This window comes from Aphelocoma coerulescens, chromosome 27, assembly GCF_041296385.1.
Source record: "Aphelocoma coerulescens isolate FSJ_1873_10779 chromosome 27, UR_Acoe_1.0, whole genome shotgun sequence".
NCBI classification, from domain to species: Eukaryota; Metazoa; Chordata; class Aves; order Passeriformes; family Corvidae; genus Aphelocoma; species Aphelocoma coerulescens.
Genome location: NC_091040.1, coordinates 64,155 through 322,124, shown reverse-complemented (window position 1 = coordinate 322,124; position 257,970 = coordinate 64,155). Strand labels below are relative to the sequence as shown.

At 45.4% G+C, this 257,970-nt stretch overlaps 3 protein-coding genes and 2 long non-coding RNA genes across 9 annotated transcripts in view; 2 read left to right on the top strand and 3 right to left on the bottom strand.

The window, feature by feature from the left end:
• Window positions 1–5,852, bottom strand: part of ACE (angiotensin I converting enzyme) — a 17,743-nt gene extending 11,891 nt beyond the window's left edge. The window contains exons 1-4 of the mRNA XM_068996619.1: window positions 5,430–5,852; window positions 1,866–2,033; window positions 501–588; window positions 115–258 (exon numbers count right to left, since the gene is read on the bottom strand). Coding sequence (XP_068852720.1) covers window positions 115–258; window positions 501–588; window positions 1,866–2,033; window positions 5,430–5,639 — 610 coding nt within the window. The 5' untranslated portion in view covers window positions 5,640–5,852. The remainder of the gene's footprint in view (window positions 1–114; window positions 259–500; window positions 589–1,865; window positions 2,034–5,429) is intronic.
• An 8,692-nt stretch (window positions 5,853–14,544) lies between these two features.
• Window positions 14,545–17,681, top strand: CYB561 (cytochrome b561). Its single transcript, XM_068996427.1, has 6 exons — window positions 14,545–14,626; window positions 15,337–15,544; window positions 15,742–15,840; window positions 15,915–16,018; window positions 16,096–16,253; window positions 16,894–17,681. The coding sequence occupies exons 2-6, from the start codon at window positions 15,343–15,345 to the stop codon at window positions 17,090–17,092; spliced, it is 762 nt and encodes a 253-aa protein (XP_068852528.1). The 5' UTR covers window positions 14,545–14,626; window positions 15,337–15,342; the 3' UTR covers window positions 17,093–17,681.
• A 435-nt stretch (window positions 17,682–18,116) lies between these two features.
• On the bottom strand, window positions 18,117–214,633 carry TANC2 (tetratricopeptide repeat, ankyrin repeat and coiled-coil containing 2). 4 transcript variants are annotated; one of them, XM_068996358.1, is made up of 30 exons: window positions 214,552–214,633; window positions 184,853–184,915; window positions 182,329–182,476; window positions 176,531–176,630; window positions 165,426–165,474; window positions 153,135–153,206; window positions 149,551–149,619; window positions 126,224–126,331; window positions 107,857–108,005; window positions 100,964–101,150; window positions 91,108–91,371; window positions 84,434–84,559; window positions 80,611–80,892; window positions 77,723–77,856; window positions 68,915–69,146; window positions 66,043–66,209; window positions 64,011–64,618; window positions 52,207–52,315; window positions 47,865–47,987; window positions 46,599–46,835; window positions 44,544–44,729; window positions 43,551–43,644; window positions 38,986–39,119; window positions 38,274–38,397; window positions 33,475–33,650; window positions 32,953–33,085; window positions 31,394–31,485; window positions 29,750–29,896; window positions 27,752–27,852; window positions 18,117–25,791 (listed from the first exon to the last, which is right to left on the bottom strand). In XM_068996358.1, exons 3-30 carry the CDS (start codon window positions 182,391–182,393, stop codon window positions 23,796–23,798), a joined length of 6,264 nt encoding a protein of 2,087 aa, XP_068852459.1. In that variant the 5' UTR covers window positions 182,394–182,476; window positions 184,853–184,915; window positions 214,552–214,633; the 3' UTR covers window positions 18,117–23,795. The 4 variants fall into 4 exon arrangements, with proteins under 4 accessions (XP_068852459.1, XP_068852460.1, XP_068852461.1 ...); XM_068996359.1 differs by lacking the exon at window positions 126,224–126,331; XM_068996360.1 differs by lacking the exons at window positions 182,329–182,476; window positions 214,552–214,633 and adding an exon at window positions 213,990–214,005 and having other exon boundaries at window positions 149,440–149,619.
• Window positions 214,634–240,888: 26,255 nt separating this feature from the next.
• LOC138099350 (uncharacterized) lies at window positions 240,889–243,840 on the top strand. The gene is made up of 4 exons (XR_011146702.1): window positions 240,889–241,022; window positions 241,310–241,569; window positions 241,866–241,956; window positions 243,426–243,840. It is a non-coding gene; the product is annotated as an uncharacterized lncRNA (long non-coding RNA).
• Window positions 243,841–249,677: 5,837 nt separating this feature from the next.
• LOC138099291 (uncharacterized) lies at window positions 249,678–255,265 on the bottom strand. Of its 2 annotated transcripts, XR_011146697.1 has the most exons (4): window positions 255,169–255,265; window positions 253,080–253,180; window positions 252,472–252,777; window positions 249,678–252,344 (listed from the first exon to the last, which is right to left on the bottom strand). It is a non-coding gene; the product is annotated as an uncharacterized lncRNA (long non-coding RNA). The 2 variants fall into 2 exon arrangements; XR_011146696.1 differs by having other exon boundaries at window positions 249,678–252,777.
• Between the last annotated feature and the right edge of the window lie 2,705 nt (window positions 255,266–257,970).

Below are 257,970 nucleotides of genomic sequence, written 5' to 3'. Positions count from 1 at the left end.
GATGCCTGGCTGCATGTGGGGTAGGGAGAGTAGTAGGGCATCCCAATGTCCCAGTCCCGATTTCCACCCCTGGTCCCTGACCACCCCCTGGTCGGGGATCCCCTCGGTTTGTACCATCCATCATATAGGCCTCGTTGCTCAACTTCACGAACTCCTCGTACTTGGGGCGCAGCGGGTTCCCTGCGGCATTGTGCCACCCCTCCCAGGCGTAGAGCAGCTTCTTGTAGCTGCGGGAGGTGGCCATGATGTCCGAGAGGTCTGGGACAAAGGGGACAAGTAGAACATAAGAAAGGGGCAGGAGAGGGGGGCATATGCTACAGCTCTGCAGAAGTACCACCACCACCACACCAGACCCAAGTGCCCATCCTCACCCTGGGACAATCCTGATGAACATGAGTGGCACATGCCAACCCCAGTCCACTGAGGATGTGGGGACCAGGACAAAGTCATGGCTATGGGGTGCTCAGCAGCTGGCAGGATCAGGGGGACAGGGAGCATACCTGGCTCCAGATCCCAGCAGGTGCCATTGGGCAAGCACACCTTGGCCGTGGAGTAGATTTTGTCCATGTCACTCAGGATGGTGTTATACTGTGGGAAAGGAAAAGACGTTGGGGCTGCAAGGGGACAGAACAGCCCTTCAGGAGGGATCTACAGGCTTCTGAGCTCTGGAGTGTGTGTGTCGGGAAGATGTGGGGAAGGACTGGTGTATAAACAGCATGTCTTTGGTGAGATAAGTGTGTTATCACTCAGGGTTTTGGCATGGTGAGAGCAGGGACAGACAATCCCTGCACAGCCATGCTCCAGAGAGGAGCTGTTTATAAAACTGTTCATCAGCAGGGCCGTAGCACAGGCTGTTTATCTAAATGGGTTAAAAAAATAGGAGAAGAAAAGCAGGAGGATGAGGGGGATTTATTTCTGTGAACTTCAACAACAGCAAACAATAACAACAGGAGGTTTCCTGGAACATGCCTGGGAAGCCCATTCCCAGGGAAGGAAATTCCTTTGCTCAGTCCCTCTCTCCACTCCCATTCCTCTGCTCCAGCTGTGCAGAGAGGATGGCGATTGGGACAATGGTGGCTGTGGGATAGAGCTGCCCAGGGATGGGCGAGACATGACTGATGTGCAGGGAGGAGACATGATGCTGTCTGTTATTTGGGAGAAGGCAGGGATGGGTTTCCTGGAAGGAACCGGGGCCGACAGTTCTCCGGAAGGGATTGTATCACTAGGCTTTGTCAGGGTTTTGGTGGGAATGGCTGTCAGGGAGCTGTGGGTCAGGATGGAAGGGCCTGTCCCTGTGCTTATGCAGAGGTGAGTGGCTGCCAGCCTCAGCCTGGGCAATATTTTCATGCATGGAAATCAAAATTCAGGTAAACGGCCCTTAAAGCTAAGGACTGTGATGGGGAAGGCTCAGGATGTCCTGATGTTCCTAGCATGGAACTGTGTCACCAAGGCACAGCATTCCTTGTCTCATGGGGGACTCAGGAACTGGGTGGCTGCATCAGCCCTTCTTTTCAGTGGGCTGCATACCTGATGAGCCCAGAGGGGTTGGAACAGCTGGCTCCAGCCATGGGCACAGTCTGGCTGGTCTCCATGTGATGCCCAAGACTGCTCTATGAAAGCAGGGAATCTCCAGTTCCTGCTGGGGTAGCTCCAAGATAAGGTTAGGGCTGGGTAACAGGGCCAGCAGGCAGCCCACATGCCCTGAAGATAGCACCTCATCTCCTCCTCAATCACTGTGTAGAGGCCAGTGACACCCTCCAAAATGCAACAGGTCAGCAGCAGAGTCTGGATGCTTGTGAAAAATCCCTCTAAGGGGTTTTGCAGCGCCCCAGCTATGCCCAGGGCTTCCTTGCCACCTTGCCTACCTGCTCTCTCTTCTCCAGGGGCAGGTTGGAGGGTCCCAAGGTCTGGATGGAGCCAATGATTTTCCTCAGCTGGGGGTCACTGAAGTTATTCCACTTGTCGCCATAGAGCTCCTTGGCTTTCTTCCCCCACAGCTCCGTGAAGTTCTGCTCCTCCAGTGACGCCTTGACCTGCATGGTGAGAGGGGACATGGGGGCTCAGGACCAGCCCTGGGACATGCCACCACCCAGGCAATGGTTTGGGGGCCAGAGTCAGAGTCATGAGGGTTTGTGGGAGTCAGAGGTGACAGGACATGGAGTGACAGGCAGGGCTGTCCCCTGTCCATGGCAGCCATGGATAGAGACAGCAGCTTCCAGCCAGCACAGCAGTGTCCACAGCCCCCGCTCGCCTGTGGAGCTCCCGATGAGCACCCACTAAGGTGCCCTGTCAGGGTGTTTTGGAGGGAGCTCCAGGGTCTCGTATGGGATGGGAATGCTGGGACTGGCTGTCCAGGCCATGCTGTCAGGGTGTCTGGGTGCTCCTGGGCTGGCTTTGACACCTGCCAGAACCTGGTTTCAGAAGGAGCTCTGAGGTCTGGCTTAATTTTATTTCTATTCCTGCTGTTTCTCACCTTCACAGAAGCCCAAAAGATAACTATAAAGGTGCCACATTCACCTTTCTCCTTTCTGTATGTCCTCACTATGTCTGTACACTTCTATTTCTATATCTTTCTCCTTTGGCTGTCTGAACCCCGTGACCTGTAAATGCCACATCTGGGGTTCACCCGTTTGCTCTGAGTCCCTGGTTTTGTGTGTCTCCCTGTCACCCAACTGCTGGCAGCCCTGATCTCCCTTCCCAGGGCCATGGGCTGGCAGGAAGCTGCCGGCACTGTGGGGGGTTATTTAGGCAGCTGGAGCTGTGGCCACGATTTTGGGATGGGGTGCATTGCAGGTGGTTGTATCCCAGCCTGGTCAGTGACAGCTGTATTTTCAGGAAACTGATATTTTGAGAGTGTCCTGGCCCGGCACAGATGGAGTGAGATAGTGCAGAGTACCTGGTCAGTGTCCATGTGCCGTCCTGGTGTGATTTATGGAGCCCAATAGCTGTGACTTGTGGCATTTTTAGCCTGGCTCCAACACGCCTGGTTTGTTTTATTTTAATTCTTCATTCATAACTTCACATTCCCTCAGCAGGCAGCAGGGAAGGAGGGGAGTTGTGGTGCAGCAGAGTTGGAGGCTGCCCGAGACAGATACCCACGCAGCTGTGGGACACGGGGGTGGGAATGCCAAAAGTGCCAGGTGCCTCTGGCTACCCAGAACTGCTCCCACCGCTTCCCTCGGACATCCCAGTGCCCACAGCATCACTGGTACAAACTGGCCCCAATCTCCCAACATGCTAGGATGTGCCAGCCCCACAGACACCCTGCTCTTGCATCAGCCCTCTGAACAGGGGATGCCTTTACCCCTTCCCAGACCTCATGCAGAGCTGGAGGAGCTGGAGGAAGCAGAGTCCAGCTGTGTTTTGTCTTCTCCTTGAACAGGCGCCTGTGTTCAGTCAGGCAAATTGTACCCTAAACTCTCCTGACAACTCTGGTAGAGTGATTTGAGGTCAGCGGTACTGCCTGAGACCCCCCCTTGCCACGGCCATGCCCACCAGTTCTGGCCCTTCACCTCTCATCTGGGATCTCTCTCTGGAGGGGATGCCCCTGCACAGGGCTCAGAAACCCCTTGGCACCCACAGCCTCAAAGCCTCCTTACCAAAACCCCCACCCCAGTACCTCCCTGCTCCTGGATGCACGGTGAAGACTCAGGATGCATATCAGGACACAGGGAGTGCCTTGGCCCAGGCACCTGCAGAAGTTCTGCACCCAAACATGAGCAGCCCCCAAACCCCATCGCCAGCCTCTTGCCCAGAACCCCAGCTTGCGAGAGATGGTGCATCTATGTCTGTCCAACATCCCTCTGCCCATCCCTGCCCCTGCCTTTGGCTTCCAGCCCCTCATGTCCCTTTGTCACAGGGTCCCCTTTCGTGGCAGGCCCTGGAGCTGCCCATGCCCCAGTGGCCTGACTCAGCCCCTCTTGTGTTACAGATGTGTAGGGTTTGCCTGGCCCAATGCTTTCCCAGATCCCCAAATCCAGCCTTTTGAGTCCTGCTGGCCAGCTGGTATTCCTTTAGCAGTCAGTGACTCCCCATCCCACCACACCTCCCTGCTGCCCCTCCATGGACTGATCTCAGGGGTTCAGATCCCCTCCTTTACCTGGGCTGGCTTAGGAGCCTTGACATTGCAGGGAGCTCCTGGACATGATCCTCACACATTTAGTAGCACATAAAGTGGGAAAAGCTGGTCTGGAAACGCCTTTTGAGAAAAGTCCATGCAAGGTGCTCTCCTGGCCCTAACCTTGGACTCAGAGTGACTGGGATGTTCCTGCTCGGCCCCAAGGTCCCCAGTCCCACCACATCTGCAGCTAGTGCTGGGCGTCTGCCCAGACATCACGTCAGCTTGACAAAAAAAGGCTGAAGGGGCACCTGGGCCCTCTTGAGCATCCTGCCAAATTGGCACTGGCCAGACCTGGCAGTGATCTTTCCCCTACGCAGGAAGACGCATTTCCTTCCTGCACAGGGCACACTGTGCTCCCATCCCCACAGGATCTGGAGGGTTCAGGGCTGTGTGGCAGCCCCTGTGTGATACTGGGCTCGCTGAACACACCGTAGTCACATATGGGCTGCACTGACCCTTGTGCACCTGTAGCCACAGGGCTGGCAGATGGACCTCAAGCTGCACACAGTGACTTGTCCGTGACCCCATGCTGGGGCCACCGGCGGCTCCCTGAGCACGGTTGGGGCCAGGGAAACCCCTGCAGCCTGCCCAGGCACTACCATCCCCTGGCCTGGGCTGTGCTGCAGCTCACCCAACCGAGAGCAGACCCGGGGTTGCTGCAGCTCCCTGCCCCACTAAATACAACCCAGACACATGGAAACCCCTGGGAAAACACACCCATGCCTGTGGGATGCACACAGCATTGCTCCCCGCAGGGGTTCTGCCTGCCCGTAGCTGGGCTGATGTCTAATTCCCTATAGCCTGGAATGCTTTCCCAAAGCTGTCTTTGTCCCCGTGGGCTGGGGACACAGGGACAAGAGGTGGCAGCCTCGGACCCGATGCCACCCAGCTGCTTGTGCATTTTGGGCTCCTGGTGTCTGCCCCAAATGAAAACCCCCAGCACTTGGATGTGGTGACACCAGGCAGGGATGGGGACAGGGACAATTGACACCTGACTCAGTTCTGGGAAGGGGGAAAGGAAAGTGGAAGGTGCTGGGAGGAGGGAATCACCTCTAAAAGTAACCAGGACTCTGCTCTGGGACGAGAGCTGTCACTCTGGGGCAGAGTCTCTCTGAAAACAGATTTGGGGCAAAACCCAGTGGCTCCTGGACTACAAGTCCCAGCCCTGGTTTGCCACCCTGAGGTGCTGAGACAGAAACCCGCAGGGAGGAAGGGAACCACACCAAGTGTCTCCACCGTGACCCAGCCCCCCCAGCCTCCGGTGCTGGGGACACCCCCGTGGTAGCATCGCCCCCGTCCCACCACCCACCTGCAGAGCAGCATTTTCGGCCGTCAGGTTGGTGTTGTAATTCCAGCTGGCCGAGACGCTGTCGAAGAAGACGAGCTCGGCCGTGCTGTTGTAGTCTCTGGCGAACAAGGTGGCCCCTTCCTCGGTGGTGGCATGCTGGGGGGGCTCGAGGCCGGGCCGAAGGGCACCTGCCAGGCTCAGCCAGAGCAGCAGCCCCAGCGCCGCGGGCATCGCGGCGGGAGCGCTGCACGGAGGGGGCCCCGTTCGGTGCCTTCCGAGACAGCTTTGCCTCCGCTGCCGGCTGCTTATAAGCCAGCAGCTTTCGCGCAAACCCTGCCCACCGAGCCTGCCTCTCCTCGCAGATAAGACCGGAGCATTCTGCTCTCCCTTCGGCGGCTCCAAGGCTTGCGGGAAGGAGCGGGAAGGAGCGAGCACTGCCTTGGGGGGCAAAGTCCTTTTGGCTCCTGGCGTTGTCGGGAGGGACGGGGAAGGGGCTGGGACAGGAGGGAGGGAAGGAGATGGAGGAGAATCAAGGGAGAGGCAGAAAAAAGAGAAAAGAGAAAGACTGGGGTGGATGGGGTGGGTGAGACTCAGCTCCACCCCTGCAGGGTCCCTGTCCCCTCCTGACTTGGCGCAGGGGACTCAGCTCAACTTGTCCTTGGCAGGACATCTCCCCACGCCTGACAGACTCCCTTCAGCAACACCCTGGCCACCTGCAGTGGGCCACAAGGGCAAGCACAGGAGGGAAACTGCTCCTGTGGGACACAGCCAAGGTCCATCTCATGCTGCTTCCTGCCAAAGTGACCCTTTTCCCGGCATAAAGTCGTTTTCCGAAGGAACAGAGTATTTCTCCTGGCTGTGAAGGAAATCACATCACATCACACCAAGTGTTTTGGACTTGGAGGAATTAGGCTGATGACAAATGAGTAACAAAAAGTTCCTTCAAAATGAAAACCAGACCCATGTTGGTGGGCTCTATAGTTCCTTTGTTTTGTTTTGTATTTAATCAACGAAACCCCTTTTCCTCAGGGCCTGACCTCAGCCCTGGGAATGGTGCCTGGGCTGAACTTAGGCCCTGGGCTGACTGAGCCCATCACTCCTTGTTGGACCAACCAGCCCATAGGAACACAGTGAACACATGCCATAGAGAAAGCTTCTTTTAGGGGCAACAGAGGGAAACCCCTTGACCTTTTGTCCCTGCTGGGAGCTGCAGAGCAGCTGGACACCATCATGGCCCCTTGGAGTGAGTCACTGGGGTGACTCTATGGGGACAGTGTGGCCACTCAAAAAGGGATAAGTCCTCCTGTCAGCACTGGGGACCCTGTGGGGTGGGCAGAGCCCTTTCCAAAAAATATGGACATAGAAGACTGTAACTCTCTGATGTCTATTAAACCTCACTCCAAAAATCCCAACCGCACACCCTGTTCTAGCACCTTCCACCTGCACAGGCTGATGTGGGCACATGAAAATTCTTCATCCCCCTGACCCCAAGCCCATGGGAGAGTGCCCATGGGGGTGGTGCACCAGCAAAACCTGCGAGCCTGGACATCATGGAGCTGGAGACAAAGTCAGCATCTGCCTCCTGCCCCCCCTTGCTGACCCCTTTCCCCACCAGCACCAGTTCTCTGGAAAGTCCAGTTTACTGGGAAGTTGGAAAAAAATTGTTGGTTTGGCTCCAATTTGGCTGGAGACCAAGCTCTAGTGAATGGAGATTTCCTGGCCCCCTCCAGTCTCCGTTCCCAGCTGCACCAGGGAGGGGTTTTCCCGGCTCCAGGTCGTGGTGCAGCCTCTGGCACCACTGTGAGTTTCAGGAGAGCAGTGAGGTTGAAGCAGTCTGTGCAATGTCACTGGTCCAGAAATTGCCAGCATATGAGGCCTTTTCCAAGGCTGATGTGTCCAGTGGATGATCCTGCAGGAGAAGGGCAGCACTCCATCATTTTACACTAGAGTGTCTTCCAAGGTTGGTGCAAGAGGGGCTGCTGCTGCTGCTGGACTTTGTGTGGGAGAAGAAGTTCCTCTTGCAGGCTGCATCTCCAAGGATGCCCACAGCTCTATATCATCCTATCCTATAAAACTCCCACTGCATCAGGCAGGAAAATATCTCACATGAAGGAGAGCACTGGCAGGTGATGTGGCTGTTAGTCCAGGAAGGCAGGTGTGATGCCTTCAAGCTGTCAGATGCTTGTTGCTACCTCAGTGTGCCCCAAATCCATTCTGTGCTTCAGCACCCACCAAGGATGGGTTCAGAGCCACCTGTGGGCATTCTGTGGAGCAGTGGGACCAGTCCCTGCTCTCCCCACCCCTCTCAAGGGTGGTGGGGTGGGTGATGGACATCCATCTGCTCCCAGCCTGCAGGGTACCCATTGCTGCCAGCACCGCAGACCAGAGGGGCAGGAGATACTGAAGAATGTGGAAAATGTGTTGCCACGGAGACGGATGCAGAACTGCTTGTGGGGACGTGGGTTGGGGGATGCTGGGTGAGACATGGTGTCCCCGGCAGCTGCCCGGGGCCAGAGGATGCTTCCCATCGGTTTGCATTGCCATCATCACTCCGTAGAGACTTTGTTCTCCCCCTCCCTGGGGCGCGTGCGAGCGGACGCGTGTGCGATGGCCGGACTGTCACCACAGCGCGTCAGCGGTGACACCGCAGTGGTGCCTCACACATGAAGGAGCAGGATTTGCCCTCAGCATTTTGGGTCAGTTCCTTGGCTTGCCAGACCTGCAAAATCTCCTTGCCCACAGTCAGCAGCATTGGAAGGGACACTCACTGGTGCAGCCCAGAATTCCCAAAAGAAAGAAATAAGGAATTTTGATGGTAAATGTTTCCTAGGGGACCTGAAAGGTGTCCATGATGGTGGTGTGATGGGAGATGATGAGCAGGTGTGGTGGAGCAAAGGAGCAAGAATTTGGGGATGGTCCTGGTGCTGGCTGGGAAGATTTGGTGATTTATGTGGGTATATCCCAGCTCTAAGGCCTCTGGCTGGGGATGCTCAAGCTCATTTTCCCCTTCTTTCATTATAAACCACTTTTTTGGCTTTTCCATCCCACCATTTCTCAAAGGATTCAAGGTTGCTTCATAACTTCTGTCTGATCCATCTCTCTGAAGAACCAAGGGGCTTCTGGAGGTGAGAGAAAGGACTCCCTTTTGCAGAGAAATTATTCCTTCCTTATTTAAACCCAAAAAGAGCTTTTTTTAGTCCAGACTGCAGCCCTGTGTATCACTTTTCCTGGTGACTGTGGTTTCATGGGCATGATGACTCCTGCACCTGTTGGTACAAACCACTTCAGTGAGAATTTTTTTCCTCCCTCTCCAGACCCTGAGTTTAAAGGCTGCTGCTTTATTTACTGATGAACTCAATCAATTATCATAGTGTATAATTCGCTAAGCTGCTTTCCCAGCTGTGGTGATGTTGCTATGAGGGAGAGGGGGAAAAAACACCCCTCCAGTCCAAATTTTTCATCTAAACAAACAGCTTTTTTACTGATCCTACCAAAAAAATAAAAGAAACACCCCAAGCAATCAGGCTTTTTGCCGTTTATTTCAGACTTCTGATTGCTAAAATAATTTTCAGTGGTCCCAGTGAGTGTTGAGGCTGGTGGAGCCCCTCAGTGTCACCTGGATTTGGGGACTGTAATGGCAAGAGGGACCCAGAAGTCCTTGCTCCTGCTGCCTGACTGCAAAAGGTCTCTGCTGAGCAGTTTTGGCAACACTGTGAGGCTGTTTCCAGCTTTTCCCTGTATTTAAGGTGTGTTGAAAGCCTGGTGTGTCCCCTCTGAATGGGGATGGGGGGCAATGGACTGTGGGGGATCTCACCCTGGCCCCATGGCAGCAAGTGTTGCTTTATCACTCAAATTGCATGCTCAGTGGAATGCAGCAGAAAGCTCCTTATCATCACAATTTCCACCCCACCCCATAAAAACTCTTTCCAGCACATTCCTGCCCTAAGACAAGGGTTTATTGTCCCGGGCAGACTGGACCTGGTGCAGGTGTGGGGACACACGTGTTCTGGGCTGGCTGCACGGGGCAGCCTGGAGGGACCATGTGTTTTCCCCAGCTGGGCAGCTCAGTGGGGCTGGAGGTGAGTGGGAAGGGGATGAACATGTGGTTTTCACCATCAGATCTCCTCAGCCTCAGTCCCAGACTGGGACCAGTTCCAGCAGCCCAGGGATGTGCCCATTGCACAGAGCTCCAAGGATGTGCTGTGATACTGCAAGGCCCTGAATATACAGCATGCTGAAAGCTCAGGGCTCCTAAATGTTTCCCATGTTTTGGGAGGGTCCTAAATAAATGTAAGATACCAGTAGTACAGCCTTTGGGGAGCCCCCAGCCACAGTGCAGGATATGTGCACAGTGCTGGGCACAGTCAGGAACATCACGGGGCAAGAAGTAAAAAACCTGGCCAGAAACCACTGCTAGTTCTTCGTCCTTCATCCTTCTTTCTGTCCTCCTTCATCCCTCCTCCCTCCACCTTAATTTCTCATCCTTCATCTCTCAACCTTCATTCTTTGTCCTTCATCCTTCATCCCTTATCCTTCATCACTCCATCCCCCATCTTTGCCACTCAGCCAGAGCTGGGCATGATACAGGGTGAGCAAAGAGGCCAACGTGTTCCCTCTGCACCCATCAACCCAATAAAACATGGCAAAGTCCATAATTCCCTTCCCTTCTACCCCCCCCGAACCCCCCCAATAAATGAAAACAATCCCAGCCCTGAGGCGAGCGAGCGTGACTGTTCCGGGAGCATTAATCATCCTCTGGGAGCCCAGCGCGGGTTATCGCCGCTGTTTATCCAAGCTGCTATTAAAAAATCGCCATAAATGCGCCTTCAACCTCTTCTGAAGGAGATGAAGCGTTTGCAGGCGCTGCGCCGGGCTGATTGTATCGCCCGCCCCATGCAGCAAAGTTGTGTTCCTGGTGAGGAGGAGGACAGGGTGGCTTAATTGCTGCCAGGAGGAGAATCAGAGTCTTTCCCAGCTGATTTGCAGCCTGGGAAGGTGCCAGGTTCTTGAGAAAGCTTTGTCCCAGCTGGGAATTACCTGTTTTTTAGCCTTCACAGCACCCCAGGGAATTGGAGATCAACCCTCTTGATATGACCCAGTGCTTAATCCCAAGGCACCTCTCAGACACCCTCTTGGCAGCCACTGAGCTTTCCAACATGACTGTTATTTTTTCTCTTATATTTAGTGAAAAACCATTAATTTAGCCCCAGGTTTGGGGTTTCACATGGAACAGCAGCAGCTGAGGTTGTTTCAGGTGGTACTTCAGCTCCTCCGAGGCAGCTAGGCTCTTGAATGGCAATGTCTGGGGGAGGCATCTTGCAAATTAACATTTCTTAGCAATAAAATTTTGATTTAGGAAGGAGAAGAAAGAAACCAACCAAAAGAAGTTAAATCAGCAAAATGGTAATTTAATAATCTGTGGTGGAGAGAGGGAAGCTACCCATGCCAGGGTGGGAGGAGCAGTTGGGCAAGGACAAGAACTGCTGGTTTTACCATGAATTATCAGTTGATGATGCTCTGATTGATCCTTGGATTCTTGACAGCCCAGGACAAACCTGGAATGGGTGCCAGGCTCGGCCAATAGCTGGGGATCTGGAGCAGCATCTCCAGAGCCACTTCAACTCACTGAGGTGAAGGAAGCTGTGGTGGTCCTGAGCACACCTACCATCCCTGAACATCCCCCAAGCATCCCTGATCATCCTCAGGCAGCCCCAAGCATTCCTCACCATTCCTGAGCATCGTTGAACATCCCTGAACATTCCTCAGCAACCCTGAGAAGCCCTGAGCATCCCTGGGAGTCCTTAGGCAGCCCTGAGCAGCCCAAGCATCCCCTGAACCTGTAGGTCCCTGCCAGGACAGCCAGCACTGGTTCTGGTCCCTGACTGGCACATCCTCATCCCAGCAGTGCCGGGGGGATTTCATTACCCCCAGCTCAGGGAAAGCTCAGGCAGATTTAATAAAGCCATTATGCCCCTGGCAATGCCTTTAATTAAAGAGCTTGTTACAAGTGGCTGCTGATCCCTGGTAAGAGGAACTCGGCAGTGAAGTGGCTCATTTGTCCCTGGATCGGCTGCCACCGTGGCCCCTCAGCAAACACTGCCATTGTCCCTGCTGCGTGGATGGGACAAGATCCATGTCCATTTAATCCTGAAGGCCTAAGGGCTGCTGTCTTTCCTTGTCTGCTGGAAGCTGAGATAGTTCAGCTGGACACATGTTTATAAACATTTCTAAAGCTGTTTGGTATTGGGTTACACAGTGCTGCTCTCATCAGGGTGAAACTTTATGTCTTGCCAAGTATCCTAAAGGATGAATCCCCAAATCTCATCCCCTTTGAAGATTTTCCAAGGGTCTCAGCTGGGCTGTGGTGGGGGGAATCCTCCCTCTGCTCTGCCCAGCGCCCTGGTCAGCCCATCTCAGCCATGGCACAGCCCAATGGCTCAAGGTTTGCAGTTTATGATGGCTTTTATGGCTTTAGCAGATTACTCTGGTAAGCAATTTTCCAACCAGTGATAAATCCCTAGCGTAGGCCAGGTGGTGACAGTGGATCCCCCAGCAGTGCCATACCCCGTATCTTGTACCTCACCTCCCTCTGCTTGGGGTGGTGGCTCTGGGACTCTGCCCCAGGCTGCAGCAGGGCCCGGACTTTGCTGTTGCTGTGTCAGGTCTCTGTTAGGCTCTGGGGCTGCATCGGGGTTTCAGCTCTGCTGAATCATGCCATGGTGGTGGTGGTGGGTCCCCAGCTCCTGGGGTTTGTGCCCCACAGCACAAGTCCCTAGTGTGGGGGAGAAGGGAATGGGGATGTTGGTGGGAGTCTCAGCTGGGACTTCAGGTGCCTTTACTGAGGGTTTCTCTGTGGGTGAGAGCAGCCCCGAGTGCCCAAGGGAAGAGCTGGGGGAGCAGCCCTGCGCCCCAATAGAGGCTGTTACACCTGATCTTCTGCAGCAGGGGAACACCAGATCCCACCAGCCATTCCAGGTCCCGGGATTCTCCAAGTTGCCATGGGTGGTCCAGGGCAGAGGATGCTGCAAACCCCGCCATGGGTAAGGGTCCGCTGGCTCCCATGGGTGCTCTGGAGGTGCCCCGGGTCCCTCTGAGGGTCCAGCCCTAAGGATGCTGCCGTTCCCACGGGGTCTGTGCCCGGTCTCTGTGTCTCCTACGGGTGATCCAGGGCCGAGGATGCTCTAGAGCCTCTGGGCGGTCCCGCCCTCTCCAGGGCACTGCGCGCCGCGGGCTCCTGGTGACATCTAGTGGTGTCACACACAGGGACAGACACCGGGACCGACGCACACAGATACAGGGACACGGACACACAGACACGGCGGGGGGGTGGGGGGGTGGATGGTCCGAGGATGCTGCTCGCACCCCCGGGGACCCTGCCCGCACTTGGCCAGGAAGAGCAGAGATGGGGACACCCTTCCTCTCCCCCCAGTTCGCCTTATTTCCCCTCATATCCTTCCTCCAGGCTTTTTCTCCCTCAGGGATTTCCCATGGGGACTGCAGGATGCGCTCGGCGGTGCTGAAGGGCTTGCGGTGGGGCAGATGGAGAGTGGGGGGTCATGTCACCCCTCTGCCATTCCCCGTGCTGAGGGGTGCTGGTTCCCAGGATGTCACTCCAGTGCTGCTGGTGGATGCAGGGACGAGCCAGACCCATGCAAGGCCCAAAGACAAATGGTGACAAAGCCCCTGTGCAGGGGACAGTCGTTGGGGTTGTGCAGGGAATAGTCCCTGGGCTGACCCGGTAGGACCTGGGGCATCCTGGCCTTTTTGGGGCTGGGGTGTCACAGGGTGCAGGGGCTCAGGTGGGTGCCTGGAACAGCTAGGGGTGGAGGTGTGTCACACACACTGTTAGTGACTCATCTGCTTGGGGACTGAGTACACCACTTCACGGTGATCTCCCTCTCACTTTTGGAGCCCCTCTGCCTCCGCTCCTGCCTGCAGTGACACCCTCCCTCTGCAGCGATGCTGGGGGTGCAGCTCCCCCTCGCTTTGTCATCGCTCCGTTGCCGTGCCAACGCAGTGGCCGTGTCCCTGCTCAGACATTGTCACCGCTGGGCCTGGCACAGGCAGCACCACCCGGCACCCACAGGTAGGGTTGGGGGACACAGGGGAGCTGCTTGGGTGTCTGCCTCCAATGCCCCCAATACATCGCTTAGACTCTCCTCAGCTATGAACTGGGGTGAATCCCCGCCCCTGCATGAGCCTATAGCCCCCATCGAGAGCAGAGACAGCCCCTGAGACCCCCCTGGGATTTTGGAGACTCCCAGCCAGAGGCCACAGTGAGGGGCTGCCGGGCCGTGGAATGTGCATACGGCATCCTCCCCTCCAGGGCACGTGGGTTAACCAGATTTAACCAGAGAAAAAAAGCCACGGAAAGTAAGGCGCACTGGATTTGCCCTGGGAGGGGGGAACTGGGGCTGTGCTTGGGGCTGCTGGGGGGACCGAGGTTGGGAGGGGAACAGGCAGGTCCTGGTGAAGAGGTCCAGTCACCTCCAGCTTCCCCAGCACTCAGTGGTGGGTAATGGGCAACTCAGAAGATCCCTTTCCCAACAGGCACAGCCTGTGTCCCACTGCCAGGGCCTGTGTCTGGGGGTGTTCATTCCCTGTCCCTCCATCCTCGGTACTGTTGGGGACTGTGTTTTCCCTGTGTGAGTGCCAGCAGGGCCAGATGTTTGCATCTGGTGGGAGGGCAGGATGGGGTTACATGGATCCCCATCTGGGATCTCTGGAGGTACCAGCAGCCGCTTGGCATAATGACAGTTTGGGGGAGGCTGTTGTGATATGGGGGGAGCCAGTGCCTCTTTCTGTCCCCCCCAGCCTGGTCCCCCTTCCCATCCCACAGAGCACCCCATGGCCCCAGGCAGTGAGACTGGACACAGGCGGCCTTTGCAGTGCAACTTAATGGGATAAACCAATTCCCTTAACCCACTTATCTGGCTGATCCAATAAAGGTGGCTGGGAATAAAGTGTGTGCGTGGTCTTAATGCATTCCCCTTCTCCACGCTCCCCCGGTCCTGGCAGCACCATGGGTCCGTCTGCCACAGCTGGCAGGGGGCTCCTCCCCAGAGGCAGTGCAGCGGGGCTGGGGCAGAGTGGGGACGTTGGACCCTGGGACTAGGACCAGCTGGCTCTGGGTGACAGGGAAAAGGAGAGGTGGCTGTGACAGTGCTGGAGGTGGCTCTAACCCATCGAGGGATAACCCAGCACAAAGCACAACGCAGGTGAGTTGTGGGGGCCATGGGAAGGGTCTCTGGTGTAGCTGTGGTTGGGTGACACCACGTGTTTGTCCCCCGCACCAGCACAGACATTCACTCAGCCCCACGTCCCCAAGGGCCATTGCTTTTGTCATGCAGGGGGTCCCTTGCTTGCCCCTGCACTGCCTTCCTGTATCAGGGTTTGGGGGTTGTTATGGGGGTCTGGGTGGGCTGGGAAGGGGGTGAAGGTGGGACATGAGATGGGCAGGGAGTGGGAGGGATGGGGATGGAGGGACAGTGTTGGAGGGATGGAGATGAAAAGGATGGAGGCAGGGACAGGCACAGAGGGACAAGGATGGAGGGGTACGGATGGAGGGACGGTTGTGGCAGGAGGGCTGGGGCAGGAGGAAGGGGGCAGGCGGGGCAAAGGCAGGGGCAGGAGGGTTGGTAAAAAGGACAGGAGCAGGCAGGCAGGGACAGGAGGATTGGACAGGAGTCCAGGAGCAGGCAGGAGGTGCAGGAGCACGGGGGTGGGTGTGCCGTGGCGGCTGGGAGCCACCTCCAGGTGTGGGTGACGAAGCGAGACCAGGAAGCGTCTGGCTCCGTGGCAGGTGAGGGTGGAGCGGACGTGCCGGACGCTGCTCGGAGCAAGAACCTACCCGAGGTCCGGCCAGCCGGGACCTGCTGTCACCTGGGGCCGCTGTGGCTTCGCTCCCCCCTCCTCTCTGTCCCTGCAGGCTGCCATGGACGGGGCCCCGCCGCCCACCAGCCCCACCGGGCTCTCGGCGTACGTGGCCGTGTCACAGCTGCTGGGCCTGACACTCCTGGCCACCACAGGTGCCTGGCTGGGCCGCTACCGGGGCGGCGTGGCCTGGCACAGCCCCCTCCAGTTCAACGCCCACCCCCTGTGCATGGTGCTGGGCATGGTGTTCCTCCAAGGTGACGGTGAGCAGGATGGTGGGACATGTGCCCTGTCCCAGCTGCAGCCTCCAAAGCCTGGAGCTGTGCTTGGGCAGGGAACAAAGGGGAGAAAGTGGTGACAAAAGACAGGGGGAAGGTGCTCCAGTATCACTGGGCGATGCTGGGTGCCACCCAGGGAGGTGGGGGATCCCTGTGCATGCTCATGTACCCTGTCTGTGCAGCTCTCCTCGTGTACCGGGTGTTCAGGCATGAAGCCAAGCGCTCCACCAAGGCGCTGCACGCACTGCTCCACGGCCTGGCACTGGTCATCGCCCTCGTGGGTGAGTGCCGGGCTGAGGTGGGTGGATTGGGCAGGATGTGGCCCTGGTGGTGGGTGACAGGCCCTTCTCTGCAGGCATCATCGCTGTCTTTGAGTCGCACCGGACCAAGGGCATCCCCAACATGTACAGCCTGCACTCCTGGTGTGGCATGGCTGCCTTTGTGCTCTACCTCCTGCAGGTGAGGGCTGGGGAGCTCCTGGCCCCCCGGGAGGGAAGGGACTCCGCAGAGTCTGTGACATCCCCGTGTCCCCACAGTGGCTCCTGGGCTGTGGTTTCTTTCTGTTCCCTGGTGCCTCCTTCTCAGTGAGAGGACAGTACAAGCCCCAGCACATCTTCTTTGGCATCGTCCTCTTCATCCTCTCCATCACGTCCTGCTTGTTGGGCATCACTGAGATGCTCCTCTTCAAAATCAGGTGGGTGACCAAGCTGGGGTGGGGGGTGTGCCTCCCCCAGACCTCCAGCAGAGGGGTGCCCCAGTCCCTGCTCAATCTGTGGCTCTTAAATCTCCCCTCGAGGCCTTTATTTCTGCTGCTGCTGAGTCACTTACCAGATGATGTTTAACAAGGGGCTGGATCCTGCAACAGCTTTCTTCGGGAATGTCGATAAAATGCCCAGTGCCACCTCCTTGTGTCCAGGTGTTTGCAGAACCACCCAGGACACTCATGTCCCTAAGGCCTCTGCCCTCACAGCTGGAGGACACAGAGATGGCCCCAGCTGCACACTGGGGTCCCCACAGCCCCAGCACTGTGGGGACAGGGCTATGGGGCACTCCAGGAGCCATTTCCCTCTGGCAGGGAGGGTACTGGGCTGCCTATAGCCCTAGTACAGGATTGTGCCACCAGGTTCATCTGCTGCCACCAAGTGTCCCTCCTCAAAGTGAGCAAAACACCGACATTCCTCTCTTGCTCTGATTTGGGGGAAGGGACCTTTCCCAAGGTGTGTGTCTGAAGGATGAGGATGAGGATGAGGATGAGGATGAGTAGAGGGTCCCAGGCAGGGTAGGGACAGGCCACCCATCTCTTAAGGCTTGAGCATCCCTCTCCACCCCCACAGTGATTCCTATAGCCACTTTGTGCCCGAGGGCATCCTGGCCAACACCCTGGGGGTGCTGCTGGTGGCCTTCGGGCTGGTGGTGTGCTACGTGCTGACACGGGAGGAGTGGAAGCGCCCGCCACTGGCCGAGGAGATGGCCTTGTCCATGGACTTCAAGACCCTGACAGAGGGCGAGAGCCCCAGTGGTGGCAGCCAGTGACATCCCCAGCTCCGGGTCTCCAGCATGGGCTCCTTGTGACGTCTGAAATGTTCCTGTGCACCCTGTCCCGGGTGCTTTGCATCTCTGCCCAGCCCTGGGTGATGACAACAGCTGGGGAAGGACACGCTTGGTGCAATGATGCCCTCTGGACTCAGCCTTGCTTGGCCTTAATCATCCTTAGCTCTCCCCTCCCCAGCCCCTGGTGACCCCCAAACCCGTCCCAGCTCTGTGGGAATGGCAGTGCTGTGGGCAGGGCAGGGGCTGGCAGGGGCATGAAGGAGAGGGGTCTCCAGGCTCTTCTCTGCTCTGGGGACAGGGAGTGGGAGCAGAGATTTCCGCACTGTGGGCAGCCAAAGCCTATGGCCTATTCCCAGTGGGCAGAGGGGATGTTTGCCCCCCCGGGATGTCCCACTCACTGGCAGCCCCTCACCCTCCAGCATAGCCACTTGTGGGGGACGCTCCCCTAAAGGGCTCTCCAGGAGTGACCCTATGCTTGTGCAGGTTCAGCAGCTTCGTGTCTGAAGTGTTTTCTCCCCATGCATGTGTTTGCTCAGTGAATGCTCCCAACCTAATAAATGTTTGCAGCTAACCCTGTCCTCCTCCTGACTCCCCTCCCATCACAGTTGGGGGGTACCCTTGAGTTCCTACATCCCAAGGGTGGCCGGGAGAGGAGCTGCCTGAGGGGCTAGGGAGGACGGGTGGATGTTAGGGGTGGGATTGTCCTGTCCAGCACTGCAGACCTCAGTGGTGGCTGTGTGAAGGACCCCAGGGGGACATCTCCAGGCTCTGGCCATGCACTGGATGTTATAATTATTATACACTATATTATTATATGCCTTTTGCCGGTGGCAGCAGTAATGCTGCCTCTGTCGCCTCCTGCTCCTGGTGGTTCCCAGGAGTCCCTGTCCCCACCCCCATGCAGTGACTGTGAGACCCAACCCTCACACCATCATTTCCATACTGAGAAGCATCAGAACACTCCTTCACTGACCCCAGTGTGGGAAAAACAGCAGCCCAGACACAATTTCCAAGTGTTAACCATTTATAAATAAGTACATTTTTTCATACATACAGTTTTCATTGTACAGATTACAATCTGTATACATTGGGGGGGGGAAATGCATTCTTTTGAACTTTTCACATCTATCTCACAGCTCACATGTACAGACAAGAAAACTCTGCTCAAGCAAATACAGCAAAGGAAAAAATATGTTTTCTTCTTTCCTTAGAGATGAGAGGCGAAGGCCTCTGCTGTTGGCAGGGGCTGCTCTTCCCACTGCACAATATCACAACTGTGTGGTGTTCAATATATCAGAGAACAGAACATGCATTGGATAATATACTGTACAGAGAGGAAGTCCTTTACATCAGAATTATAGAAAAGCTAAAGGAAAATTTAAGTGTCTTAAAGATCTTCCCAGCAAGTGTCTCAGAGGATGGCAACCAGGGAGTTGTACAAAGCCCAAGGTGGGTGTACTGGACGTGTTTGTACCCAACTCAGAGCCTCTTGGATGTGAAGACAGAAAGGAGATGGAACACTAAATGCAACACTATGGCAAAGAAAAGGCTGGACAGGGATGAGCCCGGCAGTACTGGCAGAGTCCACACGAGTCTCTGGGTTATCGGTGTAGTGACACAATGGACTTTATGTAGCACACAGTGCTGCTCTCAGTGTCTGGCTGAGCAGTGCACAGTGAGGCAGAACTGTGGAGATCCAGCTCCATGGGCACGAGGCTTTCCCACCTACCCATCCCGAGCCTGACTTGCCTCCCCACCGCTGGGGAGGTGGATCCCTGGACAGCATCACCCAAAGGGACAAAGTCTTTTGGCAAAGCAGCCCTCTGTTTTCACAACCACGGGATGCAATCCCCTCAGATGGGACCCGGCTGCTGCCTCCCCAGTACTGTGAGTTAGAAAATGAGCAGGAGGAAGGATACGGTGGGTGGGTTGGGTGTCTGTTGGCTTTCCCGGTGACGGCCGTGCTTGCTGTGCTCCTCTTGGGTCGGTCTGTACCAGTTGTGGTGAGATCCAGCTGTATAGTCAGGAGTTGGACATGAATGCATCTTGCTAAAGAATTGAGCCCTTAGTGGTTTATATTAGAAAAAAGAGTTTGATTGAATGAAAATCCAGCAATTATTCACACAAAGCTGAAAAAAACGCAGATTCACTTTCAACCATTGTGCTTTGTGTCCAACACACCCCCCACCAGCCTGCGCAGCGCAGCTGGCACGGGGTGAAGGCATTGATTTGCAGAGGTCCCAGCAGGTACAGCAGCTCTTCCCCTAAGCCCTTGGGTAAACACCAATATCCCGGCAGAAGAGTTATCTTGAATTCCCAAGACTACAGCAAAGTACAACCACCAAGGAGCTCGTGACAGCTCACTGTGGACCCCCGCAGACGAGGAAGGCGGAGGACGAGCAGGCACGCTGGCTTGCTTGGTTCTCTAGGTAAGGCGGAGCTGGCACTTCGGTTTTAGCTAAACTTCTCCTGGGTAACCCTGAATATACAGCAACCTTTGTAAAGGGGCCTGAATTACTCCCAGTTTACTACCCACCCTGGTTCCAGACCTAATCCCAGTACAACTCCAGTGTTTGGCATACGCACGCTCATGTGTTCACACCAGCCACATGGTTTTCTTTACAGCCAGGTTAAAGAAAAATAACCAAAAAGTTCAGTGCTTGGACAGACCCAGCTGGGCACTGGTGCCACAGCAAGCAGACAGATGGACAGACACACATCTCAGATTGCTGCAGCCAGCACAGTCCTCCCAAACAGTGACACAGAGAAGGCAGCTCAGGCTGTGCCTTCTTTGGAGATCGATCCTAAAGGATCTGTCTTTGTAAAACCCTCACTTTCCTAAGCACTTTGATGCCCACTCAAGACTATGTCCAAAGCCCTCTGATGCCACTCCCAGCCTGGCTGGGGGGACCCTGAAGACCCCTCAGCAGGTGGGTGTCCCCTCCCCTTGGACCACAACATCCTCCTGACCTGGGAGGAAAGCAAGAGCCAATGAATCTCCACTGAGGGATGGGGCAGACACCCACACCTGATGCTGGGAGGGAAGATTCCAGCTCGGCGGCAACACACTCGGGTCTCGGAGCAGCCAGAGGTGAGGATGAGAGACACCTGGTGGGAAAGCTGGCTAAAGAAAGGAGTCAGCTCCAGCATCACCTTTGGCATTGCCTTCCCCATGCACCCCAAGAACTAAAACTGGAGTTTCAATGTCATCAAGAACCTGCTTTACTAGATGCACCCAAAATCCTACTTGCTCGAAGATGGGGCTTGCCAGTGGTACCACTGCAGCTAGGAGGGCATGAAGGCACCAGCTGGCAGCACTGTCCTGCATCTTAACTACTCAAAGAGTAATTAAATATGTAGCACAGATGTACAGAACGGCACACTGTCTGAAACTGAGTGTGATCCCACAGTGTGGCCTAGATCTAAGAGTAGAGGATGAAGGGCCTTCAGGGTGAGATCTGACCTTGTGCTCTCCCAAGCCCAATGGGGCCATGCCAGCACAACACGGAATGACCTCTGCTTCTCTTCATGCAAAGCCCAAATCATGACTTTGAAGACACAGGGGACTGAGCAAGAACAGCTTTTCCAGGAAGAAATGTGCTTCTTACCCACCCGGTGACCACAGCAGCCATCCTGCCTTGACTGTCCCTAAGAAAATTGCTGGGGAAGTGCTTTAAAACCACTGCAAATAATATTGTATTCAAAAATTACTCAATCTGTTGATGCTTATATACAGGAGTCAGTTCTTGTGCTATAAATGTTATTATTCATTGCTTTGTTTCTTTTCTTTTTCTTTTTTTTTTTAAAAATACACTAAGAGACATGAGCTGTTTTGCTATTTTCTAATGAAGACACTACTCACGCTTAAATATCCAGTATTTATCATAGTAACAAATTCAAACAGTAAAGTGCACCCATTTACAGAGAGAACAGATGGAAAACCATTAGTGCAAGAATTCTGTGAAAAATGTAACACGTGGAATTGTGAAAAAACCTGCACGCCGCAGTGTTTCAAGCCTTCTTCAAATTTGTGGTTGTGTTAAAAGTGTGAACTGTTTTCTCTTTCCCTTAAAACATCTTCAGAAACTGAAAAGTTACACACAGGAGTACTGTGAGGGGATACTTTGAAGGACAGGACTGGGAGCACAAGGCAGTGAGGAGCAAAAGCAAAGCAAAGCAAGGGCAGTTCTCCTGTTACTGCTCCTGGACCACCCTGTTGGCGTTGCAGTGGAGAGGAGCCACCGATGGCCACAGCGGGTCTCACTCAGCCGGATAAAACACGGACAGGGCTGAACTGGGTTACCTTTTCCTTTCAAAGAAGCAACTAAAGGTAGGAAGCCACTCACTCAGGCAGAAAGCTGGAGGATGTGAAGTGCTGAGCAAAGTGACTGATGCTGCTCCAGACCCAGGATATGTCTCCCAGCTATGGGTGTGTGGGATGCAGTGCAGAGGAGAAATTGGTTCTTCCTTACAAAACAGAGCATGTTGTTTCAAAAAAGAGGAAAGAAAACCATCACACTCCATTTGTAAGGGGAGAAACAGTGCACAGAGCTGGGTGTCCCCAAGGGGGACCCACCCCATCAAGGGGGTCCTAGCCAGCCCCTCCATTTTACAGAGCCCTGGGAATAAAGCAAAGAGTCAGCACTGGGTTGCACCTCAAGGAAGAAAACACCAACCTCAATCCAAATAGTGGCTTTGGCAAAGACCAAATGCCCCAAGAGAGCCCCAAAATCGCCAAAACTCCTAGAGGAACCCCCTCTTCCAAATGCTCTCCATGTGTCTATGAGACACAAGTCTCCCCTGGCCCAAGGTGTGCATGTCCCAGCTTGCTCTGAGCAAATTAGGCAATTAAATAGCAACGAGATGTGCTGAGCCACACACAGGGAAAAAAAAAAAGCCCCATCGAAGCCAGGGTTTGCTTAAAGAGTTGTGGACCCTGTCCTGAGCTGGTGTGAATGGGTGCAGCTGCAATGACGTGGCGCTGGGGTATGCTCACTCACACCAGTGCCAGTCGGAGCCCATGATTTGGTTCAAGAAGTCTTGCAATCGATTCGCAGTAGCCCTTTGGAGACCCCAGAAGGTATTGCTCCCCCGCTCAGCACTGAATTGCTCCCAAGAGTTGATATGAGTGAGGTTTGGCATTGGGCAACAGGCACTAGTTTGCTTTAAAACAAGCTACAGTGTTACCACTCTCCCTCCTGTCATCCCCCCCTTCACCCTCAGGAACGGAAAAGGCAGATTACAAACCCACCCAGGAATAAAGGAATCAGTAAAGGAAGTTCTTCCCCGCACCGCAAAATAAATTTTCAGCAAATAATTGAAAAATTATTGAAAATCCTATAAAAAGGATTTTGGAACTGGCTCCTGCTTTTCATGCCGTCTTGATGTGACCTGCATTTGATTACAAAACTGAAAATAATAGAAAAAACCCAACCCAAACTGGAAAATGTCCTGAAATAGATAACATAAATAAATTATAAATAGGTCTCTCTTAACTACAGATTCTCAAAAAGCAACACATGGTCTCCACCATGTACAGATATGGAACATGGTGTCCCTTTCCAGGACTGCGGGAACAGAGGACCTTAGAGGAGCATAGCCCTTGCTACAGCCCCTGCTCCCTGTCAGGAGTGAGCCAGAGGGAAGGGATGCTGCAGGGCTGGGACTGCAGAAAGACCCTTCCTCTTTTGAGACCACCATGCCATGTTCTACATCCTCATAATAAAAAATGTAAAAAAATTAAGAATTGCAATTTTCCTCTTTGAATATCATTTCGTAAGTCAGATTTTTGCTTTTCCTTTAAAGTGATAAATGCCCCCCAGAGGAAGGCCCCAACACTAACCTGCCCCATGCAAATGCTGTGGGTGAGGTGCAGTCTGCCAACAGTGTGAAGAAGTTAGTGCAATCCCAGTTCATGCACAAGAGGTTCCTGGCCAATTCCCTTGGCTGATTAAAACACATAACAATGGGACAATCTTAATCCTTCAATGCTTGTAAAATGCCCCAGAGCAAAGAGATCAGTGTGAGGGCACCTGGTAGGTACTTGGAAAACAGCAAAGTGCTGTGTGATCCCCATGCCTTCTGGCCGATGACAAGTTAAATAAGGAAGGAAAGCGCTGTAAACCAGCAGAATCAGGACGGGTGTTGTGGGTACTGTGCATAGCTACTGGTGTTAAATCACATTACCGAGGGCAATCTGCTCTTTGGGGCAAAGAGCCAAATGACCTGGCTGGCACGGGGACCTGTGGATGCAGCCTTGGGAAAGGCTCTTGTGGAATTCCCTAGGAATTCCCATCAGAGTTGAGTAAGAGATCACTGAAACAAAATAAACCAATCTAAATCCACGGCAGTTGTCTCTTGAAAAAGAGCTGGTTACCTCCTGCTGCGTAGGGATATCTCTGGACCACCCCGCACCATGGACTAAGATATCCTGGTTGGAACTTTGCTGGAATTGGGCAAACGATACTGGCTCGGCTGATGTTGGCTTCAAAGTCAGCTAGGGAACGAAAGGGCTGGAGCACGTGCATGGCTGTCTGACCACCACATAAAGTACCGGAGAAACTTGGTCATGTAGCTACCCAAGAGAAATAAAAATAAAAATAATAATAATTATAATAATATGCATGGAAATCAAGCTTGGAAGTGTGTGCTGAAAACATGAAGGTCTCACTCCAACAAGTGTCTTTTACACATTAGACTCCACAAATGGTCTCTTTGGTTTGATTGGGGACGTCTGCCCTTGCCTGGAGTCCCTGGAGAGCTGCCTGTACAGGTTATCCTGGTAGGCCTGTGCCACGGGCAGCGTCCTTGCCACCTTGACGTCGGGGTATGAGGAGGCTTGGGTGACTCTCTCCAGGAGGTCTCCTCGGGACCCATTGGCCAGCATCCCATGGGGGCTGTAATAGTCCTCCTCTAGCAAATGGCCATTCTGTGCATTGTTGGTTTTGTTATAAAAGGCAATGTTGCTGATTGAAGAGGGTGGGCTAAAGGATTCTGGCTGGGGCAGATTGCCAGGAGACGTAGGACTAATGACAGTGTCCACTGATGACACAGCCCAGGTCCGGTTCTGCTGATGGAGATGGGGGTACTGCTGAGTCCGAGCAGTTTTATCTATGATTCCCATGAATGGCGTGGTCCGGGAACGGGCTGGCTCACTGGGGTAGCCGCCCTGTGTGGGCGAGACCGGAGACAGCTCATCGCATGATCTGTCGTAGGCTGGCTTGAGGGGAATCTCCATTTGCTGAATTGAAGCAGAGGGGCGAAAGTTGGGAGTCAGGTTGGAGGTGGAGGAGATGCTATTGCTGGAAGGGGAAAAGCGGAGGCCAACGCTCTGAGAGTGGAGTAGAGGCCTTGGAGTCGGTGGGTGAGGCTTGATTTCGCTGGGATTGACTGTGATGGGCCTTCTTATGAGATGAGACACATCTGGAGAGCCCAGCTGGTTGGCCGGGAGGGAAGAACGCTCCAGGTCAAGCTTCGAGTGGCACACCGGATAGTAGGAGGCGGACTGGCTTCGCCCAATCTGAGGTGTCTGGCTGTATCTCATCCCCCCTCTGTATGCTGAGGATGGTCTCTGTGGAAGGTCTTCTTTGGCCAGCCCTCCATGCTGACAGATGGCTCCGGCACTGAGACTCGCCTGTACGTGCTGCACGGGCCTGCTGTCACCCACGATGCCCCCGATGGAGCCCTGGTAGACCAGTCGGCTCTGGCTGACCCCCATGTCCCCTGATGATGACTGGTACTTGCTGGCCATCGAGTGGGCAACCTGGCTGTATGCACCAGTTGGGATGACAGTACTAGAATGGACGGCAGAGCTGGGCTGATTGCTCCTCACGATCTGTGCCTTGGCTGGCTGCAGCCTCAGCCCTGGCTGTGGCACGGCCACAGGGAGCTGGGGCATCTGGAAGGATCTCTGCGTCATCTTGGATAGCGGAGACTTGGGTCTGCCGGGGAGCTGGGTGACCCCACTGGGTTCCTGCTGGTAACGGACTGGGGAGCCAGACTGTGACCTATAAACACTCATGCTCTCTGCGGGGGGACTGGCGCGGTACTGGGGGCCTCTGCGAAGGGGAGATGGTGGTGGGCTCTGATACTCCTTCCCTTGGCTTCCGACGGGAGGGGGGCTGAAGCGGTAAGTGGAGCCCTGGTGAGCTGGGGATGTGTGTGGAGGACTGGGTCTGTAATGTGAGTTCTGGTGTGTCGGAGACAGAGCAGGAGATGTGGACTGGTACCCCTGCCTGGTTGGTGAACCCACAGAGCTGTTGGACCTGAAATCAAAGACCTGATGAGAGCCAAGAGGTGAGCCAGAAATATAGGCTGAGTCCCTGTGAGCTGGAGATGGAGGTGGGCTCTGGATGATGGGCAGCCCTTGGTTTGGCCTGGACTCTGTCTGCAGGCCAATGGAAACGTTTTCTACATCCTGCTCAAGGTATTCCTCCTCAAAGATGTCTTGCACAGAATACAGCTCTTCATGCTGGGCTTCGGGTTCTGGCTCTGCTGGGAGTGGCGGTGGTGACTGCTGCTGCTGCTGCTGCTGCTGCTGCTGCTGCTGCTGCTGCTGCTGCTGCTGCTGCTGCACCTGCCTGCACTCCTCCTCCACCCGCATCAGCAGCCGCTGGATCTCACGGTTGTTAGGACACAGCTTGATGGCCTCGTTCAGGTCCTCCAGGGCTGCTGAAAACTGCCTGCTTGACAAAGGAACAGAAATGAGAACGGAAAGTGCTCTGGATTTGGATGGAGCTGTTTTCAGAGATTCCAGGGGGATAAAGTGGCTTTTGCATGTTACTGAGGGAGAGATTTGTGATTGCTACTGCTTGCTGCACCTCTCACATGCTGCCTTATGGGCCTCCCTCGGATTTATGTTATCCAAACAGAGGGAAAATTCTGGAAAAGAAGGGAACACAGTCCTGAGATGGCACAATCTAGACTAGCAAACACGCCTGTCCTCTGCAGCGTATGTTATGGGCTAATTAATTACTCCCCCTAGCACCACCATAAGCTTCACCTCTGTGTTAGCAAAGGGGACACCAACAGATTGATCACCCCAAGCCCAACTCACCACTGCTGTAAACAAGCTCTGACAGAACTACAACCACTTACGCCACTGAAAATTTAACTTCTGCCTGATGCCAAGACCACACAGCATCAGGCCTGGCTCCAGAGCTCAGGGGCTCCCACAGGTCAGTGCTCTCGACAAGGCTTGTCTCTCCAATTTTACAGTGGATTTGGCTAACTTCTTTGGAATGAAGGAATCAAGCAATATGCCAGAGGCTGTGAGCTTCCCAGGGAAGCCTTTGTGTGGGAAAGGCCAGCCTAGGAGGTGTAACAGGGAGGTGAGGGTTTGGGAAGGGGATTGTCATTTACAGGGACACAGTTCACTGTGGAGCAAAACGATGTCTTTGAACATGACTGTGATCTGGGAAAACCCACCCAGATGGGGGGAAAGCTCCCTATCAGTGATCCCCCCAGCACCTCCCAACACCGGCCTAATCTTTTGTACAAGCCATTGAAGATCAGGTGGAAGAAGGAAAAGCCTCCTCTTCTACCCAGGGGTGCTCCTGGGCATAGACTGGGATGGGGAGAAGCAAAGCCAAAATGGTGACAGTTTCTGTTGGAGAGACCCAGGGAGAAAAGGTCACTGGTATGTGGGAGGCTGATACCATCTGGAGAGGAACATGGGTCTTAAGGTTCCCCATAATGTTTTGGGAACAATGCAGAGGAAACCATTAAAGGAAAGGCATGAGGTGTGTGTATCGCTCAGCTTGCAGGGCTCCTCTGTGGAACAGAAGGTTATGGCTTCACCTCCCACATCAGGACATGGTGGACCTGCACCAGCTGGGCCACTTCCACATTTGCCTCCAGCAAGGAATGTCACATAGTGGTGGTGTCTGCTGAGCTGGGATGTTTGCACAGAGGGGCTCACACACCTGCACTGCCATGTGAGACATTCTGGCTGCCAATTAAACAGAGATGCAGTGTCAGGGTGCCCAGTCCTTGAGAATATGACTCCCAAGCAGCACTCCTGCTCATTAGGAATGGCAAACGGATTTAATCTCACATCTTTTAGCCTTCAGGGAGGTAGGTGAACAAGGGAGATCCCTGCGCTGCAGCTCTCCAGGAGCTGGCTGCAGTGCTCTGGGCACAAGTTCTGGCTGAAGGCTCCCTGGCCAGTGCCTGCCTGCAGCCACTGCCCAGCTAGCCAGCAGCATCTGCTGGGCAGAAAGGGCTGCAGGACAGAGATGCACAGATTTTAAGGCTAGAGGAGACCACTGTGATGAATGAGTCTGCCCTCTTGCACAACACCGGCCATAAGTCATATTCTGCTTTGAGTCCAAGTTGTGGTCAAACTAAAGTGTACTTTGAAACAAAGAACATCCCACTTTGGTGTCCAGGTCTCTGGTGTTGTAAGATGTCCAGACAAAGTTCCACTACGACAAACCTCCCAAAACATTTGGATTCAGAAATCACCAAATGAGGGAGGGCATTACTTTGAAGTTCAGGAAGTTTGTGATCTCACTAATGAACGTTCCTTGGCCATTTCTTCCCATGGGGGCACTGCCTGGCTTTGCAGGGTGGGTGCCCACAGCTGATGTGACAGGCTCACAGAGACTGGCCCCTCACACCCGTCTCTCTGTCCCTCCTCACCTGCTGCTGCGTTTGGCCCTTGCTCTTGCATAGTAAGCTTCGTAAGATTTCGGTTTCAGCTCCAGTGCTTTAGTGGCAAATTCCTCCGCCATTCCAAAATCCTGCCATTTGAATAGGTGTGCAGGTAAGTTAACTGAATAAATTTAGAAACAAAAATACATACAGCATGGGAAGAAAACAAACTTAGTATGGACTTTTTTTTTTTCATATTGCATAGAAAACTCAATGGCATAGGAATGTTTCACATGGATTCAACATCATTTACAGACAGGGAGCTATGATGGCATTTCCAAAGACTCAAGTGTGGTTAACTCAAGTTGCTGTCATCACCCACTGAGGCCAGCAAGCCTTGCTGTGTCCCCAACAAGTGCATGTAAATCCCTCTCCAACAACCTACAGTCCTGAGGAAACATCTGGTCTTGCAGAAGCTGGAATGTTATCTCATGAATGATTTTTTTCCATAGTTGAAAGCAATAGGAAACCTTTCCCATGCCCTTCTGCTTCCCTGAACACACTGACATTCTTCGAGGGGCTCAAGAAAACTGCCTGTGAAGGGCAGGGCTGCGTTAGCTACAAACACGACTTGCCTGCCAAAGGTCTCCTATCAGTCCCACTGCTCCTCACTTCTCCACGACAGCTCACCTGGGAGGATAGTTTGGGAGCAGGGAGAGGGGACTGCTCTGGCTGCTTTCCAGGGGCAGTGCTGTGAGACCAGACTATCAGCTCTGGTACAGACCCTGTCACCATCCTCCTTGTCCTGAATGCTACACATTCCACTAAGCTCAGCTGAAGCTCAGCACTTGTGAATCCTCCCCTACTCCTAGTGGGGAAGATTCCATCTCACAGCCAAACACTGCTTTGGATTGCTGCATTGGGCTATGACCTGAGCAGCTCTGGGAGAAAGGACTGAATAGGGCTGCTCCTGATTTGTTCAAAAACTTGTGAAGCCAACTCTTGCTATGGGCATGCCCTGCCTGGGGAAGCTTATACTTCTGTTTGACCTGCAGTAGCAGTTACTGAGGAGTTATTGTCCAACAGACTGAATTGGGAATGCAGTCATGAGACAAGTACCTTTTATGGCCTCATCTATAGGTGCAAAAACTGCAGGAGCAATTACAACCCTCTGAATTTTTCCTCACAAAACATGGCATTCCCTAGCTAATGATAAACCAAAAATCTTGTCCTCAAAGCACAGGACAAGAGCTGGAGTTGTTTAGCTGAAAATTGGCTGGTTTAAAGAGAAGGTTCACACTTTTTCTCCAGACTGTGTTTGTTCACCAGCATTAAGATTTTACTCCCATTGTTTTCCATCTTTCTTCCTCATAGAAATAGAAACGAAGGTGTCCCAAAAGCTCCTTCTCCTCCAGTGTAACCTTTGCTGGCTCATGACTTCGGCAATGCCGCTTTTTGAGTTCATGGGGACTTTAATTTGTGGAGGTGAAAGCCCCTGCATGCCGAGCCAGGAAAGGTGGCATTTGTGTGCTGGCAAAACAGGCATCTGCACGAGCTGGTTGCTGGATGCTGCCAGATGGGAGTGGGGAGAGTGACAGGGATCTGGAAGTTCTGGGATGAGAAGGAGTCTTGTGGGGGTGTTTCTGGATGAGTCACTGCCCTAGGGAAGTGCTAACCCCCTAAGCATATGCTCCTTCATTTGAAATTTTTTAGTATTCAAAGGAGCACCTCTCCTGGCTCCTCCTCACTGCTACCCCAGAAATCTGGAAAATGCCTCCACCCCCATGTGACGATGTGAACATCATCATCAAAAGGGAGTAATAAAAAATTCAAAGAGCTATAAACATAGTAATGAATTTTTAATCAACTGAAATGCATATTAAATCATTACTGCTTTGGAATTACAAAATGTCAGTGCTCTGTGAAGGACAACCAGGTTACAGGAGAGGTCTGAGAAGCCAAAGCATGATTAGGGGTGGACACGTCTCTGCAGAGGCACAAAGCTGTCGGGTTGAGCTTAAGGCCATGAAAAGAGGGGACACTTACGTTCATTTTCCTTCGACACCGGGAGAGGTTGAGAAGCAGTGACACCTTCAGCTCTCGGAAGGTTTTCAGGTCTTCTCCAAACCCTTCTCTGGGGAATTTTTTCAGAGCATACTGGTAGCGCTGGGCAGCCTCTTTCACTTTACCTTTCTATTAGAAAGAAAACACGTCAAAACTCATCCTTGGGTTGAGTTTACTTCCCTGCAGAGAACTCACTCACCAATCCCACCAATGTTTTAGGTGTCTAAGGAAGTGCAACTTCACTATTTAGTTCTTTCCTAGAAAGGAAAGGCAGAACATTTGATTAAGGGAACATCTGAGCTGGAAAGGCAGATGCCTTGCACAAGTTGAGATCTCCCACTTCATACAGAGCTGTCACACTACAGCAGGAAACATGGAGAAATAGTGTTAACTCGATACAACTCCATCTGGTTCCTGGCTGGATGGTCTTTTGAGCTGGGTGATCAGTTACCCATTCCTGGAAAACACCCTCCACCCAAAGCTTAATACACATCCAGGAGCATAAGGAACACAAACTGTGGGACTTTGGGTGGAGCTCTGGGGCTCAGAGAAGCCTCTGCAATAGCAAAGATAAATGTTATGGCACTGCTGTGGCTCTGAACTTGGACAAACAGGGTGAGACTCACCTCCCTGGACTTCAGATGTTTAAAAGTCTACATCTAAGTCTGTTAACTGGGTTCCATTTACAATTATTGGTATGCAACAACAGTCACCTTCAAAGGTGACTCATCTTTCCTATTTTGGGCAACTAATTTTGGGATGGGATGATGTGCACCCTGAACAGGGACAGCTGACAGCCAGGGTGAGAGAAAGAGGGCAGGATGGGATCTAGGACACACACAGCTCCTCGTGACCCAGACATAAATTTTGCAGCTACAAATAGTGAGTCTTAAAATCTTGTAGACTCAGGTTTCTCAGCTGTATCATGTATCTCTGGCAGATAACTCCAATTACAATGCCAGCTTTGCATATTTTCTGCTTCACCCTTAGAGCCTCACAGTGAATCATTGTTGTACTTGCACATTTTCTGTGTGTGTGCAAATCTCCAGGTTTTAAAGATTGGCTTAAAACAAACACACAACAAAAAAAGACTCCCTAACTGTAACAGTGGAATGTCTCCCATGGGCTGAAGGACATGACAAAGCCAGCTGTGTCCTGAAAATCTGTTTTCATTGCAAAAAGTTTATTCCAGGAGTTTTTCTGGGATGTTCTATCCCGTTGCCTTGATCCCCAACAGTGAGCCCACTAGGTAATGACAAAGCTGCCAGACCTGATGCAATGGCAGCAGCAGCACTCCCAACAGACACTTGGGTCCTGCTGTTTTCAAAGAGGAAATGAAGTGCTGGCTCAAATCCAGAGCAACTTGGCTTTGCTTCAGCTTTGTTACAGATTTGGGCAATGAATCCCCCCTTCTCCAACCCCACTAACCAAAACCACACAATTTGGAACACAAGGAACGCTGTGAGGGGGAGCTTTTACTTGCCATGGGTTAAGGCAGCAGCACTAGAACCACAGAGCCATTCAGGCTGGGGAGGACCAACCACTGACCTAACACGGCCAAAACCTCATCCCAACTGATGCTGTAAGTTGCATCTGGTTCCATGTCCCCAGACCCACCCATCTCACCTTATAAAACATGTCTCCTTCCTCCATCAGCTTGCTCAACAGGATGATCATGATGTCTGGTTTGGAGGTTGCCATTGCCCATGTTGCTGGACCTGTAGTGTACAGGATGCATGATGGGTAAAGAACTCATACAATGCAAGGGTGGTAGGAAGCTGGGTGGAAAAAAATACCCTGGGGTGGGAATTTCTGCTGGAGAGAACAACTTGGCATGGTCAAAGGGCAGAGTGCTCCAAAGGATCGAGCTGACAATTCCTCTGGCACCTAAATTAACGTCATCCCCATTGCAGTGGTTTTCCTTTGCAGTCATTAAGGCTAATCCCAATGGTCTGGGAAAGGATGGAGCCATTTCCACAAGAGGGCAGTGCTGAATGTGGAACAGGCTGAGATGGGGGAAACAAACTGTATTTAAAGGAAAAATCAGAGTGGTTATAAAAAACATTTCTAAATTCAAATCTATGGAAGTGTACTAGGAAGTCTGCAGTTTGACTGTTGATAGGTGGTTTGTGGTTAAGTGCTTTGTGATTTCCAGCTTCACAAGATGTGAAAGACTAGAGTAGAAAATCCATTCAGGCAGAAAAAAATGACAAAGGAAAGGTCGTGTCTAAGTGCTGCCGGTGCTGAAGGCGTCGTTGGGCTGGGGACGCTCTGGCTCTGCACAGGGGCCACCCTGCAGAGCCAGCTCGTATCTCAAGGAGTAATACTGGGAGGGAAGGGGTGGCAAAAAATTGAGGACAACTCATTAGTGTGGGTGAGAATAAGTCAACAATATTCTATAAGTAGATTCAGTACATTTTGGGGGAAGGAGGTTAGTTTTTGAGTTCAAGTTATTCTCTGCAACAGTCATTAAAAAAATTATTTGAAGGTGAGGTAAATTAAAAGATTAGAGGTGTTGGGGATGCATGCAGGCTAAATCAAACAGGAGAAAGCAAGGCTGACAAAGCTATCAGATCGAAGCTGATGCTGACAGCAATGAGATATACCTCGTGGGCGACTCGGTAACGTCTGACAACCTTCAAAGAAAGGAGAAAACAAAAAGTTGTAGGAGAGAGGGGGAAAAAAATGGATGAAGGTGAAAAAAAAAAAGAAAGGAAAAAAGCAGCTGTGAGAGGCAGGCAGCGAGGAAGCCAATGCACCAGCAAAATCCCCTTTCACAGGAAAACGTAACGTGAGCAGCTGTGTGGTGCAGTGCAGGTACACTGAGGTCTGGAAGCATACACAGAGCAAGTGAACGCAGCAGCTCACAGCAAGGCATGGACAGAGTACACTTGGCAACTCAGAGTAGTAAAGATAGAAAAAGCATTACCAGAGGAAAGACCTTGCCAAAGAAACAGTTGTTTATTGATTAACTTTTGCTAAGTAATAAGACAGGAAAAAAAATAAACTCCCCATTTTACTAAAGAGAACCAAGTAGTCCTGAGTCGCCATCTGCTTTCAGAATGTGAAGCAGCGGCTGGGACTGAGGCTGCCTCTGGGTTATACTTGTATTTTTTAAGATGCCAGCCCCAATGTTTGAGTCCTGCCTGAGCACAGAGCCGATGGCAGTGTTCCCCTGTCCCTACCTATCTTTGCTCCTTTCTTCAGGAGGGTGACAACAACCGAGGTGTTGCGGCAGCCCACTGCTCTGTCGAGGGGCCGCATCCCACTGTAGTCAACGTGCTCGATCATGGCCCCATGGTCCACCAGGAACTGAACCTGCAATGAGAAGCCAATAGTAGGTTTTGACTGGGTATGAGGAAGAAATCCTTCCCTGCAGTGGTGGAGAATCCCTGGCACAGGGTGCCCAGAGAAGTTGTGGCTGTCCCATCCATTGAAGGGTTCAAGGCCAGGCTGGACAGGGCTTGGAGCAACCTGGGATAGTGGAAGGTGTCCTTGCCCGTGGCATGGGGTGGAATGAGATGGTCCTTAAGTTCCCTTCCAACTCAAAACTATTCTGGGATTCTCTGATCAGCTTCTGTGGAAGCACCTTCCCATACGGAGGGCCAGGACTCCATGTGTTTATTGCTACATCAAGCTGAACTGTATGATTTTATGGCTTTTACACCAACTGCCCATTTCCTCTGGGTGTATCACAGGCCACTCACCACCTCAGCATCGCCATAGAACGCTGCCAGGTCCAGCGGCGTGCGGCCATTCTTGTCCGCGTGGTCCGTGGCAGCTCCGCTCTCCACCAGGGAACGCACCACGGGCAGGTGGCCCTTCAGGCAGGCCCAGCTGAGGGCTGTCAAGCCCTCTTTGTCCATCAGAGAAATAGAGGCACCTGAAAGAACAAGCAGCAGTTCACAGCTCTCCGTTGTTTAGCACTGTTTACCACAAACCCTCTGCTCAGCAACGACACTTGTTTTCAGAGAGCTCTGTACACAACTATTAATTCCTTTATTAACATTTCTCCCACCACAGATCCCACCCTCGTGGCAACTTCAAATACACTGATGGGAACTGTGGCAAACGAGTTGATTCACACCAAGCTGCAAACTTTTTCACGCCTACCTCTGCGAGCTTTCCTGGCAAACATCTGAGCAGCACAGTGGATCTGACTTCCCCCATCTGATACATCATCTTTTTAACTGCTTTCTTTTTTAATCCAGCCCCATTCCAGCCTGTGTGAGTCAGAGATGAAGACCATTTTGCTGTTTCAGCAGGTCACCATGGGAATTAAGTCAATTCAGCTCAGTTCTCCTAAAAAAGCACATATTTTCCCTTCTTCACTCCCCTCCCCTTTACCCAAAAGTACACCATTTCCAGCAGTATTTCTCCCTGAACTCTACCCAATATAAATACAATGTTGTGGGATACACTACTGCCAACTGCAAGCCAAGGAGAGGGGGACTTGACGTTTTCTTGGATGATGAAATGGCGCTGCTATACCAGCGGGTCAGTACTGCTCCACACGGCATATGGATACAGATATGAGAGCTGAACAGCAGCTTTAAGTGAACACTCCTCTTCATGGCGTGAAGACAACTCCTGTTGCCATGGCACAGCCAGGTCTCTGGCTCCGGAGTGTGCAGAGATGATCTGTATCAGCTCTGCTCCTCTGAGGAGCTGCAGCTACCTGTGGGATGCTCCTGCCAGCAGCTGGGATGAATTGCTGTTGCAGTGCTTTTCTCTTGGAGGCAAACTCTAAACCTCCCGGCATGAGACTCCCTGCCTCTAGAATGTTCAGCAAGTGGGGGAGTGATGTGAATTTCCTAAACATTCCTGTTCATCCCAGCTGACATATCCCTGGCCTGCACAGGTTGCCCAGCCGAGAGCAGACTAAGAGGTCTCCCCGCTGGCACAACCTGTTTGTGGAGGAGCACAGCACGGGGATGTTTGCTCCAGGTGTGTTCAGGAACCTCCATCCAGAGCTCCCAACACAGCATGGAGTGTCAGTGGGGGAGGTGGCAAACAGCATCTGGGGCAATCAGGAATGCCAAGGTGGGACACAGACTGCAAGATACAGGCTCGAGGGATGACCATGTAGAATCACAGACTGAGACTGGTTGGAAAAGACCTTTAAGACCATTGAATGCAATTGTTCCCCCAGCACTGCCAAGCCCTCCACTAACCACGTCTCCAAGTGCCACATCTTTAAATCCTTTAAATCCCTCCAGGGAGGGGGACTCCACAACTGCCCTCAGCAGCCTGTGCCAGGGCTGAACAACCCTTTTAGTGAAGAAATTATCCCTCCCCTAAACCTCCCCTACAGCAACTTGAGGCTGTTTCCTCTAGTCCCTTGTTCTCTGAGAGCAGAGCCCAACCCCCCAGCTGCCTGCACCCTCCTGGCAGGGAGTTGTGGAGAGCAAGAAGGTCCCCCCTGAGCCTTCTTTTCTCCAGGCTGAGCCCCCTCAGCCACTTCTTGTGCTCCAGACCCTTCCCCAGCTCTGTTTTCTTCTTTGGACACTCTCCAGCACCTCAACACATTGCCAGCCTTCTCTCACATTGCCCACACTGCACCCAGGAGCCATTCTGAAGCTCTGGGAAAGCCCCTCCAGATGATCCTGAGTTGACCCAAGCCCAAATTTTGCTCAGGATAAAGCCTCATTTCATTCCTGCTTACTTGAACCAGCTTTGCATTCAAAGCATGAAAGTCTTCTCTTATACTTTCCCTCTGACTCTTCTGGAGCAGGTGAGGAAGTTCCTGCAGTAAGAGGGAAGCCTGGAAAGCCATGTCATCACTCAACCTTCCCACTCATTTCCATTCCAGTGGAAGAGACACTCCACACCACAGGGTGACACTGACAGACTCCAGGGTACCCCTGCAGCAGTGCCAGCTGAAGGTCTAAGCAAGCAGACAACAGTAATGCCACGAGGCTGCTTGAAGGCAGGCTGGGCATAACCTTCATGGGAACACTGAGCTCCAGAGGCAGCTCTGGCTCCCAGTACAGCCTCTGCTTGACTCCAAAGGCATCCTTCATCCTTCAGGGATCTCTGACCTATTTAGCATTGAGGCAGTCAGACAGGAAACAAATGGATGGTTTTTAAGGGCAAGTGGCTTATGGTGATCTCATGGGATTGATCCATCCTGCAGCGGGAAGGATTCCATCTGGGTAAACCCAGTTTGCTTCTGGGAAGGGCTGGGACAGCTGCTCCTTCCCTAAAAAAACTAACTGCAAGAGTTTCTTATGGAATGACTTGGGTTGAAATGGACTTTAAACACCACCCAGTTCCACTCCCCTGCCATGGGCAGGGACACCTTCCACTACATCAGGTTGCTCCAAGCCCCATCCAACCTGGCCTGGAACATTTCCAGGGATCCAGAGGCAGTCAGAGCTTCTCTGGGCAACCTGTGCCAGGGCCTCGCAACTCTAATCATAAAATATTTCTTGCTTCCATCTAGCCTGGTGTTTTAATGATCCATCAGGCACAATGAGCCCACTCAAGTCAAAAAGAAAAGATTGACACGTGGAGCACCAAAAAGCTGCAGGGAGTGGCCAGGATGTTGGATGGATTCTGAACAGAGGATGCACCCAAAGCTGCAGTGCCCAGGCAGGGTGACCCCCAATGGATGATGCTCAAGAAAAACACCAAGGCATTGATTTTTGCAGGAAAATGAGATTCAGAATCAAGCTCCCTCCAAATGGAACGAGCACAAGGAATTATTTTGCTTTGTGTCACACAGATCTGTATAAATATCAGCTTTAGCAGAGCTGCCACCAGGGAAGTTTACTAATTCCCTGTTCACACCCCCATTATTTCTGGGTGTTAAGCCACAGGTAACTCTGAAATTTTGGGTTTCAAATTGATTGATGACTGCAACTTTGCTAATAAAATGTGTTTACAAATGCTGACTGCATTAATCAAGTACAGTCAAATGAGATTTGCTTTGCAACACACTAACTAATGCTTATGGCTTATGATTCACACACTTTGATTTTAATGAAACCTTGAGCAGGATTGTCAAAGCCATTTTAATTAAATGCACCATGTATCACTGCACTCTGCCCAGGCTTGAGTTAACTTTTCAGGACCATGTGTTACAGTATGCAGTGCAATTTATTATGGTATTTAGAAGAATGGACCTCTTAAAGTAAAGCTTTTCTTATTTTTGACTTTTTGGGCTCTCAAAGAGTGTCCAAAGAGCCAAAGAAACATTATGTGCATTTGCTGGTGATCCCACAGCCCAGATCAGATTATCTTGTATTTTCAACCTCCTCTGAATGAGTTAGTCTCAAGCAGCATGCACAGTTCTCAAGTTTTGGGACAAAAAACCACCTTATTTTAAGCCTTTAAACACAGATTTATTAGTCAAGCTGAAAAAGGGGCCACATTTAATCTCAAAGATGGAGAGTGTTAATTTGAGATTTAAAAACAACAGGAGACCAGAAAAGAATTAATTGAATTAATTCCTAAAAAGCTCAAACTGATCTTTGTCACATCCCTGTGCAGGTTACAGCACTGAGCAGCAAGGATCCCACTGGCTGTGGCTCAGAACAGACAGATGGGAATGAGAAACTTGTTCTTGTAGATTTTACAGAGAAAAAATGTTCTTAACAACTATTACATAAAATATTCAAGTGTCTCACTCTTTGGCTAAGAGGTCAGACACAGGCAGCTACGAGATGAAGGAAATATCCTTTCCCAAAGAGGGATCTTACCTGGAATAAAAGTATCAAGTAACAACACAACAATGCTATTTCTAGGAAAAAAAAAATACCCAACCAAACCAACATCGGCTATTTGTCCAAAATAAAAGACAAAGAAGCCTCTAAGGAACAGCAGTAATAAGAAGTGATTGTGTTTTCACAGGCAGCAAATTGTTCCAACTCACCTCAAGCAGGTACAGCAAGAATGAGCAAAACTGACCCATGCTCCTGTTGGCTGAGTAACCCTCAGTGAAAGAGAGTCATCACTGAAAGGACTGAGCACAGAAGAAGCTGTGGGTACAGAGCAGGCTGATTTATTTTCAGCAAATTCACCAAATCCTTGCCTGTGCTGGGGCCTTACCCTCCTGTTGGTGCTGGTGTCAAAAATGTGGGTAACAATATGAGAGCTAAAAATGGAAGTGTTACCATGTGTCCCCAGCTCTTGCCTTGCTGCCCTTCCGCCGCGATGCCGACAGTTCAATCGCATCTTGTGCTCATTTTTGTCTACAGGGAAAGTTCTCAGCGTGGTTCAAGGGCACATTCTTAAACCACTGCTCAAAGCATCTGTGGTTATTTTATTTTCTAACTCAGATGGGTGGTTTTGAGGCTGAGAGCACCAAGCAGGTAACACAACAGCCAGTCAAGATTAAGGCTATGACTATTCCAGCCTCATTGTCCAATGAGCTGGACATGGTGCTCTCCCAGCTGTGGGATTACAATCCACACCCTGACATCACGAACTCCAGCTGAGCTGGAGCTGGTGTGGTGGGATGTGCCATGGCTGGTCCCCAACACCTCCCAACACGTGCTCTAACCTTGTGCAAGCAGAAACTCCACAGTGCCCAGGTGTCCCTCAGATGCAGCCATCATCAGTGGTGTCCGGCCCTGCTTGTCTGCCATGTTCACATCAGCACCGTGCGTGAGCAGGAGATCCACAATCTGCAACACACCAAGCCAGGACATAGGTTACACATGGCAACGCAGCTAAGAAGATGCCAGAAACAAGGAAGAGCAGAGCAGATCCCACATTCTAAAAACTCTCACCTCTCCAGGCATGGTGCCCTCTGGGATTGCTGATGGATGATTAGGGATTACGAGAAGGAAGAGAGGTATAAGGACAGGAAAAACGTTCTTCAAAGTCATACGCATCCCATTTGCTTCTCAAATGGTGAGATAACCGGAGAAGCTGTGGCTGCCCCACCCCTGGAAGTGTCCAAGGCCAGGCTAGATGGGGCTTGGGATAGTGGAAGGTATCCCTGCCCACGGCAGGGGGATGGAATTAGGTGGTCTTTTAAGATCTCCTCCAACCCAAACCATTCCATGATTCTGTGATAACACAGGACTTAAGCAAAGCTGTCTGTAGCCAGCCAGAACTTGGGGTGATTGAAGCATCAGCATCCCTTCTTTTCGCTCTGATCATTCCCCAAAAGAGCTGGGGCTTGTCTTCTCCATGAGTATTCCAGCAGGACAGAAGGGATGGCCTGACCCAACATCTCTGGCCATCCCAGGGCCCAGGACCCCACTCACCTGCCAGTGGCCCTGTCTGACGGCGCTGAAGAGCGGGACAACCCCACGGCGGTTGGGCTGTGCCACCGCGGCGCCCTGCTCCAGGAGCAGCCTGCACACCTCCAGCTTCCCGCGCCCTGCTGCCGCCGTCAGAGCTGCACGAGAGAGGAAAGCAGTCAAGCAAAGAGCCACGTGCTCAGTGGAGATGGGACTTTCTGCTGGATACCAAAGTGATGGGGCCTGAAATGCCAAACCTATCTCACGGCAGGCAAAATGAACAAAGAAAATGGGCTGGATTGGTACAGTTTCAACTCCTGTCATTTTAGTTACCTCAAAGGTCAACTCTTCCATGAAAAGTTTACATAATGTCATGGAAAAAGGCTGTTTAGGACAATCAGATTTTATTGTTTTCTGCAAGTCAGTGAAACAGGATGAGAACCACAAGAAGTATAAAATAATCTACAGGCATGTGTGACTGAGGTTCAGGGGGTGTCTGAGGTTCAAATGTGACTGAGGTTAAAAGTGTGACTGAGGTTCAGGTTTGGCCGTAAAGAGATGTGATCATGAATCCATTACTGTTTTCCCTACTGCCAAAGCCATAGGCTGTGAGGCCGAATGTGTCTGAGTAGGGGCACAATATCCAGAGAAAACACAGGTCTTCAGGTACTTGACAAGACCTTCAGCAACTTGTCCTTGCCTCATCTCACCATGACTACAAGGGAGCAAGTGAGGGATCAAGCAGGAGGCACTGACAGACCCCGCCAGCCACTGATGTCAGTCACATTTGTGGCTTTCCTTTGCCCAAATAAGTACAGAGCAGTGTAATCTAGATGGAGGACTTTTATTTTCCATATCCCACTTCACCCTGTAGATCTTTGAAACCAGGGAAACAATTGGAAAGCAAAATAGGATGGATTTGTTCACCTGTTTTCCAAGAAGAACACTATTTCTGGGCTTTGTTTCTGGCCAGGGCTGATCCTACCAGCCAGGGTCTTGGTGCAAACCCAAAAATATCTTTCATTTTCGTATGCTCATGATACTACAGGTGGGTAGAAGCAACACCTGAGAGCTCTTTCCCTGACAAAATGTGCTCTGTTAACTCAGAAGTGTGGTTGAGTTAGAGAACACACATTCGGTCTGAAAATAGCTCCAAGTTCAGGACCTGCTGGTGACTTGTTTCAGTATTAATTTTAGACTTTCTGGTTCCTCCCTCTCCATAACTTTCTGTGCACTTCAGCACAGCTCCACTGGCTCCACGCTCTGCTGCTTCTGGTAGGAGTTGGAGCAGAAGGTGGGAGTCTATTTCTGACTGATGTCGCTTGTTTTTTCTTTGAAGTACATTTCTGTGGGTTGGCTGATTACAAGGTGTTGATGGCTTTCCAATTGCACCACTGTTAATGTTGGGGGATTTAATTAATTCTCAATTCTCTTCCACATTGTGGCTGAATTTTCTTCTCTTGGGGTTGAGAGACACCAAGAGTTAAAAGAAAAATCATTTTGCTGCCACAAGCAGAACATTCTGCAAAATCTATAATCAGATCCATGTGGGTTTTAAACGTAAGCTACAAATATAGAAGGAGGCAGAGGGATCGGCATGCAGGGCTGCTGGGTTCTATTTCTAAACCTGCCTGCACTTGAAATGTTGCAGGTTAATTCGAGGTATTTTACATCAAAATTACTTATGTTTGCAACAATGAAAATATTGTAAGTCACTCTAGAGTTTGGTGTTTGTTAGGAAATATTCTTTGGAGAAAACTTTACTGAAACAATCCACAATTTCTCCACTCTCCCTTGCAGTCCCTTCTGCCTGCACTGACACATCCTTCTGCTGCTCTGTTCCTCAGGGTCCAACCAACTGGTGTGGGTATGTGGCTCCAGCCTGTCCTTTGCAGCTCCAGCTCAAGGGAAGCTCAAAAGCTCCTGTGCTACTGAGCAGCCAGACCTTGCTCCTCCAGGAGGAACTATGGAGGATGGAAATGGGCTGGTTTGAAGTTTTACTGTCTGCTGGAGAGCTCTCATGGCCCAGCACAACCAAGGTGAGTCCACTGAGCCCAGCCAAGGAGCAGCAACCAGGATCCTGGGCTGGTAAAGAGGAATGTTCATTTTGCAGCTTTTCCATGAGGACGTAGTGCCAGAAGAACAACTCACCGTGCAGTAACCAAGTCTTGGCATAAACACCACACAACAGCTGCTGTGTTTCTCAAAACAGCTCTAACAGAGCCTGAGACCGAGTTCAGGTATGGATGTGCCCATCTCCGTCAGCAAGCAACGTCAAGCCATGGCCTCCTACACCAGGGATCTGCAACAGCATATTCTGCTTCTGCTGCTGTGTTTTCTTGTGGAAAAAACAACTTTATCTGGAGAAGGAATCATTAAATTGCTCCTATCCAGCACATGTATCTGTTTCACAGCCTGGCAGCAAGACAAACAGTTTGCCAGAGATGTTTTTTGCACCTCCAGCTCTGATGGAGATAGCATAAGTGACTCAGAGACTTTTCTGCTGGGTTTTGATATTAGTTTTGTCCCAGGGGGAAATACTCCATCTGGAGTTGGCTATAGTGCTGTCAGCAGTTCCTAAACTTATGATGTCACTTGGCACTGCCATTTGGATGACATCAGGCTGATATCATCGAGCCAGGCACTCGACTCTGCTCTGTGGAAGATGAGACATGAGTAACAAGTATCAAAACCCATACAAGCCAGGATTCAGATTTTTAGAGCAGATTGCTATTTTTAGGTGGAAACCTGCATTTGTCTCCAAATTTATTTAAACTCTCTATTTACTTTTGGGAAAATAATACAATTACGTGAAAGAAAGTCTTGAGTTCCATATGAAGTTACACACTTGTTTCATGTAGACAAAAGGCTGCTCAGTGTGGTGGCTGGCTCATTTTTGCTCATTTTCCCATCTTACCTACTACCAATTTTAATTGTGTAAGTGGATATTCCTTTGAGATGGCTCCCTAACTGTGTGTGATTTGTCACACAATTCCCAGCTGTCCCAGTTACTCAGAAACCCCTCTCTGACAGGGAAACTCTCAGATACCCAGTTAGTCCATCTTTTGGGATTTTTGGAGGCAGAGGTGTGGGACAACAGAGATGGAAACAGGCACGTTGGGAATGTCAGAGCTACCCAGGACATGACGGGACGGGAAGGGATATCTTGTAGTGCCTGATGCTGTCCATGAGTTTACTTTGTAGGGAGACATCTGAGTGGCTTTTGATCACACTCTGAAGGGATTGATCACTGTTTTATTTACAAGACAGTCCTTGTGACCCAAACACCAGAGACCCTTCTGGAAAATCCATTTGAGGACTGGTCACAGTGACTCACACTGTGAGTCACTGGTACAAAGCTGCTGTCCCATCACCAATGCTCAGTCATTTCACTGGGCTAATTCCGCATCCAATTTCTTTTTTCTCCCATGACACCCCAGGGACACTTTGAAATTGCTTATTTATTGTTGCCTTTATTTCGTCTAATAATGGCCCGATGCCCTTGCTGCTGTTACATTCCCATGGGTGCAGGAACTGGCTCTTTCCCCAGTGCCCTGCGAGTGGCCCAGAGCAGCGCAGCCAGGCTCCTTCCCAGGATACCTCATCCCTCAAGCTTTGTCCTTTAGAGCTCAGGACAATGCCCTCTGAGAGACTCCATTCATCACATGGCTCTAATAAGACCACACTTTCAAAGATACAAATGTACAAATGAGCACAAAATACAACCCTGCTCCCCCCCCGCCTCCTCCAAATCAGAAACAACCTGACCAAAGGCTGAGCCACACTCCAGCCAGCCCTCGTCCCCTTGGATCGTGTCATTTCTAAGCAAAGCCGACAGAATCACAATCCATGCTCCATTCCCCAGACAGGAACATTACCTGGGTGTATTAACCTGACAGGAACATCACCAGTGATGCAAATGGATAAGTGAGTTGAGTACAAATGGCAAAAGATAATATTTATGAGGTTGCTGCAGTTAAAAGCTAACAACTCCAAGTTGGAATGTCTCAAAAAAGAGAGATTTTAGTGGATTTAAAGGGGTGGATTTAAAGCTGTTCTTTTTTTCCTCTGAGAAGTTAGGAAAGAATGGATTCTGTGTTGTACCTATCAATGCAGAAATGCAATACTGCACAAAAGAATTTTTTTTAACTACCTCTGCTAAATAATGAGTTTTCAGAAAATCAATGGACACTTTAACAATCACAGTGCTGCGTGCAATGGGGAGGTGGAGAGAGAAACAAGGAGATGCTTTGGATAAATATGCCCAATATCAAGAGAGAAACCACAGAATTGCATGTCCATCTCATGTTTCAGAGAAATCAGTGACTGGTCAGAATGCCCCATGTCTCATGCTCCTGAGAAGAGCCAGGAGCTGCAGAAGCTCAGGATTTTCAAAACCTAAACTTCTCTGATTTACTTAAGCTGAGTGCAAGCCTCATGCTGACACCTGTAAATCACCTGGAATCAAAACAGAGGAACTGATCCCTCATCAGAACAATGCCAGGGATCAGGGATGCACCATGGGACTGAGAGGCCATGAATACAAACGCAAACATGCACAAAGAAGCTGCAACTTCTACAGAAATCACCTGTCTCTCCCCAAAGGCTGTCAAAGCTGTTGATCTGTGCTCTTTCCACCTCTTCTTCATCTTTTTCTGGAAGATCGAGCAGGTAGGAGACGATCTAAAACAAAACGATGTGTCAGATCATGAACTTGAATGTGTTCTACAGGAACTGCTGACACCGTCACATGAGCTGCTCGGAATACACAGAGGGAAGGGAACAGTCTCTGCCTAGCACCCTGAGATCAAGGATATATTCTTCCTGAGATTAATCACTGAACCTGCTGCCCTGTACAAGCAAAAAACCCCAACCAAATGTCTTGATATGACGGCACGTGATGAGACTTGGCAGGGTCAGTTCCCTGTGGGACTGTGTCTGCTCTGTTGGAGATGACCTGGTGTGTGCAGTGGATGCATCTCCTGGAGGAGGTGAGGCTGAGAGGAGGTATTTGGTAGGAAAGAAACCCATTCTCAAGGAAAGGAGAAGGAACAGGGGCTGCCATTGGTCGCTGGGGCTCTGCGGAGGGGACTAGTGGCAGTGGTGGGCTTGGCACTGGGTTGGACTCAATGACCTTATAGGTCTTTTCCAACCTAAATTATTCTATACATAATTTTCCCCTTTGTCAGGATGGCAGGAGGAAGCTCTGCCCAACACACAGTCCAAAGTTACATGTTCTCACACTCTCCATCCACACTGGAGGAGTGGTGTAGGCAATGTGCTGTTCATCCACCTTATTATCCCTGCTTAAAAGTTTATTCCATAAGTTTATTCTGACAACTTAAAGGCTTGTTATGTTTCCTCTCCTGGACACCTGCCCAGACCACAGGGTTTGCCAAGGGATCGGTGAACACTGGGATGGGATGGGATGGGATGGGATGGGATGGGATGGGATGGGATGGGATGGGGAGGAAGAGCAGGACAGAAGTACTCTGGACTCCACCTCCAGATGCTCTTTGTGAGTGGGCAGGAAAGGGTCAACCCTTGGTTACCCTCCCCACAGAAGCAGGGTAGGTCCCTACCTCGGTGTAGCCCATGCTGGCAGCGGCGATCAGGGCCTGCTGGATTGCGTGGCTCTTCTTGAACACTCCCTGCTGCTGCCCAGCCATGCTCCAGTCACACTGGATCAAAAACTTCACCACCTCCAAGTGTCCCCTGAGAGCAGCGTGGACCAGGGCACACTGTCCATTTTTGTCCAAATGATCCACCTTGAAAAGAGATGACAAAATACAGTTAAATCAAATCATGCACAAAGTATCTTTGCCTCTTCAGAGTTTCCAATCCCAATTTCAAAATAATGCCACATGTGCAAAATGCGCATTTTTCTAGTAAACTATCACTTCCATGACCAGAAAACAAACATTTTCAAAGCAATGTCCCAGGCTCCAGCATCATCTTGGCCACAAATGTTTGCTTTGGGGAAGCTATCATTACTCTTTTTAGGTTTCTTCAGTTTTCTTCAGACTAAAAGACTACAAAAATATCTTTTCCTTTGTGTCCTGAAGTCCAGCATTCAAATTTTCTTGTGCGTTGAAATCATACACACTGGTATCATCTCCTTTAGCCAAATCTACAAAAGGAAAACCAGCTTGTTGTCCAGGTATCAGTTCTTTTGAGAGTCCCAGAAGTGCCTCAGCCTGCAGTCAGACACTGTAACGTGAACTCAGTGCAGGCACAGTCAATAGAAAATAGAGACAGTGCTTGACAGCTCTGGAGGAACTTATTTGGTTGTATTTTGGGGCACGGTTTCCACTTGATGCCTGAATACATCAGGTAGGATTTCTAGATGCTATCCCAGTAGCAGGAACTTGAAGAACACAAGAAAGGCAGGTCAATTATCATTGTCCTGCTGGTTAACCCCTTCTGTGCTCTGCAATGTACTATTTGCCATAAAAATAATAAATAATTATCATGTTAATGTATTTTACTAATATTAATTTATAGAATCACAGAATGGTCTGGGTTGGAAGGAACCTTAAACACCAGCTCATTCCACTCCACTGCCATGGGCAGGGACACCTCCCACTGTCCCAGGTTGCTCCAAGTTCCGTCCAACCTGGCCTTGGACACTTCCAGGGATGGGGCAACCTCAGCTTCTCTAGGTGACCCATGCCAGGGCCTGACCACTAAATTACAGTAGTATAATACATATGAGAAATATTTCATATATTGTAACACATTTACATTAATAATATGTCAATATTTCTCCTTTCTCAACTACTGCAGTAATCAATCTTGCAGTTTTCTGCCAATATCTCAGTCTTCAAACTACACCGAGATGTGTTTTGGGGTATTTCCTCAGTACTGTTAGGGATATTCAAGGAAAACTATGAGTGGCAGGACTTCTGTCACTAAACTCTCTCAAAATATCCAACAAAAGCAAAATTCCTTTTTTCCTTCATACTGTTCTCACATTATTACAGACAACACAACCCAGAAAGATCTAAACAGTCTCTCAGTCATCCTGACATCCATACCAAAACTACACAAACCCATATTTTGCCTTTTGAACTGAAATTAAACATACAGAGAAACCACAAATTGTTTCCAGGAGGCTCCACTTCAAAAATCAGCACAATTTTCTTCTTCAACAAAGTATTTCAACTTGTCTTATTATATACAATTAAAACTCCGAACACTCATCACAAAGCTAAACAAAGGGGATTTTTCTAGGACAAGTTGATGGAAATTTTTGGAAAATGTGTCTCGGGGAGATATTTAAAGAATGTTTTGTGCTGGAAAAGCAGTGTTGCCATTTTAACCTTGTGAGGTTCAAGGATTTCTCTAGAAATCTTGTGCAGGTCACCAGTGCAGCGTCACTAGGCAGCTCCTACCTCAGACCTGGATTCCAGACACCAATTACTGCCTCTCAGGAGTTGGTGTCAGTGTAGGACTTTTAAACCCACTGTTTAAAACTGTGTTTTAGCAGAAAAAACAACACCAAAAGCAGCCTCCTGGCTTCATCTGCTGGAGGATGCTCCTTAGCCAGCATTCCATGTCCTGCCCGCAGCTCCTACCCAGCCTTGAACAGATGTGGAACAGTTTAGATCAGCTTTTGAGCAATGTGGCTACTTCACCTTGGCCCGTTTCTTGCACAGCAGCACCACAATGCTCAGGAACCCAGCGGCAGCCGCGTAGCCCAGCGGGGTCAGGCCACTCTCCGAAGCAGCATCAACGTTGGCCCCAAACTCCAAGAGCAAAGCCACCATCTCCGCGTAGCCCAGGTGAGATTGGACACACAAAATGGGGGCATTGTTCAGAACTTCCGTCCGATAATTCACATTTGCACCTCCTAAAATCAGCAACCGACTGACCTGCGCAGGGAAGGAGAGCTGTTGGCTGAGCTTTATGGAGAGACAGGAGTTCATCATAAGGGCAACACTGAAACATAAACCAGGGCCCTGGGCACATCTCCAAACAAACAGCAAAGGACATAAAATGCTGAGTAAAAACATTTGCCCAATAGATGGTCCCATTTTAAGTAGATGGAGCAATTTAATCATTCCACAAGTGGCTAGGAAGTGGTCTGAAGGGTGCAGCCACCCTTTGTTTTGGAGCAAAGACACTCCAGCCCCACTGCAGCAGCTGGGGACATGGCAGGCATGGGGAATCAAAACACACAGCTGTAGAGAGCTGTACTCAGCATCCTTTCCATGGGATCCCTCCCTAGGGCTGGTTTGGCTGTCCCACTGCGTGGCTCCCTTTGCACTCAGCACCAGTGGAAAAGGCTCTACCTGATGCTGGAGAGTGACAAGGAAGGGACATGGGGACAGACATTGAAGCCCATCTTGCCTGGGTGGGAAGGACCTGGGACAAACATCCTTCCATGTCAGAAAACAATTCCAAACCTGTATCTCTGTCTGAAATCCTTTCTGCTGTAGAGATAGGCTCACTTAAGTCAATACATTCATATTACCACTGTAAAAGAAGTGCCTGAACCAGCACATGAGCACGTGCTGTTGGATTTGCTGTTACCTCAGAGTTCATGCCTAAGCCAGAGGCCTTTACATGAGCTGTCAAGTTCCAACATCAGTTGTCGCGTTCCACATCTTTGGGAAGGAAAAATCCCATTTTGCACAGGCACAAACTCACTATTCGCTCATTGCAAGGAAAAGGAGATCCCTGGTCAAAGTAGCAGAGTTGAGCGACCACCCCAAATGGTAAAAAAATCTCAAGTGGACTGAAGGCCTCTCCTCAGCTCAGGATAAACACCCAGCAAGCTGCTCAGGCTGCCTAGGACACTGGACATGGCTCCAGTGAATACTCTGCATGGTCACTGCCCATTGCTGGAGCTTCTTGTGTGGGTTCTGAAGCCCCCAGTTCTCGTCCCCCTCCTCCAGTACCTTTATGTTCGGGGTGTAGAGATTTCTCAGAGATGCCAAAGCCATTGAAAGACCTTCAGTACTGTAGGAGATCCAAAGGCCTTGCAGGATAGAGGAAGATACCCCAACTTTTTTACTCAGACCCTGGAAAAGAGAAAGTAACTTAGATCCAAGCTCACAAATCTGCTCAGTTACACTGGGCAGATCATCCTGGGTCTCTGGACTTCAAAGGAGCTTCAGGACAATAATGACTACACCCAAGATAATGTGACAATTTGCCATATCTGACCTTCACAATCAACTAATAGGCCTGCAGAAAATTACTTGTAAAGGCAGTAGCCATCTCCAAGGCCTAGGAAAGGCAGGATTGAACTGTGAGCAACCAGATCCATTCAACACCCTCACAAAATGTCATGTTAAGGAGCACAGATTGCTACTTTTCTTCTTTTTTAATAAAGTACACAGTATCTGCTCACAATAAGATAAATTCAGGAACTTTCAAGGACAGCCGGGAGCAGTATGTCCTGGTCTCTTGTACCAGATTGTCTCCAGCCTTTCTAGTTGGTGTCCGTGATCACGTTATACATAATATACAGAATGTCTGACATATTTTCCATCATCACTAACTGGCAGACCACAGTTAAGCAGGTTTCTCCCTCCTAGGAAGGAGCCAGAATTTCTCCATAGCCGACAGATGGGAGTGAGCAGCTGGATGGAAGAGCAGAGGGGCGGGAAGGTGACTCCAGCAGGAGCCATGCTGTGAGTATGCCCTGCCTGCTGCAGTTCTGCTGCTGATTTCCCATGAAAGCCTGCTGATTCCATGGAAACTGCACAGGCCTCTTTAATTCTATTTTGATAAGAAACCCCTGATTTCCACTTCCTTGCATGCTGGATGATCATTCCCATCCCTGCAAAACAGCAGGATCCGGTTCCGGTTTGTGTGACTGGGACTGGGATGGTGAGGGTGGAACAAAACCAGCAGCACAAGGTGGGATTTGTTTCCCCTGAAGGAAGATGTGCAGGAATGATCATCCCAACCCACTGCTGGACTCGGCTGCAACCTCTAATTCCTCTGTGTGAAAGATAATCTGCAGCATCGCCCTAGCCATCAACAGATTTGTCACTTGAAATGGTTTTATCACCAAAAGAAGCAATAGATTTGACAAGCTCTTATAAATAACAGCTCCATGCGCTTGTTTCCTTAAAATTCAGAGAGCTAAACCAAGAAAAATATCTGCTTGTGTTGAGGGAGAAAGAGCTCAAGAATTCGAGCCACTGTTAAATGCTGCCTTTGAAATGACACAACGCAGGACATTAGAGGTCAATATTAAATTTCATAAACTCAGGATGATGAAATTGGGAAAGGGAAAGCAATTTATAAACAAAATAATTTAAAAATAGTTATACTACTATCAAGCCCATAAATAAGGTGCCTGAATCACCATCAGGACCAAGGAAAAGGGTAGATATTTTTAAAATAGCCCTCTGAAGATAATCACAGATGCCATAAAAATCTTAACTGTTGCATTAGAATATATATATATACATATACTTAGATATTAGTGCAAGACAAAAAAGGTGACATTTATCCTTTAAAGAAAAAAATACATTCAACACCATAATCATTCAGCTGCTGAAAAAAGCCTGCCCTATTTCTCATTTTACAGCTTGCATGTTCCTTTTCTAATTCCCTCTTCAGAACTGCGGAGCAGAGTGAATCCTTCAGCAAAAACAAATCCCAGCTTGATACAACATCAAACAAAAATATCATCAGTGGTTCCCACTTCATTGGGATCATACAACATGAGACCAGGGTATGGCCTGACCATTTAAAAAATTTTGCCAACTCCCACAACCCGAGTATTCAAACAGTTGGTTTCTCCTGTCCTGTCATGTATGCAGCTGTCAGCATCCTTAATTTTTACCTTATCACTTCCTCTGCTATTTGGCCATTGGCACTTTATAGAATCCCAGAATTCCAGACTGGTTTAGGTCAGAAGAAGCCTCACAGCCCATCCCATTCCACCCCCCTGCCATGGGCAGTGACACCTTCCACTAGACCAGTTTGTTTCAAGCATCACCCACTTCTGTATTACAGACATTTTAACTAATTTAAGATGAAATTAAAGCCTTCTCTTTGGCTGATTTGCAAAACATACGCCAGCCTGAAGTTTGGGTCCTCTTGTATCACAACCGCACATTTCTCTTGGTGCCCTTTCATTCCATGCCAGGCTTTTCAAGTTGGCTTTCCATGTGCTCCTGTTAAGACTGGTAACCTATTTAAAAAACTGAAACATTTGTACTTTTGCTTTTTTTCCCCCCTAAACTGTTTGAGGATGTTTGTGTTTAGAAGAGAAAACAAAACCATCAGACCTCAGCCAGCAAGTGAAGATGGGAATGTGAAAGTGTCTTCCCACCACATGTCAGGTCAGCACTCTGTGTCTGTGCATCACTTACTTTTTTTACACCTGGAAATTCCAAGTGTTCCATCATCACCTTGCTAAGGTACCAGTGGATTCAAACTAAGAAGGACTGGGGAAGGATAAATACATTTTCTGAGATGTTTTATCAAAGTCTACCTCTATACCCAGCTCTCAGTACTCCCTGTCTGGACAAAATGCTATAGCTCTGTTCTAATATTCTCCTGGCTTCCTGATGAGTACATAAAATGGAATTATAATGGCACCAGGCCTCCAAAAATACTTTCAAAATTAGGATACTTGTGTCTACAGAAAGATCCTTGTGTCTGCTGCTGTAACATGGCAACTTGAGGAAAAACACCCTGAACTGATGACCTGACATGCTCCCTACTTGGCAGAAAACCCATGACCACACTGGTAATGGCTTCAGCAAAAGATCAGCCAGAATGAAAAGCCTGGATGGGAACAATGCTTGTTTAGAAACAAATACAGTCGGTAACAACTGGCAAAGAGGCTATGCATATACTCTTGGAAATATTTTCTTTAAAGAATGCTCAAGCTCTTAAACATGGTCTGCAATACTCCAGCCTAGTGTCTCCTTCAGAAACTAATGCAGCTCGTTTCACTGAGTAAAGACTCACAAATCCTCAGTAAGCACTTGTTAAAATAAAGAAAAAAAAATCTATTCAAGGAAAAGCAAAAGACTAAGTTACAGTTTCTCATCCCGCTAATTCAAACCCTTTCAAAACTTTGTAGTACTCCTAAACAACATTCTGCTATGCTTATCAGTCACTGTGACACTGATCTTCCTGCAGTGTTGGAAACCCAAGGATTCTGCTGAGTGATGAAGAACAGAAGGCTGGACTGATATTTCTCATATACTACCTGTCATTTTCTACTATTCTATATATTGCTCAATTAAACCTGGAATCTATGGGAAACTTGTCCACTTAATGAAAATTGTCATTTGCTCAGAGTCTTAATCCCTGTTATCAGTTTCCACCATGGACGTGTGAAATGCAGAGGGTTCGGAACCAAATTCGGATATAAATGGCAGCTGAACAGTAAACTCAGGGCTGAATTTGGCTTTGGGAATGTAACTGAAAATGTGAAATTGATACCCCGAGGGGTAATGCACCAATCTGGGGTTCTTCCCTTTGGCTCCAGCCATTGCCTTCCCAAACAAGCAGACTTTGCTGCTACACCTGATGGTGAATCTGGCACAGGGAATACAATAAATAAATCCAACAGGACTGACACAAAGCAGAAATCAACTGTTTGCTCTAGGAACAGAAACTGGAGTGCTGATACTCTTAAGTCTGTAAAATCATATAGCGACCAGGTGAAAATACAGCCTTGGTTTTACTAGGGTTAAGCACCCACAGGTCCTAACAGCTGTAAGAAATTCTGTATTTCCTGTGACCTTACAAATCCACCCTCTCATTCCCACCTTCTGGTACCTGGGCCAGCAGGAAGAATGATACTTTGTTTATGGGTGATATTGATACTCACATCCAAGTGTGCCTTCCAATTGCCCAAGTCTTAAATGTCTGTGTGAAGAGTAAGATGGACCAATCAGCCAATTTCAACAACCATCAAATTTTCCCTTTACAACCTCAATTTTGCATTGGATTCTTCAAAACCGCTCCTTTTAAGAGATTGCCTTTTTTCTAGATGCTGCCACAAGAACTTATCTTTCAGGGGAAGAAGCATCTCATGGTAGAAGAGCAATTTTAGGTAAGGAGGCTATCCGCTGAATTACAGTCTGAAGGAGGGTTTAATTTTAAGGATTTCTTAGATACCATTTTCTAAAGCTCACTTCTACACGCTTCAGCAGCCTCAAGCAATCACACTTCTTATACCAACCCCACAACAAGATGAGACTGAGTGCTGCCAGTGCTGGGGATGAGGTTGGCATAAACCTTCATTTGAATTTTTGTTACCTTAAAAATATGTGCTTTGAGAATGTGATGTCCCAGTTCAATAGTTTGCTGTCGATTTAATTTTCCTTCTTGTCGGGAAAACCAGAAGGCAAGTAGTGTGTGGCCACTCCTAAAATCAGAAGAAAAAGTATGTTAGTATTTCTGATTACACCAAAGAAACAACTTTTGAGGACAGTTTTTGCTTCTGCTAATCCTTCAACCACATCCAGCTTTGGGAAACAGAGCTGGCTGAATTCTCACTTGTAAACCAACAACTAATTGTGCCCTTTATTATTGGTGATCCCTGACAGCTCAAACCCCCCCCCCAGACATCGGCAGACAGCAAAAAAAGCCCCAATATATTTTCTATGAGCAGATGTAAATTTAGAAACACCACAGGTACAATGTCATGAAAGCTGAAGTGTTACTTTTATAGTCATTTGGCAGAGGAGAACCACATTTGCAAAGCACGTAACCAACTTGAATATAAAATAAAAAATGCCCTATTTAAAATATCCACACTTTGAATAAAAAGTTCTTTAAATGACAACTGCACTCTCTACCCTGTGGACAGTCCTGTGGAGTGAAACAACTTTATTTCTTTGTAAAACTCCTTTCTAAACACAATCTCCAGCTTTTCCAGTAATAAAGATGCTTCTGGCAATGCCCTACCAGGCTGACAACCAAAGCAAATTAACTGAACTACACACCGAGTCCTGTTTAAGGCAAAATATAATAAAAGAGACAATAACTTCTGTTGCTAGAGGTGATTTCTACTGACATTTTAAAATCTTTAAATATTTACAGACTTCCATCTTGTAACACTGCAAGTTCAAAATGGCTGAATCTTCTCAAAGATGCAAGAAGATGATTCTCCACACAAAACACACATGATGCAAAAATGTGAAGTTTTAGTACCATTTCTGGGTGAGACCAACAAATGCCTGCTCCTGCAGGTGCCCCAGGCACACGTGGATGCCACAGCAGGAGATGCAGCAAGCAGGGCAGGAGCCAGCAAGGCTCCACACTGGGATGTCAGTGGTCTGTGTGATGTTTTTTTTGGTTTTACCAACAAGATTATATTCTTCCTTAAGCCCCTGGCTGCTCCCAAGTGAGTCCTTTTAAGCCACTTCATTTCTGGAAGTACATAAAAATGTGACTGCACTAAAAGCAATCAAACCCCTTACAGCCAAGGAAAATAAAATATGATATCAACCGTGGCTTTAAAAGGGCTTTTAAGGACAGGAAATGTTATTAGCTCATCCCTGTCTGGTAAAGCAAAGAAATACTTTGGACGGCCAGACATCTAGTAAATATTACACAAGATAGAAGCTTTCACAGCAGTGGGGATTTACCAGCTCATCCCCATTCAGGGTGAATTACTGCCCATCTCAAAATAAACTCAAGAAAGAAGTGAATGACTTGTAATGCCCTGGCCAGGTGTTTGGCAAGGTGCCCCCCGAGCCCTGCCAATGAACCTCCTTTTGGATCAGTAACACATGAATTGGTGTGAGCAGAGCCCAGTGATGCTCTGTCAGCCCTCGTGGTGCTGGGAGGACAGGAATGTGGCTGCTGGAAGAGTGTGATGAAAAAAAAATCGTATTTTTCTGACGAGGCAGGACTTGATCCCCAGGTTTGGACAGGTGAGAGAGCACCACATCCCATTTACAGGTAAGCTGTTGCACTGGTGGGGAATTCTGTTGTGCTTCATTCCAAAACACAGCTCTGTTTATAGAGGCACCATCAACTCAAGTAATTGTTTTCTGAAATGTTTTTATTGACTGACAGCACTTTCACTCTCAGGGTGACTTGACCATAAAAAGAAATTGAAGAAAACCCCTTTTTTTGCCTGTCAAGCTGCTCTCCACACCTTGGCCTGGCACACGGCCCGTGCCGGGATCCCACTGCTCCATGCTTCCCATGACTGAAAAGGAGAAGCCTCTCCAGATGGTGACTCTGCCCATCACAACACAGCTTTGATACCTCAGCTGAGTGCTGAAAATCCATCATGATGCCTTAGTGCACAGGGCAGTGCCTCTGATCCCACGCATCCGTGCTGTGGGAATTCTCCGTATACCACAAACAGAAGGGACAAAACACAAAAAGCTGGGACAACAGAAGGGCCCTGAAAGTGGTTATAGCACTTCGAGGTAACCCCAGCTTGTTGCCTTGCATTCCTTTGGCTCCCCCCCTCTTTGGAATGGGAGAAGAACATCAGGTCTCCTATTAGAGGAGACAGACAAATGCATTTGCTCATTACACTGGTTAACCTCTGGGAATGTCCATAGGAAGGAAGGAGAAACAGATCAGGAAACAAGTGACTAGGAAACACAGCTTGAGTGTTGCCAGATACTGCTGGAAGTCAAGTGGAACAGCAATTGCTGGATTTAACCTGGCCCCATTCAGCCAGATTATGAAAACCTGTGATTGCTGTAATACACTCAGTCCATCCCAAAAATCATCAGATTCACAATGCCGTGACAGGCTTTGAGGAGGGGCCAAGGTGTTCACCTCCACCCAAAGACTGGTGGTGCAAGTTCAAGAACTTGTAGGTCGCTGACACGGAAGCTGGAGAGAGACTTTGGACAAGGGTCTGCAGTGACAGATCAAGGGGAACAGCTTCAAACTGACAGAGATCAGGTATAGATTAGATATTAGGAAAACATGCTTCCCTGTGAGGGTGGCCAGGCCCTGGCACAGGTTTCTCAGAGCAGCTGTGGCTGCCCCATCCCTGGAGGTGTCCATGGCCAGGTTGGACTGGGCTTGGAGCAACCTGCAATAGTAGAAGGTGTCCCTGCAGGGGGTTGGACTGGATGGCCCTTAAGGTCCTTTCCAACCCAAACCATTCTAAGGTTCTATGATTCTGTGATTCAGAGCCATCAGTGTTGGGGTTCGTCCCCCCTGCCATGTAGCCCTGGGAGGGGGGCAGGGGGTTTCCCTGTCCCTGGTCAGCCCCGTTCCCCACTGGTTGTGTTGTGTTCCCCTGTGCGGGCAGGGACCCTCGGGTCCCGGGGTTGAGCAGTTCCTCGGCAGAGCCCGGGCCGTGCGGCTGGGGAAATAAACATCTCTGAAGCATCTAGCAAGAGTTGGTCTATACATCTTTCTTTTCCACTGCCTCCTTGTTTGATACATCGTGTTGCAGTATCCCCAGGGTAACACATCAGCTCCTTCCCTTTCTGGGGAGATGCTCAGGCAGGGGATCAGGAGCCGCGTCTTTCTGCCCCAGACTGTGAGCACCTGTGCAAAGGGACCCTTCAGCGATGCCCCTCTGCCTCTGTATTCCACATCACAGGACAGCAAATAATACTAGACTTTCGCTTGTTGGTGGAAAACTTTGAGAACATTTAGGAAGGCTCTGAATGGATCAGTAACTGCATTAATCCTAAGCATGAATTGATGATCCAGAAGCTTCTAAGGTGCCTGTTCTTCGCAGCAAGAGCTGAAGTGCAGCTCCCGCCTGACACACCAGCCCAGGTTCCAGTCAGCTCCTAAATTGCTTCTCTGCTGCAGTTGGAAGGGTATTTACCTGAATTTAATCATAGACATGACTTTGGTGTTACAAATAAGGCATGTATGAACTACTCCAGAATAAAGTACAGTATTAATGAGTAATACATTACCTCTGCAATGCTTCCCAGACCTTGGCTTTGGGCTGGTTGATAAATACTTGTTCTGTCAACATTAATTGGAAACTAAACCAGACTGCAACAGCACAAAGTTGTTTTTTTTTTTTTTAATACAGCAGAGTGGCAGTAATGAATTCTACATCAAGGAGCTCAGTGAAATGATTTGCTTTGAATTTCACCACTGCAGAGTTTATCATCAGAGATTTTTCTATTTTTAATGTAAGATTTCTTTTTTTTTTTTTTTGTGAAAATTAATAGCCCTGCCAGCTCAGATCCTGCAGCTTTAGTCTGCTCTCTGTGCCTGTATTGATTCCTCTAATGGTCAGGAGTCTGCCTAGATGGGCACATATGTGTTTGGGTGTGTGTGTGTACATATGTACATATATGTGGTGTGTATATATAGATACATAATTATGTATGTGTAAGCATATATATATATTTACATATGTAAAAAAGACATAAAGATAAGTCTCTAATCATTCCAATGCCCTACACAGCATGAATTAGTGCACACCTACAGCAGCTCTAAGGAAGGCAAATATAAGAGAAGGCTGCACATGAGCTTATGTGGAATTATGGAATGGCTTGGGTTGGAAGGGACCCCAAAGCCCATCCAGTCCAGCCCCCTGCCATGGGTAGGGATATCTTCCACGAGACGAAGTTGCTCCAAGCCCCATCCAACGTGGCCTTGGACACTTCCAGGAATAGGGCAGTCATAGCTGCTCTGGACAACCTGTGCCAGGGCCTGACCAGGCTCCCAGGAACGAATTTTTTCCTAATATCCAATTTAAACCTACTCTCTCTCAGTTTGAAGCACAGTCCCCAGGTGACCCCATTCCTCATGTCACAGATGGAAAAGGACAAAGTCTCACTGATAAAATACTGATGTGACCAAAGAGCAGTGAAGGAGAATGATTAAACACAAAAGAAAATATTGAAAGCTCCCAGATGTGTGTCATCTAAACTCTTCCAGTTCTCAGATAAAAAAGATTTTGAAGGGTGAAAAAGTACTCCAGTGTTAAGGCATTGCAGCACCAGAGCAAAAGACAAGCAAAAAATAAATGAGAATCAGTCCTGTTCACTTCTGAACTACCAAAGTCCAAATTCCCTGATTTACATCCACATCTCTCTCCCTTCTTCCAACTAACCCCATGAAAACAGTCCAAAATCAAGAGATTTGACACTGTGCCCAGTGAATCTGCTCTTCAAAAGATGTGTATTCATATTTTATTCAGCTCTGCCAAGTGTAATGTTATAACTCCAGTTCAGAGACTAATGTGTGCTCTGACAAAGCCTGGAGCCTCTTCCCTTGCAGAATGATATCTGGATGTCTGTCCTGGCTGCAGAAAGGCCAAGCTCAGCTCCATGAGCCCCTCTTGAAGGAACAGTTTATCACCTAAATTGATTTATTGATTTTTTTGTAATGTAGTTTCCCTCTGATGTTATAATTGCATATTAACTTGGAAGGAATTCACATTATAAAAAAAATTCAAACAAAACAGTTAAGGCTACTTTCTCCTGCACTGCTGGAAGATGATTTTGCTCTAAAAGTGGGTCTTATGATTTGAGGAATAAAATAACAGGAAGAAACTCAGTCACATTTCTTTCTTCGATCAGTTTCTGCTGATCAGTTTTCTCCACTCCTTTCTTCTTGGTGGCTCAGTGCCACAGGATGGATTATTCTGTGAATATTTTCTTCCATTTAGAAGTGAAAATGGCCCAGCAGACAGAAGTTTAAAGTCCAGAAGAAAAAGAACAGATTTTATGAGGACAGTAACTTAAGACATGAAATATATTCAATCCCCCTCTGCATCCCAATGCTGAGGTTTGCATGTCTAATGAGCCAGTTAAAACGAGCTGCTCCGCTGATATCCTTTATGGTGGTAGTGATCACATCTGCTCTCCATCTCATCTGCTATCATTTATAATCTGTCTGCCTTTTCTCCTCATCTCTTCCAACTGATGCTGCAGCTGCAGCTCTGACTGCAGTTCAGGGGAAACCTGCAGAAAATTCACTTCACTGCACTGCTAAATCCCTGTTACAGATCCCAAACTTGCTTCCAATGGCTTCAGTAATTTATTTTTGAACTCTGCTTTCTGTGTGAGATTAGAAAGGGACTCCAAGAGAGCTGGAGAGAGACTTTGGACAAGGGTCTGGAGTAACAGGACAAAGGGGAATGGCTTTCCACTGCCAGAGAGCAGGGTTAGATGGGGTATTGGGAAGAAATCCTTCCCTGTGAGGGTGGGGAGGCCCTGGCAAAGGATACCCAGAGCAGCTGTGGCTGCCCCATCCTTGGAAGTGTCCAAGGCCAGGTGGGACGGAGTTTGGAGCAACCTGGGACAGTGGAAGGTGTCCCTGCCCATGGCAGGGGTGGAACTGGAACTGGGCTTTGAAGTCCTTTCAACACAAGCCACTCCATGATTCCCTGACTAGAGTTAACATCTTGAGATGCTGGAGATGTGGAATTTGCATACGGTAAATTTCCTACACTCACTTTGTTGAGTTATTGCCCATTCTTTTTACATTTTAAAATGTACTGGGTTCCAAGTCATGCAGTCAAAAATTCTGGAAGTTCCAGTTTATTCTGGAAGATATATGGGAAGCCTAGAAGTTGTATTCTCAGAGTCAGCACTCCATACTTGGTGAACAGATTGGGTTTGCCCCTCCAGTTTACTGGAGGACATGATGATGGACTCATCCCTGTGATTCACAAATATGGCACTCACTAAATATGGCTTGAGGGGTAAATTAAAAGAGCAAGAAATGTTGTACTCTCATTCCCGTGCAATGGGTGTAGAGGAAGTTCTGTCCCAAATGACAACTCAGCCACCACTTCTACCATGCTCCACAATTCTGCCAAAATTAGAGCTGTGGAAATGATCTTGAACAACCAGATCCCATGGTGATCTGCTAATTAATTGCACTAACTCAGTACAGGCCTTGCACAAGTGCAGATGACCAGACAGCAGGCTGGGCAAGGAAATAACCTGACCTCATGTATTTTGGTGGCATGTGGCATCCAGCCCATGGTTGGAGATGGGAAAGCAACTGACATGTCCCTTGTGGCTGTGCCAATCTGGCAAGTGCTGCCTGTACCTGTACCTGGGGGCACTCAGAAAGCCCACTGTGAGCTACAACACTTGCAGAGCTACAAGACTGGCACTCTGGAGCAATGAAAAAGACACTAAGAGAGGTAATTCCAAGTGTAAAGCAATGCTAAATAACGATGGCAGCCCCTTGAGAGCTGGTGCTGCTGCCAACCAATTTGGAAAACCTGATTATTACATCTCTGGCCCCACAAGGTGTTAGTGGGCACTGCATTATTTTTACTTTTCTGCCTAATATATATGGAATTCTAATAAATTCTAAACCCATTATTCTGCCTCACCTTGAATTCAAACAATTTGCCTTTGCTTTGCTGAGTAAAATCCATCCCACATGGATGTGGAGAAAACACTTAAGACCTACCCTGGGTTTTGGTGAACACTTGATTGTTTCTACTGACAATCAATCAGTGTATTTTAAGAGCTTTTGAGAGTCTTATAATAAAAAAGAGGAAGAAAATCAATTAATCCATGCACCATAATGCCCAAGTGAGCTCCATATGGAGGATTGAGCTGGGGGTAATTTTTAAGAAGATGTGCAATGCAAGGACCAGCTCCTCATTTAAAGCTGTTTGTTGTATCCCTGAATTGTTAGAAATATCACTTTCACCAACTTCTTTTTCTCCAAACTTTCTAAATTAATTATCTTTACACTGAGGACTGTTATTTGTCAATCAGATTCAGCATTCCATCAAAATAAAACAAAACCCCCTGATTTTTCTCTAAAGCCTTCACTCTATCATTTTGCTAGGTAATACACAAAAACATTAATTTTGCGTAGGAAAAGTCTCCGCTTGCAATATGATCCCAAGAGAAAAAGGAAAATGTAAAATACCTACAGAGTATTGTACTAAAAGACAGCTCTGCCAGAAACCATGGCAACTCGGGTGTTAGATGAGAGCTGCATCCTCTTGCCTGGATAGCTGCTGCATGTTTATCCATGCAGTGTGTCTTCATTTGGGGTTTGAGGAACAGATTTGGTTTGTAGACGTAGAAGAGGAGGGAAGAGGTGAGGAAATGGCCTTGGTGTGGGTTCATACAGTGCTTAGTCTTCAAAATTCACTGCCCTAGGAACAGCAACCAGGAGCAAACCTATGCCAAAAGCACCACCTCTGCTGCTTCCCATCTCGTCCAAGTTCCAGTCCCGCGCAGGTCACCTCCATGGACATGGAGCATGTCCGTGCCTAGGTGACCCTGGAGACCAGTCCAGGGACTGGGGTCTGGGGCTCAGCTCACATCAGTGAGCACCTAAAACAGGCCAGACGAACTGCTCCAAGGACTCAAGGAGATGGGAATGACTGCCTGAGCAACATCTGGATGGCAGGTCCCTAAAATTAGGTGAGGTTTGGCTTCACCAAGCCAGAGGTGAAGCTCTTCAGGTGAAGATCTAAAGTGCTTCATTTTGCTATGGTCCCACAGATGCTGGGACATCCCCACGCAGCACAAAGTGCCTCTTCCCTCAACCACCACCACTAGCACACACAGTGTTTGTTGGTCCAGTGCCACCCTGAGACACAAAAGCCCAAACTGGGATACTCATACAGGCAACAGACTGAGAGTATCTTTTTCCTACCTTAGCTTTCCTGTATAAGAAAAGAAAATCTGTGAATCTGCTTCAAAGCCCTGTGTGTGGGGTAGAGAAGCAGCCTGGAGACATTCACCTCATCCAGCCTTATTTGTCAATAATGGAGACATCTCCTGAGGAGCCCCTCATCCTGAGACTCCTCATAACTCAGCTGGAGGAGATGCTTCCCAGGCATTCCTCATCTGACCTACTGTAGCCTTTTAGCTCAGGATAAAATGAATCACTCTAATTTCTCTCCTCTGACTATAAAGCAAGTCTAGACAGGTAACTCAGATGTTTATACTTAAATCTGGATAAAATAATTTCACTTCTGGGGTCCATATCTGACTACAGCTCTCTTACTGCCTTGCCAGGGCAAATCACTTTATTACTGTCTCGCTCACAGCCCCTTCAGCAGCAGCACAAGGATAAAACGTTTTATTAGTCCTGTAAAAGCATAGAAAATAATTGCACAGAAGTTTCTGATTCAGTCCGGGCAGAAAGCAGCACTGCACTAGAGCAGGATTTAGGTTTAGAAATACAAGCGGAAGAGGAATGTGCAATAAGAACCATTTTCTCTGTGCACCAGTCACAAAAGATTGGGTTTTTCCCTAAAATGTTTTATGTTATTTGTCAGGGAAGCTGCCTGGTTGATGTGCTGGCCTGACAGGCTGGGGGGATCGTTACTGCAATGCTGGTTAAGTGCTCTGGCAAATGCCTCACTGGAGCCCTGTGTTAAAAAATGGAGGGGCTAGGAGGGGTTCCTCTTTGGGGAGACCAGCAGTGAGAACGTTACCCTTCAGAGCCAATTAGCCTTTGCTTTGGACAGCAAACGCACAACGAGGGTTCAAAGAAGAGGGTCAGCATCTCAATGGGCTAACCAAAACCCCAGAGGACAGAGATCTGCTGCTTTTCTTAAAAGCAGAGAAAAATGTGATAATTCCCGGACACTGTGTTCCTGCTCTCCCCTCCCCTCTTTTCCATGCTTCTGAGAACACGTGAACTCGCATTCACTAATGAAATCAGGAAGATTATCCCAGCTGCAGTGCTGGGATACGAGTGGACATGAGGCCCATTATCCCAATTTCCTTTGTAATGGCCTCACACCTGGACACTCTGTCAGGGTCAGTCAGTTAAAAGCAGCTTCACAAAACCACACTTCACTTCAAAGCTCTTCTCGTGGGGAAAAATATCAGCCTCAGCAACCTTACTCTTCACGTATTGACATAGTACAGTCAAACAGCTCCACGTATGAGAGTCCTGAGGAGTGCTCTGTACAGTTGTCACATCTTCTCAAATCCCAAGTGAGCAGAAAGAAATCCATCTGGCTGTGAACAAACCAGATGCAGGCAAATTTTCACAGGCTACTGCTGTGAGCTCTGTCAGTGGGCAGTTATGACTCTCTTCCAAGAAATAAAATGAAAAATCATTACTTATCCTAATTGTCACTCAGGGTTTCCCATGCTCTGAGCTCAATATCAGCTGGACAGGAGGATTTTGAGGAGTGTCACTGCTGAATCTCAGGGATCCCTCTCTATTAATCTCTGGACTGTATCTGGTTTCATTAGTTACCATCAGAGCATAACGCAATTAGTACACATCATATATCAGAGATATATATTAGTCCTCCAGCATGCATGGGGGCTCATGCCCATGGCAGTGAGAGCCTCTTGATCCACTGGAACTTCTTTTTGCCTGTGGGAAGGAGCTACGTCAGGTCAACTCTGTGGAGATACCCTGCTTGCACAGAGCATGAGTGGTCCCATAGTCATCATTAATTTCCTCACATTAATGGCACATATGAGATGAAAATCTCCTAAATGGTCTTGAGGGCAGCACGATGTGTTTGTGATGCTCGGGAAAGGCAGCAGCAAACCCAAATGTTGCGCAAAAATCTTTCTGGTGACTTGAGTGAACACGGTCTGACTTGTACCTTTGTGCTGATTACATGCTTTGTTTCAGTGCAAAACCATCTAAAATGCAGCACATTTGAATTTCCTTCTGAATCTGGTATTCTGAGAGTGCCCTTTCCCACCGCTGTGAGGATGAAGAGAATTTCTGGATGCAGAGAACCACAGTCCCCAGGTTACTCACCCATAGGCACTGCTACCACCCACAGCACCCAATACACACCTCACCCACCAGGGAAGCATCCTGCACCTGGATTCTCTTTTCATGGTAATGATCAAAAGCAGTCATTTGGAAAGCAGTGATTTTTCTGAGTTGCTCTTGTTAGGGATCATTCTGGCAGGTGCTGTGTGATCAGTGATAATTGCCAGGAGTACTGGCTGCCGTCCCCTTACCCAGCTGATAGCAAGCTCTCTTACAGCCATGCCAGACAAAACCAGTAGCACCAGGTGGGAGCAACTGGGATGGAGGAAGCTCTCAGCTTCACTGGAGCAAGCACCACACAGACCTTGCAAACAGGGTAGAATAGCATTACCTGGTGACAAGCACTTAATGACTTCCAAGTAAGGATACTGAAGAACTGCTTTAAAGGCACCTGCTGCTGTGAGATACTTTACCAAGGGCTCACTCAACAGGAATATTGTCAGAACCTACTAAAAACAAGAAGATGTCCATTGGGAGGAGCTATTTCATATTTTTCTACTGCAGCCTGTTTACCTCAAAATTTAAAGTGGTAACTTACTCTGACACCACTAACAGCCACAGTTGCCTTGATCAGCCAGGTGCTTTCCAGCTCCAGCAAATACCATGAGATTGTCTTCAGACTGACCATTGGGTCACTGACACATCTTTGAATCTGAGTGTTTCCCTGATTATTATAATCATATTTTAAGAAATGGGCATAAAAATGGAGCAAAACTTATGGGGACAAAGTACAAGAACTACAGTCAGATTGTCTGTTTCCACTCATCACTAGAAACAAAAGTAATGTTGTTAATAGAGATCACTGGGTTTAGAGAATATAAATCTAACTGTGATTAAATTCTGTTCCCTGTGAGCTAAGCCAGGAACTTAGCTGCTTTCAGGATAGAGATTACAGATGCATTTACAGTCCAAAATCACTACATAATGATTCTGCTCTTTACTTTGTTTTCAAAAAAACATTTAGTAGACCTACGAGGAGCACAGCTTGAAAAAGAAGCAACTGCAAAAGATGTATCGACACTACTCATCTTCCCACTTCCTATCTTCCACTTCCTGTGCTTTTTATACCTTTGGAGAAAGGGATGATGATTCCCCTTCTCCAGGACTGAGCTGGCAGGAGTAACCTGCCCCTGGTGCTAACCGAGTTAGATAGCCTGGGGCCTTCTGAGGAACAGCTCATCTAATTCTAAAGATGACTGTTAGGTTTGCCAAGTCAGGTGTGTGCCATGGAGTGTTTGTTCCTTTCCATGAACAACATAAAGACCTCATATGACCAGTACAGAATGTAGAGACCTACAGTGTACACAGAGCAAAGCTGGGTAACTGCAGCCACGTGCAACCTTGTAAAATAAAATTATTCAGGCAACAGTGCAGAGTAACACATTGGTAAGCTCTGATTTCTCAAAGCATTTGCTTACCTTGGATCACAAAGAAACTTGGTCTTTTCACCTTCTTCTCTCCAAATAAGCCATTCTCGGAAAGAGGGATGAACAAACATTCGCGTCATATCTCTACGTTTGATAAGAAACATAGAAAGGTTCTCCATCCTCTGCTGAAAGTCCTCCCACTCCAACGTGCCCTCAATGTTACCTGCATTAATGGCCTGAAAAATATGTTCATCTGTTAATGGGTGCAGAGAAGCCACTGCTACGTTCAAGAGAGGCATGACCCGATCAAAGGAAGACTGCGTTGGGAACTTCATATTGCACTGCAACAGGTACACTTCGGACAGGGACACTGGGACCACTTTGTAGCTGGAGCTTTTTAGAACTAGGTATCCTTTCTCTATAAGATCAAAAGTAAGTTTCAGGTATAGGTAGGACCCTTGGCTCAAGGTTTTGAGGTGAGAACTGAGTTTGCCAAACGTAGTATTGTCCATTTTGCCATTGAGTGAGATGTTGTTCTGGATCTCTGAGCTGCTGTGTATCCGATGAAGGATGTAAGCCTGCAGGTCCTGGTCGATGGCTTCATTCTCTTCCAGTCTATCCAAAAATATTCTGTGGAAGGGCAACATCTTAATTATCTCCTACAAAGAAAGAAAGAAAGAAAGATACTCACACTGGCGGTGTTTACTACTCATTAAGTAAACTTAATTTCTATTACAATAGCACCTTTGAGACTCCTTTAAGACCTTCCATCAGGGCAAGAACACAAACAGCAGTTTGTGCCCTCAAGGCCTCACACTCTCATCTATAAGCAAGCAGGTTGTGTGTGAAACATGACTGAAATAAAAACAAAGGACACTGTTTTTAATACTACATCCATGGAAAGGGCTGGTAAATTCACACAGAGCAGTGCCCCTGTTATTCCTATTCCCAACCACGCACTGACCTCCCATCCCTTTTGCTGTTCTGTCAGAGGCCACGAGAAACTTGTTGAAGCTGAGACCAAGAACCTCCCTGGGAGCACCCTTCTGCATCCCACAGATGCATGGAAATGTCAGGACAGATAATAGTGAGTATTTTCCAGTGCAAAGCAGTGACGTCTGTCTGCTGCAGGACACTGCGCGCAGGGAATCTCAAATACTGAACTCCCTGATCCAACACAAACCAAAGACCGTCAAAGGCCTTCCCAAAGGAACTCTTGCCTCATGTGCTCTCAGCCGCTGTGAGGAGAGGAGAAATGATGCAACAGATCTGTACAAGGTCAACTCCAGAAAAGCCATAAGCTCTCCAAGAAAACAGGACGAGCACAGTGAGAACTCAAGCTGCAGTGAAGACTATAGGGATGCAAAAGTCCTAATTAAATGAGGAATTCAAGCCATTGGGATGCAATTTACTTACAATTACAAAAAGATTTCTTCCAAATGATATTTAATTTACTCCATTACTGAGCAAAAAATGGACCTCAGCACTGAACAGCAAATAGTCTGTGCTCTCCTGGATCTTGGGAAGCAGCTGCCACTCCCAGTGACAAGGACTATGTGGGGGCTGGCTGCCCTGATGGGGCTGAAACCAGACTCAGCTCCCTGCTGAGCTTCCACACCTGCTCATGACAGTCGAGCTGAGCAACGTCTTGGCCCAACATGGACTCCACCAGACTGAAACCATCCTGCTCTGGGTCATGCTGAAAGGAATGAAGATCCAAATTCCTTTGCCCTTCCACATGGAGCTGAGGACATTCTTTAGCTGCACAGGCTGAGAGACATCAGGCCCTGCCTTCCTAATGGCTCCATGAGTCAGGGCCTAGTGGCATGTGAGTTGTCTCACAAAATGATCTGAATTAATTGCTGATAAGCATTTATTGACATGAATAAACGATGATGGATTAGATCCTTCCAAAGCTGTAGAGTGAGCCTGGGGACATGGACGTAAATCCAAGAATAAAAAAGCCAAAAGGATAACCTGAAATAAAGGGTCTTGAGCAAATCCAGAACATCCAGTAAGATCTTCTTTACCAAAGTCCATCATGACAATGACAGTTTATCCCCGTTTTGGGTCTCCAACATACCTGTAGACTTGTCCTGACTGTCACTACCAGCTTCAACCAGGAAGGGAATTTTCCAATCATTTTGCTCAGGAATGATACTATGGTGTCTCCATAATCTGGCTTGTGAAATTCAGCCTCATTTAAACCATCAATTAATATAATGAAATCTTCATCAGGGATCTTCCTCTCTGAGAGAAAGAGGAAAAGCATTTATTGGAAAGGCTATAGACACGCAACCATAATGTACTGCAAACTCACTACAGAGTTTTAAAGCATGACCAGCTACTGCCAAAGAAGAAAACCCCCACAGCAGCAGCACCTTTTTAATGATACATTAATTGCATATTGACCTTTACAGGTCATCTCATTCTACCCTCCATCCAGGGACAGGGACATCTTCCACTAGACCAGCTTGTTCCAACCTGGCATTGCAAATCCTACAAGAAGTAAATCATGGACTCTTTAAACAGGATTTTTTTGCTGCTGGAGAATATAGCAACCCAGGTGATGCTGACAATGCAGTCATTTTTTCTATGTTAGACACTGAGAGTGAGTATGGCTTTACAACTAATGATAGAGATACTTTTGGACTTGTATCTTAGGCTCAAGTGATATCTTCTCAAAGGTAATCCTGCCTAATAGACTCAAAACCAGGTGTAAAACGGGAAATCTGAGTCTATTGTTGGCATATGCTATTTACAAGTACTACAAGTTCTGATCTGTAGAGTACTACAGATAAACTCCTGCTATCAAAACGCTCAATATTCCCAGCAGCAGGTGGGTTTTTCTCTTTGACTTTAAATTGCATCAGAAACTTTTCTGTAAAACCCCTGCACAGATGTTCATTGATGATGAGACCTGTGATCCCTGTGGTATTCCAGGCAGAATAGACATGTGCAAACACCTTGTGTTTGGGACTGCTGAGCATCTTGTCCTTGCTTTACGTTAACAGGATGCATAAATGCATAAATTCCCTACTGTACTGTAAACATACACATGAAAAATACGTATTTTGCATTAAAGCTACCCTAGCGGCTTTTTCAGTTAACTTCTCAGTATGATTTTTGGGTATACTAGAAAATATACTTTATTCCTCTCTGAAATCTTGGAGTAAATATAGTGCCTGAGTTTTATACCCACATCTCCTCATAAAGCCTAAGGGAGAGAGGAGAAAGCAGAGAGTAGGGGAAGAATCCGAACTTTGTTCTCCTATATATTATTTAGATTCCTTAACACTAAAAGAAATATATATATTTGAGAAACATGAATCTGACTTTCTCAGTGACGTTCACCATTAACACCTGTGCAATAATTTTGTCCCAGTAGCATTAAAGCTTCAACAGCACCTTGTAAAACACCTGCTGATATATTTACAGAGCCTTAAATATTGTGTATTTTAGAACCAATTTCCAGATACTGTTCCTTTTGTTAGAGAACATGTGGTGTAAATTAACTTGCCAGCACTCTCGACCAGCAGGGTTGAAAGGTGGGAGTCCTGGTCAGTGGCTCCGGTGGAGTTGTGTTGAGTGCAGTCCACAAGGAAATGAAAAAAAAAGTTTCACATAAAATTTTTCCACCACTCAAAATTTAGGGCCAGATGGGGGTCAACCTCCTTGACAAGAAAAATAAGAATCCTCCAAAACGCTCTGAATTCAAGAGCTGAAACATCTCCCAAGGAGCTACTGTAATAACCAGGAATTATTTTCCTTTAAAGCAGTGGATCCTAAATGTATCCTTTTTCTTTTTTTTTTTTGCCAAGAGTGATGATAGGAAAAAGCAACCACGCTCCTCCCACAGTGACATTTCTCCATGCCAGGAAAACCAACTGCTGTCACGCTGTGCTGGCTCTACATATGCTTTGTGCCTGGTGGAACCAGGCAGGTTGGACCCAGATGCTGTTGCTCAGAGCTTGGACACAGTTTTGAAGAGCTGATTTGAACATCAGGGCTTTGAATCTGGTAGAAGCTGCATCTATTCCATGTTAGATCTTACACTGTAGTGTGGAGGGTGGTAACAAAATTATCTGAACTATTTTTGCAGCCAAGATGCAGCACAAGCACAGTAATAAACATGGTTCTGCAGGACAACAGTCTTGAACTCTGCAGTGCTCTGACAGTTTTCATGGCAACGAGCAAAGATCTTAAATTTAGCAATTGTCACAATGAATTAGTTATAACTTGCAGAGGGAAGAAAGAAAAGAAGGTAAGATCAATGCTGTATTAGAAAAAGCTCTAAGCCTGTAATCAGGATAAGGCTTGTCACCAGTTCCCCCAGAAGCTTTACACAGGGTGTCTATGGACTTTTATGATACCAGTCCTGTGGTGAAAGCTTCAGATTCTCCAAAGCCCACTAAATAGTGGCAGGTTAAGGCAAAAAAGTCACCTCTGCACAAATAAATCAGAACAGTAAGCAGTGCTGTGAATGGAACTGGTTGCTTGTTTTCACCTTGAGAACTGCGAGGACAGGTTTGGGATATGAAAGAAGCAAGAAAAGGGAAAGCCAAGTGGGATGTTGGGAAAAAATTCCTCCCTGTGAGGGTGATGAGGCCCTGGCACAGGTTGCCCAGAGAAGCTGTGCCTACCCCTGGATCCCTGGAAGTGTCCAAGGCCAGGTTGGACAGGGCTTGGAGCAGCCTGGGATAGCGGGAGGTGTCTCTGCCCATGGCAGGGTGCGGAATGGGAAGAGCTTTAAGGTTTCTTCCAACACAAACCGTTCCATGATTCTCAGTCTTCCCAGCTTCTCCAGATCCTACCTCTTCCCTTCAGCTCGAGAAACGATGCAGACAGATTAATCCACTGCTTTGCTTAAATGCCCAGATCCAATTAAGTGTCTTTAAAATAATAATAAAAAAAAGTGCATGGGAGCTTGGGGCAAGTGCAGGGAACATCAGTACCTTTGTGCAGGTTTTCCAGGGGCTCCAAGACGCCCCTGCGGAAGGAGGCCATGGGGTCCTGCACACAGGAGCGGAGGCTGAGCAGGCTCTGCAGGTGGGGCTCGCGCAGCAGCTGCTCCCGGTACGCGACGAACTGCGGTGAACGACAGAGCAGGGCGGCCACGTTGTGCACAAACTCAGGCACCAGGCAGGTGTAGGCGTTGTCGGCCTGGCAGTAATGATAAGCCACAACCTAGCAAAGAGAAAAGAACAAAAAAACCCCTGTGTCTTCATCAGAGCCACATCAGGACAGTTGTAAAACCAGCGGTTTTTCCTTTGGTGAGTTTGATCTGTTCTGGCAGGTGAAGTCTTTAGGAGCAATGAGTGTTAACTACCCATGACAAGAATCCAGACGAATCAGTTGGTAAAAACAGGCACTGATCCTGAAAGATGACTGGACCTGCCACTTGAGGAATAAATGAAATTAAGCTGTAGCTGTTTGCAGAAATGGATAGTGACAGTAGCTGACGTCTCTGAAGTGCTGTGCTGAGCTTGGATTGTGCTCCAAGCTCTGTTTAAGGACTTGGTGCCAGTAATAACTTGTGATTGTTTTCTTGAACTTATTTTTTATTTGCTGTTTTCACACTTTCAAGCTCGTGGAAGTGGACAGACAGCACTCCCTGAGTCCATCACAGCAAGGCAGCACCTCAGAACTACAGACTCCCTTGAACCGGGGGTGATGTCAGGCTCACTGTACTTTACTCATACACTGTGATCCCACACTTCATTCAAAAAATCAATTCAACTAAAAAAAAAAACCAAAAAAGTTTCTTTTTTCCCAGCTTCCCCCTGATTTTTCCAGCTCAGCAAACTCTGCTAGAACCCTGCTACATTCTGCCCACTTATTAAAATAAGCAGAAAACCAGTGATATCGTCTCAGGCCATGCTGCCAACTTTCTTGTTTTCTTTTGCAATATAAAAAAGGCCCTCAAAATCTGTCTCTGCTTGCAAATCCCTCAGGAAGTGGTGCTCTGGCACCACTCCAGCCCAGCTTCTCCTGTTCCCTTGCTGCCTCGAGCCTCAGGCACTGCCTGCCCATTTGGAATGAGCCTCTGCCGGGGCACAAAGCTTTCCTCCCGCTCCCATTCACTGGGTTTTCTTTTAAATGTCACTGAGTATCCAAAAATATCCTGGCAAGGCAGGTAGGAGCAGTTCTGTACCAAAACCACCACTGCCCTGGAGCACAGAATATTGCCAAATAAATTGCATGTTTGAACTTGGGAGGGACAACATAGCTGAGGACACCATGCAAAGGAAATGCTGTGGCCTTTCTGGAGCTTGGGGCAGCTGGGATGAAATGTGCCCATGGCTTTGGACATGATGAAGGCTTTCTCTCTCTCCACCTGCAATACCTATCCCTTGGATTGCAGGAGGCTCCAGGGTGGCCAAGGTGGTGAAGGATGGTACCAAGGAATGAACACATCAGGCTGTGGGGTCTTATCCATTAATGGCTCAGCACTGGCTTTTAATTTTCAATTAAAAAAAATTACCAATGGGGTATATTGCAATAATTTCCTTTCACAGTCAAAACGAGGTGTGGCACATTCAGCGATGAGAAAGCTGGGCTGTTATTTCAAGCATCAAGCTCTAACACATGTATTTAAGTTTTAATGGATACCTCCAAATTCCTTACAGAATTTTTCAGACCAGCCGGTTAAAATATAATGAATTCCCTTAGAGAACTTCACTATGTAAAGTAATAATAAAGGTAATGATTTCTTTTCATCATTCCTATTTATTTGAGGATTATAACTTGTGGATTTCACAGAATGAAGTTCGTAAGTTGCCATTCCTTGATATCAAGTTCCACTAACAGAGATTACTCTGATTTCCTACACAATTGGTGTGTAGACACAAAAATAAAGTCTCTTTTAATGAGAGGCCAATTAACTTCTTCCAGGAATCTGAAGAGCCATGTCATGGAATAAGGGTCATGCAAAATACTCTTGAAAGGAATGGTCACCATCAGATACAATTACAACCCAATTAATTTCAGTCCCTTCCCATACATTATAGTTGGACTTGATCTTAGAGGTCTTTTCAGACCTTAACAATTCTATGATTCCATGATTCCTGATGCTTGTGCTTGATTTACTGGTGTATCAACTAAGCCTTATTAGCCTGTAGGATAAACATAATGTTTAATGGGTGGATCTGAAGCTAAAGCAGTAAGCAAGGAATATTCTGGGAAGTCAACCAAAGCAAAGGCAGAATGACATTCTCAGAAAATGCAACCTGAGCCAGAATTTCATTTTGACGTTATTTATTCTCTATCACATTTTCTCAATCTTCAAATCACAGAGAGGCTGCCAAAAGCCAGTGCTGCAAGTGGAGCCTGCTGCTGGAGGTTGAGTTGGGAATCAGCCTCCTCACTTACAAGGAGCTGGGTGGGAAACGGTTTTCTCACACTGTAAAAACTTTTCAAGGTTTCCACATCTGTTCCATCCTTGGGAATGAGACCAGGTTCATGTGAGAAGGGAGTGCAAGAGCCTCCAGTATGGCCAGGGGCTGGTGTGGATGGGGCTCACCCTGAACAGGTTCAAACCATTTTTTCTACCCTGTATTTGTTGAATGCCACTAATGCTCCGGGAAAGCTCCCTTTCCAATTATTTCACCTTAAGTACTTTATTAATTGTTCACGGTTAATTCCTCCAGGAAGAGGGGTGGATTACCACCTTCACTGCTAAGGATTCTCTTCTAACATATGGGAGACCACATCCAGGCTTTGCTCAGCATCTGAAATGACCACTCTCTGTTCTAATCATGATTCTGAGGTGATTTTGATTTCTCCTCCTTTTGCTTGACTGGATAAGCCAAAAAACAAACAAACAAACAAATTTGTATCCGCTGGAAATTAACTTTTCACTGGAAAAGGTGTGCTCTCTCTCAATAAAAGTTTCATTTTCCATGGATCTAACTACTTTGACTTAAAATACTGCTTGAACAAGTTCCAACCATGCCTTATCATAAACAAATCCTTGAATTAAACATTTAATTTTATCTAGAAAGTATTACAGTAAATGAAATCAACAGGGAACATCATGTGGTTCCAAAGATATGGGCACTCCTGGATGTTGTGATCTGCAAACATTTATTTGTGTCTCACACAACTTAAGACATAATTTTTCTAACCATAGTTTCAATTTGAACTTTGTCATCCCATTGCACTAAATGCTATAAACACTAAATTAAGACTTCCAAAACTTTTAAACCTTTATTTCAGCTACCAGGTTTGTTAAATTATTTCCTTGGTTTAAAGTTTGACTAAATTTAAATCACCGGATTGCAAAGCACACAAGGCCTATAAACAACCCTAAAGCAAGAAGTGGGTTACAACAAAGGATGGGAAAAGTAACACCTACATCCAGTCGAGTGTTCAAAGTACCTGCTCATGTAATTTTTGTAAGGGCTGAGAAGGGAGTCGAGTGACTCCATACTGAGAAACCAAGGTGTTATGGTTTTTATATTAAATATCAAATGCCTGAAGTTAAAATTTTGTATAGTTTCCTTTCTTGCTTGAAAAGGAGCTGCAAAATAATTCACACTCCTATGATGAGTATTTTACTTCCAAGGAGCACCTCCTCCTCTAAAATGATGTGTAGAGTCCAGCTGGCTGCACACTAAAGCAGCACATTTATCATGTGCTTCTTGGTAGCTCATTTTTCTAAATATTAATTAGTGTTACAGGGCTTGAGGAACACCAGATGTGGGGACAGAGAGTACTGTGAACAGATCATGGCCAACATGACCCCATTTCCTCCTAAAGTGGGGTTAAGGAGCCCCAAAACACTCATTTACTCTGAAATTACACTAACTTCATCTTTTTAACTGCCAAAGCAGAATGATGAAGACATTATTTGTATTCTCTCTAGGTGTTTAACCCAGTAGGTCTTCAGGAGTCTCTTCTCCCAACCCTTCCAACACCAGTCATTCTACTCTCCCTTTTTTGGCACAATCACTTCCCACTTCTGCCTTCATCCAGCCCCATGTAACCTTCACCTTCCTCCTGTCTGAGGGAAACAGTTGCTGGATGAAGGATGTTAAAAGCAAAAATTGCTATTCTGAGGATAATGGAAAATGCTGGTGGATGAGCGGGCAAGAGCCACATGAATGGAGCAGGAGCAAGAGGGTAGAGAGGGCAAAGGAGAGGGAAAAGAATGAGACACAAAAGAGACTGTGTATCAATCATGAAGTACAGAGGGTGAGAAGGGATGGAACTGTGAGGGAGGAAAAGAAAGAGAAGGGGAACAAGTGACATGGCAGAAGAGGGAGAAGATGACAGTAACAGGGGAAAGGCTGGAAGGACAGCATGAACATCAAAGGAGTGGGAGGGTGTGGAGATGGCTCAAGGGAAATAAGTTATTTTTAATTATTAGGACAGGCCAATTTTAAGCAGTTCTCCAGCATTAGTTCTGAAACAGAATCTACTCCATTTAGGCAGCTCTCCTTTGCTGTCACACCTCTTTTGTGGTTTGTCTTAGCTTCCTTCTGGAAGTGTGTCGTGCAAGGACAGCCAACCCCCCTTGGACCAACCTCCCAGACCCCTGAGCTTATAGCAACACCCCACTCCCTCCAGTGCTCTTAAAGGCATTCAGCATTGTATTTTAACCTTGTAACAAGATTTGTTTTTTTGACCCATACCAAATAGCTTCAAATAAATGCAGTGTAACACTTTGACCTGCCACTATGCCACATGCCAGGCCCAGCGCTGGCTGTGATAATGGAAATGGCCATCAGCACTGCTGCATTTTATCCACTGCACATGACTGCGACACAGTATGTGGCATGTGGTGACCCAGTTTCTTGGCAATGTTCATTACTTTTACATAGCTGAGTATGCTGGTAAATGCCCTCTGAAACTCATTAGTGGCCCGGGGCATCAAGCCTCAGCAGCAATGAATCCCTCCACCTCTGCGTAAGGTAGGAGCACTCTCTTTTCATATGCCTGCAGCAATGTTAGCAATGCTTTGGATATGGCTTGGAGGATGGGGAGAAGAGCCTCTGGAGCCACCAGCCGTGCTCAGCATCAGCAAAATGCACTAATGCAATGAACGTGCAGCTCCTCCACCAGCTGCTCTGCACGGGGTACGACCCATTAGTGCAGCTGAGATGGGTTTCAGGTCCATTTGTTTTAGTGCTGCTACCACAAGCCACCACACAGCATCCAGAAACCCAGAGAATACAGCTGTTCAAGGGGTTAGTTAAAACTGGGCAGCCAATCCATTAAAAATCCTCTGTGAGTAAAGGATAAACCTTCAGGCAAAAGGGGGAATGTCAGCATGGCAGGACCAAGTCGAGGTGCTGCTTTTCAGTTGGCAGTTACTTAGTTCTAAAATTAATGATTTGTTCATCTCTGACATTAAGAGCTAAATGCAACCTTTGCCCCCAAGAATTCACTGTATGAAAACCAGGCAGAAAAGTACAACCCTGAGTAATCCAGAGGAGGAAAAGCAACTGTTCGTTCACCTTTCATTTCTGTCAGCATAGATACACAACTTCTGAATTTTGGGATAAGTGACATTTTCAGAGGGAAGGGAGTGGGTGAGAGGACAACAAGCTTCCCACCAGCATTCTGGAGCCTGTGCCAACCATTACCTAAGACTGTTTGTGTATTATTAATCTGCTTTTGTAATGATCTGCATTTCTGCAGCACAGTGACCTCAGCCCAATCTGAGAACATCCTGCTCTGCTCAGTGCTGGCAGAGGTGGAACATCTGCACACAGCTTTATCCAGCTCCTCACATATGGTTCATCTAGCTCCTAAAATAACCCTGACAATTGTGGTTGTCCATCACTGTCAACACTTTCTTCCGTACTTCAATTCTGACTTTAGTGTAAACACAACTATAAAACACACATCCAAGAAATATTTTTCCATCCAGATTGACCGAAGAGTCCTTCCCTTCCTTCGGCTCATTTTCTTTCAGCCAGTTGGACAAAACCTGGTTAAGGAGGCCATCAGCAACTCTTTTTTTATTCCACAGCTACTGACACAGGAATATGCTGTTCCTCTCCCCCTTCCTTCAGCTCCAAAGGACATTCCAGTCTTTTTTTCTCCTTTTTTTTTTTTTTTAATTAGACTTTGGAAAGCCTTTAGTTTATCTATATGAAGGTTTTCCTAAATTGTCCCCAGGAACTCCTGTTGGAGAATGGGGTATCAGACATTCAGATTTAGAAGGTGAATTATTTGAACCAACTATTTTTACTATTGTTTGCTAGCCACTCGGTGGTTTTGCTCAGCTAGGAGTGCAGCATCTTCAAAGCCTCAAAATTCTCAAGATGCCTCAAAGGAGAGTTGGACATGTTTGATCGAGCTTCTGAAGGAGGTGACTGCATGCAAAACAAAGAGCTCCATGCTGTTATTTTAACGGATTTTCAATTCTGTTGCCAGGTCAGTAATGCTTTTTCCCCCAGTGTCACTCAGAGATGTCAAACCCCACAGCTGCGTTGGGACAGGGAGTGTTTGTTTTATCAAGGAGGACATCACACGGCGCAGCTCTTTCCAAGCAAATAAATTTATCTGCTGTTTGACAGCAAGGATTCCTCAGCGGCATTGCTGAGTTGTGCTACCCAGGAGGCTACTACGAGTGCACTACGCACATGACTCCCAGCTATGAGTTTGACAAACATCCTTAACCATTTTATTTTTTCTTCCTGAGGCTTGATAATCCATCAAACTCACTGTTTGTCATGTGCTGCACAGTCCTTTGGGAAAAGGTTTTGATGCAATAAACCAAATTGCTGTTTATGACAAAGAATAAACAGGAACGTGGACCTCAAAAAAATTAATTACAAAATTAACGAAACAAAAAAACCCCTACTTTTTCAGAACAATTTCCCTTCAAAGCAGGAAATGAACCTTTGAGTGAGGATTTAAGCATATGCTTTATTTCAATGCACATCTTCATCCAACACACCTGGAAGTCACCCACTCTTCCTAAATAAACCACTAACACCTAGTTACGTGTTCCTTCCAGCATCAGTTATCCAAGGACCATTATCTGCAGGGATCACTTTTCCTTTACTAGCCAGGGAATAGGAGTCAGGCAGATGAGATGCTGGTCTCCAAGGATCCCAAAAAGGGTAACAGCAATGCTGGGAACAGACCCAAGGCCTCCGAATGCTGAATCAAGCCATGCTGCTGCTCTGAGTCATCCCAGGAACTGTTTGCTGAACACGATAGAGCTTTTCAGAAGTTCCACATGCTGTGTCAGCAATTTGGGCACAAGAAGCGACTCCAAGTGCTCTAAGGTCAACTCATCAGCCTTGGCATTGATCCGTTCATCAAAGCCTGACGTCTGGAAGCTGTTATTTCTGGATTCTGCCTGCATTTACAGTAGTGAAGATTACTGGAAGATTAACGATCTTGCTCCCAGTGGGTAATCCTGCTGCAGGCACCATGGGCAACACACATCCCAGCCTCAGCTGTTGTGTTTTGACAGCAACACACTGGATTTTTTCTACAAAAAAATTTTGGCTAACAGATGAGCAGCACTTTAAAACACTTTCTTAAAGAGTCCGCAGCGAAGGTAAAACAACCTATTTTTAATTTTGGCTGTAAGGATTGTTTTTAGCTCTTTCTCCAGTGATCAGGGATGCCAAAAAGCTTCAGTGAGTGATCTATGTCTTGGATGTAACACAGCATTTGAAAGAGGCATATTCCTTACCTTTTCCAGGAGGAAACTGAAGCTAAAACTGCATCCATTTATCAATTACGTACCCTGCGGGATGACTTAAGCACTCAGGAGAAGTGATAGATGAGGTATTTTAAGCAGAGATAGCACACTTTACTGTCCTTTCTGGTAGTCTGCAGAGCTTCAGATTTGCAAGGACTACAATGACTAATGCATCCTGAACAAAACCAGACCTGGGCATTGCATTCCTTTCAAGAACTCCATGTGGAAGAGGAGAGTATCAAATCTTAGTATTTATTTACGCAGCACATGCTCCCTGCCTGGCCATCTGGGTGCAGCAGGAAAGCAGACAGGACAGACAGACAAGACAGTATCTGGCACAAAAAGCCAAGCAAAACACATCCTGGTAATAATTTAGAACAAAGACTTTTCTCGCTATTTTCCTCTTCGAAGTGGGAGCAGGTGACAGGAAAGCATTAACTGCTCCCATCCTCCCAAAAGAGCAAACTCCTTGGATTTCAAAGCAATAGAATGGCACCTTCCCACCACCACAGAATTAGGGTTAAATCTCAGTAATACAATAAAATTCAAGGTGTAAATCTCGTGTATGTAAGTGACAGTGTTCCATATATTCCATACAAACCACTCCTGCCATAACAGCAAGTAATTTGTGTATTGCTCCAAAGGCTATGGTCTACTTTGGAGAATTTTCCAATAAATTCCCAAGTGCACACACAGCAGTAACACTCAGCCTGTGCCTTCCCCAAGTACAGTACCTGCCCTTTTCAAACAAAACACTGCTCAAACACTGGGCAACTTTGTCCTCAGTGCTGAAGAAAAGACACAATTATTTCAGTAATTGTGCCATATCCTAACATTTGTAATGAGAAAGTAGCATGGCTGGGAAAGACAAACCCTCAGAGTAACAGGGAAGTGTATTTGATGTAGTGGGAGTTTCATTTTAGAGACATAACCTTCCTGGGTAATAAAACTCCTTCCAGAAGTCTCTCTTGAGGCTCCCCAAGTGAGCATTTGAACACATGGATTTTCCAAGTGACATCAAGCAGGAGAACTTCCAAGGAGTCCCATTAAAACTGACATTGACCAAAAAGCCCTGAGCTGGGTGTTTCTGTACCTGTGAGGCCAATCTCCGCATGGCCTCCTCCTGGCGCCGGCGCATCTCGGGGGTCCCCGGGCAGCTCCCGCTTGTGATGGACGGGTGGGCAGAAGGTGGCTGGGTCAAGGGCAGCTCTCGGTTGGCATCCACATCTGTGCAAGGAAAGAGGTTAGGAATTGCCACAGGACAAGCACTAGCATTATTATAGACCAGGCAGCTGCTGTTTTCTATGCATGGCAGTTAAAATACTTCCCACAAATACTCTGGTTGGGATTTCACGGATTTCCAGGCCAGAGGCTCCTCAAGAAACTTCTTTTGGAAGCAGGAAAGGACCACTAAGAAAAAGCCTTGAAGCTTGTCTTATTCATCTTCCCCACCATAATTACATCGACTTTAAAATAATGACAATAATGGAGTGAACTGGGCACTCTGGAAGGCTCTGCCTTCAGGTTTGGTGGATTTGAATGCAGAGCTCTCCTGCTCTGCACTTCTGCCAACAGACCTTCCCTTGTTATGAACAATCACTGGGTAATTTGGTTCCAAGTCCTCCTTCAGCACAGACAGATAATTTTTCTGAATTACAGGCCTGTTTTCTAACATAAATAAATGAAGAGTCCCAGCTAACACAGCCATCTGAAGCCCATTAATTTAATCAGGGGGAGAGGAGCAGGAGCAGCACCAGGATCTGGAAAAGGCTTGCAAGCAAATAATAAATTATTCTGGAATCACCTCTGGCAAGTTTAACTGTGTTCTAGTGCATTTTATCTCCTTCTTTTGCCTGGCAAAGCAGAAATTGGCTTTAGCAGCAGATTGCTACAGAAGCTCATCCACCTGGCCTTTGTGGGTAACATTCCCAAACCATTTTTATTTTCACTCCTAAGTACTCATATGGAGGATTTTTGAATGACACCACGACATGCAGCACTTGGTGATGTCTAATTACCAATTATTTTAAGAACAACACCACTCTGAAGTGCAGTCTGTGCTGGCAGAGGATTCTCCTGACTGGGTTGCTGCAGTGCATCCCTGAGCTTGACTGAAAATAATCATGCAAACAATGACCCATTTAATGGCAAACAACAGAGGAGGATGACTGCTGCTTCCATAATTAAACCCTGAATGTGTTAGAATGAGGCACATTCTTGATTCTGAGCATAACACCACTGTCACCTGTATTAATTTTCTGAGACAGGAATTGGAAATATGAAGCTGTATTGAAGCCAGTTTAATAACGCTGACTGCACAACTGCCGTAGCAGAGTCAGACCACTCGATTAGCACTTATTAATTAGCATAGATTTAATAAGCATAATAGAGTCTTTTTCAGCATGTGGAAAAAAAATGACAAAGAAACTTATCACAAAATCAGAGATGCATCATAGAATATCCTGAATTGGAAGGGACCTGCAAGGATCTTGCAGAGTAATTACTATCTTCTATAGCTAGACTAGTACTTGTGATCTCTTTAGGAAATCATGTCAAATTAATTATTGATTCTGAAGGTTTCCATCCTAATAACTAACAGTGAGGAATCATTCAGCTTTCAACTTCATGGACACAGCAGAGTGAACTAAACAGTGTGTTAGGTGGTACCAAGGATCTTCATCATCTGTGCACGAAGGGTGCAGGGCACCTCGTGTGACAAATCCAGCTTTTAGTCCAGAAGTCCACAGTCATCTCTTTAATGTCCACCATCATCCTAAGCAGACTGGGGACACACACTCGCAGTTGGTGCACTGCAGAGCTGTAGTTAAAATATAGAAACAAGCTCTGCCCTTCACTACACATTGTTCACTTAACTCTGACAAGTGACACTACTCAACATGCCAACCGCTGGTGACATTTCAGCTCTTCCGACAGGGCAAGAGCACAGCATTCCAGTAAACAGATTTAACTACAGCTTCACTGAGATAAGTGACCTACATCCTTAAAGATACCTTCAGGTACCTAACTCAGTATTTTTAGTCCTGTCTTACTCACTTACTGAGCGCTGAGTGATTTTAAAATGTTGTCATCTTCACCTGCAAACCTGCCAGCACATAATGATGGGAATTGGATGGGACCAGAGGAGGTAGAGCAATCCTGGGTCCTGAGCCTACATGGGCTCGTTACCCACATGGAATATTTATACTGTGATTCAATGAGATAAACAATCCGTATGGGAATCCACTGGCATGGATTCATAGTCATAGAATACCAGCTGCCTGGTCCAGCTGGAGATGTCATGAGCAGGGGGATTGGACTGCATGACCTTTAAAGGTCACTTCAAACCCAAACCATTCTGTGATTCTATGATTCGAAAATTGGAGTCTTCCCAATCAGAGAAAGTCTGTGATGTTTCTAAGCCAGACAAGTCAGAGACAGACTACTCTGACTCTTTAAAAAGCAGCTTTGGAACAGGAGCAGTATAAAAGCTGCCTGTAGCAGTACCTAGAGGGACTCCAAGAGAGCTGAAGAGGGACTTTACACAAGGGCATGGAGTGATAGGACAAGAGAGAATGGCCTCAATCTGAAGGAGGATAGATTTAGATTAGGTATTAGGAAGAAATTGTTCCCTGTGAGGGTGGGGAGGCCCTGGCACAGATTGTCCAGGGAAGCTGTGGCTGCCCCATCTCTGGGAAGTGTCCAAGGCCAGGCTGGATGAGGCTTGGAGCAACCTGGGCTAGTGGAAGGTGTCCCTGCCTATGGCAGGGGGTTGGAACAAGATAATCTTTAAAGCCCTTTCCAACCCAAATCATTCAGGGCTTCTATGACATATTTCTCACAGGTCCTTCCCTTGCTTGACAACAAAGACTAAGCTGATTTCTTGGGTCTGAAGAGAAATGGGGGTTATTTCAGCCAAGACCATTCTAAAAGCTGGCGTGAAAGCTCTCTGAGTTTTGGAGACCTCCGTGCTGCTGTCCTTACGTTTCGGAGAGGCGTGGGGGCTATCGGAAGCAATCTGCCTCATCCTCGTGCCGTGGCAGCTGAGCGCGACCAGCCTGGAGATGATGGCGGTTTTCCCGAAGCCAATATTCCCGACGATCACCACCCCGCGGTTGACGCTGGTGTTGGAGCTCTGCAGCTGTGCATCGATCTCGTGGAACACCCAGTCCCGGCCCACGAATACGGACTCAGTGGTGATGCTGGGCACCTCGAAGAGCAGCGGCTTCAGGGAGATGTCAGGGGGTCTGTAGGGTGCGAAGCGCACTGGAAAGGGAGACGTGGGGAGAACATCAACATCCATGCCAGAGGGGAAAGCAGAGTTTGGAAATGGATGTTTTATCTTGCACAGAAATCTTTCCATTGCAAAAGGTGAAAAGAAAACACAGTTCTGTATCACCCACAGGTTTGTTGTGGAAGCGTCTGTCTCATCCACGGTATTTTCCACCAAAAGAGTTGAGGATATTACAGTGAGTAGCTTGAGCTGGAGAAATATTGTGGCTGAAGAAATTAATTTTCTTGCTTAAATCAACCACAATTAAAGGCCCTGGGCAGAATGCTGCACTCTGCACAGCACCTCCTGGAAGACAGGATTGATGGTTCAACGTAGACACACACACGTGTGTTCACCTGTTCAATCCAATGAGCCCACAACAATCTCAGCACCTACAAGTGTTAATTCAATCTAAGCAAACTTATTTCAATTCTTCTAAAGTAAGAAAGTTAAACCAGATTGTTGTCAGGATGTTCCTGTTTGGCAATTATAACATTTTCTCTTTTCACAAGGAAAAATGATGTTTTAAAGCAACATAAAGTTATCAACAAGAGTAAGAAATACCACTCCAACAGACCACCTGTGCTGGTGCTGATGAAAGACTGCAAATTCTGTAGAACCCAAGCAACAAATTAAAATAGAGAACTGAAACACTGCCCACCATATGCAGCCAGGCTCTTTCCTGTGGCTGAAAACTTCAATTCAAGCAACCCAGATCTGGGTGTATTATGTTAAATTAAGCAAATGTCCGAGTTTATTTCCTTGACTTGCTTTAGACTGCAACTTTTGGGTAGTAGGGAAAATTTCTTCACTTAAAGGGCTATTCAGCCCTGGCACAGGCCCAGGGCAGTGGTGGAGTCCCCACCCCTGGAGGGATTTTAAAGCCATGTGGATGTAGCACTTGGGGACATGGGTCAGTGGTAGCCTCAGCAGTGCTGGGGGAATGGTTGGATTTGATGAACTTACAGGATGAATTTCAAACCTTAATGATTCTGTGATTCTTTCAAATGTCATCTTAAACATCTACATCCACTGGGATGAAACCAGTTCCTATTTTTCCAGGCCTCTGTGCCTAAAAAGGCTAAACTATTTTTTAGTGTTTCTAAGAAGCACCCAAAACTGTCTTGCCCACAAGGCAACAGTATTAAACACATACCGTGAGGAAAATCCCTTCGAAATTATAGAAACAACTTAAGGAAAACAATCCACTGCCATATTACATACAAAGATCAACAATATACTGGGGGAGTGGGAACCATCCTCTCCTCCATCCCAAACCTCAACCAAAAATCTTGGTTCTTCCCACCCTGCAGCACTGTTGACATTTGCTTTTTGGAGAAGAAAACCCACAGTACATCTCAGCCATCAGCTTGTGCCATGGGTTACAGCAACCTGAACAGCCTCAAATCCCCAGGGATGAAAATAGGGAAAACAAAAATTGCCTTCCCCATCCTATTAAAAACCTGCCACTGGGATGAATCCTTGCTCTTAGTGTTGGGATTCCTCTACTGCTCTCCTGCTTAAAATAACTGATTTAACAATAAATAGCAGAAACAATCTCCCATTTAGTCTCTCTCACTGAGATTTTGGAACACTGGGAACAGACAGTGGGCTGTAACGTGTCTCCCAGCACAGGGCCAGGAATGTCTTCACTCTTTCAGCCCAGTGTCAAGACTAGGGATATTAAAATTAAACCCAAGTTTAGGATTTCCAGCTGGAAAAAAGAGCTGCTATTTGTAACAGCCCAGATTGATGCAATTTCACAGCAATAGGTGCAAAATGCAGCATTTCAGGGAAGAATCTCTCCTTGCATATGCAATGACATGAAAATATTTCCAAATAGTGATGGTTTGCTTTATCACATCTTCTTCTCCTTCTCTTTTTAAAAACAGCACAGCACCTCAACTAGGATCAGAAACAAATTCCAAAAAAGTTGAAACGCTGCTGCTATTCTTATGCAACTGTCACAAAAAGGGGAGGGAAAAGAACAAAATGCAGAAGGAAAATATGTAGTGTTATAAAGGTTTTAAAAGTGTGTCTGGGAAACAATTTGATTCTGTTCCTACAATAAAGTTGAATGTTTTGGATGCAATCACTGCAAATTACACAGCCTTGGCAAGCTGCTGCCTCCGAACATATGGAAATTTTGTCTGTCAAACTTTGCTTTCTTCACTTACTGCCTGCTAATGCACTTCTAGAACTGCCTCAGCAGCCAGGAGGATTTCATTACAGACTGCCATCCAGAGCTCCCAAATCCACTCTTTGGGGGGCTCATGTGTTTGGTACAAAGCCCAGCCAGGCTGTACCAGGTCAAGCGTTTTGGATGAAAACCCAGCCTGTGCCTTCCAGCTCCCCAGTTCCTCACCCTAAGATGGTGGGCTCAAAAAAAAAAATCCCCTAGAGAACAGGAAAGTTTCATGTATGGCCAAAAGAATCCCCTCTTCTATGCACAGGGGAGAATAAGCCAGTCTCATGGCACAGAAACAACCTAAATATATCCCAAATGAGCTTTCTCGGTCATTTACTCATCTGTGCAACAACAAATGATGGGGCTGAAGCATTAGCCTGGTGATCTGCTGCAGACTCAGGGCTGTCACAGTGACAACTTAAGCATGTGGTCAAAGACTAAGCTCAGATTAAAAGAGGGATGTAAGTTGAAGGGTGGGCTGAAATCCCGAGGACATGGAGCAAATCGAGCTGGAGCTGCCTGGGAATAAACAAAACACTAAAATGTCAGCCCTGGCTCCTCTTCTCATTGCTAACGTCTTGTTTGTGGAATTTGCCACAAAGAACCACAAAAATTTCCCCTCTAAAAAGGCTTTTCAGAAGCCAAAAGGCTGCCTGAATATGGGCATTGTGAGCATTCCTACAAGCACTGGCCGAGCTGGCGGCCCCGTCACTGCCCTGGGCTCCTTCTCCACTGGCACACTGCAGAATGCAAGGGGGAACTGCAATCCCTGACCTTGATTGAAAAAATAAGAAAAAACAGTAGTAGTCTCCACAGAATTTCTCATTTTTAATACCTTATCAAAGTATTAGGCCCAAGGAGACCAGCTGAGAGCTGGGGGTGTTCATCCTGGAGAAGAGACAAGAGGAGGCTCTGGGATGACCTTATTGCAGCCTTTCAGTGCCTAAAGGGGCTCCGAGAGTAGGAGAGGGACTTTGGACAAGGTCCTGAAGGGACAGGACAAGGGGGAATGGCCAGAGGGCAGGGTTGGATGAGATACTGGGAAGGAATTGTTCCCTGTGAGGGTGGTGAGGCCCTGGCACAGGCTGCCCAGAGAAGCTGTGGCTGCCCCATCCTTGGTAGTGTCCAAAGTCAGGCTGGACAGGGCTTGGAGCAAACTGGGCCAGTGGAAGGTGTCCCTGCCTATGGCAGGGAGTGGAACGGGATGGTCTTTAGGGTCCTTTCCAACCCAAACCATTCTGAGATTCTGGTTTTCACAGGGACATGGATGAAGTGGCTGCTGTCCGAGTTCCCCACTCAGACACCCCCACGACTGGGAAGCCCCAGCAGCTCCATTGTGCTCCTACCTCGCAGGTCCTGCTGTGCCCGGGCGCTGGCCACGCTCTGCCGTGGCATCCGCAGCGATGTGCGCAGGGGAGTGTGTCTCTGCTCATCCAGGTAAGCCAGATCCTCCAGGTGGGCTGAGCTGGTGGCTGTCATGAGAAAGCAAAGAACTACATCACATCTGGCTTCTGGATTTCATACTCTGGTTATTGTATTTTTCGTTTCTTAATGAAAAGACACGGAGATGTAACTACCTTGAGACAGCAGAGCTGACGTGCACTAAGTCCAATTTCCCCTAGGAATTGGCATTTGCTCTGGTTTGGTCTCCTGTTGGTGCTCCCAAATAAAAGAAGATATATGGAAAATGGAGACATGGAGTTTCTTGTATCTGATCTCAGTTCTGCCAATCACAAACTCAGTCATGTTTGTGCGAAGCTGACAGGGACACTCAACATTTCTTACAGGTGAAAGACAACTCACCAGTGCAGTTTCTGCTGAAGCCCACAATCTCATCTTCATTTATTTTAGAGGTATTTAATTTGGATATTAACATTTATGTGTCCCTAAAGGCAGAATTAGTGGTAGAAAAACTAAACTTCCAACAGCCCAGCAAAAATACATGAATAAATGAGGAAAATGTTATCTGAACTAACGAAGATAACTTTACTATTCCAATGTGACTTGCTCATGGGAGAATTCAGTTTTCTTCACAATGCTGGAATAAACAGGAATAATTTACTGCTCTCTGCTGAAGGTGCTATCACTACACTGATCAACACAGTTGGGGCACACAAGAACTAACACTGGCCACAAAGCTTCCACCATGGTGATGATTGGAAAAGAGGAGAAAATGTGGCTTAAAAAAGTAATTTGAATTCCTTGTATCTGAATTTACCCACTGTTCTGCCATTTCAGACCATTTTCAGCCAAGGCATTTACAGACTATTACAAAGCAAAGGAACTTCATTGCATGAAGTCATCTTCCCCATTATAAACAGAAAACTTTAAAATAAGTCTTTGCAGATTACCAGCTCTGGTGTTGTTCTGATAAGCATTTCCAAAATTCACATTAAACATTTACCCATAGAAATCAGTACTAGGCTGCCCAGAACTCTCTATCCAATATTGCTTTTATTTCCTCAGTTTTCGGTCAATTACCATAACAAGATTATTATTTTAAATTGAACTAATTCATTAAATGACTTCTCCAAAGACTGCCTGTGAAGCTGACATTAATGATTTACTGTGAATTGGCTAAATATTTTGATGCAGCTCTTCAGAGTTGCTCAGGGCACCGGACTTTGGATCCTTCCTCCTTGTGACCCAACACAAGATGCAACAATTCAACAAAACTGGAAGGCAGAACATTTTGAAACTAAGAGGAACACTTTTTTCATACAATTCTTAATGACCATGTAAACACCTTTATAAGATGGTGTTGCAGTCAAAACATAAGCGAAATTCAGAGACCTGGGGTGGGGAGAAGGGGCTTAAACTTGTCAGCAACTTGTAATGCTGTTCTTCAATTGCCTAAATTCTCTATTTTACGGAAGAGAATAAGAGAGAAATGGACAGAGGACAAAAGATAAACAGGAGGAAGAAGGAGAAGGAGAAGAAGGAGAAGGAGAAGGAGGAGAAGGAGAAGGAGAAGGAGAAGGAGAAGGAGAAGGAGAAGGAGAAGGAGAAGGAGAAGGAGAAGGAGAAGGAGAAGGAGAAGGAGAAGGAGAAGGAGAAGGAGAAGGAGAAGGAGAAGGAGAAGGAGAAGAAAAAAACCATCCTGGTCTGTTTTTAGACATTCTTCATGCTCTTCTACTCATGCAAAGCTGATTACATGCTCACTGTGAAGGACTGATTAAGGATGAGATGCTGCAATTAGACAGAAGGGCCTTTAGCAGGGACGTGGGTTATTTTCTGTTAGCTTTGAGTCCTCAACCTACTCCCAGCATTGCTCTCAGGTGCACTCCTGGCCCCCAAAATGTGCCTTTTGCATGGCAATTTCTGTCCAATTTTGCAGTGTCACTAAGCCAGAGGATCTGCAGGGGAAGAAGAGCAGGTGTCACTACAGCATACCCAGGCAGACCCGAAGTGTCCCAGGGATACCCAGCGCCGGGACATGAACCACCATCTTACCCAGGAGCCTGGTACCATGTCAGGCAGGCTGGGCCTTCTTGCTCCAGCCTTCATCCCTACATCCATGCCAGAGAGTGCCTACACAGGCTGGACAGGGCTCTGGGCAGTCTGGTCTCGCTGGAGATGTCCCTGTCCATGGCAGGGGGATAGACCAGACAGCCTTAAAGTTCTCTCTCAACCCACACCATTCTACGGCTCTTCAGTCTTTCATTCAAATCAAGGAAAGACCATCAAGTCTGCTTGCTCCAAAACAATAATTGTTCTGTTTCCTGAGAAGAACTGCAATCCTGACAGTACCTTTGGTTTTTCTTTTAAACAGTTAAGGAGTCTCCATTTCCACCTCTATCCTGTCTGTGAGATGAGCACCAGCTGCAACCCCAGATGCTTTGCAGAGGTGGACTGTGTCTTTCTTTTTTCTCTTGGACTTGTTTTCCTTTTTACTCTTCTCGCTGCCAGAGAAGAGCACAACGATGGTCAGTGGCCTGATTCACTTTGGTCCTGCAAGAAGTGAGGAGATATTTCTCAGCAGCCCAAAGACAGGCTCCCTTCCCATCTTCATCATCATCACCATCTTCTACAGCTGCGACAGAGGAGACTCGATGTCTACTGCAAGATCCATTGCAGGTTTTGCCATGGGTTATTTTCCCAACTGTCAGTCCAACTACCCTGCCACAGCTCAGACTGATGAACTGAGATTTATCTTCCTGGTTTAGAACTGAGAAATAATTAAAGAGGTCTAAGGCCAGAGGAACCAGAAGCACTTATTCCTGAGAATATGCCCCGGTACTTCAAAAATTTTGCAAGATCAATTTATCTTAAAAATATAATATTAAACTGTTGAAAGCTTCCCCTAAATCCTGAACTATATCCTACATAATGAGACACAGTGACTGCAGATAAAACACCACGGAGGGAATAATTTTCTCCTCAGAAATAATATTTGCATACTGCAGATGCAATTCTCCCAGGGAAACAGCAAACAGTGGAAGACAATTCAGTGTCAATGCACTATTTGAGCAACAAACACAAAGCAACCTGACCTGAAATAGAGATTTGGTGACCTAAGTAGGGGGTGGACTCTGCAGAGGGGATCTCTGGGGGAGATGGGGAGAAGACGGGAAGGGTGTTGCTCCTCTTCTCTGAGTGAAGGGATTCAACTCACCCTAAGGTCATTTTGTTCCAACCTCCTGCCATGGGTGTGTTCTCAAACCCACAAAATTTATAGGCATTTCTGCAAATCCTGCCCTCAGGTTCAACAATAATTGCTTCAAACTGCCAGAGGGCAGGGTTAGATGGGATACTGGGAAGAAAGTCTTCCCTGTGAGGGTGGGGAGGCACAGGTTGCTCAGAGAAGCTGTGGCTGCCCTATTTGGAAGTGTCCAAGGCCAGGTTGGAGAGGACTTGGAGCAACCTGGTCTAGTGGAGGGTGTCCCAGCCTATGGCGAGGGGTGGAACTGGATGGTCTTTAAGGTCCTTTTCAATGCAAATCATTCTGGGATTCTGGGATCCCATTAATACACTGTTCTAGTGGATAAAGAATTTAAGTTTGCAACTAATAATATATTTGCTGCTATTTTGTATTCTCCAAGAGGAAAAAGAACAGAGCTGGTACTATATAAGGGCATTTTAATTCTCTATTAATATTTAAACAGACCTTATAAACCATGCATGTGGTCTGAATAACACCAGATTTCATGTTTCATTTCACAGGTAATGGAAATAGAATGGGACATTCGTTGTGTACATGGAATGCAAACTTCCGTAAGAAATCTGGGTTTGTTCAAAAATCTGAATGCCCAACTCCAATGACAAGGGTCTCCCTTAGGCAGCACAGTTCCCACTCCAAGTCTGTGCTTTGCCAGGCTGGCTGCCCAGGCAGGCAGCAGTGCCCTTTCCAACCCAGGAGGGCTTAATTCCATAAAATTACCTGATGATGTCTGTACTCTGTGTAGTAACTCAGCACTGCTCACCATGAGGAGCTGGTGTGCAAGATGTGCTCCCACTGCTCCCACAGCTGGGCTTCTAAAAAGGGCCACTTAAGTGGTAATGCTTGAATCTCAGAGATTTACCAAGACCTGGACGTACTGTACCAAATCTATCATCCCATTTTGGTATTTACGTTATGCAACAAAGAGCAAGATGAGATTAACTGTAGAATCATGGAATAGTCTGGGTTGGAAAGGACCTTAAAGCACATCCAATGCCACCCCCTGACATGGGCAGGGACACCTCCCACCAGCCCAGGTTGCTCCAAGCCCTGTTCAACCTGGCCTTGGACACTTCCAGTGATGGGGCAGTCACAGCTGCTCTGGGCAACCTGTGCCAGGGCTTCACAGGGAAGAACAGGTTGTAAGAACTACTCCCAGTTGTAAACTGCTCAGTGACAGCAGGGACATGATACATTCAGTGACTGCACTTTGTAAGCTGCTATAAAAAAAGGATATTTCTGTGCTGTTTTGGAAGATATCTGGGGAGAACATTAAAAAAAAAAAAGCTAGAAAGAAAAAAAGGAGGAAAAAAAAGCCATCAGGTATAGGTGCTGCTATGCTTTGCTTCCCAAGAACAGACTGTTTGTATACAAATTCAACTGCATTTGAAAACAAATAAGAGAAGATGAGCCTGTTTTAGCAAAGCTGTGAATTCATGATTACCTTAAAATGTGGAATACCATAGAATACCACTAAAGGAAAGGCAGCTTTTTGCTCCACTCCCAGCTACACTTTGTCTCCACACTGAAGACCTCGAGGCTTACAGTTAATACACCTGTTTTCTGATGGGTTAATTTCAGCTGGATTAGTCAACTAATCTGGTTTATCAAGTGGCTACCCAATGTGTGTCACTGGAGCAAGGACATGGAATTGGCAGCTCAGCATTAACTCTTTGAGCAGTGTCACATTTGAGACAGACTTAAATCAACCCTGAAACTATACTTGTCTTCCCTTTCCCACCATTCAGGCACAAAGATAATGAGGTTAAACTGCTTGGGGAAAACCACCCATATAAATCCATTACCCAAACCCCAGAATTTTCTGGTGCCATAAGTATATAGGACCTAATATGTGATAATTTGATGATAAAACGTTAAGCCAAATCTTGAATTCTCGTCATAGTTACCTCCATGATTATACCTGGGACATGAACTGTGTTAGCTGTCATAGTACTTAAAAGCAGCAAAATCCCTACCAAAAAATAAACATCCAGAAGGAAAAGTTGTTCCTGAACTTTGCTGGATAGATAGTGTCCTCTTGAAATAATACTTGCCTCTAAATGCACCAAGCAAGTCAACAGCTGCCAAAGACAAATCAACACACATGTATTTAAATTTATGGTGCCCAGCCTACTCTGTTTGCTTTGGAGGGTGTTTACACAATGTCATTTATAAGGAAGTCATCTAAAGTAAGCAGGCTACACAAGTGGAGTTTTCCAGTTTTTTCCTATCCCCTCTTTCCAGTCTGAAATACCAGGTTTTCAGTCTGTGCTGCACCTCCATGCTCTGTGCTTGTACTTCACCATCTATAAATCTCATTTCTACATTGCTTTTAGGTCTGTGACTGGCTAAAGTGGGATTAAAATGGAAACCTAATCCAGTTATGCAATGCAGCCTGGTTCACCAAGGGATGCTGATTTAACAGACAATATCCCAGGCTCTTTGGGTTCTCAGACTAATCTCTGGGTCTTCTGGAAGTCCGCCAGGACTCAGAATTCAAAGTGTGGATTTCTCCATGTATCTACACAGACACACAGACAACACATTCCACCCCAGAGAAGTTACCCAGCAAGAAAAAAATATGGGGCAATAAAGGAACAGGGAGTAATTCCAGGCAAGCAGCTTTGCAGCAAAGCTTTAATATTTCTAATCCCATCTCTTTTTTCTGCTCTGCTGTTACCAGCTTCAGGGGGACACTCATCAGGCTGGTAAAAGACACCAATAAGGTATGGCACAGCATCATTTAGAAATGTTTCAAAGAGCAGACATGAATTTAAATGAAAATAATGTTGATTTTATGCCAAGACAAAAAATGTAAGTCATTAGCAAATGCCAGGTGCTGTGAGGTGTGAGATGTTTGGGGCACAGTCCACCAGGAGAGATGGAACGCAGAGCAAATCCTGTGTAGACAGAAGGTACCACCACTCTCTTAACTCCAGAGCTCTTAAGATCTTCAGAGAACATCAGACACTTGATTTTACTTGCAATGAATCCTTTGAAATACTACAAATGGCTATGATGTCTTGGCACCTTAAACCCAAGACATTTGCATTGTAATGACAGTAAATAATCTGTTTCTTTCTTTTTAAATTATATTCCCCTGTAATCTTGTTGTACAATTTTGTAAGAAAGGGATCATGAACTGCTGAAATAACCACTGAACACCATCAGAAATGGTTTTCCACACAGGAATTTTCCATTTAGAACCAATAAATCAAACAAAAAGACAATTTTCATGATTCTTAAGGACGATGACTCCAGAAAGGAGATTTCTTCTTGGATAAGGAAACACAAGAAGGGCTGTGACATCCATGTGCCATGTCTGGCTCTGATCTAAAGGCACAAACATGAATTTCCTACCTGCTACTGAATTTGGCCGTGGCATAAGGTAAAGAGGAATTGACTGCACTGATTGGGACAGGACCGTCTCCAGGTTCCTCTCTGGGATTTTGTTGAGGCTGTAGGTGGAGGCTGTCATGTTCTCGTCCACACGGTACAGGCAGGAGTCCATGCTGGATTTCTGGGATTGCCAAGGTTTCAGGTTTCCTCCAGATCCAAGTTCCTTACTGCTTTCCCCTCCATATTTAGTACGTTCCACATTTTCAGAGTAACTTGTCAAAGTAGCTTGAAGGAAGAAATTATAAACAAAATGAGTAACAAAGCAAGAATGGCTTGAACACACACTGCTCAATGCCGAGCTGAGCCATGCAAGAATCAAAAATGATCTTCATCATATTTTCCACATCCACATAAATCAGAGATTATGGATTTTAGTTTAATGATACTGTTTCTGCTTAAGGCTTCTAAAAGAACATTTAAGCTCTAATGTTTTGGCTCATACCATTAAAAGCCATTTGTAATTACAAAGAGTATTAAAAATTCTGTGCTGCATTGTATTCAAATACATCCTTCCAGAAAGAATAGAAATTATTTAGGAGGAAACATTATCACGGCTCCTCATGTCTTTTAATTGGCATCATAGTTTCTACTTTTCCATTTCCAGGAAATGTTTGCAGAAGTTTGAAAGGTCTTGCAAGGTCTGACATTCAGAAGCCTCCACTGACCTGCCTGAACCAGCTCCCACAGATTAGTTTGGTTCAGAAACTGAACCCCTTATCTCATTTGACTGACAGTAAGTTTTTATGAAGCTTTAACTGTAATCCACTCATTTTCCCTTATATTATTTCATTTTACAGATGAGGATTGGTGCTATATTGACTTTCCCACTGAGAACTGACAACACTCAATTGATCCAGAACACCCCCATCTTCTCCCCATTTGTATTTTCTCTTCTGGATTCCAGTGTAGTTATCCCCTGGCTGTAAATCCCTTTGGGCTATTGACTTTCCTCTCATCTTTAGTCCCCAATATGTTCATTCAAGGTCATAATCTTAAGTCCCTGAGACAAGGTCCCAACACACACACATCTTATCTGCATGTATCACAGAGTCATAGAATGGTTTGGGTTGGAAGGGACCTTACAGACCATCCAGTTGCCCCCACCCTGCTATGGGCAGGGAAACCTTCCACCATCCCACGGTGTACCAAGCCCCATCCAACCTGGCCTTGGACACTGCCAGGGATCCAGGGGCAGCCACAGCTTCTCTGGGAAACTTGTTCTTTATCCATCCTAACAGACTCCACAATGGCTTCAACCTTCGCCCCTATTTCTATGGCTTTATTTGCCAGTATTGGATTTCTTTCTAGGCAGTGGGCTCAATATCTTTGCATCCCATCAAATGTTCCAAAATTTAGTTGCTTGCAACATATTTTGAAATGTAAAACCAACACATGCAGCTGCTAAGAACTGGTACTTATTTGTTGGCATTTATACATTGGCTTGCTGTCAGGTAAACATATTTATGATTTAGGATAAGAAAATTAGATAAAAACAGAAACCAGCTGTTCACACACTTCTCTTGCTCCCTCATATTGTTTAAGAAATATGTTTGAAATTATTATCTAGAAAAATCTCCATTTCAAAGTCTGGGTTTGCAGGGCAAGGCATGCCATGTTGTCTATTCACAGAAAAAAACTCCATTGATCCAAAAAAATCCATTAATTTTAAAAGCCTATCTCAGTATGTGTCTAATTAGTCTTTGTAGAAACAAATCAGCAGCTGACATCAGTCATCTTCTAACACATCAAACTGAGGAAAAACAAAATAACTATGTGTCAAAATAAGTTTTTGCTAAATGAAACAACAAAAAAAGAGCTAGTAAGTCCTGCTGCCCCTTTTTCTAATCAACAATTTGTGTTCATTTTAAAGATTATTTTCTCTGGTTTACAATAAAGCTGTTTTATGTGCAAACTCGTCACTGAATCAGGTATTTAGGACTGTTCCCTGTGGATTAATTTACCTGCTGAACAGCCCTGGATGATTTAAGTGCTGCTACACAGGCTGAAGTGATGGCTCTATGGTTTTAATCTCTTCTAGGAGCTATTTTAAACCAAATAATTTTATCTTTCGTTAAAAAGCAAAAGCATCAGGTGAGCTGTGAGTCAGCAACACGAACCGACATGCTGAGCATGTCTCCCATGGTGTGACCCCCAGAGCTGCTCAGACATTACACCTTCACAGGGACACAGTGGAGAAAGCAACCGGTAATTTCAAAAAATTTACATTACCTGCAACTAGTAAGATGCAGAATGATATTCAGGGGAGGAAAGTTGTGAATGCCAAGTTGGCAGATAATTACAATGAAAATGCAAAGATTTGGACAGCCCTGAAAGAGTCAGGGAGTTGGATCAGGTGATCATTGTAGGTCCCTTCACACTGAAATACTCTATTCTATTCTATTCTGTTCTGTTCTGTTCTGTTCTATTCTATTCCATTCCACTCCATTCCATTCCATTTTCTATCTCATCCCATCCCATCCATTCCCATCCCCATCCCATCCCATCCCATCCCATCCCATCCCATCCCATCCCATCCCATCCCATCCCATCCCATCCCATCCCATCCCATCCCATCCCTATCCCCACTCCCATTCCCATTGCCTTCTGACAGGATAAGAGGAAACAGCCTCAAATTGCACCAGGGAAGGTTAAGGTTGGATATTAGGGAAAATGTCTTCATTGAAAGGATGGTCAAGTCCTGGAACAGGCTGTCTAGGTCAGTGATGGAGGCATCATCCCTGGAAATGTTCAAAAAACATGTGGATGTTGTACCTGGGGACAGTGCAAGGGGACTGGGCTTATCTGGTCTTTAAAGGTCCCTTCCAACACAAACCACTCTATAATTCCATGATTTTTAAACACAAGGACACCTCATTACCCAAAAGCTCAAAAAAAAATGCAACCTTTGAACAGACAGCATGCTCTAAACTGGGAAGAGATAAACTGATGACTGATGAACTCAAATCCATCAAAGAGCAGGAATTTTTGCCTTAAGCCATCTGCAGAGAGGCAAGTCTTTCAAGCCCAGTCTCCAAGGGACCCAGAGCATCAGGGGACAAGTGATGGGACATGCTGGGAGTGCCACGACAGGAACCCAGTGGGACATGAGAGGCTAAGGGAGAACACTTGAACTCTTCAACTAGTAAATCCAGACAAAAAGCACAACCCTGACGAAAAAAATCAGAACCTTGCCATGCCTGGGCCCTGCTCCATCAGATCACACCAACCACAGTGAGTGCTGACAGCTGCTGGGAGCAAACAAGACACTGAAGGGATGGAGAAAGGTGGGACAGTGCGTGAGTCACAAACAGAACAGGAGAAATCTGACATGCACAAACAACTGAGGTTCTCTATAGCACCGAAGTAATACCACAGGGACATAGACATGTCCATATACATTTATATATTTATGGATATATAGATGTATCTCCAGTCTCCACTGGCACAGTCTGACGCTATTTAATGTGAGCACAGACAGAATTCAAGGCATCCAGCTCATCTGACTGCTGGAAAACACATAATGAATGTTCCCATGGAAAGCCCCTCAGATGAGGGCGCAGGCAGTGAGGTGCCCGTCCGCAATCCTGTCTGCAGCTTCTTCCCTTGGAAACAAAAGTTCTGATTAGAACATTTTGAAAATAACATGGGCAAAATATTTTTATTTCTTTGGGGAAATAACAGAGCTGTACCGAAGCAGCAGCAGCCCCTCAAGACAGCACCTCAGCACTACAGACAGCACTACACTTCTCAGGGAGTTTTGTGCACTTACAGGCCACAAATATTATTGTTTCTCATTTAGTTTTAAGCTGGCCTATGCCCTGGGAGGTTTTCAACTGAACGTGTCTCCAGTCCAACACATGAGGGAATCTTTACCATCCCATCCAATTCTCCTCAAGGCAAAGACCATGCCTGGAAAACATCAACCTTTACATTCACCTTCCGGCTGTAACTGTGGGAGAAGCAGTAATGTAAGTCCCATGTGACAATGACCAACAGCTGTAACATTAATTATATACAAAGATTTACAGTGCCTCAAGTAAGACACAGGGATTTTGTTGATTTAAAGAAAAAACTGCAGCAAAGCAATGAGCTTTCATATGCTGCACTGCAATGAGCTACAAACCCAGCCTGAACTAACCTCATTTCACTTGTCTTCAGCACCACTTGCCTCATTCCATTAGAGATGTCCCAGCTAACATGCGCAAGTTGGCAAGGAGTGAAATAAATTTTTTACCCTAATCTACATAAGCCTCCATAAACTCAGCCACAGAAGGATACAACTAAATATAGCCATGTCACCCCAGACCACTCCAGCTGCCAAACAGAAAAATTTGGCAGGCAGAAAGCTTAAGTCCAAACTGCTCCCAAGGGAAGGCGGCAGCCTCGGGCAGTCACGCAGTCTGTGCCCCAACAACCCTGCAGCACCTTTAGAACATTAATCTCTGCTGGACACCACCAGGCAGTGAGTTTAAGGCATTTACATGCAAAAAAACCCAAACCCAAAACCCCCAAGGTCTGTCCTGCTCAAAGCTTGAAGTCAAAATCCGCACCACTCACTAGGTGTTTAACTTCTCTTTCAACAGTGGTCTCAAATAGGAGAAAAAAAAATCACTGGCTTAATTCATATCAACAATCCCACCAATAGACAGAGATTAAACAGGTAAAGCCATTTCTTTGTCAGGTCTGGGGGTGTTATAAGTCATGGTGAGCACATAAAAGGTCTTAAAAATGAAATGAAAAATACCTCGACAGTAGCATCACCTGACCCTAAATCCATTCTGTGCTAGATCTGAATCCCCTGCTACACTGATTGACAAGCAGGATGTGGAATGGGATAAAGAATGGGATGATGAATGGGATGAATGCCTTGCAGGGCTCGATCCTGGCTGCTAATCAGGCTAGAAATGCAAGGTCTGGGTAAAACAGCCCTGCAACAGAGCGAGACCCTCCGACCTCCCGAGCCCAACTTCATGCAAACACTGTGAGACAGAAGAGCTCAGCAAAGCTTCAGTTTAGAAACTGCACTTTATTACTTGCAGAAACAAGGTAATTAATGTTGTAAAGCACAGTCCACTATTGCAAACATGAAAGAAGTCTGTTAAAAAGGTCCCAACTCTAATACAGATGTAGCAACCTTAATGACGTTTACCAAAACATCAACCCGCCCCCCACCATGTTATTATTTAAACATACCCCTTTTACAGAGCACACATGCACATCTGGAGCGACATCTCTGCAACAGAGAGGCACAAAATTTAGAGACAATGGCTTATGGAAATCCAGAATAAGCCACTGGCTCTTAACCTTGACTCGTTATGCTGAGCTTTCTCTCTACAAACATGTTCTTACAGAAAAGACATGAAGGGGCTGGAGTGTGTTCAGAGAAGGCAACAGAGCTGGGGAAGGGTCTGGAGCGCAAGTCTGATGAGGAACAGCTGAGGGAGCTGGGGCAACTCAGCCTGGACAAAAAGAGGGTCAGAGAGCCCTTACTGCTCTCTACAACCACCTGAAAGGGGTAGTTGGTACCTGAAAGGGGTAGTTGGTACCTGAGAGGTGGGGAACTGGCTGGGCACTGGGCAGGTGGTGGTGAGCAACTGTGTCATTTACATCACTTCTTTATCTGTTTGGTTTTTTTTTCTTTTTGGTATTTTTCTTTTAATGCTATTATTATTATTATTATTGTTGTTGTTGTTGTTGTTGTTATTTTATTTCAATTATTGAGCTGTTCTTATCTCAACCCACTTTTACCCTTCTGATTCTCTCCCAGTACTCAATTGCTGGTTGGGGCTAAACCACAACAGCCAGCTCCAGGCAACCTCTGGATTTTAAAAGTTCAAAATTTCACAAGAAGAAATGCACATACACATCCCTCTAACCCCACATGAGTCTCCATCACCTTCTTCATTCAATGCTCTCTCTGTGCTGTCCATCTTTCACATTTTGGATCCTTCTTTATTTTTGCCTGTCTCATCAACAGCAGTTTCCCAGTTCCCCCTTTCTCCTTCTTTAGCATCAGCAATGACAATTTTATTCCTTTGTTTGAGCCCACCATGCTTCAAAACTGGTTTTAAAATTATGAGATTTGAACAAGAAAGCAGAAAGGAGGCACGTGTCAGGGTATGTGCACAAGAGGAGGGAGGTTATTTAGGACTCAGCATTAACTTTTCGGGCAAGCTTGGATGATTGTGAAGCTTTCCATAACCATGAAGGTTAAAACCTTGTTGCTCTTTAAATAAAAGCTGAGTCCCATCCAATCTCATGCAATCACCAGCTAAAACATTAAAGAGAAGCCACTTATTACAAGTATCCAAAATAACATCATGGGAGCTGACAACACTCAACTCTCCTCTAGCTCTCTTCTGAGCAGCCTTTTCACTCTCTTCCAATTTTTCATTCTTTTTTTTCTCCATCTACTGGGCTCCATCTACCATAAACCAAAGTCAATCTGAGAGTTTACCATCTGTTCTGTGTCACTTTTTTCAGCTTTAAACTCTCTTTCTTCCCCTTTTTTCCCAGTAATGTAACCAGCACCTGTAGCTAGCCTGTTACCTCTCCAGTATTTATGAACCAGTTTGGGGTCAAAGCCAAACATTGATGTCTCAGTGGTTTAACAGGGGGAAGGCAGAAGCGTTGTTTCATGACTTCGTGGTTTCTCACCTGAACGTCAGCCATGAACCATGTCACATGTACAACTTTGCTTTCTGCTTTATCTCTCCTTTTAATGCAATGGAGAAAGAATTGAATTGGGATTCACAGATGGTGTACTTTGTGGGGCTGGGATTCTGTGACCCCCTGATTTTGCTCAAGAGCTGATGAGAAACCTAGAAAGTTAGCTCCCTTTTCACTTTCTGAACCATCATCTCTGTCACCTAAAATATGAAGGTGCATTAGTGAACAGAAGCTCACTAGTAACTGAGATGAGACATTTTTCAGGAAGCTGCTCTTTGGGGAATGAGCCCAAATAGAAGTCATTGAGATTCAAAAAAAGATCTGTAATTCTCAAAAATGTTATTCATTATTAACAGAGCATTTCATAATACTGATGAGAATGTCGGAATTCAAATGCTTTAACTGTAAGATCACAAAAATATTTAACCTGAGTTAAATTTATCTTGATGTGCCTTTTGAGCTGTTCTTTGTTCCCTTCTCAAAGCAGTTAAAGTTGGAAACAAATCCATCTTGTTTTATTGTCAGCAGCATCTATTTTGCTTAGCAGCATCTATTCTGCTTAGCAGGCATTTAGGCAAATTTATTAACAAACCTGTTTTTAGCCTACAAACACATAAATCTGTAGAAGGCAGCATCTTGATAAAAGCTCAGGAATCAGAGATAAAAAATAGCAAGAAAAGAACAAGTGGAAAAAGCTACAGTGCAGGGACTCTCAAGAGGGGACAGGGCTCCTTTAGATGCTATTTTCCTTCAAATAAATCCACAAAATCTAAGTGAAAACGTCTGGTCCACACAGTACCAGACCTGTGCACTTCACTGTAGCAGCAGGGCCAGAGGATTTCCGCTGCTCACTGCTTTCCCTTTTAAGCTGCTTTTCCCTCATACCTGTGTCCCTGCTCAGGATGATCCCCTGACAATTCAGCAGGGAACAGACTGCTGGGAACAGCAGGCAACAGATCATCACAGGGAAAAACTGTTGCCCCATTCCAACCTGGGGTGTATGAACATACTTCTACAGGGAGATGCCATATGGAAAACAGCCATTCCTTAGGAGATCGCTGCTAATGACATAAAGTGCTGCTTGAACATCACTTGGATAAACTTTGCATACTGGCAAAAAAAGTTTGCTGGTTATTTTATAGGATTGCTAAGACTGGTGGAGGTTTTCCTGTATTCTGCTCCACTCCAGCAGCAAAGCTTCCAAACTCACACTGGAGGGGCTGTGAGGTGCAAAGCTCCCCCACAGCAGCATATGATTCTTTGACCAGTTTTCTTCTCAGTAGCAGATTTTTGAACATTAACAGTTGGCTGCTTTTGCGTAGTGAGAGCCAAAAAGTCCTGGAAGCTATTCAGAGGCTATAGACAGGTCAGGATTTTCACCAGCCATTCCGTTTTACATGGACAGGATCCCATGGCATCCAGGACAAAGGGCTGACTTGCTCCTACCTCTCCTCTTGGCTCACCTTCTCCCCCATTCCCCATTGCTTTTCTTTTACAAATAAAGAATATCTGAATTTGAAGATCTGGACCTTGTAACTTTTTTTTTATCCTTTTAACTTTTGCTCAGCTCTTAGACCCAACTGACAGCTTGGGCAGAGGCAGGACCCAGCTGGGATCAAACATCCATTTGTACTCACCGTGTCCCTCCAGCCCAGCCCAGCCCAGCCCAGCCCAGCCCAGCCCAGCCCAGCTTTGGGGTTGGATGTGGGAGAAGGTGCAGCTCTGATGGTGGGACATGGTGAGAAGGGAAGCAAGAGGGTGGGATCCTGCAGTGACTTTTCGTGGGATTCATTAACCTACTTTGGCACACAGCTCAGAATAGCTCACCCATTTACATTTTAAGATTATGCACGCATAAGTGCTGCAAGGGTTGCTGCGGCATCCAGGAGCCGAACTAAGCCCAGATTCCCTGATCAGCCAAGCAAAATGTTAACCACTAGTGCAACTAACCTCCCTAAATAATCAACCTGCCTTTCTTTTTCTTTTTTTAAACACTACATAAATTGTTGGCAAAATAGAATCTTCTTAAGCTGGGGAAATACTTAGCCTAGAACATGTGGCAAGGACACCCAAGTGACAACCATCCTGTTTGATGTCATCCAAACATTAATGGTTTCCCATTGTGCCTCTACAGTTACTGAAGAGAATTAATCTCTGTATGTTATTTTCTCCAGATTCTTTACACTTGCAACCCACAGATCACTCAAATGAAAAACCTGCCACAGCACCTACAGAAATTCACTGAAATTTGCGGTAATTTAGTTCAGCTCCTGCCCAAGGCTTCCTCTTGCACCATTTAAACAAGTTCCAAAAGTAAATTAATTGATGCAAAGTTATCAACCTCATACATCCTAATTTTCACCAACTATTATGTAGTTTTACCTATGAGGAATGGAAGATGGAGGGGTACAGATCACCTTGGTCACTGCAGTATTAACCTGAATAATGCAAAACCTTCCCACTAATTAGCAAACACAGGTGTATGACATAAATAGTATTATCTAAATAGAGTACTGCATCCAGCTCTGGAGTCCCCAAGGGACATGAAACTGCTGGGGAGTCCAGAGGAGGTCACTGAGTTGATGACATGACTGGAACCCCTCTGCTTTGGAGTGAGGCTGGAGCAGGGGTTGTACAGCCTGGAGAAGAGAAGGCTCCAGAGAGACCTTAGAGCCCCTTCCAGTGTCGAAAGAGGCTCCAGGAAACATGGAGAGCGACTTGGGACAAGGACCTGGAGTGACAGGACAAGGTGGAATGGCTTTCCACTACCAGAAAGGGAGGACAGGGTTAGATGGGATATTGGGAAGAAATTCTCCCCTGTGAGGGTGGTGAAGCCCTGGCAAAGGTTGCCCAGAGAAGAGCTGTGGCTGCCCCATCTCTGGAAGTGTCCAAGGCCAGGTTGGACGGGTCTTGGACCAACCTAGGAGAGTGGAAGGTGTCCCTGCCCATGGCAGGGTGGGACTGGATGGTCTTCAAGATCCCTTTCAACTCAAACCATCCTGGGATTCTACAACTATAAACCAACCCTTGTTAGACAAGCCCAGTGCACCATGCAGGGCTCAGCCACCAGCAGTGAGGAGGAGGAAGAGGAGGAGGAGGAGGAAGAGGAGGAGGAGGAGGAGGAGGAGGAGTAGGGCCTGGCACTCACCAATGATGCCGCTGTCTCTGCTCTCCAGCGTGGATGTGGGGCTGGTCACGGCTCCATAGGTGCAGTCCTTGGCCGTGACGCTGGTGCTGACGGGCGGCAGGGTGGAGCAGGGGCTGCTGGCCGGCGGTGAGGCTGTGCTGCTGGTCAGTGTGGAGCAGGGGCTGATGCGCTGCGTCACCGCTGAGCTCTGGAAAATGGGAAGTGGGAACACATCACTCACCACAGGCACTGCAAGGGGGAAAGTCTTTCTGTAGCTCACACTTGAGGATTTGCTTTGTCTGGTGAGGTTAAGAAGTGCTTTACAGTTTGAAATGAAACATCCGCTAGGCCACCCCCCACCTCTGGCAGACACCAGGCTTGTTTTCCCCTTCACGCCTCAGAGATCCCAGCTTCCATGTTCAATAGGAGCCACAGGAAACATAAATAGTGGTATCTATCAAAAGCCTGATTTCCATACTTGATCAGGAGTTTTGATTGTTTTGTTAGCATTGAACTGAAAGCTTAAAAGGAAAAAAGCACAAATAAACAAAAATCGTGACAGAAAGGTAAATTCTGTGCCTCTGCTGAAGTGGAGATCTCTGGGGCGGGAAGCACACAGTGTGATCTCACCTTTACTTACAGCTACAATCATCATATCCAGGAAATCCTACAAAGACCTCTGGGCTGTTTCCATCTGCTCAGAATCCTTGTGGGGCTGCAGTTTTTATTTTGCTCTATTAATGTTTCCTCCACTCCAGGAAAACAACAGAGATCCCTTATCTAGGTACCAGATGGCCCTTCCCTGCCCAGGCATGCTTTCCCCACCAGACAAAGTATAAAAAATCCCTCCATAATATGGAAAACGCAGCAGCACAAAGAAGATGCTGTTTTAAAAGTGATTTTTGGTAAGACCCTATAGGATACTGTGTAGGGAGATGGATTTACTAAAAATCCAAAATCCTTCTTGAATTCAATTTGATATATGACAGAACCCTTGTTTTAACCACAGGCTACTGGATACAGAAGCTCCTCTGGAAAAAGGTTCTACCTGCTGAAGACACATCCTGGAGCACCTGCAGGGGACAAAACTGCTGTGCAGGGTCAAGGGGCTTGGCAGGCGCAGGTGGCTTCTTGTGTACCCAACACAGCAACTTCATCACCCTTACACTGGACTTTAGAGAATTTTTTTGGAAATAAGCTGGCAATTTCAACACTTCCCTAGCACAGGACTGGCTGACAGAACAGGCACCCATTCACAGGGTGGGCACTGGAGGAACCACACCCTCAGGAGGGTCAGTCCATTGCCCCTCGAGGATGGGCAAAAAGTAAGCATTAAAAAATGGGAGTTTCAGCACATTATCCTCCCTTGAGTTCATCTTTAGGGCGCTGCAAAGGGAGGTGACCTCATGTCTCCCTGGCTCAGGGGACAGTGCAGAGCACAGCCAGTTCTGCACTGCTGCTGTTGGCTGGAGCTAAGCTCAGCAGGTTGCACTTCACTCACCGTAAAATGATCCTGGTGCCAAGGAAGGAACAGCTGAGGTTCATTCCCCATCTGGAATTTGCTTAAATAAGATTTCTTTAATTCTGTGTGAACATCCCCATATAATTGTGTGGCTTTGTATCCCCCCTTCTCTGTGGCATTTGAAGGAGACCACAGAGAGCATCATACCTGCAAACTGCGTAACAGGCTTGACATGTAATTTTTTCTCCTCCTCCCTATTTCATATTTGAAACTTAGAAAATGTCTGGGAGGGACTTTTTAAAGTCGAACATGTAAAAGATTTACTGGTGTTTTATACTAGGAGGCAGCTACCACATGAAGCTACCAGGAAAAAAACTACTTTGTCCAGCTTCATGGGTTTTGTAAAAACCCTTACTCAGAGTGGAACTGCCCTGGTGCTGGAGGCAAAACAGAGCATCCCCAGCAGGGGGGATGGGGCAACCCCTCGGCCAACCCCCAGCTCTGCTCTCATGCTAGAGGGAGCTGAATCAGTCTCAGCTTAATTACAGAATATCCCCAACATGGATCAGCGCATCAGCAAACCAGGGACACAGTGCTAATGTCACAGCTCCGCCAGCGGGTTTGTGTATTAATCAGACATCCCAACACAGTAGAAAATGAACCGTGTGAGTATTTCCATGTTAATTTATAATCTCCCGCTGGTATCCATCACGGTCAGTCTCTTCTTCCAAGCAACATGCAACAGGATAAGGGGAAATGGCCTCAAGTTGAGCCAGGGCAGGTTCAGATTGGATATCAGGGAAAACTTCTTCGCTGACAGAGTGGTCAGGCATTGGAATGGGCTGCCCAAGGCAGTGGTGGAGTCGCCATCCCTGGAAGTGTTCAAACAGCCAGCAGATGTGGCACTTCATGATATGGTTTAGTGACATGGTGGGATTCAGTCAAAGGTTGGACTTGATGATCTTGGAGGTATTTTCCAACCTTAATGATCCTGTGATTTTAAAACACCCGCAGTGTACATGGTAGCTGCCAACACATGGTCATCTCCTGAAGTACCTGGGACAAGCAAACCAACACTCTCCTCTCTCCATCCAATTTACAGTGCCATTGGTAAATCCCAGTTATTGTTATTTTCCATTCTTTCACATTCTAGGCACTTACCAGTACCTCTCCTTTTATCCCAGTGCCTCCTAGGAACTGCAAGTAAGCTGACTGCTCTGGGAATTTTGGCTCTCTGAATATTCTGGTTTCACACAGTCATTACATCACCTGTCACATGCTTTCTCTCCCCACAAACCTTTTCTGTCTCTTCATACTGCAAGTTTTCAGGTGTCTAAATACACTACTGATTTTTCTAAATCTGCTTTTAATTTTGCAAAACTATTTCTAGCTCATTCATTGTACTGGCCAAATTAAAAACTACCCGTGTGTCATATTCAATGAAAATATTCCTTTTTTTTTTTTTCCCTTTAAAATTGCCGGGGTTTATTATTATTCTTAGTATAACCTAATATAGGGCTCTTTTTGGCTTGCTGTTCTGTGCCACACAGATGTTTTCACTGAGCTACCCACCACAGTGGGACTATCTTCTGATTTATCACAGCTGATGGGACTCTGTCAGCACACCTGAGCCATTAAATCAGCTTTTCCCAATATTTTTTTTAACTCACTGACAGTCCAATGAACTGCATCAAGTTTAAGGTAATATAATTTGGGAGCTTTGGACAAGGAAGGCCAAGGGTATCCTGGGCTGCACGTGGAAGTGCGATGCTGGCAGGGGAAGGAGATGATGCCTCTCCTCTGCCTAGCTCTGCTCAGTTCTATGTCCTTTTTATGTTGAGGGCACCAGAACTGTACAGAGAATTCCAGGTGGGGAACAACCCAACACAATCTCACCTGCCCCTGCTTGAAGGAGAAGGTTGGTTTAGATGATCTCCAGAAGTGCCTGCCAATCTCAAACTACAGCATCTAAAAATTCCATCAGCTTACATATGGGATCTTCCAGAATGTAAAGCTTTATTACTATTATAAATTCTTTATGGTGAAGTTTTTCTATGTCTTTGCTTTAACTGTCATTTTAAACGAATCCCCACTGAAACTTATCTCAGTACAAAATAACACCTACTAGCTTTAAAACACAGAAACCACTGCACTTTAAAGCAAATTAAAATTCATGCAAGGATGGTACACTCATCTTCCCTCCAGCTGATAAAACTATTGTTTCATGAAATGCCAGCAAGTGATAGAAGTTCCTTTATTTGCTGTGTTATCGATGCAGCTCCTGAAGAACAAGCTCCTTGCAACTGGAAATTATGAAATAACACAGTATATCACTTGGCATTGATTGACATGTTTTATTTTTGTATTGATATAGAAAAATGTTCCTCTGTGTGAGTTTTAAATATAAATTTCCATTGACAGAACATTCTGTATTATTATTGCTGCTGTTTCATCTGTCACATTTTCACTAAACTTTGAAAAATTACTCTGTTCTGCCAGAGCCTCAACGTCCTTTCTGCTGCTCTGGCAGACAGTACAGTTAGAGCGAATTTCCCAAAAAGCAGGAGAAAAAGGATTTAATCCCCAGCACTCGGGATCTCCCATTAAGGAAACCACAATTAAAAGCACAGAAAACATACTATTTTATTACAATCTGGATTAGAGAATGTATCCTTGGATATAGTCAAAATAAGACAACGGAGCAGGGGGGGAAAGGCAACACAGACATGTACAGATTGGGCAGTTTCAGTGCAAACATTCCTACTCCTTATCTTTCTTTCAGCTGATGCACTGGTGAGATGGCAAACAATTATTGTCTCGCCTGAGAAGGCAAAGCATGGCTGGAATAACAAGCAGCATCTTTTGATACAAAGAATGTTTTCTTTGCCCAGCTCATGTAAATTAACACATTAAAACCCAAAAAATTGTTCTAATTTTTAAATTCAAGTGCAAACTACTGGCCAAAGTCTCAATCAGATTTTAATTAATCAATGATTACTAGAAGAGTTAATCTTTGCAAATCCCATAAACATCTCATTGCGTGATTTTCAACATGACTGGAAGTAGGGTAGTGGAAGAAATTCAGTTTGGGATGGAGATCTGGAGAGATTTTCCCAAAATTTGCTGCAATTCGGAAGCAGCTTTAGCTTGGACAGGATTTGTTTGCTGAGACAGCCAGTGGGAGATGGCAGAGTCAGAGGAGAGTCCCAAAAATGTGAGATGGCTAGGGCTGAGGTAGAGAGGCTGATGGAGAGGAGAGGCTGATGGAGGGAAGGAAGAGGCAATGCTGACGGAGGAAGATGAGATGCTGATGGAGAGGAGAAGAGGCTGATGAAGAAGGTTCATTCAGCCTACAGAAAGGACAGCTACACTGGATCCAAGGATAGCTGCAGCCTTCCACTATCTGCAGGGGCTGGAGAGAAGACACAGCCACACTGCTCTAAGAAGTGGAAAGGGAAAGGACAAGGAGCTACAGTAACAGGTTCTATCGAGGAAATTTTCTACTAGGTAGAAGAAAAATGTTTTCACAGTTGGTGAGCCCCAAGACAGGCTGTCAAGAGAGCCCACTGATCTCCATCAGTGGAGATCTTCAAACCCTGCGTGGATGAGCCCTGAGAACCACGGTCCCTCCCTGAAGCCAGTCCTGCCTCTGGGGGGTGTGTGGATGGGACGATCTCATGAGGTCACTTCCAACCTTGAGTATTCCGGGATTCTAGGCAAGTGCTAACAGCAGGAGATGCTTACAAAGGAAGGAAAAAATTAACTTGGTAATTGAGGAACCAGCCCCTCTTTATCTTCTCCAGAACAGGAATAGCATTCAAAGACCCTAGAAAACTTTTTCATGCAAAAATTAGCACATAGCCCAAGATACCAATCTATTTTAGAGGACAAGTCTGTTATTTCTCTTTAGATTTTTTCTTTTATTTATTCTCCAAAGACATCCTTGGCTTTGGAGAAAAGATGGGGTTTTAATTTTTGTCAAAATGCAACAACAAAAGGAACCATTTGTAGTAAAAGCTCTGCTTGGCTTTGAAGTATTCAGTTCAAATAGGTGCCTGTTAAAAGGACATTTTCTAGCCCAATGTAAAGCAAAGTCCATTTTAAATCCACAATTTGCTTTAAAAAATCGAATGGAAAGTGTTAGAAGTGTAACATTTGTGTTAAGGGCAAAAACTTTACAAAAGCACATTTCTTGGCTCTCAATCAAACTAGCTCATGCAGGAGATCAAAAACCTCTTGTGTCAGTCAGTCAACCCAACATGGCCTTGGACACTTCCAGGGATGGGACAGCCACAGCTTCTCTGGGCACCCTGTGCCAGGGCCTCCCCACCCCCAAAGGGAGGAATTTCTTCCAAACATCCCATCTAACCCTGCCCACTCTGTCAGTGGGAAGTCATTCCTGTCACTCCAGGCCCTTGTCCAACATCCCTCTCCAGCTCTCCTGGACCTCTTCAGGCACTGGAAGGGGCTCTAAGGTCTCCCCAGAGCTTCTCTTCTCCAGGCTGAACATTCCTGGCTCTCCCAGCCTGGCTCCAGAGCAAATGGGCTCCAGCACTCGGACCAACTCCGTGGCCTCCTCTGGACTTGCTCCAACAGGTCCACATCTCTTCCGTGCTGAGGACAGGCCACTTCTCACTGACTCCCTTTTTTAAGAAATTCAGGTTCTCTGAATTACATCTATGTTAAATATCTGAGTGACTTGTGCAGAGTCACCCAATGACTGTTAAAAGAACAGAGAATTGGAAGTGGGTGCTGAGTTTTGTGCTCTTCTGCTACATGGACTGTCCATCTGTCAATTTAAATACAAAAAAAGGCGGGAGAGAAACGACTCCTATTTTCACTCTCAGCAAAAACTGCAGATTGTCCACACCTGAGAAAAAGGAGGGAGAAACTCAGGCTCAGGCAGTTTCTACAAAATCTATACCATAGCCCAGAGCCTTCCAGCCAGCCAAGGGTATAACAAGCTCCATCACAATAAAGATTTTATGATTTGTCTTCTCTATCTGTTTTCAAGCATGAAATCACCTTGTTGGGCAAATATGAGCAAGAACTGTGACTATCTGTAAAATTAGGCTATTACTATTTCCCTCTCCCTTGTGCAGAGACTATGAGTCTTTATGTAACACTACGAAAGTACTTCTGAAATATCACAAAAAAGATGCCAGGCAAGTACAGATTATTTTGGTCACTATAATCTGATTAGAAACACTGCCCACTCCTACATTTGCAGAAACAGCAAAACAACAGAAGCTGTCTCACATGGCTGATCCCTGAACCACGGCCTGCTGTTCTGGAAGGATGAGTCACTGCATGAAGAGGAGATACAACTTTTACCTCAGCACCATTATTTTGTTAGGACACACCTGGTTGCCATGGAATTAGACAACAACCATCCTCTCCCAAGCTCCGCAGTGATCCCAACCCATGCCATTTGGGATCAGGGGAGTCATACCTGGTTCTCGTCCTGCACCTCCATGCTGTACTGGGGCCCTGGCTGAACCTCCGTGACTTTCTCTCCGAGGAGGAAGCCCAGGCGAGTCATGAGTGTGTTTGCTGCCTCATCTACGGATGGAGGGGGTCCCAGCTCCTGCTCAGCATCACCTAAACAGAAGAAAACCAGATTCAGACAGGAATTGTTTACCTTGGCTGCTGCTCAGTGGCTTTACCAACACAACAGCGCTACCTGTTCATGCTGTACCCTCAGTATCTGGGTTTTCAGGTTATTCATGTTATTCCAGCCTGTTTTAGCATTCTATGCTGTTCATTAATTTTAGATCGTGCACCATAGATACATGTTTTCTCCAATGTTAACTGTTGCTTCTCCTCTCACTGCTCGTTATTTTCTCAGCACCTCCCATGGAAGCACACCTAGGCATCTTGTCCCTGTAGCAGAAGCACCAGAGCTACCAGGGAACAAGATTTTCTGGACCAGTATTGGAGAAGAGAGAGTGTTTGCTCTCCTCCCTCACACAGAAATTGCCCCCAAGTTACTTACAGAGAAGACTAGGCTACGAGAGCCATTTGGAAGGTGCTCCATGAGCTGCAGAGCAACCAACCTGTGAGTAGTTAACAGGAAAGACCAGGACAGAAAATACATGTGCAACTTCCACAGTCATCTGCTGTCCCCAACACACTCATGGTCATATGAAAATCAAGTCTCTCCAGATACAACCCACCTTCTGCACTCACCCTACGGGCCATGCCACAAAGCAGTCTGCCTGCCAATTCCCCATCAAGTCTACAAAGCAGGCCAAAACCAACAGGGCTAATAATTTTTCCCAATTTTTTTTCCACCACCTGTAGGAAAAGCAGCACAGACAAGCTTCCAGCTAGCAATGCAGACCAGGAAAAGGCCAGGCCTGTATACTGGCATTTCTGTATACGTTTAATTTTGTAACAAAAATCTGTGGAGGTTTCTGACTTGTAGTATCACACAGGTAATTTGGGTTTCAAAAGTCAAATTCCTTCCTGCTCACACCAGCAGCAGGGCTAAAGCCTGAAGGTCAAGTTCTTACCACGTTACACTGAAGTAATACTGTGCTTAGTGCAGTTGTAGGAGAGTAATTAGGATTTGCAATTAGTCTATAGTTAATTATTTATCTGATAATGTACAATCTGGAAAAGAGCCCATCTCCATTTCCCAGCTCTGTCCTGGTTTGGGCTCCTCTGGCTCTCAGCCTGCAGCTACAGTAAAAGGATGCTACTTTAAATAAAATAGTGCTCTTTGATAACTGTAACTGAAACCCACAAATCATGGAATCTGGGATAGGTACAAAACCTCTGGAAATTTAAGCCAGTTGCTTCCAGAAATTCCCATTTAACCTCATAGGGTACAGCTCACAGAAGCTTACAGCAATTTTTGGGTGTTTCATCTGCACTACTGCAAATTAAAAGCCTGGGAGCATCTCCCATGCAACCACAGCTGCGTTCCAAAGCACCACCAGCTCTGGAAGTTGAGCATCTGGAGCTGTCCTTCCACAGTGGCTTCACTGTTATGAAAATGGATGATACAGTAGGTCCACATAAGCTGCCTAAGATATTGAATCCCTATTGTACTGCTTGAACCAATGCTGACGTGAATCCGATAGATTTAAGAGAGACAAATTTAGATGGATGGCCCAATTTGCCGAACTGCTGACCACCCACAGTCAATCTGTGGGCATTTACTGGCTCTAGGAGACCAAGCCAGAACAGAGACATTTACGTAAAATGAAAACTAGAGAAACTTTTATTTCCAAGGCTATTTTTTTCTTTAAAAAGGTAGACTACCTTTTTAAAGGTAGACCTTTTTGGTAAAAGCCATTCCCAGAATATGGCTCCATAGCTTATTGTGCATTCCCCATCCTGTCTTCACAACCATGATATTAATAATATTCAAATGATGCTGACTTACACATCTGGGCAGAAAGGAACAGCTGGATCTACCTCTGCACTGCCCACCTGGGACAATTTAGGAGTGCCCAGGTGAGGCAGCTGTAGGGCACTGGGCACAGCCAGTTTCCTTTGGCTTAGTGCTGGGAACAACTCCCAACTACAATTCACTCCTTGGAGGTTGAGTTTAACCTTGTCCTTAACCCCCTCTTCTTTTAACCTACCCCTAAAACATCTCCAAGAGGCACAAAGCTGGCTTTCACCTGTAAAATACAGAAAACTACAAGCTTACCCCAGGTCACTGTGTAGGTACATTGAAGAGACAAAAGATAATAATTATGTGCTTTGATAACAGTCCTAATGGCAGGGGTTTGGAACCACGACATCTTCAAGGTCCCTTCAGCCCAAACCAGTCTGTGATTGTAATTCACAGAATCATGGAAAGGTTTGGCATGGGAAGGACCTAAAGCCCATCCAGTACCACCCCCTGACATGTGCAGAGACACCTTCCACTATCCCAGGTTGCTCCAAGCCCCATCCAAGGTGTCCTTGAACACTGCCAGGGATGGGGCAACCACAGCTTCTCTGGGCAACCTGTGCCAGGGCCTAACCACCCTCTCAGGGAATAATTTCTTCCTCATATCTGATCTAACTCTGACGTCCTTCATCTTAAGGTTATTCTGACTTGTCTTGTCACTCCATGCTCATTCCCTGCGGGATGCTGCTTGTGGTACAAGGTATCACCAGCTGAACCACAGCAGCGGAGCTGCGAGACCTTCACATTTCATGCAGAATTATCAATTATTTTATTATAACCTGGCTTTCAAAGTAAAGATAACTTTGAACTTAAGCAAAGCTCTATTGTACTGGATTATCCCCTCCTTAAGTCTTAAAAAATAAGTGGAGTCATTTAACTGAATGTCAAAGAACAGACATGACAGCTTTGAGGTGCCGTGAATGGGTATTATGGAAAAAAGCTGTAAGCTGCCTTTCAGGGCTGACAGTAACACCTAATACTCTCTTCCTAAGTTCAGTGAAAGGGCGTAACTGGTTTTTTCTCCCTTCCCATGTGTGTTATCCAGTTGGTGCTGCAACCACATTTTACACTCACTTCAGCACACTCCCGTCTCACCAGGAAATTTGAGCACAGAATTGATAACAGAACTTGCCTGAGATATTTTTAACTGTTCTGACACCACTGCTATAACCAGCTACAGCAGCTCTAACACACACCCCAGTCAACTCCAATAATAGTGGCATATCAATAACCTGTAACACACTGCCCATCTGTGTACATGCAAACCCAAAATCAATCAGTGGATTAAAGAGATCCCAACATGTTGATGGTCTGAAGCTGCTGCACTTACTACATGAGCTCATGTGCTTCTGCATCAACACTCAGTAATACTAAAAGCAGCAACCAAATGCTTAGTGCCAGGAATTTTAAATAAGATTACCTCCCCCCCCAACTCATTGCATGTGCACTAGTATTTTAAAGAGTTCTATGGGCGGTGTAACTTGTCCCTTTATGTTCAGCAGAAAGCTTAAAACTGCACACAAAACTGCAGGAGGAAAAGGGTTCTTGAGAGCTGGTGTGCTGCTGTGCTGGAAGGTGACGGTAGCCATCCACCAAGCCAGGTCTCTGTCAGCTTCCTCTTGGCCACCAAACCACATAACTTAGGTTTTCATGCCAGCTGACAGCTTTACTTGGCTATTCCTGTCATTTATGTCTCATGGAATCACTCAGTAACTATCTCCCAGCACTTCACAGCCAGGTAGATGCTGTATCCCAGCACACAGTCACATCTCCAAGTCAGCTACATTTGCCTGTCCAGGTCTTCCAAGCGCTTTAGAGTAGACAAGTCTTGAATACATCCTAAGTTCCTAGTAAAGTCACTACCCACCAACTTAACCATGGCAGGAAAGGCTGAATTCAGTTCCTAACACAAAACAAGAGAAAAAATTTGTCCATAGGAGAAAACAAAACAAAACAAAAAACAAAACAAAAAAAGAAAAGGAAAAAAAAAAGGCAATTCTTTTGTTGGTATGATAGAAATTGGGATAGTGAAGTGCTTCAGTTTGTTGCCCAGCAAAGCAGAGCCCATCCTGTCCCTCCACTGGTGGACCCCAGCAAGCCTTGGTTGGCTGTCAGCAAGAGAGTTTAATGTCAAGCCCCTCTGCAGTGAAATGGCACCAGAAAGGACACCAGAGCCACCACAGTGTGATCCAGTCTGGCATCCCCAGTAACTGGCCTGGCTCTGAGGGGAAACCCAGGATGGTTTGGGTTGGAAGGGACCTTCAAGGCCATCAGAGCAATTAAGTCACATTTATATTGGATTTTCAACTATTTCATTATCATGAAGATGGACTTCTCCTAAGGGATTGCTGGGCACAGGTACAGGAGTCCACTGGCTGGGGCTGGATTGTGACTCCCTCCCTTTCCTGGCTCTGTGCTGGGAATAGGAAACTCTCACCCTCCTGGCTTTTCCTGCCGTTTGTCCCACTCCCGATCGCTCTGTGCATGTGGCAGCATTACATCCACAGGCTCCGAGTTACTGTTCCCAGCATTTTAATGCTCTGGTAGATAAAAATGCCAGATAACCTGAACACAGTGAGTATTTTATTTTAAAAGGACAGCCTGTTTCACATCTCTTTGAGAGTTTTTAGTTATTTCTGACATACAATCCTGCAGTTACCTGGCTTTTCTGAAGATTAAGGATTAAAAGAAAGAAGCACAGCTATTACTGACTGCCTAAAATTTGATTGTGAATTTCATGTAATGGTTTGAATATTATCTTTCACTTTTTAGAAGATATGTTTCACTTCTGTACAGCTCACTACAAAAGAATCTGAATGTCTTATTTTTGATTTCTTTTGCTTTTGCAGTGAAAAGTAAGGCTAGTTGCTTACATTTTTCTTACAAAAACATAATAAATAATCTCTGTGCTCCTTGGACAAATTACCTCTGCTTCCAACCAGGCTGCAGCTTTGGAGACTAATCTGTCTTGGAACTGTTCATGGATTTTTATTTATGTTATTAGAAATAAGAAATTCACTGCAATGTGTTTGTGCTCTGTAGGCTGTATCTGCGATGAAAGTCCTTGGACCAGTGGCAAACAGCTCGTAAATCTTTTACTTCAGTACCTGAATTGCTGACTTCAGGTTTGGAGCACTTGCCTTCCAATTAACCACAACAAATTCCAAGCGGGGAAAAGTTTTTATATTAAATTATTGGGAAATAATTTTTAGTAAGGTTTAGAAAAGGCATTTTTCGTGTGGGGTCAGTAAATGCAACAGTGTGTGCAAAGGCGATGTCACTGGAAGTGGTTTCATCTCTGGCTAAAGGTGATTATAGACAAGGTGTGTTTGGGCTCTGTTGGGGCTGCCCCACCCCTGGAAGTGTCCCAGGCAAGGCTGCATGTGGCTTGGAGCAACCTGGTCTAGTGGAAGGTATCCCATGGCAGGGGTGGGACTGGATGCGCTTTAAGGTCCCTTCCAACCTAAACCATCCCATGATCTGTGAAAGTAAAAGAAACCAGAATATGTGATTTCCCCACCTCTACCTCCTCCTTGAGGAACACACCATGATTCTTTCCTGATTGCTTGTTCTGCTTCTGGATTAAATTACACTGGAATAGATGCCACAAGAGGACTGGGTGGGCAGGGAGACCGGTAGAAGGTTAATTAGATCAGGGGCCTGGAACACTAGGAGGTCAGTGCTCCAAGGAGAGCATGTGCAGTCTAAGGCAGGGCAGGCTGTGGAAAGCCTGATGAGGCAGACATGGGAGCATGTGGAGAGGAGATCGATCCATCCATCAGCCAGGACAACGGGTGGGAGCCAGTGAGGGCCAGTGGGGCTCCCAGAATATGGGAGGACACAGAGCAGCTCCGCCACAAACCTCCCCAAGAGCCCCTCACCTGTTTGATACTGCAAGAGCAAACTTCAAACATTACACTTAAGTCATTAGTAACAATAATTAAATCCAACATTCAATTATTTAGACACTTCAGGAAGAGTGGAGATACCCAAGGCTCACACAGATACCTTTTTCCCTTTATTTTAAACAAGTTTAGCAGATCCCAGCAGTGAACACCGCCACACTTTCCATCTCCTTCTGCCTCCTTTAAGTTAACGACTTTTTTCTTTGACTGAACTGCAAAAATGCAAATTAGAAAGATTACAACCTGAGCTTGTCAACCAATTTAATACTTCTGATCCTTCCTCCCTTCAAAAAATTCAACCCACTTTAAATACGTCAGCAGATCTCTGCAATTCACCCTGGAATTTACCTGATTTAGGCCATTTAGGAGCAATTTTACAGAGCCTGGCAGCTCTCTCAGATGTCTTACTTACAAATACCCTTTGGATTTCTGAAGGGGTCAACTCTAACACCTCTCTAGGCGCCAAAGGCAGCAGGATGGAGTTAGTAAGTGCTCATAAATGTTCAGAGTATTCCTTGAAAACCAAATTATCATTTTATGGCAGAGTTATCAGGTTTGCTCTTTTCAAGAAACTATTCAAAATGTACAATGTTTTTGTACATCGTCATTTTCACATAGTGTTTCTGTTACCTCCTTTCAATTCCTATATGAGAGCTGCCACATATTTCAGCCACAATTGCTTACAAGCAAATGAAATTCCTTTATGATTTATTTGGCAGTTCTGTGACTGGTTTGATAGCCACCATCATCTAATTCCAGATAAATGATGGAGGGTAGTACCCCTGGGAGACATTAACAATGCATCTGTACTCTAGAGAATATTTTTGGTTTAATGGCTATACTTTTACTTTCAAAACATCTGAAATCTATTTCAGTGGGTGTCTAACAAGAACTGGGTAACAGTTCCCTTAGTGGCACCCATCCCTGAATTTGCCTGAATATGAGACTGATTTGCCTTTACTAAATCAAAATTTCTTAAATTAACAATAGGAAAAAAAAGAGAATAGTTATGTGCAAAGAGCGTGCACCTATGGAAGGCCAGAAATAAATGATACCATTTAGGACTTTGATCTTCAATTACATAACTGCAGAGTTTTATCTAACAACTTCCCTCCCTCCATGTGACCTGAATCTGTCCCATTATTATGTACATCTGCTTTAAATTATTCTGGATACACTTGAGCTGTATTTGGAAAACGTCCTTGACCATTTCTGCATATCCCCCTAATCTCAGAATTAATGGAAGATTTTTTCATTACTCTTGTTTACATCAAAAAGAGATTTTAAAAAATTTAACCACTGAGGGATGAAGGCTGCTCCACATCCATCACTATAAACGTCAATTTTTGTACTGCTGCACCTCCAATCCTGGGGTCAGTTTTGGGCCCCTCCCTATGAGAAAGACATTGAGGGGCTGGAGCATGTCCAGGGAAGGGAACAGAGCTGGGGAAGGATCTGGAGCCACAGGAGCAGCTGAGGGAGCTGGAAAGGGGCTCAGCCTGGGGAAAAGGAGGCTCAGGGGGGACCTTGTGGCTCTGCACAAGTCCCTGACAGGAGGGGGCAGCTGGGGGGGGGGGGGGGTGGGGTTTGGGCTCTGCTCCCAGGGAACGGGGACAGGATAAGAGGACATGGCCTCAAGTTGTGCCAGGAAAGGTTTAGATTGGAAATTAGGGAAAATTTCTTCATGGCAAAGGTTGTCCAGCAACTGCCCAGGGCAGTGATAGAGTTCCCATCCCTGGAAGTGTTCAAAAAACTTATGGATATGGCAGTTGGGGACACAGTTAGTGGTGAACATGGTGGTGGTGCTGGGGGAATGGTTGGACTTAATAACCTTAAGGGTCTTTTCCAACCTGAACAATTCTATGAATCAAGTTTTAGTAGTTCTGTGGCAGCAACAGAAAACAGTCTGACTAAATTCAATCCCACCACAGATGAGTGGCAAAGTAAATATATTCTCCCCAGATATTGACATCAGGGCCCTCTCGTCAGCCAAAACCCCACACTGAACTGTGGAAATGTTAAAGACACCTCCAATTTGACCTGTGCTCCTACAGCTCCTCTCAGCGCCTCTCATTCCGTCCAATAATTTCTGTAAGAAACTGCAAGAATTTTCACCATTAATCCCACTACATCGCCTCTTGCACCCCTTCCACAGACATTTCCTCTAAGAAGAAATTAAAACAGAAGTAGTTCTCCTCAGCACAACACATAAACACTGCTCCCTCTCCATCGCCTTTCCTGATGATGTCCTTTAATATTCCTTCAAGTGGACGGTCAGAAAGACAGTTATTTTTAATCCCAAACCCTTCTGAGCCAGAGCAGGCAATAAATGTAACTTCACTGCTATCATAAGACCTGGTTCAATGCGTTTAACATTCTGGAGTTAAAACCCTCTGTGCATGCGCATTGGGCATGAATTTTCCTGGAACTGAGCTCTCCATTAAGGACCAAAGGAAAAAGAATGGGGGAAATGAGAGAGCACTCGTTACTGAACATATATATAAAAAAAAGGCCAGTTATCATAAATATGAGCCTGGGCATGTGGAATATCTCCTGGAAGCAGGATTACACTTCGATCCTTGAAAATGATCCTGAGCTCTTTAACACATCAAGGACACCAGCACGGAAGCAGTAAGTTCCCTACTGATGGAAAGCAGAGATTAAATTATTTCTTCCTTTACAGTTTTGGCACTTTAGCTCAAAATTATTCCCTGACCATGAATATGGGGCTGTGTTTCGGCTCTGGACATCCAACCCCTTATCCAACACTGAACAATCAGAGGTCTTGGCTTATAAATAAAGTTGTTTGTATTTATTTTTAGGTCTTTGAACTGACTTTTTATTCCAGACAAGTTTGAGGGTGGTGTATTACACTCTTATCGATGCAGAAGACTTTTTTAATATCAAAAAAAGAAGAAGAAACACTCCCTTAAATACCATTTGTTTGCTAAAGTCTGTTTTTATTTTGCAATATTAGGCATGTGTCTTGGTTTGAAAGACAGGTGTCTGCAAAGGAAGGCGGGAACCTCCCTTGGAATAGAAAATGTGACCCCCTTCCCTCTGAATTATTATAACTCCAAAACTATGGGGCTTTCAGGCAAAGAGATGGGAAAAGGAGTAACAGTTGTTTACTGCTCTGTATAACACGGCAAACAAACAACAGCGAGCAGAAGCGGACACCGGGCCGCTCCCGTTCCGCCCGCGGCCGCCAGCGGCGCTGCTGGCTCCCAGCCGGGCAGGGCGCCTGCGGGGATTTTCCCGCGGCTGCAGGGGGCGCTGTGGCGCGAGCTCGGCCGCCTCCCGCGCGCGGTAATGGCGGGCGGGCTGGATAGTGAAATGGGCCGCAGCAGCAACCTCGGAGCGGCGGCTGGGACGGCAGAGGCAGGCACACCCCTGGCGCCGCAAACAAAATGTAACAAAAGACTCCGCAGCTTTAGCAGGACCCGCGGAGGTCGGGTGGACACAGGGTGCTGGGTTAGAGTGTAGCGAAAAAGCCCAAGGCAGAGGCAGAAAGCAGGGGGGGCGGCAGCGGCAGCCGAAGCTTCTCCGTAGCAGGCTGCCTCACGCAGCCGGGGAGACACGCCCTCTGAGCCACCGGAATACATGGTGAGGGTCCTTTCCAGTCAGATCGGATGTCAGTAAGGTCCCAGTTCAACTGAGACTTCCTCTAATGAGCAAAGGCTCACCCACAGCAGGAGAAGCAGTGGGAGGACAAAAGCCCGGTAGTGGAAGCGAATCCTCCGGGCAGCGACCGCAGAGCGGCTGTCCCTCCTCTGATGGCGAGAGAGAGAGGGGGAGAGAGAGAGAGACAGGAGCTGAGCCCAGCCCCTCCCCCCCAGGCCAAATTCTCGAAGTATCTCTGCCCTTCCTCAGGTAAGAGGGCAGCCAGCTGCACCCTTCCCCCTCCTCCTACTCCCAGACACATCTTTTGTTCTCTTAAGTATCAGTAGTTACTGTCTCTTAGCAACAAATGGGACAAAATTCCATGAGAGAAAGAAAAAAACAAAAAAAAAGTCCTAACCTTCAAAAGCATGTTGCATCACAACCACCCAAAAATCTCTTTAATTTCAGCAACTCTCCTTCAAAACCTCTCACATTTCTTCCTCTTATTTTTCACATCATTTATTTCTATCAAGCGATAGAACTCCGACAAGAATTTTGCAAAAGCTGCTCCCTTGTGGTAAGGCCAACTCTGGCGAACTAACAGGGGCACAAATAAAGTTGCAGGAGACTTTCAGAAATATATACATACATGCATAACAATATTTCCATCCTCATCTCGGGGAGAAGAGTCTGTAGAAGAGGATTTTAACATCTTTCCTTCTTCCAAGGCAGCTTTGCCAGGTCAAAACACAGCAAGCATTATAATGAGCCAAACTTTTAGCAAGGCAAATGACACTTTACTGTCACCTTTGACCACTGTTAAGTGGGAGGTCATGGGTTCGTAGCTGAGCAGGAGACAAGACAGGACAAAGGCCTTGTCCTTACCTGATCTGATCTATTAGCACATGCCCAGGATAAATTTATTAAAAGCAAATCTGACTAAATTATGGTCTTTGCATTTACAACACTGACAACAATCTTGCAAACCTACCACCATTACATACCTGAATGAGATTTCAAAAGTTCTGTTTGGATGTAGTAACTAGTACAGAGATGGAACAATCTACTGTTGCCAGCTTTTAGAATAACAAGCCAGGCTGGACAGGGCTTAGAGCAACCCGGTCTAGTGGAAGGTTCCCTGCCCTTGGCAGGGGGTGGAGTGGTCCCTTCCAGCCCAACCCGGTCTGTTATTCTCTGATTCTTTTGGGGGCTATTTTCTAACAGAACCAACCATTGTGTATCTTCAATGACTGGAGAGGCAAGATTCTACTGTCCATGTGGATGAGATCCATTTAGAATTTCTTTTCTCTAAAGCATAAACTATATTAATGAAAATCTTACCTCACTCAAATAATATCACCCGCACTGTCCTCACAGTGCCCTGAAGTTACACAGAGTAGGAGCTGTAATTTCATCCATAAAATTTAGGTGGAGAAACACCACTGCAGTTACTGAAGGGGGCAGACAGAGGTGACAGCCATGCAGGTAACTGCACACATCACCACAGCTCCTCTGGCCAGGCAAGACGGATGCCAAGAATAGATGGGAATAGAGCAGGGGGCCCAGGAATGCTACCCCAGGCAGACTCTACCAGCAGCCAGGAGTGGAGAGCAGCAGCAGGGACCTGCTCTAAGTGCTGACCACATGTGGTGTGACAAGGCTTCCCCACAGGGATGGGACTCCTCATGGGAACATATGGAAGAGCCAGTGGGGACTTGACTTTGAGAAAACAAAAACAGCAAGCACAGGAGTCAGGGAGGAAGGCTGCTACAGTCTCAGTCCAAACACAAGGATTTTGGAGCCTGCAGTAAGGTCCAGGGCACTGGAGGAATTAGAAGCCAGGCTGGTACAACCAGCGCTTCCAAGCAAAGCTGTACTTTCAAGCTGGCAGCTGGCCAAAATGGTCATGTTTGGACTTAAGGTAATTATTTTCAAGCAATTTGGAGTCAAATAATTAGTGACATAAAACATCAAAAAATTCTGCTTAATGAAGCAGAAAATCTACTGTGGTACAGGAGGTTATGAGCAAATTTATCTCCTTTCTTCAGGGTCCAAGTGCAGCTGTGCTGCCCTGAAGAACAGAGCAAATGGGACAGAGGGAGTGCTGACGAATGAACCCAATTCCACCAGGGGAACAACAGTCATGCTGGATAAGAATAAAGAAGTTCTTGTTCTGCAGTCCTGGGGAGGGTGAAGAAGTCACAGCAACTGGTAAGAGAGCACAAGTCATGGTGTGGCTTTCAGAGCACTGCATATTTTCACTTATGGGCAGCTCTCCATAGCATCACTGAAGTTCAAGGACTTCTATCCATAGGCACTGGGACATGGGAACCAGGCTTATAAAAGAATGGAGCAGTTTCCTACAAATGCAACCATCCCTCCTTCTATTGTTACAGCTAACAATAATGGTAAAATGAATACTGAGGGGGTTGCCTCCATAAAGAGTTTAAACAAAGTAACAGCATCCCAAAACACTGTAGGAAAAAAAAGAAGTAGAATAATTGACCATTTCGTCTAGATTCTAAAATATTTGTGAATAAATATCTGAGACAGAAGGAAAAAGGAAGGACTGATTAGTCACTCTAGTCACTGATCAGCACAACCATGACCAAGACCTCCAGCAACCATCATCTCCTTCCTTTCTGCCTCATTTAGCATCCCTGTATTTCTACTTAGGGGAGGCATAAACACAAGGCAAAAGCTAACTTCAAATTAAACCCCATCTGAAGAACTCCTAAAGAACTCAACAGGGAACTAAGAAGGAAGATGAAGTTTGTGTAAAGACATCAAGGGCATCACAAGCAGGAGCCCAAAGACAACTGGGATGGTGCTATCACTGACAGGTCAGGTTGTCATAGTGCTGGGACCCACCATGTGCTAACACGCAGTTAATCCAGCCTGACAGATGCTGAGTAGGAACAGAACTATCATAGGGTGAACAATTATGGATTTATTTGGTTTATTGAGGGAGCTGCAGCATGGATCTAGGGAAGCATCACTCATTGACTGCACTGCTAAAATGCCTCAGCACTTTGAAATAACTGACTTTCTTTCCCCTCTCCTCCAGCTACATTTTTATGACAAAAATTTCCTCTCCTTTAGAGCAGAGCATGGGCACTTGCTGGGACTGTGCCTGACAGCACACACACTTCCTAACAGGTTGCCCAGAGAAGCTGTGGCTGCCTCCAAGCAGATGTTCCCTGGCAGTGTTCAAGGCCAGGCTGAATGGAGCTTGGAGCAACCTGTTCTAGTAGAAGGTGTCCCTGCCCATGTCAGGGGGTGGGACTGGATGATCTTTAAGGTGCCTTCCAACCCAAACCATTCAGGGATTCAAGAACATCAGTGTGGGCTGCTCTTTTCAAAAAATAATACGCCAGAAGAGGAAACTCCTCTGCCAGTCACTCAGTCAATGAGAAATCTGTCCCACCTGCTCAGATGTGGAAGGAAAGGTTTTACACTGATCCTCACAGGCCCATCAATGACAGTTTCAAAACCATCAGGGTTGGTTTGCTTATGTACATATTTACTCTCTGGCAGAAAACTATAAATATTCAAAAAGCCAAAGTATTAGCACAAAAATTACTGTTACTGTTTCCCAACAGGACAGTTGAAAGCAAGCACTGCTGCTTGATGAGGCAAAACAACTCCTCAAATTCCCTGGGATCCATCCGGATGGGCAGCCAGAGGTGCTATGCTGCAGGAACTGCTGCTGCTGAAGTATCTGAAGCAACACACATCTCAGGAGCCATCTAGGTTACATCTCTGAAAGCAGTCACAACACTTTAAAGTTGGGCAGTTCATCACAAAAATAGAATTTGGATCATTTACAGCCTTTCCCCCTCTTTTTCCCTTTTTTTTTCTCCTTCCAGGTAGATGAACCCAAACCCTAGGTTGTAAGGGTTGATTATTAACAGATTGCATCAGGAAGCTTCAAGAAAAGCATATTGTCTTCAATTATTTAACAGTTAAAACATATGGGAATAATCTACGGGATTCATATTATTTTCACTTCTTATCTTGAACAACCCTGCTTTGGTAAGAAGATTTAATAAACCCTAAACTCTGGACCCAGCCACTATTCTCCAAGCTGCAACTTTCAGTTCAAACAAACTCCATGACACTTAATGACAAGTGGTCTGTGGCCAATCCCAAACAGATTCACACCTGGAACTCTAGCAATGCCTTTCAGTATTTGTCCCTTCAATCCAGAACTTCAGACCAGACTGAGGCTTGTTTCGTAACACAGGAGTTTATTCTGAAACTGCTTCCATCTCTTGATGTGGCAGAAGGAACCAGTAGCATCCTCCCAGGAGCAGTGTGAGAAAAGTCAATCACTTCCATAGCAACCAATGTGCCAAATTATGGCTCTTCTGCAATTAGGGCTGACCACAATGATTTCCCATTCCCTTCAGGTCAGTGGGCTTGACAGTGCTGGGATAACCACAAGATTCAACAGTAAAACCATTTGTCAGATCACGGTTGGTTTGATTATTCCCTCTCCTTCCCCCCAGTTCGTCACTGTTTAGTACAACAGAGGTTGGAGCAGGATCCTGCTGGCTAAATTTGTTTGGGGTTTTGTAGGATTTTTTGGCTCAGCACCTATATTTTCACCATGAAAAATCAGAAAGCAGTGCTGGTTCCTGCATTCCCTCTTAAACGGCTTTTTCTAACACCTAGGAAGTGTTTTGTTGTGTTTAGGAGAAACATGTGGATAGTGTAAAGTGAAAAACACACATTTTACATGATAAAAAGAGAGAAGCAGCAGCAAGCAGATGTCAAGCTCAACGATTCTTTAAGCGAAGGAAGAGAAAAAGGAGTAATAAGATGAACACAAGCGCTGCTGCCATGGTAAATCACTCCCCTCCCTGTCTGTGGCAGCAGCACCACAGTGATTCCTAACTCAGTCAGGGATGGAAACAGACGCCTGCCAGCCTAATGTGCAACAAGCAAAACAGACACTCAAGATTTGTTTCCCAAAATTTCTGAAGAAGGAGTTAATCAAATTAAAAGATAATGTTGTAACAGACTTAGCCTTTGGAACAGAACGACAAGGTAATAAATTACATAAAATGCAACTCTGAGCATTAATCTGAGGCAAAAGTCCATTACCTGAAAGCACCATCCATCTCTGATCGTTTCCAACAGGTTTTCTGAGCACTTAGAAGTCAAAACATGTTTTAGCTACCATAAAAAAAAGCAGCTCAAGGAAAGATGCCCTCCTGACCACAACTAAGAACCAAGAAGCCAGGACACCATTCACCACACAAGCAGTGCCTCTCGGCAGGAGTGAGGCGTGATGAAGCGGGGGGAAACCCCTACAAATTAAACTGAGTCACCAGAATCACTGAGGAAAAGGTTTGACAGTTGAACAACAAAGGTTTGAAGATCAATTCCTGCTATTCTATGTTATCTCCCTTGAAGAGCAATGAAGGATGTGAGGCTGTGATCCCCAGCCTCTCTGCCTTCAGAAGGTTGACAAGAGGGAAAACACAAATGCCTCTTGTTGAACAGTGTCTGCAGGATTGGAGCAGAGATGAGGAGGGAGAAGGGATCAGAAACCTTCCAGACCCTCTTTATAAAGTCTCTGCTAAGTCACAGAGTCACAGAATGGTCTGGGTTGGAGGAGACTTTATAACCCATCCACCTTCCACTAGACCAGATCGCTCCAAGCCCCATCCAACCTGGCTCTGAACATTTCCAGGGATTGGAAACCTGTGCCAGGGCCTCACCACCCACACAACAAGAGACAAGCAATAACTCCTTCTCCGGCAGGGACTCTTCAAGTCAAGAAGTGCTGGATTGAAATCTGAATAACCTCTGCAACCACTAAAACACCTACAGAAACATAATTTGACTTGATGATCACTGTGGGTCCCTTTCAACTCATCTTATTCTGTGATTCTGTGACAATTCTGGTAGAAAGGGGTTTTTCAAAGTCATGTAAAAGCTTTTCTGTCATCATCTTAGTTGTAACAACTATAAAATGTGGGGCAATTTCTGATTTCACGTAAGAACATTTAATTAATTTTTAAGTATCTACACTCTTCCCTATACAATGAATGTAAAAAAAAAGGGAAATCATACCAAGCTCCAAAGTTTACTATGTGCTTGGTATTAGAACTTCCCTCAGTATTGTGATCTTTCTCGTTCCTCTGAGTTGGAACGTCGGGAGCACGTCATCCCCCCCTCCAAAGATGTCACAAGCAAGTCTTCTCCCCAGCAGCATGAGGGGCCGAGTGGTGGCACTGCAGTTGCTCAGGAAACCACCTCCCTGGAATGTGCTGAAATTTGCCTGAAGCCTTAAAATAAACATTTTGATATTGAGCAAAATTTCACCTCTTGGCATCTCAAACTGAAATAGTCATTCCTATATGTGCAGAGTAACTAATGTTCTCTTTTCTTTGCTATTTAGTGTTTTAAACTGCTTTCAAGTGTATAATTAATTACATTTTTTGTCAGGGATCACATTACAAACCACTCCACCTCCCCTCCACTGCCAGGCAGATCATCAGCCTAAATTTTTCTTTCTTTCAACTCACACCATTATTCTTGGAAACGTTTGGGATTCAGCACTGTGTGCTATATCCTTCACAAGATGCACATGTTTTAGAAGAGGGTTAATGTAAGCCTAACACAGAAGAAAGGCATTGTATTTCCTTGGAAAACTGATTACAGGCAGTGCCTGAAGCTTTGCCATGATCCAGAGTAGGACTCTTCCTCCACCTTCCCATCAGGAGCTGGATGCTATGTCCCTTTTGGTCCCTGGTTGTTGACCACAACTTTGTTCCTTCTTTCTTTCCTTCTTTACACAAGGATCCTCCCCCAACCACCTACTTCTTCCAAGGTGTCATATCTCGAGCTCCTTCAATCCAGCCTTCCAGACCAGCAAAACCTCCAGCCCCCACATTACTGCTACTTTCACAGAAGAATCCATAAATTTGGGCAGTTTCTTCCATGAACAGCTTCAGAAATCCTTCCCTAGTGGATTCTATCCTCCCCTCTTCCCCTGCCTGTTCCACACTGCCAACATAAACCTGGCTACAGCCTCTGGACCTGGGCACACATGAAGAGAGGGGCTCCCCAACAGCTCCCTGGGGACACATTTAAGGAACCTGAGACAACCCAAATCCCCAACCTGCAGTTTTTACCTTGACTCCCAGACTGTGCTCTTCCCTGGCATGTACTGTTCTGTTTCTTATACCGTTTCCCTATTCCAAGTACACCAAGATGGCCCTTGGGGACATAGTTTCACAGTGGCCTTGGGAGAGCTGGGTTTACAGTTGGACTCGATAGTTCTAAAGGGCTTTTCCAACCTTAATGGTTCTATGATTCCACTGTGACAGCTCTGCTGTAGTCACTTTTTTCCTTCCTTGGTGATGCTTCATGTTCCTTTAATGACACTTCAAAGCAGTACAAAACTCCACTTTTCCTTTCAGATCACTAAACTATCAGCAAGAGAAGGAGATCAAATAGCAAAAAAAGAAATTAAAGGAATTGCAGATCCCATTGTCAGAGCCCATTCCTGGGCTTGGCAGAAGTCCCGCCCTCCAAAGCTCTGGCAGAGGGGAGGCACATGTCCGGGTGTGGGAATGTGGAATTTATGTTTTTTTAAACTTACAATTCAATTATAATTCTCTGTGGATGCAATCATAATAAGTTTATAATTAGTAACAATTATAAACATGACAGTAGAAGCTATTCAGTTAGAAAAAAGGGCTGCAGCAGCAGCACAATTTTAACTGTAATTCATGATGATTGAAAAAGGAGCAGCACTTTTCAAGGCAACTGTGGCCTCAAATTAGGCATTGCCAAGCACAGGAATTGTCTTTTGATTTTCTAAGACAACATCTCATTCAGACACAATACATTCAAGAAAGCCCACATTCAGAATCTCCACATTCAATTAATTCCTCCAATTTTGAGTACTCTACAAGTTCTTCTTCAAGTTCATCAGCCACAGAAATAAGCAACACCCTGATTTCTGTAGCTGATTAACTTGGCTACTGTAGCTACAGATTTCAGAGGCAGATGTCACACATTTGCACCCCATTTGAACACATTAAACACTCTTTTTTCCATCAAAAGCCTATAGCGAGTATGGATCCCTTTGGTTCATAACCAAGGAAAGCCAGGGGAAGAAAATGCAGAATTCAGCACAAAATCCACCAAACCACTTGCTGCTGCTTTCAGCCTTCTCCCAGCACCTCCACAGCCTCCAGCCCTCCCCAGGCTGCCACTTCCAAGTTAGGAAGAATCTGGGAAATGATACCGAGCTGCAGATTCCAGGCACTCACACGTGCTGGGTCTGCCGGGGCTTGGGAGGATTTAGGCAATGCCTGCCCGAGCTGACAGACATGAATGGGGTTGAGCCAGGAAGAGACGTGACCCACTTCTATTTATATTTCAACCAGAGGCCTCAAGCAACATGTATAGATTTCAGAGCAACTACTACAGGATCCATAAATTAGAAGGTATTTCTTTAAAACTAAAATAGAAGTAAAAACCCCAATATTCTTGGATGCAGCTAACAAGGTCCCACAGTTTTGCTTTAGCTGATTTAATGATATTTCTGAAATGTGGCTTTATTCCAGCCTCTCTGCAGACCAGCATTAAAAATTAAATTTAAAGCAGTATGTTTATAGGCTCATTTTTATCTTCTCAAAAGCAACTCTCTAGACCTTCTAAATTATTCTGAGGGGAGAGCAGCCACACACTAAATTGCAAGAAACAAATGTAAATGGGCAATTATCAGAAATTAATACTTATACAAGTTTCCAAGACAATGAAACTTGGCTAGGGAAGGTCCAACCAACCATCTAGCCAAAGGAGCCATATTATACATTTAAAAAAAAATCTTTCTCCCTGTTGCCCCTGTTTGCACAGAGCCTTCGCATGCAGCTTACCAGGGCAGAATGCATCAACATCCAGCTTCTGGGCAGAGAGGGTTGGGGAGCCAAGCTCAGACTCTGGGATTCGAGGGCTCTCAACAAACTTTGCTTTCCTCAGAGGGGCTAAAGGAGAAGGAGGGGGAGAGAGAAAGAGAGGTCATGAGTAAGGGAAATAGCAAGCAACAGATGGAAGCACTTAACTAAATGACACTGTCAGACTCATATCAGGTTACCCTTTTTTTTTTTCTGCCACAAAAAAAAATTATCTGCATTCTTTACAAAGGAGATGGCTCTTGGTTAAACTTTCAAACTGCACAGACTGACTTTAAAGTGTGTGAACACTGAGACACATTCCTGATACTCTAAAACACTTCCTTTTCTCCTACTTTATTACATATTTTTATAGGAAGCAAATGAGCCTGCATTCAGCAACTGTGGAAAAGCAAAGATCAGAGAGAGGTACACAGAGCCCATCAGGTTTTAAGATACTTAACTGCAGATATCTGAACTGAACACATAAATGCTATGTTCAGTAATTGTTTCCTTGAACAGAAAATTTCAGTTTCAAAACAGTCTCAAAGTTAGACCAAACAGGTTTGGTGTTCAACACAAAAGAGCAGAGCAAAGCTAACACTGTCCAAGCCGAAAATAAGCACTCCACTTTTATCCTTGCAAATCCAAAAGGATCAAGAGACTTAATAGAGGATGGGGAAAAGGTAGAAGTGTCTGTAACAAAGCAGCACTGACCACTAGTGCTAGAAAAATGGGATTTTCTCCATGTTTTAACAGTCTGAACTCAAAAAGAGATGAAGTTCCGTACAACATGTTTGGCGTAAAATTAGTAAAAGTGGTTTAGTAAAAGTCTTTAAACATATTCCAGACCAGAGAAAGAGAACTAGAGAATAAGTTACACGCAGAGATTGTCATATTGCATTTCCAAGTTAAACTCTCATGCTCATTACAATGAAAGGCTAATTTGAAAAGCTCCTCAGCAGCGATTCCAGGGGTCAGTGGCTTCTGCCCCTCCATTTACATGATTTTTATTTATTATTCCCTGTCTTGCAAATTAAATTTGGGATCTGAAACTAAAGACTGGGAGGTTGTTCTTTTGCATCTCCTGTAATAGAAGCTCAACAGGTCAGAGAATGACCTCTGAGGCAGCAATAAATCTCTTGGTTTCAGGGAGCTGCCGTGGTGCTGAGAAAGGCTGAGAAGGTCCAAGGATGGGGAGCCTGACAGACAATGCACGACCAGATCACTCTAATTGAGCTATACATTAGTGATCCCAGAAATGTTTAAAAAATGGGTGTGGAAAACAGAGATGAAGATTGGGGTATGGTTTTTCAATATAAAGTCCCCGTGAAGCAGAACAAAGGCAAAAATCAACCCCCCATCTCAGCACCAAAACAGGTGTGCTAAAATCTCTCCTCTGTTACCCCTCATGATCCATTCCAGGAGATGTGCTGAGGGAAAACAGGTACCACACTTCCATTTTACACAAGAAAATCCTGGCTGAATATGAGACATACTTCCAGCACATTCCATGCAAGCCCATCAGGGCCAGTGTAAGAGGAGCCATGCCAGGCAGGAGGAATGCAAGAGACCCAGGGAGATAAGGACAGCCTGGAGCCCCCTTCTCTCCCCCCATCCCACGATGCTCATGGATGTGCAGCCCCACTCAAACACACAACCTGATGATAAACACCACAGGCCAGTAGTCAATTCTATATAATCCCCCCTGGAAAAAATCCCACGTGCGCACGCACAAGCACCCCACTGCTGCAAACTGGCTAACACCAGTGAAAAATCATTCCCAGTAACAATCCTGTGCCAGATCCTGATGTAATGAAAACATTTTAATATTGAGAAGATTATTGCTATGGCCTGAAAATTGTTTAGAATAATAATTCTGCCCTGGTCAATCCTTTAATATTTCATTTGTAATTGCAGTTTTAATAAATGTTTTACCACAGTCTCAGTAACAGTTATTTTTATAATAGATATTAAAAATAGCCTGTCTTTTCTTTATCATTTCTGGCTGACACCAGGACCATATATCATCCCATGCACATGTGGCAGTGCTCACTGTGTTCTAAAATACAAAACTAACAGAATTTTCACAGTTCAAGAAGTGTTAATGACTGATGGGATTGTCACCAGAAGGTTCTGCACTAAAGATTATTTTTAAAAAGAGGAAGGAGAATTTTAACAAACACAGAGGGCAATGTGATCACTACACCACTTGCTGTGTGGACATACAGGTCTGTGGAAGATGCAGGACCTGCATGTTTTGACAGATCAGCACTGAACAGTTCGCCTCTCACCTGCAAGGAAGGAATCAATCTCCCATTCCACTGGGTTTTATTTCTACATCTACTCTGGATCTCTTTTACTCCTCACTGAGGTGCCCACTGCCCCACTACTTCCCGCCTTCTCCAGAGAACTGACTGATGACAGCAGAAGGGATCGGCTCATGGATCCATCAAGCTGATCCAGCATTTTTTCTCTTGAAGGCAATAAAGAACATCATGTCACCAACGTGGTGAAATCTCAATATACTGCAAGTTCAACCATACATGTAATTTTAATGCATTTCATAGAATCACAAAACCACAGACTGGGTTGGGTTGGAAGGAATTTAAAGCTCATCCAGCAGTTCCACTCCCTGCCATGGGCAGGGACACCTTCCACTACACCAGATTGCTCAGAGCACTGTCCAGCCTGGCCTGGCATCTATTTTATGATGTTTTTATTCCCTTAAAAGCATGACTTGAGCCTTAGAAACACGCTTCCAACAGCTAAGACACACCATGTCACCATGACTCACAGCCAACAGCTTACTTTTAAAAGGCTCAAGTCAACACAATCCTCTCCATGTAAATACAGGTGGGGAAAAGCCACAGAAGGAAGTTTCTGTTATTACAAATATCCTAAATGTGGAAAAGACAAAAACTCCTCCTACACCCACAGCCCAATTACAGGAAAGGAGGATTTTCACGTACAAGAATTAAGCACCTCTGACTCATGTCCAAATGAAGATTATCCTAACAGATTCAGATTTGGGCATTAGTCTTCTACTGGAATAAATAACAAACAGAAATATCATAAACTCTGAAATCTGGTTTGACACCCTTTAGCCACATGTTAACAGATAACACTGGTCTTTTCATAAAAGTGACTTTTCAAGGCACAACAGTTTGCCTTGGTCCTGAACCCCTTCCTGTGAGCACAGGCAAATCTTATGATCAAAGCAATGGGATGAGCTTTTGGCACAAATTATAAAAACTAACAAAGACATGAAACAATTATTTGAAGTATTCTGTACCTGCTCAGTCCTTCTGGCCTCTCATTCCTGTAAGGATTTTTCTGTATGAAACAGACCAACTCCAGGCCTCAAACAGCATGAAAATAGCCCTTCCTGTTACACAACTGCAGTTTTTTTAAGCAGAGAAAAATTATGTCTTCCAAGAACACTGGGAAAAAGGGTGTCTGCAATAACTAGTTATAAAAATATAATGGATTGAGTAAAGATGGCAGTCACTAGCAATGCTGGCTTTCTAGAACTGCAAAACTAGCATTTAATTCAGAAAAACATACTGACTACATGGAGCCTAAAGTCACAACCTTGTCCCTGGGGTCCCACCACCTGTCACCGATGACAGCCCAGGAGCTGATGGCTGCAGCCCATGCTCTACGTCCACCTCACAGGCCACTCCTGTGCCCAAGGGCTTGATGAGAAACACAGCGTTGGCATCAGATAGGAACTGACTTGCTACTGCTTAAGTAGGAACTTCAATTTCAATGGCTATTGACCATTTCAATTTCAATGGTTATTTCAAACCAATACTGCACATTTTTGGGGCCAGTTCTGCGGTTCTCAGTGAGATTAATCCCCACTGGTGTCCAAGCCAGCGAGCAGAACTGAAAATCCTTCTGTCGATGCAAGTAAAATTCTCATTTGACTTTGCCAGCAACTCTTTCTGAGCAAGGCAAGTGATGCCAATTCCAGGGTAGGAATTAACCATGTAATGCAAAACACTGAGCAGGGCCAGCAGTCAGAAAATTTAATTAGCTGGCTCGTTTTATGACACTTGCTGTAGCAGGTTGTCTGTCTTCCAGTGGGGACAAAGACTGTTCCCTGTGAGGGTGGGCAGGCCCTGGCACAGGCTGCCCAGAGAAGCTGTGGCTGCCCCTGCCTTGGAAGTGTCCCAGGCCAGGTTGGACGGGGCTTGGAACAACCTGGGATAGTGGGACGTGTCCCTGCCCATGGCAGGGGGTGGGACTGGATGAGCTTTAAGATCCCTTCCCACCCAAACCAGGTCTGGGACTCTGTGATAAACTAACACTAGGGAAAGTATTTTATTAGTAACTGCAATGTCAGCAGCCTGACTTTTTAAGAGTCTCTTTAAAAACAGGGATTCAGAATACTGGGAAAGCTCTAATTCTACCTGGCAAACTGAAACAAGCAGCCCCATTCACAATATCCCTCAAACTTGCATGCCCATACTAGTTACCACTGAGGCTCCCATTCCTGAGTCTGGATGAGCAGTCTGGGAGAGCTGTAACCCCTACTGTGACTAGGAGCTGCTGGTGGTTTATCCTTTTGAACATCTGTATGGAGTACTAGGATCAATGCAGTGCTGTTTGTGATCAATGCCAAGCATCTACTCCCACATCAAACCAAACCAAAATAAATCTGGATGTGTCTGTTCTTTTGGAATAACCACTTTTTCTCTAGCAGCACTGTGTTCTCCTTCAGCCTACTGAGTTCCCTAATTCTGTTGCATTTTCTATGACACCATTTAATTATTATATAATTTATAGATGAGTTCATATTTTAATTAAAAGAGGGTCTTCTTTACATTAAAAGGCATAAATAAAAGGAAAATATCATGGATTAGTAAAAGGTTTTGGCTATGAAATTCAGTTAGAGCTCTGAAAGGAATGTTTACTAACAAGGGGTTATTAACACCTAGGGATCTGATTGAACAAGCTTTTATTTCAGCAGATCTGAATTCACACCACCATTTGACTACAACACACGCACACCTACACCTTTGTCTGTGCCTACACCCATAAAGATACACAGATTTACCTATGTCCAAGGAAAATGTTGGAGGAAACAGCAACTCTTTTCCCATTGCATGGACGATGGACTGATCCATCCCAGGGAACCTGGGACCCTCTCCATGTACCAACCCCTTATAAGAACTAGGAAAATGGACATTACTGCCCAAACTGCATCAACACAAACCACTGCAGCTTTTTACTCACAGACTCACACACTTCATCCCTATAAAACACAAACACACATGTGGCCACGTGCCTGGATTCTCCTGACTTGCATCTATGGCAGGTCCTGGAAAGAGTCTGGCCAAGGAGCTTGGCTCGAAATCAACCCAGTTTTGTCTTCTCCCCATGTTAAACAGTTGAATCTCACCTGTGCTTTGAACCTCCCTCTGCCATAAGAGGATGAAATAATGAAATTTGCTCTTTTTGTGTAAAAATATTGTGTTTCTCACAGGTTGAAGAGGTGAAAACGTGCCAAAAATGATGGGCACATTTCATAGGTTTGGATTGGAAGGGATCTTGAAGATCACCTAGTTCCAACCTCCTGCCATTGCGTGTTTACCACACACTCATCTCTTGTAACTAATTCAGCTGAGGAGGAGCTGAATTTTGCATGTTAATATTGTGTTTTTAACTATCGTAAGCACAATTTTATTATAGAACGTTAAGGGGTTGGAATGGACCCTAAAGTTCATGTCTCAATCCGCCCTGGATGGGCAGGGACAGCTTGCACTAGACCAGGCTGCTCAAGGATTTATCCAACCTGGCTTTTAACATTTCCAAGGATGGGAAAGCCACAACCTTCGTAACTGTCACAGCCTCTTTTGTAATGTAAGTCTGGTATTTGAATTAAATCCTCAAAATCCTGCCCAAGTTGTCCCGTGTTGGGAAAAGACAGAGTCACGGTTTCAAGAGCAAACTTTGGAAACCTGGATTTAAAGAAAGCAAAAGTGGGTGCTCAGTGCATCCTCCATTCCCATCTTTCACTCATCCCAGCTCATGCCAGAGCCTGACTCACGTTTGGAAGCATCCCAGCAGCTCCACAGTGCTGTTCAGAGCTGACTTTACTGAAGTCTCCCTCAAACTAAAATGTTTTTAGTGCTGCAGAGTTATTGATCCACAGAGCTCCTGGAACAAATAACTGTCACATACAGCACAGCTGGACAAAACCCAGCACATGGGAGGTGGAGCTTTGGTCCTGCCCCTGGCCCAAAGGACCCTTTATTTCGCTAAGAGCCATAAAGAGGAAATTACAGACCCCATGATTATTTTTGCTGTGGCACTAATTCTGGAATCCTAGAATGGTTTGGGTTAGAGAAGACCTTAAAAAAAATCATCCAGTCCCACTCCCTGTCATGGGCAGGGACACCTTCCACTAGACCAGGTTGCTCCAAGCCCCATCCAACCTGGTCACGAAAACTCCAGGGATGGGGCAGCCACAGCTTCTCTGGGAAACCAGAAGAAATCATATACCAGCTGTGTGTAATTAGGATTTTTAGGTATAATTTTTTTTTAAAAATTAAAATTAAACCAGTGACAACACATACAATGAAGGTTAACATCCTCTTTACGTAATCCAGCATTATGTTACAGAATCCATTGTGTAACAGTTTTTTCCTCTTCTATTATGAGAGACTATAAAAGCTTTTTAAATTACATTCCCTGGCCTCTCTCCTCTCATCCCACGATATCACAGCAGTGAGGGCAGGGCAGCACAGAAAAGTGGTGAGAACAATGTGTTGTCTGGAAACATCACACTTATTCCAAAACTTTCAGAAAACATGTTTAGTTTAGAAGATAAGGCCCTGAAACAAGAAAATTGAAGGCAATGAAGGTGGAAAGAGGAATAGAATAAAAAAGAGCAGGAAGAGAGTTCATCAAGCTGGTGATGGAAGAACAGCAATAGGAAAGGAGAGCTCAAAACAGCAACTACATTAATTTAGAAGTTCTTCTTTAAACTGTAGACGTCTGTAACATGAAGGTTTTGCCTATTACTGCCTCTGAAATTTACTTTTTCTTTGAAAAAATGAGGAATAACCTTCTCCAAAGCAGTGGATTCTGCAATCCTGTAGGACCACAGAAACCTCTAGGAACATTCCTTCCTCCTCTCTGTCGCTCTCCAGATGAACAAGGCACAGAAAATACCAGGAAGCCATTCCACTAAAGTTACAAAAAGATGTTCAGTGACCTCAAAAAGGAATGAGTCTTCTGAAAAAGTATAATTAAATCAAATTATTACTTATCTTACTAAAATTATTGCAAACCCTCCCAAATAATTGCTCAAAATGGTCTTCTGTCTGAATAGACATCCCTACTCGATGCTCAAGGGAGAAAATCATCCAGTTTTGAAAGGCTTGTATGTACCTTAAATATATGTAGAATAAAAAAAATACAGATTTCTGTCTGAAGTGTTCAGTAATGGCAATACAATGATGGTTACAATACACTTATATATTCAGAGAGAAAATAATTCCACCTAAAATGCTAAATACTAAAATACTGGCTGCAGTCTACACTTCTGAAAGGAATTCAGTTCAATTTCCATTTTGCTTATTACTATGCAACAATTTTCTGTCATTTAGAGCAATGGAATAGTGATTTTTTAATTGAACTTATCACTGCTGGAGACACCAACCAGCAAAGGGCCCTCTCCCAGCTCAGCCCAAAGGGTTTAGTTTTGGAGCATCCCAGTGTCAATCTCCTGAGCAGATGTTCCCTGGAATACTCTGGCAAGCCTTAGGAAGAAAGTTGCTCCTATTAATCATCTCAGAAAGAACAAAACACCCTCACTTTCCCTCTAGATAAGGCTTTTTTTCCAACGTGGGCTGCCAACAAGTCTTTGTCCATGTAGGCGAAAGCTTTGAGGAGAAAGAAGTTACTTAATTAACAGACATGGCAGGAGGAGGAGATGGGACTTTTATCTTCCCATCCAAACTTATCAAGTGGTTTTGACTCCTGGGAGCTGTTGCACAGTGCACACTTCTCCACGTCATTTCCCATTGATAATTCTTCTTTTCAGCATCTTCTGAAGCCTTTTACAATTGCCATTTTTAGCAGAAATTCCTCATCTGTGACTCAAGGTAGAACCCTGTGCATGAGACGAGGAAGATGAAAGTGGAGAAAGTAAGGCAGCACCATTTGCTCCAGCCTTCTAAGTCATCTTGTTATGAAAACAAGCAATAAATTTCTGTTGCAGTCAGTTTTCAAGTTTCAGACTTTGTCTGCATTAAAAAGAAATTAATAGAGTGACTGCAGAGCCAGGACTACAGGATGAAACCACATCATCAAAATTTTAAGCCTTCGTAAGATCTGCTCAAATACCCCCAAAATCCTCCCAAATGACAGAAATAGGGTAGAGCTGGAGGGGAAAGAATTCCTCAACCTCTCATAACCCCTTTTCCTGACAGTTTTATTTCATTAAATGTTAAATTTAAAACAGATGAGAGGGGAACGCTACAAAACATGAGTGCTGAATTGCATCATTCCCGTTCAATCTCCTACTATCCTGGAGCTCTTTCTCTAATTCAGTGACTCAGATATTGCACTGGCACTAAAAAAGAGGAAAACTGTCCAAAAAGAACCTGGATGTACTGTAAAGGACATTTAGTCTATAGAGAGCAGCAAAGAGCTCTGTCACTTTAATCAAATTACAGGTAACCCTGGTAATTCACTGGTTAGAAAGAACCTGTTACACCAATTTCTAACAACGCTCAAGATTTCAAGCTGAACTTTAATGACAGAAATCAGAAACTAATTAAACATCTACTGAAGCAAACACATTTTCCTCTCTCTTGCATGAAGCTGACAGAGCTCAGGGAAAGCTGCCCAGTGCCCCCAAACAAGGGGCTTGTGTCTCATGGGGCTTTTTAAAATGGTCTATGCTGAACGTGTCAGGCTGTTGAATCCTTTCCGGACAGTGAAAAAAGCTTAATTTAGCTCGAGGCACTAGAAAAAGAGAAAAGATATTTAACTGATGATTCTTCCCACAGAAGAAGAGAGCAAGTGCAATACAAACACTTCTGAAATGCAGTTTATCTCCCTCGTGTTTTACTCTCTTGCACAGCTCTTCCAGAGCAGCTTTAAGGCCCCTTCCCACCCAAATCATTCTGCAACTCTATGATTCTCTCCAGTTTTCTTTACACTGGAGAGTGTACACAGGAAGGTATCCCTGCCCATGGCAGGGGGTGGAACTGGATTGTTTTTAAGGTCCCTTCCAATCCAAACCATTCTGTGACTCTGTGATTAACTCTGCCCTTTGGAACTCCATCTATTAACATGTTCCACATACACACCAGGCCAATGGGTCTGCAGCTTCCCAGAGCTCCCTCCAAGCCCTTTTTAGCACTTGATGCCACAACAACCACCTTTCAGCTGCCTGGTGTTAAGGGAGTTATAAATGAGCAGTTATCCAGCAAAGAAGTAATTCAGCATCCTTGACCACCTCCTGCTCCTCATGCCTCGGCCCAGTTTGCTTCCATGACCTGCTCCAGCTTCGCTGCCATCCCAGACAAACTCAGCTCTGCCATCTCGGCTTTGCAGTGCTTGTACCCACAAGTGGGTACCCACTGCCTCTGATTCTGGACTGATTCTCTGTAATTAGAGCAGTAAAAAATGAAAACCTGCACTAGGGGCTGGGAAAGGAACTGAAAAAGAACAACAAAAAAGAATTATTCACTCTAGACAGCACTGCAAGACCAGTGCTGAAGTATTTTACAAGCAGCCAAGAATGATCAAAGGTAGGTATCAAATTATACCGCCTAATTAAATTGGAACAGGAGTGGCAGGGCAAAGGCCAGCAGCAAGCATAAGCTGCACATAAACAAAATCTCATTCTTTCTCCCACCATATCCTTAAGATCAAACCAAGATATTGTAACCATAAAAGAGAGAAGACTAAACTGTAAAATATCCGACTGTTCACAAGTAATCCCAAGTTAGAGCATGTGAGAGACTGGATCCTGTTCACTATATAAACTACTGTTTATGACCAGGACTACACAGCTACAAGCCAATATAAATTCACTGCTTGATAACAGCATTTAAAATAAAGGCAAGAGATTAAGAATAGATAAGGTAATTTTATTTCTGTGCAAGTCATTCAAATTTTGTGCTAAAACTAATTTAGTTGGGTTAGTTGATACCAGCAGAGCTGTAATTACACTGACACATATGCAAAACTGTTCCATTCATATGAAACTGGATTTAGGATCCCTATTGCTTTGCTGGTAGCAGCTTCACAGAATATTCTATCCATAAAACGAAGCTGCTGATCTGGCAAGGCACAATCCTGAATTAGCTAAACTTTTTTGTTAACACTTGAAAAATTGCATTATGCTGCACTTACAAGGCGGGTTTTACCTAAGAAAATTGCTAATTCAGCCACCTGTAGTTTTCAGTAATTTACTTGCTTTTCAAATTCTTCATTTCCTTGCAAAATTAAAGAAGCTGTTAGAACTTTCTGTTTTGAGGAGTGATGACTGCTCATCATCCTTTCCTTCCACAGAGGAGCAGGGACAAGGACACACAGCATGCCTCAAGGATTTAATTGAAATATCTAATAACCATGTGATTATTTGTGTGAACACAGACAGTTGAAGCAGACTGTCACTGACACGGGAGTGCCGCGCTCCTCAGCATGAGGGGATTTAAGACCCAAAATCTCTCTGAAGCTTTGGTGCACACAAATCCTGTGACAGCACCAATATCCCAGGACCAGGTCTAGTCCTTTAAGTGTAAATAATGGGAAGGCAGAACTCTCAGGGCGGCCCCTTTCCAAGCTGAAAGAGGAACAGCCACGACACGCAACAGGGCCAGGACCATTTATCGACAGAAACGCACCCATCTGGTGACTTCCCTTCCAAAAACCACTTTCTCACTTACACCTACTCGCTTCCATGGCTGAGAGGATAACAAGAAAAGCATAACAGGGATAAAACCTGTATTCTCCAAAGCCTGCCTTCATCTCTGCAGAGAAAACACTTGTAGAAATTTCAAGTTTAAACCTTTCATAACTTGCAAACATCCACAACCAAAGGGGCCCTGATGGCTCCATGACACACCATCCGCAGGTCTCATCACATGTGGTGGCTACGTGGGCTTACAAAATACAGCCACAGGTGACTCTGTGTGCCTGAAAAGAATCAGGCTCCATTACTTACACACTTTTTAAAGCAGGGAAGACGAAATAAAGAAATCAAAAATCAGCCTGTAATCCAAGAGCGACACTCAGTCCAGTTCCAACAGTGAAGAGCTGCCGGAGACCCTGGGCACGGTGGCTGCTCCTCCTTCCCCTGCAGAGTGATTTTTCTCCCCACCACAGAAACTCTGGAGCAGGACATCGCAATAGAACGATCAGACATAAAGGTGTCTGCCTGTGAGCTCCAGAGTGGGCTGTGTTTCACAAAGGCAACCCCACAACATGCACTTATTTCATAACTGGCCACAGAGCATTGTCCCACCCCAGCTCACATCTGCCTCGGCTCCTCCTTGCACCCTCAAGTCTCCTTCCTCACTTTATTATTATTTATTTCTCTCGTGTAGAACAAAAAAAAAAAAAAAACCAAAAAAAAAACCCCAAAACAAAACAAAACAAAAAAACACCAAAAAAAGCTTTTAGAAATGTTCTGATCTTTCAGAATATCTTCATTTCCCATTGCCATGCCTCTTGCCTGTATGAACAGGCTGATTTGGGACACTAGTCCAAAACATCTTTTCTAACTGGGTGGGATAGAGGAAGAGGATTAAGAAATTTTAACAGGGTATTTAAAAAATCCTGAAGAATAATTCACTGTTGAGACCTAAAGCAGCACCTGGTGAGGCACCAGGCTCAGTGCAATCTGCAGTGCTGTCACACACAGAGCTACAAACAAGCCACAGGAGCCCTTCGAAAATCAGGATTCAGACCGTGACAGACAATCCAGGCCTGTGGGTTCTGTCAGATACGTGACACTCAGTCAAGACATGGCATATGTCAGGACCCTAAATATTTGATTTAATGAATACTGAGATACTGAACCAAATAAATGTTGGAAGTGAGGATTATTTTTTTCCCTTTGGTAAAAGCACCATTTCAAACCAGTTTAGGTTAATTTGTTTTCTCATTTCATTTAACTGTAGGATGTTCCTTCTCTGTTGACACAAAAAATGCCCCTCTCCACCTGCAGCATAAAAACCTCAGGCCATCAGCTTAGAGGGAGATTGTTTTGCCTATTAAAAAAGCTGCTGCTGCTAGAATAAGAAAGCAGGTTGTTCAGAAATGTATACCCACAATATGTACTTGGAAATGAATGAAGTGTCATATTTTGGTAACAATATGCTACTTCTTAATGAAGTGCATGGAAGAGGGACGGATTATACTGTGGCATATTTTACGGTGCAAGAACCATTGGTGAAGGTTTCTGGCAACAGAAGGTGCACAAGTATACTGGAATGTAGCTTGGAGGTTGGGCCAAAGACATCTCTGACAGAACTCCAAATAATCTTAAAACAGCAATATATCATAGAATCACAGTATTGTTTTGGTTTGAAGGGACTTTAAAGATCATCCAGTGCTATCCTCCTGCCATGGGTACATGTTCCACTGTCCCAGCTTGCTTCAAGCCCCATCCAATCTGGCCTTGGACACTTCCACGTACCCAGGGGCTGCCACAGCTTCTCTGGGCAGCCTGTGCCAGGGCCTTACCTCCCTCACAGGGAAGAAAATTTCTTCCTAATATCCAATCTAAACCCACTCTCTGTCAGTTTAAAGCCATTCCCCCTTACCCTGCCGTCACAAGCCCTCGTAAAAACTCCCTCTCCATCTTTCTTGTAGCTCCTTTATCTAGGAATGGAATTACAGAGCACCAACGACTACTCCAGGAAAATCACCACAGAGCAAGGAAAGAGAAGTGCCAAAGCAATGGTCCAGAGCCAAAGATGCAGCTCAATCCTCAGCCTCCCGTCTGGTTTGGGCATCGGTCAGGGGATGAATCTGTGATGAAAACTTGGCACATAGCTGTGCAATAACCCCACTCAGGACCCTGTTCACATTATGCTGGAATGTCTCATGCGTGGCATCACCCCAAACTTGGTGATCAGACCACAAGTTTAACTGAACCTGATCAAGGCTTCCTGCATGGTTAGAGCCAGCCAGGTACCAATTGCATCAGAAATTAACTTCTGCAAAAGTAATGTTCAATCTTTGGACAAGTGACCCAACCCACCATCTTGGTGTGGTCATGCAGGACACAGGAATAAGTTTCCAAAACAGGTCATCCTGCTGTGACAGAAGTAGGAGAGGACCAGAGAACATGCCCAGCTGGAGATGAGGGCTTTTCCTTAGAAAACAAGCAGCCCCAGAGGATGTAAGGGCTTATTTCACATGACTGTATCCTGTGAATGCACTTCTGCTCTCAAGTGCACAGGACACCTCTGAAGGCACGTTCCAGGAGTCGGAGGAAAGACGTAGCCAAGGGAAGAGCGATGGCCTGATTTAACTCCGCAGGAGGCTTCCTACACCACCTCCTCTTGCTATAGAAACCTCTAAGCTATGTCTAAAAATTAAAAATTCTCACACACCAGAAGTGTAATCGTGACAGATGCTCCATTTTGTGCAGCCTCAGTGTGAAACAAGGACAATTTCTCTCTTCGAGCCTCTGAAAAGCCATGGAGTTTCAAGGCAATTTTTTTGCCTTTTAAACATTATCTACACTAGAGAAACTTTTGGGGTTCTCCCTCTGTTTAAGCATCTACACAATTATCTGAAATGCAGAGCTATTATCACTTTTTCCCAACTCGAGTGCTGTGATGACATGTTTACCACATCCTCTGCAAGGCTGAGCAGTCCAACAGCCTTGATGCAAATAAAAAATATATGTGGGAAGAGCAAATTCTAAAGGTTCTGCAACAACATCACACCAGCACCAAGGAGAAAACGTGGGATTTTCTGCATATCTCTATTGCAATTTCTATTCTGTCAATATGAAAAGACAGTTGGGTGTCAAAGTAAGATGGATAGGGTTTGTCTTGAAAGCAGCACTGGGGAAAATTCATGCTAGAACTGGTGTCTTTCAAAAGCCAATAGATATGATATGCCATTTTTTTCCTTCCCATTATTTAAGAACATAAAAGTTACATCCAAACTATCCTGAAATTAATGCAGAAACATCATGAGTTTGACAGGTCTCCAACAAACAAAAACCCCTAAACACAGGATTTGGTTTAATTCCAAAAGTTACAAACAGATACGCCATTTATCTGCATAAATTTCAGGGACAGTTTTGGAGCTCCAAAAAATTTAAATCAGAAATTTTCCCATTTCACATGAAGAGTTACATTGGTTTAATAGAGATAAAAGTCCATCTGTGGGTACACAGGGACACATTCATCCACCCGTTTAATCTCTGCAAGCCCAGTTGGTTTCCATTTGAGTATGTGCCTGTCAAAACAAATCACAGGTCCCAAAATAATGGATGAAGAATTCCAAAACTGGATAGTAAGAACTGACACACCAGGAAAAAGATATTCAGCATATGTTATTGTAACTGAACAAGGATCCTCCTTCTCCAGCAGGTTTCACTGCTGGAGACAGAATCCCAGAATCACTGAGGTTGGAAAAGACCTCCAAGACCAGTGAGTCCAACCTGTGCCGGATCCCCATCTTGTCACCAGCCCAGAGAACTGAGTGTCACATCCAGTCATTCCTTGGACACCTCCAGGGATGGGGACTCCACCACCTCCCTGAGCAGCCCCTTTCAGTGCCTGACCACCCTTTCCATGAAGAAATTCTTCCTGAGACATCAGGGTTTGCCACATTAAGAGCATAAAAAAGGACTAAAAATTCAGATGCCCAAACCACAATGAAATATTGTGTGTGTTTTAGGTAATTTTTTAAAAAGGGATGACTCAGTAATTCTGACAATTCTGAAACACAAGTTTCCTACTCATGAAACCTCTAGGCAGACAGAGGTTGCAAGGCACCAAGGAAAATTCAATGGAAAATTAACTATGCCCAGAAGGAATACATTATACACCTGGAACCCCCCCCAAATCTAATGGCACTTTCCAGTAACTGGGTCCTTGGCATTGCTATGCATTCTGAGATACAGAGTGGGCCTCCCACCCAACTTCCACTCCTACACAGGAACAGGAATTTCAGATCAGTGTCATGCTGACAGCACGACAGAGAATTCAATGAAAAGAAATGTAAGCCTACTGCAAACACTATGGTATAAAAATACTTAAAAAGGAGCAAAGTCTCTCCTGACACCAACCATTTTAAGCACAATATCCTTCAAAAATTAGCTACAACATGAGCACCAGGCACTTCAACAGCTTTTCCTCAAATTATTCCACCTTGGTAATGACTGTTTATTTACCTGTATTTCTAGAAGCTCACTCTGTAAGTGAAAAGCAAATACTTCTTTCCCTCAGCACAAAGGGTTTTATAATCCAGTCAAATCTAATTTGTGGTCATTTCGGAACACAGAAGGAAAGCATTTTCTCAATCCCATTGTTCTAATGTTTTGGAAACAAACGACTCGGTATCTGTAGCATTTTCAACTCACTCCTCAGCAGTTCTACTTCAGCAATGATGAGAAATCCAATTTTTTAGTTGCACATTCATTTTATGTTTTGTACGAGAAATTCTGCACATCTGAGCAAGGAGGTGACAAACTCAGATTATGTAAAACTATTGCAACAACAACTAAAAGGCAAATAACCACCAGCAGCATCACCCTACCTGACACTAACTCCCTCCTAGTAATGGCTTCCTTACCAACTAGGAGCCCCAGAATCCCTTATTGTGCATTGATTTTCTGCAGTTAGAGGAGGCTGAGGAATACCAAACACAATCCCAAAGTCTGTGCATGACAAATTGTCCAAATACTCACAGGGCTTTGTTTGCTCTCCCCGTCCCCTGCGCGTGCAGCCCAGCAGCGCAGTCAGCCAGGCTGGGAATTCAGGGGTACCGCTGCCTGGAGAGCACTCTGGCACAGATCCTCCTCCGATCCCTCCCTCTCCCTAGCGCTGGCTCCATCCTGCTGCTCCCCACGTCAGGGTGATGTTACAGGTGACACCTCCCGCTGCTGATGTCAAGCTCCATTCCCAAAATCACAAGCACTGTCTCCCTGCGGCGCCTGCTGCCCCTACAAGCATCACCTGCATATCTTCTGAGTGCCAGGGAACAGGCTCCAGGAGGATTCCAGAGAAGCTTATGGACACACAGCCTTCCCTCTTCGTCAAGTCTCCCACTGTTACAGAGCTGCTTTAATTCCTACCAGAATGCTGCAGCAAATGTAGCCTCTACGCCTCCCTTGGGGGGAAAAGGAAGGAGTTTTACAGTTTCTTTCTGTGGCGCAGCTTATTTTGCTCTTTTCCTAGAGCAAACTGCTGAAAGAACAAGGAAATAATGGATCAGGAGACCAGAGTGACTGACTCATGGATGCTCTCCCGAACATTTCGGAGTAAGCTGAGGGGCTGGTGATGCAGCCCAGGACCAGAGCTGATGAATGGTGCAGTGCTGCTGTTGTCATGGCAACTAAGGGGAAAAGAAAAAAAAAAAGGCAGCACCATATAAGGAGTTGTGACATGGATTCTGGGAACAATTTATACTAAATGGCTGTAAGCTTTAAAGCTGCAGCACCCCCTTGGTCGGGGACAGGTTTCATTGTTCACATTGAAGCAGTCAGCACAAATTTTTGACAGGATCGCACCCAGCCCAGACACATCTGCATCCAGAGAGTTGTACGAAAACACAACAAAACAACATGATTCTGCAGTATGTTCAAATAACTGGAATTGAAATAATTGAAATTATTAATTAAAGGAAATGGCTGGACGCTAGTACAGACCCAAGCTAATGTCTGTGAAAATAGAGTACCACCGGGCCCCCCAGGTATGCACAGCCCCACACAGGTTAGGAGCTCAGTCCTTACAGAGCAAGGCTGAGATGAGCCAAACTGCAGCACCATCAGGTGGCTGAGTGCCTGAGCAGCACTGCCACCAACACAGATCCTGCCAGGCCTCCCAGAAACAGGAGAACATTTCCCAATTGACCCATAACCCAGGTGCTGCTGGGCAAGGGAGGCTGGCAGAGCCCCCAAAGCATCTTCAGGTATGGCAGAGCAGGGAAAGCCAACTCAAGCACACCTGCCATCACAAGCTGTGAACCAGGCAAAGGTTTGTACTCCGTGCACAACACTGGGGAAAAACACATTATTTACCAGAACCATCACAGCTGCTTTTCACTTAATTCATGTGCTCAAACAGACGATACACAGCGAGGGAGAGAATGGCCACTGTCGCACCCAGCGCAACCACAACACTGCAGTGGCTGGAGCCTGGGCTCAGCAACTGAAACTTTGAAATCTGATGATTTATGTTATTTTTAAACACAGAATCCCAGAGTGGCCTGGGCTGGAAGGGACATTAAAGATCATCCAGTTGCCACTGCCCTGAGGGACACTTTCCACTATCCCAGGTTGCTCCAAGCCCCATCCCACCTGACCTTGGACACTTCCAGGCATTCAGGGGCAGCCACAGCTTCTCTCGTAACCTCTGCCAGGGCCTCACCACGCTCACATCACAGAATCATTGTTAACGTTGGAAAAGACCTTGAACATAATCAAATCCAACTATCAACCCTGCAACACCATCACATTCCACACTAAACTGTGTTGTCAAGTGCCAGAGACGTACATTTTTTGAGGACTTCCAGGAGCAGTGACTTCACCACTTCCCACACGTGCCAGCACTGATGGCTTCCCCCCAGCACTCCCACCCCTGAAGCTGTGCCTCATCATCTCTCACGCTCCCACCCAGCTGAGCTGGTGCAACAATTTGGAGAGAACAAGTGGTCCTGGGGGCTGCAATCATTAATCTGGGCTTGTCACCACTAAACAAGTAACAATTAAAGTTTTCAAGCGGAGAGATCTCAGCTTTTTTTAGACCCACAATTACAGCTAGCATCAAAGAATATTGAACCATTTGCTGAAGATATAGAGAAGGGAGATGTGGTAATCCTTGTGGCTACTCCCAAGAGATGCAAGGGCATCCCATGAGGGATGGGGAGAAGACAAGACCCCAGCACTACAAATGACACAGGTGATGGTGGCCCAGGGAATGTTGTGTGTGAGATCCCCAGCCCAGATGGACCTGGAGGGCTGTTGAGAGCCACAGTGGTGGGTCCTTACTGGTGTCACTGGGAAGAGCAAGCCTCCATCCTGCTCAGCCCTGCTCTCAACATCTCTGAAGGATCTTGTGAAAAAATACACATTTTCTTTAGGAAAGAGGCTGCTATTAATTGCCTGAATCCACCTAGGAGTATTCCTACTATGAATTTTATTCTTAGGGAAAGTTCCCAGATTCCCCAAGCACAAGGGAGAAACACCCTCAAAGAGGGGATCTGCAATGAAACCAGTTCCCCAAGCCCACGTCTTCAAAGACACTGAAGCAGCTAATTCACACTGGACACAGGAGGAATGAGGCCTCTGAGAATTCAAATCGAAACATCTAGGCCAGGTTTTTGTTAGAAAAACATGATTTCTTCCCTAAATTTCTTGCTAATATTCTCCCCTCCTCACTCTTTGCACAGGCACTCACACACGTGCTCTTTCTAAGAGAATCCTAATGCTTGCAATCTGTCATTCAATATAAAAAATAGCAATAGCCAAGTACAGTGATGAATAAAATTATCCCTACACATATAAATGTACAATATGTAAATGAACACTCCTTCCTGAAGAGGAGGAGGAGTGGGATGCGGCACCGGGCTTTGTGCAAACCCTCTGCACATGGTGGGTTCCACAGGAGTCGAATAAAACGTCATGAGCTGAGTCTTTCAGCCCAGTACCTCCTTTATTAATCTAATGCACGTATTTTTGGCACTGATTCCCAAAAGCACTTACATACATTCATCCCTAAGCACCCTCCTGGAAAGCACTGCTGTCCTCAAGGCAGGTATATAGAGCACCTGCATTATTTTCATCACAGTTATGGCTTTGAGTCAGCTATAACACACTCTTGACATATAGTAGAATGTTTAAGCCCATTGTTTCAACAGCAGTTGCTCTTTGTGTAGCAAGCACGGTAACTTTTAAGTGGTAATTTTATTGCAGACACAAACCAAAATGGTGTCTTCACTTAACCTATCCTGGGCTGGGAGGGTGGGGGGGGTTTCTTTCTTTTTATTACACATTTTTCACATTATTTTTGTTAATAAAGCCACTGTGATAAAAAAAAAAATTAAACAAAACAAACTGAAGTTGAACGAGCTGATTTAAGTATGTTTTCAGCCAGTGCTAAACAAGAGGTGACACGGGCAGGAGGGGGAGAGCTGATTACTTATGCTGACTATTACTTCACCCCTTAGAGCCACAATGATCTTAGTTTTTCTTAATCACCAGACTATGCAGCAGAGTGGAAATTGCACCCACATGGAATATTTATCACCCTCTGAATCCAGCCAAGTCTTCATACCCAGCAAACCCAGACACCAACATGTGAGTGAGTGACCTTAGTTCCTCTGGGTAGAAAACACACACTCCATGGAATGTGTTCCTGTGACTTTTTACCTAAAATGGACATTTTAACTTTTCTGTGAACGAAAAGCTGACTTGGTTACATATCAGACAGATTAAGAACTTTAAAAGATGATGTTATCATAGAATTATGAAATGGTTTGGGTTGAAAAGGACCCTAAAGCCCACCCAGTACCACCCCCTGCCATGGGCAGGCACTCCTTCCACTATCCCACGTTGCTCCGAACCCTGTCCAACCTGGTCTTGGACACTTCCAGGGATGGGACAGCCTCAGATTCTCTGGGCAACCTGTGCCAGGGCCTCACCACCCTCACAGGGAAGAGTTTCTTCTGCATATGCAACCTAAATTTCCCCCCTTGCAGTCTGAACCCATTCCTCCTTGTCCTGTCACTCCAGGTCCCGACGAAGAGTCCCTCCCTGGCTTCCTTGTAGGCTCCTTCAGACACTGGAAGACTGCTCTGAGTATCTACTAAATGGTCCTAGGACATAAATTTTTAGTTTAAAAAAAACAAAACATAGTCCCAGAAGTGATGTTCTTGCAAAGGGGTGCTTACAGCTCCTCTGTGACCTGACAGAACCCATCAGCTGGCCAGTTTGAATATGGACAATTTTTTAAGCCACTTAAAATTTTGACCACCTGTGATCCACACTTAAGAACAGACAAACCCCGGGCAGAACTCTGTCTCGTTTCCGGCGCTGGGACAGGTGGCTGCAGGGCCCATGTGGGGGCCTGGTGGGTGGGCCCGGCCCAGGCCCTGCTCAGGCCAGGCCAGGCCGGGCCACGGCCATCCTGGAGTCGATGGGCCCTGTTCCACCCGCAGAACCCCCCACAGTCCTGCTCTGTGCAGCCAGAGCAGCCCGGCTCCTCCTCTCCAGTGCAGCCAAGATTCAGCTAAAAGCTGCCCACCACTGCCTGGCAAAGATCATGGGGCCAACAGCGATAAGCAACATTCCAGCTGCAAGGCCTGGGTGACATTAACCCTTTTAGTGCTGTGAAGAGCTGAAAACCTGAGGGAGGAGAAAGAGGAGATGCTTAAAGCTGAAATTCTGTTGTAAAGCTATGATATATCAGAGTATGCCGTTGTAATTTCTGAAGGCATGGAGGGTGGAGTGTTCAACTTGTACTTATGAGCAAAAGCACCTGCGCTGAGATAGGCAGATGCTGAAGCAGCTGTAACTTGATGAGAAGTTTGAACAGGGAGAGATGGAAGTGATAAGGACTTTTGCTCCAAATGGAAAAGGAGAAGACCTCCGTTCCTAGAGATGCTCCCAGAGGTAGCCCTAGAGATGAAGATGAGGAGGACCCTTTGCTCCCAGGGAAGGAGGAGGACCTCTATTCTTAGAGATTAAATGCTCCCAGAGATGGGTGAAGAGAACTTTTGTTTCTGAACGGCTCAACCTTAAAGTTGTACCCTAGTAGCTCAAGATTGGACCCTCGAAAGCAGTTGTGGGAAAAGCTGCAAGTTGTGGGAGGGGGACTCTCGCATGATGCGAGCAGAGAACCAACCCAAGTGGCTGTCTCGTTGTGGTAATTTCTCCATAGCATGGGCAAGAGAGACTCCTCTTCCTAAATGGACTGAACAAGGTTATTACGGAAGTGGTAAACAGACTGAACATCTCAAGGGTTGTCTTTTTACATTTTCAGTAGGAGAAGGGAGAAAGGTGGGGGGAGGAGAAGTGTTCTGAAGGTGTGGTATGATTTTTTTTTTTTCCTCTTTTATTTTTCCTTATTTTAGGTCTATTAATAAACTTCTTTATATTCTTTCAAGTTTGGTGCCTGCTTTGCTTTTCTCCTAATTCTTATCTCACAGAAGGTACGCAGTAATGAGTATTTTGGACCAAACCACTACAGAAGTATAAAAGATAAAGATTTTTATGTAGCAAAGGGTCCCATTGTTTGGACAACACTCTAGGGATGCACAGGATGGGATTGCTGGGGTGTCTGTGCAGGGCCAGGAGCTGGACTAGATGATACCTGCAGGTCTCTTCAAGCTCAGGATATTCCATGCTTTAATGATTCTTTCTGCTGCTGAGGAATATTTTTCTTATCCAAATCTCTCAGATTAGTAGTAAGTAAAAGACAGACAACAAGGAATAGTTGAGGAAATGTGATAAATACTGTGAACTACAAAAAGTAGAAGCACTGCTCTTCCAGCTCCTTTCCATGTCACCTTAATGAAAGCAAACAAATTCCTACCATGACTGCAGGAGGATGTAAAATAAACACCTTCGTTTTACAATATCAAGAGTAAATTAAACTAATAATTTAAAAAATCCTCTCCACTAATGCATGGAAACATGTCCTGAATTCTAAGTGCATTGGGAGCTTCACTGGAGTCATCGAGACAAGGACGTGCAAAGCATAAACAGGGGCTTGCCTGGTATATGGGACTGGGTCCAGCTAGAACAGATTTTTAAAGCATATGGAAAAGGCAAAGTATGCAAGACAGATGTAGTCACTTCCCCAGTCCATTTCCAAGAGTTTTGTGTGTGACCCCAAAACAAACCTCTGAACAAAACTGGAAGCCTAACACTTCTCTTCCCCTTCTTCTGTGCAGTAACAATTACCAGCATTTTATTGACATCCTGGTTTGTACCCAACCTGTTCAGGTCTAGATTTCATGACATATGATTTCCAAACCACCCTGACAGAGGAATATGCATCTTCACCAGGTACTGACCACACTGCAGTGTGGCTCTGAGCACAGGCTCCAGAGAGCTCCCAGACCCTGAGGTTTGTGGGAATCCCCATCCCTCTCTTTGAATTACCACCTGCAACAGCCACTGTTGGAATTCCAGGTCTTTTGAGGAACTGGCGGTATGATCCAAGGAGCAGTCCTGCCCAATCATGGAATCGTGACTCTGTCACAACTCAGAATCTCTCCCACTTATCCTTTCCAAGTTCTCCTTTCACCAGAGGGCAGAGGAAACAAAAGGCATCAAGTGCATCAAAGCTCCCTTTTGTACACATAGATCAGACTATATCTGGTAAAAACTCCTTTTGGAGGTTTCCCTCAGCACAAGCACAGGACACCCTGGCTGATCATTCTTAAAGCTGGGCACAGAGCGTGGTCAGATTTTAGGCAAGAATCAAGTTTCTCAAAAACTGTTACCGGTAGAGATACCTTCTTTCGGGCTTTTATATGGATGTTGGACTCCAAGCGTTTTTGAAAATCACACTACTGCACCATCTCTAGGTATTCAAACCACAATCCTAACAGGTTAAATAAACAAAGCAGTATCTGAACATATGCATGAACAAAAAAAAGAAAAAATCACGTTGCTATAGAAGTTCATAATTTCTCTGATGTTCTCTCGACATTCAAAATTTAAGCATCAACTTCTTTAAAATTACTGTAATGCTTCCACTGTGCATAAACCACAACACTAAGTGGACTTAAAACACACTCTGATAGAAATTTCTCAAGAACTAGAGAGTATTTGTAAATCAGAGAGACCTTTTTCAGCATAGAAAGACTTCTCTGTCAACACAAAAATCCAATCCATCCCCAGGTTTGACTGAAGCAGATGCTGCAATAAACAAGGGAATGACTTGGATACAGAAACTGTTCAAAGCTTTTTCTTTCAGATTTTTGCACCGACGGACCTTAAAAGCCCCAGTGAACTTTATTAAAGTCCTTACCAGTTAACTTCTTCACAGGTTGGAGCCGAACACTGATAGACTGATGTGTGAGTAAGGGGGAGGATGGAAGGGAGCGCGACATGCCCTCCATAATCCGAATGTGCTGCATACCTTCGGTCACTGGGAGTGGTGGAATAGCGTAGTCAGGTTCAAAAGCACAGTCGTTCTCTGTGGAGGTGCCTGATGGGGACAGAAAAATAAAAATGAATTGGTTAGAATGCAAGGGAAAGAATCCTGCTTCCATCATTCCAAAAGGGCTGGCTGGAGGGAGCCCTGCACAGAGCCAACTTGCCAACTGCTTGTTCCCTTTGCCCAGTCATGACACATCCCTTAAAGAAATTCGAAAGAGCATCTCAGTACCCTCTCTATATGATGAACAGCAGAACCATTAAGAATTTCTTTCAGTGTTCTCAATTTGTCTTTCAGAGTCTTAGAGTCACCAGTTTTCAATATAATGACCACAGTTTTTATATTGTTGGTTTCTAATAAAAAACCTCCCAGCTGAATTAAATTTCAATAGGAGGACCTTTAGCCTAAAAAAAACCCCAAACCCCAAATAAAATGTAAGAACAAACGCCTCTAAAAACAGCCACCAGCTCCAACTCTCCCGAGAGACACACAAAGCCCACGTGGGGGTCGCATCACTACAGATCCACAATGGAATACATGGAATAGCATGAGAACAAGTGAAGATAGAACAATAAAAGGACACGTTGCTAATTGTGACCAGTATTAATGAACAGTGAAGGGAAGGTGCTTCAGGATCAGCAAGACTCAGGAGCCATAAGGATCCTCCTATTAGCTGCAGATATGGGAACCCTGGAGTCAAGGACACTTGGATCTCCACTCTTGTCAGTAAGATGAACAACCTAACCCAGACAACTAATAATTCATCTTCAAAAGCAACCCAAAGTGTTAACATTCATATTTCACTAATTTTCATTAACATTTCAATAATGTGAGAAAGCCAGACTTGTGTCACACTATAACAAGATGGATTTTAGCTTTTATTGCCTGCTGATGTTTTCCCTCCATAAAGACATTCCTTACTGGATTTCCACTGGATAGCTGTGCTGTTCTTAATGGCTTGTGAAAGTACATTTAAAAGAGAAAATGTCTGCTGGACAGAAAGGGAGATGGACAAGAGTGGGAATAAGACAGAAGGGTAAAAGCCCCAAATGCATGGTACTCCCAAGGAGACAATGGATGAGCTGTATTCCCAATATCCAAAGTACAACGTGAACAACCCAACATATTGTTTATGATCAGCGGAAAAACCCATGTTGAAATAACTGTCAGAAATCTTGGACCAGTTCCTGAAGGATTCTAGGAGGCTGCAGCACCCATGGCTAAAATCCATCCATTCCTAGTGCCAGAATTCAGGAATGTCTCTCAGCAGTTTTGTATCGCTCTTTACAGGAAAGCCAAATAAGCACTGACACCCTTCACATCTACACTGGTTTTGACATTTCCAAACACAACTCACTCTCTGCTTGCTCATCCCTCACCAGTTACCAGGAGCTCTCTGCAGGCTCTGCCAGCCTGGCCAGGCTCACCAGGAGTGTCAGGGAAGACAAACCACCATTGCTGCCAAAACTAGCATCCAAAAAAGCCAACCCATGATGGGTTTTCAAAATACATTTGGTACCAGGCATGAAAAAATTTTCCTAAACCAACCTAACCAAAACCTCCAACCTAAACCTCCTCTGGCACAACTTGAGGCTGTTTCCTCTTGTCCTGCCAATGAAGCTTTTCAGACACTGTGACACTTAATCACACACGGTAATGTGGAAGGTCAGACAGCAGAAAGACAACTGTCCCATTTCAGCTGGATGCTTTACCCAAGGATAATAAACTTCCTTAATCCACCATCATGAAAAATACCCATTAACATGTGCAGACAGATTTCAAGTGATGGACACAAAGCCGGGAAAAGTTAGAGATAACGCTTCTATATAGAGCAGAGGCACTTCTCCTGTGCTGCAGAAAGCCTGCCTCTACAATTGAATCCTCTGATCCAAATGGAAATACTTAGCTCAGAAGCTTGTTTCTCCAAGAACTTGGAAGCTTTTTTACCTTTTCCCCTTCTATTCCCTCTTACGCTGAAACTTCTTGCTAGTTACTGCAATTCCTTCAGTCACAGTCACCAAAGTGAACAGGTACAGGTTGGTGATTCTTGAGTGAGGATTTGCAAAATAATCCCCTCCTCCTCTGCCAAAACCCATGCCTTTCCCACAGCAGCAGAGATCCAGAATAGATGGGCTGAGAGAGCAGAGATGTGTGCAGGGAGCTCCCAGCAGCGGCTGCATCTGAGCTGCTCTGTCCCGTAACAAGAAACCATTGGACATGAGCCAAACACAGGGAAGGACGTGCCAGGGACCCACGGCAGAGCAAAGCTCAGCCTCTAGCACACAGTTACACAACAACAACTTCATCTGTGCTCAGAGTGGGAAGAGGAGCCACTGTCTCTGAACCTCAAAGCACTGCTCCTTGTATGCAAGCTGCCATGGGGTATGTACAGCCATAAATTCCCTGGTTCTTTCCTAATTTTACTTTATTTTAAAACAATAGAATTTAAAATAATAAATTTAAATACAGTAATTGAAAGATTCTATGTGAACAGAGCAGTTGACACTTCACAGAGCTTCAGGGTTTTAACTACCAATTCCGATCCCCCTAATTCTGATCACAGCTTCAATCACTCAAAATCATTTCACCCAGGCAACACTGGAATACTGCCAAAAAAGGACAACGCTCTGGAAAAAATGTCCCCATAGTAAGTCATTAGGACACCATGGCAACAACAGGCTTGAGCCTAAATGAACGGAAAATTCTTGCTGCAATCCCAAAGAGAGTAAGTCAATGGGCATAGAACCTACAAGAGCCCTATTTCCAAAAAATGCTGCTCAGTTTGAAAGCTGTATGAAAATACAGCATTTTCACAACCCTCACAAATGAGAAAATGCTTACAACTAAGTAAAGCTGCTTCAAAGGACATGTAAGCCAGCACAGATCTAAGAGCTGCTGCTGTCAGGGACAGAGATCCCCATTATAGGGCTGTGTGTGGTATTAACCAACCACCAAACCTACTCTGAGTGATGGATACTCAACCAAAGTGTCTGTTGAATTGTTATTTAAAGAATATAAATCCTGTTTTTAGTACTCCCTTCCTTGGACCTTTTGTCCTCTCCCTGCAGGATGAAACAAACCAAAGCAAAAGATGTAACATGGGGCTGTTCAGCCCCCGGGCAGGTACACACAGGTCCTTCTCCATTGCATCCCAGGGCTTGGGGAAGGATAACCTGGTTATGGTGAACCTGCCAGGTTCCCCTTTTGACATCAGGGGAAAGACAAGTAGAAACCTGGAAACCGAGTGCTGGTTTGGGCTGGTATGTGCTGAAGAATTCCAGCACCACCAGCTCCAACAGAAGAATGCTCTGTCCCTCTGGCTGCAGTACTGAGATACCATGCTCTGCAGGTCCACCTGTGCTGCACCAGGAATTAGGTTAAACTCCTTCAGCCACTCAAAGATTGTCTGGTTTGTGAATCTCAGTACGTTGGTAGCTGTGCGGATAATAACGATGGGTACAAAGTCTGTCAGGTCACACAGTCTGACGAGAAACACAACACCTGGGAGGTATCAAAGGTGAACAAATGAGACGAGTCCCCAAAGCAGAACAACACTCAGGTTTTACCTTGCCCAGCTCGGCTCTGACGGGAGTCTACACTTGCCTGTCTTCGGTCTGGTGGCTCCTCGTTCCCTCCATCTGCATGAGAACCAAAACAGCACAAGTAGAACATCATAGTGGACAGGTCAGGCAGATGCAACTTTTCCTTGAGTCCCATCACCTATCTCGGAGGAACAGCAGGACAAAAGGTCCCTCTGGCAGACTGAAACTGGGGATACTGCTGGTTGACTCTGCTGCTCGTTCCACCTTTGCCCCAGCTCACTGCAATGAAATCCGTGAGGTCCTCGGGACAGAAGGAAGGTTTTACTTGCTCCTATTGATCCCACATACATCTAAATGAAATAAAAACCAAATTGTGCATCTTCAATGAGTTCCTTCACTTTGGACTGTTATATCAAAATATTAAAATATTAAGCTTTGGAATAAAGAGATCCAGATAAAAAGAAAAAAAAAATATTTGAAACATGAAATTTGAAATTGTGTCCCTTTAAAATTGTCTGCTAAAAACCAGGGAAGAACAAAATCTCTTATTACATCCTCTTGAAAATGTTTAGGAAAGCAGCTACAGTTAACAAATCCCAAATCCGTCTGGATAAATGCAGAGTGGGACATTGTGTACAATATTATACAATTCATTACAGACTGCTTTTCATTGATCAACTGACCAGATTAGAAACAATAGATACACCCATCAATACAGATGCTGGAGCACATGGAGTCTCCGGCAGCTGAGAGCAAAAAGAAGCCCAGCTCTGCAGATTGGGAAAAGGCAAATCCAGGGATTTCAAATGCAGGCTGCATTTCAGCAGTTCTTACCCCTTGCAGCAGGCCAAGGGGAAGCTTTCAAAATCTTTAAAAATAGTTTTGAAATAACTGAATTCTTAAATAGCTGTTTAAAAACTCAGTAGTTGGTTTAGCATTGATGTGTTTTGATGATACTAAAAGCAACTGCATTCTGATATATTTATACGTCTGGATAGTGCTACAGAAGTTATTTGTTGGAGGGGCCTGCTATGCCATAAAGTAATTTAACTTTATCAACTCCTGCTACATGTGAGCTATGTTTGGCTTGATGGGAAGTTGTGAATTGCAGCACAAGAGCAGAACTAAAATGGGGACTAAAAATTTCAGTGTACCCCCACTCCCAAAAAAAGAGGAACCACAGCCCAGGCCAGGAGAGGTCTTCTGTTTCCTCTTCCCTTGGTGAAATGCTCCCAGCCCTCAGTTTCCCTGAAGCAATGCTCAGGTACCTTGAACAGATGCCAGCCAGGCCATTTCTGTCACCTCTGCATCCTTCCCTGCTGACACAGCAGCTACACATGAAGGTCATCTGGCTACAGCAGCCCAGAATCCTGGTTTTAAATCAACTGCACCAGCCCCAATAAGCCACCAGGTGCCAAGGAGGCCACAGACCACGACACTTCCCCAGTTCCCTTTTCCATTCTGGTTGCCAGAAGGATGTCACACTGCAAATACAACTGCAACTGGGATGTGTCCGTAGGAGCTTTTATTAGCCTGGAGATGCCCTCTTGGAATTAGCTGCAATGAGCCTTCCTACAGTCAAAGGCATTAACAGAGTCCTGGCTGTATTTTGGCTGGTAACACCCAGTATGGTTTGGCCATTGCTGTGCACATGGATATCACTATCATCATCCCTAATGGCCCCTGGCTATGCGCCCCCACAGACAACCTTTAAGTCATGAGGAAAACATTTTGAGCTCCAAACATAAATCCAAATGAAAAATAATTATAAGGACTGAACATTTCAAAAGACAAGAAAAGTCCCAGTATTAAAATCAGGAGTAAACTCCTGTGTTTATCCAAAGACACATGACCATCAGCAAAAGACAAACTCCATCCCTGAAAGTTTCATCAACCTTGCAAGTGTTCGACACCCAGCTAGATGGGGCTCAGTGGGTGGAACTGGATGAGCTTTAAGGTCCCTTCCAACCCAACCCATCCTGAGATCTCTTGATAATTCTATGAATCAATCTCCTTGATCCCTTGGAAAGGCAACACCTCTGCTGTACAGTTACCTAGGTGTATCAAACCTTGCCTTGAGAACAAGCCTTGGCCAAGGGATGGGGCTGGGGGCAGCAGCTCTGGGGTCCTGCTCCCCAGAATGCTCCAACACTCAATGGTGGGACACAAAACGGTGACAACAGGCTGCCAAAGCCATTGGGTTGGAGAAGAGGAACAGCTGCACGGGAGCCAAGAGTCTGGGATGGATCTCCCTGCAAGTTACACAACATACTAAGGGGTAAAGAAAGCTCACAGTAAATTAATTTCCAAAATGCATTTAGCAGGTGGGAAAGGAAAAAATAAATCAGATGACTCAGCAGATATTAAATCTTCAGTCAGCACACAACTGCTGCTGCATTTGATATGGCTGCAGCAAAGGTGGAGCTTGGGGGAAACCAAGGATGGAAAGGAACAGCCACAGTTAAGAGCTGAACAACTGAACTATTTAATTGTTTTTCTCTTCCCTACAAATCAAAATGTTGAGCACAATCTGCTCCCAGCAGATTGTGGAGGAGCAAGGTTAGCAGGGAACAATACCACACGTAATTATGAAGTTATCTCACTGTACGTACAAAAAAGGGGAGATTACTCTAAGGGAATATTAATTCTCACATTTTTTGAACTTCCAAGTGCTCGTATTTACATCCACCTCTGTGCACACATCAGGATTCTGTCATCCCAACAACACTCTAGTTATTTTATTTATGCATGATTTTAGGTAGTTGCTAGTATTTGCTTTAGCAATAGCTATTGTTTATAGACGTGACCTACTATTCAGACAACAGTTTGGGGATGGTATCACTCCTGAAGTTCAATCAACTCAGTTGCTGTAACGATTGCCAATGCGGTGAAACACCGAAGTTATTGACAAATCCTTCAATGCAACAGTGAAAAGAGGTCACCAGACGTAAATCGGTTGTGAAATCATTGCTAGAGAACACAGCTATCCGAGTTAATTTAAAATAAAGATCAGCACAGACCAAGATGAACCTGTTTAAGGAGCTTTACAGAAGCTGACAGGCAAAAGAGGAAACAGTCAAATGCCACAAGGGAAGTGAATAATATAGTAAATATTGACTCAGTAATTCATATTCTCTTGCATCTCACCATGAGAGGGAGGAAAACTTTTGTGTTTTTTTTAAAAATTAAGACAATCCATTAACTCTTAGACACTATTTTTGTTTTTGAAAGCTACTGTCTCATCAGTGTCCAGCATCTGTCCATCTGGGATGCTGGACACGGGTCAGAAACCCAACAAGGCTTCTGAGTGCCTGATTCTGTAGCAGGAACAAAGTAAGCAGTCATGGCTATTAACTCTTTCTCTCAGTTACAAAGAGATTACGGGATCTCAAAGATCGTGATTAGTGACAGGATCACCAGAGCAGCCTCTCCTGCTGTAGCCAAGTCTGAGAAACACTCCTGCTTTCTCTTCTCCCCCCATCCCCAGCCCACCAGTTCTCCATTAAAAACAATGACACAACAAATCCTCCCCAATGCACACAACTGGATTCTTTGAACTGACTGCTCTGACAGGGAAAGAAAATCCCAAGGTTTCAGCATTCCTACATGAATTCCCTGCACAAAGCACCACAATTAGTATGAGGGGGCTGCAAACAGGAGCCAGATGCATCTGCACCAGCACATCTGATGTCAGTAAATCCCACAGCACCTCTGGCATCACCTCCGTCAGCACCTCCTGCCAGGTATTCTCGTTAAAGGCAAACATAGCAAGTTTCATATAAAATCAAGTGCCAGCAGCCCATTATTTCTGGTTTCCTATTTAATTAAAAAGGCCTTTAAAACCCACACCGTGACTAAACATCTCCCAAGATCTTTGATCTGACAAAGCAATTTTTAAGAAGAATCCAAGGGTGGGTGAGGCTGCTCCATGCATGCTGGGAAATCTGCAGCAGGAACTGACTGCATCGGATGTGCTGTTGCTCTCACGGCGACTGGCAGAGCACACTCCACTGTCAGAGCTGATAAATCAATAGTTTAAATCCGTATCGTATCAAAATTGTATCTGGAAAAGGTGAAAGACTCACACAAAGCCAGTCAAGCCGTTAGGGATGGATCCGATTCCAGCCCAGCCCAGCATCCGTGCAGAAGGAAAGGTCTGTGTGCATGGCACAGCGTCTGGAGATGTGGCTCCCAACTGCCACTGTGCTCCCAAAACAGAGACACGGGGGAAAAAAACCACCCCAAAATAAATAAATCAAACAGCTCCAGGGGCTAGAGCCCACCGGGAGGATCCTGGGGCTGCCAGCACTGCCGCTGCAGGAGCCGGCGCCGAGTCTGATGCTGGAACCCGGCGCAGCGATGCCGGCGCAGGAGAGGGAGTTGCAAATCTTGTTCTCAGCATTCCCGATGGATTCCAGCCTGGTAAGAAATTACACGTGCCACATGATCTGCCTGCTGCTCTCCCAGGGTGAGATGTGCTCGGAAAGGGGCAAAGTGTTCCCCAGCCAGAGCACGAGAGGAGAGGGAGCCCTCTCCTCAGAGTCTGACACTGAAAAGAGTTATTTTAATCAAAAGTCCTTCCTGATTATTTAGTTTGTGAGTACTTTTCTGCCTCAGTAAAACAATATGCACCACCATCGCAAATTATTATTATGCTACAGTTAATTCCATTATAAAACTATTATTATTATTATTATTTTTCTTATTGCTGTTGCTATATAATTAGTATTGTGGTAAAATACCACAATATGGTTAGAAATAGCATCATTGCAGTGTTATGATTAAAATCAGTATGATATGAATTATTATGATAATTAAAATTTTTTAAAACTGCATTAAATTACTAATAGAATAAAACATTTACCCCCATGAAAATAACTCCCTGGTGGGAGTGTCAGGGTACAGAAGAGGGATGCAGGAATGGTTGTGGGTGTTGAGGGTGGAGTATCTTTACTGATAGAACTATAGCACAGACCTGGGTTATTAATCACCATATCATTAAAATCCAGCTCCCCAGTCACCTTCCAACACGTTGAATTCTTTAGCATAGAATCATTAAGGTTGGGAAAGACCTCCCAGATCATCAAGCCCAACCTATGACTGATTCCCCCCTTGTCACCCAGCCCAGAGCCCTGAGTGCCATGTCCAGGCCTTCCTTGGACACCTCCAGAGATAGGGACTCCACCAGCTCCCTGGACAGCCCCTTCCAATGTTTAAGAACCCTTTATGTGAAGAAATTCCTGCTGATGTCCAACCTGAACCTCCCCTGGCCCAGCCTGAGGCCTTTTCCTCTCCTCCTGTCCCTGTTCCCTGGGAGCAGAGCCTGATCCCCCCCTGGCTGCTCCCTCCTGTCAGGGAGCTGTGCAGAGCCACAAGGTCCCCCCTGAGCCTCCTTTGCTCCAGGCTGAGCCCCCTTAGCTCCCTCAGCTGCTCCTGGGGCTCCAGCCCCTCAGTGTCTTGCCATGAGGGGCCCAGAACTGGACACGGCACTTGAGGTGCCTCTCCAGTGCCCAGCACAGGGGACAGGCACTGCCCAGGTCCTGTGTCCACACTCTGGCTGGTACAGGCCATGTGCCCGTGGCCCTCCTGCCCACCTGGGCACAAATGGGCTCCTGTTCAGCCACTGTTGAGCAGCACCTGGATGCTCTGATAGTTCACACAAATAATCCAAGACACACAAGGTTTCTATTTCTGTACATAATTAATTAACGCCATATAAACTACTTCAAATTCCCAGACTTCTCCACACACCAGATGGGCAGATTTGTATTTTGTACCTAAGAACACACACAAAACCAGTTGTTTTTCCCCTCAATCACATCCCTGCCCTGATACAAAACCCACCTAATAAAACAATAAAAGCTTTACCACTGTGTACAGTTTATTATAGAAAACAGTGTGAGATGGAAGTCACAGAAATGCTTTCATAAATGTAATATTTAATTTATTAATTGTGAATCCACAAGACTTCCTTTCTCTTTTGCAAGTAACCTGACAATATTTTAAAAATGGAAATGCCATGCTGTGTTTTGAAATACTTCAGCTAGAGTGGAAAATCAACATATATTTAATACAGATAAGCATTTTAGTTTATTGTATGTTAAATATAGTCCCAGTGGCCACTGGAGCAGCAAGCAAATGTGGAGTCACCACTGCCACAGGCATGCTCTGACTCCAGATGGGTCCGTGGCTTGAAACTAACCTGGAATATCATAAAATGTTCAACATTACGAACAATTATGGGAGTCCTGACTATAGCAAGGCCTCATGGAGAGCAGAAACTGGGGACACTTCATTAACACACCCAAAGACCAGGACACAAGTGTTCTGTTATCCCAGTAGAGTTCATCAAATTACATGATGGATTTTATTGATACCTATAAAAACGTAAGTGCACTTTGTACTTGGGGCACTTTAAAACGTGATTAGTAAGTACATGCTCTAAATTCATAAAGGGCAGCTTCCCTACACCCACAATAAGGAGTCATCTCTAGAGGAGAAAGCAATCCCTCTACACAGGAGACGGAAAACACAGTCAATGATAAGACATTTATTTCAGATAAAATATCTGCTTTGTTATCAAATTCAGAGGAGCTGATAACTCACCCAGAGCACCATTTGTCAAAATATCATTACTGCACCACTCTGCATTTTACTGCTTTTAGCTTTGTTCTAATATGTAGATGAAAACCTTTTGTTCCCAAACCATGAGACAACCAGAATATAAATGAGGTTAACAGATAATGAAGTATGTGGCCTCCACAGACTATTAACCTGGACCTTCTTTCTCTGAATTTTTCTTTCTTTAAAAGCAACCTGCACCACTGTCACTGCCCAGGCAATCTCCCTAAGCCCACGGGGTCATTCCCAAGCGACAGGCTCTTCATTAGTAAATCAGCATTATATCACACAACAAAAATGTAACTCCAACCTGAGGAACACATCTTGGAATCCAAACTTCAGCACCTGCAGCGTAGACAACTCATGCTGTGTTTTGATCTAACACTCTGGAATTTGTAGTTTGGAGTTACTGAGAGTTATCTTGCAAGAAACTTTGTTAAAGATGCCCATAATTGGGAATTTGGGAAGAATCGACCAGTTGGAGAAGACACTTTAAACCAGTTAACAGCAGGAGACTGTTAACCCTGCTTCGGCACCGAGAGAGGAGAGATGGGGCCATCCTTTGCAGAAACACAGAATCACTGAGGTTGGAAAAACCCCCTGAGATCACCAAGTCCAACTGTTCCCTGAGGACTGCCAAGGCCACCACTGACCCATGTCCCCAAGTGCCACATTCACATGGCTTTTAAATCCCTCCAGGGATGATGACTCCATCACTGCTCTGGACACCCTGTGCCAGGGCTGGACAGCTCTCCCCAGATGAAGGAATGTTCCCAATACCCAACCTACTGTCTGAGTCTAAATGAGCCAGTGAAATGACAGTAGGTTAAGTCAGGGAAAGACAAAACCAAAATATCCCACCTGAAAACCTTTCATTTCTCAGTATTTCATTGTTTTCTCACAGATCTAACACTGGGTATTATTTTCCATCAGCAGCTCGTGCTGCATTCTGCACTCTCATACTGCAGTGGAATTAATTCTCAATCCCATCTCCAGTGAAAGCCCTATCCATGCTTTTCAGACACACATTACTATTTTTCACCAAAATTATTTCCACCAAAAGTAACCAAAATCCCTTTTCAAGCCTGACATCTCCTGCAATGCAAATCACTAAATTTTAGAAGTTATGCCTAAACACAACAGTAGAAATAACGCAACCCAAACATCCTCAGGAATCCTCATTCTTACAGCTCCTGTGGCTCTACACTGCAACAGAAAAACCTACCCAGATACACACACAGTCACAGTTTATGGCCTTTAATCGTAAATACCACTTGCTCTCCTGCTTTGGGCTATTAGAGAATAAAATATAAAGAGAGATTAACAGTTCTATTTAGTTGGAAGAATGAGTAATTACTTCTAAAAATGATTTCCCAGACCCTTCTCAAGCAGCAGCAGCACTTTAGATCTGCACACATTTACAAACACAGACAGACAGGGCTTAGAGAATTAAATATTGAGGAAATTCTACCCAAGATCAAATTGAAACATAAAAGCAATACAGGGATCTGCAGCAACATTTTGCACCAGCACCAGATTTCCATCCATAGGACTAATTCCAGCCATTCCTACATTAATTTTTAGGTGTCACTTTGCAGTACTGTGCCATCCAAAGCTAACCCTGGAAAACTGCACCACAACGAAAGGCTCATCCCAAGTATAGAAAAATGCTGAATTTAGTTTGGATCAACACAAAAAGGTCTAAAGAAGCCCATGAAGGGAGAGCAAAGGATTAGTGCATCATCTCTTGGCTGTTACAGAGGTTGTAAATCCCCATCCCTGGAGGTGTCCAAGGCCAGGTTGGATGGGGCTTGGAGCAACCTGCTCTAGTGGAAGCCCACGGCAGGGGGTGGAACTGGATGGGCTTTAAGGTCCCTTCCCACTGAACCCACTCCATGATCCCATGCTCTCTGGGTCCCAGGAGGAAGCCCGCCCACGCCAGGGATGCCACATCCCCATCACTGCAGCACTAGTCCAAGCTGCTGCCATGTCAGACGCAGGACCATAAACTGCTTTGCAGAGACCAGACATAAATCTCACTAATGAATACAATTATAGAAACTCTTTATAGTAATTTTTTTTAATTTATCAGCCAGGAGGTACAATCAATCTACTACTAGTGCATTACCTGTGATGGCTTATGAACATTTTTTGCCAATTAAAATGATGTTGGGGATTCCTCATATCCTCGAAGGTAAGGAACATTCCCTTCTACCCCAGCATTTCTCAAGGAGAAGGAAATAGTCACAGACAAGGGCAAAAAGGTGTTAGAGTAAAAGAAAATCATTTTAGGAACAAAGAACTTACCTTGTATCGATATTCCAGTAAGCTCTCTGTTTGAAAGGGAATTTTGTGAACTAAGAAACCTGCTCCTCAAAGAAATGCAAGTCATGGAGCATGGATCAATGCCCAGCCTCTCCTCTAATGCAAAGGAAGGTTTACCCTGGTCATATAATGCCATTAATGTGCACAGCAGCAAAACAAATCCCTCCTCAGTTAGAGAGAAGATAAAAAAACCTATAAATAAATATTCCTACAGAGAGAGAAAATGGCATCAGAAACAAGAAGTTATTGATACGGCAAATAATCAATAGCCTAAATGCAAATTATTATAAAATAACTGAAAGTAAAAAATAATTGCTTTAAGGCAAAAACCCATCACTTTTCTTGGGGGACAAAGAAAGAAAAAAATTTAAAAATTGGTGAAAGCATTTTGTTTTCACATCTCTGTCTGCTTCTCACCACTATGGCGGCAGCTGGCAACAGCAGATGGCACAAAATTCAACCCCATAATCTGTCAGAGGTGAGCTAAAGTTTCACCAGACTGAGAAACTGTGAAAGGAAAAGTCAGGGGAAGCAGGACACAGCACGGCTGGTGGCATTCCACCGGGGACAAATTGTGAACCTCTTCTGGAGGAAGTCAATGAGGAAAATTTACTTAACCAGCATATGTGTAATGTGACAAAACCCACCAAATTTCCAAAACACAGTCTGATTTTCATGTGGGAAACAGGGCTTAGCACAAGCACCAACATGGAAAACACTCATAATGGGATTATGGGGTGGCCTGTGCTGGGCTAGGAGTTGGACTCCATGATCCCTAGGGGTCCCTTCTAACTCAAGACATTCCATGATTCTTTGATATGGCACTTGGATGTTTATTTGTATCATTAAACACATTTGTAATCATGCCGTGCCCAGGCTCCACAGTGACTTTACATTCACTTCATCTTCCTCTGCTATCACCACTTAATTAGCTGTTCTGCCTCCCTTGTGCTGCCCCATCACCTGGATGAGATGTAAATTACCTGCTAAAAAAAATTGTGTATACTATCTTTGTTTTGCTTAGCAATTTCAATTTGAGACTGTGGAGCATTTAATTTAATGAGTCCAAGTTTTGCATAGCATTACAGCATGCAAAATAATTACACTTTAAAAATTACTGCTATACACAAGATTATGGAGAAACCTGCTAGTGCCAAAATTATTCTATTTCTGTAGACAAACTTTGAAATTTATTAATGAAAGTTTGCAGTGAAACAGCTGCTCTGCTGATTAAATAAGTTATGACTAAGTTTTTGTGGTGCTTCCACATAAGCAGGCAGCTATTGAAGAGCAAGACAGACTAATTGTGTAAAATTGATGAAATGAGTTAAGGTTAGACATTAGGAAAAAATTCTTCCCTGTGAGGATGGCGAGGCCCTGGCACAGGTTGCTCAGAGAAGCTGTGGCTGCCCCTGGATCCCTGGAGGTGTCCCAGGCCAGCTTGGATGGGGCTTGGAGCACCACCTGGGATAGTGAAAGGTGTCCCAGGCCATGGCAGGGGTGGAACTAGATGAGTTTTAAGGTCCCTTCCAACCCAAACCATTCTGGAATTCTGTGAAATGTTGGATGTGGGCTAAATATTCCAGGGCTTTCAGACTGGGAGGTGGCAGAAGGGTGGTGATGAGTTTGGAAGGTGCCCCTGCAAATTATTTCCTGCCTTTAGAGCTGGCTCTGTACACACAGTTCCAGTGATTCTGGCACTCTCTTGAAGCATCAGTGCCTAGATTAAAGCCCTGGTGAAACCCAGGGTCCAAGTTTAAAGGCAGTGGACTAAAGGGCCACCACATCCGCAGTTGCTCCCTGCAGTGTCACACCATGCTCAGCAGTCAGGCAGGTAAGTTGCTTCTCCTCCACGTACTCTTGTTCTTGGAGACCACAGCCCAATTTTATTAATCCTCATTCAGATGCAGAAGTCTGTTCTTGCAGCAAACCTTGATGGACTTCTACCCAAAGGGCTCCAGAAACATCTGTCCCCCACACTGAATTTATGAATTCATGAATGGAATATTTTTTGCAGTCTATCTAAATGCAAACTGCGCTATCCAGGTAAAAAGTCCACTTCAAATATACATGTTTGGTTTTATAAGGACCAAATAATCTCTTCCCTGTGGTTTAAGATCCATACAATTCCTAAATTCTACACATAGTATTAATACTACTGTGTGTTCAGCTTCTTGGGAGTTGAAGGGGAGAAGGTAACAAGGAAAAATGAAAAATAATGATTTGTGCACATTCAGTGTTGGTGTGGATCTGGTTTTACATAAAAATAGCATCGTCTTTACACCTAACTCTTCTTGCATTTGCAAAGTCACACAGCTGCTCGAGCAATTAGTGAAAATTAAGTCTTTGCAATAGCTGCATCTTGTATTTAGGTTAGCCAGGACACTCCAGTATGTTACACAACCAAACCCAATCCTTTCTTCTTAATTGACATCAGGCATTATGAGGCCAGTAATTATATTTATTCATCTCCATTAAAGGACAGAGAGATACTGACTGGCTGCACAGTTCAGTCTACAGATTCCTTATTACTCCTGGTAGTACAAGGACAAATCAATCCCTGAATCGTTTTCTATAGCTCCATGTCAGTCTGTAAACAGTGAAAACACTCAGGGTGCCAAAAAAAAAATAAAGTTTGATTTGAACAGGCCTCCATTTGCCCTCTACTTGAGTCACATATAGCAGAATTTAGAAAGCCATGCTGTTACTATTTTTTTTAACCTAAAAGGGTTTTTTATTTGTTTTCTAAGTGAAGTATTTTAGAACTGTATGTCCTCAACCTCAGAGCCTGAGGCTCACAGAGCAGCCTACACTGGGACCCTGCTCAGCAGGTCCAACACCTCCCACTCACAGCAACCACAATTTAGACCAGGTCACTCGGGGCTTTACTTTTCATAATTCTGATCCTTCTGTGACTTGTTTATGAGGAGCTGCCAGGAACATGTTACCTGCATGACTCACCTTTCCCTCGTCATCCCAAGCTGAAAGGAACGCTTCAGCCTCAGGCACCTGCTATTCCCCTTATTTTTATGGATCAAATCAATAAGGAAATGTGGACCAAAGGTAAATCCATACAGCAGAAGGAAACACAAAGGTTTTCACAAATGCATTGAAGCAACAGCACAGGCTGCAAAGTGCCCAAATCACCCAGTGCCTCAGCCCCAGACACCCAAGCTGCATTCCACAAAAAAGGGCTTGTCTACAGCCTAAGAAACCTTCTCATTTCCATGGGAATGTTTTGGTCCCCATGATGCAACTGAAGTCACCTGCAGTGACTGATGGCAAGAACACAGAGGGGGAAGCTGTGAACTGTGAGCAGAGCACACACCAACAGTCAGCCCAGGTTTCAAGGGGGATAACAAATACAACCTGTCCATGGGGACAACCCGGTATCAGCCCCAACCAGCACAGGGTACACCTGTAAAAAACAACAGAACTGGTTTTGCTTTGAAAACACCTCAAAGTTGAGGCAACATTTTGACTGCCTTTTGAGAAGACAAAAATCTTCCAGAACTTTAAAGGAATAATCAGCAGAGAACTGTCTCTAAACTGGTTTCACAAGATCCATCATATACCGAACAAAACACAATAAAGCAAGTTCTTTGGTAAGGAGGTGCCTAATTAGTCCTTTCGGTTGGTTTAACATTTCTTTAACAGCCTCCTGAGTTTGAAGTAGCCACTGCAGACATTCCTTGGTGCAGCAGGTGCATGCTACAAGGTGTTGCTGTGAGCTGGCAAGCCCTTCACGTGTGTCCAGGTGAGGTCAGCGGGCAGAGCAACTCAATTCATTTTCTGTAAAAACTGGCACAGGTTGCCCAGAGCAGCTGTGGCTGCCCCATCCCTGGAAGTGTCCCAGGTCAGGATGGACAGGGCTTGGGTCTTGTGGAAGGTGTCCTTGCCCATGGCAGGGGTGCAGAATGGGATGATCTTTAGGGTCCCTTCCAACCCAACCCATTCCATGAAAATACACTATATGTTTTTTTTTCCTAGTATCTCTATTCAAATCAGCAATTCATTTTCATGTGGCAAAACCCAAAAGCAATTCGTTTATTCTCTCAAAGGGACCTACATAACCACTGTGCCCACTAGAGCAGGACCTTCTAAATTAACTCAAAGTTAAAACAAATAAATAAAGGATTTACTTGTAAGATCCACAAGGATCCCACAAAACAGTTTAATTTTCAGCAAGGAATCACTTTCTTTCCCCCCCCTCAACAGAGAGAGGGACACTGCTCACAGTGCCAAAGACAACTACTAAAATTTACCAACCAGATGATCCCAGAATGAAGAAACTAATGGCTCAAATTACCAATAGATGTTACGCTACATCTCACACACACAAAAAAACCCCAGGTTATAGGGTTATTCCTGTCTGAACCCAGACACCTTTGAGACCGTCTTCAAGGTAGCAGAGCAGGAAATGCTGGAGCAGATGCCAGGTGGGCACCACACCCCACAGCTCCAGAAGAATCAGCCCTGGGTCTCTCCAGAAGCAGCTCTAGGCTTTGCCCTCCCCTTCTCCTAACAAACCATAGCTGACACCTTCCCATCGCTCTGTCCCTCACAAATTGCAATTTCTTAAATTAACAGTGTTGAGAATTACTATCTGTTTGTAACAAACCAAAGTGAACATACCTTGCCACACAAAGTCACTCCAGGCCAATTACTCCATGTTTTACTTTAGTGTCTTGCCTCAGCAGCTGCTCAATTATTCAAAGTGTGAGCTGAGAATTTTTAGGTTTTGTAATGGAAAAGAGATGCAAACATAAGTAAAACTTTCATCAGCGACAGGGTATGTGGTATTTGGGCACTGTCAGGCTCCCCACAGACAGAGCCATCTGGCTGGGGTTAAACCAGCACTGGTTGCAATATGGAAACATTCTAATTAACGAAGTAAAAATAGCAATTTGACTTAAGAGGCTTTGGCAATTCATAAACATACTTAAGTCCATCCATGCATCGTCCAAGTTCCTCTGTCTTCGAGGAAGGTCATTGGCAGAGGAGGACTTAGCAATTTGTTTGGTTTATCGAGGGAGCTCTAAGACGGATCCAGGGAAGCACCACCCAGCCAATGCGATGCCAAAATGCCTCAGCACCTTCCAAAAGTTGGTGCTTTTTTCCTCCACCTCTTCCTGCTACATTTTTATGGCAAAAACTTCCTCTTTTTAGGAGCAGAGCATGGACCCTTGCTGGCACTGTGCATGACAATGCATGCACTTCCTAACAGACTGCCCAGAGCAGCTGTGGCTGCCCCATCCCTGGCAGTGTCCAAGGCCAGGTTGGACGGGGCTTGGAGCAGCCAGGGATAGGGGAAGGTGTCCCTGCCTATCACAGGGGGTGGAACTGGATGAGCTTTAAGGTCCCTTCCCAACCCAAACCACCATGTGATTCAATGATAAACAGACTTCAAACTGTAAAGGTCCATTGTCTTCCTGTGGGATATCCTACATTAACTCCCCATATTGCTTATCAGTTATGAAAATCCACAGGAAAAAACCCAAAAACAAACCAACTAAATGACCAACCCAGTGGTCAGAGGCCAAAAAGACTTCTTAGAGGAACTGCAGAATTAAAAAAGAATTCTTTGCCTCTGCAAGTATGTTTGTGTTTATTTTTATTGCTGCAGTGCTTGGAAGTCTGAACTGAAATTAAGATCCTACTGTGTTGGCAGCTGGTACAAAAACAGAGCAAGAAAACACCCTCGTCATTATAAATTTATTAACTTAAATTCTATTCCTACAAGAGACACTGTTGACATTCCTACCCAGGAATTTCAGACACAAGTACAAAGGGGGTTTTTCCCTGGCATGTATAGGAAATCAGAAATCATATACACCAACATCTGAGTTATTCTGGAGCAGAATGAATCCTAAATAAGTTCAGGTATCAGTGACACTGATCTGTACCTACCTGCTAACCTATGACAATCATCTCAAAAGCTGTTACTTGTTACTAGAAAAAGGCAGGTATTTCTAATCTGGGATACAATTAATCTCACCTATTTCATACAGAAAAAGTAGCATCCTTGTTTCTATTAACATGAAGTGACTCTTTTATCCAGAGACACCTATACTGAGTATGTAAATCAAACCCACCAACCCTTCCTTTTTTTTATTTTGATGTGGGAAGATGACTTCATGACAAAAATATCTGGAATAAAAAAGATTGTGTTGCTAGTAACATTTGGGTATTATACTGTGTATTTCATTCATTAATTTTAAAACCACCCTACCTATGTAATTAAAATACAGACAGCGATGATACAGCTGGATAGAGACACAAGAGAGCTTCCCATGTCACATTAGGGAAAAACAAATGCCATCAATGAGCCCACAGGTTTCTGCCACCAAGGGTATCAGTGTTGTCACTGGGTGTCTCCTGCTCAGAGATCCTCTCCGAACTCCCCATGGGGCGTATCCATCTGCTTTCCTTAGCTGAGAAGGTCACAGCCAAAACACACAATTCAGCCTTTAGTTATTGATTTTCTACTAAAACTGTTTCCAAGTTATAAAAGCCTCCAGCCTCCATATTTGGGCAGTATTTCCATCACAGCTCACCTTGGCAAGTGTGCCCCAGCTCTCTGGAGGGAAATATGCTAAATTCTATATGAACAAGGAAACTACACTAGTTAGGTCATAAGATTTTATATCAAGAATGTGCTGATAACTTGCTAACCATTAATTTTTTTGTTCATACCTAACAAGAAATTCCTAAGCATATCAATAGAGAAAGTTAACATCCACAGTCACCTTAATTACAATTCTGACACAGACCTGCTGGAAACCAGCTGCAAAATTTAAAAAATGAGACTTCTTCTGATAACCCAGAAATCAGAGGGACCCATTCAGCTGTTACTGGCATTCATTTCAAGAGTAAAATATAGAACAGAATCATAAAGTAGTTTGTGTTGGAAGGGACCTTAAAGCTCATCCCATTCCACTCCCAGACAGGTACACCTTCCACTAGACTAGGTTGTTCAGACCCCATCCAGTCTGGCCTTGAATACTTCCTGGAATGGGGCAGCCACAATTTCGCGGCCTGTGCGAGTGAGGTTGGGGACTTTTAAATACTTTTTTTAAATGGCCAACATCCAAAGCATTTATTTATCCCAACTAAAAATTGGATCAATTTGTTAATAAAATGAAAATTACTCTTTCAGCTTAAGCTTCTCCCACACTATGGCTAAATGAGCCATCCTTGTTTTGTTTAAATGTGGGTTTAGAAAATACAGTACCAAAAGCTCCGAGTCAGTACGTGGTACCTTTCTGCAACTGAACATGCTGTAACATTTTGCATGGGAAACACTTGTCTTAGGGAAACAGAAAGAAAATTCAGAAAACTGGCTTGAACTAATAAGCAAATTATTACGACATGGCCTGTTTCGCTGTCGTTATGTACTTAGGAATTGGCCTCTGTTTTATTTGATTTTTGTCTCCCTGGGCCTTAATTTCCTTGAAGTGCTTCCAGGTGCAGCTCCCCCCCTTCCCCTGTCCCAGCCTTTCCAGTGCAGGGCTGAAGGGGCAGGAACACACAGCACAGTCCTCCTGAGTTGCTTCAGAGAACAAGAAGTTCTATTTTCACCACTTCCCATCTATTTGAAGGGACGATCTGCTCTCCAAGTATGTCAAGGAAAGAGGTAAATTGTGATGATTGTACAAAGAGCAACAATAGGGACAAAAGGCCTCGTGGAAGGACAGGGATGTGTCTTGGGCACACGCAGTGACACTAAGTTCTTGCTTTATTTAACTTTATTTAACTGTCAATAAAGAGAAGGAATAGCTGGATATTCCCTTATAAGGTGTGAGTGGGCTTTTAACCTGCAGGGCAGCTTTCAGAAGGCACTTCCAAGCTCGGGATCTTTTATCAGCCACTGGGATCACCAGACAGGACTAAGGCAGCTATGATGTTTACACACCCAGAATTCTAATTTTTCTTACATTTTAGCACTATGATCTCCTGAAGCTTTTCTAGGTGTCTGCATTTAATAACACAGCATTGCTGTAAACTTTCAAACAAGTTTTGTTTGTGTAACATAGTCATTAAAAATACAGACGCAGTTCAAATCTCAAATTTCTAAATAAACAAGGCAGAAACAAAACCAAGAATACCTTCCACTCCTTTTTATGCCTTGGAATAAAACAGTGTTGACACCTCAATGATTTGAGCATTTCACCATGAACAACTTCAAGGAATACTTTAAAAAAGAAGAGTAAGTGGATGACTTAATCCTACAAATCAGACAAGAACAATATGATGAATAAACCATTTAAATGCATTATTAATTCTTGTGGTAATTCTTTATTTCGTACTCTAAAAATGGTCCAAAGGTCCAGTTAAACAGGTTAGTTTTGTCTATCAGCAAATCAGTAACAAGAGTCTCAGAGGAGAAGTGATGGCTAATAATCATTCTGAATTCACCTAACAGAAGATTTTCAGACCTATTCAGATGACAAAGAGTATGTTCTGGCAAGATCTGGACACCTTATGAAAGCTTCTAATAAAATCATGTCCCTAACTTGCTTAGGTTTTGAGGGTTTTTTGTATCTAAGAGAATATGGGTCGGTTTCTATACTGATCTCATCCTCAAAAAGAAAATTATATAAAAGGAAACATAAATCCTTCCACTTCAGAAAGATCTTGCTGCAAAAATTTCCACAATTCCTTCAAATAGGTCATTTATAGATGGAAGCTTTAGCAAAAATTATCCATGAGTTATCTAAAAATATATCTGATACTAAAAAAAATAGTCCTCACAGACATGCTGAGAAGTTTGTGCAAGCAGTAGAAGAGGCTGAAGAGGAGAAACTCCTGAAAAGGTGCAGCTTACAAGTCAATCCTCTCACAAAGAAAAGATGATTTTTTCATTAAGAGTATTAGCAAGTTATAGACATTTACTCTTCCTTAAGGGAAAAAAAAAGGAAAAAGGAAGGGCAACTGCAACTCCAAAAAGAGAATTCCAGAGTCATCCCTCACATCTGGTACAGGTACTTCCTGCAGCCAAGAAATGCTTTATGAACACAGAGGAACACACGTCTTGGAAAAGCAGTCACTTCACATACACAGTGCTGATCATAAAAATCCCTCAAAAATAAAAATATTACTCATACCTGGAACATAATCCTAAAACGGAGCAATACAGATTCAACATCTGTCAATATAACAACCAATTGCAAGAATCTGCATTAACAACTCCCAGGGACAAGCACCACTGAATAGAAATAATATTTATCTTTAGGAACTGGGGAAAAATCTGATATAGAAAAATCTCACATCTTGGGTGGAGATTTAAGTTAAGGCATATCAAGACTAACAGGGATTAATTATATTGAGGAGAGTGTGATGAAAATGGAGCTGGTTAACAAACACTAACTACAGTAGGGTTTGTTACATTTTGTCTGGGAATGCTCCTACCACACTAAATGAGTGAACACAGGAACGTCCCCAGCCAGTACGCCATTGTTTAATATCCAAAAGTGAGTTCTGCTCGAGGAGCACAGAATCAGTATTCAGCCTCATATCCTGCTCCATAAGATCCCTTCCTTCTTGTGAGAACTTAGGAAACTGCAGTGTGTGGGGAGGCCCTGGCACAGGCTGCCCAGAGCAGCTGTGGCTGCCCCATCCCTGGCAGTGCCCAAGGCCAGGCTGCACAGGGCTTGAAGCAACCTGGGTTAGTGGAAGGTGTCCCTGCCTGTGGCAGGGGGTGGGAGAGGAAGAGTTTTAAAGTTCCATCCAACCCAAACCTTTCTGGGATTCTCTGATGCTATATTTAACTTAGACTTGTCTCCATTTTAATTCTCTTTCCTGCACATGAAGATGTCACTTATTTTTGTAAAAGGTCAAGTTCTGATGACAAAAAAACATATTGTATATTCAACACGCTCAGGTAAAATGGCAAAATCAACATGCATGTGTTGAATATTTCTAAAACAATTTATTTATTTAGAAACATTTGATACTTAGTAAGTTTCTAGAGTTGTGAGAAACATTACTTTTAGTTTGCTTGTATAAAATCCAAAAATCCATTTTAACAGATAAGATTATCAATTTTGCTTAAATCCTGTTTTAAGGGAAGGAATTCAAGTTTGTTCCTGGGGCCAGGCCTCTTCCAGCAGAGAACCCCCAAGTTATTAGACATCTCAGTGATTTCTTACTGATTTTCCAGATGAAATTTCTGAAGTCACTGACATAAACCTTATTTTCTTAAAAGATTTGACTGGATTTTAAAACTGTTACAGATACACAAATCATTAGGGTTTCCTCAGACATTCTGGAAAGGACAGGCCACTTTCCCAACAGTTTGGCTGAACAAATCCCTTAAATTGGTATTATTTCCTTTTGAAGATAGTGTGTACATTCTCTTTGAATTGTACATGAAAATACTTTTTTTACGTTGAATAAGAGAAGACAAGGTCACCTGATGTGGGAAGACGTAACTTTTATCTCCTTTGCACATGAGCACAGAAATTTCGGTGGGATTTGATGGAAAACTCCTGCTCCCTCTACTGGCTCAGCCCCAATAAAGCACCAATACTTCATCACTAACCTGCCAGTAAATGGGAGAAACGCCACAAAATCCCACATGTATCCAAAACACGAGCCCTGTGTCCTGCGTTCTGGGGCCCTCACTACAAAAAAGACCCTGTCCAGGGAGGGAACGGAGCTGGGGAAGGGGCTGGAGCACCAGGAGTGGCTGAGGGAGCTGGGGGGACTCAGCCTGGAGCAAAGGAGGCTCAGGGGGGACCTCCTGGCTCTCTGCACTTGTTCTTAGAGTTGGTGATGGTCACACGTGTGACAATCTTGTCTGACAGAGCTGGATGAACCCGTGCTCCCCCTAGGAGCTCACACACGAGCATAAACCAGTATGGGCTGATAAACAGTGGAATGGGTGAGTCAGTTAATAAAACAAACTCTAAGCACAGCAAAGGACTGAACAGACCTGTTTTATTTCTAAGCTATAAAGCAAGTTAGGTTAATATCTGTGGTGTTATTATTTAAGAAGTAGGTATTTGTGAATCAGAAGGAAATAAATACATACTATTCTAATACAGCCTGCTAAAATTCTCTCACAATACAACAGTAGTGCAGGAGAGATGCAGAAGCTTCATTGTCCGAACATTTTGTATTTATCTAGGAAGATAATTTGGTACATGAACAAGACACATTCTGATCAAATAAATCAGAATACTAAGAACCAAACAGCATGCCTGTGTATATATACATCTTCCCGATACATTGCCTTCTTCAGAAGGAAAACACTGAATTACATAAACGCAACGCAAACTTCCCTGAAAGGTCAGTTCGTGCTTAAATAAACTCAAGGACAAACTTTACTGTGGTCAGAGGATTTGTCAACATACTCAAGCCTTGTTTAAAAATGGATTTATGAAAAACCAGCCATCTTTGTGGAAGAACACGATCCAAACTATTATTTGGATGGAATACCTTGAACACGTGGATACAATCAGTATTCAGGACCATAATACATGATGGGTCTTTTAATACCTCACTTCTAACACTTTCTTAAATTAAGTTACCCAACATCTACAGGACCCCACCAGCTGGATCTCATCACTCAGCAATTTCTTTCAGAATTGAAACTGAAAAAGCAATTGTGACTCTCAAACTCTTCTGGGGTAAAAGTTATCCTTAGACTTCCATAATAGAAGAGATAGATGAGAAACTGCACAGAGATCTGGCCAAGCAGAAATGAGACCTTCACAGAAATGCCCATTATCTTCCAAAGGCAGGAATCAAAGGAGAAGAGCATTTGACATGGGCCCTTTCAGTCCCGGAATTAAAATATAAAGTGGCAGGTTCCAAAAAGCCCTATAAATACATTGGAAGTGAGAAGTAATTGGGTCTTCTGTGAATCAGGAAAGAAGAAGAGGTTTTAAAAAACCCTGCACCAAAAATGTTCTGAATGACAGGCAGGCTCCTGGCCGGGAAGCTCCAGATAAAAATTGTGCATTTTATAGTTAAGAACAAGCAAGATATAATTCCTGACTAACTCAGAAGAGAAAATCAGACCCTAAGGATTACATGCCTCAGATACTCAGACTTTAGAGTACTTGCCTGGCACAGGCTGCCCAGAGAAGCTGTGGCTGCCCCATCCGTGGAGTGTCCAAGGCCAGGTTGGACAGGGCTTGGAGCAACCTGGGCTAGTGGAAGGTGTCCCTGCCCATGGCAGGAGGATGGGACTAGACATTTAAGTTCTCTTCCACCCCAAACTGTTCTGGGATTTATTCACAGGGGTGGGAGGATTCATCAAGATCCTGTCAGTGACAGGGTGACAAATGCCTTTCAGATATTATTAGGTAAATTCTCTCCTTTTTAATCTGTTTTTAAAGTATCAAATCTGTAGTTTGCCAGAACGGCAAAGCAAATAAATATAGCAAGTTTCAGGCTTACAATACTGCATGCAACACAGAAATGTATCCAGAAGATTTACTGGTTTTTCTTTCCTTACTGTGCTGCAAAGAAATACAGACTTAAATATATTTACCTTAAAAAAAATCTATGCAGCAACAAATTCATCTAGTGTCATGTAAGAGTCTGGCAGATTAACAATTATCTGAAAAATTATTTTGCAGTGCAGGGATGTGTGCCACTTCGTCACAAACAATATAACAAACCTGATCCTCCCATTTTCCCGTTTCCTCTCTCACCCTGAAGAATGCCAAAGAGAATTTCTCACTAAAGCAACTTATTTCAAGGTCAGAATTCCATTAAACATACAGTCACTAGGCATTAGAGAGAACCTCATCAATTCAATTCTGTCATATTATTTTTCAATATATGAATAAGAAAACCTCTTCTTCTGCTTTGCCCAGAAACAGACTGTTGAATCATGGTACTTCAGAACTGACATTTTTCATTCACAAAATAAGAAACACGTATTTGCAGAGCTTGGCATATACAAGATCCTTAATACTGGTTCCGGGAGATAAGCCAAAAGGAATACTAGGGCCTGTTAGCAGCACATCTGACAAAGAGAGGGCTTTGTACAGAAATCACAACCTAAGGTGATTTGTCCATGTACGGTTTTCCAAAGGTATCATCAAAGGACTTGTACTTTCAAACAGCAAATGTGACACAAATCACAAGAGGATGGAGCCATCTGCTCACGTGTCTTCTCCAAACCTGTTTTTTCAAGCAGGTACCTCCCTCACACTAACCACTACTGCTACAAGAGACTGAGGAGTTCCTATGGAAAGGAAATCTCCTTCATAAAAGCAATGAACAGCCACCACCTCAGGCCTGAATTCCTACGGCATCTTTGCAAAACAGACATTTACCTGCTTCGAGGCCCACACCAAGTGCAACAACACGATGCACGCTTGAACTTCCCAGGACAAGTGCCTTCAGGAGCGACCAACACCCCAGACACTGGAGTAAGAGACCACTGATGTCTAAGGCCTAAGGCATCAGTGCTGCCCCCACAGCAAAGCCCCACAACTCTTCTTCCCCAAATACCACACGGGCAGGAAGGTACTAAAAATGGCCAAATTCTGGCAGCGTGAGAAATACAGAACAACTTGCTTAATTCCAGGGAAAACAGCCCATTTTCCCACTGCCTTTACCACCACTGTGTCTCCTCATCCTCACCTGTGGTTTCCCAATGAATATCCATGTGAACATCCATAACATAAATACCCATATTAACACAGATGCACAAGCACAAATAGACACCGTATCGCAAAATATTTAAAATGCGCTGCCAGATGGCTTTAAAATTCAAAATGAAAGATCTAATTAAAAGCTCTTATCCTGCCAACACTCCATTTTTGGAAATAACTACAAAAGTTGTTTTTTTTAAATAAAAGTGTTTTTAAAGCCTATCAATATTTTTGTAATGTTCTGTTTTACAATTACAATCTCCCCCAGTCTCCGTCATGGATGAAACGGGCCAAGCCACATGAACCAATACTAACTGTAAACTCCTTTCCTGGGATGTGGAAAAACGAAACTGACATAAACAATGCCTAAATTCTCCTTTAATTTTAACTATTCCCATTCCTCTCCCTCTCTCCTGTTTAAAAATAAAAGCTTAAAAGAAATTGCTGCTGGTCTCAAGTTTTGGCCGTAATAAAGCAGGTTTCACCGCCACAAGTTATCACAGACATTTGAGAAGAAAAAAAATTTTCTTACTTCCCATAAATGAAACGTGAACCTTGATGTTTGTTTACCACAAGATTATGCAGAAATCTCATTTGGTTTTCCCTACATCTTATCTCCCCAATAAAACCAGATGATGGTTTACATACATTTTAAATTAAATATACATATAGTTTCAAATTAAAAGTACAGCACAATATTAGAATGAAGTATAATGATGTTTGTAGCCTACAAGATCATCAACTAGTACATCTGTTCATTAACAAGAAGAAAGTCCTGCTAAGACCAAAACACACATAAAAGGAATTGTTTCCAAAGTGCCAGTACTCCACATGCACGAGGTGGTGACGATTACTTACCGCTGGACCTGTTTTTGCGGTTTGACTTCCCTCCTGTAAGAAGCATCTTGAGACTGTTTCGAAACATGGCGATCCTGTTCCACGTGGTTTATTCCAAAAGCTGCGGAAAACAGAACAACAGACATCCAAAATCAACACTCCCGTTTGGACAACAGGAAGCCATTACGGAGAAGAGGTAAAGAAGCACTAAAACCAGGATAAAATGATGAAAAACTATTTTGCCAATACAATTCCTTAACAACAACAACATCCACATAAAGCCTACCATTCAGTTTGCTTTCAGTTATCCAGTCTTTATTTCCAGGACGACACAGTTCCAGTGCTGCTGGTAGAACCAAGCTATTTTGTCAAATAATTTATCATCACACTGAAGTGGGAAAGACAGAGCATTTAGCAAACTGCCTCCATTTCTCATCACTATTAAAGCCAAACCCATCAGAAGGAGCTGCTGCCCTTCCTGTTGCTCAGAAAATCAATCCTGCCAACACCAACCACGATTCCAGATGCTCTGCAGCTCCTGGGCTGGTTGACTGTCAAATTCTCCTGCGAGTTGAATAAATTGTCATGAGGAGGCAAGTTGCTCAAACCCAGAGTAACTGATGCAAAAAATCAAACAGAAACATTATCCCTATATTTTCCTTGCTATGTATATGTCTCGGGGGGGGGGGGGGGGGGGAATGGAAATAAAAAGGTTGTCTTGAGTGTTGCTGAAGATAAAAGCGTGTCTGGGATCACCAGGCACAGTGACAGCCTGTGCTGGGAAACAGCCACTTATTAAAGCATGTAAAGCATCAAAACACCTACAACAAAAGCAGCTGAAACCAGACCAAAAGCATTGTAAAGAGTCTTTGATCAGTACATACAATAAATCCCAATTTTCTTCCTATTGTACACATTATATTCCATAGTTACAAGGTAACATATTCATCTTGTAGAAATAAATCATGAATTTTTTTCCTATAACAATATTTGGTTCCTCTTGGAGGATGCTCAGTAAATGCCATCTAGCGTTTCTTCACATTTCTCTGATACTTTCAAGTCTAATAACACAGTAATGCCCAGTTCAAAGAGCTTTTTATGTATATTTAAAGCCACTGAAAGTCCTTTTAATATGATTTACTCACTTACTGAGAGACACCAGCATTCCAGGGCAGCAGCTCAGAATCACACATCCCAAGCCCCAGTAAGCACACAGGGATGACAGCAACTTCAGCCTTTCCTGACTTCACCTACCAGATTCCACAAACAGATTTGGGAGTCTGTGGGCACACATGGATGAGCGTTAAAGAGAAAATGCAGAATCAGTATTTCCTCTGCATTTATGAATCACTTGGGCCTCACCTGGCACCCTTCTGCCACCAAAACACAAGGAGCTGGTGTTCAGGCTTATTCCCAAGGCTCCTAAACGAGGCTTAGGTCCCCTTTGGAACATCCCATTGTTACATGACTATCAGAAAAAATTCCGTCTGGGCACACAGACCACTGTTTAGGGACTTTCCCCATGTTGGCTTGCACTGCGGAGAGAACTGAGCAGAGCTGTGCCACCAGTGCTGAGCTACAACCGAATTCAACCAAATTCTGTTCAAGGAGTCAACTGGCCTGAGCCTAGGCCATGCCAAAGGTGAGCCTGATAGTTTTGCTAATAATTATATTTACCTGTATCTTGCACATGGCAAATAGGACTTCCAATAGGAAGTGCTGTGCTGCTACTAGGGCTGAATTAAGGCACTGCATACGGCACAGATGGGGCCTCCACCAATTTCCTCCTAAGAACCACAGAGTGGAGAGAGAACTGATGTCTTGCATTAAGACCCTGAGTTACCAGCCAACTGATATCCCAAGGGCTAATTCCATACTCTCAGGGGACTCCTGGACTACAGGAAGATTACTCTGCCCATGGCAGGGGGTTGGAACTAGATGGTCTTTAAGGTCCCTTCAACCTAAACCACTCAGCGATTCTGTGACTATTTTAGCAGCAATTCCTGACATGGTTCCTCATTGTATCTTACAAACAATATTGATATATTCTAAGGGTAAGCACTCATTAGACTTATACAGTTTATATATTAGTTAAGGTGTTCACAATGCAGAGGAGCAGGTAACCAAAATCAGCTGCTGGTTTTCATCTTCGTGCACAACCATGTCCCTTTGTGGCTTTGAGCTTCCTCTGTTCAGCCAACACCGCTAAGCCAGAAGTAATATTTAAGAATAAGCACTCTAAATTAAAATTGCTGTTGGTTGTATTAATTCATGGAATTAGAAGCATTAAACAGCAAACAGAATTACAGTATTAAGAAGAGCTGGGTCAGACAGTTTTTCATCCTACCCCGTGAACTCCTTAATGCACCTCACAGCCCAGGTCAATTCCCTTCTCCAGGATCAGCAGCAGCTCTATCAGCAGAAGCAAACCTGCAGGAATGTGATGGGGATCCTTCGCTCCCCCGCTGACACAGGATGCCTCTGGCAACAGTTTGGGCAACCAAGAGCTTCTACACTTGATTTGTCATTTATCTTGTCATTTGTAAGTTGTTTACCAAACCAAATGAAGACATTGTATGAGCACAAGTCTCCAACAGTATCAGCAGATGAATAAAAAAGGTACAATCTCCATGCTGCATTTTTAGAAAAAACAGCTCAACCATCTCCTGGTTTCTGTCCAGACACTCTGCCACATGGTGTTTGATCTTCTAACAAATCAAAACTTCAATGAAATACACAAACAATAAAAGCTTCTGGAGCATGAGAAGGCAGTAGTACAAATATGATGAGGAAAAGACCCCAAAGTGGAGGGGGCAGAAGCAGACTGAGCTCTGCAAGCTGCAGACTTACAACAAATGCTAAGCTTGAACAAGTCTGCAATATCTCAATCCTTCAGGATGACTAAGGCCTATTTCAGTGTTTTCTTAATTTTAAGACAGAGTTTGTAGACAGGCTGCAAAAACCACCTCATGTTTTAGGTGGCTACACATTATTACAGCCCACAGAAGCCAGTTTTGCTTCTTTTTATAGAGAGGCATTGTCTGTCAGACACAGAATTACAAAACCAAAGCAAATTCTTTGCCTATATACCACCAGTAGAACAACCAGATCCCTGCACTGTCCTCCTCTCTGATCACCTCACTAAAACTAAAATTTCATTTTACATAAAGCTGATTAGCAAAGCTAAGCTGTTGTTCAAAAGAGTGTTTGATGTCCAATGAGTTGTACAGACATTGCTGGCAAATTTTGTGCACGTCAGCGTGAGAAGCTATTAAATGTATATCTTAAGAATTCTGTGTTTTTTCCAATAAGACAAGCTTCTAACTACAAAAGGAGGGGAATGCACCCTAAGTCATATGTGCAATGCACATCTCTTAAGAATTTGATTTCCACTTTAAGTGTTCAGTTCCTTCCTCACCTCCATAGTGAAAATAACTATGTAAAGGAACAAGCATTCCAAAAACTGATTGTAGGAAATAAAACTACTGTAAACATTTTGGTCTTACAAACAAACACTTTAAAAGAAATAGAAACATTATCCCTGTATTTTCCTTGCTGTATATGTCTCGGGGGGAAAAAAAAAGGTTGTCTGAGTGTTGCTGAAGATAAAGAGTATCTGGGATCACCAGGCTCATTCCCAGTCTCAGCCAGGAGACATCCCAGTCAGGCTTCCCGTGCAGCACAGTGATGCTCACAGGTTTCAGCAGAACAGCCAGAGTGTGGCCACTGCAGAGCTTTAACTGAATGGGTAAAAAAGACAACAACAACAAAAAAAGAAAAAAAACCAAACCCAAACAAAAAAAAAACACACCAAAAAAAGAAACCGTCTTGCCAAAATGGAGGTGGCTCAACAGTTCTGTCAGCTGCCTCTTCAGATATTAATTTGTATTTGAAAAGTCAAGTACAAGCCAGTGCCAGCTCATGAGATCCCATTAACTCACTCTCCAGGTCAGGCGGCAGCAAATTAATACAGAATTTACTTCCAGAATGTTCTTCATATTAAGAAGTTTATGAATGCTGTGGAGTCAGAAAGTCTCAGTACATTATGTTGATAGATACAAACATAATATTATAAAAAATAATAACGTTTTAAATAATTATAATGTTATAAAGTAGAAGTATTTGTGAACTTCGATTAAAGCACATTTTTCAATGAGAATCTCACTGCTTATTCCTTTATATATCAGCTTCTGTCCATCTCAGAAGAACCTGAGGCATCATATTCCTTCAGTACACCTTCCCTGAATTCCCCAAAGGAACAATGGAAAGAAAAAATTTTTAAAAGGGTGGTTTTCAAAAAAATCCCCAAAAGTCCTTTGATAGAAAATATATTCAGTTATGCAAAGTAACAGAGAAGCTTGTTACTCATAAAATATTCTATTGCAAAGATTCCTGGTAGCACAAGATTAGCTGTTCTCATCAGGGAAGCTGAACTTACTACAGTAGAAATTAAGAAGTGTGTGTAACAAATACCATATATTAAGATGTCATAAAAAGGAACCTGAGTATTAGCTTTCAGGATTTAACAAGATGTAAAATGTAAATAAACATTTTGTGAACAAAAACAAACAAACAAACAAACAAATCTAACTTTTCTTAAATTAGTGAACTATTTCCAAAGAGCATTCAAGCTTCAGGAAGGAAGAGGTAACAAGGACTTTTTTTACACGAGTGACAGATTTATAAAACTAATTATCACAAGATGAAATAAATTGAAAAGTGAAAACAAAACACAGCAGAGCTTGACTTTCAAGCATTTACTCTATGTTTAACAGGTATCGTACACAGATGCGTTCCACATTTGCCTGTAACTTCTGCTAGACTGGAACTTCGCATGCTCCTCAAATTAGTTACTCAAAGTTTAACCTGAACTCTTATTTTAAATTGCCCTGAAATTCCAGAGAGACGTTTTGAGAGACGGCCTGATGGCAAAGACTAAAGAACATTTAAGCCATACTTCGATGCTCACAGGAGGACCGGGATGGCCGCAGCCATCACTGAGAACTGTCAGGAAATGGCAGAAGCTCCATGAACTCCATGACAATCAAATCTATTAAACTCTGCCTCCCAGAACACTCTGACTCACCAAAGGGGTGGGAATAACTGGTTACAAAAACGCTGAAGTCAAAGGAAATGTGTATTTATAAGCTTGGTCCGTGCACATTTAAACACACAGGAGCAGAATTTAGAGATTAAATTTAGAGATTAAATATTTCCAGGAACTTCACGAATGAAAACAGCATTGTTGTGACCTAACAAGCTTGCCAAGAACTTCTAGGATTATTTGGAAATAGGAAAATAACAAAAGTATTAAAAGCACTAAACCCTACTAATTAGAGGTCTTTAAGCAATTAAGAGTTTATTAAACAGAGTCCTCTAATAGGCTTTAGAATGACAAAATTAACTGTTTGATGTTATGTTCCTCCACAAATGCCTGACCACTAATAACTATCATGGGGGGGCCTGATGTGAAGGCTAATCTGCCAATAATCCACTCTTAAACAAAATACTTGGAGGTCTCTGGACTGCCTTTCCTACAGACCCTGCACTGACTCCCATAACCCAAGAGCTCCTGAACTTGTGCTTTCTCCTGTTCTCCTGATATGACCCCATTGTCCTTGCTTCTCCAACTATCTTTGATAGAATACATAGAAACACACCCATAAAACACCTAACAGTATTCCCACCGGAAAAACGTGTGCAGCAGGTCAACGTAACGTTTCACAAGGAAGCAGGAGGTTGGCCTCAATCTCTGCTATCATTTCATCAAATGAAGCAGCTGTTAACGCTCCAGTTAAAAAGCAATTCTGAGAGCATACCAAAGTAGTATTTCCACGTTTGTGAAGCTCCCAACAACAGCCCTAAGGTGAATGTGGCCAAACATATCTCTTCATGAGTCTGTGGTGATTATGTTCACTCCAAGTCTGTGGCATTTCTGTTCACAGGTAATTTTGACACAGTTACAGCCTGGGAGGAAGGAGACAAGCACTGTATTATTATCGAAACCCACACAATTTAGCAGACAAACAGCTCATTTAGGTGTTATGCTTGGAAAACAGCACTTCCAGAGGCTGTTAGCACCTGGAGCCGTGAGGCAGAAGGACACTACCGGGAAGGTGGAATGCTCAATCCCTCAACACACACGTGCTCTGTGCAGGCTCGAGCTTCCCGCTCTCTGCTAAAAGGAGACCGTTTTTCCTTTTGTCTGGAACACAGTCATACTCTGAGTAAGGACAATGGAGAATAAAAGCACGACCGCTCTCAGAGAGAGACGGCACTGATGGACAGCTTATGACTCACTCTGAATCCAGAGAAACTCACTACTCTCAAGCAATAACCATCCTCAACAGATAACCCTACCAACCACAGAATACTAACTAATAGACTTTGTAACAATAGCTTTTCAGTCAACTTTTGAATTTACTTTTATGGGTAAAAGATTTCTCCAGCAATACCTTTTATTTTAGTGTGAAATTTAACACCTATTTAAAACAAGATCAGAAACATTGCAGAAAGAATGCAATCACTCGCTAGGAGAAAGTCGAAAGTCGGTTCTCTCCTGAACATGAAAATGCAATGACCTTGAAATCCAGGAAATTTAATTTTGAACCAGGCTTTGTCATTCTGCATAACCTGGTTTCTAATTCTAGATTAATGATACAGACTGAATTCCCAAAGGACACTTCAGTTCTCCATATACAATGTCAATTATCGAGCCTTGGAGAAAAATGATAACCAAAAGTTAGAAATGCCATCACCTCACTTTCATCAATTCATCTGTGGTGCTTTTAGTGCCTTCTGTGTAGCTCATAACAGTTAAAATTATTGCTTTGGTTTTAAATATTATTAGTAGCTGCCTCCATCAACAACCATGTGAACAGATATTTAAGCTTGAAATAAAATGTGGTACAGTTATGCACAAGCTGAGTCTTGTTAAACTGCCTTGGCAGGAATTTTAGGGCACTTACTTCATCAGGAGTCAAAGAATGGCCCAGACTGGAATGGACCTTCAAGTTCATCCAGTCCCATCCCCTGCCATGAGCAGGGACACCTTCCACTAGCCCAGGTTGCTCCAAGCCCCATCTAACCTGGCCTTGGACACTTCCAGGCATGGGGCAGGCACAGCTGCCCTGGGCAGCCTGTACCAGGGCCTGCCCACCCTCACAGGGAACTATTTCTTCCTCATACCTAACAAAACCTACTCTCTGTCACTGAAGCTATTCTTCCTTGTCCTGTCACTCCAGGCCCTTGTAAACAGCCTCCATCCATCTTTCTTGCAGGCTCCTTCCCGGTACTGAAAGGCTGCTATAAGGTCACCCCAGAGTCTTCTCTTCTGTGAACAGTCCCAATTCTCCCAGCCTTTCCTCACAGCAGAGCTGCCCCAGCCCTCTGATCATGTTGGTGCCTTCTCTGGACTCCCTCCAACAGGTCCACGTCCTTCCTGTGCTGAATCCACAAACTTCACTATGCTGGGATCCACCACCCTTATTCTGCCCTGAACCACCACAAGACTGAAATGCAGAGCTTCCTGCATTTCAGCTTTTGGCTGTGATGTGGAGCAGCCAAAAACTTGTCATTCAAAATCACACCAGCTTCTGTTCTGCTTGAGGCTCCTACCAATCTGAAGTTACTTTTGAAGATTAATTGGTACAACAGAAAATGAAAACAAAAAATGGGCAATGTGTAAAGTCGGAAAATGTTATAGCACTCGTCTACTCCAAGAGATTAAAGGAAACTGTAATTAATTTCTTCATTTTTAAATAATCAAAAATACATCTTAAAATACAGACCTAATTAAGGAGCTGCTGTAAGCCTGTTCTGCAAACTTGCTCAAGCCTCAATATTACTTAATATGAAACTGGAGTTCAATCCATTGGCAAGCACTGGAGATTTTCTCAGAACATGGAATATTTTGGATTTTATATTTTAAAAAAACCTTGAAAAATTAAGACACCAAGGTACATTTCACAGAATGCAGTGTCACTATTACACACTGCATTTACAAAAAAGTATCAATATTTTAGTTAGGCAGCTAGAATGAACTCAGTAAATAACATAAAATCCCACACATTGTTTTATTACATCCATTCCCTTTCCTTTTCTACCTCCAGTAGGAAAAGAGAATGATCAAACACTAATATGTGAAAGCTCTTACATCTTTTTCTCTAATACAATCAGGTTAAGAATCGGTAAAACTGTTATAGAAAGACAGTGCCCCTGCTCCAATTTCAGGTGATCACACATTAATAATGGAACAACAGGAGACAACTGCAATTCTATTTAAATAATTAAATCATGCCTGCAAAGAACACATGAGATTGTAGGAAGAAAAAATTCTCCTACCTTGATAGCTTTAGACAAGTTAAATCTCTAGCAAAAGGTGTCTTCCTCCATTCACTGCAAGTCCTGAAAGACATAAAGAAACCCAGCCGAATTTAGTAGCATCTTCTCAGCACCCTCCATGCCCCATCCTGTCCAGATGCACACATAGAGCTACAATAATCCCATCCCAGGAATAAACCCACAACTCTTCCAGAGTATTACTGTGTAAGCATCAGCCACACCCCACTCTTTATCATTACACTTAAGAAGTGAATGTTCATGCTTTTAAATCGCTGTTAATCAATACTAATTTTGGTCACTTGCCTCTTCCTTACCACTTTTCAAATGGGAGGAGAAGAAAAGCAGATCAACTTCCTTTTGACACATATCATATAGTACATGATTTAACAAGTATATTTCCCTTCATCCTATCAAGTTCTCCTGCTAAAATCCTACAACTTCCCCACTGTTTTTTTAAAAACTCAATCCTTACATAAACAACTCCCAAGAGGGATCCAGCACTAAATCAAGGGTTCAGTACTCGGCCCTTCGCTCTGTCATCATGTACTTAGAACAAGTTCATCAACAAAAAGCCACAAGAAATATATCCTGCCACTTACTGAAACAGACCAGAGCAGCTATTTTATTCCCAGCCTGTGTTTTATTTGGGCTGACGATACTGTAGTACAGCATTCACCAATCTATTGTTTTAGTAAACAATTTGAGAGCCAGCAAGTAGAAGGAAAGACAGCCACATCTCATTTGTCATCAAGCAAACAAACAAAAAGAATCCAAGTTAATTGAGGCCACCTTGTATCTGCAACTTTAAAGCAAAGCAGCGTAAGTGTTCAACTGCATCGGTCGGGTTTTTTTTCTCCTGCAAGAGGATACTGAGAAGTAATTGACAGCTTTACTTAGGATTCATGGTGCTTCCAGAACCATAACAGCAACTTCTCCTATGGTCTTCGATTAATAATTGTGTATGTAAAACTGTAAGACATTCCATAAATTAATGAAAAACCCTATTTTATTTTTCAGGGCTGCCAATTACCTCCCTGCTTTCAATTTTTCATTTCTCTGGAAAAACAACTAGAGCCAGTAACCAAGCACAGCCCTTCTACAGGAACAGGGAGGTTTCGTTCAGTCAAACAAGGAAACCTCTAAAGGCAGCTCACCCTGCAGCACTGATGGGGATCCCTGTGACAGAAGGAATGTCCCACAGCCTCTGCCAGAGAGCCCAGCTCGCACACAGCCCTGCCCGGGGGCTCTGCCCCACCAGCTGCATTCCGCTGCTCTGCGAGAGAGAGGATGTTCCTTCTTCAAATTCCCTTCCCGGCTTGTGCAACCTGCCTGTGCCCCAAATCACCGGAATGCCCCAGCATTTAGCCTTTGGCAGAAACTGTCTGGTCAGAAAGACTCAGCTACAAATTTCTGAGTGTCCAATCACATAGAGCACAAGACCAGCATGGAACCTAAACCCAAACAGGTTCAGATCAAGGAAGACTTTTATTAGATACTACTTCACATTATTTAAGTCCCTGGAGGAGGAGTTTTCATAAGGGCATGGAGTGACAGGACAAGGAGAAAACGGCCTTAAGCTGAAGGAGGACAGGGTTGGATCAGATAGGAGGAAGAAATTGTTCCCTGTGAGGGTGGTGAGGCCCTGGCAAAGGTTGCCCAGAACAGCTGTGGTTGCCCCATGACTGGAAGTGTCCAAGGCCAGGTTGGACAGGGCTTGGAGCAACCTGGTCTAGTGGAAGGAGTCCCTGCCTATGGTAGGGTGCGTAACTGGATGAACTTTAAGGTCCATTCCGCCCCAATCCATTCTGGGATTCTTTGATTCTAAAAAAAAAAACTGTATTCCTTAGATCCTAAATAAATAGACAAAAGAAAAAACGGGTATTAAAACATTTATTTGGCATTCTCCACAATTCTTTTAAACGGTCCAAATCTGGGTACTTGCAAGCATCTAAGGTGAGTGATTTAAGAGAAATTTTTTCTTTCAAAAACAGCAATGTTACAATGTTTGGAGAACGGAAAACATTCATGGAATAGCTAAAAATAACTCTTTATAAATGTTTCCGTTTGCTGCCATCTATCTTCTTAATACAGCTCTTAATGTGATACCCTGTAAAACAAAGAGCAGGAATGGCCTGTGCGAGCTGTGTGAGCTGCAGACAGGCACTTACAACCCATCATCTACTCAGGAACTCCCCATCTGCATTCCACGAGCGGATCCAATGAATCTGCTTTGCATGGAGCTTTTAAATAGCAGAGCTTTTATCTACTCACAGGATTACATTAGAAATCTTTATATGAATGCAGCAGATACTAGTGGTTGTCAATAAAAACGGAATGTCATTAAAGGGCTTTTATTCTTTAAATGCCTTTAACCCGCTAATTATATTTGTAAATTCTGCTATTGAACTGTATGAAAGTTACAAATTCTGACATGTTGTATCACAACAAACACATTTAGAGATTAATATACCAACAGCTTTGATGGAGAATCGCTTTTAGAATTATTCGCTCTTGATTAAACACACAAATCACAACTGGCATGCTTCAATCAGAAGAAACATTCAGTCAGGGTTTCTGAAGATAGTTTTAAGTTTGGAGGGTTAAAACCTCTGGCCTGTGATACGGCTGCAAGTCATAATATCTTTAAAAAAAATTATTATTACAAAACTACTCCTTTTCTTCTTATTGTATCAGCATTGTTTTCCCAAGTTCTGCTAGACTTGGCAGGGAGAAGGTAACAGTCCAACATCCTAACTCTCCCAAACCAGTAACTGACTGGTTACCACTTTGCTCTGCTGGTTTCCTTCCCAGGCACAAGGTGGGTGCTGGGTAACAGCACAGTCCCTGCCAGGCACTGCCCTGCCAACTGCTGAACTGCTGCAGGCTTCTTCAGACTCCTTCTGCCTCTGCCCGTGAAGCGAATTGCTGGCAAGGGGGATTTTTGCCCACAAAATCCAGCAAAGAATTGCCAGCTAACGACTCCAAATTGCCATCCAGGTTTGCAAATGTAAAACATGACCGTGGAATAGCAATATTCCCAAGTTCCACCATAATGACAATAATATAATGAATGCTTTTTGCCAACAGAGTTGGGTAATTTATGTCAGGAACAACACAAACAGAAACAAAACCCACTGAGAATATCACAAGGCCCTCCTGTGACACAGAACAGCAGGAAACCTCACTTCGCCCATGGATCCTTTTGCTGACTTTGCAACCAACTGCTAATTCCTTTTCTTTTGAACAATCCTCAGCCCAGAACAGTATCAATTCAACTATACATTTCTTATAGTTCCAGTGCATCCATCACTGCGTTCACATCCATCACATCCATCACTGTGGAAACCATCCACTTTAAATGTTTTTTTGATAATTCTCTGTGTTTGGGACCTTTTCACTGCTTCAGACAATTTCTGAATGAAGCCATCATGGGCAGAGCTACTCAGAGAGTTGAGAATGAACAGATGTTATGCAATTTCCAGAATAAGAGAACAAAGAAATGCTATTAAAAAGTACAAGCTAGTAATAGTGTAACAAAGCCAAGTAAGTAAACACTTAAAAACTACACACTCAGGGCAGGAGGTAGTTAAGTAACTCACACACAAAGTAGTCATCCTTCAGTCCCAAATAATTTCTTGCTTATATACCTCTGCAGGTAACAACCACTGAATTCTTCTGCAGAAGAACGTGTTAAAAACAACTAAAGTGTAGAACAGCAAAAAGCTGCACATTCACCACCCCCTAACATCCTTCACATCTACATTCAAATGTTTCTTTAAAAGAGCTTTTCTTATATTCTATTAAACCCATAAGTATACGGCACACAAATCAACTCAATTTTTAAATATCCCCATGCATGAATGCACCAAAAAAGGCAAAAAATCAAAGCCAGCTGACTGACTGCCCAAGAGAAGGGCTCCTACCTAATGTAGGAATTACTGAAACAGGTAAGAATGGTTAATGAAAAAAAAAAATCCCAATACTGTTGACACTTTCAGCTGTCAGAATTAAGCACCTTCCTGATACTCGAACACAGAAAACTGCCTACATAAGGAATGAATACTTTCAGGTACAGCAACACACATTGTAGCTGCAATATTTTCCTGCCAACCTAAAATACATGAAGAAAAAAAGACTTAAATCTTTAAGGCAGAAACCAGAAAAGCTTCCATCCATGGCAACTTGACTGCATAGTCTGAAATCATACCAGAACATCTGATTTCATAGCAACAAGTTTGAGAAGTCTCTCAAAGACATCTTGAGCTGAATACCACCCATCCTATACTTGAAAATACTGAACATTAGTACTGAGAATCATCCAAGTAAAAGGCTGAAATAAGACTAGCTTTCTGTTCATCCTAAACAAAGGAACCATTTTCTCCCCTCAATCCAAGCAAGCAGGTAAAAATTCACAGCAATTTTGCAAAGCTAATTGAATCTGAAGCCTCTGAACCAAACATAGCACAGGTCACATGTATCCTGATCTCAACAGTTTAATTCTATTTTCCCAGAGAAATTAGCAACTTACTCATACTTTTATCAACAGAACATTAATACACAGACATTAAACACAGTGACCATCTCTGTCTTTGAAAACCAAAACTAACCCAATGATCAGAACATGCTGCTCAACCAGTCCTGCTGGAAAGCAAAGGCTCTGAAATGGTCTCATGAATAGGGATTTCCATCTTTAAATGAGGTTATTTTTCTAGTTTTGTCTGTCAGATGCACCAGCTGGTATTCATCTGATAAACTGAGTAAGCCTGGATGGTATTCTAAAATCAAATCACAGTTTAAATTCTTTGCACATACACACATGTTGGAAACAAAATACCTACTGACTAAAAATAGTCTTGATTCCAGTTCTAACTTGCCTAAATTCATTTTTAAGCAAAATGTGTGTTTTAATGATGTCTGTCATGTAACAAATCAAAGATCAGGAAAATGACAACATTCTTTAAATTACTGTCACCTAAATATGACTGACCTGATTTTACTGGGGACTAATCTGGAAAACAAGTCTCATGTTTCCATCTTTCCATCCAACAAAGATTTTGTCTTCTTAACCTCATATTCTCTAATTAAAAGTAAGATTTGAATCATATGTTACTATACATAACGACTGTATTTACACAGTTCATTACACAGGAACATAGACCATTGAGAAATCAGGAATTCCACAAATAAAACCATACAACATAAAACTCCAGTCCAGAATTAGATACGTCTTGGCTGATTTTCAACAGTATTAAGCAAGCATCCACTCTACCATATTTTAAGTTGGCAACAGTTTCTTCATGATCATCACTCTAAACAACTACAGGAAAGCATTCAGACATCAACGGAATTATGAAAAAAAAACAGAAAATTGACCATGCTTTAAATTAAGATTTTTTTTTGCTTATCACATGTGCCTTAAAAAAACCCCACCCTGTGTGTTAAATGTAGATGACATCCACATTCTGCTCTTAACAACTCACTCTTGGTTTTTTATGAAAATCATTTTATTTTCTGCTAACAAATAGTTCTGACCTATTAATGGAGGTTCTTAATCACATTTATCAAAATTTACAAACTTACCTATCTTCCACATTTTCCCCAGCAATCTAGGGGCGGGACCTGTCGCTGTTTTGTTGTCGCAGTGCCTGGTGCTCCCCAGCCCTCACCTCTCTCATGTCTTAACACTAATTACCATCCTGTGTTTAGTAGCTCTGAATACAACCCGTCACCCTCCCTCTCCTCTGTCTCAGATCAGTTGTTGTTTATTAACCAGCTGGTTTGGGTCCTGCACCCCCCATGCCCACGTGATGAAGAAATGATGGGTGGTTATGGTCAAGATGCACCAAGAAAAATATTTTCCTTCCAGAGTAATTCAAGGCTAGAGACTCACTGTAATTTTCTGACTTTTAATAGATGTCAGCAAACATCTAGACGAGGAGACTTAATGGTCCAGAGACACCATGACAGTGAAAGGACATCTAACACAGCAGGCCTTTGGAACATCCCAAGCCTATTCCCATCCTCTCAGTGCTGCTGCAAGCTTTGCCAGGGATTTCAGTAAGAACCAAACAAAAAATTCTGACAACACTGCTCAAATACATGCAACCCAACCTGGTCTAGTGGAAGGTCTCCCTGCCCATGGCAGGGAGTTGGAATGAGACGAGCTTTAAGGTCCCTTTCGACCCAAACCATCCTGGGATTCTAACAAATTTAAGGATGAAACTGCTAAACTTCAAGAGTGGCATTTACAGCACAGCTTCATCCCAAGGGTCATGTTTACATCCCTGTGTCCACACACCACCATTACTGCTAATGCTGTGTCATACAGGTAAAGGAGGAGGCTGAGAAGCAGCTGGGAAGAGCCAGAGCCTGCTGGAGATGGCTCCAGAACAGACTGGTAAACATTCCCTCTTCTCCCTGCTGTCTTTTTGGTTTCTTTTAATTTTTGCTAGAAACTAGGCTCATTTTTCACAAGTCTGTCTCATTTAACTTTTGTCTGAAAGGAAACATGCAGAGGACCTGTTCCACAGAGAACTTCTGTTGCTCTAACCTAAGGAGGCATCTCAACAGCTGCCACTGTGCTGCTTTAGCAGCACCCTCTGAGGAGATAAAATAACCCCCCAAGGATATAAAACATCTACTTCAACCCTTAACCAAGCTTCTACAGAACAAACCAAGAATGTCAAAATCTTTTCTTTGTTCCTTCAGAAAGTGCAACCAGAACTCAAGTATTCAAACACTAGTCTTCTTCCCAGCCTATTTTCCTCTTTGTAAATACACCATGTGGAAACAACCTGGAAATATGTGAATATAAAACCACTTGTCAGGAGAGAGAGAAGCAAGTGCAGATAGGGGAAGAAACCGGAAAAATTAAACAGGATTGAGGAGGGGGAGAAATTAGCCTTTAATGGAGAGAGAGGGTAGAAGAGGGGTCTTGGTTTTTTTTAACAGAAGTATTACAAGTATGTTGAATACTTTATTTGCATTAATTTGTTTTCGTATTGCCAGAGGACAGAATTATCTACAGTTGAATGAAACAAAAGTAACATCCTACTGACAGCTTTCTCAGGAAGAAGTACATGTCTTTATAAAGAGTCAAACATATATAGCTGCAGTTCTCTTTCAAACATCTCTGGTACTCAGCAAAATCAGTAGTGCTAAGGTTTAACATACACAAACGACTTGGGTTTTGGGTTAAAACAAGAGGGAAGACAGAAGGAAATAACATACCTTAAAAAGGATTTTTCATCTGTGAATCCACACTTACAATAAAAAGAACAGTCTTTTTTTGTGTTGTTAACCGTCTGCTAATGCTACAGACCAGATCTTGGATCCCAAGTGAAACGCAGCAAAGATAAGGGGATTTAACTGAGAGCATTTCGTTTGATTCTCATTTATTTGATAGCTGGCTAACTATTCCATGCAGGAAAACTAGGACTTGGCAGAAGTGGATATTCTGCTTTAAGTCACTTCTTCAAACCTTCCAACAAGGGAACACACAGTTGAATAAGTACTTGAAGGAAAGCGCTTATTTATGCACCTTTTATCTTTCATGATGTATATAAGTGATATTTACCATAGACCTCACTACTTCAGACAATGTGCTTAAAAACTAGTACATTTGAAATTACAGCAGATAGCAGGCTTCAAAAGAATTCAGTGTTGTATGCAGAAGCTCCACTCCATACTGTCCTCCTCAGCCAACAACAGTCAGGAGTTTCTGGTTTCATCCCACAGCCGGCAGCAAAAATGGGGATATAAAGAGTTACAGTTCTGGCAAAAACAACGGTGGTTCCTCAGCATGATGCAAGTGAAAACTGAAAGCCCACTGAGATTCTTTTTAACAGGAGAAACCAGCTAACCTTAAAGCATGCTGTTAGGGGTCCACAAAGGGTATCACAAAGAATGAAGTCCACAAAGCCTTGAGAAGATAAACAGTAGCAGGCAGAAAATATTCCTAGTGAGAGACCGTTAGCTGAGCACTTCCCAAATCCAAGCCTGAGTTACTTTCAGTGTGACTCCTGAAAACTACACTACCATGGCTTAAGAAGTCAGCATTGAATACCAAGTACCCTCTTAACTTATCCCACTTGTAAACCAAAACATTATACTGGCCTCAGGAGCCTTGCCTTTGGCTCAGAAGTGCCTTAGTCACTTCAGCTAGCTGGTACAGGAGCATCGGAAAAACCAGACCTGCAATTTGCTTTGCCCTGCTCAGTGTATCACACACCCCTCCCGCCTCCCTTCTCTGCACGCTCCTTTCCCTGGTTTCACAGAGAGCCAAGCGTTACAGGGCAGATACTGCAACACGCACAGCAATCAACGAGGCCCGTGGAAAGAAAGATGTATAGACCAACTCTTGCTAGATGCTTCAGAGATGTTTATTTCCCCAGCCGCACGGCCGGGGCTCTGCCGAGGAACTGCTCAACCCCGGGACCCGAGGGTCCCTGCCCGCACAGGGGAACACAACACAACCAGTGGGGAACGGGGCTGACCAGGGACAGGGAAACCCCCTGCCCCCCTCCCAGGGCTACATGGCAGGGGGAGGGTCCCAACAGCCAAGTAAGGATGGGTGGTGGTGATGCTGCAGTTCCAGTGCTTTTCTGAGTCCCTCCAGCACCAGAATGCTTGGGGACACTGTTCTCTTTCATTCTGGGAACAGAAATGCTCTGTCTGTGACTCATGGATAGAGTCAAGGAGTATCAGAAAGTGTGTATCAAAGTCAATGATAATACAGCAGAGCTGAACGCCGCAGTGCTGGTTTGGGGTTTTAGACAAAGCCTTTACACCCTCCCCCATTTAGCTTTAATAAAACTTTGGCAGTGAGGGGTAAGATTTCTTCACAAAGTTGCATAACTATAAAAACAAATTGATTTTTTAGATACTATAAGTCTGTCATATGGAGGAAATCTAAACGCCTCCTAGAGATGGAAAGAAAGGGAATGTATTTTTCCCCCACATTTGGAATGTAAATGATTGCAATTGGCATGTATAATCACCAATAATTTATGTCATCATTCACTGAGGCAAATCCCAAATCCTGTCCATTTCTTGGCATTGAAGAGCATGCACAACCAAGGAAGACAAGAAGAAACAACAAAAATAACTGGCTTGCTTTTCTTCTGAAGTCAACACCATCGAAATACTTGAACTACAAAAATCAGTCAAGAAGTAATCCACACCCACTCACACTTGTTCCCTCTCTAAAGCCATCAAGCAGATTTGCTGGTGAGAGTAGGGTGACCCAAGACTTACCCTTACTTATCACTCCTTTCTCCTGTGGTACCACCAACTCGTACCTTAGTCTCTTGTCTGGAAGGAAGACTGGCACAGAAGTGTTACCAGCAGTGCAAAGAGTTTCTTTGTAGAGCAGAATTTCACATTCCACAGCAGTAACTGCATCCTATGTCCAACATCCATACATACACCCCACTTTGACACAAATTCTTATTCCAGAGCTGCAAGAATTCAAGGCTTGAGGAACCCCCTTTGGTTACCTTCTCAATTCTTTGGTCTCAGCCTAAAACAGCAGCACATTCTCTCCCTTGCTGTAGCTAACATAGCCAAAATGTCTGAATCACCTTTATTATACTCAGGAACAATGTCTATTAAGAAACAATGGTCTGAAATTTCCCCAGGCAAGTTCTGCAGAAAAACATTTCTGACATCAAGATGCATTACAGCAAATACAGCAATCGCTTGGCTGTATCACCACCGGTATCAAAAAGGCTTTTTTCTTTAGCAACAATGAGTCTGAAACATGAAAAATAGTTAAATGTTCAGAGTCTTATAGCTAGATTGATTATCTTAAACCTAAATTGAGTATGGATATCACCTTTTCCAAAGTTTATTGCTTTTAAAGCAAAATACTGCAAACAATACTGCAGAAGCTACTTCAGAATAGTCTTAACACAAATCTAAAAAAAGGCCTATTTTCTCAGCTACCAGAGAGAGTTTTTATGCTGTATAAACACACACGACGAAAGCAAAGGAGGAAAATCTCTGCTCCTGGCTTTTGGGCCCTTGCTATTAAAGCAATATTCATAATCCCCGTTGCCCAGCTGTGCGATACATTCATTTAACATGTTAACCTTCAGAGATCACAAGACCCATGAACAAATCCCTCCCTAATACGAGTGAAGCAACTCCCCAGCTCAGCAACACCTCCCAGGAACAGAGCCAAGGCAAGAAGATGAACACGGATACTAAAGAACACAAGAGAAGTGGCATGACCTTACTTCCAGCAGTGATTTAAAGGGTGTATTGCATCATGCTGAGAGACAAACACGGTATGTATGTACATTCCACTTGAAATCCGTGCTTCATTCACTCTTTTCCAAACAACTGGTTTTAAAATGCATCTCCTTCCCTGCTACGTAGCTCCTCTGTACTCTAGCATTCCTTTTCTACCTAAGTCATGCCCTGTTTCAAGTCTTCCCCAGCTCTAAAATATCTTCTACAAAATGAGCTGACCAAACCTCAGGCTTCAGGCCGTGGCCATTCCAAAAATCTCCACAATAGCTTCATAACGCTTTGTGTTACTCACTCTTTCTTTCCTATTAATCCCCAACAATTCTCACTGAGATTTCTTTGCTTTATTTAGATTTTAAAGATGCCAAGATCTGAGCTGATGTTTCCATGGCTCTACTAGTCATAATGCCAAGATTCTCTACCAAGAAGTAACAGTCAGTTAGGAATCGTAACTTTCTATAACTTGGATTTGTTTTTCCAGCACATGTGGCACTTATATTTGTCTATGTTGTATTTCATTCACAGTTATTCATCGGTAGTTAAAGACTTAAGACCCTTCTGCAACCCTTCAGCCATCCTTTGCTTTTACTGTACATCTCCAGTCTTCATGGTTGAGCCCATTAATTAGCACAATCCTACAGAGCCTGGTGCCAAATTCTACAGGTGACATCCCTCTGCCTCTGACAGCTGACCATTTATTTCAATCCTCATTTCCATCTTAGCCCATTACTGTCCATGACAAGACCCTCTCATGCTGTGCCCACTGAGTTTTCTAAAATGTCTTTGCTGAAAAACTTCGGATGAAATTCTGCTGGAAATCCAAGCGAATTATATCAACTGGACCTTCTCCTCCATGATCTGCTGGCCCCTTCAGCAGAACATGGTGTGGTTCAGAAAGCAGCAACTCCTTCTACAAAACCCACGGCAAATTTTCCTGTATTTATTCAAATACCATCTACAGAGCATGAAGGGTGATTTCATCCAGGATGAAGCAATACAAACACGGAGGTACCACAAGGTGACTCCATCTTCTTAAACCCACAAGCCAAATGAATGGCTAGCATTTGCTAGGATAATCTTCCATTCCCCCAGAAAAAAACTGATAAATACAATAGCATTTCTCAGGCTTTTAGCACTTGACTATAAAAGGCCGAAACACCTGCTATGCACCCAAAAATCCTGTTCACAGGATGTCCTAATGGCTGCTCACAGCAACTGTGCAGCAAATTCAACCAAATTCCCATTTTTAAAGAAGCACTAGTCAATCTAATGCAATGAAATGCTATGACTTCAGCCAATTAATTACAACTGATATTTCAGGCCCTGTTATCATTACCATAATGTAGGTCTTCATTTTAAAATTTAAATAAAATCAATTAAGAAGTTTAAAACCCAGCTCCATCAGAAGATATTCAGATACACTGAGCTGCTTCACTTATTCCCAGCATTATTCTACCCTGGTAAAAGCACTGTATTCCCTCCTTTACACCTACAGCAAGATCCTCCTCACTCACACCGTGCACGGCCGCGGCGGTGCCTGCCACGCCTCAGACACCGCCTGTAGCAGAAACAACTCAGAGCCTTGAGGGACAACACAACGCTCCGAGCACTGCCAGAGCTACACGGAAATGAGACTCTCACATGGCACTGATGGGTGCATGAGCAACTTCATCTTCTCCCAAGAAAACCAACAAGAATTTAACTCTCACATTTCGCTTAAACACAAATGCAGAATTTTTCTAAATTAATTTATCATTGAAACTCCCACAAAACAACTGAAAAGGATCAAAAGTGGCTCTTAGGAAAATTTCTTGATTTCATTTATTTACAAGTAATTTTCTATTAACCAAACCACTGAGCCATAACTGATGTCCCTCCATAACTGATATAGATCTCAAAAATTCCTTTAAGATGAAACTATTAAAATAACAAGGGAAAACACAGGAAGGCTGATGACTAAGAAGTCATTTCTCTCCTCTGTAAAGTCCAGGCAATTAAGATTATAGTAAATGAAGCTCGCAGAAGGGGAAAAAAAAAAAAAAAAAAATCTTCCTTCTCCCAGCAAGCTCATTCTGCCATTCTGCAGAGCCAATAGCATGCTTGCCTTTGGTTTTCCAGGTATAGGAAGACCACTTCCTCCGCTGCTCCTGCAGCCCATTACAGGAGAGATTCACAGATTAACAGTGACCCAAAAAAGGAACAAGAATAAGAAAATCTCAACTGAGTCAACAGTGAACCTAAAATTACTCCTTCAGTGTCAAGCTGAGGTTCCTCCTGTTAAAAGGTTACTCTGCTTATGAGTGACTTTTTGTATAATAATTACTTTTAGTACATTAATACACACAGGCACAAATAGTGAGGTTTTGTTGTAGTCCCTATGCTACTCTTTCAAGAAAAACAAGGATTCTTCCACTTGCACCAGAATAAAGAGGCTTCCTGAAGCACACTTCATATTTAAAGGTGAAAGATTAAGCACTTCCACAGTTTAAAACATTGTTAAAGCACAGGTCAAAGGATGCTCCTAAATACCAACTTACAACAGTCATTCTACCATAGCTATATTTAGAAAACAAAAATGCATAATATAAATATGTATTAAGAAACACACTGGGTAACTAATTATTTTTAAATTGAGGAACTATTCTAAAAACTAGAATTTAAAGTTGTACCTTAGCAGTCAATCTACCTCTAGGTGTAACTACTGGCTAGCTGAGTAAAAAGGTTATTAAAAATTCAGAATTGGTCACTGGCATTCTATTTTTAAACTTACCCACAAAAATAAGTTTAAAGTTCAATTTACTTTTAGAACCACAGAGTCATAAAATCACAGAATGGTTTAGGTTGGAAGGGACCTTAAAGCTCATCTTGTTTCAACCCCCTGACATGGGCAGGAACACCTCCCAGTAGAACAGGTTGCCCCAAGCCCCACCCAACCTGGCCTTGAACACTTCCAGTGATGGGAATTTTGGAACAATATTCTAGCATTTGGGGTCTTTTTCTCTGTAATCCGATCATTTAATTGTCAATTGTCATGGGTAACATACATACAGATTAGCTATTTTTTTTTTTAAGGGAAAACACAAGTAACATGAAAAAAACTAAAGGAAAATATTTTTATTAAAGAGAATAATATTTTTATTAAAGAGAAAACTCAAGAGGGCAATTTAAACAACATTTCTCAACCATAGCTCCTGTACCTGCCTCATTATGGTCCTTATTTCTCTCTTTCCATTTTTAATTACTCTTCCCCTCCCAAGTCTCTGCTTCAATCCTCCACTACAGGTATGAGCAGTTCCCCTTGGAGCCTGCACCAAGACAACTCAAGCTGTCACAGAGGCTAAATGCTTTCTACAAGTTTTAGCTTTTTCAGAGAAATCCACAGCAAGGACAAGTCAGTGTTGAACAGGACAGACAGGAAACCACGGCCACACCAGAATAGAACTAGTGCAAAGACATGCAGCGATGTAACACCACCACTCTGGTTTCTTGCGCCTGGTCAAATGACAGAGAAATACCGCAAAGAACAGTATTTCAGATTTAAGTTCCCATTCTGGTCACATCATCTCTTTCTGCTGCTGACGACATGCAAATGAGGCCTTCCCTGAGAACTGCAGGAGGTAAAATTGGTAACTGAGTAGAATCCCAGCCCAGCACCATTCCGACCACTCCCACGACTGCCCCCCAAAACCACGCCCACAGACATTACCTGGGGAGGAAAACCAACCTGTAAAATGGCTCTAGAAGGCTCTAATGGAATGCATTGGGAGATTTAATCTCTCTTTCATGTGCAAGCACTTTTTGTCCAGCCTCTACCAGCCTGTTTATTTCTGAATGTTACTGCCAGAATGCAACAAATTCCTGCACTTTCTGTTTTTAAAGGTGCAACTAAATGCTGCCACTTTCTCCTCGCACATAAGGTAAGCTGTGATCAGGCACAAGGATCAGTATGAAACCACCTCCATCTGTCTGCAGATGCAGTTTGTCACCACATTAGTACAAGAATCCTACCTAAATCCTAGAATACACTTTTTTAACAGTGAATATCATAGTTAAAAGATTAATACAAGGTGCTTGGTGTTCCAGTCATGCCTAAGGTAACCTGGGAAAGGTTCTCACACATAGGTGCATATATCCTTTCATACAGCAGCTCTGCCATAGCACCAAAACCTACAGAAAAAAACCCAACTTTTTAATTATTTCTGCTCATGTCCAATTTGTGTAGGCTGAGTTCACAGGCTACCACTACAAACTACATCCAGAATTATACTTTCCCACACAGTTTGAATAACGTATCAATATGTGAAATATAATACAGATGCAGTGTTAGTTCTAGCTAATTTGACAGTAGAGAATTAGATTCCTAACTTGAAATCCTTCTAGAAAGTTATTACTGCTACAAAATTACTATTATACAACTCGATTGCAACAGTTAATAAGTAAGATCTGTCAGCAGGCTCAGGAAAGAATTTCTTCACCGGCTGCTTTTGCTACAAACTCCACCTGCTTTAAGTAATCACACTATATTGGCAGTAAAATTGAATGCTCAGTTTGATCTATGCAAGCGAAATTAAAATAACTACACCCCTGAAGTAATTAAAAGAAGAAGATACAGAATGAATTTCAATATTATTAACAACACCCCTTCTCTTTAACTCTCAATTTTATTTGTTTGTACAGAATAATTTGCGTCAGGACACATTTTACTAGCTTGCTCTAAAACATCTGTAGAAAACTTAGGCAGCAATTAGACAGATTAATGTCTACTGCTGAAGAGTAATTTACGCCATTCCCCACTGCCAGCTAAGAAATTCTACTTAGTCCTCTCTAAATGTCCCCTTGCTACATTTTTCCAGACTACTGCAGAATATAAATTATGGCTATAAATACATACACGTACATACAAACAGAAAATTTTAAAGGAGTTAATCAAATTGTTAGAAAAAGGGAAACCATATAAAATTCTCTATTAAAGGCTGCAGTCAACTAGACACCAAGTCCCAAAGACCTTATTACAAATACACATAAACAACATGGTAAACTCAGAGGAACTTGGGGAAAAAAAAGTCATGAAGATTTACCAGCTTCCAACGCTCAGCTAATAATTAAAGATGTGAAAATCCACTAAACATCCACTGAGAAGATGCTGCTTAGAGCAAAAGGTGACCTATAACCTTTACTATGAGGACGTCTACAAAAAGAACGCTGATTTGCATTCCAGTTCAATCTCAAGCCTGTCTGCCTTGCAGATAAGAGAAATGCATCTGTAACACCAGGCAATTTTCATCTAAAACAAATACATAGCTACACTCCTTACAGCTCAGCCCCAGCAGCATCCACCCCCTTAACCACTGCCCCACATACATAATGCTAACAAATTCTTGTGAAAAGTATATTAAATAAAATTTAAAATTTCTTTCCTCACATTTATTTGAAAATAATAGTAATTTTTAAAACCTTTGATCCGAGCTGCCATGAAAGGGCAATATATGTACATTCAAGGAGAAAAAGCAGCTGCACACTCATCCATCGTTGATAGCGAGTCACCCCGAGGGCAATGATCCATTCTATTCAAAAGGATGTTGACTGGCATTTGTAGCACAGGTATAAATGTGTCAAAATCCTGTTTGACTTTTAAGTCACTCAACCAAGTCAGTCTTAATCTTCAGATAAGCTTTTCTTCTCTATAACCTCTCCATTAGGAGATTGGGAGCCTTTTTCACACAAGCTTTTCAAAATACGTTATTATTAAATTCACCACTTTACAGTTACTCTTCCCACCAACCTATCTGCATATTTACTTACATGCAATTATCTATTCAGGAAACACATTTATAAATTCAGAAACATCTGTTGTTGTTCTCTCCCTCAATGTCATCTTCACTAATTGAGTTCTCCTCCAATAATTTTTTTTTTCTCATCTTCCTTCACCCTTAGGACACACAAAACAATAGTGAGAAATAAAAGCCCTGGTATTTACAGACCTCCACCTACAGGAGCAGCTCACAGTCAGGGAGAACAAAATAGCATTGCTCTCACACACGGGCAGCCCCTGGGTCATCTCAGGAGGGAAAGGTATCCAGGGATGCTGGAAAAATACGGAGATTGCCATCCTAGAAAAAGATTTCCTTTCAACCTACTGAAAGACACAGAGCAGAAGCAGGAGTTTCCAGAAAACAGACTCTCTCAGAATAGGGATGCCAACCTGACATCTTTTTGGGAGAGCTAACAGGATGAAGGACAAGCAGATTTGCTCAGCCCAAGGGTGCTTTGAAGGTGACACTGCAAACAGCGACCACACCACTCAAGGCCTCTCAGTCCTGCACACCAGCACAGACCAGTGCCCTTTGGAAGAAGAATCTTTTCTCATACACTTACTTAATTGTCACACACACGTAATTCCCTCGAGACCAGGTAGAAACACTTTCCCATGGCTCCTTTTAACAATTTAAAAGTTTGCGCAAGACAGAAGAGGAAAGTGGGAAGGAGCATCTCCCTGTGTGATCATTTACTTAAATCCTTCCCATTACTAATGAGCAGAACAATAAAAATCACCCAAGCGTGAGGAGGTGGGAGACTTCACTTCATACATAAGGTTTGGTTTCAGAAGATCTTGGCATACATGAGCAGAAGGGAAATCAGTGGTGTTTGTGCAGCAGGTCCTGCCCGAGGCTGTGCTGCGTACCCACAACTCACCGTGCACCCGAGGGACCAAGGATCAATTCCTGGCCCTGCTACTCCAATTCAACAACACTACAGAGATAAAACAACAGCAGGATGAGAAGGAGGAAGGAGGAGGAAGAGCACAAATAAAGGACGGAAAACCAAGCTGATGTTCCTCCAATGAGCAATACACAAAAGCTCGCCATCTGATACCTATACTGGGTAAAAGCAATTTTTGGAGGAAAACAAACAAAAAGCAGTTGAAAAAATATCAGGTTCTTCCTGGCGCTTTCTTACAATATTTCCAGGGTATTCCACATTTTTGCCTACCGTATTTCTACATGTTATTTAGTAAAACTCTGCCAGCAAGCTGCACACAGACAAAATCCATCTCCTCAAGGGAAATCTAGAATTCCCAGAGGTATACAAGTAACACAATATGAAATCTTTCCTTTATCTAAAAGGCAAACAGCTATAAGTATTGCATCTTTCCATCAAGTTAGGCACATCAAACACGTAAGTGAAGTGATTAATATTTTAAGTGGTTTCTCATTTGGAAGAAGATAATAAAATTCAATTTTATTAAGTATTTATACTTTCAATAATCATTTACTGTTTCTGTTTCATTAAAAAAAAAAAAATCAGCTCAAATCCCACTAGCACGAGCACTTCAGATACAACAACTCGACACCAGGAACGGAAACTCGGGTTTTTACAGGAGGGAGAACGGACACACAGTGCTTTTTACTGGGCTCTCTCTAGCTATATTTGGTGTGAATGATGTGTTACAGAACATCTTAAAAACACAAACAAGCATCCTACGCAACAATCTTGTAGTTCCTTTGAATTATCCACAATAACTCCAGGCTGAGACTGAACTTTCCTTCCTACACAGGCCCTCCAGAACATTTGAAAACCATTCTATTTGCCTTAACATACACAAGCATGGACCGTATCAAATAAAAAGCTATTTCTCCCCAAAAAAACCACAAAGATTATTTTATATACAAAATTCTGTATGTTACTATGGGCTTATTTTTTAAATTCTTCTGAGCTTGGTCTAGTCACATCTATGATACACTGAAGTGACGGAGCCAGACTCTGTATCCTTGCAGAGAGCTAGAAAAGGCTCCAGAATTTATTCCTTTTGTTGTTGTTTATGAAATTCAGGATATTCTTTTGGATATTCTATTTGCTGGTGTGTCAGAATGAAAATGCTCAGAAAACCAAAACCCTTTGAAAGTTCAGCCCAGGTTTGGAAAATCTCACAAACAAAACCAGCCTCAACAGTCAGGAAACAAGTGCTTTGATATAGCCATGGCTTTGTCAGCCTCAGTTTCAAGGAGATTTGGGGTTTTTTTCTTATAGAGAACTCAACAGTCACCATGTACCATCTACGTGGAACCAAAATTATTTTCTCTGGAAGGGAGTCTGGGAGGTAAAAAAAGTTGGAATCTTTGTTAAAAAGCATTACATATTGTACATTAAAAGTTCCAAAATAGAACAATATATAAAAAGTAGTTCTTGATCTAAATGAATTGTAAAAATCAAGACCAGATGCTCTTTCCCATGATAAATGATCAATGACCAAGCATATCGAATGTCAAAAGGAAATACATCTATAGTTTTTCACAGCACTGAAACCTGTTCCAATTAACAGACATTACGTTTACTCCTAAACCACAGTGAATGAGGCCCAAGTGGAGACTGTTCTTCCCCAAACGAGCCCTTATACACTGCTCAGTCTCATTTTTAATCACATCCTGCAGTTCACACCACAATGAGCCACGCTGCATCATTTCTTACACATAACATTAATATTTATTCAAATTTTCTTGAAAAACTTATCTAGAAATCAGTCAATCAACAACTTGTCGTGCTTTATGGTTGGTTTGGTTTTTTTTTATTCCTTTTCTTCCTGACTATTCACAAAGAGTCTGAGCTCAGAATATGGAATAGCAGGCCTGCTGCCAGCAGACTTCCTGCGCTCCAAGCTTGAAGCATATGGATAAGCTCTTAATACAATACAGAAAGACACTTCTTGAATGTAAGCAGGCAGGACTGGCTTCACACAGAAGTTCAGCACAAGTGTCTAGACTATGAGGAAAGTGCCAGCAGATATAAATCTGGGGATTTATAGTACAGACGGCTGACAGGAGAGGTTTAAGCTGCCCAAGTTCCAGAACTGCAGACTGCAGTCAGCACTCCCGTCCATCAGACACAAGAGCACAGGTGGCAGAATGTGACATCTGAGAAGGGTAAATAAATCCCCACATCCACACTCAGCTCTACTGCATCTACAGCTAAACAGGTAACCATTAATACTACAAGATTACTCTGGGTATTAAATTACTCTTAAACTGAGGAAAACCAACCCAGAGCACACGGTACATAAAGACAGACTCATGACTTGGAACATTTGTATGGTTGCTCGGTTTCCGGATAATGACGAACAGCTAAATAAGCTTATGTGACATGATTTAATCTTCCTTTAAAGATTGTTTTATCCAAGCTTGGAAAGGTTTTTCATTTGCCTCCATTTATGAAGAATGTTTATCTGCATCTGATTTTTAGTGGTTATGCTGGAGTCAAAAACCTTGACTACACAAAAACACATGCGCATGTCACCAGTAAAGTGACAGCCAGCCCCTAGTAGGGCCTGATCTGCTTTTTCAGCTGCCTGTCTGTGAGGACAAAAGCAATGCAAAAGTTTAAGTTAATCATAATGGCTTTCTTAGTGCAAAATTTTAATTGTAACCAAGCAACATTAGAGAGCATATAGTATACAGTTACGTCAGGTACCTACAAGCCATACCATGGATCTGGTTTACGTGAGTGCTGAAACTTCTCACAAGAAATTAACTGAGGTGACTATTCCAAAATGGTGCCTTCCGATCTGACTTAAACTGTATTTCTTAATAGAAATAATTTGGTAATCAGATTAAACCACATGCGCACGCTTACAAAATAACATTTGTTAACTCACTTTAAAAATTTACGCATGTACCCACCAATTTCAACTCTGATTTCTACTCCCAAAGACCCGAACTACAGTAACACAACCTGGAAAACTGACTCAGTGCAAGGACTAGGGGTGCATTCAGTAGGCTTGGACAGAGCCTTTATTGACCAGATTTGGTAGGCTGAGCTTCTGGACTTTTACAAGAGGCAGAAGGAGTTAAAAAAAAAAACAAAACCATCAACCAAAACCAAAAACACCCATACAAAGAAATCAGAGTCCAAAGCAAAGCTTAGACACTTTGTGAGGATTCCTGCAGCTGCAGCTATGCAGGGGCTGGAAAAATCCTGGCCAAAGTCCCTGTGCAGAGACAATGCACACTGACAGGAAAGCAGCTTCATCTACCCAGAAAACCTGATAAAGACCAACAAAAGCCCTCTTTGAAAACCTATCTTTGTCTATGCAGAAATTTTCTCCACACTGATACATAGTATTGACGGAGTCTGAGCAAGTCTGCAATAAGAACCCAGGTCTGAACAAGGGCACAAATTCACAACTCCCCCTAAATTTCCCTTGCTCTGTGTACATGCAAATGGTATTTTTCAATTTTCATTTCAGATGTTTTACAGCACTTTTTGCTGCTCCTGTTTTCCTTTATTTATAGTGCTGTTTTCATTCAGAATAAACACTGAGAAATTAACTTGTTCATACTCTAAGCTTCCGATTTTTCCAGATCCGTTTGAATCCTTTCTTCCTATCCCTGCAACACCTTGAAAGGCAATGCCATCCACAGGTTTTACCAGTACTCTCTCAATTCCTCCATCTGGGTTACTAAGCAACCTGTTAACCAGCTCTGCATCCACTGTACAGCACTTCTGATTATGCTACATCCAACTTTTCCGACAAAAATACCACAGGCCACCATACTGAAGTGCTTCTAAAAGCAGTATAGAGAGTTTTTCAGCTCATTACAAGGCTTTTCTTATCCTTTTACAGCAGCAACTTGTTCAAGACTAGTTAGTAGTGCCAAAGATAAGGACTGAGATCTTCAGTTCCCACTGGGCAAAGTCTCAATCAAATCAACAGACCACTCCCTTACACAGCCTTTAAAAAAAATTCCTCAGTTTCATGGATTAATCAAGTCAAGGTTTACATAATACCAAAAAAAAGCCAACTTTTTTTAGAGCTGGTCTAGCAGGCATCACAGCCATACTCCTCTGACTTACTCCCCTCACACTTTCTCTCAAATGCCAGCAACTAAAACCCCAGCAGAGCCCCCCGTGATTGAAAATACTTCTCAAGTCGGCAAAAATAAATACTTGCATCTCTTTCTCTTTGAAAACGTACACTGATTTAGAATGACACCATTTGGCCTGTGATCACAACTTGTAACTGGCAAGAACTCCCACTGTTATTACTTTTTGGGATAACTGCTACCCACATAGTGCCAGATGGTCCCTTCCACCTCTGCTGAGGAGGTGGAGCAGCACTGCCTGCTGTCAGCATTACAGCTTCTTCATTTTCTCTAAATCAAGACAGAGATGATATTACCAGTCTGAAGAGAAAGAGGGTGGGCACACACAGCTCCATTAAAGTTTCAGTCTTCAACGGATAACAGTCCTTTCTTTCATGGTGCCTGTTACACTAAATCCCCACTCCTGAAGACAAGAAAACAAGGGATGTCATGACCCCCATGCAGGTATTAACCAAAGGCTGGTGCCAATGAAAAGCTGCTCAGAAAAATTTCAATCAAACATAGATGTTCTAACAGTGAAGCTGAGTATCTCATACTAATGACTGTGTCAAGCAGCAGGAAACTGAGCTGGGGTCCTCCAATCAAGTCTTACACTGAAAATTAAACAGGAAAATCATTTGAGTAAGAGGAGAAAAACCCGTTAAGTAAGAAAATGGGGGATTTGTCCCTGCATAAAATATAAATTATCTATTAAACTAAGATTATGTAGAACTGCAAAGGCTGCTGGGAAAGACAATCAGCATTAGACCCCAACTTATACAGAAAGTAACAGATCAAACAGCACACAGCTACACACACAGAATACCTGCCAGAACCCAGATCATTTTGCAAATATCCTTAAAAATAAAGTCACATGAAGAACACCAGGGCCTGCAAGCTGGGATAAGCCAGCAAAATCTGCAGGCACAAGCATTTATTTGGATCATTCAAATCACAATATCCACTTGCATTCGCACGTCCCCATAGGCTCAGTTTAACAACTCTCGTAAAAGTCACACGCGCACACACACATCCTTCCGTCTCTCTTCTCCAAGCATCACTGATTTCTAAAAATCTATCCTCACTATTTTACTTTGGTTTTCCCTGTCTCAGAACTCTTCCATATTCTATTCCATAAAATCTCTGAGGGATAGAAAGTTGTTTATCTGTTTGCCTGCTAATCTGCCCTTTGCTGAAGACTTTCCTCTAGAGCACTTGCAGGAACAGCCTGGCTAAGCCTATCCCAATTATCTCCTCAGTCACTGACCCCTTCTGCTCCCAGATCTGCACTAGACACTGAGCAGAGCTGAGACAGGGAACCAGGAATGTGCCTGCTCTGAAGGAGCCTGGAGAAACAGGAGTAGCACAGGGTATTAGGCCTGAAAAGACAACACTTTTTTGACCAATTTCAAATTCCAAGCACCATAGATACATAAACAAATGCTGCCATCCCCCAGTCCTGGCAAACTACAGAACATACAGGCTTTCCCACTGGTATCTCTCAGCATTACAAACATGGAACTCATTTCTACAAAAGCACTTTGTAGAAATCTTCTATCTTCTTGTTACTAGGCCTCTTCACGCCGCTCTGTGGAACATTAAGGGCACCCTACTATCAAAAATAATTTCTAGACAGAGTAATCCTACACGAGACAATGAAGATAAGGCAAAAGGGAAAATCATCTGTTATTAAAGAGGTAAATAAAAGAACCGACCACAGGAATGTGCACACTTCACCGTTCAGCACACTCTGGTTGCACATCGCTCCTTTACTTTCTTCTATTTCTTCACTGAAAATGCCAACTTTAGGAGATCCAACCCAAGAAGGCAAAATATCAGAAGCTCACTTTTATTGATGGAAAAAGGCAGCACCAGAACCTCCTGTCCCAGTCTGGTGGGACAAAACAGGACTGTTAACTCCGCTTAATCAGCTCTACCAGTGAGCAATTTCAGGGCAAGAACACCAGGAGGAAGGCAGTAAATTTGATTATTCTTTTTACCTTACACCCAGACATCTGGTTCAGCACAGCTGAGAGACCACCAGCTTTCAGCAGCAATCGCTGGCTGGATGATGGGACAGGGCAGGCAAAACTTCCTCAAAGAGCAGGAAATAGGAGCCCTATTTCCTTTTGTGTTGCTTCTCTAAAATAATAAAGCCAATAAGCAATATTCCATCTAACAAATGCAGAAAGAATCTAAATGCTCCAACATTTTTACGTCCAGATACAAGACCAGGAATCAATTCACATTTGTTTCTCTTCAGTGTCTTCTCCCAGTTTTCCTGGTATTTTTTCCTTGACTTCATTGGAAATAGCGTTTCATAACCTCAGCCAGATGCCAGCCCACTGGAAATGTTAAGCATGGCATCAGAGCCCATCAATACAGTAGTTATACTACTACCAATATTTAAGCCGACTTAAAACACTGACCACAGGATCCAGCTCAATGAGCTCCACTCTCCGCAATTCAAGGACAGAAAATTCACCTCCAAGGAAGTCCAGATTACTGACAAGGTGACTGGCAGGAACAGAAGAGACCATAATTGTTTCCACGTTACAGATATTAGGACACTTTCAAGAATATCAGTTAATGCTTTTCAGCCTATTAGAGGCAATGCACAACTGCTTTCTGAACCACCAACACTATAAATATTCAAACTGTCATTCTGAAACATATTTCACACTGTCTTTAATTTTGGTATTTTTCATATGCACTGATGGTTTCTCCGTTTCCTATGTGCTCATCATGTTTCTCATCCAAACCATGAGGGAAACACGAATTTTTAAGAAAGACACCTGAAGAGAACACAACAAAGGCAAGAAACCATTCACACCCATATAAAAGCCTCACTCATTAAGGCATATAAAAAATATAAATTGCAGCAGAGATGTTTCCTACTGATTGCTTTATAAAAGCATTTTGCTTAAATAACCTGAATTTCAGAAAAAATCTGAATTTCAGAAAATAATCTGAAAATCAGAAAAACAGCAGCAATCTGTCAAATATTATTGTACCTGCCATGGAAATCATACAGGCATGAAGGGGAAAACCAAACAAACACCCAAAATACTTTAAGTAAGTAAACAGGAAGCTCCCCATCATAAAATACAAATTAACCATCTCTTTTCTCACACTTCTTAATAAGAAATACTCAGTGTGACTTGTACTGCAAATAATGATTCACCTATGCAAAATACTTTTCATTAATGAGATGACTACAGATCTTAAATTTGAGATCACTGCAATTCAACCATAATTAGCAATTACAGCTGATGTAAGTAAAAATAAGACAATTGAATATTCACCAATAAAGTGAGGAACTCAGAGAAAAGCAATGCATTTACCCTATTCATTGTTATTTGGGAACTTCTCCTCAACTGCCAAGCTATTCTATATTTTAATCTTAAAAATATTCCCTGCAGATGAGGGTAAAAGATGTAGTTCAACTAGCCAGCTAAATTTCATTAGTGGTGTGATATGAGCTTCAGGTTTTAAGTATTACACACTGGAAATCTGCAAAGGGTCACTGATCTCTGAAAACCAAGTCAGCTATTCCAACGGCAAAAAACCAGAACATATGGAAATCTGGATGTAAAGACAAGTAATTCCAAATGATGAGCAGACCTCTGCTGTCTCACATGCAACCTACTCTAAAAGAAATGATCACAAATTTACAAATTAATAACTTGAGGAAAGAGCAGCAAGAAGGCTTGTCTCCATTCTTCTAAGCTCTGGGAAGGCCGGGATAATGGCAGACACGCTTTCGGTATTTGCATACGCTTGCAGCACGGCGAAGAACAAACACAGCTTTGAGCCTGCTCTGCTTTGATCAGCACAGTAAGGTCACAAATGCTCATCAGATGACTTTTCTGTAACTTCTGTGAAATGGGGCACCATGAATGGAACTGCTTGTGGTGCAAGAAAGGATCATTCATCTGTCCCAGGACCTCCACTCCGGACATACCACTCGATTCCTCCTCATTAAGTACAAGTGAACAACTAATGAGCAACAAGTTGCTCCAAGACTCTGAAATTACGTGTCTGAAAGATCTCTAACAACAAATCCCTCCCCAGCCAAACAGCAAAATTAACAGCAAGCCTGCCCTCACCCTGCAGAGCTCCCAGTCTGCTCAGGAAGATGCTCCTTCAATCACAAATATGTTCTTTTCATAAAGGACAAATAAATAACAAACACTGGTAAGAGCTGAAATGCTAGCATGCATGATTCATCACTCTCTTCATTAGTGATGCCAGTTCAAGAGACAACACCACTCTCCTAGATTACTCCCCTGCCATTAGCTCACACAATATCGCTCCTCAGCAGCACCAGGGCTCCAGCAGCATGCAGAGACCTGCCCGTATAGGAATAGTAACATGAACTCACTGGGATCCTGTATGTTCCTCAAGTATCTACATGTGCCTCTGCCAAATTGGCTCTTAAGAATTCCTACCTCAGGTTACTTCTTCAGTAAAGCTAAATAATCCTCATCTTTACAAAGCAACAGGACAGGTGGGAGAGGAAGAGGGCAAAAAGCGCAACATTTTTAGTAAATAAGCCCTCCACTCAGAGCAGGAAAAAGCTTCACCACCTTCAAGTTAAAACGAAGGTGCCATTCTGGGCTGGAGCTAATTTTCTTCGCAGTAGCTCACACAGGGCCATGTTTTGGTTGAAGACTTGAACTACAAGAGTCAAAAACAACCAGTGGGCTCAGTTCTGTTACCACTGACAACCATGGTAACCTCCCAAAGCCCTTACTGGTAATGTCACCATGTCCTGTGTCACCACAGAGCTTCGCACGTCCTGTTGATGCTGAAAGAACTTCTAGAGGTTGGCACATATTTATCACATTGGAAACAAAGCACAAGACAACCTGAAATTACTGATCGGGTTGACTGCGAGGGTTATAACCAACGACGTAACAAAGGCCGCGAGACCGTCAGTATTTGTGTAGTACTAAACAGAAACCGTTCACTCCCTGTACACCAAAAAGTGCCATTTTAAGGCTTTGTGCAATACTCCAGACACAAGTTCCCAGCTGGCATCAACCACCCAGAGAGCTCAGGGCTGCCATACAGGACAGATTCGGCCACTCTATTGCCTACTCCTGCATCCTTCTCCTGTCACTTTCATGTTCCACAGGTCAAGCTCAGCTTGTCAATCCAGCAAGAAATGAACTCCACAAAATAAATAGTTGTCATTCGCACAACAGCTGCTCAAAAGCTCAACACAGCACAAGACAGAGGGTCCCCAACACTGCGGGTGGGAGAACAAGGATGAGAGGTTACTGATTCGGCACAACTTCTTAAAATCTGCCTAACCTCGTCAAGAAATGACACTCAAAGCCCTTTGCTTGTCTGGATGTCAAAGGAAATTATCTTGTCAAAGGATGTAACCATTGTGCTCTAAAGAAAATTCACCCTCAAAAGTTGAAAGACTCAATGCTTATACATCAAAAAGACAAGAAATAAGGATTGTGTTTTTGAAAAAATTTAAAAGCAGATTTTTTTAACGTTGCAAAACATGGAATTACAGGTGTTACCAGGCTCTCAGCTGATCTCATGTTTAACCACCTCTAGAAAAGGCAAACATTGATAAAACATAAGGAAGGACATAAGCCTTCTCTTTTTCTAATGAGAAAAACCATGCACAAATTTGGGAAGGTCACAAGTCCATTTTTTTTGTTGCACCAAGGGGTTGTTTTAGTTTGCTGGCTTCCTTCCTACTGTTTTTCTTTTGCTGTCTAACAAAAAAGTAAGATATACTACTACAAATCTTAATGAGCATTCTGAAATTAAACAAAATACAAGATCATAAACTAATGAATACATAGTATAAATAACTTAAGAGTGTCACAAGCAGGCCTGGCATTAAAGTGTTCTTCTGGAAATATATATAAACCCAAACCTGCAGACCTCAGAGTGCATAATGCTGTGCGTGATACACATTTGGGCCTATACCATTTGCATTTGTGGTCATTAATATTAATGAGTGAGAATTTGCAAGCAGGAGGTCAGGGATGCTTGTCTGTAATGTACTAAAAAATTCATCTTGTAAAAATTCCCTGCACATAACAAGTGTGTACATGGATTTCTCACCATCAACATATATATCACTGGTATTTCGAAAGGTTTAACTGAAAGTAAATCTAGCGTATGCAACCTGAAATTTAAAACAACCCAGAAGCTCACAACAGGATCACAGGAAAACCAATGGAAAAGACAGAAAGACGAGAACAAGAGAGGAATTGCTACAATGCAATCAATACTGATAAGGAGCTTATTTTATAAAATTATATTAATCATCCAGTTACCTTGAATATATAACCAGTAATTCACATTGTAATTACAAGTCTACATTGCAGGCCAGTATGCTCCAATATTCTATGGCCACGACAGAGATCCAAACAGGATATGATCCTGCCACTCCAATGAAATTGGGGTAAATTTGGAGTACACAGTCTTTCACGATGCCCTTAGGATGAGTTACTATAAAAAAAAAAACACAACTCTAAGTAGTTTGTTTATTTTCTTAGAAGCCCCAGAGTCATAAAAGCCACAGACCTCAAACTGGCTAAGATAGTCTTTGCCTACGCATTACCGCTCTCTTTCCACCAACAGTTTGTTTGCAGAGCCAAAAAAATGAAATTTTGATTATGGCAAGTGGCAGTATATTGTATCTTCTTCATTCAACCACAGGTCTATCATGCATTTCCTAGGTAAACATTCCTCCACACCAACTGCCCATAATCTAAGGTGTCTCTCACCACGCAGCAAAAAGCCTCATGTGACTGTAGCCAGCAAATCCTCTTCAGAACATTCTCACCAAATGGCACTTATTACACCAGTTCATTTTTCCTTTTTAATTCACACCTTAGGAATGGATGTTCCCAGGTGCAGGTTTGGAATTAAAGTTCTGAGGATTAAGTAAGAAAAATAGGCAACACCCAACCTTTAGCATTTTGCAGGAATCATTCCACGCTCTAGCCTGAGCAATGCTGCTGGCAAGATCTCCTGGCCATGTTGTTGCTCTCCACAGCACGTTCGCCGTATTTCTTCTTCTCCTCCTAATCCAACATTAATTTGACTTTGCTTCTATACCGTAGCTGTGTTGCACTCCCCCGCAGTACTAATTAGCCTCCATAATTTATTTAAATTCTCCAGATATTTCATTTTCGTTGCACTAATATCACCTGTATAAAAGCCTAAAACCCACACTGGTTCATCATTGTCTAAACCAGCTCACCAACACTAGCTCCGGAACTTCCCAACACAACCGGGGATGAGAATCTGCCTTTTTCTTCCAAAACACCCATCTGAGCGCCGTCTGCCTCATCATCTCGCATTGCTTTTTTGCATTTTAGCCCCCAACAACCAACCCACGCCTGTAACGGAGAGATACCGTGTGTCATTAGGCTCCACACGCCTTACTCACTCCTCAGAGGGCGCAGGGGGAGGGCGTTTAACCCTCCCGGTCCCCGCAGCAGCGGGGGCGAGGGCGGCGTGTGTTCGCCTCACGTGCGCGGTACCTGCGGCACCTCCCGCTGAACACGGGGCGACAAAAACGGCCTCCCCGGGCCCGAGGGGATGGATCGGCATTCCGCAGGGCGGAATAAACACCGATCACTTACCCTGGCCGGCCTCTTTCTTTTTAAACAAAATAGTCCATTACTCGTTGAAGAGACAGAATTTTGAGGAACTCGCTGCTCGCGCCGACCCCGCCTTTCCCGGCGCTCGCCGCCGCCGCATCCCAGTTGAATTAGCGAGGTACGACAGCGCCGGCTCCCCCCTTCCCGGCAATCACGGGGAGGGACCCCCCCACCCCAGCCCTGCTGTTGCGGTCCCCTCGACCCCGTCCCCCGCCCGCGGGAGGGACGTGGCGGGGGTCGTGATCTCTCCCCCACCCCCCCCCCCGCCCCCGCCACATCGCCGGGCGTTGCCCCCTCAAGGTGTGTCCCCGTCGTGTCCCACCCCGCCCATCTGTGGCCGCGGGGGTTCACTCGCACCCTCGCGCCCGGCGCTCTGCTAGTCCTTACCTGGCACGGGAGGCTCCCGGCGGCGCCTCACAGAGCGCGGCTGCGCCTCCCTCTCACCGCATCGCCGGGAACGGCCGCCGCCGCGGCGAGCGCGCGCCCGAAGGGGAGGGGACGGGGGGCGGCCGTCTCGCCCCTCCTCGGCGGCTTTTTCACCGCCCGCCCGCCCGCTACAGCGCCCCCTCCGCCTGTTCGTCCGCGTCCGCCGCGGCCTCCCCGCGGAACGGCCGCTCCTCCCCTGGCCCTTTCCTCTTCCCTGGCCCGGCTCCTTCGCTCGGTCGCTCCGAGCTCGCCGCCGTCTCACGGGAGCCCGCGGAGGGCGGAGAAGGGAAGCGGCGCGCGGCCGCGCGCGCTCCCGAGGCTCCCTACCCACCACCCCCCATGAGCGCACAGAGGGGCGCGGCCAAGCGCGTATTCATGACGGGAGCACGGCTATACAAAACAGGCGCGCCGCGGTCCTCCCGAGCGTAACCTGCGCCGGGGGCGGGTGCTGTCGGCTCCGCGCTGCGCGCATTGCCTTTCCTTCTTTTCCTTTTCCTCCCCTCCCTTTCCTATCCGGCCGTACCTGGCGCGGCTGTGGAAGGCGGCAGCGGATGCGCCTCGCTGACACCCTGCCGCCTTTACTGAGCCCCGGGCGAGAGCGAGGGAGCAGCGCCCGCGCCCGGCCAGCGACGGAAACTTTGGCAGGAGCAGGGCGGGGTCCCGCGGGGCGGGGGCAGTGCACTGGTGGCGGGGGCGGGGGCAGCCGGGCGGGATGCGCCGGGGAGGGGGGAAGGCGGCTGTGGCTGTGGCTGTGGCTGTGGCTGTGGCTGTGGCTGTGGCTGTGGCTGTGGCTGTGGCTGGGAAGCGGGACGTGCCCCAGCCCTGTGCGCTCGCAGCCCAGAAAGCCGATCGTACCCTGGCTTGCCTCCCCACCCCTGTGGGCAGCAGATCCAGGGCCCCTCTGCCCCGCTCAGGTGAGACCCTACCTGCAGAGCTGCCTCCAGCCCTGTGGTCCCAGCGCAGGAAGGACATGGACTTGTTGGAGGGAGTCCAGAGAAGGCACCAAGATGATCACAGGGCTGGAGCAGCTCTGTTGTGGGGAAAGGCTGAGAGAATTGGGACTGTTCAGCCTGGAGAAGAAACCAAGGGTGACCTAATTGCCCCTTCCACTACCTGAAGGGAGCCTACAAGAAAGATGAACAGGGGCTATTTACGAGGGCCTGGGGTGACAGGACAAAGGGGAATGGCTTCAAACTGGATGGTCTTCAAGGTTCCATCTAACCCAAACCATTGTATGATTCTATGAGCTGCGGGGAGGGTTGCCCACAAGGGAGGGAGCAGGAGACACTTTCCAGGGCAGCTCCACGGGCCAGAAACAGCCCTCAGGCAGCTCCAGGCTCTGTCAGCGCCTGCACAGGCCCTAGGCGCCAAAGCCATCTTTGAGGGTTCAACCTGCTCCTGCAGGTAGCGCTCGGCCAGGACTGCCAGAGGGACATTTGGGCACTGACACGTCATGAGGTGGTGGAACACGATGGCCCTGGTGCCTGTGTGCTACTCCAGGTACCTCTGCACATGTGGGCACGGGTCTGCTGTGACAACACCCTCACTGACTTCCACTGGTTCTTTTTAACAAATGAGACTTCTGGGAATAATACCTGGAAACCAAAATGTTTTACTCATCATCACACATGGTTGAAGACCAGAGGCACAAGGAACGCACAGGAAATGCTATAACAGTTACCTGTTAAAGCTAGTATAAAGATTTATTTAAATTACCTAAATAGTCTAAGGTATGCACTGAAACCAGCAATCCAGTCAGCATCTTGGCATTGCTTAATTGTCCATGTGAATGAAATGTAACTCTGACAGAAATTTGGGGGTCTCATCAAACTAAAAAACGTTCTTTTTGCACGGTAAAAATACATGGTGAACAGAATATCGGGTTTTCACTGGGTATTTCCCTTTAAGAAAACTAATATTTATGTCTTAGTCAACAAAATAATCTTTTTAGTCCAGTACAAAATGTTCCATTTGATTAAATTATCTCCACTCCCTTGGGATGGATGCCTCGTTAAACCTCCTGGGTGCAGATTGCTTGCCTCCATCTCACCCTGGAATGGTTAAGAGCTTTACATCACATCTGCCCACAGTGCCAAATTAATCACCAAATAAATTAAGCAACAGGGTAATCTTCAGCTGTGAGTCAAGAAAACGACTTGTACGAGAAATAAACTGCAATAGAAAGAGTCCTACCTAGGAAGTGTTAATAGAACCAGGAGAGAGCTCTGGTTTGGGTTTTATGCGTATTTGTAGCAGAACTGATAAACAAGATGCCAAGTTTCTGGAATGAAGCTGGGATCAGAGCGAATGCAGATATGTCATCCACATCGTCTGTCAGTGCAGTCACTGGGCTTTGCCTTCAGAGGAGAGTGGTATCACAGGAAACAGTGCAACAAACACTTAAACAACAAATTACAGTAAGGAAATCTGCCAGGAATGTTTTCCTCTAAATCTATACCCTCCTGCTTCCCTCGTTACTTCCTGCACAAGTGCTTTCCAGAATTGCTGATCTTCTGCTGCCCTTTAGTCCTTTTTAACCACATGTATTGAGGGGAACACAAAGCCAGAATAATTCCCATTTTTCCTTCAGCAACTTATTAGCATAGCAAATCACTGACTGTGCACAGTTACAGCTCTGAGGAGGGATAATAGTTCCACCTACCAGAAAATATTCTCAGAACTGATGTCAGCTGCTTATCTGTATCCATATCATTCCTAAGAAAACAGCTTTCAAGGCATGGGTTTGTGAAAGAGTAAGGAGGATCTGATGCTTCCAGTACAGAGCTGAGAATCCAAGAATCATTGAGAATGAAAAAGACCTCCAAGACTGAGTCCAACCTGTGACCGATCACCACCTGTCAACCAGACCAGAGCATTGAGTGCCACGTCCAGTTGTCCTTTGGACACCTTCAGAGTTGGGGACTCCACCACCTCCCTGGGCAGCTCCTTCCAATGCCTGACCACCCTTTCCATGAAGAAATTCCTCCTAATGTCCAACCTGAAAGATATCAAAGGGAATTAAATAACAGCAAAAGACCAGCTTCCACATGGCAACAGAGGAGTCGGCGTCTTAATATTTAGTTTTTTGTGTCCAGTCTAAACCTTGTGTTAGTCCTGGGCGAGAATTCCAGCGAAACTGTGCCGTGCCCATTTCCTGGGCGGCCCTGTCTGGCCACGGCCAATACACACAGGCATGTGTGTACGAACGTTGCCCCAAGTGTTCCCGGACAATGTTTGGAGCTTTAGGAGCTCCTGAGGCACACAGGACTCCCAGGTATTGACGCTGCACACAGCGGCTCCATGTACCAGTGTAAGCTGGGGACCTCAGAGGGAGAACCCGAGGAGGCAAGAAGGAGCTTTGTCAAGTCACCACTTGGGTTTGAAGTTCCTGAGGCAGAGGACTGAGAAGAAAGCATCTGTATTCTCTGCTGCTGACAGCCTCCTTTGCATTTACAAAGGAGCCAGATCCCTCTGGAACACAGGACGTTTTCTCTGGGACACACAGCATGCTGAGCCCCTGGATCTGGCTTTTCACACTTCCTGAGAAATACAGCACCAACCAGACCAGCCCTGCACAAGCACAGCTACAGGTATTTCAGGAACATCAGCACCAGTCACTTACAGCATTTAAAGCCTTCTAGATTAGCAATAAGGCGTGAGGGGGAGTTGCAGGATTGCCATGCCAACTTTGGACCAGAGATCCAGTCCAAGTTCCCTTTTGGTCACATCTACACCTTGTTACATCTTACCATTATAACCACTCCTTCAAACAGCTCTTTGTTCAATCTGGGAGCCAAAAACTTCCCATAAAACCTCAATCAACTCTTTGTGTTTGTACTGGAAGCTGCCATGAAGTTTGCACAACAGCAAAGACAAAATTTGGCTGTAGTAAACAAGATGTTTTCTCTTAAATAGCCAGAATCCCTCCAGCAAGCTATAAAAACACTCGGTCTCTTAAATCATCTGTACCACCAGATCTTCTCCTAGATGACCTCTGTTAAGTGTGACCATATAAAAAATAAATACTGCTTACAATATTTGTTATCTAAAAAATATTTGCCTGTGGAGAAAATATTCCAGTGTAATCCTGTAAAAGTGAGATACTAATTTTCTTCGCACTTCAGCAGTCTGAAGGAACACAGGGCCTGCCATCCCCTCAGTAACTAATGAAAGGCAGAGCTATTTGTGTAGCCTGGGAACTTTACAAATAGATTTGAATTTTTTTTTTTTTTTTTTTTTAATCAGAAGGAAATGGCGATTTCAGTTTTGCTGGCTATTTCATTTTCATTTTTGCAATTCTTGGCAAGAGGACCATGAGCTGGGGATAACTGACTATAGTTTCTCTAAGATTAAATAAATATGTGCTTTATGACCCTTCTCCCACCACCAACATTGCATTTTAATGCCAGCATTACCCTTCATCTGAGCAATGGCTGACACCGGGGCTTACTAACAGCTCCAGAGAAGAAAAAAGAGCAATAGGATGAGTAAGAATAGCTTCATTCTCTTGTATTCACCTGTTTTGGGGGAAGATGACCAGGCAACATGAAAGGAAATGCATTTTGGGAATCTCAGAATTAATACCAGGTTCTGGTTTTTTTTCAATAATAGAATCCAACAGAGACAAACCTTTTTCTGCTGGCAGAGCTCAGAAATCCATATAACCAAACCCAAAACTGCCCACAACACTGAGAACAAGACTCTATAGAAACAGAGGTCCAAACGGTCCTTGAGCTCTGATCGAGATCCGATCACTATGTCCTCTCACAGGGATCCTGAGAAAGAGAATTTGGTGGTACTGAAGAGACGCACAAGAGGTGCTCTGTTGTTTTTTCCCTAGGAAGGATTTCTATGTGTAAGTCCCTATGGGAATAGTATTGCTTTCCTCAGCATCCCATCCTCGTTGCTTTTGAAGTCCACGGAAGACAGTAAGTGAGAGGAACTGGTAACAGTGTGGCTGTGTGGCTTGTGTCTCTCCGGAGCCCTTCAGGGGGCTTCTTCCCTGAAAGAGGGTGATGTGATGGACCAAACCACTCTGTACGCAGCAGTCACAAACAGTGACTGCCTGGCACTCTAGAAGGAGTTCAAGACAGAATAATTCAGACCACCACTGGAACCTTTCAGCTCATGCCTAGAGCTTTGCCATGCCCTTTTTTTATCATGAATATCTGTTGTGTAACAGCAGTTACTTTGCAGCTAATTTTTTAAGGTAAATCATATTTGAACAGAATCAAAAATAAGCAGGAGCTAAAATATCTGCAGTGCTGGGGCTGTGCCAAACACCCACAGATTCTGTACCCAGTACTCAAGCCTTGTCAAGTAGCTCAGCACATCTTTATTCTAATAATTTACTTTCATTTTATGCCTAACAGGAGAATTGTCCTGATTACTCAAGCAAAGCACAGCAGGAAAAGCACAGAAAACATTTGGTCAGCTTTGGGTCCTTGGTGCTGTGGCGGAGCTCGAGCTGCCACAGCCCCTTATGGTGAAAGATTTCGGTGTATGTGCAGTGATCACATAGCTCTTGACTCTTCCACTAAATCTTCTCAATAAGTGATCAGATCACTCTAAGCAGAGAGGCAACAAGAGCTGCTGGAGGTTATAGAGTGACTTGAGCGGCTGAGAAAGGCCAGGGGTCATCTCTTCAAAGTTCTCAAACACGTTTACAAGTGGCCATAAAAACCCAGAGGTGATTTTCCCAGGACGGAGATTACATGCACCAAGGTGAGGCACTGGGTAAAGGCAATCCCACGTGGCCTGCTACTCACCACCTGCCCCCGGCTATGCTGACCGTGCCCAAACTGTCCTGCATCCGCACTGCCTCTTTTATATTCCCTTTTAATACAGGAAAAATCCATAACCTGACAAATGCTGATAGCACAATCCCAAATCTCCATATTTACATACCGGAGTGCTACCGTTATTGACAGAGCCCTTCTCCAGTGGCTGCCATCAAACCAGTCATTTATTCAGCCAACACTATTCAAACACAGATTGTTTATTCAGTTGCTACTGACATTTTCTGTAGTTTGTTTAATCCACCACAGGGACCCCGATAGGGGAGAGGGGGCATATTCACCCCGGGTGGGAGATCCCACTGCCTGTCACAGCTCCCCCAGCCATTCCCGCTTGGTTATAAAACAAGAGGCAATTTTAGCAGCATTCCTTTTGTTTTTTTCTCTGTTTAGACAACAAAAGTTAAACCTTCTGAGGAAGCTTTGAGAGCTTGCTTGCCATTACCACCTGGAGTGCTGCATCCAGCCCCAGGATCCCAGCACAGGAAAGACACGGACCTGTTGGAGTGAGTCCAGTGGAGGCACCGACATGATCAGAGGGATGGAGCAGCTCTGCTATGTGGAAAGGCTGAAAGAATTGGGATTGTTCAGCCTGGAGAAGAGACCATGAGTGACCTAGCTGTGACCTTTCAGTACCTGAAGGGAGCCTGCAAGAAAGATGGAGTGCCAAGACAAGGGGGAAAGGTTTTAAACTGCCAGAGGGGAGGGTGTGATGGGATACTGGGAAGAAATTGTTCCCTCTAAGGGTGGTGAGCACTTGGAAGTGTCCAAGGCCAGGTCGGACGGGGCTTGGAGCACCTGGTCTAGTGGAAGGTGTCCCTGCCCATGGCAGGGGGGTGGGACTGGATGATCTTTAAGGTCCCTTCCAACCGAAACCATTCTGATTCTATGATACCACGAGCGATACATTGACCTCATCGGCAGCAACACAACTGAAAATCTTGGATTCTGGATCAGAGTGCTGAGCTGTCGGGACACTTGCTGGGGGCCGGAGCTGCCCATCTAGGAGATACTTGCCTTTCAACAACACTTCTATTCACACGCAGTAAAGGTTCTCTCCTTTTCCATTCCTTCCCACTGGCTTTCCAGATGCTGTTTTGCTGAGTGTTTGCCACAGATCTGTCCAGAACTGTAAAAAAGCCAAAGGTTTTTACACCGGCCACTGAGCCACATCCGCCACAACTCCACTGGAAATATCCCAGCTTCATGCTGGGGCTTTGACAGCTCAGTGTAAACACAAAACTGCAGGCATGCAGGTTAAAGGAATAATGAACAGAGAACAGCTGGAGACATGAGCCCAGTGCAGCGTTACCTCTGCTTTACACACTGAGTTATTCCAGTGCAGTCAGGCTATGGAATTCCTACAGCAGTAACATGCATGTGGTTGGTGCATACTTGGCCCTACGTCAATAACAACCCACCAGGTGATGGAAAAGAAAATGAGGCATGTGGCAAGGACAGCTCAGGCCTAAATGATTAACAAAGTCAAACAGGAGCCTCAATTCCCTCATTTCCTAAGCTTAAATCCTTGGCTTTGCAATTCTAACATCATTTTCACTTAATGCTTATTATTATTTCCTACAGTCTCTTGGTTTGTTGTTTAGAGGAATAGGAAAAGCAAATGCTCCATCCCCAACAGGATAATTTGAATGCGTCAGAAAATTTTGACAAAAGTGGTATTATTAGGAAAATAAGATTTAATTTAATTGCAACTTTTTTAGAAAAGTGAGATTTCAATTAATTTAATTTTGTTTCATTTCAATTGGAAAAAGATTGCTTCCCAACATGTTTCCAGGCTTTTTCAGAGTGAGCTTTTCTTCCTGACATACATGCACGCTTACCTACTATTTTCCAAATTTTTCCAGTTGGAAGACAGTAGAAATATGTGGGAAACGCTGTCAAGCTTTGGAACACTTTTCAAATTAAAATGACTTTTTCAGTTTTGAAAGTAACACTTACCAGGTGTTAAGTGTTTGATGGGTTCATTTTTAAAATGACTGCATAACCCTGAGGCTGTTTTTAGGCTATTTGGGTACAAAATGTCAGGTTTCTGCTCCAAAGAAGCTCCAGAGCTCTTCGAAACGAACAGCCACGTTTCCAGAAATGGAAAAGAAGAGACTGATTGCAGGAGGGGACATCAACACCTTCCATTGTCGGCTGGACCGCAGGGTTGGAGAGCACCCACCTCTGCAACACGCAGATATGGGTTGTATTGCTCCAGGGGAGGTTCAGGCTGGACATCAGGAGTAGTTTTTTCACAGAAAAAAATGGTGGTCAGGCATTGGAAGGAACTGCCCACGGAGTTGGCGGTGGAGTCCCCATCCCTGGAGGTGTCCAAGGAATGACTGGACGTGGCACTCAGTGCTCCGGTCTGGTTGACAAGGTGGGGATCAGTCACAGGTTGGACTCGATGATCTGGGAGGTCTTTTCCATCCACAGTGATTCTTGGATTTTCTTAAAGCCCTGTGCTAAAAGACATAACAATTCAAGTGTAGCCAATGCATTTTTTTTTCTTTAATCAAATCAAGCGCAGATCTATGTGATTACATGATGAATTATGCAGTAATAATAAGACCCTGCCATAAAAATGGAAAATCAGTGGGCAGTCCGTGAACTCAGAGTTCTCCTGAAAAAACAACCTGTAAATATCTGCAGGGGAAGCAGCATCCTTGGAAAACAATGATTCATACAGGTTTTGTTTTCTTTCCTTGCCATCCTGAGCACAACGAGGAGATAACATGGGTAGTAGCATGTTTGTCTTACACCAACTGCTTCATGTCTGAGAAGAAAAGGAATCCTTTAACACGTGGCAGATAAATATTTGTCCTGGTTCTTTTTTTGTTTAATTGTTTTCCCTTGGATGAAGCACTCTCATTTCCAGTCACTTATTTCCTGTGCATCCTGGCTTTTGATGTTTCATTTCTCTTGCTCAGAATTCATTAAATCAACACTTTGCCATAAAGAGATTCCCAAATAACCTGGAATGCGTTCAGATGGTCCCGGGGGAAGGGATCAGCACGTACAGAGAACACAGCATGTAAATATAATTCAGTCACAAGTGTATGTCTGGGTTATGCTGGGATGGATGCTCTCAGCATAACCCAGAATGGGGAAGATGCTGACGCTACAGGTGGATCCTTTAATGGCATAATACACAGAATAAAGTAGGAAAAGGTTTGCCACAGCAATTGCCACCTGGCATAGCTGTGTTACTCCTGAACAAATATTTCAACATAAGCTTAGAGGGTCCTGATTTACCAGATGTTTGGCATATTTTTTGAAATCTAGTTCTGACTCTTCAGAGGGAATGCAGGCGGAGGAATGATGAGGAACTCAGCACTGCAGATGTGCTCATACAGACACGAGGCTTTGTCCCACTTGAAGCAGCAGTAACTCACTGCATAAACAGAGTGAAAGTTCTACAGTAAATAAAGGCGCAACCTGCTTTATACAGACAAGACACCTTCCCACACCCTTATTTCAGCTTTGTTTCTTCACAGAACCTTAGAATATCCTGAGTTGGAAGGAACCCACAAGGATCATCAAGTCCTACTTCTGGCCCTGCACAGGACACCCAAACGGAAAGAGGCAAAAGGAGGGGAATTGAGTATTAAAAGCTTCATTATGTCAAAGAGCTGAAGGCAGCCCCTAACAATTTAAAACACAAGAGCAATCCGAAGTTGTGCCTTCATTGCTGTAAGAGGTGAGTTCAGTGCCATCACATCCCACAGCGCACGGGAAAGGACAGCCCTGCGGAACATCTGCTAGCACAGCTCCTCAGCCCCTGATCTTAATCTTTCTCTTCTCTTTCCTATCTGGAGCTGATATTCCTTTCCTATAAATAATCATGGAGTCATTAAGGTTGGAAAAGACCTTTAAGGTCATCAACTCAACACCACCACATTCACCACTAAACCATCTCCTCAAGTGCCACATGCTCACATTTTTCAAACGCTTCCATTGTAAACAGTGTATGATAAACAGATATGATTTCAGGATGCAGTATATGTGCAGCTGCCATTTTCCCACAAATGTACAGATTTTTTTCAATTGATCCATTTCAAATACTTCAAATACAGCAATTTGTAAAGCACATTCATACCTCATCATGTCGGTGTCGAATCTTTAGCCTCACTGTGATCGAATATCTAAAATGAAAGTAATATATTGAACGTTGGCTTTAATTCATAGATTGGTTTGAGTTGGAAGGGACCTTAAAGCTCATCTTGTTTCCACCCCGTGCCGTGGGCAGGGTCACCTACCGCTAGCCTGGGTTGCTCCAAGACCCATCCAACCTGGCCACGGACATTTCCAGGGATGGGGCAGCCATAGCTTCTCTGGGCAACAATTCATTGCAATGCAATTATCATCTACAAACTATTTTATTTTACAAACTTTATAATCGACAAACTATTCAGGCAGAATCCCTCCAGAAGTATAAAACAAACCAGGTTTTAAGTCAGATTTTGCGGCGCCGGTCATTCGCAGGCAGTCAGAATCCACTCATGTATATACAGACTGTGGATAAATGGGAAATTGTTACCTTCAGAGCTGTCAGTCCATCACAAGCATTTTCTGCAGAAGATTGAAAGAACCAGTTACAGCCGACAATGGACTGGATTGAAGCTGTGCAGGTACAGACATTTAGAATCCGCTCTGCTTCAGTGAGGCTGCAACACGTGCACACACACACCCCCCTCATTAAAATAACACTGGTCCCAAATAAAATCATAGAATCACCATGGGTTGGAAGTGACCTTAAAGATCATTTTGTTCCAACCACCTGCTATGGGCAGGGACACCTTCCAGTAGATCAGGTTACTCAAATCATCTAGGAGCCTTCTTGCTGTATCCAAACAAATTCTCACATGCTGCTAAAAGATCCTCCAAACCCAATAAAAGTTGTGCAACCAAAAATAGTGTTTACATCTGCCTCAAGAAGCACAAGCACAAATTTACCTCAGGCTTTGGGATACATGAATTCCGTGGCCAAAGTTAAGGGCTTGCCCTCGAGTTCAGAACAGCCATTAAACGGATCATCACCATCTTCACGATTTCCTATACTTTACTAATTCGCATCTTTCTCCACAAGTGGGTTGTTATCAAAACCCCTCTAAGTACCGGGGAGATAAAACAGAAGGAATGAGAATCAGAGCAGAAACTAGGAGAAACTTCTAAAGAGCATTTCAACACCTGCATTTTGGGATGCTTGTGCTGGAACACGACATTGGATCAGCTGCAGACCTGGGAACCAAAGGATGCAGCTCTTTCCACCCAGGCAGATGGTCTGCCTTTAATTATTCTTCATCAGCACGTGTTGAGTACATTTTTTATTTATTTTTTTGTAAATAAATGGACTGTTGTCTTTGCCTTCCTCTGAATGTTCCCACACTGAACATTCAAGTGAGAGAAACCATGGAGGGGGAGATCCCCACAAAACAGGGATCTTTCTGTAATACTCCACAGCAACTATTTCACATCAGAAAGACCAAAGTTGACAAAATGAACATATGATCAAAATCCTGGGCAATATTAAAAACCACTGGCTGCATTTCTTATCTAATGGGAGCATAGGAGTGGGTTGCCTGGTAACAGCTCCTGCCACGATCTGCTCGGAAATCAGCCATAAAAGCGACTCCCATGCCATTGCAGCGTTGCTATGGCAACGTGCGCAAGCGATGGATCCCGAGTTAGAGACACACCTTAAGCAAAAATATGTTTCCTGTCATTTTAAACACTTTCCAACCCACAAATACGTGGTGTCTGCCATTCTGAGCGGCTCCCAGCAAGGCTGGCTCCTGGGGGCTTTGTCAGCATTCGCATCGGTTGAGAATTTGTGTGTGTAGGAAAGCAATTAGCAAGGGGAAAAAAAACCAAACCATGATGTCTGCAGCCCTGGATTTCAGCACTTCATCAAACACTGAAGTGCTGGCATAGCAGCCGTGTCACCGCAGCCCCACAAGGCATTCGGGAACAGAGGAGGGGTTTCTGCCTGTAGGTGGGTGCTGCACCGAGGCTGCAGCAGGGACCATGTGCCAGTGGGGCTCTGGCTTGGAAAACCCTTCAGGGGCTCAGCAGAGATGCTGCAGGCCTGCCCGTGCAGCACACAGGCGGAATCTTCTGCCTGCAAGAGATGTCTGCGGCAGACCAGGTGTCTGCTGCCTCTCAGCCCACAGGTAGAGTCCTCATGGGCTGGAGGTAAAGCCTGACATAACTGACCAAGCGGGGAGGACCTACTTTGCAGGGGGGCAAATCACACCTTTGGATGATTGACCATGAACATGCTCTCCAGGACCCCTGAGTGACGCAGGATAAACGGCTCCGATGGAGATACCAGTGTATAAGGCACCCACTTCTGATCTGAGAACTTGTCCTGCTGCCCTCTCAGTGCCTCACTGTGCAGCCGTAACCCAGTTATACAGAATGACTGAACGGTTTGAGTTGGAAGGACCTTAAAGCCCATCTCATTCCACCCCCAGCCATGGGCAGGGACACCTTCCACTAGGAGCAGGCTGCTCCAAGCCCCGTCCAACCTGGCCTTGAGCACTTCCGGGGATTGGGCAGCCCCAGCTTCTCTGGGCAACCTGTGCCAGGGCCTCACTGCCCTCACAGGGAAGGATTTCTTCCCAATATCCCATCTAACCCTGCACTCTGGCAGTGGAAAGCCATTCCCCCTCCTTCTGTCACTCCAGGCCCTTGTCCAAAGACCTTCTTCAGCTCTCTCGGAGCCTTCTCTGCTCCAGGCTGAATACTCCCAGCTCCCTTGGTCTCTCTCCATAACAGAGATGTTCCAGCCCTCTGATAAAAAAAACTAACTAAAGAGCTGCCATGTCCTAAAAAAACAGTCCAATGGGGGAAAACTTTGCTACAGCCATGTAGAAGAGTAAGTTTATTGACTCCCAGAAGTCTTTGCCCTGAAGAGTTCAGTCACTTTGCAGCATGTCAGCCTTAACCCAAAAGTGCACTTTCTTGGCTCCGGCGGCTGCTGTCCACGGCCTCTCCTCCACACAGAGATCCTGCCACTAAACTGGACGCTTACTTTGACAGGGAGCTCCACTTTTCAGTCAGTCAGTGCCAGTGTATAACAATGTCAAGTCCATGTTCACCTCACTGGTGGTGCCAGATCCTCAGGCAAGTACCGAGTGCAAACGATGAGCACAGACACAAAACTCCTCTGTCTGTGCTGCGACACGCCAGTGACCGGCAGCCAAGTACGAAGGGGGTTAACAAAAGCTGAATTCTTTTTCTCTGAAAATGTCTAAAATGGCCCCACAAGCCAAAATTATAAAATAATTACACTCTGCCTCGAGCTGAACACAAAAAGGTTATTCACCACAAAGCCCTAGCAACCATCTTAGCCTTAAAGGAGAAGAAAGCAGACTGCCAAAGCAGTAATGAAATGACACACAACTGCTAATTTCATGTCTGTTTTTCAGAGGTCTGTAATAATAACCGGTAATTCCTTACAAAGCATCCATTCTTGCTCCCTAATTCCCACCTAAGGATATTAAAAGACTTAACCATTCCCTGGCTGTATCTTTTAGGAAGATATGTCCACTTCATGCCTTAAGTATAGATGCGCCTTTTTTTTTTTTTTTTTTTTTTTAAAGGGAAAGAATCAAATTTATATGGCTCTATAAAGTGATCAAGTGAGTCCAAAGGGATAAGCAGGAACAGCAACAACACTCGGACAGGCAGATTTATTTATTCCGTGGCCCAGCATGTGGCAGTTCGGTGGCCTCGGCACAGCCCTCCAGAGCAGAAGGTCACCTTGCAGAGCCTTGACAGCTCTGAGCAGAAAAGAATGAGACCGGCACCAAACAAAGCTGCACAGGTCTATTGCTGTAATCAGCTGAAAATTCACGATTTTATCGTCATCACTCACATGTCTTCCAAGAGGCCATGTATTTATTACCAAGTAAACAGAGATCTGAAAATAATAGTGAAGGCAGGCAGGATTAGGAAGAACTCCTCTAATCATGCCTCAACACAGTGTTACCGCATAATCACAAAGAATTCAGGTCCAGGAGCAGAAATCTTTGTGCAGCTCCTGTGATCAGCCACTCGGGAGAAGGAACTGCTTCAAAACATCGATCCTGCTGTCTGACTCAGGATTGACATTAATAGGTCTACCGGTCTCACCCAGATGCTCCCATGTATGTAGAAATAAACCGGGCTACAAAGATACTTGCAGTGTCAGAAAAACATCAAACCTACTCGCATAAGGTCCCTACTCGACGCAAACAGATGCAGGCACACAAGCCTTGTGAGATTAAACAGGAGGAATTTCAGTGAGCAGCCACCAACAGATGGCCGCCACTCCTCGAGAATTTATCCAGCACTCATTCAACTCCTCAGCATCCAGTGCAGGGTCTGCTCTGGTTTGAGCTGGGGAAACCCCGAGGGTACTTGAGCAAGGCGGTGGCTGCTCAGGCTCAGTCGCTGTTTGAATTCCTGGGGCTCCAGGACTGAGCTCCTTGTTCTCTCTCCAAAGGATGAGTTGTACTCTTCGGTGGGATGCAGTGATCCGACCCTCTGCCTCAGCATCACATCAAACAGCATCATCAGACCACCTCCATCACCTTTAAGGCGCTTCCGACGCTAGCAGGCCCCTGAATGTGCATACGAGTTTGGTCCACAGGGCCAATTTCCGCCTGACGTTCCCTAGGAACTCCGAAAGGTAACCTACAGCGAGCACAACACCACAACCGCTCTCTATCGCTCCGTGCCGGCTAAAAAGCAATTCAACGAGCAGTATATTTTTATTTACATCTGAAAGGGCTGAAGTAAAATATTCCGTCCAGGCTATGCATAAATACATGAATTTTCTCCATCTTCACTAATGAGCTATTGTGTGCAATAAAATTAAACTAATTTCACCAATGATAGATCTGGTTTAATTTTTGAAGCAGGGAAATTTATACATGTAATTTGTAGAAGGGAGGAGCCAAAATTCATGAGATTCACTTTAAACCAATCGGGCGGTTGTTTTATTTATATAGCACCCTTCAGAAGAATTATCTGAAGGCGCTTCACAACGCAAAAATAACTCCGCTTGGCAAACGTCCAGGAGGGTGGTTGCTGCTGATGATGACCACGACTTCAGACACTGCCTATATGGCAAACAGATGCCTTAAGGCTGGCTTTTCCTACCCAAATTTGCTTTGTGTCCTAAAGTGACAACTCCTGTCACTCCACGCAGGTATTTGTTGGGAGCTTAGGCACACAGCTTGTTTGTTGGCCAACCCCAGCTGGTCTGTGGGCTGACGACTCACCTTCTTCACCCGTCCTTCAGGACAATATTATTCCCTCCTATGCTCCAGGCAGGGCTCTGATTTATTTCTGCATTTGAGGAGGAGATGGGAGGGGACAGGAAGCTGGCTGAGCCCTTTTTGCATTCTGCATGCACGGGTGTAACACAGGGCTGTGTGTCCTGTAACAGAGGAACTGCGGAACAGAAGCTCTCATGAAGCTGTACAGAAAATACTCACACCGCAGCCTCAAAAGCAAAGTCAAGCTCCCGGAAACGCAGCAGAGCCTCAGGAAACGCTGTGTGACTTGTGCCAGCAAGCCCTGCATGCTTTCATTATTTATAGACAGCTGGAGCTGAGCACAGCAATGTGCACTAGGTACAATGCACTGTACAAACAAGATGCAGAAAATAAACTCCTCAACATCCACAGGGGTTTTAGCATTTGTTTGTCTCTTCTTATAACCTTCCTGAAAACACATCAGCTGTTGGGAGAAAAATATATTGCATTGGAGTCAGAAGGATGTAATACATCTTTCTGCCCTTAATGAAGTTAATGCAGAGTTTATAACTGAGCAAAACCAGAACACGATTGATTCAACCCATGTCACAGACACAACCACAGAATATCCCGTTTATTGTTTTTAAAGTATATTTTTCTCCACTCACCGACTGAAGCCCCATTAAAATTCCTGAGGCCATACCGAAAGGAAATTCTGCCAAAAGTTGCCCATTAACAATCAATTAATATACGAGCTTTAAAGTACAAGGTTGCTCATACCATCCCACAGAAAATACTCTTTGCCTGCTATTTCTCACCGGAGACATTTTCTCACAGAACATTCTAAATCTGCCAGGGATTTCAAAAAGTAGACTGTAATTCTCGAGAAGAATAAAGTCTGTACTTGCTCACTCTCAAAATACTTGATTAAACTTTAATCTTACAGGCCCAGTTAACAACCGATGTAGTAACGGAAATGACACCATTAGCTCTGCAGCATCTGCCAGCTATTGGACCAGGGGAACAAGGCCATTCAAATGTGCATCCTGAATATGTAATTTGCAACACGAGGATTTGGGGGGAAGAGCAGGGGGACTATCGCTTTGGGTTTTCACCGTCAGCATTTATAATGTGGTCTCACTATACCCACCAGGCAATAAAGTCCCGACTAACGCACCAGCATTTCTTTGGAGTGATGATTCTCAACGTGGGAAACTGCAGAGATGACAACAGCCTTTACAGAAGTTTGACCCCTACGAGGGCAAGGGAGGCTGTAAGAAACAGAAATGGTTTTGCATTTCAGTTCCTAGTCATAATAACTACTTTCAAGGACTGACCACGGCTATTTATTCTTTAACCAGGATAGGCTGAAGGTCTGAACCGGAATCCTCATCTGCTCGGGGCTTACACCAACGTGGTGCCTGTGCCCAAGCTGCTCCATCCTTACCCAGCAGCCGTGAACCCGCACAGTGAATCCAAGAACAGAGGCCGAAGCAGAAAACCCCAGCAAAAGGGCACAAATGCAACTCCACATTCCTCAGAGGACAAAGGATTGTTGTGGTTTTCTAAGTAAAATACAGCTCATAACAAAACCCACCAAATTGTGTGTTTCGACTGGTAAAAAATAGGTTGAGGCCAGCAGCAATTACTGGCCCATATCTCAGAGTCCAACAGTACTGGAGCCTCTCCAGCTGCATCATTCAGACCTGCCAAGTGTCACTCATTGAAACCAAAGCACCTAAGTTTTTTGACTTCAACCAGCAAAACCCGAAAGGCCTCGTTGCCTCAATCCTGCAATACCAGAGTTCTTAGCGAGCTTAGCCCAACAACCTTTATCACGTTAAGGGACACAGAGCTGACAAATAAAGGCTTTCTATGACAACTTGAGGTTTCGGGGCGAGCTGCCGCACACACACCTTGCCCACTGCCCTGCTTATGTTGACAGTGACAGAAAACAGCTCCTACAGCACACAGAGAGATTTTCTCACTCCTCTGCCATTCTTGCTCCTGGCAACAACCAGTCACAGGTTTCCTGAGCCACGTGTTGCATTAAGACCATTGAGATATTCAGCAGTAACCGATGGACCCACCCTTTGTTCATGTTTGGAGAATCCCTTCCTCGACCAATTTATAGTTCTATCCTCCATGGGACCACTTCCATCCTTTAATTACACAGCATTTCATTAGTTTATTCATCAAAATGAACAAAAACTCTCGGGATAAAATTCAGTGGATCAAACAGTGATTAATTTTAATTACCTTGAGACATGCATGAATTAAATGTATTTATTCTCATTCTAATCACTGTGCCTTGTCTTATAATGAATTGTTTTAAAAGCAGCCTACTCTCACTCCTTCTGTTCTGAATTTTAAGTGTAGTGTTATTAAAGTACCAAGATGGTTTTAGCCAGCAAGATCTGATTTTCAAAACGTCCTACCATGAAGTGCTACTATTCATTTTTGTGCTCATCTCCAGCTTTTCTGAACTCATTTATGTTTGCATTCCAGTTTTGTGCAAGACAACACAGCGTGAGAACACAATAAATGAGTTGTGTTCCTCTAAGAATATATCAATTCCCAGATGGTTAAAAAACCCAACTAAACCAGATCTTCATGTGAAGATTCCACTCTTAAAAGTTTCCCCCTAGACAGTGGGGAGGCCTGCAGAAAGCATGAATGCAAGTATCACGATCCTCTGGTTTTCCCAAATGCTACTGGTTTCAGCTTCATTCAAGTTCCTGCTGTGGCCACACTGTAATTTTGAACAAAATTACAGACTATTAAACTTCAGAAACAAACCGAATTCAAATGCGACTCTTCAGTGAGTCAGGCGAGGTTTGCTGCTGTTAAGGAAGATTTTATATCCCTGTGATAACACTTCACAATCAAAATTTGCGCCTGTGTGTGCAGCACTGTTGGCTCTCGGTTTAGGCCACCCTTGCAAACAAGGCCATGAATCTCATACCCATTATTAGCCTGACGTGACATTTTAAATACACTTCCACTCTAAAGGGCCTGACAAGGCTAAGACCTTCCCATTTTCATAGCTCTTAGCTTAGGATTTTGCAGTGCTTATTCTTAAAATAAAACCGCACAAAGCAGAAACCTGGGCTTTGAAAAACCCTTTGCTCCTGCTCGCTCAGGGGCACGCTGGAGATATTTTGCCACACAAGAATTCTAAAAGCATTTTAGGGAAGGCAAAGTTTCCTCTCTGGGCATATTGCCAATTACATGCAGGACGTGCAATTTTATGATGGTATCTCTGACTTGTGTGTGTTGCCTACCAGAGATTCTCTTTATGATGATAAACTCTGTGATGAATCACACACACGGATGAAAAGGAGAAAGATACAATACGTAACACAGACTGACACAGTGGGATGAAGCCACTGCAACACAGCAACCTTAGTCGTGTTGCTTATATAAAGAAAAAGCAACTTTAAACCGTGTGGGTTACGCCAGTTGGTTTTCATCTGGTAGTTCTTTGTCATTTGCCCAGCACAACTCCATGAGTGAGATGGGCAGCAGTGAAAAGTCACTCCTGAAAAAAACAGAGAGGGGAAGGCAAGGGCAAAAAAGAAGAAAAGAAAAGGAGGGGGAAAAAAAAAAAAGGACTTAAAGACCTTAAAGATTTAATTTTCAAAAAAAGACAGACAGTTAAACGGTCAATTCTACACCCACGACGGTATTGAGTCTGTAGTAATTGTTAATAAAATCAGCTTAATTTCAGTGGGAAACAAGAGCAGGGCCCTTTCTTGGCACCATAATGTGTAGTAAGTATAGCTGATGTGCACGGACTGAGCAGATGTTGTGCACGTATCCCTGCTGTTTGTGCACTGCAGATTACAGACCAGATTTAAAACAGTGTTTGGGGAGTTAAGCACATTACTGCGTGTCACATGGGATAGGCAGGAATGCCAGACAAGGATACACCTCTTATTTAGGTTACATTACCGTAGCCCTCAGAGATTCAATTGAGGTTGTGTCTTTAACTCCTCCAGTGCATTGAGGGCTTGGCTTTTCTATGCTCTGTGAATCCACACACAGCTCTGGCACCACAACTGGAATGATGAGAACAGTACAGGAAGGAAACAGCCATCGCTACACCAACACGGGAGCATGTCTTCTGGCATGCCTCATGCTCCTGGGCAATATTCCCTCTGTGCCTAATTAACATTTTTCACCATTCTTTTTTCCTGCTGCAATAAGGGATTGCATGAACAGTGCAAAAAAAAAAAATCATTAAAATCAGTCTCATGGGCTGACCTGAACGAGCAAGAAGATCCCAAATTACGAGATACCACTGAGCTCTGGAAACCTGACAATATTAAGAAGAGTGCAGGTGATTTAAGGGCAAAGGAAAGGCTCTAGCTGTAGTGGTTCTTTTCTGGTATCTCTGCTGCCCTTTTGTTCTTTTTGGCCTTATGAGCAGGAGCAAACCAGGCAGCGCCAGTATGTGCCAGAGGGGTCGCGGAGCAATGCCTGCGCAATGACGTGTAGTGGAATAGGGAGGAACTTATGCTGCTGGGCCACTGTAGTTTGAATTTCTTAAAGCATTAAAAAAACCTCCTTCTTATACAGCTAAATAAGATCGCCTGAGTTTAGGCACCTGTGTAGTTCTGTGCCTGCATAGCGCCCACAGGCCTGATGCTGCACTATGCTTTCCTCTGAAAGATGAGGAAGTCAGAATGCGAACAAACACAAGGTACATCTAGAACATACCTCCCTTTAGAATTAAAATCACAGCAGCTCTGTGGTTAGTCTGCTGGAAGTGTTCTTTAAAAGCAAAACAAAAAAATGTCCCAAATGTGGGGGCTCCAGAGCAGGAACAGAAACGACACGTACCCGGAAGCCTCATCGTACCCTGGAAACCTCATCGTGCCCTTCTGCTCGTGTGTAACAGTAGCTACACGCACTGGAAGAGTAATCTCTCACGGCAACATGGTGCCCAAGGCCTCGCCCCACAGAATCACACGGTCAATTATTTTGGAAAAGACCTCCCGGATCATCAAGTCCAACCTATGACCGATCCCTATTACAGCTGGGTATGGGGTCAGTGGCTCTGACCCAGGAAGAGGTGACCGGTCGGGGGAGATGGTCCCGAAAGGAATCGCCTTCCCGAGGCCCAGTGTCTTCCCTCAGCTGCTGACCAGGGGGGCCCTTGCAGAGACTGTCAGCTCTTTAGTGATTATCAGCTTGTGATTCCAAGCTCAGCTCTGCAGGGCAGCCTCCAGTCCAGACCAGACCCGAGAGAGAGATGAGAGGCTTGTGTGGCTGGTTCTGCACGCAAGGTAGCTTAATTGTTGGTCCCCTCCAGCGACGGGGAAAGCCAGGGATGAGAGCTCTCTCTCCACAGGGGCAGAGGGCTTGCTTTTATAGGGATACAGGGGATGGGTGAAGGCCAATGGGTTACAAAGGATCTGCATAGGGTCTCCTAAAGGATTGTGGGTCTGTCTTTTCTCGCCATGACCAAAGAAATGGTTGCCTTTCCAGGGAGTCCTGCTGGGCGATTACAAAATCTCTTAGCAGAGATCCCTCCAGGGCAAGGGCTGGGCATACCCCACAGATCCCCACTTTGTCAGTAGACAAGAGCACTGAGTGCCGTGTCCAGTGGTTCCTTGGACACCTCCAGGGATGGAGACTCCACCACCACCTCCATGGGCAGTTCCGTCCAATGACCGACCACCCTTTCTGTGAAGAAATTCCACCTCATGTCCAACCTGAACATCCCCTGGCACAGCTTGAGGCCTTTTCCTCTCATTCTGTCCCGAGGAAGGTTAAAAACACAGGGACAAAATAAAGCTAAAAATCAAAAAGCCATCAAAAATCATAGAAAACGAGAAAAAGCGAAATTATGATATAACATTGAGGAATACAGGATTTATTATTATGCAACATAGACAATTAGCTTGTCAATGAGTTATTGTGTATGCAAAATGGTGCTCTAGAAGGTTCTGGGGGGCTCTATGGGGTTCTATGGGCTTCCAGAAGGTTCTGTGGGGTCCCATTGGGTTCTATGCGGTTCTATGGGGCGCTGTGGGGCTCTGTGGGGCACTGTGGGGTTTTAAGAGGTTCTGTGGGGTTCTTTGGGGTCCTATGGGGCTTTAGAAGGTTCTGTGGGGTTCTAGAAGATTCTATGGGGCTCTGTGGAGTTCTGTGGGGCTCCAGAAGGTTCTGTGGGGCTCTGTGGGGGTCTATGGGGTCCCATTGGGTTCTATGGGGCACTGTGGGGTTCTGTGGGGCTCTGCTGAGTTCTGTGGGGCACTGTGGGGTTCTATGGGGCTCTACAAGGTTCTGTGGGGTCCCATTGGGCTCTATGGGGTTCCAGAATGTTCTATGAAGCTCTATGGAGCGCTGTGGGGCTCCAAAAGGTTCTATGGGGTTCTATGGAGCTTAGTGGGGTTCCAGAAGGTTCTATGGGGTTCTGTGGGGCTCTAGAAGCTTCTATGGGATCCCATTGGGTTCTACGGAGCTCTAGAAGATTCTATGGGGTTCTGTGGGGCTCCAGAAGGTTCTATGGGGTTCTGTGGGGCTCTGTGGGGTTCTAGAAGGTTCTGTGGGGTCCCATTGTGTTCTGTGGGGCTTTTTTGGGAATTTTGGGGGGGTCTGGAGGGGATTTTGGGGAATTTTGGGTTTTTTTGGGGGAATTTTGGGGGATTTGGGTTTTTTTGGGGGGCGTCCTGAGGTGATTTTGGGATTTTGGGTTTTCTTGGGGAATTTTGGAGGAATTTTGGGGGAATTTAGGGCTTTTGGGGTTTTTTTTTTTGGGTCCTGAGGGGATTTTTTGTTTTGGGGGCTTTTTTTGGGGGCCCTGAGATGATTTTGGGAATTTTGGGGGAATTTTGGGGCTTTTTTGGGAATTTTGGGGGGGTCCGGAGGGGATTTTGGGGTTTTGGGGGGGAATTTTGGAGGAATTTGGGTTTTTTTGGGGTGTCCTGAGGGCATTTTGGGGTTTTGGGTTTTTTGGGGAATTTTGGAGGATTTTTTGGGGAATTTGGGGCTTTGGGGTTTTTTTTGGGGGGGTCCTGAGGCGATTTTTGTTTTCTGGGGGGGATTTTGGGGAATTTTGGGGGACTGTGGGGGGATTTTGATGAAATTCAGGGAACTTTGGGGAAATTTGGGCGATTTGGGGAATTTTGGGGGATTTTTATTGGATTTTAGGGGGACTTGGGGTAACTTTTTGGGAATTTGAGCTTTTTGGGGGGGCCCTGAGGGGATTTTGGGGCTTTATGGGGTTTTTTGGGGGAATTTGGGGGTTATTTGGATTTCTTGGGGGTTTATGGGGTTTTTATTTTTGGTTTTTCAGGTTTTTTTGGGTTTTTTTTGGGGGATTTGGAAGGGTCCTGAGGGGATTTTGGGGGTTTGGGGATTTTTTGGGGGGAATTTTGGGGTTTTGGGGGTTTTCTGGGGGATCCTGAGGGGATTGTGGGGCTATTTTGGGTTTTGGGGGGGTTTTGGGGGATTTTTGTGGGGTTTTTTGGGAATTTTGTGGTTTTTTTTTGTTTTTTGGGGGGAATTTTGGGATTTTTAGGCAGAGCCTAGAGGGGGCAGGGCTAAAGGGGGGATGGGCGGGGCTAAAGGGGGAATGGGCAGGGCTAAGGGGTAGATTTGGAGGGGTCCTGAGGAGATTTTGGGGGTTTGGGGGTTTTATTTGGGAATTTTGGGTCTTTAAGGGGATTTTTGGGGTTTTCTGGGGGGTTTTTTTTGGAATTTTGGGGGTTTTTTTGGGTTTTTTGGGGGCAATTTTGGTAGGCCGCTGACCCCACCAGCCGCGTCCTCGAACCGGGAAGCAGCGCGGAAAATCGCGCGGAAAGCGCTGGGCTGGCGTTGGAGTCCGGGCAGGATTCAGGCAGCCGAATAGACAGAAGCCCTTGTGAGGAGCGGGGGGGGCCTTAAGCGTACCACACTAAAAATGGCGGCCTGACCTAAAGTGGCTTTTGCCAGCACCCAAGATGGCAGCAAAGAACGGAAGTTGCGTCATCGACACTCTATAGATGGCGGTCATTTACGCTGTTTTCTGACCTTCTCAAGATGGTGGCAGGGAAGGCCCCTTCTACCTGCGTCTATTCAACTGCCTGAGCGCGACGCCGATGCTGACGCCAGCCCAGCGCTTTTACGCATCTTTCTGAGGCGTTTCCCTCTATGCGGACACCGACTGTGGGGTCAGCGGCGCCTGGGGCAGGCGGGAGCATTCAGGCAGCCGAATAGACGGAGGGGGGGTGGGGTCCTTGAGGCCGCCATCTTGAGAAGGTCAGAATGCCATTGACCCCGATTGCCATATTGGTGCGGTACCGGTGACGTCCACCCTTCTTCGCCAGCAGCGGCAATGGCGGTGAGCCCGGGGAGCAGCGCGGCCGGGCCGGGGCATCCGGGGCGGATGCTCCGGCCTCGGAGGTGAGCGGGGAACGGGGCCAGCCCCAGGCGGACGGTGGGGGCTGCGGGGGATCGGTATTCCGGCCCAGGGATGGGTGTCCCGGGACAGGAGTGGGTGTTTGGCACAGGGATGGGTGTCCCGGCACAGGGATGGGTGTCCAGGTACAGGGATGGGTTCCTGGGTGATCTAATGATATTATATAACGATCGTACAAGGAGATCTATATAAAGAATCCTCCACTGTCATCCTTTTCCCAGCCCCGCTGTGTTTTCAGGATCCTGGGGGCAGAGTTTGGGTCTGGACAAGGCTCTCGGGCACAGGGTGGGATTCTTGGGGTGCAGGACCAGGATTTGGACTCGATGCTCCCTGTGGGTCCCTTCCAGTCCAGGAAATGCTGCGATCCTGTGCCTCTGGGGGTGAAATAAAGGGGATCGGTGGGGTTTTTGCCCGCTGTGTTCATGGCCCCACCAGCTCCGGGCGGGTTAAAGGCGCAGCTGCCCCGAGACAGCGGGACCGGCCGGGGCTGCTCGCTCCCGGTGCTGCCGCCTTGTGGGGAGAGCCCGGCACTGCAGCCCGGAACGGCGCTGGACCACGGGATGGGCGTGGAACAGCAGCCCAGGGAATGCTGAGGCGTCCCAGGGAATGCTGAGGCGTCCCAGGGAATGCTGCGGTCCCATGGAAGGCTGAGGCGTCCCCTGCCCGGGGCACTCGGCAGCAAATCCCTGATGTTGAGCGGAAAAAGGAAAGTTCCGGGTTAGTGGGAGGAGGTTTCTGGAATGGAGTTGGGACAGGTGCTGATCCACGCAAGGAATCACGGGGTGGTTTGGCTTGGAAGGGACCACCAAGATCATTTACTCTCTGTTTGTTGTCCGATTCCACAGCAAAGAACATCCAGAACTGGCACCTCACCCTCACGGACAGCAGGAATGCTTTCCATAGCTCTTGTTTAGGAATGGCAATGGCTGGTGGGAGCTCTGGCAGGACCAGGTAAGAACAGAAATGGGATCATTCCGGCTGCTGCTGGAGGTGGTTTTCTGCTTTCAGGCTGTTCTTCTGATTGATCCTTTCACAGCACTGTTCTAGGGCACATTTGAGGGTAATTCCAGGAATTTCAAACCAGATGAAAACTGGTGGGGAAAAAATGTGAACCTGATCCATTTCTAGTAATTCCAAGCTTCTCCCACAACACTGTTGTAGGGGAAACCTGATGAAAAGGTGAAGATGCAGAGGAACAAGTGCTGTAAAGCCCCCTGGCACTCTGACAGAGCAAACCTTGCAGTACTCCCAGCAGATCTCTTGGAGAAACTGTGGGATCGCAAGGTTTTCCAGGGAAGCAAAACGAGGGCAGAGATGAGGGAATAGGCTTCCAGTTATTCCTTTAGTAAATTGTCTAAATTTGGGGATTTAAATTTGAGAGGGAACAGTGCAAAATTCATACAGGGAGAGGTCATAGAATCATGCAGTTCTGGGTTGTTTTTTTTCCCTCTTTGCCTTTTGGGCCGCCTCAGAGAAAAAGCTGAAAACCGAAGAAGCTGAGGGGGGTTCCCAAATTCCTTTCCAGCCCTTCAGAGGAGGCACAAAGCCACGTGCAGCTGAGGAAAGGGATGTGAGGAGAATGGCAATAATGGAGCCTCGGGACTCTGCACTTCATTCTTTTCACGTGTTTGGAGGTGCAGGAAATGCCAAACCCCACAGGAATTCTGTGTCTGTAACATTGGGTGCAACCTCTTGAAACCCAAGTGCTCAGAGTGGGGTTTTCCCAAGGGTAAATCCCGATGTGACATGGCAAAGCTTCAGTGAGGATTTCCAGGCTTGACTGCACAGCTTTTGGGAAAGCTCAGGAGCCAAGCAATATCAGATTTCTATGGGATTTGGATCAAACGTGGCGTTTAAATGTGGGACAGCTCAGCTCCCCGGGTGGGAAAGTGCTTGGAGTAGCCAGGCAGAGCTGTTTTTGAGAATTCCAAGCATTGTGTCCTTATGCTCCTTAATACAGCGTTTAAATAATTGATATTGAATGGAGACAGTATCAGGGGGATTTGTTAGAGTGGCAGGGATGTTTTTTCACTTGGCAGTGTGTCGGGATAGTCAAGACTCCTTATGTCAGAATTAATTGCTCTTCCTTCTTTTCCCTTTTGTTCTTTCTAGATTGTGGCTGAGTGGGAAGAATGTTTGGGATAAAGAAACGAAATGCCCAAGGGAAGCTTCGTGTTCCCGTGGGGCTGCTTTAGGTACGTGCAGGTTCTGAGCTGCACCGCAACTTGAGGCTCCCACAGAAGCCTTCCGAAGCTGGAAGGGCCGGGAAAGAGAATTCCAGGAGAGGTGTGGGAAGCGCTTTCTGCCAGGTCTGGGCAGCGTTGAGGTGGGAATGACTTCAAAGTGTTCCTTGTCCCTGTCCTGTTCCCAGCCCAGGACGAAGTTGGTGTTCCCCAAGCGGCTGCAGTTCCCTGGATGTGGTGGGAGGAGGTCTGTGCCGGGGAGTGGGAGAAATGTCCCCGCCCGGTGCCGTGTCCTTGGCGGGCAGAGAGCGCCGATCGTGGCAAGGGAGGTTTGTGAGTATGGAATCAATCCTAGCTCCTTTTTAAGGGAGTGTTTTAATGAGTCATCAGCGGGCACCCCTTTTAGACAGCTTTAGTTAAGTTCCTTTAGCACAGGTTTCATGTTGCTTTGATGGTGAAGTCACCAAACCCTGAAGTTTGCTAAATTACCCCTGAAAAGCTTTAATGAACCAATCCTGAGGGAATTGGGGATTGGATATCTGGGATCTTATGGCCCTTTGAGGCCATGTTGGGTTTACCCCTGATTTTGGTGCCAAGGGAAACTCCAAGTTAAGAATAATCCAAATATGAAGCACTTCTCACAAAACTCAGCTTTGCAAACCTTTATTTGGGCTAAAAAATAAGAGATGGGAATGCCCCTGGCAGAAAAGCAGCTGTGAGGCCCAGCAGGCTTCAAATGCCTGTCAGCAGGAGCTCCGGGAGAAATGGCTGCTGGCTCCGGGCATCCTGGGCTTTCCAGGCGGGTTTTGTACTGGCTTGCAAGGCAGTTTTCCTGCCTCTGGGGGGTGGCACCTGCATCCCACTGGAAAGGGAAAATGTGGAGAGAGCGCCAAGCGGGAAGACGGTTGCTGATGTGTGTCCTTGGATTGCAGTTCTTCCCGGTGCGTCTGTGCTGCTGGAAGTACAAAGGAGATCAGTCCTGGAGTACGTGTGGGTTCACCTGTGGGGCTTGGGAGAGACGCTGGACGTGAAATTCCAGGGATGTTCCCCTTGCTGGAGTGAGAAGCAGTGGAAGCAGTTTGCTATCTGCTTCTTCATCCCCTTCACCTCAGTCCCCTGGGGCTCCAGGTAATCCCCTCTCACCTTTGCTTTTCCAAGGGTCTCTAAATGAGGGCTTGAGCTTTGGTGTAGCTCCCTTTTGCAGGGAAGATCTGTTCCAGGAAAGGTCTCCTGGTCTGGACTGATGGCGTTGCAGGAAGAGCAGGAAACCCCACAGCTCCTGTGGCTCCCTCATCTGATTTGGCTGCAGGCCGCAAGGCTCATTCCCAAGTGTCATCCCCTGGCTCCGTGACTCGGTGAGGTTGTGTTCCCCTAAAGGCCAGGGGCCACTTTGTGTTGCAGCTCACGAAAGTCCAGCTCGGTGGTGCTGGGTTTGGTTTTTGTGTGCAATGAAGGCACTAAAAATTCCCCTCCTTCACTGGCACAGCCCTGGAGTGGGAGCAGATTCCCCTTATCCCAGAGTTATCCCGCTCCTGCCCTGGATCCCTGTGGTGCCGTGTGTTCTCCAAGCTCACAGTACTGCTGGCTCTAAACAAGAAAAACAATCCCTGTTCCTTCTCTTCTCTGTCCTTGATGTTCCCAGGCCCTGCATCTCCCTGGCTATTCCTTGTGTGAGTCTTCATCTGCATCCGACCTTATCCTGATCAAATAAGGGCCTGAGATGTGTTTAGCAGCAAATGCATTCCTGTAAAGAAAGCCAAGAGCAAAGAGCATCCAGATGCAGGGAAGTCTTTAGAAAAGCACTCCGGACGTGCAAATGAGGGATGTGTCTTTCTGCATCTCCCGTTGTTTTTCTCTGTCAGGTTTTGGAGGGGTTTCTCTCCGTGATTTCCTGCGATCCAGGTGCATCCCTTCCTTTGTCCAAATCCAGTGCCAGAGGATTGAACAGCTGACGAGGGGGGTCTGGGATGAAAACGGTTCTGCTAAAATGAGGGAAACAATGCTGGAAGAGAAATGAGCATCTTTTTAATGCCTGGTATAAAAATGGTGGAAAAAAGGCACTTTTTATTTGATTTGGTGTCATTGTCCCTTTTTTTTCACAGCTACAACTCCACGGTGAGCAACCAGAGTGGAAATGTGAAATGCAGGAGTCTCGGATTCCACAGTGGGATTAACTTCCCTTTTCTGCTCTCTTTCAGGACTGAACTCGTCCCATCTTTGGGACCAAGAGCTTTGGTGTTGGAGCAGCCAAAGCCAGCTAGGGCCCCCCTTGTCCTGCCCATGGTGTGGGTAAGTCACAGGCTCCTTTTCTCTGTGTTGGGATGAACTGCCTAGGGAATGCCGTTTCCAGCAGCCTGGTGTGCTGGAAAAAGGGAGAAGGGAAGAGGGAATGTGGTGCCAGAGCTGCGTGCCATCGGGTTGTGTTTCCCTCTGCAGACAGAGAGTCTCTGGGCTGAGGTGAGATTGCTGGGAGTGCTTGGATGAGCTGTGCAGGAGACAGGGAGTTGGGGATTGCAGCTGGGGATTGGAACCACTGCCTTAGGTCTGCTTAGTCAGTGTCTGTGTGAAGTGGGATTTGCGCTGGAGAGGTGCTGTCGGGAACAAAGGACGGAGTAAATCCTCTCCAGGGATGCGCAGGGAGGGAGTGAGTTGCAGGGAAGGAGAGTATTTCTAAGCCGTGTCAATATTTCCCTGAAAGTGGGGCTGGAGCAGTGAGGGGGGTGCTTGGGTTTGGCCTGGGCCTGTCAGGAAGAGCCATAAACGAGCCAGCCCAGGCCCTGACGCCTGCATGGATGTTTGACACACTTCTACAGAAAGCCAAGGGAGTCATGAATGCAGAGGACAAACTGTAGGCGACTGCTTACGATCTGTGGGGAATTTCCTTTGGAATTACCAGTCAGAGAGTGCATGCAAGCAGAGCACATCTTTTGGCTTTTTCCAGTCTGTCATCTCCTGTCTGGCTATAGAGAGTTTTGTGCGCTGCCGTTCAGGAAGCAGCGTGTTTTCAGCTGGAAATTGGGGATGGTTTTGTTTCCTCAGGGTCTGGGGTCTTTCCTGAGAGAATCACCCTCCCATAAATCCCCTGGGTTGTTCTACACAGCTGCTTTGGCCATGGGTCAGAGAGAGAGAAGGGAAACGACTTTTTAGGGCGTTGAAATTTCTCCAGGCAGGAGTGGGATGTCGTCTTGCCCCTCCCCAAAGCCGTGCAGGCGCATGGGAGTAGCTCAGTACCGGCGCAGCTCTCTGAGCAATAACAACGCTTGGGAGGTTCGAGTGTTGATAACAGCTCTCCTGTCTCCTGGGGCCCAAGGTTCGGTCTCATGGCCCCGGACCGGTGAGGGAGAAAAGGAACTTGGGCTATTCCTGGGAAAGCTTCTGTTATTCCTTGTGCAGCCTTTTAATTCCATGTTCTGATGGACTGTCCGCTGTCTTTCTAACAGGACTTGTCAGAGATTGAGATTTGGGAATTGAATTTGGGTCCGTTCCCTACAGAATCTTGCCAAGCCTGAAGGCCTGGGGCGATGACTGCTCTCAGCGAGGGCTCTTTATGAGTCCTCTGTCAGATTTCCCTCAGTGCTGGGCAGGAAAGGCGAGGGTTTGGATCAGGAATTCTGCAAGCAGGCCCTGTGTGACCGTTGGCTTCTTGTGTGTGTGTGTGCATCAGTGAGCCAAAATCAAGAGCAAAGGCTGGTTTGGTTTTAAGAACTTAGAGTAACTTTAAAAAAAAGTCATCAACTTTTTCTTCTTTTTTAATTTAGGTGCTGGAATTGGCTCTCTGGACATGTGCTGAGCTCTCGCTGCTGTGGACTGTGCAGCCTTAATTGCTGCAGCTTCCTGTTCCCAGCTCAGGAGAAAGTTGGTGTTCCCTGAGCGGCTGCAGTTCCCTGGATGTGGCAGGAGGAGGTCTCTGCTGGGGAGTGGGAGAAATGTCCCTGCCCGGTGTCGTGTCCTTGGTGGGCAGAGAGCGCCGATCGTGGCAAGGGGGGTTTGTGAGTATGGAATCAGTCCTGCCTACGGCGCTGACGGAAGAGAGAAGCACTGGGGCAGTGTACGGAGAAACTTGGAATTTCAGGTGTGGCTTAACAGAAAGCTCAGGGTGCAAAAAGGGGGGTTTTGTGTGCCCAAATTGCCTTGAGACGGCTTTGCTGTCTGTTCTCTGCAATTGTGCCTTCTGAACACGAGAGCGTTTTACTCGTGGTGCCGTGTGCAGCAGTTCCCACAGTGCCGGGAAACAGACGATGCTGAAAATTGAAGGAATTTGGACACGTAAAAACGAGCTGTTCATTCTTCTCTGGTGCGAGGGGTTTGATGTTGGTTGGCAGCAAAGTTTCCTGGTTGTCTTCTGCTCTTCTTGCTCATTCTCAAAGTCAGTGTAGGATTTCCAAAGAACCTGCAACAGAGAAACCTCTCCTCGTGTTTGTTCTGGGCACACAGAGATACCGGGAGGGGAAGAGAAGGGGTAAAGGTGAGATTTCCCTGAGAGAAGGTTCGGAGATCGGGGTGCGTTCACTGGCGCCACGGGCTGGGATTAGGGCTGAGCGGCACCAACCCCGGTGCGCATTATCCCCTCGGCTTTCCCCTCCTGTTCCAGCAGGGGATTCATGGCCCTGCTGAGAGACAGATGTTAATTAGTGAGTGCCAGGCCGAGCCGTGCCAGCAGCAGGTTCTGTTCGAGCTGGTGCTTTACTGGCACGTTCGTCAGCCACACGCTCTAATGAAAGTCCTGGCGTTTGTTCCTGATTTTCTTTCACTCTTGCATCCAACTTTCCAGCTCTTTTCTTCTCTCTGTCCAGTGTGTCTTTTGTGTTGCTTTCTTGTCCTGTGTGCTCCCCATGCCATTGCCTTTCACTGCCTCACTCTCTCTTGTTTTTCTTTTAAGAAATAAATACTCACTCTTTATTTAATAAACACCGCAGAGAGGAGAGGGGGGAGAAATGTTCCCTGACAGCTGTGAAGTTGAAGCAGACAGCAGAGTTCCGTGATAGGGATGTCCTGGTGTTCTTTTAAGAAATCCACACTGACCTTTATTGAATAAATTCTGCTCAATCCCTCTCCCTGTTCTGTCTCTGTCTCCGTCGCCGCCTGCATCTTTCTCTTTCCTTCTTTCTTGCTCTCCTTTTTCCTTTGTGCTGCAGTGTGACTGTATTTCTTTGTCCCTCTCACTGTCCTTTTGCCTGTCCCTGTCTGCATCAGCTGCTCGGTCCCTCTCCCTCATGGTGCCCTTCTCTTGAGGGCCCCCTGTCCTGCTGCCCATCCCCCTCTTTCCCCATCCCTCTGCTGCGCCTTCCCCGTGTTTCCAGCCAAGCCCCTTTTTGGGGGATGTATGCATGGAAATGGCTTTATGAAAGTGCTGTTCTGCTTTTTTATGAAAGTTTGTCCCGTTTTGTGCCTTCTTTGGGGGTGAGGAAAAAAGGCTGGGGGCGGGGGTGGAGACTCGGGGGCTCTGAATGTCACTTGGGGCACCCCAATGTCCCTGGGAGAGCCACGATGCAGTGGAGGAGCAGGTGAGTGGGGAATGAGGGGGGCCATTGCTGGGTGCCCTCCCCCAGAGGGGCCCAAAACTGCCAGAAAATCCACCGGGAGGGGTGTGTGTATGACAGTGTGGAATCCCCAAACCTGTCAAGTTCTTTGTTTTTACATCTATAGACAAATGCTACTGATTCAGATGTAGATTCATTTTGAAATAAGCCAGCCCTCTCTCTCTACTCTGTTGCATATAGGAATATAAGAAGCTGGGACTAGAGATGAGCAAGTTTTGAGAATAACCAGCCGGCGTTTTTCTGTAGGAAGGGTGTGCAAGTGAAGCAAGTGCCTGGCGCCAGGAGCCGAGAGGCTCGGGCTGCAGGAGCTGCAGAGCGCCCTGAGCCGGCTTTTGCCTCTGCTCTGTCCCTGCCCTGCAGCGCGGCCCGGCCCCGGGCTGAGCTGGGCGGCGCTGCTGCCGCCTGGTGGCGAGAGCGCGGCACTGCCGGCCCCGGCACGGCGCCCCGGCGCTGCTGCCGCCCGGGGCCGGGGGAGCCGAGAGGGCGGCGGCCTCGGTGGCTGCCGAGCGTGGCAAGGAGCGGGAGCGAGCGGGGCCGCGTCTGGCAGCGGAGGGGAGGGGCGAAGGACGGTTCGGAGCGCCAAGGGACACGGGCGTGCATGAGCGGGGCCAGAGCGGTGAAAAGGAGCGGGCGCCGTGCGGGGCGGTGACCGCGACGAATGACAGCGCGGGGGGCGGCCCGGCGGGGCCGGTTTTGCCGGGCAGCAGAGGCGCGGTCACAGCGCGACACGGGGCGAGGGGCACTGGGCGAGCACGGTGGGAATAGAGCCGCCCGCGTGCCGCTCTCAAGGGGGCGGCTCGGAAAGGAAGGCGCAGTTCGGCGCTTTCGGGACGGCGTAAGTGGCGTTTTTATTCGAACCTGCCAGGACCTTGCAGACGGTGGTTTAAACTTCCGCCACACTCAAGATGGCGGACGCAATAGGCCCCTGGGAGAGGTGTCCGCACCGATGCCTGCCGCCGGTCGCGGGGCCGTCGCCCGCCTCCGGCGCCGGTGACCCCACCACCCGTGTCCTCGCACCGGGGACCACCGCGGAAAATCGCGCGGAAAATCGCGCGGGGCCGCCGTCGGAGTCCGGGCCGGATTCAGGCATCTGAATAGACAGAAGCCCTTGTGAGGGGCGGGGGCCCTTGTGCGTACCACACTAAAGATGGCGGCTCGACCGGAAGTGGCTTCTGCCAGCACCCAAGATGGCGGTAAAACCGGAAGTTAGATCATCGCCACACTAAAGATGGCGGTCATTTACGCTGTTTTCTGACCTTCTCAAGATGGTGGCAGGGAAGGCCCCCTTCTACCTGCGTCTATTCAACTGCCTGAGCGCGACGCCGACACCGACGCCAGCCCAGCGCTTGCACGCAATTTTCTGAGGCGTTTTCCGCTATGCGGACACCGACTGTGGGGTCAGCGGCGCCTGGGGCAGGCGGGAGCATTCAGGCAGCCGAATAGACGGAGCGGGGTCCTCCACCGCCGCCATCTTGAGAAGGTCGCATCGCCACATTGGTGTGGTACCGGTAATTTCCCCCCTTCTTCGCCCGCAGCGGCAATGGCGGGGAGTCCGGGGAGCAGCGCTGCCGGGCCGGGGGCACCGGGGCGGGTGCTCCGGGCTCGGAGGTGAGCGGGGAACGGGGACAGTCCCGAGCGGACGGTGGGGGCCGCGGGGGATCGGTATTCCGGCCCAGGGATGGGTGTCCCGGGACAGGGGTGGGGGTCCCGGCCCAGGGATGGGTTACTGGACTATCTAATAAGATTATATAACGATCGTACAAGGAGAACTATGTAAAAAATCCTCCCTTGTTACCCTTCTCCCAGCCCCGCTGTGTTTTCAGGATCCTGGGGGCAGAGTTTGGGTCTGGACAAGGCTCTCGGGCACAGGGTGGGATTCTTGGGGTGCAGGACCAGGATTTGGACTCGATGCTCCCTGCGGGTCCCTTCCAGCCCAGGAAATGCTGCGATCCTGTGCCTCTGGGGGTGAAATAAAGGGGATCGGTGGGGTTTTTGCCCGCTGTGTTCATGGCCCCACCAGCTCCGGGCGGGTTGAAGGCGCAGCTGCCCCGAGACAGCGGGACCGGCCGGGGCTGCTCGCTCCCGGTGCTGCCGCCTTGTGGGGAGAGCCCGGCACTGCAGCCCGGAACGGCGCTGGACCACGGGATCGGCATGGAACAGCAGTCCAGGGAATGCTGAGGCACCCCAGGGAATGCTGAGGCACCCCAGGGAATGCTGAGGCGTCCCCTGCCCGGGGCACTCGGCAGCAAATCCCTGATGTTGAGCGGAAAAAGGAAAGTTCCGGGTTAGTGGGAGGAGGTTTCTGGAATGGAGTTGGGACAGGTGCTGATCCACGCATGGAATCACGGGGTGGTTTGGCTTGGAAGAGCCACCAAGATCGTTTACGCTCTGTTTGTTGTCCGATTCCACAGCAAAGAACATCCAGAACTGGCACCTCACCCTCACGGACAGCAGGAATGCTTTCCATAGCTCTTGTTTAGGAATGGCAATGGCTGGTGGGAGCTCTGGCAGGACCAGGTAAGAACAGAAATGGGATCATTCCGGCTGCTGCTGGAGGTGGTTTTCTGCTTTCAGGCTGTTCTTCTGATTGATCCTTTCACAGCACTGTTCTAGGGCACATTTGAGGGTAATTCCAGGAATTTCAAACCAGATGAAAACTGGTGGGGAAAAAATGTGAACCTGATCCATTTCTAGTAATTCCAAGCTTCTCCCACAACACTGTTGTAGGGGAAACCTGATGAAAAGGTGAAGATGCAGAGGAACAAGTGCTGTAAAGCCCCCTGGCACTCTGACAGAGCAGACCTTGCAGTACTCCCAGCAGATCTCTTGGAGAAAGTGTGGGATCGCAAGGTTTTCCAGGAAAGCAAAACAAGGGCAGAGATGAGGGAATAGGCTTCCAGTTATTCCTTTAGCTGAAAGCCTGGGGGAATTGAGAGGGGCCACAAGAACTGTTTGTGTAGGAAAATGGGAGTTTGGGGGCTGAATCTGAGTTTCTCTCTGGGGCATTTTTGAGGGAAAAGGTGAGGTGCTGTTTAAGGGAGGGAATGCACATTTTTGGGGTGGAAAAGGTTTAATCAATATTGTAGAGGAAGTAAAATGTTGGGGGTAAAAGTGGATGCAATCTGGAGGGGACAGAATGAATATTTTGAAGGCAAAATGGGGAACTCAGTAGTGGACAGAGGGGGAACATTTTGGAGGCAACACTTGACAAACTCTCTGGGGTGGAGAACGAACACACTGAGGGAAAAATGAGGTGATGAGCAGTGGGCACGTAGGGAAGGTTGTGGGGGTAAATCTTGAGAAAAGCCCCGTGGTATTCAAGAAATTCTTGGAATCAGGACGGAGGAATTCAGCGGTGGAAAAACAGGGGAATTTTGTGGGGGTAAAACTTTAAAAGATCTAAGAGTTGAGAGTGAGTGTTTTTAGGTGAAAAGGATGTCTTGTTGAAGTTGGGCATCTGGATTGTGGCATTTATGGATCAGAGGGTGTGTTTCCAGAAAGTAGAAGATAAAGAAGACTCCCAAAGCCTCGGTAGCTGTGTTAAGAAATCCCTCCCAGGGAAGAAAGGTACCTAAACCTCCTAGAAGTAGGGACTAATTAGCATGGGAAGGGAAAAACCCAGCCCAGTGGGAGAGAGCAGGCCGGGTAAGGGAAGAGAAGGATGCCCTTAAGAAGAAGCAGGGAAGGGGAATTTCTCGGTTTGCTAAAATGTATCAAAAAGTTTGGAATCTGGGTCTGTGTGGAGGCTGGGATTTTCTCGGCCGTATGGAGAGCCCAGCACTAGGAATAAAGTAATTCCAGGCTTTACAATGCCAAAAATGCAGTACCAGAGAGTTCTGTTGTCCTGAGGACTTGGGGGATATTTGGCAAAAATTTCTGGGGGCCCAGGCTGGACCGAGCTTTTCACACTCCCCGGATTCACGGGATCGGGGATTCCAGCGTGCCCTGCACGGGTTTTTCAGGGAAGTCCCAAATCCGTGTGAGCACGAAGCAGAATCCCCTGGGAGCTGAAGGCAATGGGATATTTCTTGGGAATTTTGAAGGATTAGGTGAGTCCTCAGTGTTAGGTTGGAATGAACCCAAATTGTCCGGGAGTTGCTGGTTTAGGGATGGCCAGGTCTGGATTTGTGGGCACCGAGCGTTCCTTGTGTCAGCTTTAGGTCTGGGTTGGTGGGAATTGTCAGAGAAAAGAGAAGGGAATTGAAATGCACAGCTCTATTCCTGGAGAAAGGATCAGGATGGGAGAGGAAAGGCTGTGGAGCTGCTGGGAGCCCCTGGAGAATGAAAGGATCTGAGGTCCGGAGGCAAAAGCTGTGGAACAAAGCCTGGAAAGGGTGCGGGGTGGGGCAGGAGGGGGAGGAGGGCACCGCGGGGGGTAGGGGGAAAGAGGGAAAGGATCCCTGCTCCTAGAATCCAGCAGGGACCAGGAGAGGATCATTTTCCATCCACTGCTTGTTCACTGCCTCTCACAGCTTGTACAGTAGTTGCAATCCCAGTGGTGCAGGGATGCACTGGAATTCCTGAGTTAATGTTAAGTCTTGCCAGATGATTTTGCTAGATGAGGTTAAATTCCAGTGAATCTGTACCAAAAAACTGGAAGCCCTGAAGCACAAGAAGCTGTGCTGCAAGGCCTGATGGCCTTGGTGTGCTCCTGGCTGTACCTGTTCAGGTGTTCCCCTGCTGTGCTGTCTGTCAGAGCCGTGGGGATGGGCAGATCCAAAGAGCTGGAGTTAAACCCCACGGAGGCATTTTGGAGCAGGCGGGTGGGACCAAGGCAGAGCTGCTCAAGAATTGCAGGTAGAAACTGAAGCCCTCACAGGGAGAGCTGTGTAATCATCACAATCCTCTGCTTTTCCTATGACAGAACCTGTTCTTGGTCATTGCTGCAGTTTGCAGGGAGTAAAAATGCCCTTGGGGATTCCCTACTGGGACCAGCAATCCATATTTTGAGGGGAGTCCTTGAAACAGACCTGTGAGAAATGAGGATGCTGCAGCCAGAACAATGGGAATGGAGAGTCTGTCGCTGTTATCCCCAGAGAACAGCAAATCACGACATAGGTCCAGGTTAAAAGATATGGCCAAAGCAGAGTTAAGACCTCATTTAATGAATTTCTCCTCTTTTATAGTGTAGTTCACAATTAAGAAATTACATGATTGGCTTATTCACTCACCACCTCTCAAGGTGATAGGCCGAGCAGTAAGAGACCCATTTCCAAATATTATTCTCACAAGACTGAAAACAATTCTAGTGTTCTGACAACAATAGCAGGTGTAGAAATAGTTTACATTCTTACAAACTGTTACCACCCATCCAGTTCTCATGAGAACGAAAGCTCTCACAGAGAAGCTGTGAGAAGCTGGATTTCTCTGTTTCTCTGCTAAAGGATGAGAAAGGAAAAACTTCACAAACTACAGAGCTGAAAAATTTCTCTGCTCCTGCCTTTTAGCATCCACAGAGAGTCCATAGTGAATGTTGTCTGGTGAGTCTCTGAATATCTCTGATCTAATGCTGTGCTGTCAGCAAGTGACCTCATTCTGATTTGAATGGTCCCAGTGTGCTGAAAGTACACACTGAAGTACAAAATGCCTGTGGGAAGGTTCATGCTCCCAAGGGATTGGTCTAGGGATGTGCAGCTTCTGAACTGCACAAATAATTCAGATTGCCGCAGCTGCCTGCTGGGCCATGGTTCTGGGCCAGGAGTATCAGGAAGGTGGCATCTTTGCTGCCAGGTCAACAGTTATTTTCTTTGGAGCTATCAAGACAAAAACAAAATGGTGATCATGCCCCACTTGCAAACCACAGAGCACGATCAGTGCTGTAACTGTGTATTTTTTTTTCCTGCTCTCTGCAACTCTCTCAAGGATGCCCTGAAGTGCTCTGGCTCATGGCAATATAATCTGTGTGTAACAGCTTCCCTGTGCCTGTCTGTGTAGCTGGGTCAGTCACAGGCTGTCCCATAGAATCCCTGAGGCTGGAAAACCCATTGAGACCATCAGGTTCAACTGCTGCCCCAGCACTGCCAGGGCCACTCCTTACCCCTGTCCCCAACTGCCACATCAAGAACCACCCACTGACAAAAATTGGGGTGAGGGCTGCAGGCACAGACAGCACCATTGCTCACTGGCAGGGGGCCTGGGGGTTCCCAGAGGGCGTCCAAAACCCCTGGCCTTCCCAGGCAGGATGGCTGGTGTGGAGAACACAAGGTGCAGGTGGGAGCATCCCAAAGCCAGACTCGGGATCATTTCCCTGAAGTTCAAGGAACCCGTGCTCAGAGCACCTTTAACTCCACTGTGCTTGGGACCTTTTTGTAGGTGTAGGTTTTTATGCACTTGGAAACAGATCTTGGGATCTGCCAGTGAATTCAGTGAATTGTCTCAGCCAGAGGCCTTTTGGCTGACCTAAAAAGTAGATTTTGAACCCTTGAGCCACAGGGTTTGTAGTGTTTTTCAACAGCAGAGCAAGACTCAATGGGTTATCCTGTTCAGCTGACCCCACGAGGGCCGGGTCAGCTGTGACAGCCCTTGCTGTCATGCGTTTTCCTCCCTCAGCAAAAGAGAAACCACTTGGCTTTACTCTGCAGGGTTCACTGAGGCTGTGAATCGTAATCCAGAGCATCTTTAGGCTCCCAGTGCTTGGGGCTGTGGTCTTTGGTGTGCGAAACACACCCCAATCTGTCTAACTCGGGTTTGGATGCACATTTCCAGTTACTCAGACTGGGAAGAGGCCAAGAAGGTGGTGGGAAGGGCTTTCTCCTGGGCCTGAACACCCTCAAGGCAGGGACGATTTTTAAATGTTTGTTGTCTTTTGTTTCCCAGCCCAGGGCTAAACTGGTGTTCCCTGAATTGGATGCGCAGTTAGGGCATCCAAAGGATCGTGGCAAGCGCAGCACTGAAAATGTCAGGATGAAACAGTTCTCAAGAAACTCAACTTTCTAAAACATTTGGCAAGATAAAAGCATACAGGAATGACCTTGAAAGAAAAGCCCCTGTCAAGAAAAGCAGCAGGAGAACAGCTGTGAACAGAAACACTAAGGAATTGCTGCTGGCTCTCGGTCCCGGTGTCCTGTTTTTTTCTGGCAGGTTTTGTACTGAATTGAAAGGCAGTGTTCTTGCCTCTGCGAGGCACCTGCATCCTACCTGCGGAAGGAGAAAGTGTGGAGCGGTAAGTGGGAGGATGGACCATTTTTAGATCTACCCTTGGATTCCAGTTCCTCGTGGAGGGTCTGTCCTGCCTGAAGTACAAACAAAGTAAATCCTGGAGTACCTGTTCGTTTGCCTGCTGAGCTTGGAAGAGACACACTGGACATGAAATTCCAGGGAAGCTGCACTTGCAGTAGTGTCTGGAGCAAGAAGCAGTGGAAGCTGTTTGCTGTCTGCTTGTTCCCCACCTTCACCTCAGTTTTCTGGGGCCCCAGGTAATCATACATCACCTTTGCTTTTTCCAAAGTCTTTGCTGAAGTGTTTCTAAATGCGGCAGTGAGATTTTCCATAGCTGGAATTTATTTCTGTTTTGGGAAGTCTGTCTCATTGTACAGTCTGTGATGTAACAGTTCCCATGAGAGGATAATCACTGTCAAAGAAGGCAAATGAAGCTGAGAGCCTGGACTAGGATGCCACAGGCCCCTGCCAAGCACAGGTTACAAAATAGCAACCGCCCAGGTTACAAAAATACTAAACTAAAAGCCCATGTTACAAAATACAAAAAAAAACAGCCCACAAAAATACCAAAAAAACAGCCTACAAAAATACAAAAAAAAAAAAAATCAGATTCCGAAATACCAGAATAACCTAGTTCCAAAATAATAGAAAACCAAGGTAAAAAATATCAGAAAACTAGGTTTCAAAATCCCAGAAAACCAAGTTTTGAAATACCAAAGTTATCCAGTTCCAAAATACCAAGTCCAGAAATACCAAAGTAATTCGGTTCCAAAACAGTAGAATACGAAGTCCCAAATTGCCAAAGTAATCCAGTTCTGCAATACCAGAAAACCAAGTTTCAGAATAGCAAAGTAACCTACTTTCAAAATACCAGAATACCAGGTTCCAAAATACCAAAATAATTTCCTTTCAAAATACCAGAATATTAAGTTCCAAAATATCAACATGTCCCCATTTCAAAATATCAAATTCCAAAATACCAATTTTCAGATGCCCTATATGGGCAGGATTCCCAAACGCAAAGAATGCATTATTGTCAAAATGGGATCTGTGCTATCAAAATGGTTATTTTCTGTTCTGAAAAGCTTTCACCCAATGACCATCAATACTTGTATTTATTGTGCTCATTTAGCCAGATGTAATAAGAATTTTACTTTAAAAGCCAACACTTGTAGCAGTTTTCTGCTTAGTTCTTGTCTGTGAGAACCGGCATTTGGGCAGGAGAGCTGCGGTCAGGAGCAAAGGATGGAGTAATCTGCTCCCTGGATGGACAGGGAAAGACTGAGTAGCAGGCAAAGGGAGTATTTATAAACTATATCAATATTTCATGGAAATTCGGGGTAGACCAGCTCGGGTTCTGTCGGGGCCTGTCAGGATTAGCCATAAAAAACCCGGCCAAACCCTCGTCCCCTCAAGGGATGTGTCAAACACTTCCACAGAAACACAATTCAGTAATGATTGCAGAGGAAAAATTACCTGTAATCGCTTATGATCTGAGGGAAATTTCCTCAGTAATTACAAAGCTAGGACATAGGGAGTTTTGGAGGCAGAATCCCAATTTTGGCCACAGGCACCTGGCTGAGAAGGCCGGTTCTTTTCCACAGAAAGGAAAGCCCGGCACCCCAGTGTTTCAGGGACAGACAACGGCCCATGTATGGGAGGGAACAACTGGCAGGACCTTTCTCCACCTCACCCCCCGCTCCAAGGCACAGCAGGTCCAGGCATGACCAGCTGCCTTCAGAGGGTTGCCTGGGCACACCTGCACAAGGAGCTACTAGTTCAGAGGGGCTGATGAAGGTATCCCAAGTGTCCCTCCAGGAACAACAGTTGGAGCATCCTAGCAGGAGCTAGGGAGCAGCCAGATGCACCTGGGCACCTGAGCATGCCGGGCACCACAGAGAAACTTTCAACTTTCCCCTTTTATCTTGTCAGTCCCTCCCCAGAGGCCCCAGAAAAGAGAGGTATTATTAGGAGAAAAGGGGCTTAAATTGAGGGAAAACACTTCCTTTTCCATAATTGTCTCTATCAAAATTGAGGGGGAATCCCGTTCCCCTGCAATTTTAATAGTATCATTTGAAGGAAACCCCACCCCTTCTATGCTGTTAGGGGTATCAATTGACAGCAAATCCCCATTTCCCATTATTTTCTAGTTTAAATGGAAAGGGAAAACCTTGACTGTGCTATTTTATGGGTTTGAATTAAGGTTAACTCCTGCATTTTCATCATCCAAATGTGTAAATGGAGGGGGAAGCCCAGTTGTCCCCCCTTTTTAAGGGTTTGAGCTGAGGGAAAAATTACTCTTTCTGTATCATTTGTGAGATTTAAAGTGAGGAAACCCCCTCTTTTCCAAATATTTTAGGGGATTAAATTAAAGGGGAGAAGCCATTTATTTGCCATCATATTAGCTTAAGTGGAAGTAAACACCCCATCTCCTCATTTTAGGGGTTCAGTTAAAGGAAGTGCTCCCTTTTTCAGCATTTTAAGGGTTTAAATCTGCATTTCAGGGCACTTCTACCCATGCCCCGGTACCAAATATCTCCTATGGGAGTAAGCCCAGCACATATGTAACCCTAACAGCACCCAGGAGTCTATTAGTTTTGTTATTTTTATTTATAATGTATCTAGCCCTAATTAGAGGTCCCAATGAGAGCTTCACCATTCATATAATTACTACTCTTTTCCACCCTACTTAGTCACATGTGAAGTATTACGTGCTAATCACTAAGGAACAACTGTGCAAATTAACAGCTAGTTATCCCACTTAGCTATCTACACTGCCAAAATACAAAGTTTTATTTGTTACCTGGTCTCTGCTCTTTTACTTGATGTAGCTGTAGCAAAAAAGAAGGTATCATCAATTCCCTGAAGAGCTTTTTTTCTCTCTCCAGCCCTTTACTCACTTTGAATTTAAATCAGAGGAGCCAAGCAGCTATAGCTCCTTTGACAGCTTTTATACCTTGTGGTAATTACCTCCTCCCTTTTCTGGGGCATGATGGGAATGAGAGGCGGACCCAGCCAGGGGTATATTAACCCCAGCCTTTGCCAAAGGGCTTCATTTCCTCCCTGGGATTGACTGGGATGGGAGATGTCCTCTCATTTCAATGAAGGGGGCCTTTCAGCTTATATCAGTTTTTTTTCCCCTCAGTAGATGCTTTTGGTCTCTAAAGCAACAGAGGTTTTGAAGACATTGGGAAGAAGATGGTGTTGAACACAGGGAGTATTTAGGCTTGTAATTTTGGCCTGAGTGTTCAGGGGTGGTAAGGTGCTTTTCTAAATTCAGGGTTTTCTCTTGTTTTTTTTTTTTTTTTTAGGAGCTTTGTAACTTCCAGGTTGTATTGAGTATGAAGCTTCAAATTTTTTTAGTGCATTCATTGCATCATAAAAGGGACCTTGCTCATATCAAAGATGATACCCGAAATTGTGGCTTCCAATAGGTAAGTTATGGATTGCAGCTGGGAGAGTGTGAGCAGGGTAGCTGGTTTAGGAAGTGCCAGAAGGGGTTTTGAAGGCTATAGGGTGGGAAAAGGTGTCTATTTAGGGCTACCTAAGGCTTTTTCCCAAGCACAGCAGATGCATTTATGCATCTTAAAGCACACAAAGGCATCCACCGTACTCACAGAAATACCCTATAACTTTGCCCCTCGCTGTCTTACGTGTCTATTGAAATAATGGCCCCAGCTTTTGATTCTGGGTGAAGCCAGAGACCCGAGGACCTGGATGTGCTTAGGAGGTGGTGAGTAGCCAAATTGTGGGCATTTGGCCTATATGCCACTAGATTTGTGCATTGATGTTGTGTTTTTTTTTTTCTATTGTAGGTGACTTTGAGGCTAACCTGGCTATTATGGGGCCTTCTGAGACAACTGAGGAGGACTCATTTCACAGCCAATGTGGATTCATATTGCCGGTCATCCGAAAGATAAGTCAGGGGCTATGACCTGGAGATGGGATGGCAGCAGGGTAGTGAGTTGGAAATTCCTGGGAAAAACTTAATAATTAGTGTAGGGGTAAGGGATGCTCTCTAAGGGGCCTCTTAGGACAGCTAAAGGGAGAGGCTCCACATTTGATTGCAACTGTAGGGTATGCAGTGCAGAGCAGTTCCAGTCTGTGTTGTGTTGTCTGGTGTGTTGTGTTGTCTAGCATGTCTTCAGGATCCCTTGGATCAGATATGTCTGCCTTTTATCCTCAAGGACCTTATGGCAAGTGTCAGCCATCATCTCTAGGTTCTCAAACATTTGTACTTCTTGGCATGTCACCGATACCATTTGTTCTCTTACCGACGGGCTCAGCCATGTCTCGGAATCTCATCTCAGAAGTGTTGAGTCAGATGTCTTTTGAGGCCTCATTCCTGGCTGTATTGCCATACATCCTTTCCAGCTGTGAGTTGTAATGTCCTGGGGCTTATAACATTGTAAGGATACAGGGAGCATTCTGAACATAGCATTGTTTTGCAGCTGTCTTGATCATCGTGACTGACAGTTCTTGTAATAGGTCACTCTATTACAGTCTTTTCTTCCGCTCCTTAGAGCCTCTTCCATCTACTGTCGCTACGCCATCGGTCATGTCTTTTGGCGTCATCTTGGTCCTCACCGTCATTCTTCTCTCAGAGAGCTTTTTTTATCATCCTTGCGTCCCACTGTTTGTAGCATAATGTGTTGTTTGAGTTTGTGTTTAGCCTGGAACTGCTCTGCCCTGTGGAATAGACTGGGGGGTAGGTGGAATAGAAAGAAGGCTTTATGGGTAGCCTTTACCTTTGCATAACCACCTGAGCCACACCTCAGACGGAGCAACCACGGCCGGTCTGTGCGGGGTTCGGCGGGAGCGGTATGGCGGCATCTTGCAGTTTTCTAGTCCTAAGTTATCATGCAGCCCTTTAACTTTTGTCATCACTTCCTTTCAGATGCAGATGGGTTAAATCGGTGGCAGAGTGCCCCATACCGGGTGAGAGGGCTTGCACAGGAAGGTCAGTCGCCATTTGTCTTTGCAGGGCAAGTGTAAATGGTGACTGTGTTCCAGTATTGTTCTTTGTCTTTATTTTTAGGAGGGAAAGCTAGATCTCAGCAGTCAAGGTCAAGTGAGCAAGGTAAGCAGTGACCGGTGGAAAGAAAAAGTTGTTATTCCTTGGGTGGCAAGTTCTGGTACAGCTCTAAGCATCCACTGTCATTTGTGTGTTTTAGGGGGTCCACTTGTATTATGCTGAGCCCCCTCACCGACTGGCCGATGTACCTGGCTCACTGCCCTCATGAGCCCTCCCAAAGCATTATGGGACTCTGCAATGAAGCCTTTACCTTTTCCATTCAAAGATACCGTCCAGGCAGACTTTGGCAACGGCCGAGAAGGTGGGGCGAGTTGGGGAGGGAGGGGGGAGGAGCGAGGGTCTGCTCAAGTCTCAGCAATGCTGCATCACCTTGTCTCCTCTTAACCCAGGTATACCCTACGATGATGGTGCCATCCTTGGAGCGCAGCCAAAGTGTGTGGCCCCAGGACCCCGGGCTTCTTAGGAGATGGTGAGTAGTGGAATTGTTGGGTTTTGGCTAACATGCCACTAAGTTGAAGCCTTGATATTTGGTTTTCTTTATTGTAGCTGACTAAGAGACAACAGGCTGGC

What these genes read in the sequence shown, in the direction of transcription:
- CYB561 (XM_068996427.1), top strand. Translation starts at nt 15,343, where the DNA reads ATGGACGGGGCCCCGCCGCCCACCAGCCCCACCGGGCTCTCGGCGTAC. An exon ending in GGTGTTCCTCCAAGGTGACG is followed by an intron (nt 15,545 to 15,741) that starts GTGAGCAGGATG and finishes CTGTCTGTGCAG; the next exon opens with CTCTCCTCGTGTACCGGGTG. An exon ending in ACTGGTCATCGCCCTCGTGG is followed by an intron (nt 15,841 to 15,914) that starts GTGAGTGCCGGG and finishes CCTTCTCTGCAG; the next exon opens with GCATCATCGCTGTCTTTGAG.
- TANC2 (XM_068996358.1), bottom strand. Translation starts at nt 182,393, where the DNA reads ATGTTTGGCCACATTCACCTTAGGGCTGTTGTTGGGAGCTTCACAAAC. An exon ending in AAGGAGACATGTTTTATAAG is followed by an intron (nt 29,897 to 31,393) that starts GTGAGATGGGTG and finishes TCTTTCTAATAG; the next exon opens with AAAGGTAAAGTGAAAGAGGC. An exon ending in AGGGCCAAACGCAGCAGCAG is followed by an intron (nt 25,792 to 27,751) that starts GTGAGGAGGGAC and finishes TTTGTCAAGCAG; the next exon opens with GCAGTTTTCAGCAGCCCTGG.